At 55.2% G+C, this 224,325-nt stretch overlaps 3 protein-coding genes and 1 long non-coding RNA gene across 15 annotated transcripts; 1 reads left to right on the forward strand and 3 right to left on the reverse strand.

The window, feature by feature from the left end:
* Positions 1-115,427: 115,427 nt before the first annotated feature.
* Positions 115,428-129,137, reverse strand: LOC121271363 (transmembrane protein 205-like). 2 transcript variants are annotated; one of them, XM_041177326.1, is made up of 4 exons: positions 129,006-129,137; positions 119,562-119,680; positions 118,325-118,488; positions 115,428-115,905 (listed from the first exon to the last, which is right to left on the reverse strand). In XM_041177326.1, the coding sequence occupies exons 2-4, from the start codon at positions 119,659-119,661 to the stop codon at positions 115,603-115,605; spliced, it is 567 nt and encodes a 188-aa protein (XP_041033260.1). In that variant the 5' UTR covers positions 119,662-119,680; positions 129,006-129,137; the 3' UTR covers positions 115,428-115,602. The 2 variants fall into 2 exon arrangements, with proteins under 2 accessions (XP_041033260.1, XP_041033261.1); XM_041177327.1 differs by lacking the exon at positions 129,006-129,137 and adding an exon at positions 128,545-128,562.
* Positions 124,996-160,217, forward strand: LOC121271361 (myosin-13-like). Of its 8 annotated transcripts, none has more exons than XM_041177319.1 (12): positions 124,996-125,014; positions 136,892-136,968; positions 140,801-140,834; positions 140,950-141,068; positions 145,725-145,806; positions 149,022-149,226; positions 150,288-150,355; positions 151,521-151,597; positions 152,822-152,895; positions 153,435-153,520; positions 154,736-154,803; positions 160,080-160,217. In XM_041177319.1, exons 2-12 carry the CDS (start codon positions 136,909-136,911, stop codon positions 160,092-160,094), a joined length of 888 nt encoding a protein of 295 aa, XP_041033253.1. In that variant the 5' UTR covers positions 124,996-125,014; positions 136,892-136,908; the 3' UTR covers positions 160,095-160,217. The 8 variants fall into 8 exon arrangements, with proteins under 8 accessions (XP_041033253.1, XP_041033251.1, XP_041033255.1 ...); XM_041177317.1 differs by lacking the exon at positions 124,996-125,014 and adding an exon at positions 128,846-129,181; XM_041177321.1 differs by lacking the exon at positions 124,996-125,014 and adding an exon at positions 128,846-129,181 and having other exon boundaries at positions 140,804-140,834.
* On the reverse strand, positions 138,512-158,046 carry LOC121271364. Its single transcript, XR_005941706.1, has 3 exons — positions 157,906-158,046; positions 138,824-138,943; positions 138,512-138,632 (listed from the first exon to the last, which is right to left on the reverse strand). It is a non-coding gene; the product is annotated as an uncharacterized LOC121271364 (long non-coding RNA).
* Positions 160,218-168,483: 8,266 nt separating the features above from the next.
* On the reverse strand, positions 168,484-220,088 carry atg4da (autophagy related 4D, cysteine peptidase a). Of its 4 annotated transcripts, none has more exons than XM_041177053.1 (11): positions 219,827-220,088; positions 183,859-184,168; positions 183,209-183,292; positions 182,877-183,113; positions 180,946-181,312; positions 180,146-180,216; positions 177,454-177,599; positions 177,014-177,092; positions 173,097-173,173; positions 171,310-171,429; positions 168,484-168,753 (listed from the first exon to the last, which is right to left on the reverse strand). In XM_041177053.1, the coding sequence occupies exons 2-11, from the start codon at positions 184,073-184,075 to the stop codon at positions 168,571-168,573; spliced, it is 1,581 nt and encodes a 526-aa protein (XP_041032987.1). In that variant the 5' UTR covers positions 184,076-184,168; positions 219,827-220,088; the 3' UTR covers positions 168,484-168,570. The 4 variants fall into 4 exon arrangements, with proteins under 4 accessions (XP_041032987.1, XP_041032984.1, XP_041032986.1 ...); XM_041177050.1 differs by having other exon boundaries at positions 182,877-183,116; XM_041177052.1 differs by lacking the exon at positions 219,827-220,088 and adding an exon at positions 219,430-219,790 and having other exon boundaries at positions 182,877-183,116.
* Between the last annotated feature and the right edge of the window lie 4,237 nt (positions 220,089-224,325).

The raw sequence follows: 224,325 nt of genomic DNA on the forward strand, positions 1-224,325 counted from the left end.
CTTCACCCAATCCCCTTACACCCACTCCCTGCACCATCTTCACCCAGTACCCCACCCACTCGCTGCACCATCTTCACCCAGTCCCCCACCCACCCAGCCCTGCACCATCTTCACCCAGTCCCCCACCGACTCCCTGCACCATCTTCACCCTGTCCCCCACCCACCCACTCCCTGCACCATCTTCACCCAGTCCCCACCCACCCACTCCCTGCACCATCTTCACCCAGACCCCCACCCAACCATTCCCTGCACCATCTTCACACACTCCCCCACCCACTCCCTGCACCATCTTCACCCAGTCCCTCAACCACCCACTCCCTGAACCAACTTCACCCAGTCCCCCACCCACTCCCTGCACCATCTTCACACAGTCCCCCACCCACTCCCTGCACCATCTTCACCCAGTCCCCCACACACCCACTCCCTGTACCATCTTCACCCAGTCCCCCACCCACCCACTCCCTGCACCATCTTCACCCAGTCCCCCACCCACTCCCTGCACCATCTTCAACCAGTCCCCCACCCACTCCCTGCACCATCTTCACCCAGTCCCCCACCCACTCCCTGCACCATCTTGACCCAGTCCCCCACCCATTCCCTGCACCATCTTCACGCAGTCCCCCACCCACCCACCCATTCCCTGCACCATCTTCACCCAGTCTCCCACCCACTCCCTGCACCATATTCACCCAGTCCCCCACCCACCCAACCCTGCACCATCTTCACCCAGTCCCCCACCCACTCCCTGCACCATCTTCACCCACTCCCCCACCCACTCCCTGCACCAACTTCACCCAATCCCCCACCCACTCCCTGTACCATCTTCACCCAGTCCGCCACCCACTCCCTGCACCATCTTCACGCAGTCGCCCACCCACTCCCTGCACCATCTTCACCCAGACCCCCACCCACTCCCTGCACCATCTTCACCCAGTCCCCCACCCAGCGCTGCACCATCTTCACCCATTCCCCCACACACTCCCTGCACCATCTTCACCCACTCCCCCACCCACCCACTCGCTGCACCATCTTCACCCAGTCCCCCACCCACACCCTGCACCATCTTCACCCACTCCCCCACCCACCCACTCCCTGCACCATCTTCACCCAGTACCCCCACCCACTCGCTGCACCATCTTCACCCAGTCCCCCACCCACCAGCCCTGCACCATCTTCACCCAGTCCCCCACCCACTCCCTGCACCATCTTCACCCAGTCCCCCACCCACCCACTCCCGGCACCATCTTCACCCAGTCCCCACCCACCCACTCCCTGCACCATCTTCACCCAGACCCCCACCCACCCATTCCCTGCACCATCTTCACACAGTCCCCCACCCACTCCCTGCACCATCTTCACCCAGTCCCTCACCCACCCACTCCCTGCACCATCTTCACCCAGTCCCCCACCCACTCCCTGCACCAACTTCACCCAGTCCCCCACCCACTCCCTGCACCATCTTCACCCAGTCCCCCACACACCCACTCCCTGTACCATCTTCACCCAGTCCCCCACCCACCCACTCCCTGCACCATCCTCACCCAGTCCCCCACCCACTCCCTGCACCATCTTCAACCAGTCCCCCACCCACTCCCTGCAGCATCTTCACCCAGTCCGCCACCCACTCCCTGCACCATCTTCACCCAGTCCCCCACCCATTCCCTGCACCATCTTCACGCAGTCCCCCACCCACCCACCCATTCCCTGCACCATCTTCACCCATTCTCCCACCCACTCCCTGCACCATATTCACCCAGTCCCCCACCCACCCAACCCTGCACCATCTTCACCCAGTCCCCCACCCACTCCCTGCACCATCTTCACCCACACCCCCACCCACTCCCTGCACCAACTTCACCCAATCCCCCACCCACTCCCTGTACCATCTTCACCCAGTCCGCCACCCACTCCCTGCACCATCTTCACGCAGTCTCCAACCCACTCCCTGCACCATCTTCACCCAGACCCCCACCCACTCCCTGCACCATCTTCACCCAGTCCCCCACACACCCAGCGCTGCACCATCTTCACCCATTCCCCCACCCACTCCCTGCACCATCTTCACCCACTCCCCCACCCACCCACTCGCTGCACCATCTTCACCCAGTCCCCCACCCACTCCCTGCACCATCTTCACCCAGTACCCCACCCACCCACACCCTGCACCATCTTCACCCACTCCCCCACCCAACCACTCCCTGCACCATCTTCACCCAGTACCCCACCCACTCGCTGCACCATCTTCACCCAGTCCCCCACCCACCCAGCCCTGCACCATCTTCACCCAGTCCCCCACCCACTCGCTGCACCATCTTCACCCAGTCCCCCACCCACTCCCTGCACCATCTTCACCCAGTACCCCACCCACCCACACCCTGCACCATCTTCACCCACTCCCCCACCCAACCACTCCCTGCACCATCTTCACCCAGTCCCCCACCGACTCCCTGCACCATCTTCACCCTGTCCCCCACCCACCCACTCCCTGCACCATCTTCACCCAGTCTCCCACCCACTCCCTGCACCATCTTCACCCAGTCCCCCACCCACCCACTCCCTGCACCATCTTCACCCAGACCCCCACCCACCCATTCCCTGCACCATCTTCACACAGTCCCCCACCCACTCCCTGCACCATCTTCACCCAGTCCCTCAACCACCCACTCCCTGAACCAACTTCACCCAGTCCCCCACCCACTCCCTGCACCATCTTCACACAGTCCCCCACCGACTCCCTGCACCATCTTCACCCAGTCCCCCACACACCCACTCCCTGTACCATCTTCACCCAGTCCCCCACCCACCCACTCCCTGCACCATCTTCACCCAGTCCCCCACCCACCCACTCCCTGCACCATCTTCAACCAGTCTCCCACACACTCCCTGCACCATCTTCACCCAGTCCCCCACCCACTCCCTGCACCATCTTCACCCAGTCCCCCACCCACCCACTCCCTGCACCAACTTCACCCATTCGCCCACCCACTCCCTGCACCATCTTCACCCAGTCCCCGACCAAATCCCTGCACCATCTTGACCCAGTACCCCACCAACTCCCTGCACCATCTTCACCCAGTCCCCCACCCACTCTCTGCACCATCTTCACCCAGTCACCCACCCACTCGCTGTAACATCTTCAACCAATCCCCAACCCACGCACACCCTGCATCATCTTCACGCAGTCCCCCACCCACACCCTGCATCATCTTGACCCAGTCACCAACCCACACCCTGCACCATCTTCACCCAATCCCCTTACACCCACACCCTGCACCATCTTCACCCAGTCCCCCACCCATTCCCTGCACCATCTTCACGCAGTCCCCCACCCACCCACCCATTCTCTGCACCATCTTCACCCAGTCTCCCACCCACTCCCTGCACCATATTCACCCAGTCCCCCACCCACCCAACCCTGCACCATCTTCACCCAGTCCCCCACCCACTCCCTGCACCATCTTCACCCACTCCCCCACCAACTCCCTGCACCAACTTCACCCAATCCCCCACCAACTCCCCGTACCATCTTCAGCCAGTCCGCCACCCACTCCCTGCACCATCTTCACGCAGTCTCCCATCCAATCCCTGCACCATCTTCACCCAGACCCCCACCCACTCCCTGCACCATCTTCACCCAGTACCCCACCCACCCAGCGCTGCACCATCTTCACCCATTCCCCCACCCACTCCCTGCACCATCTTCACCCACTCCCCCACCCACCCACTCGCTGCACCATCTTCACCCAGTCCCCCACCCACTCCCTGCACCATCTTCAACCACTACCCCACCCACCCACACCCTGCACCATCATCACCCACTCCCCCACCCAACCATTCCCTGCACCATCTTCACACAGTCCCCCACCCACTCCCTGCACCATCTTCACCCAGTCCCTCAACCACCCACTCCCTGAACCAACTTCACACAGTCCCCCACCCACTCCCTGCACCATCTTCACCCAGTCCCCCACACACCCACTCCCTGTACCATCTTCACCCAGTCCCCCACCCACCCACTCCCTGCACCATCTTCACCCAGTCCCCCACCCACTCCCTGCACCATCTTCACCCAGTCCCCCACCCATTCCCTGCACCATCTTCACGCAGTCCCCCACCCACCCACACATTCCCTGCACCATCTTCACCCAGTCTCCCACCCACTCCCTGCACCATCTTCACCCACTCCCCCACCCACTCCCTGCACCAACTTCACCCAATCCCCCACCCACTCCCTGCACCATCTTCACCCAGTCCCCCACCCACTCCCTGCACCATCTTCACCCACTCCCCCACCCACTCCTGCACCATCTTCACCCAGTCCCCCACCCACTCTCTGCACCATCTTCACCCAGTCCCCCACCCACCCACTCGCTGCACCATCTTCACCCAGTCCCCCACCCACTCCCTGCACCATCTTCACCCAGTACCCCACCCACCCACACCCTGCACCATCTTCACCCACTCCCCCACCCAACCACTCCCTGCACCATCATCACCCAGTACCCCACCCACTCGCTGCACCATCTTCACCCAGTCCCCCACCCACTCCCTGCACCATCTTCAACCAGTCTCCCACCCACTCCCTGCACCATCTTCACCCAGTCGCCCACCCACTCCCTGCACCATCTTCACCCAGTCCCCGACCAAATCCCTGCACCATCTTCACCCAGTACCCCACCAACTCCCTGCACCATCTTCACCCAGTCCCCCACCCACTCCCTGCACCATTTTCAAGCAGTCACCCACCCACTCGCTGCACCATCTTCACCCAGTCCCCCACCCACACCCTGCATCATCTTCATGCAGTCCCCCACCCACACCCTGCATCATCTTCAACCAGTCCCCCAGCCACACCCTGCACCATCTTCACCCAATCCCCTTACACCCACTCCCTGCACCACCTTCACCCAGTCCCCCACCCACTCCCTGCACCATCTTCACCCAATCCCCTTACACCCACTCCCTGCACCATCTTCACCCAGTCCCCCACCCATTCCCTGCACCATCTTCACGCAGTCCCCCACCCACCCACCCATTCCCTGCACCATCTTCACCCAGTCTCCCACCCACTCCCTGCACCATATTCACCCAGTCCCCCACCCACCCAACCCTGCACCATCTTCACCCAGTCCCCCACCCACTCCCTGCACCATCTTCACCCACTCCCCCACCCACTCCCTGCACGAACTTCACCCAATCCCCCACCCACTCCCTGTACCATCTTCACCCAGTCCGCCACCCACTCCCTGCACCATCTTCACGCAGTCTCCCACCCACTCCCTGCACCATCTTCACCCAGACCCCCACCCACTCCCTGCACCATCTTCACCCAGTCCCCCACACACCCAGCGCTGCACCATCTTCACGCATTCCCCCACACACTCCCTGCACCATCTTCACCCACTCCCCCACCCACCCACTCGCTGCACCATCTTCACCCAGTCCGCCACCCACACCCTGCACCATCTTCACCCACTCCCTCACCCAACCACTCCCTGCACCATCTTCACCCAGTACCCCACCCACTCGCTGCACCATCTTCACCCAGTCCCCCACCCACCCAGCCCTGCACCATCTTCACCCAGTCCCCCACCGACTCCCTGCACCATCTTCACCCTGTCCCCCACCCACCCACTCCCGGCACCATCTTCACCCAGTCCCCCACCCACCCACTCCCTGCACCATCTTCACCCAGACCCCCACCCAACCATTCCCTGCACCATCTTCACACACTCCCCCACCCACTCCCTGCACCATCTTCACCCAGTCCCTCAACCACCCACTCCCTGAACCAACTTCACCCAGTCCCCCACCCACTCCCTGCACCATCTTCACACAGTCCCCCACCCACTCCCTGCACCATCTTCACCCAGTCCGCCACCCACTCCCTGCACCATCTTCACCCAGTCCCCCACCCATTCCCTGCACCATCTTCACGCAGTCCCCCACCCACCCACCCATTCCCGGCACCATCTTCACCCATTCTCCCACCCACTCCCTGCACCATATTCACCCAGTCCCCCACCCACCCAACCCTGCACCATCTTCACCCAGTCCCCCACCCACTCCCTGCACCATCTTCACCCACACCCCCACCCACTCCCTGCACCAACTTCACCCAATCCCCCACCCACTCCCTGTACCATCTTCGCCCAGTCCGCCACCCACTCCCTGCACCATCTTCACGCAGTCTCCAACCCACTCCCTGCACCATCTTCACCCAGACCCCCACCCACTCCCTGCACCATCTTCACCCAGTCCCCCACACACCCAGCGCTGCACCATCTTCACCCATTCCCCCACCCACTCCCTGCACCATCTTCACCCACTCCCCCACCCACCCACTCGCTGCACCATCTTCACCCAGTCCCCCACCCACTCCCTGCACCATCTTCACCCAGTACCCCACCCACCCACACCCTGCACCATCTTCACCCACTCCCCCACCCAACCACTCCCTGCACCATCTTCACCCAGTACCCCACCCACTCGCTGCACCATCTTCACCCAGTCCCCCACCCACCCAGCCCTGCACCATCTTCACCCAGTCCCCCACCCACTCCCTGCACCATCTTCACCCAATCCCCCACCCACTCCCTGCACCATCTTCACCCAGTCCCCCACCGACTCCCTGCACCATCTTCACCCTGTCCCCCACCCACCCACTCCCTGCACCATCTTCACCCAGTCTCCCACCCACTCCCTGCACCATCTTCACCCAGTCCCCCACCCACCCACTCCCTGCACCATCTTCACCCAGACCCCCACCCACCCATTCCCTGCACCATCTTCACACAGTCCCCCACCCACTCCCTGCACCATCTTCACCCAGTCCCTCAACCACCCACTCCCTGAACCAACTTCACCCAGTCCCCCATCCACTCCCTGCACCATCTTCACACAGTCCCCCACCGACTCCCTGCACCATCTTCACCCAGTCCCCCACACACCCACTCCCTGTACCATCTTCACCCAGTCCCCCACCCACCCACTCCCTGCACCATCTTCACCCAGTCCCCCACCCAGCCACTCCCTGCACCATCTTCAACCAGTCTCCCACACACTCCCTGCACCATCTTCACCCAGTCCCCCACCCACTCCCTGCACCATCTTCACCCAGTCCCCCAACCACCCACTCCCTGCACCATCTTCACCCAGTCGCCCACCCACTCCCTGCACCATCTTCACCCAGTCCCCGACCAAATCCCTGCACCATCTTGACCCAGTACCCCACCAACTCCCTGCACCATCTTCACCCAGTCCCCCACCCACTCTCTGCACCATCTTCACCCAGTCACCCACCCACTCGCTGCAACATCTTCAACCAATCCCCAACCCACGCACACCCTGCATCATCTTCACGCAGTCCCCCACCCACACCCTGCATCATCTTGACCCAGTCACCAACCCACACCCTGCACCATCTTCACCCAATCCCCTTACACCCACACCCTGCACCATCTTCACCCAGTCCCCCACCCAATCCCTGCGCCATCTTCACCCAATCCCCTTACACCCACTCCCTGCACCATCTTCACCCAGTCCCCCACCCATTCCCTGCACCATCTTCACGCAGTCCCCCACCCACCCACCCATTCTCTGCACCATCTTCACCCAGTCTCCCACCCACTCCCTGCACCATATTCACCCAGTCCCCCACCCACCCAACCCTGCACCATCTTCACCCAGTCCCCCACCCACTCCCTGCACCATCTTCACCCACTCCCCCACCCACTCCCTGCACCATCTTCACGCAGTCCCCCACCCACTCCCTGCACCATCTTCACCCAGTCCCCCACCCACTCCCTGCACCATCTTCACCCAGTACCCCACCCACCCAGCGCTGCACCATCTTCACCCATTCCCCCACCCACTCCCTGCACCATCTTCACCCAGACCCCCACCCACTCCCTGCACCATCTTCACCCAGTCCCCACCCACTCCCTGCACCATCTTCACCCAGTCCCCACCCACCCACACCCTGCACCATCTTCACCCAGTCCCCCACCCCACTCCCTGCACCATCTTCACACAGTCCCCACCCACTCCCTGCACCATCTTCACCCAGTCCCCAACCACCCACTCCCTGCACCATCTTCACCCAGTCCCCCACCCACTCCCTGCACCATCTTCACACAGTCCCCCACCCACTCCCTGCACCATCTTCACCCAGTCCCCCACCCACCCACTCCCTGTACCATCTTCACCCAGTCCCCCACCCACTCCCTGCACCATCTTCACCCAGTCCCCCCACCCACTCCCTGCACCATCTTCACCCAGTCCCCCACCCATTCCCTGCACCATCTTCACGCAGTCCCCCACCCACCCACACATTCCCTGCACCATCTTCACCCAGTCTCCCACCCACTCCCTGCACCATCTTCACCCACTCCCCCACCCACTCCCTGCACCAACTTCACCCAATCCCCCACCCACTCCCTGTACCATCTTCACCCAGTCCGCCACCCACTTCCTGCACCATCTTCACGCAGTCTCCCACCCACTCCCTGCACCATCTTCACCCAGACCCCCACCCACTCTCTGCACCATCTTCACCCACTCCCCCACCCACCCACTCGCTGCACCATCTTCACCCAGTCCCCCACCCACTCCCTGCACCATCTTCACCCAGTACCCCACCCACCCACACCCTGCACCATCTTCACCCACTCCCCCACCCAACCACTCCCTGCACCATCATCACCCAGTACCCCACCCACTCGCTGCACCATCTTCACCCAGTCCCCCACCCACCCAGCCCTGCACCATCTTCACCCAGTCCCCCACCCACTCCCTGCACCATCTTCACCCAGTCCCCCACCCACTCCCTGCACCATCTTCACCCAGTGCCCCACCGACTCCCTGCACCATCTTCACCCTGTCCCCCACCCACTCATTCCCTGCACCATCTTCACCCAGTCTCCCACCCACTCCCTGCACCATCTTCACCCAGTCCCCCACCCACCCACTCCCTGCACCATCTTCACCCACTCCCCCACCCACCCATTCCCTGCACCATCTTCACACAGTCCCCCACCCACTCCCTGCACCATCTTCACCCAGTCCCTCAACCACCCACTCCCTGAACAACTTCACTCAGACCCCCAACCCACTCCCTGCACCATCTTCACACAGTCCCCCACCCACTCCCTGCACCATCTTCACCCAGTCCCCCACACAACCACTCCCTGTACCATCTTCACCCAGTCCCCCACCCACCCACTCCCAGCACCATCTTCACCCAGTCCCCCACCCACTCCCTGCACCATCTTCAACCAGTCTCCCACACACTCCCTGCAACATCTTCACCCAGTCCCCCACCCACTCCCTGCACCATCTTCACCCAGTCCCCCACCCACCCACTCCCTGCACCATCTTCACCCAGTCGCCCTCCCACTCCCTGCACCATCTTCACCCAGTCCCCGACCAAATCCCTGCACCATCTTGACCCAGTACCCCACCAACTCCCTGCACCATCTTCACCCAGTCCCCCACCCACTCTCTGCACCATCTTCACCCAGTCACCCACCCACTCGCTGCAACATCTTCACCCAATCCCCAACCCACGCACACCCTGCATCATCTTCACGCAGTCCCCCACCCACACCCTGCATCATCTTGACCCAGTCACCAACCCACACCCTGCACCATCTTCACCCAATCCCCTTAAACCCACTCCCTGCACCATCTTCACCCAGTCCCCCACCCATTCCCTGCACCATCTTCACGCAGTCCCCCACCCACCCACCCATTCTCTGCACCATCTTCACCCAGTCTCCCACCCACTCCCTGCACCATATTCACCCAGTCCCCCACCCACCCAACCCTGCACCATCTTCACCCAGTCCCCCACCCACTCCCTGCACCATCTTCACCCAGTCCCCCACACACTCCCCGCACCAACTTCACCCAATCCCCCACCAACTCCCCGTACCATCTTCAGCCAGTCCGCCACCCACTCCCTGCACCATCTTCACGCAGTCTCCCACCCACTCCCTGCACCATCTTCACCCAGACCCCCACCCACTCCCTGCACCATCTTCACCCAGTCCCCACCCACCCAGCGCTGCACCATCTTCACCCATTCCCCCACCCACTCCCTGCACCATCTTCACCCACTCCCCCACCCACCCACTCGCTGCACCATCTTCACCCAGTCCCCCACCCACTCCCTGCACCATCTTCACCCAGTACCCCACCCACCCACACCCTGCACCATCTTCACCCACACCCCCACCCAACCACTCCCTGCACCATCTTCACCCAGTACCCCACCCACCCACACCCTGCACCATCTTCACCCACACCCCCACCCAACCATTCCCTGCACCATCTTCACCCAGTACCCCACCCACTCGCTGCACCATCTTCACCCAGTCCCCCACCCACCCAGCCCTGCACCATCTTCACCCAGTCCCCCACCCAGTCCCTGCACCATCTTCACCCAGTCCCCCACCCACTCCCTGCACCATCTTCACCCAGTCCCCCACCGACTCCCTGCACCATCTTCACCCTGTCCCCCACCCACCCACTCCCTGCACCATCTTCACCCAGTCTCCCACCCACTCCCTGCACCATCTTCACCCAGTCCCCCACCCACCCACTCCCTGCACCATCTTCACCCAGACCCCCACCCACCCATTCCCTGCACCATCTTCACACAGTCCCCCACCCACTCCCTGCACCATCTTCACCCAGTCCCTCAACCACCCACTCCCTGAACCAACTTCACCCAGTCCCCCACCCACTCCCTGCACCATCTTCACACAGTCCCCCACCCACTCCCTGTAACATCTTCACCCAGTCCACCAACTGCCCAATCCCTGCGCCATCTTCACCCAGTCCCACACCCACTCCCTGCACCATCTTCACACAGTCCCCCACCCACTCCCTGCACCATCTTCAGCCAGTCCCCCACACACCCACTCCCTGTACAATCTTCACCCAGTCCCCCACCCACCCACTCCCTGCACCATCTTCACCCAGTCACCCACCCACTCCGTGCACCATCTTCAAACAGTCTCCCACACACTCCCTGCCCATCTTCACCCAGTCCCCCACCCACTCCCTGCACCATCTTCACCAAGTCCACCACCCACCTACTCCCTGCACCATCTTCACCCAGTCTCCCACCCACTCCCTGCACCATCTTCACCCAGTCCCCGACCAAATCCCTGCACCATCTTCACCCAGTAGCCCACCAACTCCCTGCACCATCTTCACCCAGTCCCCCACCCACACGCTGCAACATCTTCACCCAATCCACAACCCACGCACTCCCTGCACCATCTTCACCCAGTGCCCCTCCCATCCACTCCCTGCACCATCTTCACCCAGTGCCCCTCCCATCCACTCCCTGTACCATCTTCACCCAGTCCCCCACCCACACCCTGCACCATCTTCACCCAATCCCCTTACACCCACTCCCTGCACCACCATCACCCAGTCCCCCACCCACTCCCTGCACCATCTTCACCCAGTCCCCTTACACCCACTCCCTGCACCATCTTCACCCAGTCCCCCACCCATTCCCTAAACCATCTTCACCCAGTCCCCACCCACCCACCCATTCCCTGCACCATCTTCACCCAGTCTCCCACCCACTCCCTGCACCATCTTCACCCAGTCCCCACCCACCCTCCCTGCACCATCTTCACACAGTCCCCCACCCACTCCCTGCACCATCTTCACCCACTCCCCCACCCACTCCCTGCACCAACTTCACCCAATCCCCCACCAACTCCCTGTACCATCTTCACCCAGTCCGCCACCCACTCCCTGCACCATCTTCACGCAGTCTCCCACCCACTCCCTGCACCATCTTCACCCAGACCCCCACCCACACCCTGCATCATCTTCAAGCAGTCCCCGACCCACACCCTGCATCATCTTGACCCAGTCACCAACCCACACCCTGCACCATCTTCACCCAATCCCCTTACACCCACTCCCTGCACCATCTTCACCCAGTCCCCCACCCATTCCCTGCACCATCTTCACGCAGTCCCCCACCCACCCACCCATTCCCTGCACCATCTTCACCCAGTCTCCCACCCACTCCCTGCACCATATTCACCCAGTCCCCCACCCACCCAACCCTGCACCATCTTCACCCAGTCCCCCACCCACTCCCTGCACCATCTTCACCCACTCCCCCACGCACTCCCTGCACCAACTTCACCCAATCCCCCACCAACTCCCCGTACCATCTTCAGCCAGTCCGCCACCCACTCCCTGCACCATCTTCACGCAGTCTCCCACCCACTCCCTGCACCATCTTCACCCAGACCCCCACCCACTCCCTGCACCATCTTCACCCAGTCCCCCACCCACCCAGCGCTGCACCATCTTCACCCATTCCCCCACCCACTCCCTGCACCATCTTCACCCACTCCCCCACCCACCCACTCGCTGCACCATCTTCACCCAGTCCCCCACCCACTCCCTGCACCATCTTCACCCAGTCCCCCACCCACCCACTCCCTGCACCATCATCACCCAGTCCCCCACCCACTCCCTGCACCATCTTCACCCAGTCCCCCACCCACTCCCTGCACCATCTTCACCCAGTCCACCACCCACTCCCTGCACCATCTTCACCCAGTCCCCCACCCACTCCCTGCACCATCTTCACCCAGTCCCCCACACACCCACTCCCTGTACCATCTTCACCCAGTCCCCCACCCACCCACTCCCTGCACCATCTTCACCCAGTCCCCCACCCCACTCGCCTGCACCATCTTCACCCAGTCCCCCACCCCAATCCCTGCACCATCTTCACCAGTCCCCACCCACCCACTCCCTGCACCATCTTCACCCACTCCCCCACCCACTCCCTGCACCATCTTCACCCAGTCCCCCACCCACTCCCTGCACCAACTTCACCCAGTCCCCCACACACCCACTCCTGTACCATCTTCACCCAGTCCCCCACCCACCACTCCCTGCACCATCTTCACCCAGTCCCCCCACCCACTCCCTGCACCTTCTTCACCCAGTCCCCCCCACCCACTCCCTGCACCATCTTCACCCAGTCCCCCACCCACCCACTCCCTGCACCATCTTCACCCAGTCCCCCACCCACACTCCCTGCACCATCTTCACCCAGTCCCCCACCCACCCACTCCCTGCACCATCTTCACCCAGTCCCCCACCCACTCCCTGCACCATCTTCACCCACTCCTACACCCACCCACTCCCTGTACCATCTTCACCCATTCCCCAGCCACTCCCTATACCATCTTCACCCAGTCCTCCAGCCACTCCCTGCACCATCTTCACCCAGTCCCCCACCCACCCACTCCCTGTACCATCTTCACCCAGTCCCCACCCACCCACTCCCTGCACATCTTCACCAGTCCCCCCCACCCACTCCCTGCACCATCTTCACCCAGTCCCCCAACCACTCCCTGCACCATCTTCACCCAGTCCCCCCACCCCACTCCCTGTACCATCTTCACCCAGTCCGCCACCCACTCCCTGCACCATCTTCACCCACTCCCCCACCCACTCCCTGCACCATCTTCAACCACTCCCCCACCCACTCCCTGCACCATCTTCACCCAGTCCGCCACCCACTCCCTGCACCATCTTCACCCAGTACCCCACCCACACTCCCTGCACCATCTTCACCCAGTCCCCCCACCCACCACTCCCTGCACCAACTTCACCCAGTCCCCCACCACTCCCTGCACCATCTTCACCCAGTCCCCCACCCACTCCCTGCACCATCTTCACCCAGTCCCCCACCACCTCCCTGCACCATCTTCACCCAGTCCCCCACCCACTCCCTGCACCATCTTCACCCAGTCCCCCACCCACTCCCTGCACCATCTTCACCCAGTCTCCCACCCACTCCCTGCACCATCTTCACCCAGTCCCCCACCCACTCCCTGTACCATCTTCACCCAGTCCGCCACCCACTCCCTGCACCATCTTCACCCAGTCCCCCACCCACTCCCTGCACCATCTTCACCCAGTCCCCCACCCACTCCCTGCACCATCTTCACCCAGTCCCCCACCCACTCCCTGCACCATCTTCACCCAGTCCCCCACCCACTCCCTGCACCATCTTCACCCAGTCCCCCACCCACTTCCTGCACCATCTTCACCCAGTCCCCCACCCACTCCCTGCACCATCTTCACCCAAGTCCCCACCAACACACTCCCTGTACCATCTTCACCCAGTCCCCCACCCACTCCCTGCACCATCTTCACCCAGTCCCCCACCCACTCCCTGCACCATCTTCACCCAGTCCCCCACACCCACTCCCTGCACCATCTTCACCCAGTCCCCCACCCACTCCCTGCACCATCTTCACCCAGTCCCCCACCCACTCCCTGCACCATCTTCACCCAGTCCCCCACCCACCCACTCCCTGCACCATCTTCACCCAGTCCCCCACCCACCCACTCCCTGTACCATCTTCACCCAGTCCCCCACCCACTCCCTGCACCATCTTCACCCAGTCCCTCACCGACTCCCTGCACCATCTTCACCAGTCACCCACCCACTCCCTGCACCATCTTCACCCAGTCCCCCACCCACCCACTCCCTGCACCATCTTCACCCAGTCCCCCCACCCACTCCCTGCACCATCTTCACCCATCCCCACCCCCACTCCCTGCACCATCTTCACCCAGTCCGCCACCCACTCCCTGCACCATCTTCACCCACTCCCCCACCCACTCCCTGCACCATCTTCACCCAGTCCCCCACCCACTCCCTGCACCATCTTCACCCACACCCCCACCCACTCCCTGCACCAACTTCACCCAATCCCCCACCCACTCCCTGTACCATCTTCACCCAGTCCGCCACCCACTCCCTGCACCATCTTCACGCAGTCTCCAACCCACTCCCTGCACCATCTTCACCCAGACCCCCACCCACTCCCTGCACCATCTTCACCCAGTCCCCCACCCACCCAGCGCTGCACCATCTTCACCCATTCCCCCACCCTCTCCCTGCACCATCTTCACCCACTCCCCCACCACCCCATTCCCTGCACCATGTTCACCCAGTCCCCCACCCACTCCCTGCACCATCTTCACCCAGTACCCCACCCACCCACACCCTGCACCATCTTCACCCACTCCCCCACCCAACCACTCCCTGCACCATCTTCACCCAGTACCCCACCCACTCGCTGCACCATCTTCACCCAGTCCCCCACCCACCCAGCCCTGCACCATCTTCACCCAGTCCCCCACCCACTCCCTGCACCATCTTCACCCAATCCCCCCACCCACTCCCTGCACCATCTTCACCCCAGTCCCCCACCGACTCCCTGTACCATCTTCACCCTGTCCCCCACCCACCCACTCCCTGCACCATCTTCACCCAGTCCCCCACCCACTCCCTGCACCATCTTCACCCAGTCCCCCACCCACCCACTCCCTGCACCATCTTCACCCAGACCCCCACCCACCCATTCCCTGCACCATCTTCACACAGTCCCCCACCCACTCCCTGCACCATCTTCACCCAGTCCCTCAACCACCCACTCCCTGAACCAACTTCACCCAGTCCCCCACCACTCCCTGCACCATCTTCACCCAGTCCCCCACCGACTCCCTGCACCATCTTCACCCAGTCCCCCACACACCCACTCCCTGTACCATCTTCACCCAGTCCCCCACCCACCCACTCCCTGCACCATCTTCACCCAGTCCCCCACCCACCCACTCCCTGCACCATCTTCACCCAGTCCCCCACCCACTCACTGCACCATCTTCACCCAGTCCCCCACCCACTCCCCTGCACCATCTTCAACCCAGTCCCCCACCCACTCCCTGCACAATCTTCACCCAGTCCCCCACCCACACCCTGCCACCATCATCACCCACTTCCCCCACCCCAACCATCCTGCATCCATCTTGCCCCAGTCCCCATCCCACTCCCTGCACCATCTTCACCAGTCCCCTCAACCCACCCACTCCTGACCATCTTCACCCAGTGCCCCACCCACTCCCTGCACCATCTTCACAACAGTCCCACCCAACCACCCACTCCCTGCACCATCTTCACCCAGTCCCCCTACACACCCACTCCCTGCTACCCATCCTTCACCAGTCCCCCACCACCACTCCTGCACCATCTCTCACCAGTCCCCCACCCACTCCCTGCACCATCTTCACCAGTCCCCACCCACCCACTCCCTGCACCATCTTCACGCAGTCCCCCACCACCAACATCACCTGCTACCATCTTCACCAGGTCTCCAACCACTCCCTGCACCATCTTCACCCAGTCCCCCACCCACCCACTCCCTGCACCATCTTCAACCAGTCCCCCACCCACTCCCTGCACCATCTTCACCCAGTCCCCCACCCACTCCCTGCACCATCTTCACCCAGTCCCCCACCCACCCACTCCCTGCACCATCTTCACCCAGTCCCCCACCCCACTCCCTGCACCATCTTCACCCAGTCCCCCACCCCCACTCCCTGCACCATCTTCACCCAGTCCCCCACCCACTCCCTGCACCACCTTCACCCAGTTTCCCAACCACCCACTCCCTGCACCATCTTCACCAAGTTCCCAAACCACCCACTCCCTGCACCATCTTCACCCAATTCCCCACCCACTCCCTGAACCATCTACACCCAGTCCCCCACCCACTCCCTGCACCATCTTCACCCAATTCCCCAACCACTCCCTGCACCATCTTCACCCAGTCCCCCACCCACTCCCTGCACCATCTTCACCCAGTCCCCCACCCACTCCCTGCACCATCTTCACCCAGTCCCCCTCCAACCCACTCCCTGCACCATCTTCACCCAGTCCCCACCGACTCCCTGCACCATCTTCACCCAGTCCCCCACACGCCCACTCCCTGTACGATCTTCACCCAGTCCCCCACCACCTCCCTGCACCATCTTCAAACAGTTCCCCACCTACTCCCTGCACCATCTTCACCCAGTCCCCCACCCATTCCCTGCACCATCTTCACGCAGTCCCCCACCCACCCACCCATTCCCTGCACCATCTTCACCCAGTCTCCCACCCACTCCCTGCACCATCTTCACCCACTCCCCCACCCACACCCTGCACCAACTTCACCAGTCCCCACCCACTCCTGTCACCATCTTCACCCAGTCCGCCACCCCACTTCCTGCACCATCTTCACGCAGTCTCCCACCCACTCCCTGCACCATCTTCACCCAGACCCCCACCCACTCTCTGCACCATCTTCACCCAGTCCCCCACCCACCCACTCCCTGCAACCATCTTCACCAGTCCCCCACCCACTCCCTGCACCATCTTCACCCAGTCCCCACCCAACCCTGCACCATCTTCACCCACGTCCCCCACCCACACCCTGCACCATCTTCACCCAGTCCCCCACCCACTCCCTGCACCATCTTCACCCAGTCCCCACCCACTCCCTGCACCATCTTCACCAGTCCCCCCACCCACTCCCTGACCATCTTCACCCAGACCCCACCAACTCCCTGCTCCATCTTCACCCAGACCCCCACTCACTTCCTGCACCATCTTCACCCAGTCCCCCACCCACCCCCTGACCATCTTCACCCAGTCCCCACCCACCCACTCCCTGCACCTTCTTCACCCAGTCCCCCACCCACCCACTCCCTGCACCATCTTCACCCAGTCCCCACCCACCCTTCCCTGCACCATCTTCACCCAGTCCCCCACCCACCCACTCCCTGCACCATCTTCACACCCAGTCCCACCACACACCCACTTCCCTGACCTCTTCACTCCAGTCCCCCCACCCACTCCCTGCACCATCTTCACCCAGTCCCCCACCCATCCCTGCACCATCTTCACCCAGTCCCACCACCCACTCCCTGCACCATCTTCACCCAGTCCCCCACCCACTCCCTGCAACATCTTCACCCAGTCCCCCACCCACTCCCTGCACCATCTTCACCAAGTCCCCCACCCACTCCCTGCACCATCTTCACGCAGTCCCACCCACTCCCTGCACCATCTTCACCCAGTCCCCCACCACCACTCCTGCACCATCTTCACCCAGTCCCCACCCACTCCCTGCACCATCTTCACCAGTCCCCACCCACTCCCTGCACCATCTTCACCAGTCCCCCAGCCACTCCCTGCACCATCTTCACCCAGTCCCACACCCACTCCCTGCACCATCTTCACCCAGTCACCCACCCACTCCCTGCACCATCATCACCCAGTCCCCCACCACACCCCTGCACCATCTTCACCCAATCCCCACCCTCCCTGCACCATCTTCACCCAGTCACCCACCCACTCCCTGCACCATCTTCACCCAGTCCCCCACCAATCCACTCCCTGCACCATCTTCACCCAGTCCCTCACACACTACCGTTACCATCTTCACCCAGTCCCCCACCCCCTCCCTGCACCATCTTCACCCAGTCCCCCACCCACTCCCTGCACCATCTTCACCCAGTCCCCCACCCACCCACTCCCTGCACCATCTTCACCCAGTCCCCCACCCACTCCCTGCACCATCTTCACCCAGTCCCCCACCCACTCCCTGCACCATCTTCACCCAGTCCCCCACCCACTCCCTGCACCATCTTCACCCAGTCCCCACCCACTCCCTGCACCATCTTCACCCAGTCCCCCACCCACTCCCTGCACCATCTTCACCCAGTCCCCACCCACTCCCTGCACCATCTTCACCCAGTCACCCACCCACTCCCTGCACCATCTTCACCCAGTCCCCCACCCACTCCCTGCACCATCTTCACCCAGTCCCCCACCCCCACTCCCTGCACCATCTTCACCCAGTCCCCCACCCACTCCCTGCACCATCTTCACCCAGTCCCCCACCCACCCACTCCCTGCACCATCTTCACCCAGTCCCCCACACCACTCCCTGCACCATCTTCACCCAGTACCCACCCCACTCCTGCACCATCTTCACCCGTCCCCCACCCACTCCCTGCACCAATCTTCACCCAGTCCCCCCACCCACTCCTGCAACCATCTTCACCCAAGTCCCCCACCACCCACCCCTGCACCATCTTCACCCAGATCCCCACCACCCACTCCCTGCACCATCTTCACCCAGTCCCCCACCCACCTCCCTGTACCATCTTCACCCAGTCACCCACCCACTCCCTGCACCATCTTCACCCAGTCCCCCACCCACCCACTCCCTGCACCATCTTCACCCAGTCCCCCACCCACTCCCTGCACCATCTTCACCCAATCCCCCACCCACCCACTCCCTGCACCATCTTCATCCAGTCCCCCACCCACCCACTCCCTGCACCATCTTCACACAGTCCCCCACCCACTCCCTGCACCATCTTCACCCAGTCCCCCACCCACCCACTTCCTGCACCATCTTCACCCAGTCCCCCACCCACTCCCTGCCCCAATCTCACCCAGTCACCCCACCCACTCCCCTGTCCCATCTTCACCCAGTCCCCCACCCACTCCCCCCTGCACCTATCTTCACCCAGGTCCCCACCCACTCCCTGCACCATCTTCACCCAGTCCCCACCCACTCCTGTACCAGGCTTCACCCAGTCCCCCACCACCCCACTCCCTGTCGATCTACACCCGTCCCACCCAACCCAACGAAGCCCTGCGCCATCTTCAACCCAGTCCACCACCACTCCCTGTACCCATCTTCACCCCGTCCCACACCCACCCACTCCCTGCACCATGTTCACCCATTCCCCCACCCCAACTCCCTGCCCCATCTTCACCCAATGTCCCGACCCACCCACTCCCTGACCATCTTCACCCAGTCCCCCACCTCCCACTCCTGGCACCATGTTCACCCAGTACCCACCCACCCACTCCCTGCAACCATTCTTCAGCAGTCCCCACCCCTCCCTGCACCATCTTCACCCAGTCCCCCCACCCACTCCCTGCACCATCTTCACCCAGTCCCCCACCCACTCCCTGCACCATCTTCACCCAGTCCCCACCCACTCCCAGCACCATCTTCACCCAGTCCCCACACACTCCCTGCACCATCTTCACCCAGTCCCCCATCCCACTCCCTGCACCATCTTCACCCAGGTCCCCCACCCACTCCCTGCACCATTTCACCACTCACCCTCCCACTCCCTGCACCATCTTCACCCAGTCCCCCCACCCACTCCTGTACCATCTTCACCCAGTCCCCCACCCACTCCTGCGAACCATCTTCATCCAGTCCCCCACCCACTCCCTGCACCATCTTCACCAGATCCCCTCACCCACTCCCTGCACCATCTTCACCCAGTCCCCCACCCACTCCCTGCACCATCTTCACCCAGTCCCCACTACCACCCACTCCCTGCACCATCTTCACCCAGTCCCCCACCCACTCCACTTCCTGCACCATCTTCACCCAGTCCCCCACCCACTCCCTGCACCCATCTTCACCCAGTCCCCCACCCACTCCTGTACCATCTTCACCCAGTCCCCACCCACTCCCTGCACCATCTTCACCCAGTCCCCCACCCACTCCCTGCACCATCTTCACCAGTCCCCACCACACCCTGCACCATCTTCACCCAGTCCCCCACCCACCTCCCCTGCACCATCTTCACCCAGTCCCCCACCCTCACTCCCTGCACATCTTCACCCAGTCACCCCACGCCACTCCCTGCACCATCTTCACCCCAGTCCCCCCACCCACCTCCCATGTACCATCTTCAGCCCAGTCCCCCACCAGCACCTCCCTGCACCATCTTCACCAAGTCCCCACCCACTTGCTGCACCATCTTCACCCAGTCCCCCCCACCCACTCCCTGCACACATCCTTACCCAGTCCCCAACCCACCCACTACTTGCACCATCTTCACCCAGTCCACCCCACCCACTCCCTGCACCATCTTCACCCAGTCCCCCACCCACCCACTCCCTGCACCATCTTCACCCAGTCCCCCACCCACTCCCTGCACCATCTTCACCCAGTCCCCCACCCACTCCCTGCACCATCTTCACCCAGTCCCCCACCCACTCCCTGCACCATCTTCACCCAGTCCCCCACCCACTCCCTGCACCATCTTCACCCAGTCCACCCACCCACTCCCTGCACCATCTTCACCCAGTCCCCCACCCACTCCCTGCACCATCTTCACCCAGTCCCCCACCCACTCCCTGCACCATCTTCACCCAGTCCCCCACCACCCACTCCCTGCACCATCTTCACCCAGTCACCCACCCACCCACTCCCTGCACCATCTTCACCCAGTCCCCCCACCCACTTCCTGCACCATCTTCACCCAGTCCCCCACACACTCCCTGCACCATCTTCACCCAGTCCCCCACCCACCACTCCCTGCACCATCTTCACCCAGTCCCCCACCCACTCCCTGTACCATCTTCACCCAGTCCCCCACCCACCTCCCTGCACCATCTTCACCCAGTTCCCCACCTACCCCACTCCCTGCACCATCTTCACCCAGTCCCCACCACACTCCCTGCACCCATCTTCAACACAGTCCCCACCAATCCCTGCACCCCATCCTTCACTCCAGTCACCCCACCCACTCCTGCACCTATTTCACCCAGTCCCCCACCCACCACTCCCTGTCACCATCTTCACCAGTCCCCCACCCACTCGCCTGCACCATCTTCACCCAGTCCCCCACCCCACCCACTCCCTGCACCATCTTCACCAGTCCCCCACCCAACACACTGACCATCTTCACCCCAGTCTCCCCACCAACTCCCTGAACCATCTTCACCCAGTCCCCACCACCTCCCTGCACCATCTTCACCAGTCCCCCATCCCACTCCCTGCACCATCTTCACCCAGTCCCCCCACCCACCCACTCCCTGTACCATCTTCACCCAGTCCCCCACCCCACCCACTCCCTGCACATCTTCACCCAGTCCCCCACCACCACTCCCTGCACCATCTTCACCCAGTCCCCCACCCACATCCCTGCACCATCTTCACCCAGTCCCCCCACCCACTCCCCTGCACCATCTTCACCCAGTCCCCCCCACCCACTACCTGCTACCATCTTCCACCCAGTCCCCCACACCCACCCACTCCCTGCTACCATCTTCACGCCGTCCCCCTCACACACCTCCTGCTACCAACTCCAAACCAGTCCCCCACACACTCCCTGCTACCACTCTTCACCCAGTCCCCCAGCCACTCCCGTGTACCGATCTTCCAACCAGTCCCCAACCCACCTACTCCCTGTACGATCTTCACCCCAATCCCCCACCCAGTCCCTGCCACCATCTCTACCCAGTCCCCCACCCCACCAACTCCCTGCTACCATCTTCACCATTCCCCCACCCACCACTCCCTGCTACCATCTGTCACCCAGTCCCCCCCCCCTCCCTGCACCATCTTCCCCATGTCCCCCGACCCTCCACTGCCTGCACCCGTCTCACCCAGACCACCCACCACCCACTCCCTGTACCATCTTCACCCAGTCTCCCCAACCACTCCCTCGCACCATCTTCACCCAGTCCCCACCCACTCCCTGCACCATCTTCACCCAGTCGGCCCCACCACTCCCTGCACCATACTTCACCCAGTCCCCCTCACACTTCTTGCACATCTTCACCCAGTCACCCACACCCACTCCCTGCACCATCTTCACCCAGCCTCCCCCACCCAACCCTGCACCATCTTCACCCAGTCCCCCCACCCACTCCCTGTACCATCTTCACCCAGTCCCCCACCCACCACTCCCTGGCGCATCTTCACCAGTCCCCCCACCCATACTCCCTGCACCATCTTTCACCCAGTCCCCCCACACACTTCCTGCTACATCTTCACCCAGAACCCCACCACCCACCCTGCTACCATCTTCACCCAGCTTCCCCCACCACTCCCCTGCACCATCTTCACCCAGCCCCCTCACCCACACCCTGCCACACCATTTTCACCCAGTCCCTCACCCCACCCACTCCCTGCACCAAGCTTCACCCATCCCCAACCCACCTCCCTGCAACCATCTTCACCCAGTCTACCCACCCACTCCCTGCACCATCTTCACCCAGTCCCCCACCCACTCCCTGCACCATCTTCACCCAGTCCCCACCACCCACTCCCTGCACCATCTTCACCCAGTCTCCCCACCCACTCCCTGCACCATCTTCACCCAGTCCACCACCCACCCACTCCCTGCACCATCTTCACCCAAACCACAACCAATCCCTGCACCATCTTCACCCAGTCCCCCACCCACTCCCTGCACCATCTTCACCCAGTCCCCCAACCAATCCCTGCACCATCTTCACCCAGTCCCCCACCCACTCCCTGCACCATCTTCACCCAGGCCCCACCCACTCCTGCACCATCTTCACCCAGTGTCCCACCCACCACTCCCTGCACCATCTTCACCCAGTCCCCACCCACTCCTGCACCATCTTCACCCAGTCCCCACCCACCACCCTGCACCATCTTCACCCAGTCCCCCACCCACTCCCTGCACCATCTTCACCCAGTCCCCACCCACTCCCGCACCATCTTCACCAGTCCCCACCAACTCCCTGCACCATCTTCACCCAGTCCCCACCCACTCCCTGCACCATCTTCACCCAGTCCCCCACCCACTCCCTGCACCATCTTCACGCAGTCTCCCACCCACCCACTCGCAGCACCAACTTCACCCAGTCCCCACACACTCCCTATACCATCTTCACGCAATCCCCCACCCACTTCCTGCACCATCTTCACCAGTCCCCCACCCACCCCCTGTTCCATCTTCGCCCACTCCCCCACCCACTCCTGCACCATCTTCACCCAGTCCCCCACCACTCCCTGCACCATCTTCACCAGTCCCCCACCCACACCCTGCACCATCTTCACCCAGTCCCCACCCACTCCCTGCACCATCTTCACCCAGTCACCAACCCACTCCCTGCACCATCTTCACCCAGTCCCCCCACACACTCCCTGCACCATCTTCACCAGTCCCCACCACTCCCTGCACCATCTTCACCCAGTCCCCCCACCCACCCATCCCTGCACCATCTTCACCCAGTCCCCCACCCACACACTCCCTGTAGCATCTTCACCCAGTCCCCGACCCACTCCCTGCACCATCTTCACCACGTCCCCCAGCCCACCTCCCTGCACCATCTTCACCACATTCCCCCACCCACTCCCTGCAACCATCTTCCCCAGTCCCACCACCCACTCCCTGTACCATCTTCACCCCAGTCACCCCAGCCACTCCCTGCTACCATCTTCACCCACTCCCCTCCCACCCACTCCTGCTACCAACTGCACCCAAGTCCCCAGCCCACTCCCATGTACCAGCTTCACCCAGTCCCTCCACCCGACGTCCCTGCACCATCTTCACCCAGTCCCCTCACGCCACTCCCTTCCCATCTATTCCCCAAGTCCCCCACCCACCCACTCCCTGCACCATCTTCACCCAGTTCCCCCACCCCCACTCCCTGCACCATTCTTCACACAGTCACACACCACTCCCTTGCACCATCTTCCACCCAGTCCCCCAACCCAACCACTCCCTGCTACCATCTATTCACCCCATCCCACCCACCCACTCCCTGTACCATCTTCACCCAGTCGCCCCACCCACTCCCTGCACCATCTTCACCCAGTCCCCCACCCCACTCCCTGCACCATCTTCACCAGTCCCCCACCCACTCCCTGCACCATCTTCACCCAGGCAAACCAACCCACTCCCTGTACCATCTTCACCCAGTCCCCCACCCACTTCCTGCACCATCTTCACCCAGTCCCCCAACCCACTCCCTGCAGCATCTTAACCAGTCCCCCACCACTCCCTGCACCATCTTCACCCAGTCCCACCCACCCACTCCTGCTACCATCTTCACCCAGTCCCCCCACCCACCCACTCCCTGCACCATCTTCACCAGACCCCCAACCCACTCCCTGCCCCATCTTCACCCAGTCCCCCCACCCAGTCCCTGCACCATCTTCACCCAGTTCCCCCACCCACATCCCTGCTACCATCTTCACCCAAGTCCCCCACCCACTCCCTGTACCATCCTTCACCCAGCTCCCCACCCACTCCCTGCACCATCTTCACCCAGTCCCCCACCCACTCCCTGCACCATCTTCACCCAGTCCCCACCCACCCACTCCCTGCACCATCTTCACCCAGTCCCCCACACACTCCTGCACCATCTTCACCAGTCCCCACCAACTCCCTGCACCATCTTCACCCAGTCCCCACCACTCCCTGCACCATCTTCACCAGTCCCCACCACTCCCTGCACCATCTTCACCCAGTCCCCACCACTCCCTGCACCATCTTCACCCAGTCCCCACCCACACACCCTGCACCATCTTCACCAGTCCCCCACCACTCCCTGCACCATCTTCACCCAGTCCCCACCCACTCCCTGCACCATCTTCACCCAGTCCCCCACCCAACTCCCTGCACCATCTTCACCCAGTCCCCCCACTCCCTGCACCATCTTCACCCAGTCCCCACCCACCCACCCATCTCTGCACCATCTTCACCCAGTCCCCACCCACTCCCTGCACCATCTTCACCCAGTCCCCACCACCCACTCCCTGCACCATCTTCACCCAGTCCCCACCCACTCCCTGCACCATCTTCACCCAGTCCCCACCCACTCCCTGCACCATCTTCACCCAGTCCCCCACCACTCCCGTACCATCTTCACCCAGTCCCCCACCCACTCCCTGCACCATCTTCACCAGTCCCCACCACTCCCTGCACCATCTTCACCCAGTCCCCACCCACTCCCTGCACCATCTTCACCCAGTCCCCCACCCTCCTCCTGCACCATCTTCACCCATTCCCCACCCACTCCCTGCACCATCTTCACCCAGTCCCCACCCACTCCTGCACCATCTTCACCCAGTCCCCCACCCATCCTGCACCATCTTCACCAGTCCCCCACCCACTCCCTGCACCATCTTCACCAGTCCCCCACCACTCCTGCACCATCTTCACCCAGTCCCACCCACTCCCTGCACCATCTTCACCAGTCCCACCACCCACTCCCTGCACCATCTTCACCAGTCCCCCACCCACCCACTCCTGCACCATCTTCACCAGTCCCCCACCCACTCCCTGACCATCTTCACCCAGTCCCCCCACCCACATTCCTGTACAATCTTCACCCAGTCCACCACCCACTCCCTGCACCATCTTCACCCAGTCCCCCCCACCCAATCCCTGCACGATCTTCACCCAAGTCCCCACCCACATCCTGTACCATCTTCACCCAGTCCCCCACCCACTCCCTGGCACCATCTTCACCCAGTCCCCCACCCAACTCCCTGCCCAATCTTCACCCAGTCCCCCACCCACTCCCTGCACATCTTCACCCAGTCCCCCACCCACACTCCTGTCACCATCTTCACCCAGTACCCCCACCCACCCACTCCCTGCACCATCTTCACCCCCAGTCCCCCACCCACTCCCTGCACCATCTTCAACCCAGACCCTCCACCCCACCACTCCTGCACCATCTTCACCCAGTCCCCCAGCCCCCACTCCCTGCTACCATCTTCACCCAGTCCCCACCCCACTCACCTGTACGCATCTTCACCCAGTCCCCCACACCACTCCCTGCACCATCTTCACCCAGTCCCCCACCCACTCCCTGCACCATCTTCACCCAGTCCCCCACCCACTCCTGCACCATCTTCCCAGTCCCCCACCACTCCCTGCACCATCTTCACCAGTTCCCACACCCACTCCCTGCACCATCTTCACCCAGTCCCCCACCCACTCCTGCACCATCTTCACCCAGTCCCCCCACCCACTCCCTGCACCATCTTCACCCAGTCCCCCACCCACTCCCAGCACCAACATCACCCAGTCCCCACACACTCCTGTACCATCTTCACGCAATCCCCCACCCACTCCCTGCACCATCTTCACCCAGTCCCCACACACTCCCTATACCATCTTCACGCAATCCCCCACCCACTTCCTGCACCATCTTCACCAGTCCCCCACCCACCCACTCCCTGTTCCATCTTCACCCAGTTCCCTAACCACCCACTCCCTGCACCATCTTCACCCAGTTCCAACCCACCACTCCTGCACCATCTTCACCCAGTCCCCACCCACTTCCTGCACCATCTTCACCAGTCCACCACCCACTCCCTGCACCATCTTCACCAGTCCCACCAACACACTCCCTGCACCATCTTCACCAGTCCCCACCCACTCCTGCACCATCTTCACCCAGTCCCCACCCACTCCTGCACCATCTTCACCCAGTCACCACACTCCCTGCACCATCTTCACCCAGTCCCACACCCACCCCTGTACCATCTTCACCAGTCCCCACCCACTCCCTGCACCATCTTCACCAGTCCCACACCCACTCCCTGTACCATCTTCACCAGTCCCCCACCACTCCCTGCACCATCTTCACCCAGTCCCCACCCACTCCCTGCACCATTTCACCAGTCCCAACCCACCCACTCCCTGCACCATCTTCACCCAGTTCCAACACACCACTCCTGCACCATCTTCACCCAGTCCCACCCACCACTCCCTGCACCATCTTCACCCAGTCCCCACCACACTCCCTGCACCATCTTCACCCAGTCACCCACCCACTCCCTGCCAATCTTCACCCAGTCCCCACCACTCCCTGTACCATCTTCACCAGTCCCCCCCACTCCCTGCACCATCTTCACCAGTCCCCCACCCACTCCCTGCACCATCTTCACCCAGTCCCCACCCACTCCTGCACCATCTTCACCCAGTCCCCCACCACCCACTCCCTGCACCATCTTCACCCAGTCCCCACCCACCCACTCCCTGCACCATCTTCACCCAGTCCCCACCACTCCCTGTACCATCTTCACCAGTCCCCACCCACCACTCCCTGCACCATCTTCACCAGTCCCCACCCACTCCCTGCCATCTTCACCCAGTCCCACACCACTCCCTGCACCATCTTCACCAGTCCCCCACCCACCACTCCTTGCACCATCTTCACCCAGTCCCCACCACCACTCCCTGCACCATCTTCACCCAGTCCCCCACCCACTCCCTGCACCATCTTCACCCAGTCCCCCACCCACACCTGCACCATCTTCACCCAGTCCCCCACCCACTCCTGCACCATCTACACCCAGTCCCCACCACCACTCCTGCACCATCTTCACCCAGTCCCCCACCCACTCCCTGCACCATCTTCACCCAGACCCCCACCACTTCCTGCACCATCTTCGACCTGTCCCCCAACCACTCCCTGTACCATCTTCACCCAATCCCCCACCCACTTCCTGCACCATCTTCGACCTGTCCCCCACCCACCCACTCCCTGTACCATCTTCACCCAGTCCCCCACCCACTCCTGCACCATCTTCACCAGTCCCCCCCCACCCACTCCCTGCACCATCTTCACCCAGTCCCACCCACCCACTCCTGCACCATCTTCACCCAGTCCCCCACCCACTCCCTGTACCATCTTCACCCAGTCCCCCACCCACTCCCTGCACCATCTTCACCCAGTCCCCACCCCCCACTCCCTGCACCATCTTCACCAGTCCCCCACCCACTCCCTGCACCATCTTCACCCAGTCCCCACCCACTCCCTGCACCATCTTCACCAGTCCCCACCCACCCACTCCCTGCACCATCCTTCAACCCAGGCCCCACCCCCCTCCTTGCACATCTTCACCCACGTCCCTACCCACTCCCTCGCATGCTCTTTACCAATCCCCCCACCCATCACTCCGGCACCATCTTCATCAAGTCACCCCACCCACCCACTCCCTGCACCATCTCACACAGATCACCCACCCCTTCCTACAGCATATCTTCACCAGTCCCCCCACCCACCCATCCCTGCACAACTTCACCGTCCCCCCACCCACACCCCTGCATCATCTTCTCCCAAGTCCCCCCACCACCACTCTCCCTGTATATCTTCACCAAGTCCGGCCACCCTCTCCCTGTACCATCTTCACCCAGTCCTCCACCCACTCCCTTGTTACCATCCTTCACCAGTCCCACCCACCACTCCCGGTACCAATCTCAGCTGTAGCCAGCCACTCCCAGCACATCTCTTACCAGTCCCCCCACCCACTTCCTGTACAATTCACCCAGGCCCCCCACCACTCTGTACCATCTTCACCCAGTCCCCACACCCACTCCCTGCACCATCTTCACCCAGTCCCCCACCCACTCCCTGCACCATCTTCACCCAGTCCCCCACCCACTCCCTGCACCATCTTCACCCAGTCCCCCCCACCCACTCCCTGCACCATCTTCACCCAGTCCCCCACCCACCACTCCCTGCACCATCTTCACCAGTCCCCCACCCACTCCCTGCACCATCTTCACCCAGTCCCCCCACCCACACTCCTGCTACCATCTTCACCCAGTCCACCACCCCCACTCCCTGCTACCATCTTCACCCAGTCCCTCCCACCCACTCCCTGCTACCATCTTCACCCAGTCCCCCACCCACCCACTCCCTGTACCATCTTCACCCAGTCCCCCACCCACTCCCTGCACCATCTTCACCCAGTCCCCCACCCACTCCCTGCACCATCTTCACCCAGTCCCTCACCCACTCCCTGCAACCATCTTCACCCAGTCCCCCCACCCAATCCCTGCACCATCTTCACCCAGTCCCCCCACCCACTCCTGCACCATCTTCACCCAGTCCCCCACCCACTCCCTGCACCATCTTCACCCAGTCCCCACCCACCCAACTCCCTGCACCATCTTCACCCAGTCCCCCACCCACTCCCTGTACCATCTTCACCCAGTCCCCCCACCCACTCCCTGCACCATCTTCACCAGTCCCCCCACCCACTCCCTGCACCATCTTCACCCAGTCCCCCACCCACTCCCTGCACCAACTTCACCCAGTCCCCCCACCCACTCCCTGTAACCATCTTCACCCAGTCCGCCCCCACCCACTCCCTGCACCATCTTCACGCTGTCTCCCACCACTCCCCTGCACCATCTTCACCAGTCCCCACCCACCCCTGTACCATCTTCACCAGTCCCCCACCAACTCCCTGCACCATCTTCACCCAGTCCCCACCATCCCACCACCATCTTCACCCAGTCCCCACCCATCCTGCACCATCTTCACCCAGTCCCCACCACCACACTCCTGTACCATCTTCACCCAGTCCCCACCCACCACTCCTGCACATCTTCACCCACCCATCCCCCCACACACTCACTGCAACCATCTTCACCCATCCCCCACCCACGCACTCCTGCACCATCTTCAATCCAGTCCCCCACCCACCCACTTTCCCTGGCACCATCTTCACCCAGTCCCCCACCCACCCAGTCCCCTGTACCATCTTCACCCATTCCCCCACCCACCTCCCTGCACCCTCTTCACCCAGTCCCCCACCCACACCCTGCACCATCTTAACCCAGTCCCCCACCCACTCCCTGAACCATCTTCACCCAATCCCCCACCCCCCTCCCTGCACCATCTTCACCCAGTCCCCCAACCACTCCCTGCACCATCTTCACGCAGGTCCCCACCCACCCACTCCCTGTACCATCTTCACCCAGTCCCCCACCCACTCCCTGCACCATCTTCACCCAGTCCCCCACCCACTCCCTGCACCATCTTCACCCAGTCCCCAACCCACCCACTCCCTGTACCATCTTCACCCAGTCCCCAACCCACCCACTCCCTGCACCATCTTCACCCAGTCCCCCACCCACTCCCTGCACCATCTTCACCCAGTCCCCCACCCACTCCCTGCACCATCTTCACCCAGTCACCCACCCACTCCCTGCACCATCTTCACCCAGTCCCCACCACCCACTCCCTGCACCATCTTCACCCAGTCCCCCCACCCACTCCCTGCACCATCTTCACCCAGTCCCCCACCCACTTCCTGCACCATCTTCACCCAGTCCCCCACCACCCACTCCCTGCACCATCTTCACCCAGTCCCCACCCACCCACTCCCTGCTACCATCTTCACCCAGTCCTCCACCCACCCACTCCCTGCACCATCTTCACCCAGTCCCCCACCAACCCACTCCCTGTACCATCTTCACCCAGTCCCCCACCAACCCACTCCCTGTACCATCTTCACCCAGTCCCCCACCCACCCACTCCTGCACCATCTTCACCCAGTCCCCCACCCACTCCCTGTACCATCTTCACCCACTCCCCCACCCACCCACTCCCTGCACCATCTTCACCCAATCCCCCACCCACTCCCTGCACCATCTTCACCCAGTCCCCCACCCACTCCCTGTACCATCTTCACCCAGACCCCCACCCACTCCCTGCACCATCTTCACCCAGTCCCCCACCCACTCCCTGAACCATCTTCACCCAATCCCCCACCCACTCCCTGTACCATCTTCACCCAGTCCCCCACCCACCCACTCCCTGCACCATCTTCACCCATTCCCCCACCCACCCACTCCCTGCACCATCTTCACCCAGTCCCCCACCCAACCCTGTACCATCTTCACCCAGTCCCACACCCAACCCTGTACCATCTTCACCCAGTCCCCCACCCACTCCCTGTACCATCTTCACCCAGTCCCCCACCCACTCCCTGCACCATCTTCACCCAGTCCCCCACCCACCCACTCCCTGCACCATCTCACCCAGTCCCCCACCCACTCCCTGTACCATCTTCACCCAGTCACCCACCCACTCCCTGCACCATCTTCACCCAGTCCCCCACCCACTCCCTGCACCATCTTCACCCAGTCCCCCACCAACTCCCTGCACCATCTTCACCCAGTCCCCAACCCACCCACTCCCTGCACCATCTTCACCCAGTCCACCACCCACCCACTCCCTGCACCATCTTCACCCAAACCCCACCCACTCCCTGCACCATCTTCACCCAGTCCCCCACCCACTCCCTGCACCATCTTCACCCAGTCCCCCACCCACCAACTCCCTGCACCATCTTCACCCAGTCCCCCACCCACCCACTCCCTGTACCATCTTCACCCAGTCCCCCACCCCCACCCTGTACCATCTTCACCCAGTCCCCCACCCACCTCCCTGTACCATCTTCACCCAGTCCCCCCACCCACTCCCTGCACCATCTTCACCCAGTCCCCCCACCCACTCCCTGTACCATCTTCACCCAGTCCCCCACCCACTCCCTGCACCATCTTCACCCAGTCCCCCACCCACTCCCTGCACCATCTTCACCCAGTCCCCCACCACCCACTCCCTGCACCATCTTCACCCAGTCCCCACCACCCACTCCCTGCACCATCTTCACCCAGTCCCCCCACCCACTCCCTGCACCATCTTCACCCAGTCCCCCACCCACTCCCTGCACCATCTTCACCCAGTCCCCCACACGCCCACTCCCTGTACCATCTTCACCCAGTCCCCCACCCACTCCCTGCACCATCTTCACCCAGTCCCCCACCCACACCCAGCACCATCTTCACCCAGTCCCCCACCACCTCCCTGCACCATCTTCACCCAGTACCCCACACACCCACTCCCTGCACCATCTTCACCCAGTCCCCCACCCACTCCCTGCACCATCTTCACCCAGTCCCCCACCCACCCACTCCCTGTACCATCTTCACCCAGTCCCCCACCCACCCCTGTACCATCTTCACCCAGTCCCCCACCCACCCACTCCCTGCACCATCTTCACGCAGTCCCCCACACACCAACTCCCTGTACCATCTTCACCCAGTCCCCCACCCAATCCCTGCTCCATCTTCACCCAGTCCCCCAGCCACTCCCTGCACCATCTTCACCCAGTCACCCACCCACCCACTCACTGTACCATCTTCACCCATTCACCCACCCACTCCCTGTACCATCTTCACCCAGTCACCCACCCACTCCCTGCACCATCTTCACCCAGTTCCCCACCCACCCACTCCCGGCACCATCATCACCCAGTCCCCCACCCAAACACTCCCTGTACCATCTTCACCCAGTCTCCCACCCACTCCCTGTACCATCTTCACCCAGTCCCCCACCCACTCCCTGCACCATCTTCACCCAGTCCCTCACCCCCCCATTCCCTGCACCATGTTCACCCATTCCCCCACCCACTCCCTGCACCATCTTCACCCAGTCCCCCACCCACCCACTCGCTGCACCACCTTCACCCAGTTCCCCAACCACCCACTCCCTGCACCATCTTCACCAAGTTCCCAAACCACCCACTCCCTGCACCATCTTCACCCAGACCCCCACCCACTTCCTGCACCATCTTCACCCAGTCCCCCACCCACTCCCTGCACCATCTTCACGCAGGCCCCCACCAACACACTCCCTGTACCATCTTCACCCAGTCCCCCAGCCACTCCCTGTACCATTTTCACCCACTCCCCCACCCACCCAATCCCCGTACCATCTGCACCAAGTCCCCCAGCCACTCCCTGTACCATCTCCACACAGTCCCTCACCCACTCCCTGTACCATCTTCACCCAGTCCCCCACCCACTCCCTGCACCATCTTCACCCAGTCCCCCACCCACTCCCTGCACCATCTTCACACAGTCCCCCACCCACTCCCTGCACCATCTTCACCCAGTCCCCCACCCACCCACCCCCTGCACCATCTTCACCCAGTCCCCCACCCACCCACTCCCTGTACCATCTTCACCCAGTCCCCCACCCACTCCCTGTACCATCTTCACCAGTCCCCCACCCCCCTCCCTGTACCATCTTCACCAGTCCCCCAGCCACTCCCTGTACCATCTTCACCCAGTCCCCACCCACTCCCTGCACCATCTTCACCAGTCCCCCACCCACTCCCTGCACCATCTTCACCCAGTCCCACCCCACCCACTCCCTGCACCATCTTCACCCAGTCACCCACCCACTCCCTGCACCATCTTTCACCCAGTCCCCACCACCCACTCCTGTACCATCTTCACCCAGTCCCCCACCCACTCCCTGCACCATCTTCACCCAGTCCCCACCCACCCACTCCCTGCACCATCTTCACCCAGTCCCCACCCACTCCTGACCCATCTCACCCAGTCCCCCACCCAACTCCCTGTACCATCTTCACCAGTCCCCACCCACCCACTCCCTGTACCATCTTCACCAGTCCCCCACCCACTCCCTGCACCATCATTCACCCAGTCCCCCACCCACTCCCTGTACCATCTTCACGCAGTCCCCACCCACCCACTCCCTGTACCATCTTCACCCAGTCCCCACCCACCCACTCCCTGTACCATCTTCACGCCAGTCCCCCACCCACCCACTCCCTGCACCATCTTCACCCAGTCCCCCACCACCCACTCCCTGCTCCATCTTCACCCAGTCCCCCAGCCACTCCCTGCACCATCTTCACCCAGTCCCCCACCCACCCACTCCCTGTACGATCTTCACCCAATCCCCCACCCAGTCCCTGCACCATCTTCACCCAGTCCCCCACCCACCCACTCCCTGTACCATCTTCACCCATTCACCCACCCACTCCCTGTACCATCTTCACCCATTCACCCACCCACTCCCTGCACCATCTTCACCCAGTTCCCCACCCACCCACTCCCTGCACCATCTTCACCCAGTTCCCCAACCACCCACTCCCTGCACCATCTTCACCCAGTCCCCACCCACTCCTGCACCATCTTCACCAGTCCCCCACCCACTCCCTGCACCATCTTCACCAGTCCCCCACCCACACTCCCTGCACCATCTTCACCAAGTTCCCAAACCACCCACTCCCTGCACCATCTTCACCAAGTTCCCAAACCACCCACTCCCTGCACCATCTTCACCCAGACCCCACCCACTCCCTGCACCATCTTCACCCAGTCCACCCACTCCCTGCACCATCTTCACCCAGTCCCCCACACTTCCTGCACATCTTCACCCAGTCCCCCACCCACCACTCCCTGTACCATCTTCACCCAGTCCCCACCCACTCCCTGTCCATCTTCACCCAGTCCCCCCCACCCATCCCTGCACCATCTTCACCCAGTCCCCCACCCACTCCCTGTACCATCTTCACCCAGTCCGCCACCCACTCACTGCACCATCTTCACCCACTCCCCCACCCACTCCCTGTACCATCTTCACCCAGTCCCCCACCCACTCCCTGTACCATCTTCACCCAGTCCCCCACCCACTCCCTGCACCATCTTCACCCAGTCCCCCACCCACTCCCTGCACCATCTTCACCCAGTCACCCACCCACTCCCTGCACCATCTTCACCCAGTCCCCCACCCACTCCCTGTACCATCTTCACCCAGTCCCCACCCACTCCCTGCACCATCTTCACCCAGTCCCCCACCCCACTCCCTGCACCATCTTCACCAGTCCCCCACCCCCACTCCCTGCACCATCTTCACCCAGTCCCCACCACCCACTCCCTGCACCATCTTCACCCAGTCCACCCACCCACTTCCAGCACCATCTTCACCCAGTCCCCCACCCACCCACTTCCTGCACCATCTTCACACAGTCACCCACCCACTCCCTGCACCATCTTCACCCAGTCCCCCACCCACTCCCTGCACCATCTTCACCCAGTCACCCACCCACCCAGTCCCTGTACCATCTTCACCCAGTCCCCCACCCACTCCCTGCACCATCTTCACCCAGTCCCCCAGCCACTCCCTGCACCATCATTACCCAGTCCCCCACCCACCCACTCCCTGTACCATCTTCACCCAGTCCCCCACCCACCCACTCCCTGTACCATCTTCACCCAGTCCCACACCCACCCACTCCCTGCACCATCTTCACCCAGTCCCCCACCCACCCACTCCCTTTACCATCTTCACCCAGTCCCCCACCCACCCACTCACTGCACCATCTTCACCCAGTCCCCCACCCAACCCTGTGCCATCTTCACCCAGTCCCCCACCCAACCCTGTACGATCTTCACCCAGTCCCCCACCCACCCACTCCCTGCACCATCTTCACCCAGTCCCCCACCCACCTACTCCCTGCACCATCTTCACCCAGTCCCCCACCCACCCACTCCCTGTACCATCTTCACCCAGTCCCCCACCCAACCCTGTACCATCTTCACCCAGTCCCCCACCCACTCCCTGCACCATCTTCACCCATTCCCCCACCCACTCCCTGCACCATCTTCACCCAGTCCCCCACCCACTCCCTGTACCATCTTCTCGCAGTCCCCCACCCACCCACTCCCTGTACCATCTTCACCCAGTCCCCCACCCACCCACTCCCTGTACCATCTTCACGCAGTCCCCCACACACCCACTCCCTGTACCATCTTCACCCAGTCCCCCACCCACTCCCTGCACCATCTTCACCCAGTCCCCCAGCCACTCCCTGCACCATCTTCACCCAGTCAGACACCCACCCACTCCCTGTACCATCTTCACCCATTCACCCACCCACTCCCTGTACCATCTTCACCCAGGCCCCCACCCACTCCCTGCACCATCTTCACCCAGTCCCCAACCACCCACTCCCTGCACCATCTTCACCCAGTCCCCCACCCAAACACTCCCTGTACCATCTTCACCCAGTCTCCCACCCACTCCCTGTACCATCTTCACCCAGTCTCCCACCCACTCCCTGTACCATCTTCACAATGTCCCCCACCCACTCCCTGCACCATCTTCACCCAGTCCCCCACCCACCCACTCGCTGCACCACCTTCACCCAGTCGCAACCCACTCCAGATCATCTAACCAGTCCCCCACCATCCTGCCCATCTTCACCAGTCCCACACACCACTCCCTGAACACATCTTTACCCAGTCACCCACCCACTCCCTGCCATCTTCACCCAGTCCCCACCCACCCCTGTGTACCATCTTCACCCCATCCCCCACCACTCCCTGCACCATCTTCACCCGTCCCCCACCATCCCTGTACCATCTTCACCCAGTCCCCACCCCACTCCTGTACCATCTTCACCCAGTCCCACCACCACTCCTGCCCATCTTCACCCAGTCCCCCACCCACTCCCTGCACCATCTTCACCAGTCCCCACCCACCCCTGCACCATCTTCACCAGTCCCCCACCCACCACTCCCTGTACCATCTTCACCAGTCCCCACCCACTCCCTGTCTTCTTCACCACGTCCCACCCCACTCCCTGCCCATCTTCACCCAGTCCCCCCCCACTCCTGCACCATCTTCACCAGTCCCCCACCCACTCCCTGCACCATCTTCACCCAGTCCCCCACCCACTCCCTGCACCATCTTCACCAGTCCCCACCCACCCACTCCCTGCACCATCTTCACCAGTCCCCACCCACTCCCTGCACCATCTTTCGCCAGTCCCCACCCACTCCTGCACCATCTTCACCCAGTCCCCACCCACTCCTGCACCATCTTCACGCAGTCCCCCACCCACCCACTCGCAGCACCAACTTCACCCAGTCCCCACACACTCCCTGTACCATCTTCACCAGTCCCCCACCCACCACTCCTGCACCATCTTCACCCAGTCCCCACCCACTGTGCATCTTCACCCAGTCCCCCCACCCAACCCTGACCATCTTCACCAGTCCCCACCCACCCACTCCTGTACCATCTTCACCCAGTCCCCCACCCACTCCCTGCACCATCTTCACCCAGTCCCCCACCCACCCACTCCCTGTACCATCTTCACCCAGTCCCCCACCCACTCCCTGTACCATCTTCACCCAGTCCCCCACCCACTCCCTGCACCATCTTCACCCAGTCCCCCACCCACTCCCTGCACCATCTTCACCCAGTCCCCCACCCACTCCCTGCACCATCTTCACCCAGTCCCCCACCCACTCCCTGCACCATCTTCACCCAGTCCCCAACCCAACCACTCCCTGCACCATCTTCACCCAGTCCCCCACCCACTCCCTGCACCATCTTCACCCAGTCCCACACCCACTCCCTGTACCATCTTCACCCAGTCCCCCACCCACTCCCTGCACCATCTTCACCCAGTCCCCAACCCACCCACTACTTGCACCATCTTCACCCAGTCCCCCACCCACCCACTCCCTGCACCATCTTCACCCAGTCCCCAACCCACCCACTCCCTGCACCATCTTCACCCAGTCACCCACCCACTCCCTGCACCATCTTCACCCAGTCCCCCACCCACTCCCTGTACCATCTTCACCCAGTCCCCCACCCAACCACTCCCTGCACCATCTTCACCCAGTCCCCCACCCACTCCCTGCACCATCTTCACCCAGTCCCCCAACCAACCACTCCCTGCACCATCTTCAACCAGTCGCCCACCCACCCACTCCCTGTACCATCTTCACCCAGTCCCCCACCCACTCTCTGCACCATCTTCACCCAGTCCCCCACCCACCCAGTCCCTGTACCATCTTCACCCAGTCCCCCACCCACTCCCTGCACCATCTTCACCCAGTCCCCCACCCACTCCCTGCACCATCTTTACCCTGTCCCCCACCCACATCCTGTACCATCTTCACCCAGTCCCCCACCCATCCACTCCCTGTACCATCTTCACCCAGTCCCCCACCCACCCACTCCCTGTATCATCTTCACCCAGTCCCCCACCCACTCCCTGCTACATCTTCACCCAGTCCTCCACCCACCCACTCACTGTACCATCTTCACCCAGTCCCCCACCCACTCCCTGTACCATCTTCACCCAGTCACCCACCCACTCCCTGTACCATCTTCACCCAGTCCCCCACCCACTCCCTGCACCATCTTCACCCAGGCCCCCACCCACCCACTCCCTGCACCATCTTCACCCAGTCCCCCACCCACTTCCTGCACCATCTTCACCCAGTCCCCCACCCACTCCCTGCACCATCTTCACCCAGTCCCCCCCCACCACTCCCTGCACCTCTTCACCAGTCCCCCACCCACTCCTGCACCATCTTCCCAGTCCCCCACCCACTCCCTGCACCATCTTCACCCAGTCCCCACCCACTCCCTGCACCATCTTCACCCAGTCCCCCACCACCACTCCTGTACCATCTTCACCCAGTCCCCACCCACTCCCTGCACCATCTTCCAGTCCCCCACCCACTCCTGCACCATCTTCACCCAGTCCCACCCCACTCCTGCACCATCTTCACCAGTCCCCCACCCACTCCCTGTACCATCTTCACCCAGTCACCCACCCACTCCCTGCACCATCTTCACCCAGGCCCCCACCCACTCCCTGCACCATCTTCACCCAGTCCCCCACCCACTCCCTGCACCATCTTCACCCAATCCCCCAGCCACCCACTCCCGGCACCATCTTCATCCAGTCCCCCACCCACCCACTCCCTGCACCATCTTCACCCAGTCCCCCACCCACTTCCTGCACCATCTTCACCCAGTCCCCCACCAACCCACGCCCTGTACCATCTTCACCCAGTCCCCCACCAAACCACGCCCTGTACCATCTTCACCCAGTCCCCGACCCACCCACTCCTGCACCATCTTCACCCAGTCCCCCAGCCAATCCCTGTACCATTTTCACCCACTCCCCCACCCACCCACTCCCTGCACCATTTTCACCCAATCCCTCACCGACTCCCTGCACCATCTTCACCCAGTCCCCCACCCAATCCCTGTACCATCTTCACCCACACCCCAACCCACCCCCTGCACCATCTTCACCCAGTCCCCCACCCACTCCCTGAACCATCTTCACCCAATCCCCCACCCACTCCCTGTACCATCTTCACCCAGTCCCCCACACACCACTCCTGCACCATCTTCACCAGTCCCCCACCACCACTCCTGCACCATCTTCACCCAGTCCCCCACCCAACCTGTACCATCTTCACCAGTCCCCCAGCCACTCCCTGTACCATCTCCACACAGTCCCCCACCCACTCCCTGTACCATCTTCACCCAGTCCCCCACCCACTCCCTGCACCATCTTCACCCAGTCCCCCACCCACTCCCTGTACCATTTCACCCAGTCCACCCACCCACTCCTGCACCATCTTCACCCAGTCCCCACACCCACTCCCTGCACCATCTTCACCCAGTCCCCACCCACCATCCCTGTACCATCTTCACCCAGTCCCCCACCACTCCCTGCACCATCTTCACCCAGTCCCCACCCACCCACTCCCTGCACATCTTCACCAGTCCCCCCACCCACTCCCTGCACATCTTCACCCAGTCCCCCACCACCCTCCCTGTACCATCTTCACCAGTCCCCCACCACTTCCTGCACCTCTTCACCAGTGCCCCACCCACTCCCTGCACCATCTTCACCCAGACCCCCACCACTTCCTGCACCATCTTCGACCTGTCCCCCACCCACTCCCTGTACCATCTTCACCCAATCCCCCACCCACTCCCTGCACCATCTTCACCCAGTCCCTCACCGACTCCCTGCACCATCTTCACCCAGTCCCCCACCCACTCCCTGCACCATCTTCACCCAGTCCCCCACCAACCCACTCCCTGCACCATCTTCACCCAGTCCCCCACCCACCCACTCCCTGCACCATCTTCACCAGTCCCCCACCCACTCCCTGCACCATCTTCACCCAGTCCCCACCACCCACTCCCTGCACCATCTTCACCCAGTCCCCCAAACACTCCCTGCACCATCTTCACCCAGTCCCCACCACCACTCCTGCACCATCTTCACCCAGTCCCCCACCACTCCCTGCACCATCTTCACCAGTCCCCCACCCACCACTCCCTGCACCATCTTCACCAGTCCCCCACCACCCCTGCTCCATCTTCACCCAGACCCCCACTCACTCCCTGCACCACCTTCACCCAGACCCCACCCACTCCCTGCACCATCTTCACCCAGTCCCACACTCCCTGCACCATCTTCACCCAGTCCCCCACCCACTCCCTGCACCATTCTTCACCACCCCACTCCTGCACCATCTTCACCCAGTCCCCCACCACCCACTCCCTGCACCATCTTCACCCAGTCCCACCCACCCTGCACCATCTTCACCCAGTCCCACACCCAACCCTGTACCATCTTCACCCAGTCCCCCACCCACTCCCTGTACCATCTTCACCCAGTCCCCCACCCACTCCCTGCACCATCTTCACCCAGTCCCCCACCCACCAACTCCCTGTACCATCTTCACCCAGTCCCCCACCACTCCTGCACCATCTTCACCCAGTCACCCAACCCACTCCTGCACCATCTTCACCCAGTCCCCCACCTACTTCCTGCACCATCTTCACCCAGTCCCCCACCCACCAATCACTGTACCATCTTCACCAGTCCCCCACCCACTTCCCTGCACCATCTTCACCCCAGTTCCCCCACCCCCACTCCCGCACCATCTTCACCCAGTCCCCCCACCCCACTCCCTGCACCATCTTCACCCAGTCCACCACCCACCCACTCCCTGCACCATCTTCACCCAAACCCCAACCAATCCCTGCACCATCTTCACCCTGTCCCACCCACCCACTCCCTGCACCATCTTCACCCAGTCCCCCACCCCACCCACTCCCTGCACCATCTTCACCAGTCCCCCCACCCACTCCTGTACCATCTTCACCCAGTCCCCCACCCCACTCCCTGTCCATCTTCACCCAGTCCCCCCCACCCACTCCCTGTACCATCTTCACCCAGTCCCCCCCCACCACTCCCCTGTCCATCTTCACCCAGTCCCCCCCCACCCACTCCCTGCACCATCTTCACCCAGTCCCCCACCCAAACCACTCCCCTGTACCAATCTTCACTCAGTCCCCCACCCACCCCTCCCCTGCACCATCTTCACCCAGTCCCCCCCACCCACTCCCTGCACCATCTTCACACAGTCCCCCACCCACTCCCTGCACCATCTTCACCAGTCCCCACCCACCCACTCCCTGCTACCATCTTCACCCAGTCCCCCACCCACCACTCCCTGCACCATCTTCACCCAGTCCCCACACCACTCCCTGCTACCATCTTCACCCAGTCCCCCACCCACCCACTCCCTGCACCATCTTCACCCAGTCCCCCACCCCCCCCTCCCTGACCATCTTCACCCAGTCCCCCACCCACCCACTCCCCTGTACCATCTTCACCCAGTCCCCCACCCCACTCCCTGCACCATCTTCACCCAGTCCCCCACCCACTCCCTGCCACCATCCTTCACCCAGTCCCCCACCCACTTCCTGCACCATCTTCACCCAGTCCCCCACCCACTCCCTGCACATCTTCACCCAGTCCCCCACCCACTCCCTGCACCATCTTCACCCAGTCCCCCACCCACCCACCACCTGTACCATCTTCACCCAGTCCCCCAGCCACTCCCTGTACCATCTTCACCCAGTCCCCCACCCACCCACTCCCCGTACCATCTTCACCCAGTCCCCCCACCCCCCCTCTCCTGTACCATCTTCACCAGTCCCCCACCCACCTGCACCATCTTCACCCAGTCCCCACCCACTCCCTGCACCATCTTCACCCAGTCCCCCACCACTCCCTGCACCATCTTCACCCAGTCCCCACCCACTCCCTGTACCATCTTCACCCAGTCACTCACCCACTCCCTGCACCAATCTCACCCAGTCACCCACCCACTCCCTGCGCCATCTTCACCCAGTCACCCACCCACTCCTGTACCATCTTCACCAGTCCCCCACCCACCACTCCCTGCACCATCTTCACCCAGTCCCCACACACCCACTCCTGCACCATCTTCACCAGTCCCCACCACTCCCTGCACCATCTTCACCCAGTCCCACCCACCACTCCCTGTACCATCTTCACCAGTCCCCCACCCACTCCCTGCACATCTTCACCCAGTCCCCACCCACTCCCTGTACCATCTTCACCCAGTCCCCCACCACCCACTCCTGTACCATCTTCACCCAGTCCACCACCCACTCCCTGCACCATCTTCACCCAGTCACCCACCCACTCCCTGCACCATCTTCACCCAGTCCCCCACCCCAGCTCCCTGTACCATCTTCAACCATGTCACCCACCCACCCCTCCCTGCACCATCTTCACCCAGTCCCCCACCCACTCCCTGCACATCTTCACGCAGTCCCCCAACCCACCACTCCCTTGTCCCATCTACACCAGTCCCCCACCACTCATAGCACCATCTTCACCCAGTCCCCCACCCAACTCCTGCACCATCTTCATCCCAGACCCCCACCCAATTCCTCGCACATCTTCGACCTGTCCCACAACCATCCCGTACCATCTTCACGAGGTTCCCCCACCCACGTCCTGCACCATTTCGACTGCTTCCCCCACCCACCCACTCCCTTGTACATCTTCAACCAGTCCACCACCCACCCACTCGCTGACCATCTTCACCCAGTCCCCCCACCCACTCCCTGCACCATCTTCACCCCAGTCCCCCACCCACCCCCTCCTGCTACCATCTTCACCCAAGTCCCCCACCCACTCCCTGCACCATCTTCACCCAGTCCCCCACCACAACTCCCTGTCACCATCTTCACCCAGTCCCCCACCCACTCCCTGCACCATCTTCACACAGTCCCCACCACCCACTCCCTGCACCATCTTCACCCAGTCCCCACACCCACTCCCTGCACCATCTTCAACCAGTCCCCCACCACCCACTCCCTGCTACCATCTTCACCCAGTCCCCCCACCCACTCCCTGCACATCTTCACCCAGTCCCCCCACCCACTCCCTGCACCATCTTCACCCAGTCCCCCACCCACCACTCCCTGTACCATCTTCACCCAGTCCCCCACCCACTCCCTGTCACCACTCTTCACCCAGTCCCCACCCACCCACTCCCTGCACCATCTTCACCAGTCCCCCACCCACCCACATCCCTGTACCATCTTCACCCCAGTCCCCCCCACCCACTTCCCTGCACCATCTTCACCCAGTCCCCCACCCACCCACTCCCTGCACCATCTTCACCCAATCCACCCACCACTCCTGCACCATCTTCACCCAGTCCACCACCCACTCCCTGCACCATCTTCACCCAGTCCCCCACCCACCCACTCGCTGCACCACCTTCACCCAGTTTCCCAACCACCCACTCCCTGCACCATCTTCACCAAGTTCCCAAACCACCCACTCCCTGCACCATCTTCACCCAGACCCCCCACCCAACTCCTGCAGCCATCTTCACCCAGTCCCCCACCCACACCCTGTACCATCTTCACGCAGGCCCCCACCCACACACTCCCTGTACCATCTTCACCCAGTCCCCCAGACCTACTCCCATGTCTACCATCTTCACCCAGGTCCCCACCCACCCAACTCCCCTGTACCATCTGCTCCAACCCAGTCCCCCAGCCCAACCCTGTACCATATCCACCCAGTCCCCCACCCACTCCCTGCACCATCTTCACCCAGTCCCCACCACCCACTCCCTGCACCATCTTCACCCAGTCCCCCACCCACTCCCCTGCACCATCTTCACCCAGTCCCCCCCACCCACTCCCTGCACCATCTTCACCCAATCCCCCACCCACCCACTCCCTGCACCATCTTCACACTGTGCCCCACCCACCCACTCCCTGCACCATCTTCACCCAGTCCCCCACCCACTCCCTGCACCATCTTCACCCTGTCCCCCACCCACATCCTGTACCATCTTCACCCAGTCCCCCACCCATCCACTCCCTGTACCATCTTCACCCAGTCCCCCACCCACTCCCTGCACCATCTTCACCCAGTCCCCACCCACCCACTCCCTGTACCATCTTCACCCAGTCCCCCACCCACTCCCTGTACCATCTTCACCAGTCCCCCACCCACTCCCTGTACCATCTTCACCCAGTCCCCCACCCCACTCCCTGTACCATCTTCACCCAGTCCCCCCACCCACTCCCTGCACCATCTTCACCCAGTCCCCCACCCACCCACTCCTGTACCATCTTCACCCAGTCCCCCACCCCCACTCCCTGTACCATCTTCACCCAGTCCCCCACCCACCCACTCCCTGTACCATCTTCACCCAGTCCCCCACCCACTCCCTGCACCATCTTCACCCAGTCCTCCACCCAGCACTCCCTGCACCATCTTCACCCAGTCCCCCACCCACACACCCCCTGTACCATCTTCACCCAGTCCCCCACCCACTCCCTGCACCATCTTCACCCTGTCTCCCACCCACTCCCTGCACCATCTTCACCCAGTCCCCCACCCACTCCCTGCATGATCTTCACCCAGTCCCCCACCACCCCATTCCCTGCACCATGTTCACCCATTCCCCCACCCACCCACTCCCTGTACCATCTTCACCCAGTCCCCCACCCACTCCCAGCACCATCTTCACCCAGTCCCCCCCCCACCACTCCCTGCACCATCTTCACCCAGTCCCCCCACCCACTCCTGCACCATCTTCACCCAGTCCCCCACCCACTCCCTGCTCCATCTTCACCCAGTCCCCCACCCACTCCCTGCACCATCTTCACCAGTCCCCCCACCCACCCACTCCCTGTACCATCTTCACCCAGTCCCCCAACCCACCCACTCCCTGCACCATCTTCACCCAGTCCCCCACCCACTCCCTGCACCATCTTCACCCAGTCACCCACCCACTCCCTGCACCATCTTCACCCAGTCCCCCACCCACTCCCTGTACCATCTTCACCCAGTCCCCCACCCACCCACTCCCTGTACCATCTTCACCCAGTCCCCAACACACCCACTACTTGCACCATCTTCACCCAGTCCCCCACCCACCCACTCCCTGCACCATCTTCACCCAGTCCCCAACCCACCCACTCCCTGCACCATCTTCACCCAGTCCCACCACCCACTACCCTGCACCACTCACCCAGTCCCCCCACCCACTCCCTGTACCATCTTCACCCAGGTCCCTCACCCACTCCCTGCACCATCTTCACCCAGTCCCCCCACCCACTCACTGCACCATCTTCACCCAATCCCCAACCAACCCACTCCCTGCACCATCTTCACCCAGTCCCCAACCCACCCACTCCCTGCACCATCTTCACCCAGTCCCCCACCCACTCCCTGCACCATCTTCACCCAGTCCCCCACCCAACACACTCGCTGCACCATCTTCACCCAGTCCCCACCACCCACTCCTGCACCATCTTCACCCAGTCCCCCACCACCCACTCCCTGCACCATCTTCACCCAGTCCCCCACCCACCCTCTCCCTGCACCATCGTCACCCAGTCCACCCACCCACTCCCTGTACCATCTTCACCCAGTCCTCCACCCACTCCCTGTACCATCTTCACCCAGTCCTCCACCCACTCCCTGCACCATCTTCACCCAGTCCCCCACCCACCCACTCCTGCACCAGCTTCACCCAGTCCCCCCACCCACTCCTGCACCATCTTCACCCAGTCCCCACCCAGCCACTCCCTGTAGCATCTTCACCAGTCCCACCCACCCACTCCCTGCACCATCTTCACCCAGTCCCCAACCCACCCACTCCCTGTACCATCTTCACCCAGTCCCCAACCCACCCACTACTTGCACCATCTTCACCCAGTCCCCCACCCACCCACTCCCTGCACCATCTTCACCCAGTCCCCAACCCACCCACTCCCTGCACCATCTTCACCCAGTCACCCACCCACTCCCTGCACCAATCGCACCCAGTCCCCCACCCACTCCCTGTACCATCTTCACCCAGTCCCCCACCCACTCCCTGCACCATCTTCACCCAGTCCCCCACCCCCCCATTCCCTGCACCATCTTCACCCAGTCCCCCACCCACTCCCTGCACCATCTTCACCCAGTCCCCCACCCACCCACTCCCTGCACCATCTTCACCCAGTTCCCCAACCACCCACTCCCTGCACCATCTTCACCAAGTTCCCAAACCACCCACTTCCTGCACCATCTTCACCCAGTCCCCCACCCACTTCCTGCACCATCTTCACGCAGGCCCCCAACCCAATCCTGCCACCATCTTCACCAGTCCCCCCCACCCACTCCTGTACCATCTTCACCCAGTCCCCCAGCCAGTCCCTGCACCATCTTCACCCAGTCCCGTTCCCACCCACTCCCTGTACCATCTTCACCCAGTCCCCACCACCCACTCCCTGTACCATCTTCACCCAGTCCCCCACCCACTCCCTGTACCATCTTCACCCAGTCCCCCACCCACTCCCTGCTCCATCTTCACCCAGTCCTCCACCCAGCACTCCCTGTACCATTTTCACCCAGACACCACCCACCCACTCCCTGTACCATCTTCACCCAGTCCCCCACCCACCCACTCCCTGTACCATCTTCACCAAGCCCCCCACCCACTCCCTGCACCATCTTCACCCAGTCCCCCACCCACTCCCTGCACCATCTTCACCCAGTCCCCCACCCACTCCCTGCACCATCTTCACCCAGGCCCCCACCCACACACTCCCTGCACCATCTTCACCCAGTCCCCCACCCACTCCCTGCACCATCTTCACCCAGTCCCCCACCCACTCCCTGCACCATCTTCACCCAGTCCCCCACCCCACCCACTCCCTGTACCATCCTTCACCCAGTCTCCCCACCACTCCCTGTACCATCTTCACCCATCCACACCAACTCCCTGCACCATCTTCACCCCAGTCCCCCACCCACCCACTCCCTGTACCATCTTCACCCAGTCCCCACCCACACTCCCTGCACCCATCTTCACCCAGTCCCCCACCCACCACTCGCCCTGCACCATCTTCACCCAGTCCCCCACCCATCCCCCCTGGCCCCATCTTCACCCAGACCCCAACCCACCCACTCCCCTGTCACCCATCTTCACCCAGTCCCCAACCCCCCCACTCCCTGCACCATCTTCACCCAGGTCCCCCACCCACTCCCTCGCACCATCTTCACCCAGCCCCCACACCGCACCCCTCCCTGCACCATCTTCACCCAGTCCCCACCCACTTCCCTGCACCATCTTCCCCCAGTCCCCCACCCACTCCCTGCCACCCATCTCACACAGTCCCCACCCAACCTCCCTGCACCCATCTTCACCCAGTCCCCCACCCACCCCACTCCCTGTACCATCTTCACCAGTCCCCCACCGCACTCCCTGCACCCATCTTCACCCAGACCACCACCCACTCCCTGTACCATCTTCACCAGTCCCCACCACCCACTCCCTGCTACCATCTCACCCAGTCCCCCACCCACTCCCTGCTACCATCTTCACCCAGTCCCCACCCCCACTCCCTGCACCATCTTCACCCATTCCCCCACCCAACCCACTCCCTGTACCATCTTCACCAGTCCCCCCACACCCACTCCCTGCACCATCTTCACCAGTCCCCCACCCACCACTCCTGCACCATCTTCACCCAGTCCCCCACCCACCCACTTCCCCTGCACCATCTCTCCACCCAGTTTCCCCCACCCACCCACTCCCTGCACCAACTTCACCCAGTCCACCCACCCACTCCCTGCACCATCTTCACCCCAGTCCCCCACCCACCACTCCCTGTACATCTTCACCCCAGTCCCCCACCCACTCCCTGCACCATCTTCACCCAGTCCCCCACCCCAATCCCTGACCATCTTCACCCAGTCCCCCCACCCACCCACTCCCTGCACCATCTTCACCCAGTCCCCCACCCACTCCCTGCACCATCTTCACCCAGTCCCCCACCCACTCCCTGCACCATCTTCACCCAATACCCACCCACTCCCTGCACCATCTTCACCCAGTCCCCCACCCACTCCCTGCACCATCTTCACCCAGTCCCCCACCCACTCCCTGCACCATCTTCACCCAGTCCCCACCCACTCCCTGCACCATCTTCACCCAGTCCCCACCCACTCCCTGCACCATCTTCACCCAGTCCCCACCCACTCCCTGCACCATCTTCACCCAGTCCCCCACCCACTCCCTGCACCATCTTCACCCAGTCCCCACCCACTCCCTGCACCATCTTCACCCAGTCCCCCACCCACTCCCTGCACCATCTTCACCCAGTCCCCCACCCTCCCTGCACCATCTTCACCCAGTCCCCCACCCACTCCCTGCACCATCTTCACCCAGTCCCCCACCCACTCCCTGCACCATCTTCACCCAGTCCCCCACCCACTCCCTGTACCATCTTCACCCAGTCCCCCACCCACTCCCTGTACCATCTTCACCCAGTCCCCCACCCACTCCCTGCACCATCTTCACCCAGTCCCCCCACCACTCCCTGCACCATCTTCACCCAGTCCCCCACCCACCCACTCGCTGCACCATCTTCACCCAGTTCCCCAACCACCCACTCCCTGCACCATCTTCACCCAGTTCCCCAACCACCCACTCCCTGCACCATCTTCACCCAGACCCCCACCCACTTCCTGCACCATCTTCACCCAGTCCCCCAACCACTCCCTGCACCATCTTCACGCAGGTCCCCACCAACCCACTCCCTGTACCATCTTCACCCAGTCCCACCCACCACTCCCTGCACCATCTTCACCCAGTCCCCCACCCACACTCCCTGCACCATCTTCACCCAGTCCCCCACCCACTCCCTGCACCATCTTCACCCAGTCCCCACCCACCCACTCCCTGCTACCATCTTCACCCAGTCCCCCCCACCCACTCCCTGTACCATCTTCACCCAGTCCCCCACCCACACTCCCTGTACCATCTTCACCCACTCCCCCACCCACTCCCTGCTACCATCTTCACCCATCCCCCACCCACATCCCTGCACCATCTTCACCCAGTCCCCCACCCACCCACTCCCTGCACCATCTTCACCACAGTCCACCACCCACTCCCTGCACATCTTCACCCCAGTCCCCCACACAGTCCCTGCACCATCTTCACCCAGTCCCCCACCCACCTCCCTTGCACCATCTTCACCCCAGTCCCCCACCCACTCCCTGCACCATCTTCACCCAGTCCCCCCACCACATCCCTGTCACCATCTTCACCCAGTCCCCCACCCAACCACTCCTGCACCATCTTCACCCAGTCCCCCCACACACTCCCTGTACTCATCTTCACCCCAGTCCCCCACCCACTCCATGTACCATCTTCACCCAGTCCCCACCACCACTCCTGTACCATCTTCACCCAGTCCCCCACCCACTCCCTGTACCATCTTCACCCAGTCCCCCCCACCCACCTCCCTGTACCCTCTTCACCCAGTCCCCTCACCCGACTCCCCTGCACCATCTTCACCCAGTCCCCCACCCACTCCCTGTACCATCTTCACCCAGTCCCCCACCCACTCCCTGCACCATCATCACCCAGTCCCCCACCCACTCCTGCACCATCTTCACCCCAGTCCCCCCACCCACTCCCTGACCATCTTCACCAGTCCCCACCCACCCACTCCCTGTACATCTTCACCCAGTCCCCCACCCACTCCCTGCACCATCTTCACCCAGTCCCACCCACCCACTCCCTGTACCATCTTCACCCAGTCCAACCCACCCAATCCCTATACATCTTCACCCAGTCCCACCCCACCCACTCCTGCACCATCTTCACCCAGTCCCCCACCCACTCCCTGCTCCATCTTCACCCAGTCCACCCACCCACTCCCTGCACCATCTTCACCCAGTCCTCCTCTCACCCACTCCCTGTACCATCTTCACCCAGTCCCCCACCCACTCCCTGCACCATCTTCACCCATTCCCCACCCACCACTCCTGCACCATCTTCACCCAGTCCCACCCACCCACTCCCTGCACCATCTTCACCCATTCCCCCACCCACCCACTCCCTGCACCATCTTCACCCAGTCCCCCACCCACTCCCTGCACCATCTTCACCCAGTCCACCCACCTACTCCCTGCACCATCTTCACCCAGACCCCACCCACTCCCTGCACCATCTTCACCCAGTCCCCCACCCTCTCCCTGTACCATCTTCACCCAGTCCCCCCACCCACTCCCTGCACCATCTTCACCCAGTCCCCCACCCACACTCCCTGCACCATCTTCACCCAGTCCCCCACCCACTTCCTGCACCATCTTCACCCAGTCCCCACCCACCCACTCCCTGCACCATCTTCCACCAGTCCCCCACCCACCCACTCCCTGCACCATCTTCACCCAGTCCCCCACCCACTCCCTGTACCATCTTCACCCAGTCCCCCACCCACTCCCTGCACCATCTTCACCCAGTCCCCCCACCACCTCCCTGTACCATCTTCACCCAGTCCCCCACCCATCCCTGCACCATCTTCACCCAGTCCCCACCACCCACTCCCTGTACCATCTTCACCCCAGTCCCCCACCCACTCCTGTACCATCTTCACCCAGTCCTCCCTCCTCACCCACCACTGTACCATCTTCACCCAGTCCCCCACCCACCCACTCCCTGTACCATCTTCACCCAGTCCCCCACCCACCCACTCCCTGTACCATCTTCACCCAGTCCCCCACCCACCCACTCCCTGTACCATCTTCACCCAGTCCCCCGCCAGTCCCTGCACCATCTTCACCCAGTCCCCCACCCACCCACTCCCTGCACCATCTTCACCCAGTCCCCCACCCACTCCCTGCACCATCTTCACCCAGTCCCCCACCCACTCCCTGTACCATCTTCACCCAGTCCCCCACCACCATCCCTGCACCATCTTCACCAGTCCCCCACCCACCCTGCACCATCTTCACCCAGTCCCCCACCCACTCCCTGCACCATCTTCACCCAGTCCCCACCACCCACTCCCGGCATCATCTTCACCGCAGTCCCCCACCCACTCTCCCTGCACCATCTTCACCCAGTCTCCCACCCACTCCAGTTACCATCTTCACCCAGTCACCCACCCACTCCCTGCACCAATCTCACCCAGACCCCCAACCACCCACTCCCTGCACCCATCTTCACACCATTCCCAAACCACCCACTATCCCTGCACATCTTCCACCCAGACCCCCACCCACGTCCAGCAACCATCCTTCACCCAGTCCCCACCCACTCCGCTGCACCATCTTCACTCCAGTCCCCCACCCACTCCCAGCACCATCTTCCACCCAGTCCCCCCACCCCACTCCCTGCACCATCTTCACACAGTCCCCCACCCACTCCCTGCACCATCTTCACCCAATTCCCCACCCACTCCCTGCACCATCTTCACCCAGTCCCCCACCCACTCCATGTACCATCTTCACCCAGTCCCCCACTCACTCCCTGTACCATCTTCACCAGTCCAACTCAACCCTGTGCCATCTTCACCCAGTCCGCCCACCCTACTCCTGCACCATCTTCACCCATTGCCCACCCATCCCCTGCCACCATCTTCGCCCAGTCCCCCACCCCATCCAAGTACCATCTTCACGCCCCCGTCCCCCACCACCCACTCCTGTACCATCGTGCACCCAGTCACCCACCCACCCACTCCCTGTCACCATCTTCACCCAAGGTCCCCCACCCCACCCACTCCATGACCATCTTCACCCAGTCCGCACCCCTCCCAGCTACCATCTTCACCCCGTCCCTCCCACCCACTCCCTGACACCATCTTCACCCAGTCCCCCACCCCCACTCCCTGCACCATCTTCACCCAGTCCCCCACCCACTCCCTGCACCATCTTCACCCAGTCCCCCACCCACTCCCTGCACCATCTTCACCCAGTCCCCACCCACTCCCTGCACCATCTTCACCCAGTCCCCCACCCACTCCCTGCACCATCTTCACCCAGTCCCCCACCCACTCCCTGCACCATCTTCACCCAGTCCCCCACCCACTCCCTGCACCATCTTCACCCAGTCCCCCACCCACTCCCTGCACCATCTTCACCCAGTCCCCACCCACTCCCTGCACCATCTTCACCCAGTCCCCCACCCACTCCCTGCACCATCTTCACCCAGTCCCCCACCCACTCCCTGCACCATCTTCACCCAATTCCCCACCCACTCCCTGCACCATCTTCACCCAGTCCCCCACCCACTCCCTGCACCATCTTCACCCAATTCCCCACCCACACCCTGCACCATCTTCACCCAGTCCCCCACCCACTCCCTGCACCATCTTCACCCAGTCCCCCACCCACTCCCTGCACCATCTTCACCCAGTCCCCCACCCACTCCCTGTACCATCTTCACCCAGTCCCCACCCACTCCCTGCACCATCTTCACCCAGTCCCCCACCCACTCCCTGCACCATCTTCACCCAGTCACCCACCCACTCCCTGCACCATCTTCACCCAGTCCCCCACCACTCCCTGTACCATCTTCACCCAGTCCCTCCACCCACCACTCCTGTACCATCTTCACCCAGTCCCCCACCCACTCCCTGCACCATCTTCACCCAGTCCCCAACCCACCCACTCCCTGCACCATCTTCACCCAGTCCCCACCCACCCACTCCCTGCACCATCTTCACCCAGTCCCCCACCCACCCACTCCCTTGTAACATCTTCACCCAGTCCCCCACCCACTCCCTGCACCATCTTCACCCAGTCCCCCACCCACTCCCTGCACCATCTTCACCCAGTCCCCCACCCACCCACTCGCAGCACCAACTTCACCCACTCCCTCACCCACCCACTCCCTGTACCATCTGCACCAAGTCCCCCAGCCACTCCCTGTACAATCTTCACCCAGTCCCCCACCAACTCCCTGCTCCATCTTCACCCAGACCCCGACTCAATTCCTGCACCATCTTCACCCAGACCCCACCAACTCCCTGCTCCATCTTCACCCAGTCCCCCACCAACTCCCTGCTCCATCTTCACCCAGACCCCCACTCACTTCCTGCACCATCTTCACCCAGTCCCCCACCCACTCCCAGTACCATCTTCACCCAGTCCCCCACCCCCACTCCCTGTACCATCTTCACCCAGTCCCCCACCCACCCACTCCCCTGTACCATCTCTCACCAGTCCCCCCACCCACTCCCTGCACATCTTCACCCAGTCCCCCACCACCACTCCCTGTCCCACTCTCACCCAGTCCCCCACCACTCCCTGCCCCATCTTCACCCAGTCCCCCACCCACCCACTCCCTGCACATCTTCACCCAGTCCCCCACCCCACTCCCCTGCACATCTGCACCATCCACCCACCCAACTCCCTGTACCATCTTCACCAGTCTCACCACGCACTCCCTGCACCATCTTCACCCAGTCCCCAACCCACCCACTCCCAGTACCATCTTCACCCAGTCCCCAACCCACCCACACTCCCTGTACCATCTTCACCCAGTCCCCAGCCACTCCCTGTACCATCTCCACACAGTCCCTCACCCACTCCCTGTACCTTCTTCACCCAGTCCCCCACCCACTCCCTGCACCATCTTCACCCAGTCCCCCACCAACCCACTCCCTGCACCATCTTCACCCAGTCCCTCACACACTACCGTTACCATCTTCACCCAGTCCCCCACCCCCTCCCTGCACCATCTTCAAACAGTCCCCCACCCACTCTGCTACCATCTTCACCCCAGTCCCCCACCCACCACTCCCTGCACCATCTTCACCCAGTCCCCCACACCCCCATTCCCTGCACCAATCTTCACCCCAGTCCCCCACACCCACTCCCTGCACCCATCTTCACCCAGTCCCAACCACCCACTCCCTGACACCATCTTCACCCAGTCCTCCACCCCACTCCTGCACCCATCTTCACCCAGTCCCCCCCACCCACTCCCTGTACCATCTTCACCAGTCCCAACCACCCACTCCCTGCAACCATCTTCACCCAGTCCCCCACCCACTCCCTGCACCATCTTCACCCAGTCCACCCACCCACTCCCTGCACCCTCTTCCACCCAGTCCCCACCGAACCCACTCCCTGCACCATCTTCACCCAGTCCCCCACCCACTCCCTGCACCATCTTCACCCAGTCCCCCACCCACTCCCTGCACCATCTTCACCCAGTCCCCCACCCACTCCCTGCACCATCTTCACCCAGTCCCCCACCCACTCCCTGCACCATCTTCACCCAGTCCCCCACCCACTCCCTGCACCATCTTCACCCAGTCCCCCACCCACTCCCTGCACCATCTTCACCCAGTCCCCCACCCACTCCCTGCACCATCTTCACCCAGTCCCCCACCCACTCCCTGCACCATCTTCACCCAGTCCCCCACCCACTCCCTGCACCATCTTCACCCAGTCCCCCACCCACTCCCTGCACCATCTTCACCCAGTCCCCCACCCACTCCCTGCACCATCTTCACCCAGTCCCCCACCCACTCCCTGCACCATCTTCACCCAGTCCCCCACCCACTCCCTGCACCATCTTCACCCAGTCCCCCCCACCCACTCCCTGCACCATCTTCACCCAGTCCCCCACCCACTCCCTGCACCATCTTCACCCAGTCCCCCACCCACTCCCTGCACCATCTTCACCCAGTCCCCCACCCACTCCCTGCACCATCTTCACCCAGTCCCCCACCCACTCCCTGCACCATCTTCACCCAGTCCCCCACCCACTCCCTGCACCATCTTCACCCAGTCCCCACCCACTCCCTGCACCATCTTCACACAGTCCCCCACCCACTCCCTGCACCACCTTCAACCAGTCCCCCACCCACTCCCTGCACCATCTTCACCCAGTCCCCCACCCACTCCCTGCACCATCTTCACCAAGTTCCCAAACCACCCACTCCCTGCACCATCTTCACCAAGTCCCCCACCCACTTCCTGCACCATCTTCACCCAGTCCCCCAGCCACTCCCTGTACCATCTTCACCCAGTCCCCCACCCCCCACTCCCAGCACCAGCTTCACCCAGTCCCCCACCCCACTCACTGCACCATCTTCACCAGTCCCCCACCCCCACACTCCCTGCACCATCTTCACCAGTCTCCCCAACCACCCACTCCCTGCAACAACTTCACCCAGTCCCCCACCAACTACCTGCACCATCTTCACCCAGTCCCCCACCCCCACTCCCTGCACCATCTACGCCCAGTCCCCCACCCACCCACTCACTGTACCATCTTCACCAGTCCCCCCACCCACTTCCCTGTACCATCTTCACCCAGTCCCCCACCCCACTCCCTGCACAATCTTCACCCAGACCCCCACCACTCCCTGCACCATCTTCACCCAGTCCCCCCCCACCGACTCCCCTGCACCCATCTTCACCCAGTCCCCCACCCACTCCCTGCACCATCTTCACCCAGTCCCCCACCCACTCCCTGCACCATCTTCACCCAGTCCCCCCCACCCACTCCCTGCACCATCTTCACCCAGTCCCCACCCACCCACTCCCTGCACCATCTTCACCCAGTCCCCCACCCACTCCCTGCACCATCTTCACCCAGTCCCCCACCCACTCCCTGCACCATCTTCACCCAGTCCCCCACCCACTCCCTGCACCATCTTCACCCAGTCCCCCACCCACTCCCTGCACCATCTTCACCCAGTCCCCCACCCACTCCCTGCACCATCTTCACCCAGTCCCCCACCCACTCCCTGCACCATCTTCACCCAGTCCCCCACCCACTCCCTGCACCATCTTCACCCAGTCCCCCACCCACTCCCTGCACCATCTTCACCCAGTCCCCCACCCACCCACTCCCTGCACCATCTTCACCCAGTCCCCCACCCACTCCCTGCACCATCTTCACCCAGTCCCCCACCCACTCCCTGCACCATCTTCACCCAGTCCCCCACCCACTCCCTGCACCATCTTCACCCAGTCCCCCACCCCCTCCCTGCACCATCTTCACCCAGTCCCCCACCCACTCCCTGCACCATCTTCACCCAGTCCCCCACCCACTCCCTGCACCATCTTCACCCAGTCCCCCACCCACTCCCTGCACCATCTTCACCCAGTCCCCCACCCACTCCCTGCACCATCTTCACCCAGTCCCCCACCCACTCCCTGCACCATCTTCACCCAGTCCCCCACCCACTCCCTGCACCATCTTCACCCAGTCCCCCACCCACTCCCTGCACCATCTTCACCCAGTCCCCCACCCACTCCCTGCACCATCTTCACCCAGTCCCCCACCCACTCCCTGCACCATCTTCACCCAGTCCCCCACCCACTCCCTGCACCATCTTCACCCAGTCCCCCACCCACTCCCTGCACCATCTTCACCCAGTCCCCCACCCACCCACTCCCTGCACCATCTTCACCCAGTCCCCCACCCACTCCCTGCACCATCTTCACCCAGTCCCCCACCCACTCCCTGCACCATCTTCACCCAGTCCCCCACCCACTCCCTGCACCATCTTCACCCAGTCCCCCACCCACTCCCTGCACCATCTTCACCCAGTCCCCCACCCACTCCCTGCACCATCTTCACCCAGTCCCCCCCCACTCCCTGCACCATCTTCACCCAGTCCCCCACCCACTCCCTGCACCATCTTCACCCAGTCCCCACCCACTCCCTGCACCATCTTCACCCAGTCCCCCACCCACTCCCTGCACCATCTTCACCCAGTCCCCCACCCACTCCCTGCACCATCTTCACCCAGTCCCCCACCCACTCCCTGCACCATCTTCACCCAGTCCCCCCCCCACCCACTCCCTGCACCATCTTCACCCAGTCCCCCACCCACTCCCTGCACCATCTTCACCCAGTCCCCCACCCACTCCCTGCACCATCTTCACCCAGTCCCCCACCCACTCCCTGCACCATCTTCACCCAGTCCCCCACCCACTCCCTGCACCATCTTCACCCAGTCCCCCACCCACTCCCTGCACCATCTTCACCCAGTCCCCCACCCACTCCCTGCACCATCTTCACCCAGTCCCCCACCCACTCCCTGCACCATCTTCACCCAGTCCCCCACCCACTCCCTGCACCATCTTCACCCAGTCCCCCACCACCCACTCCTGCACCATCTTCACCCAGTCCCCCACCCACTCCCTGTACCATCTTCACACCCAGTCCCCCACCACCCACTCCCTGCACCATCTTCACCCAGTCCCCCACCCCACTCCCTGCACCATCTTCACCCAGTCCCCCACACCACTCCCTGCACCATCTTCACCCACTCCTCCACCCACCCACTCCCCTGACCCATCTTCACCAAGTCCCCACCCACACCCTGCACATCTTCACCCAGTCCCCCACCCACTCACTGCACCATCTTCACCCAGTCACCCACCCACTCCCTGCCACCATCTTCACCCAGTCCCCACCCACTCCTGCACCATCTTCACCCAGTCCCCCACACCACTCCCTGCACCATCTTCAACCCATTCCACCCACCCCACTCCTGCACCATCTTCACAGTCACCCACCCACCCCTCCCTGTACCAATCTTCACCAGTCCCCCCACCCAATCCCTGCACCATCTTCACCCAGTCCCCCTCCCACCCACTCCCTGCACCCATCTTCACCCAGTCCCCCCACCCACTCCCTGCACCATCTTCACCCAGTCCCCCACCCACTCCCTGCACCATCTTCACCCAGTCCCCCCACCCACTCCCTGCACCATCTTCACCCAGTCCCCCACCCACTCCCTGCACCATCTTCACCCAGTCCCCCACCCACTCCCTGCACCATCTTCACCCAGTCCCCCACCCACTCCCTGCACCATCTTCACCCAGTCCCCCACCCACTCCCTGCACCATCTTCACCCAGTCCCCCACCCACTCCCTGCACCATCTTCACCCAGTCCCCCACCCACTCCCTGCACCATCTTCACCCAGTCCCCCACCCACTCCCTGCACCATCTTCACCCAGTCCCCCACCCACTCCCTGCACCATCTTCACCCAGTCCCCCACCCACTCCCTGCACCATCTTCACCCAGTCCCCCACCCACTCCCTGCACCATCTTCACCCAGTCCCCCACCCACTCCCTGCACCATCTTCACCCAGTCCCCCACCCACTCCCTGCACCATCTTCACCCAGTCCCCCACCCACTCCCTGCACCATCTTCACCCAGTCCCCCACCCACTCCCTGCACCATCTTCACCCAGTCCCCCACCCACTCCCTGCACCATCTTCACCCAGTCCCCCACCCACTCCCTGCACCATCTTCACCCAGTCCCCCACCCACTCCCTGCACCATCTTCACCCAGTCCCCCACCCACTCCCTGCACCATCTTCACCCAGTCCCCCACCCACTCCCTGCACCATCTTCACCCAGTCCCCCACCCACTCCCTGCACCATCTTCACCCAGTCCCCCACCCACTCCCTGCACCATCTTCACCCAGTCCCCCACCCACTCCCTGCACCATCTTCACCCAGTCCCCCACCCACTCCCTGCACCATCTTCACCCAGTCCCCCACCCACTCCCTGCACCATCTTCACCCAGTCCCCCACCCACTCCCTGCACCATCTTCACCCAGTCCCTCAGCCTCTCCCTGAACCATCTTTACCCTGTCCCCCAACCACTTCCTGTACCATCTTCACCCAGTCCCCCACCCACTCCCCTGCACCAATCTTCACCCCAGTCCCCACCCTCCCACTCCCTGCACCATCTTCACCCGTCCCCCACCCACTCCCGGCACCATCTTCATCCAGTCTCCCACCCACTCCCTGTACCATCTTCACCCAGTCCCACACTCAATCCCTGCACCATCTTCACCCACTCCCCCACCACCCCATTCCCTGCACCATGTTCACCCATTCCCCCACCCACCCACTCCCTGCACCATCTTCACCCAGTTCCCCCACCCACTCCCTGCACCATCTTCACCCAGTCCCCCACCCACCACTCCCTGCACCATCTTCACCAGTCCCCCACCCACACTCCCTTGCACCATCTTCACCCAGTCCCCACCCACCCCCCCCACTTCTGCACCATCTCTCACAGGCAACCCCACCACTCCCTGCACCATCTTCACCCTAGTCCCCCACCCACTCCCCAGCACCAACTTTCACCCAGTCCCCACCCACCCACTCCCTGTACCATCTTCACCCAGTCCCCCACCCACTCCCTGCACCATCTTCACCCAGTCCCCCACCCACTCCCTGCACCATCTTCACCCAGTCCCCCACCCACTCCCTGCACCATCTTCACCCAGTCCCCCACCCACTCCCTGCACCATCTTCACCCAGTCCCCCACCCACTCCCTGCACCATCTTCACCCAGTCCCCCACCCACTCCCTGCACCATCTTCACCCAGTCCCCCACCCACTCCCTGCACCATCTTCACCCAGTCCCCCACCCACTCCCTGCACCATCTTCACCCAGTCCCCCACCCCACTCCCTGCACCATCTTCACCCAGTCCCCCACCCACTCCCTGCACCATCTTCACCCAGTCCACCCACCCACTCCCTGCACCATCTTCACCCAGTCCCCCACCCACTCCCTGCACCATCTTCACCCAGTCCCCCACCCACTCCCTGCACCATCTTCACCCAGTCCCCCACCCACTCCCTGCACCATCTTCACCCAGTCCCCCACCCACTCCCTGCACCATCTTCACCCAGTCCCCCACCCACTCCCTGCACCATCTTCACCCAGTCCCCCACCCACTCCCTGCACCATCTTCACCCAGTCCCCCACCCACTCCCTGCACCATCTTCACCCAGTCCCCCACCCACTCCCTGCACCATCTTCACCCAGTCCCCCACCCACTCCCTGCACCATCTTCACCCAGTCCCCCACCCACTCCCTGCACCATCTTCACCCAGTCCCCACACCCACTCCCTGCACCATCTTCACCCAGTCCCCCACCCACTCCCTGCACCATCTTCACCCAGTCCCCCACCCACTCCCTGCACCATCTTCACCCAGTCCCCCACCCACCCACTCCCTGCACCATCTTCACCCAGTCCCCCACCCACTCCCTGCACCATCTTCACCCAGTCCCCCACCCACTCCCTGCACCATCTTCACCCAGTCCCCCACCCACTCCCTGCACCATCTTCACCCAGTCCCCAACCCACTCCCTGCACCATCTTCACCCAGTCCCCCACCCAGTCCCTGCACCATCTTCACCCAGTCCCCCAACCAATCCCTGCAGCATCTTCACCCAGTCCCCCACCCACTCCCTGCACCATCTTCAACCAGTCTCCCACCCACTCCCTGCACCATCTTCACCCAGTCCCCCACCCACTCCCTGCACCATCTTCACCCAGTCCCCCACCCACTCCCTGCACCATCTTCACCCAGTCCCCCACCCACTCCCTGCACCATCTTCACCCAGTCCCCCACCCACTCCCTGCACCATCTTCACCCAGTCCCCCACCCACTCCCTGCACCATCTTCACCCAGTCCCCCACCCACTCCCTATACCATCTTCACCCAGTCCCCCACCCACTCCCTGCACCATCTTCACCCAGTCCCCCCCACCCACTCCCTGCACCATCTTCACCCAGTCCCCCACCCACTCCCTGCACCATCTTCACCCAGTCCCCCACCCTCCCTGCACCATCTTCACCCAGTCCCCCACCCACTCCCTGCACCATCTTCACCCAGTCCCCCACCCACTCCCTGCACCATCTTCACCCAGTCCCCCACCCACTCCCTGCACCATCTTCACCCAGTCCCCCACCCACTCCCTGCACCATCTTCACCCAGTCCCCCACCCACTCCCTGCACCATCTTCACCCAGTCCCCCACCCACTCCCTGCACCATCTTCACCCAGTCCCCCACCCACTCCCTGCACCATCTTCACCCAGTCCCCCACCCACTCCCTGCACCATCTTCACCCAGTCCCCCACCCACTCCCTGCACCATCTTCACCCAGTCCCCCACCCACTCCCTGCACCATCTTCACCCAGTCCCCCACCCACTCCCTGCACCATCTTCACCCAGTCCCCCACCCACTCCCTGCACCATCTTCACCCAGTCCCCCACCCACTCCCTGCACCATCTTCACCCAGTCCCCCACCCACTCCCTGCACCATCTTCACCCAGTCCCCCACCCACTCCCTGCACCATCTTCACCCAGTCCCCCACCCACTCCCTGCACCATCTTCACCCAGTCCCCCACCCACTCCCTGCACCATCTTCACCCAGTCCCCCACCCACACCCTGCACCATCTTCACCCAGTCCCCCACCCACTCCCTGCACCATCTTCACCCAGTCCCCCACCCACCCACTCCCTGCACCATCTTCACCCAGTCCCCCACCCACTCCCTGCACCATCTTCACCCAGTCCCCCACCCACCCACTCCCTGCACCATCTTCACCCAGTCCCCCACCCACTCCCTGCACCATCTTCACCCAGTCCCCCACCCACTCCCTGCACCATCTTCACCCAGTCCCCCACCCACTCCCTGCACCATCTTCACCCAGTCCCCCACCCACTCCCTGCACCATCTTCACCCAGTCCCCCACCCACTCCCTGCACCATCTTCACCCAGTCCCCCACCCACTCCCTGCACCATCTTCACCCAGTCCCCCACCCACTCCCTGCACCATCTTCACCCAGTCCCCCACCCACTCCCTGCACCATCTTCACCCAGTCCCCCACCCACCCACTCCCTGCACCATCTTCACCCAGTCCCCCACCCACTCCCTGCACCATCTTCACCCAGTCCCCACCCACCCACTCCCTGCACCATCTTCACCCAGTCCCCCACCCCACTCCCTGTACCATCTTCACCCAGTCCCCCACCCACACCCTGCACCATCTTCACCCAGTCCCCCACCCACTCCCTGCACCATCTTCACCCAGTCCCCCACCCACTCCCTGCACCATCTTCACCCAGTCCCCCACCCACTCCCTGCACCATCTTCACCCAGTCCCCCACCCACTCCCTGCACCATCTTCACCCAGTCCCCCACCCACTCCCTGCACCATCTTCACCCAGTCCCCCACCCACTCCCTGCACCATCTTCACCCAGTCCCCCACCCACTCCCTGCACCATCTTCACCCAGTCCCCCACCCACTCCCTGCACCATCTTCACCCAGTCCCCCCCACCCACTCCCTGCACCATCTTCACCCAGTCCCCCACCCACTCCCTGCACCATCTTCACCCAGTCCCCCCCACCCACTCCCTGCACCATCTTCACCCAGTCCCCCACCCACTCCCTGCACCATCTTCACCCAGTCCCCCACCCACTCCCTGCACCATCTTCACCCAGTCCCCCACCCACTCCCTGCACCATCTTCACCCAGTCCCCCACCCACTCCCTGCACCATCTTCACCCAGTCCCCCACCCACTCCCTGCACCATCTTCACCCAGTCCCCCACCCACTCCCTGCACCATCTTCACCCAGTCCCCCACCCACTCCCTGCACCATCTTCACCCAGTCCCCCACCCACTCCCTGCACCATCTTCACCCAGTCCCCCACCCACTCCCTGCACCATCTTCACCCAGTCCCCCACCCACCCACTCCCTGCACCATCTTCACCCAGTCCCCCACCACCTCCCTGCTCCATCTTCACCCAGACCCCCACCCACTCCCTGCACCATCTTCACCCAGTCCCCACCCACCCACTCCCTGCACCATCTTCACCCAGTCCCCCACCCACCCTCCCTGCACCATCTTCACCCAGTCCCCCACCCACCCACTCCCTGCACCATCTTCACCCAGTCCCCCACCCACTCCCTGCACCATCTTCACCCAGTCCCCCACCCACTCCCTGCACCATCTTCACCCAGTCCCCCACCCACTCCCTGCACCATCTTCACCCAGTCCCCCACCCACTCCCTGCACCATCTTCACCCAGTCCCCCACCCACTCCCTGCACCATCTTCACCCAGTCCCCCACCCACTCCCTGCACCATCTTCACCCAGTCCCCCACCCACTCCCTGCACCATCTTCACCCAGTCCCCCACCCACTCCCTGCACCATCTTCACCCAGTCCCCCACCCACTCCCTGCACCATCTTCACCCAGTCCCCCAGCCACTCCCTGCACCATCTTTACCCAGTCCGCCACCCACCCACTCCCTGCACCATCTTCACCCAGTCCCCCACCCACTCCCTGCACCATCTTCACCCAGTCCCCACCCCCACTCCCTGCACCATCTTCACCCAGTCCCCCACCCACTCCCTGCACCATCTTCACCCAGTCCCCCACCCACTCCCTGCACCATCTTCACCCAGTCCCCCACCCACTCCCTGCACCATCTTCACCCAGTCCCCCACCCACTCCCTGCACCATCTTCACCCAGTCCCCCACCCACTCCCTGCACCATCTTCACCCAGTCCCCCACCCACTCCCTGCACCATCTTCACCCAGTCCCCCACCCACTCCCTGCACCATCTTCACCCAGTCCCCCACCCACTCCCTGCACCATCTTCACCCAGTCCCCACCCACCCTCCCTGCACCATCTTCACCCAGTCCCCCACCCACTCCCTGCACCATCTTCACCCAGTCCCCCACCCACTCCCTGCACCATCTTCACCCAGTCCCCACCCACCCACTCCCTGCACCATCTTCACCCAGTCCCCCACCCCCACTCCCTGCACCATCTTCACCCAGTCCCCCACCCACTCCCTGCACCATCTTCACCCAGTCCCCCACCCACTCCCTGCACCATCTTCACCCAGTCCCCCACCCACTCCCTGCACCATCTTCACCCAGTCCCCCACCCACTCCCTGCACCATCTTCACCCAGTCCCCCACCCACTCCCTGCACCATCTTCACCCAGTCCCCCACCCACTCCCTGCACCATCTTCACCCAGTCCCCCACCCACTCCCTGCACCATCTTCACCCAGTCCCCCACCCACTCCCTGCACCATCTTCACCCAGTCCCCCACCCACTCCCTGCACCATCTTCACCCAGTCCCCCACCCACTCCCTGCACCATCTTCACCCAGTCCCCCACCCACTCCCTGCACCATCTTCACCCAGTCCCCCACCCACTCCCTGCACCATCTTCACCCAGTCCCCCACCCACACCCTGCACCATCTTCACCCAGTCACCAACACACACCCTGCACCAGCTTCACCCAATCCCCTCACACCCACTCCCTGCACCATCTTCACCCAGTCCCCCACCCACTCCCTGCACCATCTTCACCCAGTCCCCCACCCACTCCCTGCACCATCTTCACCCAGTCCCCCACCCACTCCCTGCACCATCTTCACCCAGTCCCCCACCCACTCCCTGCACCATCTTCACCCAGTCCCCCACCCACTCCCTGCACCATCTTCACACAGTCCCCCACCCACTCCCTGCACCATCTTCACCCAGTCCCCCACCCACCCACCCCCTGTACCATCTTCACCCAGTCCCCCACCCACTCCCTGCACCATCTTCACCCAGTCCCCCACCCACTCCCTGCACCATCTTCACCCAGTCCCCCACCCACTCCCTGCACCATCTTCACCCAGTCCCCCACCCACTCCCTGCACCATCTTCACCCAGTCCCCCACCCACTCCCTGCACCATCTTCACCCAGTCCCCCACCCACTCCCTGCACCATCTTCACCCAGTCCCCCACCCACTCCCTGCACCATCTTCACCCAGTCCCCCACCCACTCCCTGCACCATCTTCACCCAGTCCCCCACCCACTCCCTGCACCATCTTCACCCAGTCCCCCACCCACTCCCTGCACCATCTTCACCCAGTCCCCCACCCACTCCCTGCACCATCTTCACCCAGTCCCCCACCCACTCCCTGCACCATCTTCACCCACTCCCCCACCACCTCCCTGCACCATCTTCACCCAGTCCCCCACCCACTCCCTGCACCATCTTCACCCAGTCCCCCACCCACTCCCTGCACCATCTTCACCCAGTCCCCCACCCACACCCTGCACCATCTTCACCCAGTCCCCCACCCACTCCCTGCACCATCTTCACCCAGTCCCCCACCCACTCCCTGCACCATCTTCACCCAGTCCCCCACCCACTCCCTGCACCATCTTCACCCAGTCCCCCACCCACTCCCTGCACCATCTTCACCCAGTCCCCCACCCACTCCCTGCACCATCTTCACCCAGTCCCCCACCCACTCCCTGCACCATCTTCACCCAGTCCCCCACCCACTCCCTGCACCATCTTCACCCAGTCCCCCACCCACTCCCTGCACCATCTTCACCCAGTCCCCCACCCCCACTCCCTGCACCATCTTCACCCAGTCCCCCACCCACTCCCTGCACCATCTTCACCCAGTCCCCCACCCACTCCCTGCACCATCTTCACCCAGTCCCCCACCCACTCCCTGCACCATCTTCACCCAGTCCCCCCCACCCACTCCCTGCACCATCTTCACCCAGTCCCCACCCCCACTCCCTGCACCATCTTCACCCAGTCCCCCACCCACTCCCTGCACCATCTTCACCCAGTCCCCCACCCACTCCCTGCACCATCTTCACCCAGTCCCCCACCCACTCCCTGCACCATCTTCACCCAGTCCCCCACCCACTCCCTGCACCATCTTCACCCAGTCCCCCACCCACTCCCTGCACCATCTTCACCCAGTCCCCCACCCACTCCCTGCACCATCTTCACCCAGTCCCCCACCCACTCCCTGCACCATCTTCACCCAGTCCCCCACCCACTCCCTGCACCATCTTCACCCAGTCCCCCACCCACTCCCTGCACCATCTTCACCCAGTCCCCCAGCCACTCCCTGTACCATCTCCACACAGTCCCCCACCCACTCACTGCACCATCTTCACCCAGTCCCCAGCCCCTCACTACTTGCACCATCTTCACCCAGTCCCCCACCCACTCCCTGCACCATCTTCACCCAGTCCCCCACCCACTCCCTGCACCATCTTCACCCAGTCCCCCACCCACTCCCTGCACCATCTTCACCCAGTCCCCCACCCACTCCCTGCACCATCTTCACCCAGTCCCCCACCCACTCCCTGCACCATCTTCACCCAGTCCCCCACCCACTCCCTGCACCATCTTCACCCAGTCCCCCACCCACTCCCTGCACCATCTTCACCCAGTCCCCTACCCACTCCCTGCACCATCTTCACCCAGTCCCCCACCCACTCCCTGCACCATCTTCACCCAGTCCCCCACCCACTCCCTGCACCATCTTCACCCAGTCCCCCACCAACTCCCTGCACCATCTTCACCCAGTCCCCCACCCACTCCCTGCACCATCTTCACCCAGTCCCCCACCCACTCCCTGCACCATCTTCACCCAGTCCCCCACCCACCCACTCCCTGTAGCATCTTCACCAAGTCCCCCACCCACTCCCTGCACCATCTTCACCCAGACCCCCACTCACTCCCTGCACGATCTTCACCCAGTCCCCCACCCACCCACTCCCTGCACCATCTTCACCCAGTCCCCCACCCACTCCCTGCTCCATCTTCACCCAGACCCCCACTCACTCCCTGCACCATCTTCACCCAGACCCCACCCACTCCCTGCACCATCTTCACCCAGTCCCCCACCCACCCACTCCCTGCACCATCTTCACCCTGTCACCCACCCACTCCCTGCACCATCTTCACCCAGTCCCCCACCCACCCACTCCCTGCACCATCTTCACCCAGTCCCCCACCCACTCCCTGCACCATCTTCACCCAGTCCCCCACCCACTCCCTGCACCATCTTCACCCAGTCCCCCACCCACCCACTCCCTGCACCATCTTCACCCAGTCCCCCACCCACTCCCTGCACCATCTTCACCCAGTCCCCCACCCACTCCCTGCACCATCTTCACCCAGTCCCCCACCCACTCCCTGCACCATCTTCACCCAGTCCCCCACCCACTCCCTGCACCATCTTCACCCAGTCCCCCACCCACTCCCTGCACCATCTTCACCCAGTCCCCCACCCACTCCCTGCACCATCTTCACCCAGTCCCCCACCCACTCCCTGCACCATCTTCACCCAGTCCCCCACCCACTCCCTGCACCATCTTCACCCAGTCCCCCACCCACTCCCTGCACCATCTTCACCCAGTCACCCACCCACTCCCTGCACCATCTTCACCCAGTCCCCCACCCACTCCCTGCACCATCTTCACCCAGTCCCCCACCCACTCCCTGCACCATCTTCACCCAGTCCCCCACCCACCCACTCCCTGCACCATCTTCACCCAGTCCCCAACCCACCCACTCCCTGCACCATCTTCACCCAGTCCCCCACCCACTCCCTGCACCATCTTCACCCAGTCCCCCACCCACTCCCTGCACCATCTTCACCCAGTCCCCCACCCACTCCCTGCACCATCTTCACCCAGTCCCCCACCCACTCCCTGCACCATCTTCACCCAGTCCCCCACCCACTCCCTGCACCATCTTCACCCAGTCCCCCACCCACTCCCTGCACCATCTTCACCCAGTCCCCCACCCACTCCCTGCACCATCTTCACCCAGTCCCCCACCCACTCCCTGCACCATCTTCACCCAGTCCCCCACCCACTCCCTGCACCATCTTCACCCAGTCCCCCACCCACTCCCTGCACCATCTTCACCCAGTCCCCCACCCACTCCCTGCACCATCTTCACCCAGTCCCCCACCCACTCCCTGCACCATCTTCACCCAGTCCCCCACCCACTCCCTGCACCATCTTCACCCAGTCCCCCACCCACTCCCTGCACCATCTTCACCCAGTCCCCCACCCACTCCCTGCACCATCTTCACCCAGTCCCCCACCCACTCCCTGCACCATCTTCACCCAGTCCCCCACCCACTCCCTGCACCATCTTCACCCAGTCCCCCACCCACTCCCTGCACCATCTTCACCCAGTCCCCCACCCACTCCCTGCACCATCTTCACCCAGTCCCCCACCCACTCCCTGCACCATCTTCACCCAGTCACCCACCCACTCCCTGCACCATCTTCACCCAGTCACCCACCCACTCCCTGCGCCATCTTCACCCATTCCCCCACCAACTCCCTGCTCCATCTTCACCCAGACCCCCACTCACTCCCTGCACCATCTTCACCCAGACCCCACCAATCCCTGCACCATCTTCACCCAGTCCCCCACCCACCCACTCCCTGCACCATCTTCACCCTGTCACCCACCCACTTCCTGCACCATCCTCACCCAGTCCCCCACCCACTTGCTGCACCATCTTCACCCAGTCCCCCACACAGCCAGCCCTGCACCATCTTCACCCAGTCCCCCACCCACTCCCTGCACCATCTTCACCCAGTCCCCCACCCACTCCCTGCACCATCTTCACCCAGTCCCCCTCCCACTCCCTGCACCATCTTCACCCAGTCCCCCACCCACTCCCTGCACCATCTTCACCCAGTCCCCCACCCACTCCCTGCACCATCTTCACCCAGTCCCCCACCCACTCCCTGCACCATCTTCACCCAGTCCCCCACCCACTCCCTGCACCATCTTCACCCAGTCCCCCACCCACTCCCTGCACCATCTTCACCCAGTCCCCCACCCACTCCCTGCACCATCTTCACCCAGTCCCCCACCCACTCCCTGCACCATCTTCACCCAGTCCCCCACCCACTCCCTGCACCATCTTCACCCAGTCCCCCACCCACTCCCTGCACCATCTTCACCCAGTCCCCCACCCACTCCCTGCACCATCTTCACCCAGTCCCCCACCCACTCCCTGCACCATCTTCACCCAGTCCCCCACCCACTCCCTGCACCATCTTCACCCAGTCCCCCACCCACTCCCTGCACCATCTTCACCCAGTCCCCCACCCACTCCCTGCACCATCTTCACCCAGTCCCCCACCCACTCCCTGCACCATCTTCACCCAGTCCCCCACCCACTCCCTGCACCATCTTCACCCAGTCCCCCACCCACTCCCTGCACCATCTTCACCCAGTCCCCCACCCACTCCCTGCACCATCTTCACCCAGTCCCCCACCCACTCCCTGCACCATCTTCACCCAGTCCCCCACCCACTCCCTGCACCATCTTCACCCAGTCCCCCACCCACTCCCTGCACCATCTTCACCCCAGTCCCCCACACCCACTCCACTGCACATCTCTCACCCAGTCCCCCACCCACTCCCTGCAACCATCTTCACCCACTCCCCACCCCACCCACTCCCACTGCCACCCTCTTCACCCCAGTCCCCCACCCACCCTCCCATGTACCATCTTCCACCCAGTCCCCCACCCGCCACTCCCTGCTACCATCTTCACCCAGTCCCCCCCACCACTCCCCTGCACCATCTTCACCCAGTCCCCAACCAGCCACTCCTGCACCATCTTCACCCAGTCCCCACCACCCACTCCTGCCACCATCTTCACCCAGTCCCCCACCCACCCACTCCCTGCACCATCTTCACCCCAGTCCCACACCCACCCACTCCCTGCACCATCTTCACCTAGTCCCCGACCCACTCCCCTGCACCATCTTCACCCAGTCCCCCACACACTCCCTGCACCATCTTCACCCAGTCCCCCCAACCCTCCCACTCCCCTGTACCCATCTTTCACCCAGTCCCCAGCCCCTCACTCTTGCACCATCTTCACCCAGTCCCCCACCCACTCCCTGCACCATCTTCACCCAGTCCCCCACCCACTCCCTGCACCATCTTCACCCAGTCCCCCACCCACACCCTGCAGCATCTTCACGCAGGCCCCCACCCACTCCCTGCACCATCTTCACCCAGTCCCCCACCCACTCCCTGCACCATCTTCACCCAGTCCCCCACCCACTCCCTGCACCATCTTCACCCAGTCCCCCCACCCACTCCCTGCACCATCTTCACCCAGTCCCCCACCCACTCCCTGCACCATCTTCACCCAGTCCCCCACCCACTCCCTGCACCATCTTCACCCAGTCCCCCACCCACTCCCTGCACCATCTTCACCCAGTCCCCCACCCACTCCCTGCACCATCTTCACCCAGTCCCCCACCCACTCCCTGCACCATCTTCACCCAGTCCCCCACCCACTCCCTGCACCATCTTCACCCAGTCCCCCACCCACTCCCTGCACCATCTTCACCCAGTCCCCCACCCACTCCCTGCACCATCTTCACCCAGTCCCCCACCCACTCCCTGCACCATCTTCACCCAGTCCCCCACCCACTCCCTGCACCATCTTCACCCAGTCCCCCACCCACTCCCTGCACCATCTTCACCCAGTCCCCCACCCACTCCCTGCACCATCTTCACCCAGTCCCCCACCCACTCCCTGCACCATCTTCACCCAGTCCCCCACCCACTCCCTGCACCATCTTCACCCAGTCCCCACCCACCCACTCCCTGCACCATCTTCACCCAGTCGCCCACCCACTCCCTGCACCATCTTCACCCAGTCCGCCACACACTCCCTGCACCATCTTCACCCAGTCCCCCACCCACTCCCTGCACCATCTTCACCCAGTCCCCCACCCACTCCCTGCACCATCTTCACCCAGTCCCCCACCCACTCCCTGCACCATCTTCACCCAGTCCCCCACCCACTCCCTGCACCATCTTCACCCAGTCCCCCACCCACTCCCTGCACCATCTTCACCCAGTCCCCCACCCACTCCCTGCACCATCTTCACCCAGTCCCCCACCCACTCCCTGCACCATCTTCACCCAGTCCCCCACCCACTCCCTGCACCATCTTCACCCAGTCCCCCACCCACTCCCTGCACCATCTTCACCCAGTCCCCCACCCACTCCCTGCACCATCTTCACCCAGTCCCCCACCCACTCCCTGCACCATCTTCACCCAGTCCCCCACCCACACCCTGCACCATCTTCACCCAGTCCCCCACCCACTCCCTGCACCATCTTCACCCAGTCCCCCACCCACTCCCTGCACCATCTTCACCCAGTCCCCCACCCACTCCCTGCACCATCTTCACCCAGTCCCCCACCCACTCCCTGCACCATCTTCACCCAGTCCCCCACCCACTCCCTGCACCATCTTCACCCAGTCCCCCACCCACTCCCTGCACCATCTTCACCCAGTCCCCCACCCACTCCCTGCACCATCTTCACCCAGTCCCCCACCCACTCCCTGCACCATCTTCACCCAGTCCCCCACCCACTCCCTGCGCCATCTTCACCCATTCCCCCACCCACTCCCTGCACCATCTTCACCCAGTCCCCCACCCACTCCCTGCACCATCTTCACCCAGTCCCCCCCACCCACTCCCTGCACCATCTTCACCCAGTCCCCCACCCACTCCCTGCACCATCTTCACCCAGTCCCCCACCCACCCACTCCCTGCACCATCTTCACCCAGTCCCCCACCCACTCCCTGCACCATCTTCACCCAGTCCCCCACCCACTCCCTGCACCATCTTCACCCAGTCCCCCACCCACTCCCTGCACCATCTTCACCCAGTCCCCCACCCACTCCCTGCACCATCTTCACCCAGTCCCCCACCCACTCCCTGCACCATCTTCACCCAGTCCCCCACCCACTCCCTGCACCATCTTCACCCAGTCCCCCACCCACTCCCTGCACCATCTTCACCCAGTCCCCCACCCACTCCCTGCACCATCTTCACCCAGTCCCCCACCCACTCCCTGCACCATCTTCACCCAGTCCCCCACCCACTCCCTGCACCATCTTCACCCAGTCCCCCACCCACTCCCTGCACCATCTTCACCCAGTCCCCCACCCACTCCCTGCACCATCTTCACCCAGTCCCCACCCACCCACTCCCTGCACCATCTTCACCCAGTCCCCCACCCACTCCCTGCACCATCTTCACCCAGTCCCCCACCCACTCCCTGCACCATCTTCACCCAGTCCCCCACCCACTCCCTGCACCATCTTCACCCAGTCCCCCACCCACTCCCTGCACCATCTTCACCCAGTCCCCCACCCACTCCCTGCACCATCTTCACCCAGTCCCCCACCCACTCCCTGCACCATCTTCACCCAGTCCCCCACCCACTCCCTGCACCATCTTCACCCAGTCCCCCACCCACTCCCTGCACCATCTTCACCCAGTCCCCCACCCACTCCCTGCACCATCTTCACCCAGTCCCCCACCCACTCCCTGCACCATCTTCACCCAGTCCCCCACCCACTCCCTGCACCATCTTCACCCAGTCCCCCACCCACTCCCTGCACCATCTTCACCCAGTCCCCCACCCACCCACTCCCTGCACCATCTTCACCCAGTCCCCCACCCACTCCCTGCACCATCTTCACCCAGTCCCCCACCCACTCCCTGCACCATCTTCACCCAGTCCCCCACCCACTCCCTGCACCATCTTCACCCAGTCCCCCACCCACTCCCTGCACCATCTTCACCCAGTCCCCCACCCACTCCCTGCACCATCTTCACCCAGTCCCCCACCCACTCCCTGCACCATCTTCACCCAGTCCCCCACCCACTCCCTGCACCATCTTCACCCAGTCCCCCACCCACTCCCTGCACCATCTTCACCCAGTCCCCCACCACCTCCCTGCACCATCTTCACCCAGTTCCCCACCCACTCCCTGCACCATCTTCACCCAGTCCCCCACCCACTCCCTGCACCATCTTCACCCAGTCCCCAACCCACCCACTCCCTGCACCATCTTCACCCAGTCCCCCACCCACCCACTCCCTGCACCATCTTCACCCAGTCCCCCACCCACTCCCTGCACCATCTTCACCCAGTCCCCCACCCACTCCCTGCACCATCTTCACCCAGTCCCCCACCCACTCCCTGCACCATCTTCACCCAGTCCCCCACCCACTCCCTGCACCATCTTCACCCAGTCCCCCACCCACTCCCTGCACCATCTTCACCCAGTCCCCCACCCACTCCCTGCACCATCTTCACCCAGTCCCCCACCCACTCCCTGCACCATCTTCACCCAGTCCCCCACCCACTCCCTGCACCATCTTTCCCCCCCACCCACTCCCTGCACCATCTTCACCCCCCCCACCCACTCCCTGCACCATCTTCACCCAGTCCCCCACTCACTCCCTGCACCATCTTCACCCAATCCCCCACCCACCCAGCGCTGCACCATCTTCACCCAGTCACCCACCCACCCACTCCCTGCACCTTCACCCATTCCCCCACCCACTCCCTGCACCATCTTCACCCAGTCCCCCACCCACCCACTCCCTGCACCATCTTCACCCAGACCCCGACTCAATTCCTGCACCATCTTCACCCAGTCCCCCACCAACTCCCTGCTCCATCTTCACCCAGTCCCCCACCCACTCCCTGCACCATCTTCACCCAGTCCCCCACCCACTCCCTGCACCATCTTCACCCAGTCCCCCACCCACTCCCTGCACCATCTTCACCCAGTCCCCCACCCACTCCCTGCACCATCTTCACCCAGTCCCCCACCCACTCCCTGCACCATCTTCACCCAGTCCCCCACCCCCACTCCCTGCACCATCTTCACCCAGTCCCCCACCCACTCCCTGCACCATCTTCACCCAGTCCCCCACCCACTCCCTGCACCATCTTCACCCAGTCCCCCACCCACTCCCTGCACCATCTTCACCCAGTCCCCCACCCACTCCCTGCACCATCTTCACCCAGTCCCCCACCCACTCCCTGCACCATCTTCACCCAGTCCCCCACCCACTCCCTGCACCATCTTCACCCAGTCCCCCACCCACTCCCTGCACCATCTTCACCCAGTCCCCCACCCACTCCCTGCACCATCTTCACCCAGTCCCCCACCCACTCCCTGCACCATCTTCACCCAGTCCCCCACCCACTCCCTGCACCATCTTCACCCAGTCCCCCACCCACTCCCTGCACCATCTTCACCCAGTCCCCCACCCACTCCCTGCACCATCTTCACCCAGTCCCCCCCACCCACTCCCTGCACCATCTTCACCCAGTCCCCCACCCACTCCCTGCACCATCTTCACCCAGTCCCCCACCCACTCCCTGCACCATCTTCACCCAGTCCCCACCCACTCCCTGCACCATCTTCACCCAGTCCCCCACCCACTCCCTGCACCATCTTCACCCAGTCCCCCACCCACTCCCTGCACCATCTTCACCCAGTCCCCCACCCACTCCCTGCACCATCTTCACCCAGTCCCCCACCCACTCCCTGCACCATCTTCACCCAGTCCCCCACCCACTCCCTGCACCATCTTCACCCAGTCCCCCACCCACTCCCTGCACCATCTTCACCCAGTCCCCCACCCACTCCCTGCACCATCTTCACCCAGTCCCCCACCCACTCCCTGCACCATCTTCACCCAGTCCCCCACCCACTCCCTGCACCATCTTCACCCAGTCCCCCACCCACTCCCTGCACCATCTTCACCCAGTCCCCCACCCACTCCCTGCACCATCTTCACCCAGTCCCCCACCCACTCCCTGCACCATCTTCACCCAGTCCCCCACCCACTCCCTGCACCATCTTCACCCAGTCCCCCCCACCCACTCCCTGCACCATCTTCACCCAGTCCCCCACCCACTCCCTGCACCATCTTCACCCAGTCCCCCACCCACTCCCTGCACCATCTTCACCCAGTCCCCCACCCACTCCCTGCACCATCTTCACCCAGTCCCCCACCCACTCCCTGCACCATCTTCACCCAGTCCCCCACCCACTCCCTGCACCATCTTCACCCAGTCCCCCACCCACTCCCTGCACCATCTTCACCCAGTCCCCCACCCACTCCCTGCACCATCTTCACCCAGTCCCCCACCCACTCCCTGCACCATCTTCACCCAGTCCCCCCCACCCACTCCCTGCACCATCTTCACCCAGTCCCCCACCCACTCCCTGCACCATCTTCACCCAGTCCCCCACCCACTCCCTGCACCATCTTCACCCAGTCCCCCACCCACTCCCTGCACCATCTTCACCCAGTCCCCCACCCACTCCCTGCACCATCTTCACCCAGTCCCCCACCCACTCCCTGCACCATCTTCACCCAGTCCCCCACCCACTCCCTGCACCATCTTCACCCAGTCCCCCACCCACTCCCTGCACCATCTTCACCCAGTCCCCCACCCACTCCCTGCACCATCTTCACCCAGTCCCCCACCCACTCCCTGCACCATCTTCACCCAGTCCCCCACCCACTCCCTGCACCATCTTCACCCAGTCCCCCACCCACTCCCTGCACCATCTTCACCCAGTCCCCCACCCACTCCCTGCACCATCTTCACCCAGTCCCCACCCACCCACTCCCTGCACCATCTTCACCCAGTCCCCCACCCACTCCCTGCACCATCTTCACCCAGTCCCCCACCCACTCCCTGCACCATCTTCACCCAGTCCCCACCCACCCACTCCCTGCACCATCTTCACCCAGTCCCCCACCCACTCCCTGCACCATCTTCACCCAGTCCCCCACCCACTCCCTGCACCATCTTCACCCAGTCCCCCACCCACTCCCTGCACCATCTTCACCCAGTCCCCCACCCACTCCCTGCACCATCTTCACCCAGTCCCCCACCCACTCCCTGCACCATCTTCACCCAGTCCCCCACCCACTCCCTGCACCATCTTCACCCAGTCCCCCACCCACTCCCTGCACCATCTTCACCCAGTCCCCCACCCACTCCCTGCACCATCTTCACCCAGTCCCTCACCGACTCCCTGCACCATCTTCACCCAGTCCCCCACACCCACTTGCTGTACCATCTTCACCCAGTCCCCCACCCACTCCCTGCACCATCTTCACCCAGTCCCCCACCCACTCCCTGCACCATCTTCACCCAGTCCCCCACCCACTCCCTGCACCATCTTCACCCAGTCCCCCACCCACTCCCTGTACCATCTTCACCCAGTCCCCCACCCACCCTCCCTGCACCATCTTCACCCAGTCCCCCACCCACTCCCTGCACCATCTTCACCCAGTCCCCCACCCACTCCCTGCACCATCTTCACCCAGTCCCCCACCCACTCCCTGCACCATCTTCACCCAGTCCCCCACCCACTCCCTGCACCATCTTCACCCAGTCCCCCACCCACTCCCTGCACCATCTTCACCCAGTCCCCCACCCACTCCCTGCACCATCTTCACCCAGTCCCCCACCCACTCCCTGCACCATCTTCACGCAGGCCCCCACCAACACACTCCCTGCACCATCTTCACACAGTCCCCCACCCACTCCCTGCACCATCTTCACCCAGTCCCCCACCCACCCACCCCCTGTACCATCTTCACCCAGTCCCCCACCCACTCCCTGCACCATCTTCACCCACTCCCCCACCCACCCACTCCCTGCACCATCTTCACCCAGTCCCCCACCCACTCCCTGCACCATCTTCACCCAGTCCCCCACCCACTCCCTGCACCATCTTCACCCAGTCCCCCACCCACTCCCTGCACCATCTTCACCCACTCCCCCACCCACTCCCTGCACCATCTTCAACCACTCCCCCACCCACTCCCTGCACCATCTTCACCCAGTCCGCCACCCACTCCCTGCACCATCTTCACCCCCCCCACCCACTCCCTGCACCATCTTCACCCAGTCCCCCACCCACTCCCTGCACCATCTTCACCCAGTCCCCCACCCACTCCCTGCACCATCTTCACCCAGTCCCCCCACCCACTCCCTGCACCATCTTCACCCAGTCCCCCACCCACTCCCTGCACCATCTTCACCCAGTCCCCCACCCACTCCCTGCACCATCTTCACCCAGTCCCCCACCCACTCCCTGCACCATCTTCACCCAGTCCCCCACCCACTCCCTGCACCATCTTCACCCAGTCCCCCACCCACTCCCTGCACCATCTTCACCCAGTCCCCCACCCACTCCCTGCACCATCTTCACCCAGTCCCCCACCCACTCCCTGCACCATCTTCACCCAGTCCCCCACCCACTCCCTGCACCATCTTCACCCAGTCCCCCACCCACTCCCTGCACCATCTTCACCCAGTCCCCCACCCACTCCCTGCACCATCTTCACCCAGTCCCCCACCCACTCCCTGCACCATCTTCACCCAGTCCCCCACCCACTCCCTGCACCATCTTCACCCAGTCCCCCACCCACTCCCTGCACCATCTTCACCCAGTCCCCCACCCACTCCCTGCACCATCTTCACCCCGTCCCCCACCCACTCCCTGCACCATCTTCACCCAGTCCCCAACCCACCCACTCCCTGCACCATCTTCACCCAGTCCCCCACCCACTCCCTGCACCATCTTCACCCAGTCCCCCACCCACTCCCTGCACCATCTTCACCCAGTCACCCACCCACTCCCTGCACCATCTTCACCCAGTCCCCCACCCACTCCCTGCACCATCTTCACCCAGTCCCCCACCCACTCCCTGCACCATCTTCACCCAGTCCCCCACCCACTCCCTGCACCATCTTCACCCAGTCCCCCACCCACTCCCTGCACCATCTTCACCCAGTCCCCCACCCACTCCCTGCACCATCTTCACCCAGTCCCCCACCCACTCCCTGCACCATCTTCACCCAGTCCCCCACCCACTCCCTGCACCATCTTCACCCAGTCCCCCACCCACTCCCTGCACCATCTTCACCCAGTCCCCCACCCACTCCCTGCACCATCTTCACCCAGTCACCCACCCACTCCCTGCACCATCTTCACCCAGTCCCCACCCACCCACTCCCTGCACCATCTTCACCCAGTCCCCCACCCACTCCCTGCACCATCTTCACCCAGTCCCCCACCCACTCCCTGCACCATCTTCACCCAGTCCCCCACCCACTCCCTGCACCATCTTCACCCAGTCCCCCACCCACTCCCTGCACCATCTTCACCCAGTCCCCCACCCACTCCCTGCACCATCTTCACCCAGTCCCCCACCCACTCCCTGCACCATCTTCACCCAGTCCCCCACCCACTCCCTGCACCATCTTCACCCAGTCCCCCACCCACTCCCTGCACCATCTTCACCCAGTCCCCCACCCACCCACTCCCTGCACCATCTTCACCCAGTCCCCCACCCACTCCCTGCACCATCTTCACCCAGTCCCCCACCCACTCCCTGCACCATCTTCACCCAGTCCCCCACCCACTCCCTGCACCATCTTCACCCAGTCCCCCACCCACTCCCTGCACCATCTTCACCCAGTCCCCCACCCACTCCCTGCACCATCTTCACCCAGTCCCCCACCCACTCCCTGCACCATCTTCACCCAGTCCCCCACCCACTCCCTGCACCATCTTCACCCAGTCCCCCACCCACTCCCTGCACCATCTTCACCCAGTCCCCCACCCACTCCCTGCACCATCTTCACCCAGTCCCCCACCCACTCCCTGCACCATCTTCACCCAGTCCCCCACCCACTCCCTGCACCATCTTCACCCAGTCCCCCACCCACTCCCTGCACCATCTTCACCCAGTCCCCCCCACCCACTCCCTGCACCATCTTCACCCAGTCCCCCACCCACTCCCTGCACCATCTTCACCCAGTCCCCCACCCACTCCCTGCACCATCTTCACCCAGTCCCCCACCCACTCCCTGCACCATCTTCACCCAGTCCCCCACCCACTCCCTGCACCATCTTCACCCAGTCCCCCACCCACTCCCTGCACCATCTTCACCCAGTCCCCCACCCACTCCCTGCACCATCTTCACCCAGTCCCCCACCCACTCCCTGCACCATCTTCACCCAGTCCCCCACCCACTCCCTGCACCATCTTCACCCAGTCCCCCACCCACTCCCTGCACCATCTTCACCCAGTCCCCCACCCACTCCCTGCACCATCTTCACCCAGTCCCCCACCCACTTCCTGCACCATCTTCACCCAGTCCCCCACCCACTCCCTGCACCATCTTCACCCAGTCCCCCAGCCACTCCCTGTACCATCTTCACCCAGTCCCTCACCCACTCCCTGCACCATCTTCACCCAGTCCCCCACACGCCCACTCCCTGTACCATCTTCACCCAGTCCCCCACCCACTCCCTGCACCATCTTCACCCAGTCCCCCACCCACTCCCTGCACCATCTTCACCCAGTCCCCCACCCACTCCCTGCACCATCTTCACCCAGACCCCAACCCACTCCCTGCACCATCTTCACCCAGTCCCCCACCCACTCCCTGCACCATCTTCACCCAGTCCCCCACCCACTCCCTGCACCATCTTCACCCAGTCCCCCACCCACTCCCTGCACCATCTTCACCCAGTCCCCCACCCACTCCCTGCACCATCTTCACCCAGTCCCCCACCCACTCCCTGCACCATCTTCACCCAGTCCCCCACCCACTCCCTGCACCATCTTCACCCAGTCCCCCACCCACTCCCTGCACCATCTTCACCCAGTCCCCCACCCACTCCCTGCACCATCTTCACCCAGTCCCCCACCCACTCCCTGCACCATCTTCACCCAGTCCCCCACCCACTCCCTGCACCATCTTCACCCAGTCCCCCACCCACTCCCTGCACCATCTTCACCCAGTCCCCCACCCACTCCCTGCACCATCTTCACCCAGTCCCCCACCCACTCCCTGCACCATCTTCACCCAGTCCCCCCACCCACTCCCTGTACCATCTTCACCCAGTCCCCCACCCACTCCCTGCACCATCTTCACCCAGTCCCCCACCCACTCCCTGCACCATCTTCACCCAGTCCCCCACCCTCACTCCCCTGCACCATCTTCACCCAGTCCCCCACCCACTCCCTGCACCATCTTCACCCAGTCCCCCACCCCCACTCCCTGCACCATCTTCACCCAGTCCCCCCACCCACTCCCTGCACCATCTTCACCCAGTCCCCCACCCCCACTCCCTGCACCATCTTCACCCAGTCCCCCCCCACCCACTCCCTGCACCATCTTCACCCAGTCCCCCACCCACTCCCTGCACCATCTTCACCCAGTCCCCCACCCACCCAGCCTGCACCATCTTCACCCAGTCCCCCACCCACTCCCTGCACCATCTTCACCCAGTCCCCCACCCACTCCCTGCACCATCTTCACCCAGTCCCCCACCCACTCCCTGCACCATCTTCACCCAGTCCCCCACCCACTCCCTGCACCATCTTCACCCAGTCCCCCACCCACTCCCTGCACCATCTTCACCCAGTTCCCCACCCACTCCCTGCACCATCTTCACCCATTCCACCACCCACTCCCTGTACCATCTTCACCCACACCCCCACCCACTCCCTGCACCATCTTCACCCTGTTCCCCACCCACTCCCTGCACCATCTTCACCCAGTCCCCCACCCACTCCCTGCACCATCTTCACCCAGTCCCCCACCCACCCACTCCCTGCACCATCTTCACCCAGTCCCCCTCCCATCCACTCCCTGTACCATCTTCACCCAGACCCACACCCACTCCCTGCACCATCTTCACCCAGTCCCCCACCCACTCCCTGCACCATCTTCACCCAATCCCCCACCCACTCCCTGCACCATCTTCACCCAGTCCCCCACCCACTCCCTGCACCATCTTCACCCAGTCCCCCACCCACTCCCTGCACCATCTTCACCCAGTCCCCCACCCACTCCCTGCACCATCTTCACCCAGTCCCCCACCCACTCCCTGCACCATCTTCACCCAGTCCCCCACCCACTCCCTGCACCATCTTCACCCAGTCCCCCACCCACTCCCTGCACCATCTTCACCCAGTCCCCCACCCACTCCCTGCACCATCTTCACCCAGTCCCCCACCCACTCCCTGCACCATCTTCACCCAGTCACCACCCACCCACTCCCTGCACCATCTTCAACCAGTCCACCACCCACCCACTCCCTGTACCATCTTCACCCAGTCACCCACCCACCCACTCCCTGCACCATCTTCACCCAGTCCCCCACCCACTCACTGTACCATCTTCACCCAGTCCACCACCCACCCACTTCCTGAACCATCTACACCCAGTCCCCCACCCACTGCCTGCACCATCTTCACCCACGTCCACACCCACTCCCCTTGCACCATCTTCAACCAGTCCCCCACCCACACTCCTGTACCATCTTCACCCAGACACCCACCCACCCACTCCCTGTACCTCTTCACCAGTCCCCCCACCCACTCCCTGTACCATCTTCACCAGTCCACCCACCCACCCACTCCCTGTACCATCTTCACCCAAGTCCCCACCCACCCAACTCCCCTGCACCATCTTCACACAGTCCCCCACCCACACTTCCTGCACCATCTTCAACCCAGTCCCCACCCACTCCCTGCACCATCTTCACCCAGTCCCCCACCCCACTCCCTGCACCATCTTCACCCAGTCCCCACCCACCCACTCCCTGCACCATCTTCACCCAGTCCCCCACCCACTCCCTGCACCATCTTCACCCAGTCCCCCACCACTCCCTGCACCCATCTTCACCAGTCCCCCCCACCCACTCCCTGCACCATCTTCACCCAGTCCCCGCCACCACTCCCTGCACCATCTTCACCCCAGTCTCCCCCACCCACTCCGTGCAGCCATCTTCACCCCAGTCCCCCACCCACTCGCTGCACCATCTTCACCCAGTCCCCCACCCACTTCCTGTACCATCTTCACCCAGACCCCACCCACCCACTCCCTGTACCATCTTCACCCAGTCCCCCAACCACCCACTCCCTGCACCATCTTCACCCAGTCCCCCACCCACCCACTCCCTGCACCATCTTCACCCAGTCCCCCCACCACCCACACCCTGCACCATCTTCACCCAGTCCCCCACCCAGCACTCCCTGCACCATCTTCACCCAGTCCCCCACACCCACTCCCTGCACCATCTTCACCCCAGTCCCCCCCACCCACCTCCCTGCAAACCATCTTCACCAGTCCCCAACCCACTCCCTGCACCATCTTCACCCAGTCCCCCACCCCTCCCTGCACCATCTTCACCCAGTCCCCCACCCACCCACTCCCTGTACCATCTTCACCCAGTCCCCCACCCACTCCCTGTACCATCTTCACCCAGTCACCCACCCACCCACTCCCTGCTCCATCTTCACCCAGTCCCCCAAACACTCACTGTACCATCTTCACCCAGTCCCCCAAACACTCGCTGCACCATCTTCACCCAGTCACCCACCCACCGACTCCCTGCACCATCTTCACCCAGTCGCCCACACACTTCCTGCACCATCTTCAACCAGTCCCCCACCCACCCACTCCCTGTACCATCTTCACCCAGTCACCAACCCAATACCTGCACCATCTTCTCCCAGTCCCCCACCCACTCCTGTACCATCTTCACCCAGTCCCCCACCACCTCCCTGCACCATCTTCACCCAGTTCCCCACCTACTCCCTGCACCATCTTCACCCAGTCCCCCACCCACTCCCTGCACCATCTTCACCCAGTCCCCAACCCACCCACTCCCTGCACCATCTTCACCCAGTCCCCCCACCCACTCCCTGCACCATCTTCACCCAGTCCCCCACCCACTCCCTGCACCATCTTCACCCAGTCCCCCACCCACTCCCTGCACCATCTTCACCCAGTCCCCCACCCACTCCCTGCACCATCTTCACCCAGTCCCCCACCCACTCCCTGCACCATCTTCACCCAGTCCCCCACCCACTCCCTGCACCATCTTCACCCAGTCCCCACCCACCCACTCCCTGCACCATCTTCACCCAGTCCCCCACCCACTCCCTGCACCATCTTCACCCAGTCCCCCACCCACACCCTGCACCATCTTCACCCAGTCCCCCACCCACTCCCTGCACCATCTTCACCCACTCCCCCACCCACTCCCTGCACCATCTTCACCCAGTCCCCCACCCACTCCCTGCACCATCTTCACCCAGTCCCCCACCCACTCCCTGCACCATCTTCACCCAGTCCCCCACCCACTCCCTGCACCATCTTCACCCAGTCCCCCACCCACTCCCTGCACCATCTTCACCCAGTCCCCCACCCACTCCCTGCACCATCTTCACCCAGTCCCCCACCACCCACTCCCTGCACCATCTTCACCCAGTCCCCCACCCACTCCCTGTACCATCTTCACCCAGTCACCCACCCACTCCCTGCACCATCTTCACCCAGTCCCCCACCCACTCCCTGCACCATCTTCACCCAATCCCCCACCCACCCACTCCCTGCACCATCTTCACCCAGTCCCCCACCCACCCACTCCCTGCACCATCTTCACCCAGTCCCCCACCCACTCCTGCACCATCTTCACCCAGTCCCCCCCCCACTCCCTGCACCATCTTCACCCAGTCCCCCACCCACTCCCTGCACCATCTTCACCCAGTCCCCCACCCACTCCCTGTACCATCTTCACCCAGTCCCCCACCCACCCACTCCCTGTACCATCTTCACCCAGTCCCCCACCCACTCCCTGTACCATCTTCACCCAGTCCCCCACCCACTCCCTGTACCATCTTCACCCAGTCACCCACCCACTCCTGCACCATCTTCACCCAGTCCCCCCACCCACTCCCTGCTACCATCTTCACCCAGTCCCCAGCCCACCCAATCCTGCACCCTCTTCACCCAGTCCCCACCAGCCACTCCTGCACCATCTTCACCCAGTTCCCCCACCCACTCCCTGAACCATCTTCACCCAGTCCCCCACCCACTCCTGCACCATCTTCACCCAGTCCCACCCACCCACGGCCCTGTCACCATCTTCACCCGATCCCCCACCCAGCGCACTGCACCATCTTCACCCAATCCCCCACCCACTCCCTGCACCATCTTCACCCAGTCCCCCACCCACCCACTCCCTGCACCATCTTCACCCAGTCGCCCCACCCACTTCCCTGCACATCTTCACCCAGTCCCCCACCACCCCACCCCCTGCTACCATCTTCACCCAGTGCCCCCACCCACTCCCTGCACCATCTTCACCCAGTCACCCACCCACTCCCTGTACCATCTTCACCCAGTCACCCACCCACTCCCTGCCCCAATCTCACCCAGTCCCCCACCAACTCCCTGCTCCATCTTCACCCAGACCCCCACCCACTCCCTGCACCATCTTCACCCAGTCCCCCACCCACTCCCTGCTCCATCTTCACCCAGACCCCCACTCACTTCCTGCACCATCTTCACCCAGTCCCCCACCCACTCCCTGCACCATCTTCACCCAGTCCCCCACCCACTCCCTGCACCATCTTCACCCAGTCCCCCACCCACTCCCTGCACCATCTTCACCCAGTCCCCCACCCACTCCCTGCACCATCTTCACCCAGTCCCCCACCCACTCCCTGCACCATCTTCACCCAGTCCCCCACCCACTCCCTGCACCATCTTCACCCAGTCCCCCACCCACTCCCTGCACCATCTTCACCCAGTCCCCACCCACTCCCTGCACCATCTTCACCCAGTCCCCACCACCCTCCCTGCACCATCTTCACCCAGTCCCCCACCCACTCCCTGCACCATCTTCACCCAGTCCCCCACCCACCCACCCTGCACCATCTTCACCCAGTCCCCACCCACCCCTGAACCATCTTCACCCAGTCCCCCACCCACTCCCTGCACCATCTTCACCCAGTCACGCCCACCCACTCGCCTGCACCATCTTCACCCAGTCACCCACCACTCCCTGCACCATCTTCACACCAGTCCCCCCCACCCACTCCCTGCACCATCTTCACCCAGTCCCCTACCCAATCCCTGCACCATCTTCACCCAGTCCCCCACCCACTCCCTGCACCATCTTCACCCAGTCCCCCAACCAATCCCTGCAGCATCTCACCCTGTCCCTCCACCACTCCCTGCTCACATCTTCACCCAGTCCCCCCACCCACTTCCCTGCACCATCTTCACCCATTCCCCCCACCCACTCCCTGCACCATCTTCACCCAGTCCCCCACCCACTCCCTGCACCATCTTCACCCAGTCCCCCCCCACCCACTCCCTGCACCATCTTCACCCAGTCCCCCACCCACTCCCTGTACCATCTTCACCCAGTCCTTCACACACACAATCCCTGCACCATCTTCACCCAGTCTCCCACACCACTCCCTGTACCATCTTCACCCAGTCCCCACCACCCACTCCCCCTGCACCATCTTCACCCAGTCCACCCACCCACTCCCTGCACCATCTTCACCCAGTCCCACCCACCCACTCCCCGCCTGCACCCATCCTTCACCCAGTCCCCCACCCCCCACTCCCCTGCACCATCTTCACCCAGTCCCCACCCACTCCCCTGCACCCCATCTTCACCCAGTCCCCCACCCACTCCTGCACCGTCTTCACCCAGTCCCCCCACCCACTTCCCTGCACCATCTTCACCCAGTCCCCCACCCACTCCCTGCACCATCTTCACCCAGACCCCCACCACTTCCTGCACCATCTTCGACCCCAGTCCCCCCACCCACTTCCTGCACCATCTTCACCCAGTCCCCCCCCCCCCCATTCCCTGCACCATCTTCACCCAGTCCCCCACCCACTCCCTGCACCATCTTCACCCAGTCCCCCACCCACTCCCTGCACCATCTTCACCCCAGTCCCCCACCCACTCCCTGCACCATTCTTCACCCAGTCCCCCACCCACCCACTCCCTGTCACATCTTCACCCAGCTCCCCACCCACCCACTCCTGCACCATCTTCACCCAGTCCCCCCACCCACTCCCTGCACCATCTTCACCCAGTCCCCCACCCACCCACTGCCCTGCACCATCTTCCACCCAGTCCCCCACCCACTCCCTGCACCATCTTCACCCAGTCCCCCCACCCACTTCCCTGCACCATCTTCACCCAGTCCCCACCCACTCCTGTACCATCTTCACCCAGTCCCCCCACCCACCTCCCTGCTACCATCTTCAACCCAGTCCCCACCCACCCACTCCCTGCACCATCTTCACCCAGTCCCCACCCACCCACTCCCTGCTACCATCTTCACCCAGTCCCCCCCACCCACTCCCTGCACCATCTTCACCCAGTCCCACCACCCACTCCCTGCACCATCTTCACCAGTCCCCCACCCACTCCCTGTACCATCTTCACCCAGTCCCCCACCCACCCACTCCCTGCACCATCTTCACCCAGTCCCCCACCCACTCCCTGCACCATCTTCACCCAGTCCCCCACCCACTCCCTGCACCATCTTCACCCAGTCCCCCACCCACTCCCTGCACCATCTTCACCCAGTCCCCCACCCACTCCCTGCACCATCTTCACCCAGTCCCCCACCCACTCCCTGCACCATCTTCACCCAGTCCCCAAACCACCCACTCCCTGCACCATCTTCACCCAGTCCCCCACCCACTCCCTGCACCATCTTCACCCAGTCCCCACCCACTCCCTGCACCATCTTCACCCAGTCCCCACCCACACTCCCTGCACCATCTTCACCCAGTCCCCCCCACCCACTCCCTGCACCATCTTCACCCAGTCCCCCACCCACTCCCTGCACCATCTTCACCCAGTCCCCCACCCACTCCCTGCACCATCTTCACCCAGTCCCCCACCCACTCCCTGCACCATCTTCACCCAGTCCCCCACCCACTCCCTGCACCATCTTCACCCAGTCCCCCCCGACTCCCCTGCACCATCTTCACCCAGTCCCCACCCACCCACTCCCTGCACATCTTCACCCAGTCCCCCACCCACTCCCTGTATCATCTTCACACAGTCCCCACCCACTCCCTGTACCATCTTTACCCAGTCCCCCACCCACTTCCCTGCACCATCTTCACCCAATCCCCCACCCACCCACTCGCTGCACCATCTTCACACAGTCCCCCACCCACCCACTCCCTGCACCATCTTCTCCAGTCCCCCACCAACACCCTGCTCCATCTTCACCCAGTCCCCCACTCAATTCCTGCACCATCTTCACCCAGTCCCCCACCCACCCACCCCTGCACCATCTTCACCCAGTCCCCCACCCACTCCCTGCACCATCTTCACCAAGTCCCACACCCACCCACTCCCTGCACCATCTTCACCCAGTCCCCCACCCACTCCCCTGCACCATCTTCACCCAGTCCCCCACCCACTCCCTGCACCATCTTCACCCAGTCCCCCACCACCCACTCCCTGCACCATCGTCACCAGTCCCCCACCCACCCACTCCTGCACCATCTTCACCCAGTCCCCACACCCACCCACTCCTGCACCATCTTCACCCAGTCCCACCCACCCACTCCCCTGCACCATCTTCACCCAGTCCCCACCCACCACTCCCCTGCACCATCTTCACCAGTCCCCCACCCACTCCCTGCACCATCTTCACCCAGTCCCCCACCCACGCACTCCTGCACCATCTTCACCCAGACCCCCACCCACTCCCTGCACCATCTTCACCCAGTCCCCCAGCCACTCCCTGTACCATCTCCACACAGTCCCTCACCCACTCCCTGTACCATCTTCACCCAGTCCCCCACCCACTCACTGCACCATCTTCACCCAGTCCCCCCACCACTCCTGACCATCTTCACCCAGTCCCCACACACTCCCTGTACCATCTTCACCCAGTCCCCCACCCACTCCCTGCACCATCTTCACCCAGTCCCCCCACCCACACTCCTGTACCATCTTCACCAGTCCCCCCCCACCCACTCCCTGCACCATCTTCACCCAGTCCCCCACCGCCACTCCCTGCACCATCTTCACCAGTCCCCCACCCACCCACTCCTGCACCATCTTCACCCAGTCCCCCCACCCACTCCCCTGCACATCTTCACCCAGTCCCCCACCCACTCCCTGCACCATCTTCACCCAGTCCCCCACCCCACTCCCTGCACCATCTTCACCCAGTCCCCCACCCCACTCCCTGCACCATCTTCACCCAGTCCCCCCCACCCACTCCTGACCATCTTCACCAGTCCCCCCACCACTCCCTGCTCCATCTTCACCCAGTCCCCCCACCCCCCTCCCTGCACCATCTTCACCCAGTCCCCCACCCACCCACTCCCTGTACCATCTTCACCCAGTCACCCACCCACTCCCTGCACCATCTTCACCCAGTCCCCCACCAACCCACTCCCTGCACCATCTTCACCCAGTCCCCCACCCACTCCCTGCACCATCTTCACCCAGTCCCCCACCCACTCCCTGCACCATCTTCACCCAGTCCCCCACCCACTCCCTGCACCATCTTCACCCAGTCCCCCACCCACTCCCTGCACCATCTTCACCCAGTCCCCCACCCACTCCCTGCACCATCTTCACCCAGTCCCCCACCCACTCCCTGCACCATCTTCACCCAGTCCCCCACCCACTCCCTGCACCATCTTCACCCAGTCCCCCACCCACTCCCTGCACCATCTTCACCCAGTCCCCCACCCACTCCCTGCACCATCTTCACCCAGTCCCCCACCCACTCCCTGCACCATCTTCACCCAGTCCCCCACCCACTCCCTGCACCATCTTCACCCAGTCCCCCACCCACTCCCTGCACCATCTTCACCCAGTCCCCCACCCACTCCCTGCACCATCTTCACCCAGTCCCCCACCCACTCCCTGCACCATCTTCACCCAGTCCCCCACCCACTCCCTGCACCATCTTCACCCAGTCCCCCACCCACTCCCTGTACCATCTTCACCCAGTCCCCCACCCACTCACTGCACCATCTTCACCCAGTCCCCCACCCACTCCCTGCACCATCTTCACCCAGTCCCCCCACCCACCCACTCCCTGCACCATCTTCACCCAGGCCCCCACCCACTCCCTGCACCATCTTCACCCAGTCCCCCACCCACTCCCTGCACCATCTTCACCCAGATCCCCACACACTCCCCTGTACCATCTTCACCCAGTCCCCCACCCACTCCCTGCACCCATCTTCACCCAGTCCCCCCACCCACTCCCTGCACCATCTTCACCCAGTCCCCCACCCACCCACTCCCTGCACCATCGTCACCCAGTCCCCCACCACCCACTCCCTGCACCATCTTCACCCAGTCCCCCCACCCACCCACCTCCCTGCACCATCTTCACCCAGTCCCCCACCACCCACTCCCTGTACCATCTTCACCCAGTCCCCCCCACCCACTCCCTGACCATCTTCACCCAGTCCCCCCACCCACTCCCTGCACCATCTTCACCCAGTCCCCCACCCACTTCCCTGCACCATCCTTCACCCAGTCCCCCACCCACTCCCTGAACCATCTTCACCCAGTCCCCACCCACCCACTCCCTGCACCATCTTCACCCAGTCCCCCACCCACATCCCTGCACCATCTTCACCCAGTTCCCACCACCCACTCCTGCACCATCTTCACCAGTCCCCCCCAACCCACTCGCAGCACCAACTTCACCCAGTCCCCACACACTCCTGCACCATCTTCACCCAGTCCCCCACCCACTCCGCTGCACCATCTTCACCCAGTCCCCCACCCACTCCGTGCACCATCTTCACCCAGTCCCCCACCCCCCCACTCCCTGCACCATGTTCACCCATTCCCCCACCCACTCCCTGCAACCATCTTCACCCATTCCCCCCCCACCCACTCCCTATACCATCTTCACCCAGGTCCCCCACCCCACTCGCCTGTACCATCTTCACCCAGTCCCCCACCCACTCCCTGCACCATCTTCACCCAGTCCCCCACCCACTCCCTGCTACCATCTTCACCAGTCCACCCACCCACTCCCTGCACCATCTTCACCCAGTCCCCCCCCACCCACTCCCTGACCATCTTCACCCAGTCCCCACCCACTCCCTGAACCATCTTCACCCAGTCCCCCACCACCCACTCCCTGCACCATCTTCACCCAGTTCCCCCCACCACCCACTCCCTGTACCATCTTCACCCAGTCCCCCACCCACTTCCCTGCACCATCTTCACCCAGTCCCCCCCACCCCACTCCCTGCACATCTTCACCCAGTCACCAACCCAATACCTGCACCATCTTCACCCAGTCCCCCACCCACCCACTCCTGATACCATCTTCACCCAGTCCCCCACCCACTCCCTGCACCATCTTCACCCAGTCCCCCACCCACTCCCTGTATCATCTTCACCCAGTCCCCCACCCACTCCCTGTACCATCTTCACCCAGTCCCCCACCCACTCCCTGCTCCATCTTCACCCAGTCCCCCACCCACTCCCTGCACCATCTTCACCCAGTCCCCCACCCACTCCCTGCACCATCTTCACCCAGTCCCCAACCGACCCACTCCCTGCACCATCTTCACCCAGTCACGCACCCACTCCCTGCACCATCTTCACCCAGGCCCCCACCCACTCCCTGCACCATCTTCACCCAGTCCCCCACCCACTCCCTGCACCATCTTCACCCAATCCCCCACCCACTCCTGAACCATCTTCACCCAGTCCCCCACCCACTCCCTGCACCATCTTCACCAGTCCACCCACCCACTCCTGCACCATCTTCACCCAGTCCCCCACCCACCCACTCCTGCACCATCTTCACCCAGTCCCCCACCCACTCCCTGCACCATCTTCACCCAGTCCCCCCACCCACTCCTGCACCATCTTCACCCAGTCCCCCACCCACTCCCTGTACCATCTTCACCCAGTCCCCACCACTCCCTGCACCATCTTCACCCAGTCCCCCACCCACTCCCTGCACCATCTTCACCCAGTCCCCCCACCCACTCCTGCTACCATCTTCACCCAGTCCCCCCACCCACCCCACTCCCTGCTACCATCTTCACCCAGTCCCCCACCACTCCCTGTACCATCTTCACCCAGTCCCCCACCCACTCACACCCTGTACCATCTTCACCCAGTCCCCACCACTCCCTGCACCATCTTCACCCAGTCCCCACCCACTCCCTGTACCATCTTCACCCAGTCCCACCCACCCACTCCCTGCACCATCTTCACCCAGTCCCCACCCACCCACTCCCTGCCACCATCTTCACCCAGTCCCCCACCACCCACTCCCTGCTACCATCTTCACCCAGTCCCCACCCACCCACTCCTGCACCATCTTCACTCCAGTCCCCCACCCACCCACTCCCCTGCACCATCTTCACCCAGTCCCCCACCCACCACTCCCTGCACCATCTTCACCCAGTCCCCCACCACCCACTCCCTGCACCATCTTCACCCAGTCCCCACCCACCCACTCCCTGCACCATCTTCACCAGTCCCCACCACCCACTCCTGCACCATCTTCACCCAGTCCCCACCCACCCACTCCCTGCACCATCTTCACCAGTCCCCCACCCACTCCCTGCACCATCTTCACCAGTCACCCACCCACTCCCTGCACCATCTTCACCCAGTCCCCCACCCACTCCCTGCACCATCTTCACCCAGTCCCCCCCCCACTCCCTGCACCATCTTCACCCAGTCCCCCACCCACCCACTCCCTGCACCATCTTCACCCAGTCCCCCACCCCACTCCCTGCACCATCTTCACCCAGTCCCCCACCCACTCCCTGCACCATCTTCACCCAGTCCCCCACCCACTCCCTGCACCATCTTCACCCAGTCCCCCACCCACTCCCTGCACCATCTTCACCCAGTCCCCCACCCACCAACTCCCTGTACCATCTTCACCCAGTCCCCCACCCACCCACTCCCTGCACCATCTTCACCCAGTCCCCAACCCACCCACTCCCTGCACCATCTTCACCCAGTCCCCCACCCACTCCCTGCACCATCTTCACCCAGTCCCCCACCCACCCACTCCCTGCACCATCTTCACCCAGTTCCCCAACCACCCACTCCCTGCACCATCTTCACCCAGTCCCCCACCCACCCACTCCCTGCACCATCTTCACCCAGTCCCCTACCCACCCACTCCCTGTACCATCTTCACCCAGTCCCCCACCACCCACTCCCTGCACCATCTTCACCCAGTCCCCCACCCCCACTCCCTGCACCATCTTCACCCAGTCCCCCACCCACCACTCCCTGCACCATCTTCACCCAGTCCCCCACCCACCCACTCCCTGCACCATCTTCACCCAGTCCCCCCACCCACTCCCTGCTACCATCTTCACCCAGTCCCCCACCCCACTCCCTGCACCATCTTCACCCAGTCCCCCACCCACCCACTCCTGCACCATCTTCACCCAGTCCCCCACCCACTCCCTGCACCATCTTCACCCAGTCTCCCCACCCACTCCCCTGCACCATCTTCACCCAGTCCCCACCCACTCCCTGCACCATCTTCACCAGTCCCCCACCCACACCCTGCACCATCTTCACCCAGTTCCCACCACCCACTCCCTGCACCATCTTCACCCAGTCCCCCCACCCACTCCCTGCACCATCTTCACCCAGTCCCCCCCACCCACTCCCTGCACCATCTTCACACCAGTCCCCACCCACATCCCTGTACCATCTTCACCCAGTCCCCCACCCACTCCCTGCTCCATCTTCACCCAGTCCCCCACCCACTCCTGTGCACCATCTTCACCCAGTCCCCACCCACCCACTCCCTGCACCATCTTCACCCAGTCCCCCACCCACTCCCTGCAACCATCTTCACCCAGTCCCCCACCACTCCCTGCACCATCTTCACCCAGTCCCCACCACCACTCCTGCACCATCTTCACCCAGTCCCCCACCCACTTCCCTGCACCATCTTCAACCCAGTCCCCCACCCACTCCCTGCACCATCTTCACCCAGTCCCCCACCCACTCCCTGCACCATCTTCACCCAGTCCCCCCACCCACTCCCTGCACCATCTTCACCCAGTCCCCCACCCACTCCCTGCACCATCTTCACCCAGTCCCCCACCCACTCCCTGCACCATCTTCACCCAGTCCCCCCCACCCACTCCCTGCACCATCTTCACCCAGTCCCCCCACCCACTCCCTGCACCATCTTCACCCAGTCCCCCACCACCCACTCCCTGCACCATCTTCACCCAGTCCCCCAACCCACTCCCTGTACCATCTTCACCCAGTCCCCACCCACCCACTCCCTGCTACCATCTTCACCCAGTCCCCCCACCCACTCCCTGCTACCATCTTCACCCAGTCCCCCCACCCACTCCCTGCACCATCTTCACCCAGTCCCCCACCCACCCACTCCCTGCACCATCTTCACCCAGTCCCCCACCCACCCACTCCCTGCACCATCTTCACCCAGTCCCCCACCCACTCCATGCACCATCTTCACCCAATCCCCCACCCACCCACTCCCTGCACACATCTTCACCCCGTCCCCCACCCACCCACTCCCCTGCACCATCTTCACCCAGTCCCCCACCCACTCCCAGGCACCATCTTCACCCAGTCCCCACCCACTCCCTGCAACCATCTTCACCCAGTCCCCCACCCACTCCCAATGCCAGCATCTTCACCAGTCCCCCACCCACTCCCTGTACCATCTTCACCCAGTGCCCCAGCACATCCCTGCACCATCTTCAACCCAGTCCCCCACCCACCCACTCGCTGCACCAACTATCACCCAGTCCCCCACCCCACTCCCTGCACCATCTTCAACCCATTCCCCCACCCACTCCCTTCACCATCTTCCCCTGTCCCCCCACCCACCCACTCCCTGCACCATCTTCACACCAGTTCCCCCCCACCCACTCCCCTGCACCATCTTCACCCCAGTCCCCCACCCACTTCCAGCACCATCTTCACCCAGTCCCCACCCACTCGCTGCACCATCTTCACCCAGTCCCCCACCCACTCCCTGCACCATCTTCACCCAGTCCCCCACCCACTCCCTGCACCATCTTCACCCAGTCACCCACCCACTCCCTGCACCATCTTCACCCAGTCCCCCACCCACTCCCTGCACCATCTTCACCCAGTCACCCACCCACTCCCTGCACCATCTTCACCCAGTCCCCCACCCACCCACTCCCTGCACCATCTTCACCCAGTCCCCCACACACTCCCTGCACCATCTTCACCCAGTCCCCCACCCATCCACTCCCTGCACCATCTTCACCAGTCCCCACCACCCACTCCCTGCACCATCTTCACCCAGTCCCCCCCCACCCACTCCCTGCACCATCTTCACCCAGTCCCCCACCCACTCCCTGCACCATCTTCACCAAGTCCCCCACCCACCCACTCCCTGCACCATCTTCACCCAGTCCCCAACCCACCCACTCCCTGCACCATCTTCACCCAGTCACCCACCCACCACTCCCTGCACATCTTCACCCAGTCACCCCACCCACTCACTGAACCATCTTCACCCAGTCCCCCCCACCCACTCCCTGCACCATCTTCACCCAGTCCCCCCACCCACTCCCTGTACCATCTTCACCCAGTCCCCACCACCACTCCCTGCACCATCTTCACCCAGTCCCCCACCCCACTCCCTGCACCATCTTCACCCAGTCCCCACCAACCCACTCCCCTGCGCCATCTTCACCCAGTCCCCCACCCCACTCCCTGCACCATCTTCACCCAGTCCCCCCACCCACTCCCTGCACCATCTTCACCCCAGTTCCCCCACCCCATTCCCTGCACCATCTTCACCCTGTCCCCCCACCCACTCCCTGTACCATCTTCACCCATTCCCCCACCCACACTCCTGCACCATCTTCACCCCAGTCCCCCCACCCACTCCCCTGTACCATCTTCACCCAGTCCCCCACCCATCCCCTGCACCATCTTCACCCAGTCCCCCCACCCCACTCCCTGTACCATCTTCACCCAGTCCCCCACCCACTCCCTGTACCATCTTCACCCAGTCCCCCACCCACCCACTCCCTGCACCATCTTCACCCAGTCCCCCACCCACTCCCTGTACCATCTTCACCCAGTCCCCCACCCACCCACTCCCTGCACCATCTTCACCCAGTCCCCACCCACCCACTCCCTGCTCCATCTTCACCAGTCCCCCACCCACTCCTGAACCATCTTCACCCAGTCCCCCACCCACTTCCCTGTACCATCTTCACCCAGTCCCCCACCCACTCCCTGCACCATCTTCACCCAGTCCCCCACCCACTCCCTGCACCATCTTCACCCAGTCCCCCACCCACCCACTCCCTGTACCATCTTCACCCAGTCCCCCACCCACTCCCTGTACCATCTTCAACCAGTCCCCCACCCACTCCCTGCACCATCTTCACCCAGGCCCACACCCACCCACTCCCTGTACCATCTTCACCCAGTCCCCCACCCACTCCCTGCACCATCTTCACCCAGTCCCGTACCCACCCACTCCCTGCACCATCTTCACCCAGTCCCCAACCCACCCACTCCCTGCACCATCTTCACCCAGTCCCCCACCCACCCACTCCCTGCACCATCTTCACCCAGTCCCCCACCCACCCACTCCCTGCACCATCTTCACCCAGTCCCCACCCACTCCCTGCACCATCTTCACCCAGTCCCCCAGCCTCTCCCTGCACCATCTTCACCCAGTCCCCCACCCACCCACTCCCTGCACCATCTTCACCCAATCCCCCACCCACCCAGCGCTGCACCATCTTCACCCAGTCACCCACCCACCCACTCCCTGCACCATCTTCACCCAGTCCCCCACCCACTCCCTGCACCATCTTCACCCAGTCCCCACCAGCCCACTCCCTGCACCATCTTCACCCAGTCCCCCACCCACCACTCCCTGCACCATCTTCACCCAGTCCCCCACCCACTCCCTGCACCATCTTCACCCAGTCCCCCACCCACTCCCTTCACCATCTTCACCCATTCCCCCCACTCACTCCCTGCACCATTTTCACCCAGTCCCCCACCCACTCCCTGTACCATCTTCACCCAGTCCCCCACCCAGCCACTCCCTATACCATCTTCACCCAGTCCCCCACCCACTCCCTGTACCATCTTCACCCAGTCCCCCACCCACCCACTCCCTGTACCATCTTCACCCACTCCTCCACCCACCCAATCCCTGCACCATCTTCATCCAGACCCCAGCCACTCCCTGCACCATCTTCACCCAGTCCCCCACCCACCCACTGCCTGCACCATCTTCACCCATTCCCCCACCCACTCCCTTCACCATCTTCACCCAGTCCCCCCACCCACTCCCTGCACCATCATCACCCAGTCCCGACCCACTCACTGTACCATCTTCACCCAGACCCCATCCACTCCCTGTACCATCTTCAACCAGTCCCCCACCCACTCCCTGTACCATCTTCACCCAGTCCCCAACCACCACTCACTGCACCATCTTCACCCAGTCCCCCACCCACCTCCCTGCACCATCTTCACCCAGTCCCCACACCACTCCCTGCACCATCTTCACCCAGTCCCCCACACCACTCTGCTGCACCATCTTCACCCAGTCCCCCACCAACAGCCCTGCACCATCTTCACCCAGTCCCCCACCCACTCCCTGCACCATCTTCACCCAGTCCCCACCCAACCACTCCCTGATACCATCTTCACCCAGTCCCCCACCCACTCCCTGTACCATCTTCAACCAGTCCCCCACCCACCACTCCTGATACCATCTTCACCCAGTCCCCCACCCACTCCCTGTACCATCTTCACCCAGTCCCCCACCCCACTCCCTGCACCATCTTCACCCAGTCCCCCACCCACTCCCTGCTCCATCTTCACCCAGTCCCCCACCCACTCCCTGCACCATCTTCACCCAGTCCCCCACCCACCCACTCCCTGCACCATCTTCACCCAGTCACTCACCCACTCCCTGCACCATCTTCACCCAGTCACCCACCCACTCCCTGTACCATCTTCACCCAGTCCCCCACCCACCCACTCCCTGTACCATCTTCACCCAGTCCCCCACCCACTCCCTGCACCATCTTCACCCAGTCCCCCACCCACCCACTCCTGATACCATCTTCACCCAGTCCCCCACCCACTCCCTGCACCATCTTCACCCAGTCCCCCACCCACTCCCTGTACCATCTTCACCCAGTCCCCCACCCACACCCTGTACCATCTTCACCCAGTTGCCCACCCACTCCCTGTACCATCTTCACCCAGTCCCCCACCCACTCCCTGTACCATCTTCACCCAGTCCCCCAGCACTCCCTGCACCATCTTCACCCAGTCCCCCACCCACCCACTCGCTGCACCAACTTCACCCAGTCCCCCACCCACTCCCTGCACCATCTTCACCCATTCCCCCACCCACTCCCTTCACCATCTTCCCCCTGTCCCCCACCCACCCACTCCCTGCACCATCTTCACCCAGTTCCCCACCCACCCACTCCCTGCACCATCTTCACACAGACCCCCACCCACTTCCTGCACCATCTTCACCCAGTCCCCCACCCACTCGCTGCACCATCTTCACCCAGTCCCCCACCCACTCCCTGCACCAGCTTCACCCAGTCCTCCACCCTCCCACTCCCTGTACCATCTTCACCCAGTCCCCCACCCACTTCCTGCACCATCTTCACCCAGTCCCCCACCCACTCGCTGCACCATCTTCACCCAGTCCCCCACCCACCCACTCCCTGCACCATCTTCACCCAGTCCCCCACGCACTCACTCCCTGCACCATCTTCACCCAGTCCCCCACCCACTCACTCCCTGCACCATCTTCACCCAGTCCCCCACCCACTCCCTGCACCATCTTCACCCAGTCCCCCACCCACCCACTTCCTGCACCATCTTCACCCAGTCCCCCACCCACTCCCTGCACCATCTTCACCCAATCCCCCACCCACCCACTCGCTGCACCAACTTCACCCAGTCCCCCACCCACTCCCTGCACCATCTTCACCCAGTCCCCCACCCACTCCCTGCACCATCTTCACCCATTCCCCCGCCCACCCACTCCCTGTACCATCTTCACCCAGTCCCCCACCCACTCGCTGTGCCATCTTCACCCAGTCCCCCACCCACTCGCTGTACCATCTTCACCCAGTCCCCCACCCACTCCCTGTACCATCTTCACCCAGTCCCCCACCCACCCACTCCCTGCACCATCTTCACCCAGTCCCCCACCCACCCACTCCCTGCACCATCTTCACCCAGTCCCCCACCCACCCACTCCCTGCACCATCGTCACCCAGTCCCCCACCCACCCACTCCCTGCGCCATCTTCACCCAGTCCCCCACCCACTCCCTGTACCATCTTCACCCAGTCCCCCACCCACTCCCTGCACCATCTTCACCCAGTCCCCCACCCATTCCCTGCACCATCTTCACCCTGTCCCCCACCCACTCCCTGTACCATCTTCACCCATTCCCCCACCCATTCCCTGCACCATCTTCACCCTGTCCCCCACCCACTCCCTGTACCATCTTCACCCAGTCCCCCACCCATTCCCTGCACCATCTTCACCAGTCCCCCACCCACTCCCTGTACCATCTTCACCCAGTCCCCCCTCCCATTCCCTGCACCATCTTCACCCAGTCCCCCACCCACCCACTCCCTGCACCATCTTCACCCAATCCCCCACCCATTCCCTGTACCATTTTCACCCAGTCCCCCACCAACCCACTCCCTGCACCATCTTCACCCAGTCCCCACCCACCCACTCCCTGTGCCATCTTCACCCAGTCCCCCACCCACTCCCTGTACCATCTTCACCCAGTCCCCCACCCATTCCCTGTACCATCTTCACCCAGTCCCCCACCCACTCCCTGCACCATCTTCACCCAGTCCCCAACCCACTCCCTGCACCATCTTCACCCAGTCCCCCAACCACCCACTCCCTGCACCATCGTCACCCAGTCCCCCACCCACTCCCTGTACCATCTTCAACGAGACCCCCACCCACTCCCTGCACCATCTTCACCCAGTCCCACACCCACCCAGCCCTGCACCATCTTCACCCAGTTCCCCACCCACTCCCTGCACCATCTTCACCCAGTCCCCCACCCACTCCCTGCACCATCTTCACACAGTCCCCCACCCACTTCCTGCACCATCTTCACCCAGTCCCCCACCCACCCACTCCCTGCACCATCTTCACCCAGTCCCCCACCCACCCACTCCCTGCACCATCTTCACCCAGTCCCCCACCCACCCAGCCCTGCACCATCTTCACCCAGTCCCCCACCCACCCACTCCCTGCACCATCTTCACCCAGTCCCCCACCCACCCACTCCCTGCACCATCTTCACCCAGTCCCCCACCCACTCGCTGCACCATCTTCACCCAGTCCCCCACCCACCCACTCCCTGCACCGTCTTCACCCAGTCCCCCACCCACTCCCTGCACCATCTTCACCCAATCCCCCACCCACCCACTCCCTGCACCATCTTCACCCCGTCCCCCACCCACTCCCTGCACCATCTTCACCCAGTCCCCCATCCACTCCCTGCACCATCTTCACCCATTCCCCCACCGACTCCCTTCACCATCTTCACCCATTCCCCCACTCACTCCCTGCACCATTTTCACCCAGTCCCCCACCCACTCACTCCCTGCACCATCTTCACCCAGTCCCCCACCCACTCACTGCATCATCTTCACCCAGTCCCCCACCCACCCACTTCCTGCACCATCTTCACCCAGTCCCCCACCCACTCCCTGCACCATCTTCACCCAGTCCCCCACCCACTCCCTGCAACATCTTCACCCAGTCCCCCACCCACCCACTCCCTGTACCATCTTCACCCAGTCCCCCACCCACCCACTCCCTGTACCATCTTCACCCAGTCGCCCACCCACCCACTCCCTGTACCATCTTCACCCACTCCTCCACCCACCCAATCCCTGCACCATCTTCACCCAGTCCCCCAGCCACTCCCTGCACCATCTTCACCCAGTCCCCGACCCACTCACTGTACCATCTTCACGCAGTCCCCCACCCACTCCCTTCTCCATCTTCACCCAGTCCCCCACCCACTCCCTGCACCATCTTCACCCAGTCCCCGACCCACTCACTGTACCATCTTCACCCAGTCCCCCACCCACTCCCTGCACCATCTTCACCCAGTCCCCCACCCACTCCCTGTACCATCTTCACCCAGTCCCACACCCACCCACTCCCTGCACCATCTTCACCCAGTCCCCCACCCACTCCCTGCACCATCTTCACCCTGTCCCACACCCACTTCCTGCACCATCTTCACCCAGTCCCCACCCACTTCCTGCACCATCTTCACCCAGTCCCCCACCCACTCCCTGCACCATCTTCACCCAGTCCCCCACCCACTCCCTGCACCATCTTCACCCAGTCCCCCCACCCACTCCCTGCACCATCTTCACCCAGTCCCCCACCCACTCCCTGTACCATCTTCACCCAGTCCCCCACCCACTCCCTGTACCATCTTCACCCAGTCCCCCACCCACTCCCTGTACCATCTTCACCCAGTCCCCCACCCACTCCCTGTACCATCTTCACCCAGTCCCCCACCCACCCACTCCCTGCACCATCTTCACCCAGTCCCCCACCCACTCCCTGCACCATCTTCACCCAGTCCCCCACCCACCCACTCCCTGTACCATCTACACCCAGTCCCCAAGCCACTCCCTGTACCATCTTCACCCAGTCCCCCACCCACCCACTCCCTGCACCATCTTCACCCAGTCCCCCACCCACCCACTCCCTGCACCATCTTCACCCAGTCCCCCACCCACTCCCTGCACCATCTTCACCCATTCCCCCACCCACCCATTCCCTGCACCATCTTCACCCAGTCCCCCCACCCACTCCCTGCACCATCTTCACCCAGTCCCCCACGCACCCACTCGCTGCACCATCTTCACCCAGTCCCCCACCCACTCCCTGCACCATCTTCACCCAGTCCCCCACCCACTCCCTGCACCATCTTCACCCATTCCCCGCCCACCCACTCCCTGTACCATCTTCACCCAGTCCCCCAGCCACTCGCTGTGCCATCTTCACCCAGTCCCCCACCCACTCCCTGTACCATCTTCACCCAGTCCCCCACCCACTCCCTGTACCATCTTCACCCAGTCCCCACCCACCCACTCCCTGCACCATCTTCACCCAGTCCTCCACCCACCCACTCCCTGCACCATCTTCACCCAGTCCCCAACCCACCCACTCCCTGCACCATCGTCACCCAGTCCCCCACCCACCCACTCACTGCACCATCTTCACCCAGTCCCCCACCCACTCCCTGCACCATCTTCACCCAGTCCCCCACCCACTCCCTGCACCATCTTCACCCAGTCCCCCACCCACTCCCTGTACCATCTTCACCCAGTCCCCCACCCACTCCCTGTACCATCTTCACCCATTCCCCCAGCCACTCCCTGCACCATCTTTACCCTGTCCCCCACCCACTCCCTGTACCATCTTCACCCAGTCCCCCACCCACTCCCTGCACCATCTTCACCCAGTCCTCCACCCAGCACTCACTGTACCATCTTCACCCAGTCCCCCACCCACTCCCTGCTCCATCTTCACCCAGTCCCCCACCCACCCACTCCCTGCACCATCTTCACCCAGTCCCCCACCCACTCCCTGTACCATCTTCACCCAGTCCCCCACCCATTCCCTGTACCATCTTCACCCAGTCCCCCACCCACTCCCTGCACCATCTTCACCCAGTCCCCAACCCACTCCCTGCACCATCTTCACCCAATCCACCAACCACCCACTCCCTGCACCATCTTCACCCAGTCCCCCACCCACTCCCTGTACCATCTTCAACGAGACCCCCACCCACTCCCTGCACCATCTTCACCCAGTCCCACACCCACCCAGCCCTGCACCATCTTCACCCAGTTCCCCACCCACTCCCTGCACCATCTTCACCCAGTCCCCCACCCACTCCCTGCACCATCTTCACTCAGTCCCCCACCCACTTCCTGCACCATCTTCACCCAGTCCCCCACCCACCCACTCCCTGCACCATCTTCACCCAGTCCCCCACCCACCCACTCCCTGCACCATCTTCACCCAGTCCCCCACCCACCCACTTCCTGCACCATCTTCACCCAGTCCCCCACCCACCCACTCCCTGCACCATCTTCACCCAGTCCCCCACCCACCCACTTCCTGCACCATCTTCACCCAGTCCCCCACCCACTCGCTGCACCATCTTCACCCAGTCCCCCACCCACCCACTCCCTGCACCGTCTTCACCCAGTCCCCCCACCCACTCTCTGCACCATCTTCACCCAATCCCCCACCCACCCACTCCCTGCACCATCTTCACCCCGTCCCCCACCCACTCCCTGCACCATCTTCACCCAGTCCCCCATCCACTCCCTGCACCATCTTCACCCATTCCCCCACCGACTCCCTTCACCATCTTCACCCATTCCCCCACTCACTCCCTGCACCATTTTCACCCAGTCCCCCACCCACTCACTCCCTGCACCATCTTCACCCAGTCCCCCACCCACTCCCTGCATCATCTTCACCCAGTCCCCCACCCACCCACTTCCTGCACCATCTTCACCCAGTCCCCCACCCACTCCCTGCACCATCTTCACCCAGTCCCCCACCCACTCCCTGCACCATCTTCACCCAGTCCCCCACCCACCCACTCCCTGTACCATCTTCACCCAGTCCCCCACCCACCCACTCCCTGCACCATCTTCACCCAGTCGCCCACCCACCCACTCCCTGTACCATCTTCACCCACTCCTCCACCCACCCAATCCCTGCACCATCTTCATCCAGTCCCCCAGCCACTCCCTGCACCATCTTCACCCAGTCCCCCACCCACCCACTGCCTGCACCATCTTCACCCAGTCCCCCACCCACTCCCTTCACCATCTTCACCCAGTCCCCCACCCACTCCCTGCACCATCATCACCCAGTCCCGAACCCACTCACTGTACCATCTTCACCCAGTCCCCCACCCACTCCCTGCTCCATCTTCAACCAGTCCCCCACCCACTCCCTGTACCATCTTCACCCAGTCCCCAACCCACCCACTCCCTGCACCATCTTCACCCAGTCCCCAACCCACCCACTCCCTGCACCATCTTCACCCTGTCACACACCCACTTCCTGCACCATCTTCACCCAGTCCCCACCCGCTTGCTGCACCATCTTCACCCAGTCCCCCACACAACCAGCCCTGCACCATCTTCACCCAGTCCCCCACCCACTCCCTGTACCATCTTCACCCAGTCCCCCACCCAACCACTCCCTATACCATCTTCGCCCAGTCCCCCACCCACTCCCTGTACCATCTTCACCCAGTCCCCCACCCAACCACTCCCTATACCATCTTCACCCAGTCCCCCACCCACTCCCTGTACCATCTTCACCCAGTCCCCCACCCACTCCCTGTACCATCTTCACCCAGTCCCCCACCCAACCACTCCCTATACCATCTTCACCCAGTCGCCCACCCACTCCCTGCACCATCTTCACCCAGTCCCCCACCCACCCACTCCCTCTACCATCTTCACCCAGTCACCCACCCACCCACTCCCTGTACCATCTTCACCCATTCACCCACCCACTCCCTGTACCATCTTCACCCAGTCACCCACCCACACACTCCCTGTACCATCTTCACCCATTCACCCACCCACTCCCTGCACCATCTTCACCCAGTCCCCCACCCACCCACTTCCTGCACCATCTTCACCCAGTCTCCCACCCACTCCCTGTACCATCTTCACCCAGTTCCCCACCCACTCCCTGTACTATCTTCACCCAGTCTCCCACCCACACCCTGTACCATCTTCACCCAGTTGCCCACCCACTCCCTGTACCATCTTCACCCAGTCCCCCACCCACTCCCCGCACCATCTTCACCAAGTCCACCACACACCCAGCCCTGCACCATCTTCACCCAGTCCCCCACCCACCCACTCCCCGCACCATCTTCACCCAGTTCCCCACCCACTCCCTGCACCATCTTCACCCAGTCCCCCACCCACTCCCGGCACCATCTTCACCCAGTCCCCCACCCACTCCCTGCACCATCTTCACCCAGTCCCCCACCCACTCCCTGCACCATCTTCACCCAGTCCCCCACCCACTCCCTGCACCATCTTCACCCAGTCCCCCACCCACTCCCTGCACCATCGTCACCCAGTCCCCCACCCACTTCCTGCACCATCTTCACCCATTCCCCCGCCCACCCACTCCCTGTACCATCTTCACCCTGTCCCCCACCCACTCGCTGTGCCATCTTCACCCAGTCCCCCACCCACTCGCTGTGCCATCTTCACCCAGTCCCCCACCCACTCCCTGTACCATCTTCACCCAGTCCCCCAACCACTCCCTGCACCATCTTCACCCAGTCCCCCACCCACCCACTCCCTGCACCATCGTCACCCAGTCCCCCACCCACCCACTCCCTGCACCATCTTCACCCAGTCCCCCACCCACCCACACCCTGCACCATCTTCACCCAGTCCCCCACCGACTCCCTGCACCATCTTCACCCAGTCCCCCACCCACCCACACCCTGCACCATCTTTACCCAGTCCCCCACCCACTCCCTGTACCATCTTCACCCAGTCCCCCACCCACTCCCTGCACCATCTTCACCCAGTCCCCCACCCATTCCCTGCACCATCTTCACCCAGTCCCCCACCCACCCACTCCCTGCACCATCTTCACCCAGTCCCCCACCCACTCCCTGCACCATCTTCACCCAGTCCCCCACCCATTCCCTGCACCATCTTCACCCAGTCCCCCACACACCCACACCCTGTACCATCTTCACCCAGTCCCCCACCCATTCCCTGCACCATCTTCACCCAGTCCCCCACACACCCACTCCCTGCACCATCTTCACCTAGTCCCCCACCCACCCACTCCCTGCACCATCGTCACCCAGTCCCCCACCCACCCACTCCCTGCACCATCTTCACCCAGTCCCCCACCCACTCGCTGCACCATCTTCACCCAGTCCCCCACCCACTCCCTGCACCATCTTCACCCAGTCCCCCACCCATTCCCTGCACCATCTTCACCCTGTCCCCCACCCACTCCCTGTACCATCTTCACCCATTCCCCCACCCATTCCCTGCACCATCTTCACCCTGTCCCCCACCCACTCCCTGTACCATCTTCACCCAGTCCCCCACCCATTCCCTGCACCATCTTCACCCAGTCCCCCACCCACTCCCTGTACCATCTTCACCCAGTCCCCCACCCATTCCCTGCACCATCTTCACCCAGTCCCCCACCCACCCACTCCCTGCACCATCTTCACCCAATCCCCCACCCACTCCCTGTACCATTTTCACCCAGTCCCCCACCCACCCACTCCCTGCACCATCTTCACCCAGTCCCCACCCACCCACTCCCTGTGCCATCTTCACCCAGTCCCCCACCCACTCCCTGTACCATCTTCACCCAGTCCCCCACCCATTCCCTGTACCATCTTCACCCAGTCCCCCACCCACTCCCTGCACCATCTTCACCCAGTCCCCAACCCACTCCCTGCACCATCTTCACCCAGTCCCCCAACCACCCACTCCCTGCACCATCGTCACCCAGTCCCCCACCCACTCCCTGTACCATCTTCAACGAGACCCCACCCACTCCCTGCACCATCTTCACCCAGTCCCACACCCACCCAGCCCTGCACCATCTTCACCCAGACCACACCCACTCCCTGCACCATCTTCACCCAGTCCCCCACCCACTCCCTGCACCATCTTCACCCAGACCCCCACCCACTTCCTGCACCATCTTCACCCAGTCCCCCACCCACCCACTCCCTGCACCATCTTCACCCAGTCCCCCACCCACCCACTCCCTGCACCATCTTCACCCAGTCCCCCACCCACCCACTTCCTGCACCATCTTCACCCAGTCCCCCACCCACCCACTCCCTGCACCATCTTCACCCAGTCCCCCACCCACCCACTTCCTGCACCATCTTCACCCAGTCCCCCACCCACTCGCTGCACCATCTTCACCCAGTCCCCCACCCACCCACTCCCTGCACCGTCTTCACCCAGTCCCCCACCCACTCTCTGCACCATCTTCACCCAATCCCCCACCCACCCACTCCCTGCACCATCTTCACCCCGTCCCCCACCCACTCCCTGCACCATCTTCACCCAGTCCCCCACCCTCCCACTCCCTGCACCATCTTCACCCATTCCCCCACCGACTCCCTTCACCATCTTCACCCATTCCCCCACCCACTCCCTGCACCATTTTCACCCAGTCCCCCACCCCCCCATTCCCTGCACCATCTTCACCCAGTCCCCCACCCACTTCCTGCACCATCTTCACCCAGTCACCCACCCACTTCCTGCACCATCTTCACCCAGTCCCCCACCCACTCCCTGCACCATCTTCACCCAGTCCCCCACCCACTCCCTGCACCATCTTCACCCAGTCCCCCACCCACCCACTCCCTGTACCATCTTCACCCAGTCCCCCACCCACCCACTCCCTGTACCATCTTCACCCAGTCGCCCACCCACCCACTCCCTGTACCATCTTCACCCACTCCTCCACCCACCCAATCCCTGCACCATCTTCATCCAGTCCCCCAGCCACTCCCTGCACCATCTTCACCCAGTCCCCCACCCACCCACTGCCTGCACCATCTTCACCCAGTCCCCCACCCACTCCCTTCACCATCTTCACCCAGTCCCCCACCCACTCCCTGCACCATCATCACCCAGTCCCGAACCCACTCACTGTACCATCTTCACCCAGTCCCCCACCCACTCCCTGCTCCATCTTCAACCAGTCCCCCACCCACTCCCTGTACCATCTTCACCCAGTCCCCAACCCACCCACTCCCTGCACCATCTTCACCCAGTCCCCCACCCACTCCCTGCACCATCTTCACCCTGTCACACACCCACTTCCTGCACCATCTTCACCCAGTCCCCACCCGCTTGCTGCACCATCTTCACCCAGTCCCCCACACAACCAGCCCTGCACCATCTTCACCCAGTCCCCCACCCACTCCCTGTACCATCTTCACCCAGTCCCCCACCCAACCACTCCCTATACCATCTTCACCCAGTCCCCCACCCACTCCCTGTACCATCTTCACCCAGTCCCCCACCCAACCACTCCCTATACCATCTTCACCCAGTCCCCCACCCACTCCCTGTACCATCTTCACCCAGTCCCCCACCCACTCCCTGTACCATCTTCACCCAGTCCCCCACCCAACCACTCCCTATACCATCTTCACCCAGTCGCCCACCCACTCCCTGCACCATCTTCACCCAGTCCCCCACCCACCCACTCCCTCTACCATCTTCACCCAGTCACCCACCCACCCACTCCCTGTACCATCTTCACCCATTCACCCACCCACTCCCTGTACCATCTTCACCCAGTCACCCACCCACCCACTCCCTGTACCATCTTCACCCATTCACCCACCCACTCCCTGCACCATCTTCACCCAGTCCCCCACCCACCCACTTCCTGCACCATCTTCACCCAGTCTCCCACCCACTCCCTGTACCATCTTCACCCAGTTCCCCACCCACTCCCTGTACTATCTTCACCCAGTCTCCCACCCACACCCTGTACCATCTTCACCCAGTTGCCCACCCACTCCCTGTACCATCTTCACCCAGTCCCCCACCCACTCCCCGCACCATCTTCACCAAGTCCACCACACACCCAGCCCTGCACCATCTTCACCCAATCCCCCACCCACCCACTCCCCGCACCATCTTCACCCAGTTCCCCACCCACTCCCTGCACCATCTTCACCCAGTCCCCCACCCACTCCCGGCACCATCTTCACCCAGTCCCCCACCCACTCCCTGCACCATCTTCACCCAGTCCCCCACCCACTCCCTGCACCATCTTCACCCAGTCCCCCACCCACTCCCTGCACCATCTTCACCCAGTCCCCCACCCACACCCTGCACCATCGTCACTCAGTCCCCCACCCACTTCCTGCACCATCTTCACCCATTCCCCCGCCCACCCACTCCCTGTACCATCTTCACCCTGTCCCCCACCCACTCGCTGTGCCATCTTCACCCAGTCCCCCACCCACTCGCTGTGCCATCTTCACCCAGTCCCCCACCCACTCCCTGTACCATCTTCACCCAGTCCCCCAACCACTCCCTGCACCATCTTCACCCAGTCCCCCACCCACCCACTCCCTGCACCATCGTCACCCAGTCCCCCACCCACCCACTCCCTGCACCATCTTCACCCAGTCCCCCACCCACCCACACCCTGCACCATCTTCACCCAGTCCCCCACCGACTCCCTGCACCATCTTCACCCAGTCCCCCACCCACCCACTCCCTGCACCATCTTCACCCAGTCCCCCACCCACTCCCTGCACCATCTTCACCCAGTCCCCACCCACCCACTCCCTGCACCATCTTCACCCAGTCCCCCACCCACTTCCCTGCACCATCTTCACCCAGTCCCCCCACCCACTCGCTGCACCATCTTCACCCAGTCCCCCACCCACTCCCTGCACCATCTTCACCCAGTCCTCCACCCACCCACTCCCTGCACCATCTTCACCCAGTCCCCCACCCACTTCCTGCACCATCTTCACCCAGTCCCCCACCCACTCGCTGCACCATCTTCACCCAGTCCCCCACCCACCCACTCCCTGCACCATCTTCACCCAGTCCCCCACGCACTCACTCCCTGCACCATCTTCACCCAGTCCCCCACCCACTCACTCCCTGCACCATCTTCACCCAGTCCCCCACCCACCCACTCCCTGCACCATCTTCACCCAGTCCCCCACCCACCCACTCCCTGCACCATCTTCACCCAGTCCCCCACCCACTCCCTGCACCATCTTCACCCAGTCCCCCACCCACCCACTCGCTGCACCAACTTCACCCAGTCCCCCACCCACTCCCTGCACCATCTTCACCCAGTCCCCCACCCACTCCCTGCACCATCTTCACCCAGTCCCCCACCCACCCACTCCCTGCACCATCTTCACCCAGTCGCCCACCCACTCCCTGCACCATCTTCACCCAGTCCCCCACCCACTCCCTGCACCATCTTCACCCAGTCCCCCACCCACCCACTCGCAGCACCAACTTCACCCAGTCCCCCACCCACTCCCTGTACCATCTTCACCCAGTCCCCCACCCACTCCCTGCACCATCTTCACCCAGTCCCCCACCCACCCACTCCCTGTTCCATCTTCACCCAGTCCCCCCACCCACTCCCTGCACCATCTTCACCCAGTCCCCCACCCACTCCCTTCACCATCTTCACCCAGTCCCCACCCACCCACTCCCTGCACCATCTTCACCCAGTCCCCCCCACCCACTTCCCTGTACCATCTTCACCCAGTCCCCCACCCACTCCCTGTACCATCTTCACGCAGTCACCCAGCCACTCCCTGCACCATCTTCACCCTGTCCCCCACCCACTCCCTGTACCATCTTCACCCAGTCCCCCACCCACTTCCTGCACCATCTTCACCCAGTCCCCCACCCACTCCCTGTACCATCTTCACCCAGTCCCCCACCCATTCCCTGCACCATCTTCACCCAGTCCCCCACCCACCCACTCCCTGCACCATCTTCACCCAATCCCCCACCCATTCCCTGTACCATTTTCACCCAGTCCCCCACCCACCCACTCCCTGCACCATCTTCACCCTGTCACCCACCCAACCCTGTGCCATCTTCACCCAGTCCCCCACCCATCCCTGTGCCATCTTCACCCAGTCCCCCAACCAACCCTGTGCCATCTTCACCCAGTCCCCCACCCAACCCTGAACCATCTTCACCCAGTCCCCCACCCACCGAGCCCTGCACCATCTTCACCCAGTCCCCCACCCACCCACTCCCTGCACCATCTTCACCCAGTCCCCCACCCACTCCCTGTACCATCTTCACCCAGACCCCAACCCACACCCTGCACCATCTTCACCCAGTCCCACACCCACCCAGCCCTGCACCATCTTCACCCAGTCCCCCACCCACTCCCTGCACCATCTTCACCCAGTCCCCCACCCACTCCCTGCACCATCTTCACTCAGTCCCCCACCCACTTCCTGCACCATCTTCACCCAGTCCCCCACCCACCCACTCCCTGCGCCATCTTCACCCAGTCCCCCACCCACTCCCTATACCATTTTCACCCAGTCCCCCACCCACTCCCTGCACCATCTTCACCCAGTCCCCCACCCATTCCCTGCACCATCTTCACCCTGTCCCCCACCCACTCCCTGTACCATCTTCACCCATTCCCCCACCCATTCCCTGCACCATCTTCACCCTGTCCCCCACCCACTCCCTGTACCATCTTCACCCAGTCCCCCACCCATTCCCTGCACCATCTTCACCCAGTCCCCCACCCACTCCCTGTACCATCTTCACCCAGTCCCCCACCCATTCCCTGCACCATCTTCACCCAGTCCCCCACCCACCCACTCCCTGCACCATCTTCACCCAATCCCCCACCCATTCCCTGTACCATTTTCACCCAGTCCCCCACCCACCCACTCCCTGCACCATCTTCACCCAGTCCCCACCCACCCACTCCCTGTGCCATCTTCACCCAGTCCCCCACCCACTCCCTGTACCATCTTCACCCAGTCCCCCACCCACTCCCTGTACCATCTTCACCCAGTCCCCCACCCACTCCCTGCACCATCTTCACCCAGTCCCCAACCCACTCCCTGCACCATCTTCACCCAGTCCCCCAACCACCCACTCCCTGCACCATCGTCACCCAGTCCCCCACCCACTCCCTGTACCATCTTCAACGAGACCCCCACCCACTCCCTGCACCATCTTCACCCAGTCCCACACCCACCCAGCCCTGCACCATCTTCACCCAGTTCCCCACCCACTCCCTGCACCATCTTCACCCAGTCCCCCACCCACTCCCTGCACCATCTTCACGCAGTCCCCCACCCACTTCCTGCACCATCTTCACCCAGTCCCCCACCCACCCACTCCCTGCACCATCTTCACCCAGTCCCCCACCCACCCACTCCCTGCACCATCTTCACCCAGTCACCCACCCACTTCCTGCACCATCTTCACCCAGTCCCCCACCCACCCACTCCCTGCACCATCTTCACCCAGTCCCCCACCCACCCACTCCCTGCACCATCTTCACCCAGTCCCCCACCCACTAGCTGCACCATCTTCACTCAGTCCCCCACCCACCCACTCCCTGTACCATCTTCACCCAGTCCCCCACCCACTCTCTGCACCATCTTCACCCAATCCCCCACCCACCCACTCCCTGCACCATCTTCACCCCGTCCCCCACCCACTCCCTGCACCATCTTCACCCAGTCCCCCATCCACTCCCTGCACCATCTTCACCCATTCCCCCACCGACTCCCTTCACCATCTTCACCCATTCCCCCACTCACTCCCTGCACCATTTTCACCCAGTCCCCCACCCACTCCCTGCATCATCTTCACCCAGTCCCCCACCCACCCACTTCCTGCACCATCTTCACCCAGTCCCCCACCCACTCCCTGCACCATCTTCACCCAGTCCCCCACCCACTCCCTGCAACATCTTCACCCAGTCCCCCACCCACCCACTCCCTGTACCATCTTCACCCAGTCCCCCACCCACCCACTCCCTGTACCATCTTCACCCAGTCCCCCACCCACCCACTCCCTGCTCCATCTTCACCCAGTCCCCCACCCACCCACTCCCTGTACCATCTTCACCCAGTCCCCCACCCACCCACTCCCTGTACCATCTTCACCCAGTCCCCCACCCACTCCCTGCACCATCTTCACCCAGTCCCCCACCCACCCACTTCCTGCACCAGCCTCCTCACCATCTTGAAGCCACTTGCACAGGTCAACTTGTGTCCACCGCCCCCTCACTGACCCCCCACCCCCTGGGATACCCTCCTTCTCCAGTACAGCCCTCATCCTGCAGCCTCTTCCCTTGCCTGAGGCCATTTGTTCAAGCAAGCCCTTGCCCTGCAGCCATTGAAAAGCCTTATGGTTGGTGTGGTAGGCGGAGACCTGCCTGTGAGCCCCCCTAAAAGTGATGTGGTGCTGTCCGAAGCCTGGTAGGCAAACAAACTTCGAGATCCTGAGTGAAAGTGCAGCTCGCCAGGTGAATGTTGCTTATGTGCTGCTGTGAACCTGTTGGTGTATGATCCAGTGGGGGGGACAATTCTGGTGGGCAGAATGATATGCTGATGTGTTGCAATGAGGTTCCCGACATCTGATGTCAGAGAATGTGGCCGAGCAGACGGTCGCGAACTGGTTTCACCCTGTCATATTGTCCACTCACGCCAGCGAACACGCCCAATGCCGGCGGCCACGGAAAATCCCAGCCAATGTGTGAAAGGCTGTGACTGCAGGGCCTGACAGCGCCATCTGTGGGCAAATGGCATCGCTGCAGCTGCACAGGAACTTAAGAAAAAGTCCTATTGTGAAACCTGATGGCTTCAGGTTTTTTTAATTCTTACCTTTAATGCACAATTGTTAAGGTCACAGCAGTGGGAAAGGTAAGATGCGAGAATGGAATGTTTAGAGTTTTCTCATGACAGAAAAAGGTAAAAACATTTTAACAAGAGATGAATGACTGTTGCTGACACTTGGCAGATCTGAAGGTTGCTTGTTAAACAGAGACTGCAATACCCGAATACATCAGCCAGATAGATACTCTCTTTCTATACTGCTTCGCTGGCTTCAGACAGGCAGGTCAAGCTTAGAACTACAAAAATCAACAGTGTAGATCACCACTCACAGGGTCTCAATTTGGATGTAAAACACTCAATCCTGTCCCATTCCCACCCAGCCCTACCCACTCACCCCTGCTCTTAATCCTCCTAGTATCTAACCAGCTGCACTGGTTCAGTGAGGAACCATCTTGGCTTGGTGTGGAAATGCTGCTTATTTACTACGGAAGGTCATAGTACTGAGCAGTGTGGACACACACACAGAACATCAGGAGGTTTTCTCCTGTGTCTTGTGGAAATTGCAGAGTCCTATGATAAATTGACTCTGGGGACATTCTTCTGGTGTGGCTCTGTCAGTGAGATCAATAGATTATCTGACATGGACAGTTGATCCCATTCAGTCATCACCTAATGTTCACTCACCCACACAGGTACTTTCCAGTGGGGTTCCATGGATTCAAGAAGAACACACTGGCTAATTTTCCTCTCTCTACCTATTTAAGATGAACTGTACGGTTCCAGCTATCATCTCAGTCATCAGCAGTAACATCCGTACAGCCCGTGGCTGGAATATGTGATCTTCCTGCTATACGATCGCTCAGAGACAAGACTATCTTTAAGCCAACGATTAGCTTTTATTTAAAAAAAATAATGATTCCTTTCTAACTTTCATCCTAGTTCCATGTGTGGGGATCCCTATCAGTGGCAAAGGCACAGGTTGAGGATATGTTATAGTTCGAAACAACAGAAAATCACAAACTATACATCGCTTACTCACCTGGAACACAGAGGCCCAGGGAGACTGGGAGCGTGCGTATGTTTGCAGGGGATAAAGGAGTCACTCTGCCTGTCCTGTCTGTGTAATCTTGCCCTTACCCAGTAGTGCTGGAAAGGTGCATGCAGTGCCCAGTGCTACTCTCAAGGGCACTGCAGGGCATGGACTGAGTAATTAATGTGGATAATATAATGATTCAGCTTCTCTTGGTTTGATTAGACCTCATGCTGAGATTATTCTATTGATGGTGCTTCTTCAGATGAACACATCAAGAGCTTGTTTTTCTGGTCAGTGACATTATGGTAATTCAGTGCCATCCTTATTAATCTAATCACATTGGGCACACTCACCTGGAATGTCACCTCTTGCAAAACTCATTCAGAAAAGAACATTTGGAAAAACTCAGCAGGTCTGGCAGCCTCGGCGGAGAAGAAAAGAGTCGACGTTTCGAGTCCTCGTGACCCTTCGACAGAACTTGGTCATGAGGACTCGAAACGTCAACTCTTTTCTTCTCCGCCGAGGCTGCCAGACCTGCTGAGTTTTTCCAGGTCATTGTTTTTGTTTTTGTTTTGGATTTCCAGCATCCGCAGTTTTTTTGTTTTTATTACAGCTGTAAAGTGCCTGACTGAAAGATGAGGTGCTGTTCCTCCAGCTTGCACTGAGTTTCATTGGAAAGGGGACTGAGCTCAGAGGTTTCAGTGTGAGAGCAAGGAGGAGGATTAAAATGACTGGAAGCTCAGGGTTATGCTTGTGGACTGGTGTTCCACAAAGTGGTCACCCAATCTGTGTTCGGTCTACCCAATATAGAGGAAACTGCATTGTAAGCACTTTACAGCTTTCAGGACTCAACACTGAGTTCAATCGTTGCAGATTGCAACCTCTGCTCCCCACTTTGTTTCCTTTGCATGTGTCAGCCTTAATTTTGTTTTTCTCATTTTTGCTTTTGGATGGTGGCTGTTCATTATTCTGCCAAAACCAAGCATGCACAGTTGTAGTGTTTTACTCCATGACGTCACAGTGAGTGTCAGAGTAGGCATGGGCTACAAGCAGAGATGCTTCTCAAACTGTTATTAAAGGCAGTGATTTAAAAAGCCTCCCCTTTCCTGAGTCAGTGTGTGGACGGGAGGAATGGAGCTGCGGATTGAGAGGGGAGGCTTCTGGTCCACCCGGTGACAGCCAGAAACTGCGGAGAGGCCATGCCTGACTGCCTGCCCACCCACCAGGGAGCTCAGAAACTGGGTGAACAGCTTCAGGATCCTAATAAGATTCAACCGGCACCATACCTCCTGCAAACTGTGTCTCCTGAAAAGGACATCACTGGTCATCTGCAGACAAGTGTGCATGCACAGACAGGTATCAGCTGCCATCTTGCATTGACAGGAGAGACAGTGTATTCTGCCATTCACACCTCCTCTCAACACATCTTTTGTTTCTTTACTTGTCCCATCATCAGTCTCTTTGGCCTGTCATCAACAACTCTTTTGTTTCCTGTGTCTGGTTCTCCATCACAGGCCTTGTGTTTTTTTTTCCACCCTCCCCCATTTCACCTGCGTGAAAGCTATTACATTTCTAACATTCCCCATTCTGATAAAAGGTTAGGATCCGAAACATTCACTGTTTCTCTCATGCTGCTGAGTATTTCCAGCATTTTCTGTTTATATTTCAGGTTTTCAGCATCCGTAGTATTTTGCTTTTGGATATACACATTCCTGTATCCAACCCAATACTATATGATGGCAAAGTAGCTTATTTATGCTTATAAACTGAGGGAGCATCAGTGCCTTAATTAGAAATCTGTTTAACTTTTCTAATTTTTATCAAGCAGCTCCATGAACGATGCAGTCCAGGTTAGAAAACCTGCCTTTGCACATCTTCGATCATGTACATTAACTGCAACCTCATTTCCATTTCCAGCACTGACCATCCTTGTACACTGGATGATGATGCTTCTAGATCCCAGGGCTGCCTGTTTTACATTACCACCCAGTGCTGATCTCTGTCAGATTCTGAGCAAGAGTGAAGCTGGTGAATCTAGTTACACTTCACATAAAAGAAAGCTGGAGTTGCAAAACAAGACAGAGTTAATGTTCCCAAAAGAAGGCTGTAGTGTCAGGGACCTAACCATTTCACCAAGTGTGATTTAACACAATATCAACCTGGGTTTTGTGCTTGGACTCACACTGACAAGGAGCTGAAATGTCACAAACTCATCTCATGTAGCACCCTTCCAAAAGAGGCATAGGCTTGCAACCTTTGACCTGGCCTGGACCCCAGGGCTAGAGGACAATGAGGTAACCCAGTGGTCTTCAGAGTATAAAGCCTGCAGAAACTGGGCTGTTTCCTGTTGAAGAACAGTGATTGACATAATTAAAACACAATAATCAAATTGGAGATAACACACAGAGATTATGATGTCCAGAGTATTGCAAAATCCCTAAAGGAATATTTCAGCAGAGGCAGAGGAAGGTAACAGAGATTTTCTAGAAAGTCTTCAAATTGGCTGCAGTGTAGAACAGATTCAGTCCATTACAGATAACACAGATCAGGTTACACACCATGGAGAGGACATGGTACTTGACAAAGCGTTGGCTCAGTTTCTGATATTTAGGGTCCTTCTTCTTCAGCTTCTTGTAGAGTTCTTGGTTGGTTCCAAACCCCACCTCCTCCCCCAAGTGGTGTTCCTTCTCAATCTCGTGCATCTGAAACATGATCTCCGTTGTGGTTTCACCAAACCACTGGGCGTTGAGTGCAGAGAGGATCACGCAGACAAAAAATGATGTTATCTGAGAGAAAATAGGAATGGGTGGGAGTAAGATCAATTAAATTACTCTTGAATATCTCCAACCACAGTCAGTTTCCCTGGACTCACTTGTCTCCTGCGGAAGACAGCATGGACTCTTAGCCCAGGAAATCACCCCTGCTGCTTTTTGGCAGCTATAAGGGTTAATGACAGCGCCTCTACCACCATCATCAGAGATGCAAACACAGCTGGGACATCTCTGTGGCATTCTGCTGAGATTGGGAACTCTGTCATGTGAGTAGTCTGAACTATTTCTATCCAGGTGGTATCTTGCACCAGAGTTTCAACTCACTGACCCTTTTCCACAGACTCCATCTCCACCTTAGTTTATGTATCTCTCAGCAAATCCACTTTGTATTGTGTTCACTTCATTGCTAAAGTTAGTGAATTGCAGAAAATTCCCTCACCCCCCCCTCCCACCCCTCACCCTCCCCTCTCCATGCTAATTAGCTGATCGCACCCAGGGTAATGGGTGAGATCAGCTAGTGCATGAATCACAAAAGGCTAGTATACAGGTACAGCAGGTAGTTAGGAAAGCTAATAGAATGTTATCATTTATTGTGAGAGGAATTGTTTACAAAAGTAAGGAGGTTAGGCTTCAGTTGTACAGGGCACTGGTCAGACCACATCTGGAGTACTGTGTACAGTACTGGTCTCCTTATTTAAAGAAAGATGTAAATGCGTTAGAAGCAGTTCAGAGAAAATTTACTAGACCAATACCAGGAATGGGCGGGTTGTCTTATGAGGAAAGGCTGGATAGGGTAGGCTTGTATCCACTGGAATTTAGAAGAGTAAGAGGCGAATTAATTGAAACCTTTATGATCCTGAGGGGTCTTGACAAGGTGGATGTGAAGAGGATATTTCCCCTTGTGGGAGAATCTAGAACTAGGGGTCACTCAGTTAAAACAGAGATGAGAAATTTTTTCTCTTAGGTTTGTGAGTCTTTGGAACTTTCTTTCTGAAAAGACAATGGAAGCGGAGTCTTTGAATATTTTTAAGGCAGAGCCAGATAGAGTCTTGATTAACAAGGGGGTGAAAGGTTATCAGGACTAGGCAGGAATGTGGGGTTGAGGTTACGTTCAGATCAGCCATGATCTTATTGAATGACGGAGCAGGCTTGAGGGGCCAAGTGGCCTACTCCTGCTCCTAATTCGTATTTTTTTTTGTTATTCATTCATGGGATGAGGGCTTCACTGGCTGGGCCAGCATTTATAGCCCGCTCCTAATTCCCTTGAGAAGGTGGTGGTGAGCTACCTTCTTGAACCGCTGCAGTCCATGTGGTGTAGGTACACCCACAGTGCTGTTAGGGAGGGAGTTCCAGGATTTTGACCCAGCGACAGTGAAGGAACGGCGATATATTTCCAAGTCAGGCTGGTGAGTGGCTTGGAGGAGAACTTCCAGGTGGTGGTGTTCCCATCTCTCTGCTGCCCTTGTCCTTCTAGATGGTAGCGGTCATGGGTTTGGAAAGTGCTGTTGAAGAAGCCTTGGTGAATTCCTGCAGTGAATCTTGTAGATGGTACACACTGCTGCTACTGTGCGTCGGTGGTGGAGGGAGTGAATGTTTGTGGATGGGGTGCCAGTCAAGTGGGCTGCTTTGTCCTGGATGCTGTCAAGCTTCTTGAGTGCTGTGGGAGCTGCACTCACCCAGCTAAGTGGGGCATATTCCATCACATTCCTGACTTGTGCCTTGTAGATGGTGGACAGGCAGGAGGTGAGTTACTCGCTGCAGGATTCCTGTACTTTGACCTGGTCTTATAGCCACAGTATATATATGGCTAGTCCATTCGACATAGCTGTATGTTCATATGTATGTTCGTAGAACACTACAACTGACCTCAACATTCCTAGACTTGGGGGTAGGGAGGAATCATTTGGGAATCTCACTCCTGTTCACTACCTAGTGATTCCTGCTGGGAAGTGAACAAGTTTAACAAAGGAGGGTTACGTAAGTTGTGGTACAATCACTGTTGACTCGCACATGAGGAAAGGTCAGCAGACATAAAAACAAAAAACTACGGATGCTGGAAATTCAAAACAAAAACAGAAACAGAAATACCTGGAAAAACTCAGCAGGTCTGGCAGCATCTGCAGATCATATTTCACCCCTTTCCTAATTTTACTTAGTTCTGTTGAAGGGTCATGAGGACTCAAAACGTCAACTGTGCTCTTCTCCGCCGATGCTGCCAGACCTGCTGAGTTTTTCCAGGTGTTTCTGTTTCTGTTTTTGTTAAGGTCAGCAGACAGGTGGCTGTGGAATCCCACTGCAGCAATAGTCAAAAGCCTTTAGGAGAGCAGGAGAAGTAACTGGAAGTACAAACATAGTTATCTTTTAAGTTATTGGATACTGACTCTAGGTTACTGTACATGATCTCTATATTAGCTGTATGTTGTTGCTGAGTTACCTGAATGGCTTCATTGTTGTCGAGCAACTCGTGTGGATGATACAATGCATAAAGAGTCAGATTGAGGAATGAGCCTCCCAGGACAGAGTAAAAATAGTAAGGAAACAGGCTGCTTTGAACTAAGCCGAATGTATGTCTGTTAATACTGTTAATCAGAACAAAACCTGTGGAGAAAGAACAGTTTTGAAGCCTTTAAAATTCTGATTTTACCTCACGGACAAAGATACAAAGATTTAAAAAAAAATCTTCTTTACACAAAAAGTGATCAACACTTGGAGCACACTTCCAGCAGAAATATAGCAGTGAAAATCCTGAATCATTTAAATAACAACTGACTGCTGCAGGGGGGAGTATAGTATTTTTTCAGATGGGCTGAATAACCTTGATAATCTGAAATCATCTCGTAAGTCTCCCTCTGATCCCCCTTCCTGTGCTGTTAGGGTGTAATTGGTCTCCACTTGCTATGTGCTGAGACTAATTCAGCTGAGAACAGGGACTCTGGGGATGGGCAGTATATACTGGCCCAGCCAGCAACACCCACATGCCAAGAATGAATAAAAAGAGGTAAGAGTTTGGCACTGGAACCTGGGGAAACCATCAGCAACCACAAACCAAAGCCTGTGGGTTATTAAAATTCTTGCAAATGTTGCACATTCAGGTAGTGCTTTTATGTCAACATTCGATATTGAAACTATGTGTAAAGATTTACAACAGTAATTTTGTATGTAAGCAGTTGCTTGTAATAATGTTGTTGCAGATTCTGGCCAGCAGCAGACTCTACTTTGTAAAATCTTGTATAAACTAAAACCTAATATATTGCAACTACCCATGTAGCGTACGATTAAAAACCAACTTTGAGAAACATAGCCCACTCCCGGGCTATGTTGCTCTTTCTGTAGGATTCTGGTTTCTATATTCCCCCAGCTCCAGTTCACCATGCTGTTAGTGAGTTGCTAATTATCATGCTCATTATCTCGTATACCATTCTCAGCTGCTTCGAGGGCTTCAGGAGGGAGCAGAACTGGAGATCAACTCCAAAATTATTTAAAATGTTTTTTTTTAAAACAATCAAGAAAATATGCCATTAAAGAATAGCATTAAAATACTTCAATAAATAAAAAAATTGTCAATTTGTGAGAGATCTGTGATTAAATTGTTGATGGGAAGGATTGGAACACAATCTTTGAGAACTGTGACCTTATTAACTCTGTACTGCTGGCTCTCTCCTGCATCTTACCCGATATGAATGACACCCATATCTGCATGCCCCAGGAGGTAGACAATATAATCAGATGGGCCGATTTAACCAGGGTGGTAGGTTCTCCTTCTGTTGGCATTCTGTATTCTTGTCAGGCTCTGTTTTATTCAATAAAGAAAAATTAATGTATTTTCTTTATCCTAGTTTTCATCTCTCCGAAGATGTCAAATCTTGGTGAGGCACATTTCCTGGAACTGGCACCCCTCCACTACTGAGTCCAAGCGAAATGCTTTTTAAAACAAAAATAATTCTGTTTTTAATTGCAAAAGCAAAATCCTGCATATACTGGAAATCCGAAATAAAAACAGAAAATGCTGGAAAAGCTCAGCAGGTCTGGCAGCATCTGGGGAGAGAGAAACAGAGTTAAAGTTTCAGGTCTGTGACCCTTCATTAGAAAGGTCTCATCATCTCTCTCTACACATCTGGGTGCTATTTTTCATGTGTCTCGACTCAGTGGTGATACTCATGCCTGAGTCAGAAGGTTGTGGGTTCATACTCCACCCCAGAGACTTGACCCCACAATCTAGGCTGACACTCCCACAATAGAGGCACTGTCAGTCACTGCTTCACGTGAGGAAGCTTTTTGCTGTTCTGACACCTTGAGCCCGTGATCCAGTGAAGTATGTTGTTTTTGGCCATGCACTAAACTGTCATAGACATGATGGGCCGAAAGGCCTCCAGCTGCAGTAAATTTTCTTCGTTTCTATGTAAACTGAAATCACGTGAATCACATCTACCCTCCCCAGATGGATGTAAAAGATCCTGCGTCAGGATGTGAACAATTTTTTCCTCAGCCAGCATCATTAAAACTGATGAGCTTTTTAATCTGAAGCTCTTGGTGGGACATCGCTCTGTGAAAATTCACTGGCACAAATTTCAACATTTCAGTAATTCTGGTGCAGTAACAAAATCAAGAACAAACTGCTTTGTTGAGCAAATTAAGAAAAGGCTAATAAACAGCAAACGTTGTAATTCTGAAACAAATATTGAAACTGTTTAAAACACAGTGGTCAGCTAGTTTCTGTGGAGAAATGAAAAGATATTATAACATTTTGTGTGTGTCACATCATGACATAGTGAGTAGCACTCTTGCCTCAGTCAGCAGGTTGTGGGTTCAAATTCCACTCCAGAAATTTCAGCACAAAACGTCAGTTGATACTTCCAGTGTGGTACTTGTTGTGCGACGCACTGTCAGATTGTCAGTACTGAGGGAGCTCCGCACTGTCAGAGGGTCAGTACTGAGGGAGCTCTGCACTGACAGAGGGTCAGTACTGAGGGAGTGCTGCACTGTCAGAGGGTCAGTACTGAGGGAGCTCCACACTTGTCAGAGGGTCAGTGCCGAGGGAGGGCTGCACTGTTGGAGGGTCAGTACTGAGGGAGCGCCGCACTGTCAGAGGGTCAGTACTGAGGGAGCTCCGCACTGTCAAGAGGGTCAGTACTGAGGGAGGGCCGCACTGTCAGAGGGTCAGTACTGAAGGAGGGCCGCACTGTCAGAGGGTCAGTACTGAGGGAGCTCCGCACTGTCAGAGGGTCAGTACTGAGGGTATGCCGCAATGTCGGAGAGTCAGTACTGAGGGTATGCTGCACTGTTGGAGGGTCAGTACTGAGGGTATGCTGCACTGTTGGAAGGTCAGTACTGAGGGTATGCTGCACTGTCGGAGAGTCAGTACTGAGGGAGTGCTGCACTGTCAGAGGGTCAGTACTGAGGGAGTGCTGCACTGTCAGAGGGTCAGTACTGAGGGAGTGCTGCACTGTCGGAGAGTCAGTACTGAGGGAGTGCTGCACTGTCAGAGGGTCAGTACTGAGGGAGTGCTGCACTGTCAGAGGGTCAGTACTGAGGGAGTGCTGCACTGTCAGAGGGTCAGTACTGAGGGAGTGCCACACTGTCAGAGGGTCAGTACTGAAGGAGTGCTGCACTGTCAGAGGGTCAGTACTGAGGGAGTGCTGCACTGTCAGAGGGTCAGTATTGAGGGAGTGCTGCACTGTCAAGAGGGTCAGTACTGAGGGAGTGCCGCACTGTCAGAGGGTCAGTACTGAGGGAGTGCCGCACTGTCAGAGGGTCAGTACTGAGGGAGTGCTACACTGTCAGAGGGTCAGTACTGAGGGAGCGCTGCACTGTCAGAGAGTCAGTACTGAGGGAGCGCTGCACTGTCAGAGGGTCAGTACTGAGGGAGCTCCGCACTGTCAAGAGGGTCAGTACTGAGGGAGTGCCGCACTGTCAGAGGGTCAGTACTGAGGGAGTGCCGCACTGTCAGAGGGTCAGTACTGAGGGAGTGCTACACTGTCAGAGGGTCAGTACTGAGGGAGTGCCGCACTGTCAGAGGGTCAGTACTGAGGGAGTGCCGCACTGTCAGAGGGTCTGTACTGAGGGAGCGCCGCACTGTCAGAGGGTCAGTACTGAGGGAGCGCCGCACTGTCAGAGGGTCAGTACTGAAGGAGTGCCACACTGTCAGAGGGTCTGTACTGAAGGAGTGCTGCACTGTTGGAGGGTCAGTACTGAGGGGATGCCGCACTGTCGGAGAGTCAGTACTGAGGGTATGCTGCACTGTTGGAAGGTCAGTACTGAGGGTATGCTGCACTGTCGGAGAGTCAGTACTGAGGGTATGCTGCACTGTTGGAAGGTCAGTACTGAGGGTATGCTGCACTGTTGGAGGGTCAGTACTGAGGAAGTGCTGCACTGTTGGAGGGTCAGTACTGAGGGTATGCTGCACTGTCGGAGAGTCAGTACTGAGGGGATGCCGCACTGTCGGAGAGTCAGTACTGAGGGTATGCTGCACTGTTGGAAGGTCAGTACTGAGGGTATGCTGCACTGTTGGAGGGTCAGTACTGAGGGTATGCTGCACTGTTGGAGGGTCAGTACTGAGGGAGCTCCGCACTGTCGGAGAGTCAGTACTAAGGGGATGCCGCAATGTTGGAGAGTCAGTACTGAGGGTATGCCGCACTGTTGGAGGGTCAGTACTGAGGGTATGCTGCACTGTTGGAGGGTCAGTACTGAGGGTATGCTGCACTGTCAGAGGGTCATTACTGAGGGTATGCTGCACTGTCAGAGGGTCATTACTGAGGGTATGCTGCACTGTCAGAGGGTCAGTACTGAGGGTATGCTGCACTGTCGGAGAGTCAGTACTGAGGGAGTGCCACACTGTTGGAAGGTCAGTACTGAGGGGACGCCGCAATGTCGGAGAGTCAGTACTGAGGGTATGCTGCACTGTTGGAGGGTCAGTACTGAGGGTATGCTGCACTGTCAGAGGGTCAGTACTGAGGGTATGCTGCACTGTCGGAGAGTCAGTACTGAGGGAGTGCCACACTGTTGGAAGGTCAGTACTGAGGGGACGCCGCAATGTCGGAGAGTCAGTACTGAGGGAGTGCCGCACTGTCGGAGGGTCAGTACTGAGGGTATGCTGCACTGTCAGAGGGTCATTACTGAGGGTATGCTGCACTGTCGGAGGGTCAGTACTGAGGGTATGCTGCACTGTTGGAGGGTCAGTACTGAGGGTATGCTGCACTGTCGGATGTACTGACTTTCAGATGAGATAATAAACTGAAGCCCCTTCTGCCCTCTCATACGGATGTAAAAGATACCATGGTAATATTTTGTGAAACAGCAGGTGACTTTCCCCAGTGTCCAGGATAATAGTTATCCCCGAATGTATATCACAGCAACAGATTATCTGGTAATTATCACACTTCTGTTTTTGGGAGCTTGCTGTGTGTAAATTGGCTGTCACATGTCCTACATTACAAAGTGAATACACTTAACAAAAGTATTTAATGGACTGTAAAGCACTTTGGGTCATTCTGAGCTCCTGACAGGCTTTATATAAATGCAAGCCTTTCTTTCTTTATTATAAACTTTTTGTTTAAGATGAACCATATCCCAGGAACTGACTGTAAAATATTAAGAAAAAGAGACTGACTTTTTAAGAACAGAAATAAGGCACCGATGAAGGATTCCATGTGAAACATAAGAACATGGGAAATAGGAGGAGTAGGCTATACAGCCACTCAAGCCTGTTCTGCATTCAATGAATTCATGGCTGATCTGTGAACTCAACTATACTTCTGTGTCCTATTTTTCTTTATTCTTTCATGGGATGCAAGTGTCGCTAGCAAGGCCAGCATTTGTTGCCCATCCCTAATTGCCCTTGAACTGAGTGGCTTGCTGGGCCATTTCAGAGGCGGTTAAGAGTCAACCACATTGCTGTGGGTCTGGAGTCTCATGCAGACCAAACCGGGTAAGGATGGCAGATTTCCTTCCCTAAAGGGCATTAGTGAACCAGATGGGTTTTCACAACAATCGACAATGGTTTCATGGTCACCATTACTGAGACTAACTTTTCAATTAAATTTAAATTCCACTGGCTGGTGGATTTGAACTGGTGTTCCCCAGAGCATTACCCTGGGCCTCTGGATTACGAGTCCAGTAACATTACCACTACACCACCTTCTCCTCCCATCCTGTATCATTGGTTCCCTTTGTGCCCACAAATTTATCAATCTCTGCCTTGAATAAACTCAGTAATTATCCACATCCCTCTGGGGTAATGAAATCAAAAGATTGACAACTTCTTCATTCCCAGTCCAAAAGGGCCGATCCCTTACTCTGAAACTATGACCCCTACTTTTTGACTCCACAGTCAAGAGGAAACAATAACTCATGCTTTTCCTTTCAACCTGCTGTCCAGTTCTTATTTAAGGGGCTATTGGCTTGCCTTGTGAAAAGTGGCCTTGCCCACACTGCAGAAATGCTTCTCTTGACTGCACTGTGTACTTATCCCCTCCTATTGTGACATTTACATTCAAAACTGTGAGCAAACATGAAAGGGAGATACATATAACAAGTGCCAAGAGTTATTAGGTAACACTGACTATACACCCACCCCCTTCTCTGGGGGTACTGACTCATCAAATGGCTGCTCTATTCAGAGACTGAACAGTAATTCCTACGAGAAGGCATCTGGCATGTGTATGGCACAGTCAGCCTGCTACATACACATGGAGCCCTCTGTCCCTCCCACAAGAAACAATGGCAGTGATTATTAAAGATGGTCAATCTACATCATCAATCTCACCATTATTGACATCACAGCCAGCTCTGCATCAGCAGCTACTGAATCTACACAATTGTCGAGGTGGGGGTGAGAGTTGGGGATTACAGAAACTGCTACTGACTTTGTGTAGTGACTCTGCGCTGTGTTCAGTGTGGCAATGCCTTCTACAATCTAAGGGAGCAGGACTGTTCACAGTGCTGCCTGACCACAGCCCTGTACTATCTTATCTCTACTTCCTCTGATTTCTGCTGAGCTGCTTTGACTGTAAACTCAATATTCTGTTATAAAAACAAAAAACTGCGGATGCTGGAAGGGTCATGAGGACTCGAAACATCAACTGTGCTCTTCTCCGCCGATGCTGCCAGACCTGCTGAGTTTTTCCAGGTATCGATATTCTGTTAGCAGTTCTGATAACAGGTCATCAATATGAAATGTTAACTCTATTTCTCTGTATGGTTGCTGCCTGACCTGCAGTCTGTTTTGATTTCAGATGTCCAGCTTCCACAGTATTTAACTTTATCGACTGATAGACCAGATTGGCAAGTTTTTTGCTGTGTCCATCACTAACAATGCAAGCTCTCTATAGGTTAGATATTATTAGCATTAAGATATTACAGATAGAGGTTTGTGTCACAGATTAGTCTGGACGTTTTATTGTTTAGAGTCAGTGATGAGTGGTGAATGTTGGACGGGTCAGTGTAGGGGAGGGGCCAGTGTGGGAGAGGGGTTGGGTTGGGAGAGGGGTCAGTGAGAGGGAGGGGTCGAAGTGGGGGGTCTGTGTGTGTAGAAGGGGTCGGTGTGGCGGAGAGATTGTTGTGGCGGAGGGATCGGTGTGAGGGGAGGGGCCAGTGTGAGGAGGGGTCAGAGTGGGAGAGGGGTCAGTGAGAGGGAGGGGTCGAAGTGGAGGGGTCTGAGTGTGTGTGGGAGGGGTTGGTGTGACAAGGGGGTCAGTGTGAGGGGTCAGTTGGAGTTGTTGGTCTGAAGGGAGGGGTCAGTGCGCAGGAAAGGGTCAGTGTGAGAGTTGTCAGTGTGGGGGAGGGGTCGGTGTGAGGGGGAGGGGTCAGTATGGGGAAGGGGTCAGTGAGGGGAGGGGTATGAGTGGGGGGGGTCAGTGCGTGGAAGCGGTACGAATGGGAGAGGGGACAGTGTGTGGTAGGGGTCAGGTTCAATGGGGCATGGTCAGGTCAGAAGGAGGCGTGGTCAGGTCAGAAGGAGGCGTGGTCAGGTCAGAAGGAGGCGTGGTCAGGTCAGAAGGAGGCGTGGTCAGGTCAGAAGGGGCAGGGTCAGTTCAGATGTCTCAGAGCGGCTACTGGACATTCTGAAGGGGGAGGGTGAACAGCCAGTGGTCGTGGTACACATTGGTACAAACAACATAGGTAAAAAAAGGGATGAGGTCCGAAAAGCAGAGTATAGGGAGTTAGGAAGTAAGTTGAAAAGTAGGACCTCAAAGGTAGTGATCTCAGGATTACTACCAGTGCCACGTGCTAGTCAGAGGAGAAATAGCAGGAAATATCAGATGAATATGTGGAAGGAGTCAAAGGAAGGGGAATCAAGGGCAAGAACAAAAGACAGAAAGGGGAATAAGAAAAGTGATAGGCAGAGAAATCAAGGGCAAGAATCAAACAGAGCCTCAGTGAAAAATAGTGGGAATGGCACAAGTAATGTTAAAAAGACAAGCCTTAGGACTTTGTACCTTAACGCGAGGAGCATTCGCAATAAAGTGGATGAAGGACAGACAAAAAGGAAAAGGCGGTGGAGTTGCATTGCTGGTTAAAGAGGAAATTAACGCAACAGTGAGGAAAGATATTAGCTCCGACGATGTGGAATCTGTATGGGTAGAGCTGAGAAACACCAAGGGGCAACAAACGTTAGTGGGGGTTGTATATAGACCCCCCAAACTGTAGTGGTGATGTTGGGAATGGCATTAAACAGGAAATTAGAGATGCATGCAGTAAAGGAACATCTGGAATTATGGGTGACTTTAATCTGCATATAGATTGGGCAAATCAAATTAGTAACAATACTGTAGAGGAGGAATTCCTGGAGTGTATACGGGATGGTTTTCTGGACTAATACATTGTGGAACCAACCAGAGAATAGGCCATCCTAGACTGGTATTCTGTAATGAGAAAGGAATAATTGGCAATCTAGTTGTGTGAGGCCCGTTGGGGATGAGCGACCATAATATGATAGAATTCTTCATCAAGATGGAGAGTGACGTAGTTGATTCTGAGACTAGGGTCCTGAATCTTAATAAAGGAAACTACATTGGTATGAGACACGAGTTGGTTATGATAGATTGGGAAACGTTACTTAAAGGGATGACGGTGGATAGGCAATGGCAAACGTTCGAAGAGTACATGGGTGAACTGCAACAATTGTTTATTCCTGTCTGGCACAAAAGTAAAACAGGAAAGGTGGCCAAACCATGGCTTACAAGGGAACTTAGAGATAATATTAGATCCAAGGAAGAGGCATACAAATTGGCCAGAAAAAACAACAGACCTGAGGATTGGGAGCAGTTTAGAATTCAACAAAGGAGGACCAAGGGATTCATTAAGAGGAAAATAGAGTACGAGAGTTAGCTTGTGGGGAACATAAAAACTGACTGTAAAAGTTTCTATAGGTATGTGAAGAGAAAAAGATTGGTGAAGACAAATGTAGGTCCCTTACAGTCAGAAACAGAGGAATTTATAATGGGGAACAAAGAAATGGCTGACCAACTAAATACATACTTTGGTTCTGTCTTCACAAAGGAGGACACAAATAACATACCCGAAATGTTGGGGAACACAGGGTTTAATGAGAGGGAGGAACTGAAAGAAATCAGTATTAGTAGAGAAATGGTGTTGGAGAAATTGATGGGATTGAAGACCCAGGGCCTGATAATCTACATCCCAGAGTACTTAAGGAAGTGGCCCTAGAAATAGTGGATGCATTGGTGGTCATCTTCCGAGATTCTATAGAGTCTGGAACAGTTCCTACAGATTGGAGGGTAGCTAATGTAACCCCACTATTTCAAAAGGGAGGTAGAGAGAAAACAGGGAATTATAGAGCAGTCAGCCTGATGTCAGGAGTGGGGAAAATTCTAGAGTCCATTATAAAAGATTTAATAGCTGAGCACTTGGAAAACAGTGGTAGAATCGGACAGAGTCAGCATGGATTTACGAAAGGGAAATCATGACAAATCTATTGGAATTTTTCCAGAATGTAACTAGTAGAGTTGATGAGGGGGAGCCAGTGGATGTGGTTTATTTGGACTTTCGGAAGGCTTTCGACAAAGTCCCACATAAGAGATTAGCGTGTAAAATTAAAGCGCATGGGATTGGAGGTTGTGTATTGAGATGGATAGAAAACTGGTTGGCAGACAGGAACCAAAGAGTTGGAATAAATGTTTTTTTTTCCCCGAACGGCAGGCAGTGACTAGTGGGGTACCGCAGGGATCGGTGCTGGGACCCCAGCTATTCACAATGTATATTAATGATTTAGATGAGGGAACTAAATGTAATATCTCCAGATTAGCAGTTGACAACAAAGCTGGGTGGGAGGGTGAGCTGTGAGGAGGATGCAGAGATGCTTCAGTGTGATTTGGACAAGCTGCGTGAGTGGGCCAATGCATGGCGGATGCAGTATAACGTGGATAAATGTGAGGTTATCCACTTTGGTAGCAAAAAACAGGAAGGCAGATTATGATCTGAATGGCTATAAATTGAGAGAGGGGAATGTGCAATGAGACCTGGGTGTCCTCGTACACCAATCGCTGAAGGTAAGCATGCAGGTGCAGCAGGCGGTCAAGAAGGCAAATGCTATGTTGGCCTTCATAGCCAGAGGATTCGAGTACAGGAGCAGGGATGTCTTGCTGCAATTATACCGGGCCTTGGTGAGACCACACCTGGAATATTGTGTCTCCTTACCTGTGGAAGGATGTTCTTGCTAGAGAGGGAGTGCAGCGAAGGTTTACCAGACTGATTCCTGGGATGGCGGGACTGACATGTGAGGAGAGATTGAGTCGATTGGGATTATATTCGCTGGAGTTCAGAGGAAATGGTGGGGTGGGGTGGGGGGGGGGGGGGAAGAAGCAGGCTCGAAGGGCCGAATGGCCTCCTCCTGCTCCTGGTTTCTATGGAAGGGGCGGGGTCAGGTGGCAGTTTTTTTTTAAAAAAAAAGCGGCCGTTTGTCACGTGCCGCGGTCTCGCGCTGTAAGGGTGACGAAAGGTTTACTGGGAGCTCGACGGGACACTGGCGTTTTTTAAATGGGTTTCGAGTGAGTTCGCGTTATTTTCAGGCAACAAATCACACTCGCCCGGAGCCCGGAGCCCGGAGCTCGGAGCTCGGAGCTCTCCCCCTCGGCGGTCTGACAGCTCCTGTCACTCACCTGCTGCGCGCCTCAGCCGCCTCCTAACCTGCTGCCCCAGATTTGACAGGAAAGGCCTTCAGAAAAGCAGCGGCATCGCTGTGATTGACGTGGACCACGCCCGGTGCTTCCCAGCAATGGAACCAATCACAGCCAGACAGGCGGGGCCACAAGGGTACTCCCGCCTTCAAGCTTGGGTGAGTGACAGCCCCGGCACCCCCCCCCCCCCCCCCCTAACCGCCAGCCGCAGTTACGGAAGCTCATGTGTAACAAACCAATCCGCGGCGACGTAATGCGCTTGTGTTTAATCATATGGTCTGAAGTCTGGTGGTGGTGGTTCAAAGCTACTACAGGTAAGTGAGACAGGACATTCAACTTATAGCTTTAAATTTGTGCTTAAAGAGAGATGGTAATTTTACTTAAAATTGATTTAGAATCTAAAGCAATTGAAAATTTACAAGACAATTATTCACTATAGTTGGATTATATTCATACAAAATATTAAATCAACATCTTTTTAATTTGACACTGGTTTGATTTTTGCCCATCTTTCTGAGAGAATGCATCCTCCAAGGGTCCCATGCTCACTTTAGCCACTTTTTTTTTATGAACCTGTAGAAGGTCTTGTATGTTTTTATATTCCTTGCCAATTTACTTCCATAATCAATTTTCTCCCTCTTTATTAGCTTTTGTGTCATCTGCTGCTGGTTCCTAAAATATTCCCAATCCTCTGGCCTACCATTAGTTTTCACTGCTTTGTATGCTTTACTTTTTGATTGCATACTCTCCTTGACCACCTATGTTAACCACGGGTGATTCATCCTTCTCACTGAGTCCTTCTTTTTGACCAGGATAGATTTTTGCTGAGAATTATGAAATATCTGCTTAAATGTCAGCCAATGCTCATCCACTGACCTTCCCCTTAGTCTGATTTCCCAGCCCGCTTTAGACAACTCTTTCTTCATACCCCTATAGTGCCCATATTTAAATTGAGGACACTGGTTTGAGATCCGAGTTACTCGCCCTCAAGCTGAATTTAAAATTCTACCACGTTGTGATCGCTACCATCTAGAGATGATCCTTAACAATGATATCTCTTATTAATCCCATCTCATTACACATTACTAGATCTAAAATAGCCTGTTCCCAGGAAGGTTCTGCAACATATTGCTCTACAAAACAATCCCTGATGCTCTCTACAAATTTGTCTTCCATGTTACCCCTGCCAATCTGATTTGTCCAGTCAATATGCAGATTAAAATCACCCATGAAAATTGTAGCGCCTTTCTTACACGCCTTCATTATTTCTTGATTTATACTTGGTCCTACAGTGAGGCAACTCTACCGGTGCTTATAGACGACTCCCACCCATAACTTCTTCCCTTTGCTATTCCTTATTTCCACCCAAACTGATTACACATCACGATCTATTGCACCTATATCACTCCTCACCACCGCACTGATAACTTCCTTTAGAAACAAAGCTATCCCACCTCCTTTTCCTTTTTGCCTATTTTTCCAGAACATCAAATACCCTTGAATATTGAGTTCCCAGTCTTGGTCACCCTGCAATCACGTCTTTGTAATAGTTATCAAGTCATGTTAATTTATTTCTATTTGTGCTGAGATATCATCTATCTTGTTACAAACACTGCGTGCATTCAGATAAAGAGCCTTAAGCTTTGTCTTTTTACCATTATTACTCATTCTGGTTCTGATTACTGCTGCAATCTTCTGCTTATATTTTCTACCCCTTCTTGTCACACTTTGATTATCGTTCACCTCTTCACTACCCTGTACCTCTGCTCTCTCCTTTCTTTTTGATTTTTTTAAGCTTCCCTTCAATTGAAACCCCCCCCCCCCCCCCCACCCCACTAGTTATATGCCAGGACACTGATCCCAGCACGGTTCAAATGAAGCCTATCCCAACAGAACAGCTCTCTCCTTCCCCAGTACTGGTGCCAGTGCCCTAAGAACCAGAACTCATTTCTCCCACACCAATCTTTGAGCCAAGCATTTACCTCTCTAATCTTATTTACCCCATGCCAATTTGCACATGGCTCAGGTAGTAAGCCAGAGATTACATTTGTGGTCCTGCTTTTTAATTTAGCCCTGAGCTGCTCGTAGTCCCTCAGCAGAACCTCTTTCCTATGTCGGTGGCACCTACACGGACCACGACAACTGGATCCTTCCCCTCCCACTCCAAGTTCCTCTCCAGCCCAGAAGAGATGTCCTTAAACTTGGCACCACGTAGGCAACAGTCTTCGGGATGCTCTGTCTTTGCTGCAGAGAACAGTATCTATTCCACTAACTATGCTATCCCCTATTACTACTACATTTCTCTTTTCTTCTTCCACTTGAAAGGCGCTCTGTACCATGGTGCTGTGGTCAGCTTGCTCGCCCTCCCTGCAGTCTGTGCCCTCATCCACACCGGGAACAAGAACCTCGAACCTATTGGTCAGGGGCACTGGTTGAGGCTCCTCCAAAGCTAAATTCTGGATCTCGCAGTCACACCCTCCTGTCCCTGACCACAGGCCAAAGTTGATGTAATTAATCTAAGAGGTGTGACTGCCTCCTGAAACAGTGTCCAGGTAACTCTCTCCTTCCCTGATGTGTCACAATGTCCGCAGCTCAGACTCCAGTTCGTTAACTTTGAGCCGAAGTTCCTCGAGCAGCCAACACTTGCTACAGATGTGGTCACCATTGATCGCACCAGTGTCCACCAGCACCCACATACTACAGCTGCAACACATCGCCTGCCCAGCCACCTCTATTCTATTTAATTAATTAATTTGGATGTTAAATATTTTTAAAGTGAATTTCTTAACTGTATTCTTCAGCTGTAATAATGTCTCCTCATTTAAACCGCTTGGCCAATCAAAAGAGACACGGAAGAGATGCCCACCAATCACCTACCTGTTTTCCTTTGACGTCACACTTAGGCTCTGACAGGTAGAAACAGGTCCTCCTCTTGCACCCTCCTGTAGATGCTGCTGACTGTCTGTCCCAGGATCCTCCTCTCAGACTCTCCTCTAGGTGCTGCTGACTGTCTGTCCCAGGGTCCTCCTCTCAGACTCTCCTCTAGGTGCTGCTGACTGTCCCAGGGTCCTCCTCTCACACTCTCCTCTAGGTGCTGCTGACTGTCCCAGGGTCCTCCTCTCACACTCTCCTCTAGGTGCTGCTGAGTGTCTGTCCCAGGGTCCTCCTCTCACACTCTCCTCTAGGTGCTGCTGACTGTCCCAGGGTCCTCCTCTCACACTCTCCTCTAGGTGCTGCTGACTGTCCCAGGGTCCTCCTCTCACACTCTCCTCTAGGTGCTGCTGACTGTCCCAGGGTCCTCCTCTCACACTCTCCTCTAGGTGCTGCTGACTGTCCCAGGGTCCTCCTCTCACACTCTCCTCTAGGTGCTGCTGACTGTCTGTCCCAGGGTCCTCCTCTCACACTCTCCTCTAGGTGCTGCTGACTGTCCCAGGGTCCTCCTCTCACACTCTCCTCTAGGTGCTGCTGACTGTCCCAGGGTCCTCCTCTCACTCTCTCCTCTAGGTGCTGCTGACTGTCCCAGGGCCCTCCTCTCACACTCTCCTCTAGGTGCTGCTGACTGTCTGTCCCAGGGTCCTCCTCTCACACTCTCCTCTAGGTGCTGCTGACTGTCCCAGGGTCTTCCTCTCACACTCTCCTCTAGGTGCTGCTGACTGTCTGTCCCAGGGTCCTCCTCTCACACTCTCCTCTAGGTGCTGCTGACTGTCCCAGGGTCCTCCTCTCACACTCTCCTCTAGGTGCTGCTGACTGCCTGTTCCAGGGTCCTCCTCTCAGACTCTCCTCTAGGTGCTGCTGACTGCCTGTTCCAGGGTCCTCCTCTCAGACTCTCCTCTAGGTGCTGCTGACTGCCTGTTCCAGGGTCCTCCTCTCACACTCTCCTCTAGGTGCTGCTGACTGTCCCAGGGTCCTCCTCTCAGACTCTCCTCTAGGTGCTGCTGACTGCCTGTTCCAGGGTCCTCCTCTCAGACTCTCCTCTAGGTGCTGCTGACTGCCTGTTCCAGGGTCCTCCTCTCAGACTCTCCTCTAGGTGCTGCTGACTGCCTGTTCCAGGGTCCTCCTCTCAGACTCTCCTCTAGGTGCTGCTGACTCCCTGTCCCAGGATCCTCCTCTCAGACTCTCCTCTAGGTGCTGCTGACTGCCTGTTCCAGGGTCCTCCTCTCACACTCTCCTCTAGGTGCTGCTGACTGCCTGTTCCAGGGTCCTCCTCTCAGATTCTCCTCTAGGTGCTGCTGACTGCCTGTTCCAGGGTCCTCCTCTCAGACTCTCCTCTAGGTGCTGCTGACTGCCTGTTCCAGGGTCCTCCTCTCAGACTCTCCTCTAGGTGCTGCTGACTGCCTGTTCCAGGGTCCTCCTCTCAGACTCTCCTCTAGGTGCTGCTGACTGCCTGTTCCAGGGTCCTCCTCTCAGACTCTCCTCTAGGTGCTGCTGACTGCCTGTCCTGGGGTCCTCCTCTCACACTCTCCTCTAGGTGCTGCTGACTGCCTGCCCCAGGATCCTCCTCTCACACTCTCCTCTAGGTGCTGCTGACTGCCTGTACCAGTGTCCTCCTTTCGCACTCTTGCCGCCATTTTCTGAATCTGTATTCATTAAACTTAGCAACTCACGCAGTCGAGTTCAGTTTTAATGACACTATGTATGCCCAAAAACATAGTATAGCCATGGGATCCCCTCTAGGTCCAGTGCTCACTAATATTTTCATCAGTTTCCACGAAAAACAAGTTTTTGATGGAATGAGTCCTAACCTCCTACCCTGTGCATATTTCTGATAAGTAGATGATACATTCAGAACACTTGAATGTGCAGCCACATGTAAGGATTTCCTTACAGACCTTAACACGCTCCAGCCCACACTTAAGTTCACTTTTGAGATGGAGCAGTCTAACACAATCCATTTCCTCAACATGCTAGATGAAAAATCCACTAATGGGTTCTCTACTGCTGTCTACTGCAAACATACCCTCACTGGTCAATATACGGGTTGGGATTTGTATTGTTCCGAGCAACATCAGCAATCTTTTAAATAAGGCCCTGGCCATTTGCTCACCTTGCAAGCTTGACGCAGAAGTAGAGCATATCAAAGCTATCCTTTGCCGGCCAATGGTTATCCTGATCAGATCAAACTCACAAATAGGCCACAGGTCACAACGTTTGGACCTGAAAAGTGCCTGGTCTACCTCAAATTACCCTGAAAAGGCAAAGTATCTTAAAAATCAGCAGGCGCTTGCAAAACCCAAAACAAAATGTCTACAAAAGGTTTAGGGGGATAAGTATAGTTGGGTCTGTCTGTGTGGTTTAAGTATATTTGGAGTCAAGCAGCCTGCAAGTTTTAAATCATCAAAGAAAGCTAGGTATAGAAATGTGCTTGACATGCTAATGAGTAAACATGGATGCTGGCTTAACATGTACGATGTGCAGGAAATTTGCATTTTTTGAGAAATGAAAGGATTTTCAAAGTGATCTTAGTCTGTTTACAACTAGCCAGATAAGCAAGGCTAAGGAATGTTTTTTCCAAAGGTTACTGACAATATATAGTGGCAATGTGAAAGTTTTTATATTATGAGGAAGACAACAGTTTCAAAGACATATGGAATAATAGAATTTACGTATTAAAAGGAGAAAAACATATATAAAGTAGAATGAAAGATTATGTGTCAGAAGGCCACATACGATCTAACAGGAGTGTGTGAAATAGCCTTAATGAAACCTCCAGCATTTGTGCATAAGTCTGCTATCTAACAAAACTGAAGCTGTAGAAAAGCCATTTGGAATTCCACTGTCCGGGGTATTGTGTTAACTTGCTGAGTTTGTTTTAAATCTAAAATCGATTTTTGGACTGTTGTCTTAAAGGGAATGTAACTGGGCCTCAGGTTAATTATGAATTTTAGGAGTTATTATAATAGTAATTGTAGTCTTATGTACGTGCTTGAAATCTTTTATTTTGTTAATAAATATTTAATTTAACTTTTAAAAATCTGTAAAGGTCTTTGGAATTACAACTTCTGAATTTAGTGCATGCATCCTATAATAAATACAAATTGCAAAACTGTTGTGATAGCATGACCAAGTTTCCCTCACGGGATTGGTCCACCTGGCACACCATCATCTGCCACGTCATAACACATTTTTGAATTACCCAGGAGCTTGGGGAGCCTTATGGTTCCCCATTGCTTTCTCCATGGCAATGCCTCAGCCAATCAAAGTCGACTTGCAACCAATCAGCTCCCTTTTCTCCTGCAGTATAAATTGTAATCATTTGAAATTTGGCATTCTTGTGTTTATCCTGACGTGTGCAAGATGGAAAGCTTCAACAACATGTCTCTCTTTTCAGCAATATTCGTATGAGTCTAGTAGATTCAACCCTGAACATGTCTGACCAATGCAAATGAGATGCTGAACTAAAATGTAAAGTCAGAGGAAACCTTTCTTGAATTGTATAGAGTTTGATACAATCTTGAATAGTGTGTCCAGTTCCTTTTACTAAGTTTTGGGGAAACATTGAAGCCCTGGAGATGATTCAGAGAAGAGACATGAGGCTGATGCATTGTGCAAGTGGGTATGAGGAAAGACTGTAGGAGCCTTGAATACTGACTGAGTGATGCTCTTTTTAGAGTATGTAAGTGAAATGGGAAAAGAGAGATCTGGAATATAACTTACAACTAAATTGTGAGGGAAGATGGGTTCAGATTAGCAGAAAACAAACTTGGAAAGCTTTTCTTTACACAGAGAGGACATGGACTTCCAGGTAGAACAGAGAAGATGATTAAGGAAGATAAAAACCAAATATCGGAATTGGGGTAGCCAGTGTGAGGTTCTTCCAGATTGCCTAAGATGAGCTGAATGGCATCCTCTTCTGTAATTATCTTGTAAACTTTTTGAGAGGTCATTTATCATTCAGTAGAGTTATCCCCCCGAGATTGGCAACATTGTGAATAATTGTAGTGCTCCACCATTGCCATGACTTGAGATCAGCTAGCTGGGCCCAAATCAGGGATTAAAGACGGGGTTTCCTGGTCAGTATGGACCATTGCAAACCGTGTACAGGATCTAGCCTCACACCATCTTGGAAGCCAACTTTTTCAATCTGCAACGCACGATGAACCAGTTCCTTGCATTGCTGGGACACATGAAGGCTGTGGCTGCAAAGATTTACAGCCCAGGGGTTAGATATTACTGCACCAGTACAAATCCTCAAGATTCTCAACAACCTAACAAGGCTACTCCTCTCAACTGCTGTAACCTGTAAATCATTCCTCTAGAAAATACATTTCAGTGATTTCAATGGGGAGTCACACATGATGGGAGCACCTGTCAGAGACAGTTTTACAATCGTCTAGATGCTGAATTCATAGCCATATTCAATTTTTTAAAAACTTCATCTTATGACATCCGAAAAGATACCATACAGCACTGAAGTTTTATTTTAACTTTTTCACACTAAATCATGTACTTTCTCAATATATTTATTAGATGTTACAAGGAATCATCAGTAAGTGACAATTCATTATAATTAATGGGATGAAAAGTAACACAAATACATAATGTCCCGGTGAGTTTGTTTAAAGGAATTAGGAAGCTTTGAGAGGTTCCATGACCATTATTAGCCCTATTGTCGCCGGATCAGAATCCTGGAACTTCCTTCCTAACATTGGGAGCACCATTGCCACACAGGTTGCAAGGCTCAAGGAGGCGGCTCACGACCACCTTCTCAAGAGCAACTAGAGATAAGCAACAAAATGCTGGCCTTGCCAGCGATGTCACCAAGAAGGAATCCTTTACAAAGCCAATGAGATTGTAGTAAAGAGAGGAACAATTTATAGTGAAACTATAGATGAAATGCTGTGACAGATTTTTGTGTTTTGCTTTTGCAGTTTGATCACTTTGAGAGATGAATACTGATATTTCGCTCATGTCTCGGATAGTCACAGATAGTGATGTGGATACTATGGTAAGTCAGCGCTGCTCAAATTGGACATGTGCCTCGTGGCTTTGAGGCAACAATGTGCAAGGTTAAAAGTGGCAAGCGATGATCATTGCAAGGGCTGCTAGGGACAGCGAGTACAAATTCTGCTCGCATCCTTGTTGTCACATTTGACCCTGAGATGAGCTTCCAACCTCATATCTGTGCCATCTCTAAGAATGCCTATTTCCACTGCCATAACATCACCGGACTTCACCCCATCTCCATTCATCTGCTGCTGAAACCCTCCATGCCTTCATTACCTCAAGACTCGACCACTCCAATGCACTCCTGGCTGGCCTCCCGTATTCTACCTTGAGGTTATCCATACCTCAGCTGCCCATGCCTCAACTTGCACCAAGTCCCGGTCCCCTACACTGGCTCCCAGTCAACCAACGCCTTGATTTCAAAATTCTCATCCTTGTTTTCAAATCTCTCCTTGGTCTTGTTCCCTTCCTATCTCTGTAATCTCCTCCAGCCCCATGATTCTCCAAGATAAATGTGCTCCTCTAATTCTGGCCTCTTGTATTCCCAATCATAATTGCTCCACCACTATTGGCCATGTCTTCAGTTGCTTAGACCCCACGCTCTGGAATACCCTCTCTTCACTTCTCCACCTCGTTTTCCTCCTTAAGGACGCTCCCTAAAATCTTTGACCAAGATTTTGGTCATCTGACCTACTATCTCCTTATGTGGCGCAGTGTCATACTTTGTTTTATAATGCTCCTGTGAAGCGTCTTGAGGTGATTACAATAAAGACCCTATATAAATATAAGTTGTTGTGTTGTTGCTGTTGAATCATGGAAATTAAGTCTCAGAAGGAGGCTATTCAGCCCATGGCGTCAGTTCCGGTCGAGAAAGAGCTATCCAGCCAAATACCTGATCCGTAGCCATGTAAATTACAATAGGCACTTCAAGTACTTTTTCAGCATGATGAGGATTTCTGCCTCTACCAACCTTTCAGACTGTTAGTTCCAAACCCCTACCACCCTCTGGGTAGAAACATTTTCTCCTGAACTCCCTCTAATCACAGGTCCTTCTGCCAATCTCTTTAAACCTATTCATCCTGCCTATTGACCCCTTGCTAAGAAGAATAGATCCTTTATAACCACTCTGTCTAGGCCCCTCATAATTTTACACACGGCAATTAAATCTCCCGCAGCCTGTGCTGTTCCAATCAAAACAACCCCAGCCTATCTAGGATGAAAGCCAAATACTGCGGATGCTGTAAATCTGAAACAAAAACAGAATAAAATCTATCACAGTATAAAATCCATCACATTTCTACCCCTCTTTGACCCCGAAGGAGAGTCATAAGGACTCAAAACGTTAACTCTGTTTCTCTCTCCACGGATGCTGCCAGAACTGCTGAGTTTTTCCAGGTAATTCTGTTTTTGAATGGGATCAGTCTGCCCAGCTGTAGTAAAAGACGAGGGCAAATACTGAGTTACGTGAGTAGAGAGAAAACACCTCAAGCAATTCTTATTACTGAGTGTCCCAAAGTCCAAATAGTAGTACCTACCAGTGCTGCCGCAGAACAAGTTGGGTAGTGATGAATCAGGTGTCACCAATGACCATTCCTGTGGTGCGATTCCAAAGCTCTCCCCATGTCCCTCAGCTACACCCCTTTAACTTAGAGTATCCTTGTGAATCTGATGAAAAATAGGCCAGTCCTCAGCTATATTTATGCATATGACACAATCTTGACATTCCCATCATGGTAAGAGCTCCAGTTTCCGGCACATCAAGCATTCAGAACTCACTGAAAACAGAGCTATTATATTCCTTAATATCACATCTTCCAAAACACCTTCTGCTACCCCCAAAACAAGCTATTTCATACCTTGTTAACTAGGGGCATCCGGCCATTGATGTACCCAGATGATACAAAGATAGCAAGCCAGGTGCTCTCATTTGGGTCCTATTGGGAATTGAGTTGTGAGCCGTCATGTACTGTTTCCACCTGCAATAGATTCAAAGGGCAAGTTAAGATCAATATTCAGGTCTGTGCAAATGGAACCCTAGAGTAATGATGGGTAGAGGCTGTGCTGGGGAGGGGACAATCTCTTACATTTTACCTCAAAATTGCAAAGCAGTGTTGGCAATGTTCAAATTCCTCCAACCATGTGATTGAGCTGTAATCTCCTCCAGCTCTACAACCCTCTGAGGTCTCTGCACTCCCTCCAGTTTGACCTCTTGTGCATCCTCAATTTCCTTCACCCCACTATGTACAGCTGTACATTCAGCTGCCAAGTCCCTAAACTCTGGAATATCCTCCCTAAACCTCTCTCTCTCTCTTTCTCTCTCTCTCTCTCTCTCTCTCTCTCTCTGCTTCTCTCTCCCTCCCTCCCTCCTTAAAACCTATCTCTTTAATCAAGTCTAATCTAATATCTCCCAATGTGGCTTGTTATCAAGTGTTGTCTGATAATGCTCCTGTGAAGAGCCTTGTGATGGTTACCTACATTAAAGATGCTACAGAAATGCAAAAGCAAAACACTGGATGCTGGGAATCTGAAATTAAACAGAAAATGCTGGAAATACTCAGCAGGTCAAGCTTTGTAAGGTAATGTTTCAACTCAAGATGACCTTTCATCAGTTTTGATGGAAGGTCATCTTGCCACATTAACTCTGTTTCTCTCCACAGATGCTGCCTGACCTGCCACATCAATGCAAGTTGTTGCTAATCCAGCGCAGCTCACGGTCTGCTGAGCGTTCTGATAATGGTTCCAGAAATGGGTTGACTCCTAACTGCAGTTAAACGAAGAAGGTGGCAGACAGATGAATTGCCTCTCGCTCAGTGTGGGCTGAAGTGATATGGAGAGTAGTCAGCCAGGGACAAAAGGCTGCGCCATTTAAGGGAAATGCTCAAAGGTCTGTTTGCCATTTGTGTTCTACTGCAGACACTGGACTAAGATGCTGACAGCAACAGGCGTATAATCCAAGCATTGAACAGCAAGAGCGGCCTGTTAGTGGGATTTCACTTAAAAAGAGCAGTGGTGGGAATAACTGCAGCAAACAGCTATGCTAGTGAATCCCAGGAACTCGCACCAGGAGCAGCTCCTGGGCTGTCTGTAAGCTGCAAGGTAAAGCTTGCTCCCACCCTCCCTGCAAACCATACCACATACATTATATATATATTGCCAACACTGCAAGATTATGATTCCTAACTGGGGGGTGGTGGGGTAGGGGGGTATGGTTCCAGGGATCAGAGATCTGAAGGTAATTTGTTTCCTTTGGAAATTAGACTTCAAGACGATCAATTTGACATTTCCGAATTATTTGAGGGGAATTCCCAAAAGTAAATGTTTCAAGTATTGGAGAGGTGAGGCCATTTAGTGGTGGAGGGCCTTATGCACTTTACATTCATATATACTATCCAGCAGGAGCCACTGGATAGCAAACAAGAGCAGGGATCCTTGATGTTTCTCTCTTGGTTATTTGGGACTGTTGCAGTCAGCTGTAGCACCATCTGTTGCAGTGCCTGTGCACTGGAGCGTATTCTGGGATCCTCCTGCGCTGGCTTAGTCAGTCCAACACTGAGAGGAGGCAAGAGAATTCAGGAAAAAAACTAAAAAGATCTGAACCATAGTTCCAGAGCCCATTAAGTCATTTAAACTGGAAAAGTTACTTTGGAAGCAAGAATTTCAAAGGATATGGATGTAAAGTGATAGAGTAACTGTTGCTGACAAAGTGGTGTAGCAAACTGGTGGGGCAAATAGTTTATTCCTGTATAGAGTACAGAATGAGTAAATTTGGAGCCAGTCTCAAACTCTCCCAGAAGTTAGTATTGAATCACTGATATTATTTTCTTCCATTGCAGCAGACGTTGAAGTTTGGCGGCTGTCACCAGAAAGGTGGGGATATGTGTTCATATTTCAAGTCAAATCTGCATCCATCAGCACAAGTGTTTATTGTGATTAAAAAGACAACCTGACCAGCAGGCCTGATGAAACTCCTCTTGTTTTTCAGACCCTACATTTAATAAAGTGCGAAGTTTCACTGAAGCCCACTCGGGATCTCCATCTGACAGCAAGCACCTGATGGATGAGCTCGAGGTCATCAAGTTCCACATTGAAGTCCAAACCAGAGTAAGACTCAGGCAAAAAACATTTTTTTTTCTGACTTCACAAGTTACTCCTTTCTCATGTATTCTTACCCTCCATTAACTCAGCCTCATCACCCTCCATTAACTCAGCCTCATCACCCTCCATGTAACTCAGCCTCGTCACCCTCCATTAACTCAGCCTCGTCACCCTCCACGTAACTCAGCCTCATCACCCTCCATTAACTCAGCCTCATCACCCTCCATTAACTCAGCCTCATCACCCTCCATTAACTCAGCCTCATTACCCTCCATTAACTCAGCCTCATCACCCTCCATTAACTCAGCCTCATCACCCTCCATTAACTCAGCCTCGTCACCCTCCATTAACTCAGCCTCGTCACCCTCCATTAACTCAGCCTCGTCACCCTCCACGTAACTCAGCCTCGTCACCCTCCATTAACTCAGCCTCGTCACCCTCCATTAACTCAGCCTCGTCACCCTCCACGTAACTCAGCCTCGTCACCCTCCATTAACTCAGCCTCATCACCCTCCATTAACTCAGCCTCATCACCCTCCATTAACTCAGCCTCGTCACCCTCCATTAACTCAGCCTCGTCACCCTCCATTAACTCAGCCTCGTCACCCTCCATTAACTCAACCTCGTCACCCTCCATTAACTCAGCCTCGTCACCCTCCATTAACTCAGCCTCGTCACCCTCCACGTAACTCAGCCTCGTCACCCTCCATTAACTCAGCCTCATCACCCTCCATTAACTCAGCCTCATCACCCTCCATTAACTCAGCCTCGTCACCCTCCATTAACTCAGCCTCGTCACCCTCCATTAACTCAGCCTCGTCACCCTCCATTAACTCAACCTCATCACCCTCCATTAACTCAGCCTCGTCACCCTCCACGTAACTCAGCCTCGTCACCCTCCACGTAACTCAGCCTCGTCACCCTCCATTAACTCAGCCTCGTCACCCTCCATTAACTCAGCCTCGTCACCCTCCATTAACTCAGCCTCGTCACCCTCCACGTAACTCAGCCTCGTCACCCTCCATTAACTCAGCCTCGTCACCCTCCACGTAACTCAGCCTCGTCACCCTCCATTAACTCAGCCTCGTCACCCTCCACGTAACTCAGCCTCGTCACCCTCCATTAACTCAGCCTCGTCACCCTCCATTAACTCAGCCTCGTCACCCTCCACGTAACTCAGCCTCGTCACCCTCCACGTAACTCAGCCTCGTCACCCTCCACGTAACTCAGCCTCGTCACCCTCCATTAACTCAGCCTCGTCACCCTCCATTAACTCAGCCTCGTCACCCTCCATTAACTCAGCCTCGTCACCCTCCATTAACTCAGCCTCGTCACCCTCCATTAACTCAGCCTCGTCACCCTCCATTAACTCAGCCTCGTCACCCTCCACGTAACTCAGCCTCGTCACCCTCCACGTAACTCAGCCTCGTCACCCTCCACGTAACTCAGCCTCGTCACCCTCCACGTAACTCAGCCTCGTCACCCTCCACGTAACTCAGCCTCGTCACCCTCCACGTAACTCAGCCTCGTCACCCTCCACGTAACTCAGCCTCGTCACCCTCCACGTAACTCAGCCTCGTCACCCTCCACGTAACTCAGCCTCGTCACCCTCCACGTAACTCAGCCTCGTCACCCTCCACGTAACTCAGCCTCGTCACCCTCCACGTAACTCAGCCTCGTCACCCTCCACGTAACTCAGCCTCGTCACCCTCCACGTAACTCAGCCTCGTCACCCTCCACGTAACTCAGCCTCGTCACCCTCCACGTAACTCAGCCTCGTCACCCTCCACGTAACTCAGCCTCGTCACCCTCCACGTAACTCAGCCTCGTCACCCTCCACGTAACTCAGCCTCGTCACCCTCCACGTAACTCAGCCTCGTCACCCTCCACGTAACTCAGCCTCGTCACCCTCCACGTAACTCAGCCTCGTCACCCTCCACGTAACTCAGCCTCGTCACCCTCCACGTAACTCAGCCTCGTCACCCTCCACGTAACTCAGCCTCGTCACCCTCCACGTAACTCAGCCTCGTCACCCTCCACGTAACTCAGCCTCGTCACCCTCCACGTAACTCAGCCTCGTCACCCTCCACGTAACTCAGCCTCGTCACCCTCCACGTAACTCAGCCTCGTCACCCTCCACGTAACTCAGCCTCGTCACCCTCCACGTAACTCAGCCTCGTCACCCTCCACGTAACTCAGCCTCGTCACCCTCCACGTAACTCAGCCTCGTCACCCTCCACGTAACTCAGCCTCGTCACCCTCCACGTAACTCAGCCTCGTCACCCTCCACGTAACTCAGCCTCGTCACCCTCCACGTAACTCAGCCTCGTCACCCTCCACGTAACTCAGCCTCGTCACCCTCCACGTAACTCAGCCTCGTCACCCTCCACGTAACTCAGCCTCGTCACCCTCCACGTAACTCAGCCTCGTCACCCTCCACGTAACTCAGCCTCGTCACCCTCCACGTAACTCAGCCTCGTCACCCTCCACGTAACTCAGCCTCGTCACCCTCCACGTAACTCAGCCTCGTCACCCTCCACGTAACTCAGCCTCGTCACCCTCCACGTAACTCAGCCTCGTCACCCTCCACGTAACTCAGCCTCGTCACCCTCCACGTAACTCAGCCTCGTCACCCTCCACGTAACTCAGCCTCGTCACCCTCCACGTAACTCAGCCTCGTCACCCTCCACGTAACTCAGCCTCGTCACCCTCCACGTAACTCAGCCTCGTCACCCTCCACGTAACTCAGCCTCGTCACCCTCCACGTAACTCAGCCTCGTCACCCTCCACGTAACTCAGCCTCGTCACCCTCCACGTAACTCAGCCTCGTCACCCTCCACGTAACTCAGCCTCGTCACCCTCCACGTAACTCAGCCTCGTCACCCTCCACGTAACTCAGCCTCGTCACCCTCCACGTAACTCAGCCTCGTCACCCTCCACGTAACTCAGCCTCGTCACCCTCCACGTAACTCAGCCTCGTCACCCTCCACGTAACTCAGCCTCGTCACCCTCCACGTAACTCAGCCTCGTCACCCTCCACGTAACTCAGCCTCGTCACCCTCCACGTAACTCAGCCTCGTCACCCTCCACGTAACTCAGCCTCGTCACCCTCCACGTAACTCAGCCTCGTCACCCTCCACGTAACTCAGCCTCGTCACCCTCCACGTAACTCAGCCTCGTCACCCTCCACGTAACTCAGCCTCGTCACCCTCCACGTAACTCAGCCTCGTCACCCTCCACGTAACTCAGCCTCGTCACCCTCCACGTAACTCAGCCTCGTCACCCTCCACGTAACTCAGCCTCGTCACCCTCCACGTAACTCAGCCTCGTCACCCTCCACGTAACTCAGCCTCGTCACCCTCCACGTAACTCAGCCTCGTCACCCTCCACGTAACTCAGCCTCGTCACCCTCCACGTAACTCAGCCTCGTCACCCTCCACGTAACTCAGCCTCGTCACCCTCCACGTAACTCAGCCTCGTCACCCTCCACGTAACTCAGCCTCGTCACCCTCCACGTAACTCAGCCTCGTCACCCTCCACGTAACTCAGCCTCGTCACCCTCCACGTAACTCAGCCTCGTCACCCTCCACGTAACTCAGCCTCGTCACCCTCCACGTAACTCAGCCTCGTCACCCTCCATTAACTCAGCCTCGTCACCCTCCATTAACTCAGCCTCGTCACCCTCCATTAACTCAGCCTCGTCACCCTCCATTAACTCAGCCTCGTCACCCTCCATTAACTCAGCCTCATCACCCTCCACGTAACTCAGCCTCATCACCCTCCACGTAACTCCTCGTTACCCTCCATGTCATGTACTGTCACTTATCAGACATCCTATGCCTGATGTGCTGTTATTTTCCATGTAGAACCTTCCTGTTATCAGTTATATTCCCTATAACACACACCCTAGCATTATCTTATCTTCTGTTTAACAGACTATCTATTGTGCAAATTACCTGCTTAGGAATGAGCCTAGACTCAGGGCTAACATTCCTATCTCTGAGCTGGAAGGTTGTAGGTTCGAGTTTCATTCCACTGGAAAGATAAGGTGAGAGTGTCCAGTCCACGTATAATGCTTTAACAGCCAACAGAGAACTGACGACTGGTGGGAATGCAGTGAAATCCCCCATAGCAGCCTGGCCTCTGAATGCTGGGTTAGTCCTGGGTGGAGTGACTCTCTCCTTATTGCATCGAGCAGAGGCAGGCTAGCCACATATCCAATCAAATGAGGGACTTTATTACAAAACGACCCAGAGCACAATCTACTGGATGTAAACACGTGGAAGAAATGGTTTGTCTTGTATGCATTGCTAAGCACAGCAAAGAAAGTAAAAGAACGCGCTTGCTGCAACCCATCATCTACTATGCAACACTGTTATTCTGCATCATGCACCCACCTCCAGCTATCTGTTACTGTCACTCCCCCGTCACTTTCTGTTCTGTGTTCACATCTCTCCCCTGCACTATCTGTTGTCTTGTCCAGTATGTCCCCCACAGCCGCTATTCCTTATAAAAGAGATTCTGACATATTCGTAATTAATCTTATGCCGTATGTCTGTGTGCCCTACGTATTTGTAACAGAAGTTGCCATTTGGTTTAACAGTGCACAGTGCTAGTGAGATGCGTTGTTGCTTTTGTTCTCACAGTTTACTTTATTCCTAGACCATTGAATCCTTGAATCAAACAGTGAGCCTCCTAGCAAAGGAGCGAAGCCATCATCAACAGCAGATCCGACTACTGGAGGGTACGTGGAACAGGGAAATGTATGTAGGCCAGACATGGGGCACAGTGAGGATTGGGGTTGGTAGAGAGTGACCAGGATGGGCAGGGGGCTGGGTTCAGGAAGTGGTCAGGAGCTAGCACCATATTTCCCAGTAAGCTCTTGGCCAAATCTGGCACTGCCCAAACATCTTTGAACATCTGTTATCTGAGGTTATATGGGGGTGTTAATGGTGTAGTCACTAGATGAGTAATCCAGAGGCCCAGTGTAACGCTTTGGGGACCTGAGCTTGAATCCCACCACGGCAGATGGTGGAGTTTGAATTTAATCAATAAATATCTGAAATTAAAAGTCTAATATTGACCATGAAACCATTGTCAATTGTCGTAGAAACCCATCTGGTTCACTAATGCCTCCCTTCCTTACCTGGTCTGGCCTACACGTGACTCCAGATCCACAGTAATGTGGTTGACTCTTAAATGCCTTAGCAAGCCACTAGAAAGTCAATAAGGAATCTAACTGGACGGACCACCCGGCATCGACCTAGGCACCGGAAACGACAACAGCAATCTCAGCCCTGTCAACCCGGCAAATTCCTCATTACTAACATCTGAGGGCTAGTGCCAAAATTGGGAGAGCTGTCTCACAGACTAGTCAAGCAACAGCCTGACATAGTCATCCTCACGGAATCATACCTTACAGATAATGTCCCAGACTCCACCATCACCATCCCTGGGTGTGACCTGTCCCACCAGCAGGACAGACCCAGCAGAGGTGGTGACACAGTGGTATACAGTCGGGAGGGAGTTGCCCTGGGAGTCCTCAACATAGACTGCAGACCCATGAAGTCTCATGGCATCAGGTCAAACATGGGCAAAGAAACCTCCTGCTGATTATCACAAAGCACCCCATCCTCAACTGCACCACCCCCCCGGCCTCAGCTGATGAATCAGTACTCTTCCATGTTGAACATCACTTAGAGGAAGCACTGAGGGTGGCAAGGGCACATATGTACTTTGGATGGGGGACTTCAATGTGTATCACCAAGAGTGGCTCGGTAGCACCACTACTGACTGAGATAGCCAATTCCTAAATGACATAGCTGCTAGACTAGGTCTGCGGCAGGTGGTGAGGGAACCAACAAGAGAGAATCTAACCATCGCCCCATAACATTCAGTGGCATTACCATCGCTGAATCCCTCACTATCAACATCCTGGGGATTATCATTGACCAGAAACTAAACTGGACTAGCCATATAAATACTGTAGCTACAGGAGCAGGTCAGAGGCTAGGAATCCTGTGGCGAGTAACTCACTTCCTAACTCCCCAGAGCTTGTCCACCATCTACAAGGCACAAGTCAGGAGTGTGATGGAATACTCCCCACTTGCCTGGATGAGTGCAGCTCCCACAACACTCAAGAAGCTTGACACCATCCAGGACAAAGCAGCTCACTTGATCAGCACCACATCCACAAACATTCACTCTTTCCACCCATGATACATTGTGTCTGCAGTGGGTACCATCTACAAAATGCACTGCAGGAACTCACCAAGGCTTCTTAGACAGCACCTTCAAAACCCATGACCACCACGATCTAGAAGGACAAGGGCAGCAGATAGATGGGAACACCACTACCTGGAATTTCCCCTCCAAGCCACTCACTATTCTGTCTTGGGAATATATCGCTGTTCCTTCACTGTCACTGGGTCAAAATCCTGGAACTCCCTATCAGCACTGTGGGTGTACCTACACCACATGGACTGTAGTGGTTCAAGAAGGCAGCTCACCAGCTTCTCAAGGGCAATTAGGGATGGGCAATAAGTGCTGGCTGAGCCAGTGACGCCCACATCCCATGAATGAATAAAAGAATGGTTCCAGTGGCTCAGCAGTTATAGGTATCAATAATTGTGGTATAAGCCGTACAGACCAAGATCTAGCCCATGAGAGGAGCCTCCAGGTGGCCTCAATATTTATGATCTAACAAATATTTACTAAAATCTGGAAGGATAAGTTTAGGTTATTAGGATGCACAGTGGGAGAATAAGGGTGTGGCAGGGGGATAGGAGATAGTGGCAGCAGTGGTGTGGACCCTTCATAGCCAAAAGCCTGCCCACACTTACTATCCCAGCACACACTTCAAGGAAGGCAACTTGAATGTGGATAGCGGCAAAATATGAACCCAGTACCAATGGAGAGGTAAAGATGAAAGAAAGAAGTTGCATTTATTAATAGCACCTTTCACATCATCAAAGCGCTTTACAGCCAGTGAAGTATTTCTGAAGTGTAGTCCCTGTGGCTCTGTGGGAAACACAGCAGCAAATTTGGTCACAGCAAGTCCCAGAAACATAAATAAGATCATTGGCCAGATAATCTGTTTTAGTGATGTTGGTTGAGGGGTAAATATTTGTCAAGACACCAGAGAGAACTCCCCAGCTTATCTGAAATAGTGCCATGGGATCTTTTATGTTCACCAAGAAGATAGATGGGACCTTGGTTTAATGTCTCACCTGAAAGACAGAGCCTCAGAATGTGCAGCACTCCCTCAGCACAATGAGTCGTATTTATTCATTCTATTTTGTTAACCTTGCTACTCCCTGTCAAAAAGATGTTAACTCATGCTGGGTTGGTAACCACCCTCCAGTACTTCAAGCAAGGGGGCGCCATTTGTCATGTATGTGCCCCGATAGTGTCGGTTGGTAAGATATTCAATCATAAGGGGAAATCAGCTGCAGCAATCCTATTCACACGTGTGCACTTTCCAATTGTCTCCCATCTCACATTGGCTAAGAACAACTAACTCAGCCAAGAATGAGTGTGGACTGGTACAAATTGTTTGTTTCTTTTCTGGTCTGAATCCTCGATTTTCTTCTTATACCATCTTCAGATCTGAGGCCAGTCCACTAATCTGCTCCCACATCCAAGACCCAATACTGTTGACAGAGACTCAAAGTCATCCAACAGACCCAGAGGAGAAACCTCATTTCTGACCCTCACCTTGGTTTCTCTTTAATGCCTCCCCACGGCTGAGATTGGGAGCTCAACGTGAACTAGAGGGAGTGACTGTAACCATGTCCCCGTTGGAATGATGCTGCTGAATTTGTGCACTGACTCACTACGCCATCTATATGAGATGGCAGGCCCACACTTCCCCACCCGAAACCTGACAGATAGTAAAGACAGTGGACAGATGGTATGGCCACTTTCATCACATTGGTAAACTATTTATGTCTTACACAGCGGAAGTGAGGAGACTGAGCATGAGCAGTAATATTGAAGAGGACAGAATTAATTTAATGATAGACAGAAAGATTGAAGACTGGAAGAAAGAACTGTCCTCAAACCTAACCAAAGCACAAGAGGCAGTCCAGCAAACAGAAAACCAAGTGCAGACAACAGAGACCAGCAGCCATGCCGAAGAACTTGCTGCAGAAATACATGAGAGGTAGGCAATGCAAAGAGAGAGAAAATGAAGACTTTTATTACAAAAAAAATATGTAAAACTTAACAGAGCTCAGTGAGATCAAACCCCAGGTCCTGATCCAATCTCCGTTAGGGCACAGGTGTCTAGAAATTAGTCAGGGAAGGGATAATGGCCAAGATTTCCATTCTTTATTGATGTCAGAGAAACCCCCACCCCCACCCCCACCCCACCCCACCGCCCCCAATTTTTATGAATGCTGGGGAGATACAATTTGTCTGTCGATGGTCCCACAGTCAAGAAACCTCCTGTTACTCATCGTCGCATAGCTTTCGGTGCTTGTGGAGCCATATCCCAGTTCAACAACTCATTGGCCGTTGATTCCCGCAGCAATCGTTGGATGAAGTCACAATCCCAGCTAAGTAACTCCCAGGTTTGATGATATAAAAGTCTAGATTAATGTTGATCTGGTAGCTACAAACTAATGTGTTGGACTCCCACTGAGGAGCAGCAGGTTTGATTCCAACTCTGCAGGAATTTGCTTTGCTGGTTGGTGAGTTTCAGATTAGAAAAAAGATTCCTGGAGGAGCGAGAGAAATGGGGGTCAGCTGGCTTAGTATCTGATGAGAAGTGAAGAGTGAGGTTAGAAAGATACAAATGGAGCTGTCTAATATTTTTTCCAGGGATGGTGAGGGAAAGAACTCAGTGTTCCTTACAGTAGGGGATTAACACGTGATATAGATGGGAAAATGCATGACAGAATAATGAGCTATGGATTCTGGAAGGTGTGGACTTGATGGGCTGAATGACCTTCTCTTGCTCAGGATTTTATGTTCTTCAACTTCAATGAACTTCAAGGCCTGCTGATTGATAACACAGATTCAGGCAAAGGATGGGGAAAGTTTTACAACAATTAACAACGGATTTGGTCTCAATTGAAATAAATTCGTCAGAGACCGGAGTGACATATGGATAATGGGATGCCATATGGGGACAGCTTCTCTTCCATTTGCTGTAGATCAAATGAAATGAACCCTGATATGTCAGAATCCAGCGATTAACTGAATTATTTTTGTTTCTTACAGTAAAAAGTTTTTATGGGAAGAATGTGAATCATTGCGGAAAGAAATAGAGCAAATTAATCGAAAGCTAAGTCAGTATCCTTTACCCAACTTGCATTGTGATGTGTATTGGCTGATAAACTTGACAAATGATAGGCCGGGCTGAGGTACCGGATAGGTGGATTAATGCCACATTGGAGTTTGGTACCAACAGGATGATGCCACATTGGTGTTTATCAGCAGCTTAATACCGCTTTGGAAACACCTTACAAGGCAATTACCCGCCGCAGGATTGAAAAAGCTTTGAAAACAAGGCTGAAGCAGTTATTATTTCACCCCCAAAAGATATCGGGGGGTGATCTTGGACTGGGCACATTTTGAGCAATTAGCTACTGGCCACTTGACACTGCTGCCTGACCAATTTCACCCCATTATCTGTTCACATCACTCAGCAGAGTGTGATATTTTGTGTAGTTATATATAAATTTAAAGCAGCAGGAGAAGCTGAAGAATCCTGTCTGTTTAAAGGACCCTCCCAGCTTCAGCTGAGAAACAGCAATACAGCTCCCTCAAAGTCTTTCTGACTGGGAAAGTGGCCAGTGTGGAATTAAGCCTTAAAGATGTGGAGGGTCCCAGGTCAATCAGATCATAGCCAGGGTGAAGCTAAAACATTTCTGTTGGTTGCAGCATCTCTAGGCTAGAGAGGAAAAAAGGGGGACACAAATTCTGCTCCCATTCACTGATGACCACCCCCTCCCAAATCAGACAGCACATGTGGAGGTTGGATGAGGACAGGGTTTGTTTGGTTGTAATGCACCCCTTAGTCCTTCCCACTGCTTGGAAAGCTGCCCTCTGGGAACTTTATCTCATTAATCAGTGTATTCAGCAGAGAGGAGTGGGGAGAGGGGAAACTTACATAAGCAGGACATTGAGAGTCTGTCTCTTCACCCCAGGGCCTGAGTTCAAATGCAGCCTGAAGGGGTTTCATGAAGTCTACCGTGTCTGAATACCTGCATGAAATGAGGTTGGCAAATCCTGTGATTGCTAGTCTCTGCGCCAATCCGTGGCAACTCAGGGTATCCTGTCAGGGACAAAGGAGGCACCAGAAGCCAGGACTAAAAGAAAGCAAATCACCTCAGACCACTCCCAATTATCCTCCCACTAACCCAGGGAGAATTATGGGCGACTCATGTAAACCTAGAGAGACTGGGAATAAAATGAAAACACATTCAACGTGTGTCCCCTTTTTGATTGCAGCTATTCAAGAGGATGATTTGTTAAGCAGTTTGACAGATTGCAAGATACTCAGACAAAACCAAAAGAAATATAATCAGGTACAGCAGCAAGATAATTATTCACTGTGCTCTTCATTCTGTTGTTTTTTTTAAGTTACTTGCAATCTGGTTGCCCTTGTAATTATGCACCAACTTTCTGGCTGGCTGGAAATCAAGTACTTACAACTCACATCTGCTTATAAAAGATCAACAAAATAGTTTCTTTTGCCTTGTTGTTGATTTTAATGTTGACTTTTCTCCAAGTCCTTCTTGCTAGTCCCGGGTCAAACACCGGTACTACACTGTGGACATATCCTAGGGCTCTCCCACCGGGCTTCAAGGGAGCTTCCATATGGACATCTGTAAACCTGATTTCCAGCCCCACCAGTACTTGCTATAGTGAATTAAACTACCTATTTACCACCATGAATTTCTCTTTATCCGTGCTTCTTAGCTCAATTGGAGACCTTGGTCCATCCATTAACTCTCCATTACCACTGGGAATGCCAAGCCAGGGAAAGCCCCTATGTGTTTCTGTGCAATGGGAATTTGCCATTAATGTTGCAGACACAGGGCAGCTGGTGCTAGGAAGCTCCTGTGCACAGTGCAGTTTATGATGAACCAACTGAGGCAAGAATTTAAACTGCAGGGGCTACCTGACAGGAATCAAACACTCTACAGCTGAGCTGCCAATCTCTTTGAATGGAAGTCTAAGACATGTCTCCTAGAGGAACGAGGATCTCTGAATGGGAGTCCTGCTCAAAACACCAGGGTCCCTAAAGGGTGTTTAGACCATTGCAATGTACACACTATTTCTCTGTTAGTAGAATAAGATTTCCTTTGGACTAATGACTCTTATTGATCAGTGTCAGCCATCCTGCAAATAATCCTAAATTGCCTTTCAATGAGGCAGAATGGAAATAATACTTAAGAGAGATCGGTCTAAAATATTCTCCGCTCCTCCCTTCTCACCTCAGGCTATAATTTCAGACACAGCAGAAGAACCTCCATTACTGCCTTGACCTTATCCTCACCCCTGATGAACACACAGGGGTCACGGAACAGTGACCAGGAGTGTGATTTTTGCCTGATACTGTTCTTGGGTCATGGAGACAAACTTGACTGTGGTACCACCACTGTTACCAGCTAACTCAGCACAGAGCAGGGGTGGAATGGACTACTTGATAGTGCCAATGCATTGTAATGGCAGCTTATGCTGTTGGTCTTGTGGCTGCCATCAGTGCATCAAAGTAACATCTTGTGTTCTTTGCCCCCCCCACGCAGATTCTAGAGAGACTAATACAAAGATGCAGACAAGTGCAGTCTCTGGATCCTGAACAGGAGCTGAAAGACATTAAGTAGGTGGCACAGAAACTGGCTGGAAGCAGAAATTGTGAGAATGAATGTGAATGCAATGATGTGAGAATGGACTGCTCAATGATAAATGCCTGGGGTAATACTGATCCATACGAAGTAGCAAGGGGCCAGTCAGGACCTCCAACAGTCCTAGTGCAGTAATTGGTCGCAGTGTCCAGATCAGCTAGGCTTTGGAGTCCTGCTCATGATTGCTATCCAGTGATCTTTACTGGAACAGGAGGAGAGGATTAGGCTTGGCTCTGACGTTATGCCAAGGCTAAATATTCTGCTGCCACTCACTGGCTAGGGTCACACAGAATGACCTCTTAGTGAGGAACCAGCAAGAGTTAGCACCCTCGGGGTTAGGGATGGTGCTGAGTGAGAAACAAGAACAACCAACAAGAAAATGAACATGAAGGGTGGAGTGAGTATGAACCCGAGGGTGGAGTGAGTATGAACCCAAGGGTGGAGTGAGTGAGTCTGAGTGTGACCCCAATCAGGTCTGTAATTGTTTATGTTCCCCACTTGTGTTTCCACACAGATTAGCAATGATTGATATGCAGGAGCAGATTCAGAACCTTTGTTATTCCAACAAACAAAACAATACCATTGCCAGGATTAAGAGAGGTCAGTCTAAACATCACAGATTCCATGACTTGTTCTTTAACAGCGTCCAATTTGAATTTTTTGTTGTATGATGTGCCTGCATGCCATTGTAATGTAAAGATGCTTGGCAGAGCAAGGGTTAATGTGGGACTGGAGAATAGCACCACCCACGGTATGATGTATAGAGTCACGTGGTAATGGGCTGAGAGAACAGTCTAGAGAGAACACTCTGGAAGCAGCCTGCATGGAGATAATAGCACCATGCATGACAGTAACCTGGAATTTGTAAATAGTTAAAGATTAACATAAAGGGTTCATGTTTAAATATACAAGCCTCAAGATCTCATCATTGAGACATCTAAAGAACCCATATTACAACCAGCTTCATCTCATTAGAAGGGGAAACAGAAGCTAACACAAAATCTAAACCTATCCACAATATATTTTGTGTTCCCAAGTCATTTAAATTTTAAGCTGTGGCTGTGAGCTCCATAATCCTCACTCTAATTCCCATTCTTGGATCCCCGCCAAGGCATGAGCTATCCTTGGCCAGTGTTACAATACAGTTCTAAAAACTGCTACCAAGAGCAAACAACCATCTTTCTCTCCTCTCAGTGGCCCAATATTTGATTTTTTTTTTATTTGGGTGGGAGGATAAAGATTCACTCCAAACCAACAATATTTCCAGGTTTGACAATGGCTAGGAACTGGCATCTCATGACACCTTGTGTTATCTTTGATCACTGTTCTGCTTATGGCCAGAACACTTGACACTAACCTGTTGCTGGTTATCAGTGAGCGAACCAGCTAAAATTGGAAATCACTGTCTTGTCCTCTCACTCAGTACTCCATGGGAGTTATAACCATCTGCCCATTTACATTCCAGTCTACAGAACAATTGTCAAATTTTCTCTGATGGTTCAGTTGGTGAGGGCACTACCCGATGTGTTGGTACTAAGCTGGTACCAGGATGGTTGCAGCCTTGGTGTGGGGTGCTCACCCAGCTAATTCGGACTGAGCCGTCAGGGGAGCCTAACATTTGTGTTTATGTAACAATTGAAATAACCTTCCTGCCAGGGATGCAAGAACAGTAACATTTTGCATCACAGAGTCCTATAAAGTTAATGGTGCTTAATGGCAGTCATCAGTAACACGAGTCAATCTGACCAGAGTATCTAACCAACACAGTGAGTACATCAGGGCCATTACTAATGGAACTTTTCTTCTCTTTAATAGGTAGAAGTATTGAATGCACAAGGAAAGAGCTGATGGTGAAACACTTGTCCAATGCCTCAGATTCTGATGTAAGTTAGACGTTCATCAGGTTACCTTCACACGCCCACCCATTGCCTTGCTCACCCTGCTCCTCTGTCTCCCCATCTGTCCTAAAGGTGTGAACTCATGATATGGGCCTTGGAGTGTATGTCCACAGATCACTGAAGGCAGCAGGCCAGATAGCTAAGGTGGCCAAGAGGGCAAACTGAATCCTTTGTTTTATTAGTTGAGGCTAGAACTGTATAAAACATTCATTAGGCCATAGCTAGAGTACTAAGTCCAGTTCTGTTCACATCATTACAGGAGGGATGTGATCACACTAGAGAGGGCACAGAAGAGAGTTCACAGAATCAGAGAATTATTACAGTACAGGAGGAGGCCATTTGGCCCATTGTGTCTATGCTGGCTCTCTGAATGAGAAATTCAGCTAGTGTTTCCATTTCTTCCCCTAAACCTGCACATTCTAATTATGAGGATATTGACAGGCTTGGAGAATCTTAGCTAAGAGGAAAGATTGGATAGGCTGGGGACAGAGGAGAAATTTAACTGAGGTGATTAAAATTATGATGGGCCTGGATAAAGTAGATAGGAAAGAACTATCTCCATTAGCAGAGGGTCATAGATTTAAATCGGTAGAAGGATTAGAGGAGACTTGAGGAGTAATTATTTTCTTTTAGAGGGTGTTGGGAGTCTGGAACTCACTGTGTGAAAGGGTGATAAAGGCAGAAACCCTCATTGTATTTAAAAAAAAAACAATTGGATACTTACGTGAAATGCTGTAACCTACATAATCCTATGGACCAAGAGCTGGAAGATAGGATTAGTCGAGCTAATGCTTTTTTTTTGGCTGGTACAGTATAAATGAGCCAAATGGCTTTTTTCTGTGCTGTAAATGTTTCTATGGTCCACAGGTGTTGACAACTTTCTCTCCACAAGTAGCTGATGTTCACCCACTGTAGGAGAGGGAACTCATGGTTGCTCTTTGACAGGTCCTCACTAGACCAGTTTGTTACCTCGTGTTCTCTTTTGCAATTTAATGAGTTAGGGACCCTTGAAACTAACCCCCTGCCCCCCCTCCCCACTATAACCTAAGATACTGAGGTTAATTTTAGCCGCCCAGCTAATTCCTTACAGACAAGGGATGGCTTTTATAACCCCATAACTACACCAGCCTCTGCATTCACCATTGAGTCATTAGGGAAGATAACCCAAATTTAGGTGAAGATTCCTTTATTCAAATCATTTTCCAACAGATTGGCCTCAGACAGTCAATATTCTAAAATGCCATTTGTGGCCATGTAAGAGCCAACAGCTCTGTAAACTGTCCTTCAAATTTCAACAGTAAATCACAGGATGAGAATATTTTGTTTCCTTATGCCCACGAGCTGATGTACAAAGAACTACGCAACAGAAATCTGCTGTTTATGTTTTGCTAGTTTTAAGTGGATCCAGTCCAATAATATGAGGGTGGAAATGATTTGGCCTCCTCTTCTTTTCGGAGATTGGAGTGGGGCTGGAGAAGGTTGTGTTTGTTGTTTGAACGGAAAAGAGGGAGCTTCACACGGCACCTAACTGGGCTAGTGTAATTGGGGGATTTATGATGCATAGCACCTATGTTATATTCAACCTAGGTTGGCTATCAAAACTAAGAACATAAGAAATAGGAACTGGAGTAGACCATTCAGCCCCTCGAGCCTGCTCCGCCATTCAATAAGATCATGGCTGATCTGCTTGTGTTTTGATTTCCATATTCCCATCTAACCCCGATAACCTTTGGTTCCCTTGCCTAACAAGAATCTATCGACCTCTGCCTTAAAAATATTTAGTGACCCCGCCTCCACCGCCTTCTGAGGCAGAGAGTTCCAAAGTCGCACAACCCTCAGAGAAAAAATTTCTCCTCATCTCTGTCCTAAAAGGGCAACCCCTAATTTTAAAATAGTCCCCCCTAGTTCTGGACTCACCCACAACAGGAAACATGCTTTCAATGTCCACCTTGTCAAGGCCATTCAGGATCTTGCACACTTCAATCAAATCACCCCTCACTCTTCTAAACTCCAGTGGAAACAAGCCCAGTCTGTCCAACCTTTCCTCATAAGCTCACCCACCCATTCCAGGTATCAATCTAGTAAACCTCCTCTGAACCGCCTCTAATGCATTTACATCCCTCCTTCAATAAGGAGACCAAAACTGCACACAGTATTCGAGGTACGGTCTCATCAATGCCCTGTATAACTGAAGCATAACATCCTTACTTTTATGTTCAATCCTCTCGTAATAAAGGATAGCATTCCATTAGCCTTCTTAATTACTCACTGTACCTGCATACTAATTTTTTGTGACTCATATACTAGAACACCTAGATCCCTCTGCACCTTAGAATTATGCAGCCATTCTCCATTTAAGTAATACTCTGCTTTTTTGCTCTTCCTACCAAAGTGAACAACATCACATTTTCCCACAGTAAACTCCATTTGCCAGATCTTTACATATTCACTCAACCTATCTCTATCCACCTGCAATCTCATGTCCTATTCACAACATACTTTCCTATCTTTGTGTCATCTGTAAATTTAGCTACCATGTCTTCACTCCCCTCATCTAAATCATTGATATAAATCATAAAAAGTTGAGGCCCCAGTAAACCCCTGTGGGAGTCCACTCATCACATCCTGCCTTTATACATACTCTCTGCTTTCTGGCAGCCAATCTTCTATCCATGTTAATATGTTACCCACTGCACCATGCATTTTTATTTTCTGTAATAATCTTTGATGTGGCACCTTATCAACTGCATTCTGGAAATCCAAGTACAGTTCGTATACAGGCTCCCCTTTACCCACTGCGCATGTTACTCCTTCAAAAAACTCCAGTAAATTGGTTAAACATGATTTTCCTTTCACAAAACCATGCTGACTCTTCCTATTGCCTTGAGCTCTTCTAAGTGCCCAGCTAAAGCCTCCTCGATGATCAATTCTAATAACTTCTCCATGACAGACGTCAAGCTAACTGGCCTATAGTTTCCTGCCTCCCTCTCTTTTTGAATACAGGGGTTATATTTGCTACTTTCCAATCTGATGGAACCTTTCCAGAACTAGCGAATTTTGGAAAAGTAATATCAGCACATCAATTACCTCATTAGCCACCTCTTAAGACCCTAGGATGTAGTCCATCAGGACCCGGAGACTTGCCAGCCCACAGCTCCATCAGTTTGCTCAGTACCGTTTCCCTCGTGATTAAATTTCACCAAGGTCCTTTCTCCCGTTCACCTCCTGATTTGCAGCTATTGCTGGAATGTTTTTTGTATCCTCTATAGTGAACACAGAAGCAAAATATTTGTTCATTTCTTCCACCATTTCCTTATTATCTACTATCAACTCCCCACTGTCACTAATTTCTTTCTCCCGATTAACCTTTTAGTCATTCTCTGTCATATTCTGTCCAATCATCTGTCCTGCCACTTTGCGGAGTTATATGCTTTTTCCTTAAGTTTGATCCTTTCCTTAACATCTTTAGTTAACCACGGATAGTGGGTCCTCCCCTTAGAATTTTTCTTTATATTGGAATGTACTTATTCTGAAAACTCTGAAATATCCCCTTAAATGTCTGCCACTGCTTCTCTATTGATCTATCCTCTAGGCTAGTTTCCTAGTTCACTTCAGCTAGCTCAGCTTTCATCCCCACATAGTTGCCCTTATTTAAGTTTAAGATACTAGTCTTCTCCCTTTCAAACTGAACGTAAAATTCCATCATATAGTAGTCGCTGCTACCTAGGGGCGCCTTTACTCTAAGGCCATTAATTAATCCTGTCACGTTACACAATACCAAGTCTAATATAACCCGCTTTCTGGTTGGTTTCAGAACATGCTGCTCCAAGAAACTATCTGGAAAGCATTCTAAGAACTCCTCATCCAGGCTACTACTGCCAATCTAATTTTTCCAATTTATGTGTAGATTAAAATCACCCATGATTATTGCCATCTCTTTATCACAAGCACACAATATTTTTTCTTGAATACTTTTGTCCTACACCGTAGCTACTGTTAGGTGGACTGTAAACCACTCCTACTAATTACTTTTACCCCCTACCATTCCTCATCTCCAGCCAAACCAATTCTACATCCTGATCTCCTGAACCAAGGTCATCTCTAACTATTGCATCAATGCCCTCTTTGATTAACAGTGCTACCCTTTCACCTAGCTTCCTATTCTTCTTGAATGTCATGTCTTGGTGCAACACTGGTGCAAAAGAGTCTCCATTCCTCAGTATGCTGCTTCAGAAGCCCTACTAATCTCTCTATCCTAGTCTTCTGACAGGCTGCCACCTGAACACTCCTTCCATGGCTGTAAGCATATTTTTTTTAACCAGTGGATAGGCAGATTAATCCTATATGAGGTAGAGGGGGCGGTGTTATCATGGGCTCCAATATGATGAAGAAGAGATCACCCAAAATCATGGAACACGAGTATCTGCTACATGCCAATCCAGCACTCAGCATTGAAGCTGCAGTCTCCACTTGCTTGGACTGTTTGGAATGAGATTCACCTTCTGGCGCAGGGGTGGGGATGGTACCACTGAGTGAAAGGCTCATTGCTATGTTAGAAACCAACAATAACTCATATTTATATAATCATCTTTCAAGACCTCAGGACAATGATTCGGTGTTCGACAAGTGCTGTGAGACAGTTCCTCATTAGAAATGTAAAGCGCCAGTCTTACCTGGTCCCTGCACCCAGTGTCGGATAGTGCAGATCCGCAATCTTCTGGAGTTTAACAGCTAGATTTCCATTTGTCTGAAGGGCAAAGGCAACTGAGTAAAAAGCAAACGGGTACTGGGGGCTGGCCTAATACCATTCTCCCCTCATTAGCACTGCAATCCAAAATAAATAATTCTAGGCTAAAAATGCACATTCCACATTCAGCGAGATAATTGGAACTGATCTCACTCATTGTCACAGAGAGCAATGATGCAAATAGTGTTTATGGTCAATTCCCCACTCCAACATCTCTCTCTTCCTCTCCTGAAATAAGACAAGGGCAACACAAGGCAACCTGGTTCCTTTGGGAGTTAATTGATGTTTGAGTGTCCCAGGGAAAAAGGACAGCAAAACACTTAAATACCCTTGGCATAGTCAAAGTCAGCTATTTGTTTTTATCCTGTAACATACCATCCCTGCCCCATTCACAAGCTCATACCAATCTAGAGATAATGGAGGAGAATATGGCCCTTCCCCCTCTCTCCCACCCTGGAAAATTCTGATTTCTAACCTACTCTTGACCAACTGCATCCCTTTCCTTTCCCTTTAGACCGACACATGGTAGAACAGTCTAAGCTTTTGACAGCTACTGCCCTGAATACCATCATCCAATGACCCAGCTGCCGGAACAGCATCACAGACAGGTGCAAAAGGCCAGGAGCATCAAGCTTAATAAAATAAATTACACAAATTCTAGAGCAGTCTCTTATTTATTGAGATGTCAAAAGTTTTCTAGCTTCTCAGGAGGGTCCTCACACACCTGGTTATTTGTATCAAAAGGTTTTCTTGGGAGCACTAAGAGAGAGGAAGCAGCTTTGAAGTCAAGTTTTTTTTCTCACTGCTTGGCAGACATCAGGCAACTTGTCCAAGTGATGATCCTTTAAGATGTGAGTTTAACAACCATTGGCAGCTATTGAACCATGGAGAGGATCATAGCCAAGCACAAACATGCACATTTGACAGCAGGAGACATGAGGTAGCAGTTCAGAATAGCAACCTTTGCTTTATTTCCTTACTTCCACCAGCACAATCAGCAGCAAGACTAAAAGTTATACTCTTTCTGCTGCTCCAGCAAGCTCAAATGAGGCAGGGAATGAAGCTGCCTGATCCAGAAGGCAATGCATTTACCCCTTTCCACCACCCCCCAACCCCAAGGCCGAGTCAAGGCTGCAGTTACCATTTTAGTTTCGATGGGAAATGACTTTACTTTTGACGCCACAATTTACAATGGCAGGTGAACCTGAGCCAAAATGCTCAAACAAAAGCAAAATACTGTGGGTGCTGGAAATCTGAAATAAAAACAGAAAACGTTGCAAATATCTTCTGGGCAAGCTGCATGCGTGGACAGAAAAAAGCAGAGTTAATGTTTCTGGTCCGGGACCTTTCATCACCTGATACTGTAAATTGGAATCCAAATTAACTCATGCACACAAGCCAAGAATGCATTCAAAGCCAAATCCCAAAAGTGAAGAGTGCACCTAACTAATGTCATCTAGGTCCCTACCATCGCTACCTTATAATTGAAAGCAAGATATTGAGTGCTTCAAAGAACCAGATAGCTAATGCAGTGTTAAATACTAAGAAACCTGCCTTTCACAAACTCAGGACATCCCAATGTGCTTTACAGCCAATAAAGTACTTTTGAAGTGTCGTCATTTAAGTACTGTAGGAAATAAGCTGTAAGTCATTTAGAACAAATGGTCCTAGCTAATACCTATTCAACAAAAGAGCAAATGAATAAAGGAAACAGCCAGGGTCCTTACTCTCGATCGCCATCCAGTGATCCCTGGTGGGGAAACAATCGGTCTGGCCTGTGGATCCCTCCATCGCAGTCCACAAATTGTCAGGATAATGAAAAACAATGGCTTGAAAATAAATCTTTGAATTTGAATCAAACATTGCATGACTATCACAGGCAGAAAGCAGAGTCTCATCTCATCTGAACTCTCTCGCCTCTGCAAATCCAGCAGCTTGGTAAATGAGCACAAGGTCCTCAACCATCCTGCCTGGTAACCCATTCTTGCCACTGATCACTGCGTACAGAAATGTTCTCTGTCATTTGCTCTAAGTTTGCCTTCAATAACATTGAACTTGTGCCCATTGCTCTGCTTCCTTGTGTATTCAATGCTATTTTAGGTTTACTCTCTTTAGCTCATTAAGTACCTTTTGCACCTCCCCTCAGACTCTTTACCTTAGCACATTTTGTGTCTGTGGACGGCTGGGTTAGATCTTTTTAGATATCAAGTCTGTTAAATAAAACAATAGAAGCTGGAGTATAGGGATTGTCAATTGTGGATATTTCCATTTATTTAAAGCTGCCTTACAGCTTCAAGATAACAAGAGTTTATTTCTGAACAAAAATAAATTAGAAGTGAGGCTTTAACCCTTTGAGGAGTGCGGCTGACACTTTGTACAACAGATCTGGAAAAAAAACTGCAATTTCAGACATTTTCACGGTCTTTCAAGCTTGAGGTCTTTGCACAAGTCCCCTCATGTTCCATATTACGGAATGTTTTATCCTGGCTGCGCATACATTTAGAGAAGAAAATCTTTAAAGTGACTTGCCCCACCCCTTTAATGTTACACGTAGGGTGAACAGGGACCGAAACTGACTGCACAGCTCTAACCTTGAAGTGGAGGACACATTCGGACTAGTCAGTGAGCAGCTCCACCCTCCCTCTCAGCGGCAAGATGTGCAAGGATGCAGGGAGGGGGAGGAGGAGGAATGCACTTTTCTCTCTCCTTCCCCATCAAAAAAATACATCCTCAAAGGGTTAAAAGCTCCCAGTGTTACCTGGGAACCCCTCATATTCCACAGTAAAAGTATCTGGTTTAGCAGTACTGCGATTAGTTGCAGAGTACAGTGTTTTAGGAAGGCCTGTGTCGACTCTGTTTTAGTGAAAAGATGGGATTGTCTACACAGTCTTCTGCATCAGGCTGAATCCAGAAAGGAACCTCAGCCTGAAGGGAGCACAGCTGTCTGACCCTACAGCAGCAACTAGCAGGAGAGTAAATTCAAAGCAAAATTTACCCCTTCACCTTCCCTCCTCTTCTGAAGGTGCTGACCCACACTGGGATGTGGTTCTCGTGCCAGCCACGCTCAGGGACCACAACCATAGTTGAGTGTGATCAAGGATGCTGGTCTTCACCTGATCTTTACACGCAGATCCAGCAGAGTTACCATGCAACAATCAGGAACCCAAATCCTGGCTGATTTTTCTCTTCCTCTCTAACCCAGAGGCACCAAATCCCCAGCTGAGATCAGGAAAGCTAAGCACAAACCAGGGATAGAGCTTGGGAATTTCCTGATCATTCATGACTGAGTAGCACAGTATGGCACAATTCCACACTATGCTCTTAAAGGGAGCTATAAAGTAATTTGGACACACTCAGTAGACACACAGGCCCTACTAAAACAGCAGTGTTGGAACAGCTGTCTTCAGTAGTACATGCACAACAACATCAACAATGAATGGATTTCAGTGACACAGTGTGAATACAAACATCATTTAAACACAAACAGTTCAACATTCTCTTAGACAAAACAATGACCACTGCACTGGCCATTGAGGCCAATTTCCCCCCATTCCAAGTTAATATAGTTCTTCATTTCAAAGTTGGGAATTGGAATTAAAATGTATACAAACACAGCAAAGGCTCCAAAGAGAAATTATACACCTGATTTTCTCGTCAATTTTGCAAGATTTGATTTATATATGATTTGGAAGTCTGTAACCAGGGTGGCACACACTACTGCCATCAGCCAGCCCTGGGGGGTGGGAGTTGGGATTCAACTTTCAATTCAGAGTCATGCAAGGAGTTTGCTTCAAATAAAAAGAGGGGAAAACTCCCTGAATGGTTTAGAGGTAAAGACGCTAGCTGAGTCAGGAAGATCACAGTTTCAATATCTGGTCCAGTCTGGTTTGCCTATCTTAGGATAATGGTTGGGAGAGAGGGGAATTGCTTTTGTTCATGTTCCCCGATTACTATTCAATGGCCCTTGTTGGAAATGCAAAGGCAAGGATCAGGCTGTGAAGTTCTCCACAGCTAAATAGCCTGCATGCACCCACCAATATGAGTTACATGTTTGATTGAGGGGTGGGAAGAGATGCGGGAAGCCATATTTATCCTAGCAATGAGTCCATGTTCGGGGCAGTGAGCAAAGAGGAACAAAACCACAAAAACAGAAGTGATGGAACTTCCATCAGTAGTTGAGACAAAGGAAACAAAATTCTACAGAGAACACCACCCTACAGCCAACAACCTCGATCCTCCCTGCCACTCAAGTGCAAGCTTTGACAATACACAGAAATCATGAAGACAGCCAACTTTCTCAGCCCACAATAGTAGTCCTAACCACCCTGGAATTTCTCCGTGATGTCCTGAATACTAAACCAGTTGTGTCAGTGATTGAAGCCAAAATTGGTACAAGATACACCCAGGCAGGGTTAGAGTGGTGAGCCCGAGTCAGACTGAGCTCAGTGGGAAAAACTCCATCACAGCCCCACATGCACTGTGAATGTGCTGGTTGATGGTGCATTTTAGATAGTGGTGGAGGAACAAGGAATCTGGGAGTGCAATCCTGCTGAGAGAGTTTTGAAACAAGCAATTCAACTAGTATATTGAAAAAGAAGAACTTGGATTTGTATAGCTGCTTAACATCTCTCTCAAATATCTCAAAGTGCTTCTCGTACGATAATTACAGCAAATGACCGTGGTTCTATGGGTAAATATGGCAGGATTTTGCATACAAGGTCCCACAAAGAGCAATGAGATGTTACATCTGTTTTGGTGATGTTAAGGGAGGAAAGTTGGCCAAGACACCACACTGGGAAAATTCCCTACACTTCTGTGAATGGTGCCCTGGGATCTTGAACATTCACCTGAACCACATGAGCAGGAGGCCACAAGAGTAGTGGTGGTGGAGGGGAACACACAAAATGGAGAATAAAACAACAATAATTTCTTGGTTATAAACAGCCTGTTCAAAACAGAAGAAGCAATCCAATTTTGTCTCTACTTTGGATGGATTGAGATTCAAGAGCGAACTATTCTACGTTAGGACAGGTGACAGAAACCCCAATGAACTGGTGAAAGAGGGGACTTACCATCCATGCCTATTTAGACAGCATTACTATCTCTCAGACAGCAAGGCTTCAGTAAGTGAGGAGTGTTTGCATAGTCTAACCCAACACCTACAATGAAAAAAACCCCAGGACTGGACGTTGGCATGGAAATAGTTGAGAGGTAATCAGAAAAGCATGTCGGTAATGCACAGTTATGGTCATTAGCAAAATAGTCAATGATTATACATTTGAGTTTGCTTAGGAAGATCGGGTGTGACCATTTTTATATTACATTCAAAACTGACAGTGCACTCCCAACCCTTGCTGCCAATTTTGCAATTTGATTAATTCTGAATTTACAGTGTACTACACACCTCACAGTAAAGCACAGCCATTAGTAAATCGTACTGGGAGTGACTATGGCTGTGACAGTTCCACCACTAACCTTCCAGTTAAAGTAAAGAAAGATGGACCACGAAAACTTAAATAGGTTTTTCTTATCTGTTCTGTCTAAGTTTAAAAAAATTAATAAAGATGCAACATAAAATTACTTCTCTAAACGTAGCATACATGTCCAAATTATCGTACAAGCGATTAGAAACATAATCTCTTCCTTCTAAAAAAAAGATTTGAGGATATATGTTAACATTTACACAAAGATTAGACTGGCCACCATGTTCTATTTATGGTTTTTAGTCCAGTGCTTTTCTTTCAGTGGGAGTCTGAAATGCGACAATTAACAGGTTTAATGAACTGAGCTCATAAAGGCAAATATTGATATAAAGGTTTTTCAACAGCATTGCTGAAGACAATACATCGGATGGCTGTGAGGAGGGTAAGAGCACCCACCCTCAGAGGTGACAGCGAGAGTACACTGCTGTCTTTACAATCAGCTTTCTGAAACTTCAACATCTCCAATAGCTTCATCACCAGGGAGTCTGAGCTTTCCCTGCTCTTGTCAACACCCAACCCATCCCCTCTGTCCTTGCAAATCACTTCTGAATGTGCTACTGCGGCTCCTCTCTCCAAGGAGCTCACATCTTTCAGCCAAGCAATATCCCTAAAGGCAATATTTGGCTTTCATGGGTTTCTCATTACATATATAGGCACTATGGTGTACAAACACTCCCAAATAAAGCCATCAAATAATTTTAACAAAGCTATCAGGTCTTGCACCCTAAAATCTACACCAGCCAGATTGAACTGAAGGGCACAGATTCAACCATCATCAGGTTTAGAGGAAATTAAGCCAATCTGTCATACACACAAAACACATTTAAAGGTTGCTAGTTACAAATGACATGTATGTGACATTCTTCATCTGCTGTAAACACAAAATAGGCACTGTCTGAAGGAAAAATCTATCTAGCAATGGTTGTTGGCAAGAGCAGGGAAAGCTCAGACTCCCTGGTGATGAAGATATTGGAGATGTTGAAGTTTCAGAATGGTCTCTTGGTAAAGACAGCAGTGTACTCTCGCTGTCACCTCTGAGGGTGGGTACTCTTGCCCGCCTCACAGCCATCCGATGCATCGTCTTCAGCAATGCTGTTGAAAAGCCTTTATTCTAGCCATTTGTCTAGCAATGTTCACAAGTTTCCAAACAGTATTCTAAAATTTCCAGTGAAGTTCTGTACCTTGCTAGTGACATCAGCTTCTGTTTGCAAGGATATATTAGGCAGCATGCAAAACCAATAACTAGGGCAACAAACCTAAAATTCCTGCATTGAGATTCCCCACCAAAATAGAAAAAGGATTTAAAAATAAGGTTTCCTGGTTTAACTTTGGGGTCAGTTTGGTACTTTTTGCACTTATTTTATACAGTGACCCAAGGGGAAGCCATCAGTGTCTGACGATCTCTGACCAATTACCTCCCTGTTGATGTACACTGGTGCAGGAAATCCTACTAGCATCCTGGCAGATTGTTTCATGTGCAAAAATTTTGAAAGTGCTACACTAACATGCAACAGATCCCCTCCTGGGAGCTGGGAAGGGCACAGTCAGACACAAGGAAATAAACACAGCTCTGCTTCAGGTCAAGAGCTTTACCAAAAACACAAACATCCGCATCTCACAATACAGGAATTGGATTGCATGAAATAAATAACACAACCTAAATAATGATGCAATTAGCCAGCTCTTTGTTTGATCAATTAGTTAAGAAAGATGACACTGTTTGGGTGTCATTTGGATTAGTAGTCACTCTTCAAGCTTTTGCAGCCAGCACTGATTAGCTGCCAATAAGTGTTGCAGGTTTGGGTTAGGTAGGAGTGCTGGAGTCACAGGTCACATAGGGATCAGAACAACCCTGGGGGGGGTCATCCTATGTTCACAGACTGTAGGTCATCAGGTGCAGTATGGGTAGGTGCAGAACAAAGCTCTTTCCTATTCCAATGTCACGCCTCAACATAAATCTCAGAAAAGAGCCCCTCCAACATTGGTCTTTTCCATTTCCCATGTACTGTGGTCAGAGATTTTAGTGCCAATTAGTATTACATTCTGTGCTGTTCTCCAATGTCTAGTTTTAAACTATCTATGCTCCTTACCAATAAGGTAGCAGCCATTTCATCTTGTCACTGAGATAGATTTGAACCCAGGTCCCAGAGGTAAAAGGTGCCTCACCCAATTCTCCCTGCACCATAAAAATTGTCAAAAAACGAACAAGATTATATCAGAAGCATTGAGTTAAAAAGATCACAGTGCAAGAGAGCTATATGATTTGACACTGAGGTAACACTAGTTTTTAATAATAATATTTGTACTGATCTTTCCCTTGTTCAATGTAATTCTTTTGATGTCAGCACTACTTCGTGTTTGAATTTAAAAAGAATCAGTAAAAAAATATTTTATGTTAATTCCAATTTTCAGAACTAAACATTTTGCTCTTCTATTTCCCACCTGAAAGTGCAGTTTCAGAGGCACCAAAAGTATTCAGGTTACAACACTGTCAATTTATCTTTAACTAGAATGTGTGGGGCAAACCAGAAGTCTGGAAAGAGAAATTCCAAAGGAATATTGCAGGCCGACCATTCTGTATTGTGGAGAGGCAGGGTATAAGTCTACGTCCACACTAGTGACTAGTCTGTACTCAGTTAATGTAGGTTGAGGGTGACTTCTGTGTTATTTTCTCCCACATGACCTACAGTACTGTATGACCTACATTAACTCAATACAGACTAGTCACTTGTGTGAATGTGGACTTTGGGGCTGATTTATCTTTCTTCCCAGGGGTGAAATGTAAGAAAAAGAAACATGCAAGTTAAAAGGTGGATTTCCTTGATTCTCTGTTGAATTTGTCTACTTGTCAAGGGAGCAGTGGAACCAGACAATCAGCCTCAGTGGCCCCGGGGAAAAGGGGAAGTGAGTCAGGATTCCCAGCCTTGACTGCAACCTGATCTCCTGGAATTGTGCATGAACATTGGTGAAGGCAGCACCAAACTCTGCTCCAATTCCTGTGCCACCCCCCACCCCTCAAGGAACTAACTCCCTGCCTGCCACTCACTGTTCAGGCTCACACACTATAAAGACTGGGTGAGTTATGAGGGCCTGCTGTCACCTATCCCAGTGTAAGTCACCACCTTACTCTAAATGACCCAGCAACAGGTGGGCCTTTTGTGATACCCATAACATATTTGAATTCAAACCAGTGTTGGTCAGCTTGCAATCGACAAACTGCACCCCCACGTCCTGTAATCCCTCCCAAACACCTGCACCAAACAGATCTACAACAGACATGTGCAGCACCAGCACTGCTACGAGGGAAAGAAAATCCCACCAAATGATGCTTGGTCAGGAAGGAAGAGAGCTAACACCAGTGTCAAAATAAAAGCCATCCACAGAGGAGGTTGTGTATCTTCATGATACCATCCCCTTTGTGGAAAGGCAACAGAATTTAAATATAGGAACACTCAGAGGCTCCCAGTTTATTCCCTGCTGAAATATAGCAGGCACAGATATCTAACTGAGTCCATTTGCTCATTACAGGAAGACAAATTCATCAGTGCTGTTCTGCTTTGACTTCCCTGGTCTTCCAGACTTAGAGATTAGCACAGTTTTATCCGGTTTGCGAGTGCAGAGTTCATCCAGACTATAATCCTGAGCACAGCCCCCTGCAAAGGTGAAAATAGGGTACTTCTCTTTCACAGATGAGGAGCTCAATACCTAAAGGAAAAAAATAAAATACATCAGATCACAAACTCGCCCTTGTAACATGAAACAAACACTCAGAAAACGTAAAAGCAAAAAACTGTGGATGCTGGAAATCCAAAACAAAAACAAAAATAGCTGGAAAAACTCAGCAGGTCTGGCAGCATCTGCGGAGAGGAACACAGTTAACGTTTCGAGTCCGTATGACTCTTCAACAGAACTAAGAAAAAATAGAAGAGAGGTGAAATATAAGCTGGTTTAAGGTGGGGGGGGGATGGACAGGTTGAGCTGGATAGAGGACCAGTGATAGATGGAGATAACCAAAAGATGTCATAGACAAAGGACAAAGGTGTTGAAGGTGGTGATGTTATCTAAGGAATGTGATAATAAAGGTACAGATAGCCCTACTTGGGGTGGGGTGGGGGGAAGGGATTGAAATAGGCTACAAGGCAAAGATAAAACAATGGATGGAAATACATTTAAAAATAATGGAAATAGGTGGGAAAAGAAAAATCTATATAAGTTATTGGCAAAAAGGGGGATCGGAAAGGGGGTGGGGATGGAGGAGAGAGTTCATGATCCAAAATTGTTGAACTCAATATTCAGTCCGGAAGGCTGTAAAGTGCCTAGTCAGAGGATGAGATGCTGTTCCTCCAGTTTGCGTTGAGTTTCACTGGAACAATGCAGCAGGCCAAGGACAGACATGTGGGCATGAGAGCAGGGTGGAGTGTTGAAATGGCAAGCGACAGCGAGGGCTGGGTCATGCTTGCAGACAGACCAAAGGCGTTCCGCAAAACGGTCACCCAGTCTGCGTTTGGTCTCTCCAGTGTAGAGGAAACCGCATCGGGAGCAACAAATGCAGTAGACTAAGTTGAGGGAAATGCAAGTGAAATGCTGCTTCACTTGAAAGGAGCGTTTGGGCCCTTGGACAGTGAGGAGAGGGGAAGTAAAGGGGCAGGTGTTGCACCTTCTGTGGTTGCATGGGAAGGTGCCGTGGGAGAGGGTTGAGGTGTAGGGGGTGATGGAGGAGTGAACCAGGGTGTCCAAGAGGGAACGATCCCTGTAGAATGCCGCCATTTGGGGGGGGGGGGGGGTGTGAAAGGGAAGATGTGTTTGGTGGTGGCATGAAGAACTACCTCTTAATTTTCCACCTAAAGTCACATTTCACTAGCTTGAACTGGTGTCCTTGTTGAAAACTCAAGATTAATTTGTGGTATTTTAGATTAAACTTTTTCCATACTATTTATTATTTTGTATCCCTTTATGAAAGATTCGTCTACAAAGGTCTTTCAGTTACTTCATTTCCAGGCTGAAGATTCACCTTTCTCTGGGTCTTACCTCACATCCCAAATCCCTGACACTAGGATCAGCTCTGTGTCTTTTCTTAGCAACTCTTCCAGAGCTTGAATATCTTTCTTGTTTCTCACTGACTAGAACATGATTCAGTGTTCACCGTGTCATCTAACCAGAGCTCTGGCTCAGTGGGTAGCACTCTCAACTTTGGGTTCAAGTCCCACTCCAGAGACTCGAGTGCAAAATCCAAGCTGACACTTCCAGTACTGAGGGGGTGCTGCACTATCAGGGGTGCTGTCTTTTGGATGAGATGTTAAACCCGGACCCCCTCTGTCCTCTCAGGTGGATGCAAAAGATCTCATGGCCATAAGAAACAGCAGCAGGAGAAAACTAAACGGCCCATCAACCCTGTTCCACTATTCAACAGGATCGTGGTCAATCTTGGGCTTCAACTCCACCTTCCTGCTTGCTCCCAATATCCCTTGATTCCCTGAGACACCAAAAATCTGTCTATCCCAGCATTAAATATATTGAATTCTCTACCCGAGAGGGCTGTGGAGGCTCAGTCATTGAGTATGTTCAAGACAAAGATCGATAGATTTCTAGATATGAAAAACATCAAGAGATATGGGATAGTGCAGGAAAAGTGTTGAGGTAGAGGATCAGTCATGATCTAGTTGAATAGCAGAGTACACTTGAGGGGCCAAATGGTCTATTGCTGCTCCTATTTCCTATGTTCCCTATACAGTTTGATCACCAGTTTCTTCGACATGTGCTGAACTGTTTTGGCAGTGTAGTTTAATAGCCCAATAACTTTATTCTGTCTTGGTTGGATATATTGAAGGCTGCACCTACTCAGGTTCCTAGGTCACTTGACTTCACCCTTTATTATTTCCATTCATGCAGTTATGCGTTTGTAATGCTCATTTGTCCTTCCCACGTACAGCAATCACATTTTGATTCTGCAGGCCCATCACACTCTCCTATAACACCAGGAGTGGAGTTATCTAATAAAGTTAGTCATTCTCTTATGTGCCAGACTGATGTTGTACAGCAATGGACTGGAACACCATGGTTCCAGTACCATGAGACATCTCCAGCATATGACAGGCAGCAACACAGAAACAAACATGCTAAAATTTATTTTCAGTTCAATATATTAGAATGCCATTTAGTTACTTTTGCAGCATTTGGAACATTTCATTTCCTCACACAGAATTTTAACCAGCAATGAAGAATATAGGACAGACTTACTGCTCAGAATGACATGACACTCACCATTGTGACATTTTTACACAAGTTTTCAAAATCCCCCTTCGTCTTTGCATAAAACCCTATGGTACAGCTGGGATCCATCTTACTGAAGGACAGCTTTCTTGGAGAGATGCAATGAAATGACTGTGGAATAAACAATCATCTATTCATAAAGAGCTCCCTTTTTAAGTGAAACACTTAATCCTCCTCTAAGCCCCAATACACATCTGGATGATGAGGTTCACAAGAACATCAGTTCAATCTCCCTCCAGATTGCCTCTATCTTGACCGAAGGGGGTGAATGAGAAGGTAACATGAATAAATAATTAGCTTAGCTTTCCACTCCTGATCATTCTGGAGTGTGTGAACATAAGGTGAGAACAACATTGGCTCAGCTGTGATGCCCATATAGGTGAACAGCTTGTTGACATTTGATCACATGAATGATGGACACTTTGGTACTGTAGGGCATCCATCTCTAGAAATCCAAGTATATTATGACAGACTAATCGACATATGTAATATATTCAGAAATTATTCTTTATGTTATTCGGTACTTCCTTCTCCAAACCATCAGAACTGCCTCCTGAATCTGTCCTACCAGCCCTGAAGGGATTTAGGAGAGAACTCTGACCGTTTATGAAGTATCAAGAGGGGAAGTAAAACATTTATGAAACCAGTACAGGGTTGCATTCGGAATTAGCAGTCAGTGAGCAGAAGAAAGGGAAGGAGAGAATATCCTCCTAGCTCACCTCCCAAACCATTCAACCACCCAGAAGGACAAGGGAAATACAGGAACACCATCACTTGCAATTTGCTCTCCAAGTCACCCACCATCGTAACTGAGAAATATATCGCTGTTCCTTAGTTGTCGCTGGGCCAAAATCTTAGAACTCCCTAACGACACTGTGGGTGTACCTTCACTGCACAGACTGCAGCGGTTCAAGAAGGCGGCTCACCACCACCTTCTCAAGGGCAATTAGGGATCTACAATAAAGTGTAGTCTTTGCCAGTAACACTCTCATCCCATTAATGATATAAAATTTTTTAAAAAGCTCTTTTCAGTAGATTTGCATCCCTCCCAATGGGGTCTGGTAATAGAGCACAGTGATTGTCGCCCCCCACCCCCTGCCAGGACTAGTTACATTGGCCATTCTCCATGTGCAAGTAGATGGGGGGGTTGGGTGGGGGTGGATGGTCACCTCAGCTGAACCTGACCCTCTGACCCTGACTCCATCAAATTCTCTAGCCCAAGTTTCCCCTCCACATCCTGAGCAATGATAAGCCCATCGGAGCCAAAATAAAACAACACAGTACAAAGCACTATTTGGGTGGGTTTTGAGAAATGCAACTGCTCTGAAATAGGAAACTTTTCCAAGTTGGCTGAAGCGTGGGTAAAAGTGCAAAGCTTCCACTCCAACAACCTGCCTGAACCCTAACATCAGACTACATCAAGTTGATACTAGAATTTCCCATAGCAAGTAGCCCTTTGATCTCTTATAAGAAAGATTAACAGTTTCCAGTTCCTCTGGGTGTTATTTTAGTGCACTGCATATCAAGTTCCTCTTTCTATGATGATAATGCCTTACTATCTTATTTGAAATAGAAGTGGCAGTTAGTTTAAAATAGCATAGACACATACCAACAAGAAATTAATACCAAATTAGACAGCTCTAAACTGTGCGTTCAATTTAGTCTCTATAATCCTCAAAATACAAGTCTGTCTCTCTTCCCCTACAATCATTAGGCACTGAGTCCAGGACAGCAACTGATGCAGACCCGCCCCATACCAACAGTGTGGCATTGCTTACCTCCAACTGAAAGTCACGTTTAGTTACATCCACAACAGGCTGGCAGTAGTGAGGGTCCAAATACAGCAAGAAATCATCTGCAAAATGATGGCATCAATTACTTCGTATTCTGTTTCATCACAACTCATACTTCTACCAAGGATAAAAGTAATCTCAGCTAACATGGCTTTAGGAACAATGAAACAGTGTTCAGTGCTCCTGGGCTTGGACAGCAGAAGGAGATTTAAAATTAACATAACGTCCCTGATGAATATCCTGTGACTCCTCAAGGATGTGTGTCTGCATATTCAGCATAAGATTGGTCCCATTGCTGAATAGTCAAAAATGATTTATTTCTTGTTTAACTTTGACTGGTGCCAAAACAACTGATCACTCTTCTTATACGAGCCCAGATACTGAGTACTGATAAGATATTTGGCAGTCGGATGGTCACAGCCAAGCACAAGCCTATACACTGGTCAGGAGTCATGGGTAAGGAAGCCCTAGCTGGTTTTTGTCTCCTTAAACCTGGCCCTGAGGCCTAGGCAAAGGATCTAACCTGGGAGCTTCCTCATCTGGTTGAGATACAAATCCATCTGATCCAACCAGCTCACCCCAATCCAGTCCACCCCAGCCCATCGCCTCTTTGTGCTGACTCCTGAGAAAAACGAGTAAAAAAAGACAGAAAAAAAGCTGTGGTCAATGCAGGGAAAATTCTGGGAGAATCCTCTGTGATACGTCACGACTTAAACCATGTAACCCTGTAACTGAGATAAAAACAAAAAACTGCGGATGCTGGAAATCCAAAACAAAAACAGAATTACCTGGAAAAACTCAGCAGGTCTGGCAGCATCGGCGGAGAAGAAAAGAGTTGACGTTTCGAGTCCTCATGACACTTCCACAGAACTGAGTGAATATAAGGAGAGGGGTGAAATATAAGCTGGTTTAAGGTTTGGGGGGGTGGTTGGTGTGGTTGTAAGGACAAGCAAGCAGTGATAGGAGCAGATAATCAAAAGATGTCACAGACAAAAGAACAAAAGAACACAGAGGTGTTGAAGGTGGTGATATTATCTAAAATAATGTGCTAATTAAGAATGGATGGCAGGGCACTCAAGATACAGCTCTAGTGGGAGTGGGGTGGAAAGACTAGCGGGCATAAAAGATTAAAAATAATGGAAATAGGTGGGAAAAGAAAAATCTATATAAATTATTGGAAAAAAACAAAAGGAAGGTGGAAGAAACAGAAAGGGGGTGGGATGGAAGAGGGAGTTCAAGATCTAAAGTTGTTGAATTCAATATTCAGTCCGGAAGTCTGATCGTGTCAGCTTGCTCCTGCCCCACGGAACTCATTTCTCGTTATCTTGACTCCCTCCTCTCTCCCCTTGTCCAGTCCCTTCCCACCTACATCTGTGATTCCTTTGACACCTTACGTCACATCAACAATTTCCAGTTCCCTGGCCCCAACCGCTTCCTCTTCACCATGGACGTCCAATCCCTCTACACCTCCATCCCCCACCAGGATGGTCTGAGGGCCCTTAGCTTCTTCCTCGAACAGAGGCCCGAACAATCCCCATCCACCACTACTCTCTTCCGTCTGGCTGAACTTGTTCTCACACTGAACAATTTCTGCTTCAACTCCTCTCACTTCCTCCAAATAAAAGGTGTGGCTATGGGTACCCGCATTGGCCCCAGCTATGCCTGTCTCTTTATGGGGTATGTGGAACATTCCTTGTTCCAGTCTTACTCCGGCCCCCTTCCACAACCCTTTTTCCGGGACATCGATGATTACTTCAGTGCTGCTTCATGCTCTCGTCGGGACTTGGAAAAATTTATTAATTTTGCTTCAAATCTCCACCCCTCCATCATTTTCATATGGTCCATCTCTGACACTTCCCTTCCTTGACCTCTCTGTCTCAATCTCTGGTGATAGACTGTCCACCACTATCCATTACAAACCTGACTCTCACAGCTACCTCGACTACATTCCTCACACCCCGCTTACTGTAAGGACTCCATCCCATTCTCTCAGTTCCTTCGCATCTGTTCCTCCGACATGTCCTCCTTCTTCCTTAACCAAGGTTTTCCACCCATGGTCATTGATAGGGCTCTCAACTGTGTCCGGCCCATCTCCCGCGCATCCGCCCTCACGCCTTCTCCTCCCTCCTAGAAACATGATAGGGTCCCCCTTGTCCTCACTTATCATCCCACCACCTCCGCATTCAAAGGATCATCCTCCGCCATTTCCGCCAACTCCAACATGATGCCACCACCAAACACATCTTCCCTTCACCCCACCCCCGGCGGCATTCCGTAGGGATCGTTCCCTCTGGGACGCCCTGGTCCACTCCTCCATCACCCGCTACTCCTCAACCCCCACCTATGGCACCTCCCCATGCCCACGCAAAAGATGCAACACCTGCCCCTTCACTTCCTCTCTCCTCACCGTCCAAGGGCCCAAACACTCCTTTCAAGTGAAGCAGCATTTCACTTGCATTTCCCCCAACTTAGTCTACTGCATTCGTTGCTCCCAATGCGGTCTCCTCTATATTGGAGAGACCAAACGTAAACTGGGCGACCGCTTTGCAGAACACCTGCGGTCCGTCCGCGAGAATGACCCAAACCTCCCTGTCGCTTGCCATTTTAACACTCCACCCCGCTCTCTTGCCCACATGTCTGTCCTTGGCTTGCTGCATTGTTCCAGTGAAGCCCAACGCAAACTGGAGGAACAGCACCTCATCTTCCGACTAGGCACTTTACAGCCTTCCGGACTGAATATTGAATTCAACAACTTTAGATCTTGAACTCCCTCCTCCATCCCCACCCCCTTTCTGTTTCTTCCCCCTTCCTTTTGTTTTTTCCAATAATTTATATAGAATTTTCTTTTCCCACCTATTTCCATTATTTTTAAATCTTTTATGCCCCGCTAGTCTTTCCACCCCACCCCCACTAGAGCTGTACCTTGAGTGCCCTACCATCCATTCTTAATTAGCACATTCGTTTGGATAATTTCACTACCTTCAACACCTCTGTGTTCTTTTGTTCTTTTGTCTGTGACATCTTTTGATGATCTGCTCCTATCACTGCTTGCTTGTCCCTACAACCACACCACCCCCCTCCACTTCTCTCCCCCCTCCCCCCACCACCTTAAACCAGCTTATATTTCACCCCTCTCCTTATATTCACTCAGTTCTGTTGAAGGGTCATGAGGACTCGAAACGTCAACTCTTTTCTTCTCCGCCGATGCTGCCAGACCTGCTGAGTTTTTCCAGGTCATTCTGTTTTTGTGATCCTGTAACTGACCATGTTCTCTTCTTTCAAGAACTTGTTAAGTTCCTTTTCAAAGGACTGTAGCAACCCCATACCTACCACATCACAGAAATTTGTTCTGTACAATGATGACTCTGAAATGAAATACTTCCCAGAATCTAAAGTAACTCTTTGTCTTCACATTTAAGTGGCAACCCTATAGAATCCAAATAACCTAATGGGACGACATCAATTCCCTTCATTTAAAAATATATCCAATTCACTGAGCCAGTGCTTCTTAGAAACAAAAAAAAAAAATCCTAAATCCTCATAACTAAAAACTTTTGGATTTAATATCATCGCAGGTCACTTTTCCTCTGCACCCTTTTCAAAGTCGCCAGTTCCAGTTCCAACACTGAACTTAATACTCCAAACTCACCACAGCCTTCTATTTCCTACCTACAGTGACTTTCATTTTGCACTCAATGACTTTCATTTTGCACTCAATGACTTTCATTTTGCACTCAATGGCCTGAGCAATAAAATCTTATTAGTTTTCCATACAGCTGCCTGCCTCCGACGGATCATTATCACTAAAAATGCACATGCAGCGAGATTCCCAACTCTTTCTTCTTCATTTTCCTTTGTCCACAGCCCAGAACAAAAAAAAACTACTCTGCTCCAACACCTACCTTGAAAGCCAATGAAGTAAAGTGAGTGCTTGGGTTTCCCACCGATGATTCCAATGCAACATTCAAGCTTCAGAATCTCCTACAAACAAACAAGGATTAGTTTTGGTACAGTACCGTGCCATTTGTTTAGCATAGTCACATGAAAGGTGAGACAGGAAGGCACACCTGAGCACACCAGTAGGGAAGCTGTAAGAACTGGTCACCAACGGGATAAAGACAGAGTGCCTGTAAAGCAGGGAGAGTGCTAGGGACGATGCTGCTATTTGGGAAGTGTCATAAGTGCAAGCTCAGTTAAATGTATGGTGCAATGTTTAAGACAGTCATCAAAATACTTTACATTTTAATAGCAAAATGAGTGATTTCCACTGTTAGTGTGCAAGGGAGATGTAAGCACAGGACACGCTGAAAGATTTGTAACTCAATCATCACAGCTCCATTACCTTCACACACTGCATGTACACTGGATTGAGATTTTCTCCTCCAAGTCGAACAGGCACCAGGATAATAACGGACTTCCAATCAAAACCAGGAACTATTCCACCCTTTAACTGTGTCTCACAGAGATTCAGCACGTCTCCTTTGTACACTGTCTCAGACAGGGGAAAAAAAAAGTTGCCAACTTCCAAGTTGCCACAACAAGAAGCATTCTGCTTCAAATCATGTAAAATACTATACACATACAACAGAACTTTGGTTATTCACCACCCCAATACTGGTATTTGATCATCTGGCAGAATTTTTGCAGCATTCAGGTTTACAGCTTTCAAAATTTGGTGAAAAAAAAATCCTAGAAATAAAATATTTAAAATACCTCCTGAGGACTAAAGATCCATTGATCATCAGCCAATTTCCCCTTCAGTATGACACAGAATGGTAACATTCAACATCACAGCATTGCAAAGAGGCTGCTTTGTTTACTTTGTCCCACTAGTAGTCTGAACTCCAGTTGAGGGGGGGTCAGGTGTAGGTGTCAGCCTGGATTCAGGGGTAACATTCGTGCCGCTGAGTTAAGAGGTCACAGGTTCAAGCCCCACTCCAAAGGCTTCAGGTCAAAATCTAGACTGACACTTCAGTACAGTACTGAGGGAGTGCTGCACTGTCGGGGGTTTATATTTTATGAGATAAACTGAGGGCCCTTCTGCCCTCTCAGCTGAAAGCAAAAGATTCCATGTCATTAGCACAACCGGAGCTGGAACGGGGGTAGGGGAAAAGGGTTGTCCTGGTGTCCTAGCTAATCCTTAACCCTCAACCGACATTACTAATGTAGATTATGTGGTTATTTATCTCACTGTTGTTTATGGGACTTTGCTGTGTGAGAGTTAGCTGATGTATTTCTACAGTCCAAAAGCACCCCAGTGGCTCTCAGGTACTTTGGATCATTCCAAGGTCACGAAAGATGCTATGTAAATGCAATTAATTTCCTTTTTTTCTTAGAGAAGGGGCAGTGTGTTATTTTCCTATCAACTGCGGGGGGAGGTATGCAAGGGGTGGGCAGAAGCAGTGCATCTCCACCTATCCTTTAAGGGTAAGCATTTACTTTCAAACCTGAGCAATTCTCCACATTGCCAGATAGATGCCAGAATTGCAGCTGTGGCTGTGCAGCTCCAACAACACTCAAGGAGCTCAACACCATTCAAGACAAAGCAGCTCACTTGACTGGCACACCATTCACCATAATAAACATTCACTCCCTCCACCACTGACGCACAGTAGCAGCAGTGTGTACCAACAAGATGCACTGCAGGAACTCAGAAAGCCTCCTTAGACAGCACTTTCCAACCCACGACTGCTACTATCTAGAAAGACAAGGGCAGCAGATACATGGGAACACCACTAACTGGAAGTTCCCCTCCCAATCACTCACCACCCTGACTTGGAAATATATCGCCATTTCTTCACTATCGCCAGGTCAAAATCCTGGAACTCCCTCCCTAACAGCACTGTGGGTGTACCTACACCACGTGGACTGCAGCAGTTCAAGAAGGCAGATCACCACCACCTTCTCAAGGGCAATTAGGGATAGGCAATAAATGCTGGCCTAGCCAGCAACACCCACATCCCGGGAACGTATATAAAATAACAGAATAAATCATTGGAATGCAGCAAATTCTTCACATTAGTGGGGTTAGGCTGTTACTTCAGAGAAGCTCTTCCAATGCATGAGGAACTGTAAGTCAGGTGACTGGTTCTCCAGAAAATAAATCCAATTACAGCCTTTTCAGCTGGAATGTGACAGCAGATACTTCTGCTTATTTTTTCAGCGTCCTCTTCACCCTACCCAAAACAATATAGCTCATCATCACTGCGACAGGGGCAAAAACTGAAGGAGGAATTCGTCTTGAGCCATCTCACACACTACCCTTCCTACTGCTGGCAAAGCTGTAACATTGAACAATGTCAATACCCACAACAAACTCAAGAGTGTTTGGATCAGAGTTTACTGTGCACTGTGTAAATACATACTTAAAGAATGGGCCTTAACTTCAGCACAGATCCTAATGCAGAATTCTGTGGAAAGGGGATGTTTGACAACACACCAAGTTTGACAACACACCATTCAGAATTAAGCATCTGGATGAACACCTAACACCCTTGAGCAGCTAAATGGAAAATTCAGCTGGTGGTGGCTTGGGAATAGGTTGATTATTCATGTAGCTGACATGGCAGATGGAGAACTGGTAGAATCATAGAATGGTATAGGAGACTAGGAGGCCATTCAGCCCATTGCACCTATACTATCCACTGGAGCCCCTCCCCTGCTAATTCCCCATAGCCCAACAATTCTTTTTCCTTTCAAATATTTATCCAAGTTTGAATATTACTATCAAATCAGGTAGTGCATTCCGGATCACGAGAACGCGCTGTGTAAAAACAAAGTTTCCTCATATCACCTCTAGCTCTTCTGCTATTCACCTTACGTCTATGTCCTCTGGTTACTGACCCTTCTATCACTGCAAATTGTTTCATAACTCTGAACACTTCTAATAAATCTTCCACAAATAAAATTATAGAGGAACTTAACTCCACTAACAGTAACTCATGAAAAAAAACAAGAAAGGGACCTTTACCCTCACTAAATAATTAGTGCAGTACTGAATGTGTACTTCTGTAAGGACCATAGCACACACTCACCTGTGCAGTCCTGTGCTACATAGACAGCAATGTTAAGAGATTCAGTGTCTTCAGCTTTTTCTACTGCCCTCCTGAAAGAAATGGAGAACTAGGATTATGAAGAGTCAAGTAAAACAACTACAGTGATAAAAACATAACTACAAATAAATTTAGCTCTCTTTCTTCAGACCCATTCTGGGGTGAAACTGACGGACCACCAGCAGCCTTTCAGATCCTCAGCCAAGTGACATTCCTTATGTCTGTGCCGAGGCAATATCTCAGCTCGTTATTCAACAATGGAAGGCACTGTAGTCCCAGCCTGATCCTGTCCTATCCCAGTATATGTACAGAGGTAATTTCTGGGAGTAATCACAGGAGAGTGATGAAGAGAAAGGAGTTTGGATTTATATTTTTGCGTATTGCATTATGAACTTACCCAGAAACTATCAGAGGAGCTACTCCCATGGCAGGAAGTAAGTAAAAGGGTGGTATCATTTGGTACTTATGACTCACTTGCCAACAATCTTGGGTCAAAATTTATATTTAATTTCTGACATTAAGTGTTGAAGCTTATGATCCACCCTTCACATCTTGAGCTAGTCAGCACGGTTCAGTGGTTACACTCTTGTCCAAGTCAGGACAGACAGCTTATTCATCTCATTTGCTGTTTGTAGGATCTTATAATTCAAATCGGCTGCTACACTTACCAGTATAATGGCGACTATTTTACAACTAATGGATTACTGTTGGACCCTCTGATGATTTGAAAGGTGCTATAATAATGCAAGTACTTGCTGCTGTTGCAGACAGCTTTTACTCACTTGATTATGTGAGCTACAATGGATGGGCCATACCAGTCCCCAGCCTTCTTGCCAGATCTCTTCCCATATTCCACCAACTGATGTACTCCAAATGGAGCTTTGGGGTGATCTCCAAACCAGGAGATGATTTTCCGGTGCTCCAATTCCTCTTCATCCATAGTGTACTGGTCAATGTTGGCCTGCCTCCATGCTTGTGCATATGTTTGTGTCATAGTGGTTCTCTGCGTATCCCTGAGGCTTCTACTTCTGTCCAATTGCGAGCCAAGAACCTCAGAGAAGATTGGCCAATTTAAAGCGTTTGATTTGGATGGTGCTCTGGACTCAGCTTCTGATTCAACAGACAGTAACACATCAGGCCAGGTCCAGTCTGAAAAAATAAAGGTCATTCAATAGTGACACATACATCACATCCAAGGCTGACCCTGTCCTCACCCAACACATCACACTTTCCAGCAGCAGTGGCTAGATAGCAATCAGGAGCAGGAACCTGAATTTTCTCCTCTTTTGCTTAAGGACAGTAAAGTCAATTGTACAACTGTTACTGCAAACATCAACATTGCCCAGAGATTGAGCCTCAGACCTAGGATTTGAGGAAAATTTTTTTCACCCACAGGGTGGGGGATATTCAGGCAGAATTCACTGCCTGAAAGGATGGTAGAGGCGGGAACCCTCACAACATTTAAGAAGTATTTGGATGAACACTTGAAACGCCATAGCATACAGGGCTATGGGCCAAGTGCTGGAAAATGGGATTGGAGTAGATAGGATAATGATGGGTGTGTACACGATGGGCCGAAAGGCCTCTTTCCATGCTGTAAAACTCTATGACTCTACAACCTTCTAGTCTGTATGGTGGCACTCTTGTTGCATTGGAGAAACAAATATTCAATTCTAAAATTGAATTCTAAAATTTTACATAGCTTTAAAATACGTGAGCATATAAAAACAAACTTCAAGTTTAAAAATGATTACTGGCAATGGTCTACATGCCCATCACAATGACTGTTTCCATCTGACAAAAAGCACTTTAATTTTTTAAACTGGAAAAGTAGTTCTTCAAACATATTATTTTATATGTAGGAACGAAAATTGGACTTAGTGAGGTTTATTGAATACCAGCTTATCACACCTGCAGTTTATGTTAAAATCCGTCTTTAGATTCCAGCTTTAGAGTTACTCTAAGATCTGCATCATGCCTTTGCTATGTATTGCAATATGCTGACAAACACATTAACTATCATATTACATAAGCTTTTATCTTAGTGGGTAACATTCTGCTCAGTACATTTGTTTGCCTTAAAGACCAAATCTGATTGGACTTAGGTGATCTCAACTGGGCTGCAATTAAGGTTAGAGTTTTCTGTGGCAACCTGGGCTAGGATTTGTGGGGAACGCGGGGAAAAGAGAGAGAGAATCAGGCAAGATTACCGATCACAGATTGCTACCCACTGATGTCTGTAGGGAAATGCCAGACTTTAGATGGCATTAAAGAGCAGCATGGTGTTCAGCTGTAATGCCTCACTTGGGTAAATAGCACGGCACCCAATCCCCACGCTTCCAGTATAAAAATGGCCACTTAGACAAGTATTTCTCCCATCAGCACTGTGGGTGTACCTACACCACATGGACTGCAGTAGTTCAAGGTGGCAGCTCACCACCACCACCTTCTCAAGGGCAATTAGGGATGGGCAATAAATGCTGGCCCAGCCAGCGAAGCCCACATCCCATGAATGAATCAAAAAAAAAATCTGTGGATTGCACCTCAGCAACAGGCGGTTTCTCTAATGCAACAAGAGTGCCACCATACAGACTAGAAGGTTATAGAGTCATAGTTTTACAGCATGGAAAAAGGCCTTTCGGCCCATCGTGTCTACACCGGTCATTACCCAGAGAAGAAAGGAGAGCATAAAACAAAAAGGGGCAAGACTTACTTCGAGACAGAAGATGAACAAGAAGTCCTTGAGCCAATAACATCTGCCCACTGCGTAACATGCAACCCCAGCCACAGTCCGTCGTCCACACAGAACCCTCCAGTTGAGGAAATTCACGCCTGTACGTCAGCCAGATGCGTGAAGCAAAGTCCTTCCGGAATAATTCCACCGAGGTAGGAGGGGAATTTTGGTTGTTGCTTGTCTCATAACTTGCGTCTAAGTTTGGTGGTGAATCAGCTGCTGGGAAAAGGAAGCAGGTGATATTATGAGCTCTGGCAGTTAGTGACATTCAATATCACAGTTTGCCCCGGTCTGGGGGATGAACATATTACCTTCTGACTCAAAGCAGTAGCACCGTCCCAGAAGGAAAATCGGGGACGTTTTGCTGAAGTTTGTTCTCCCTTTCACCACCCAACCTATGAAGACACAGAAAAGAAACAGATTAGCACAACTGACTAGTGAGGATAATCCTCTCCACAAGGGCTGACAACACCACTGGCTGAGGGGGAAGGGAAGATATTAAAGTTAGAAGTGAGAGATTGTCTGGATGAACATCAGTAGAGGAACATGTATTAAAACTCATTATTTTACAACATGCGGTCAATTCTCTCGTGCTGTCAGGGTCAGGAACCCATCCAAGCAAGTTCCCTGATCATAATTATCAGCTGTTTTTTTAATGGAAAGGAGAGGCAGGCTTGAAGGCAAGGGAACCAGGGCTTTTAATCCCAGCACAGCTGGTTGATCAGGGCAGCAGTGGTAACTAGAGTTAGCAAGCTCTCAGCTTCAGATCCAGTAACTGCTGCTAGAAAGTACATGAGAACATGAGATAATCAACTGATTTTCAACAATCTCAACAATCATTTAGACAAGATAATGGAGGAACGACAGCAGGTCATGACACAGCATGACACAGTGCTTTCAGTACAGGGCAGCAAGCAAAGAGGAAAGAAACATTCCCATCTTTGCATACAAAAGTCCTCACCATATTTGACATTATTCCATGCTGTCATCAGTTTAGCTTTAATCTTGTCCACCTCATCTGGTTCGTTCTGTTGAGGCTTCTCTGCTGAACTACAATGGCTGTTCCAGCGATTCTCATGATCACTGGGTCCTGGAAGCAATTGCCTTATTGAGTCTGACGGACGCAAGTCTTCCCGGCTTTGGATGTACTGAGCGGAGGAAGGCGAGACGGAATTCATTGGTCATGTAGTTAACTGTGGTAAGACACAGCATTGGTGGACAGTGCATTTATTCATTTGCCTCTTGGCCATCTAAGTTAGAGCAAGAATTGCCTGGAAGAGGGAAAACACATACAAAGGAAGCAATTAAAATTCAGCAAAGTGTGGCAGTCATAAAATTCACAAGGACACAGAACTACAAGCTAAGCAGGCTGAAGGCACAACTGAGTACAGAAAGAATGAGGGATATCCCAATTTGACTTGGGTGTTCTTTCAAGCACATTTATTTTGCTTGGTACAAAATCTGTTTGTAATGAGTTAATGCTGCCACTAGATCCACAATGTGTCTGAAGCAGCAGGTCTAATGATATGCTGTGAACTAGAAAACCCAGGGATGGTACGTACCAGAAGTCAAGTAGCACTGTGATAAGATGAGGACACAAAAGGTGGAAGAAAGAAACACTTGCTAGATTTTTCCAGCATTTACTAGTTTTATTTCAGATTTCCAGTCTATTTTGCACTTGAGCCAGCTTTGTTGGCTGCATTATGGAGGATGACAACACTGCAGTTGTTAAAGTAATAAATTTAATAGGTTGTTCTGATGAAGGCAAATCACACCAACACACAACAGTAAAAGATTTTTTCAGAAGATGAGGTTTCAGTGTATTTCTAATATTTTTTGTCTTGCAAATGCCAAGTTACACAGAATAATAGCACCTACAGGTACAATCCAGATTAATAAAATCACAATTTCAAATTAGGACGGGGCGTGTTGCTACTGGTTTAATAATGCTGGGACAATGTGCGCTGCTACATGTAGAGTCAATGCTGGGGCAGTGTATGCTGCTACACGTAGAGTCAATGCAGGGACAGTGTGTGCTGCTACACGTAGAGTCAATGCTGGGGCAGTGTGTGCTGCTACAGGTACAGTCAATGCTGGGACAGTGTGCGCTGCTACTTGTAGAGTCAATGCAGGGACAGTGTGTGCTGCTACAGGTACAGTCAATGCTGGGACAGTGTGCGCTGCTACACGTAGAGTCAATGCTGGGACAATGTGCGCTGCTACAGGTACAGTCAATGCTGGGACAGTGTGCGCTGCTACACGTAGAGTCAATGCTGGGACAGTGCAAGCTGCTACACGTAGAGTCAATGCTAGACAGTATGTGCTGCTAAAGGTACAGTCAAAGCTGGGACAGTGTGCGCTGCTACAGGTACAGTGAATGCTGGGACAGTTTGCGCTGCTACAGGTACAGTCAATGCTGGGACAGTGCGTGCTGCTACACGTAGAGTCAATGCTAGGACAGTGTGTGCTGCTACACGTAGAGTCAATGCTAGACAGTGTGTGCTGCTACACGTACAGTCAATGCTAGACAGTGTGTGCTGCGACAGGTACAGTCAATGCTGGGACAGTGCGTGCTGCTACGTGTAGAGTCAATGCTGGGACACTGTGTGCTGCTACACGTCGAGTCAATGCTGAGACAGTGTGCGTTGCTACAGGTACAGCCAATGCTGGGACAGTGTGTGCTGCTACATGTAGAGTCAATGCTGGGACAGTGTGCGCTGCTACAGGTACAGTCAACTCTGAGACAGTGCGTGCTGCTACATGTAGAGTCAATGCTGGGAGAGTGCATGCTGCTACATGTAGAGTCAATGCTGGGACAGTGTGTGCTGCTACATGTAGAGTCAATACTGGGGCAGTGTGTGCTGCTAGATGTACAGTCAATGCTGGGACAGTGTGTGCTGCCATACGTAGAGTCAATGCTGGGACAGAGTGCGCTGCTACATGTAGAATTAATGCTGGGGCAGTGTGTGCTGCTACATGTTGACTCAATGCTGGGACAGTGCATGCTGCTACATGTACTGTCAAAGCTGGGGCAGTGTGTGCTGATACAGGTACGGTCAATGCTGGGGCAGTGTGAGCTGCTACAAGTACGGTCAATGCTGCGGCAGTGTGCGCTGCTACAGGTACAGTCAATGCTAGGACAGTGTGTGCTGTTATATGTAGAGTCAATGCTGGGACACTGTGCTGCTACACGTCGAGTCAATGCTGAGACAGTGTGCGTTGCTACAGGTACAGTCAATGCTGGGACAGTGTGTGCTGCTACATGTAGAGTCAATGCTGGGACAGTGTGCGCTGCTACAGGTACAGTCAACTCTGAGACAGTGCGTGCTGCTACATGTAGAGTCAATGCTGGGAGAGTGCGTGATGCTACATGTAGAGTCAATGCTGGGGCAGTGTGTGCTGCTACATGTAGAGTCAATGCTGGGGCAGTGTGTGCTGCTAGATGTACAGTCAATGCTGGGACAGTGTGTGCTGCCATACGCAGAGTCAATGCTGGGACAGTGTGCGCTGTTACATGTAGAGTCAAGGCAGGAACAGTGCGTGCTGCTACGTGTAGAGTCAATGCTGGGACAGTGCGTGCTTCTACATGCAGAGTCAATGCTAGGACAGTGTGTGCTGCTACACGTAGAGTCAATGCTAGACAGTGTGTGCTGCTACACGTAGAGTCAATGCTAGACAGTGTGTGCTGCGACAGGTACAGTCAATGCTGGGACAGTGCGTGCTGCTACGTGTAGAGTCAATGCTGGGACAGTGTGTGCTGCTACACGTCGAGTCAATGCTGAGACAGTGTGCGTTGCTACAGGTACAGCCAATGCTGGGACAGTGTGTGCTGCTACATGTAGAGTCAATGCTGGGACAGTGTGCGCTGCTACAGGTACAGTCAACTCTGAGACAGTGCGTGCTGCTACATGTAGAGTCAATGCTGGGAGAGTGCGTGCTGCTACATGTAGAGTCAATGCTGGGGCAGTGTGTGCTGCTACAGGTAGAGTCAATGCTGGGACAGTGCGTGCTGCTACATGTAGTGTCAATGCTGGGGCAGTGTGTGCTGCTACAGGTACAGTCAATGCTGGGACAGTGTGCGCTGCTACAGGTAGAGTCAATGCTGGGGCTGTGTGTGCTGATACAGGTACGGTCAATGCTGGGGCAGTGTGCGCTGCTACAGGGACAGTCAATGCTAGGACAGTGTGTGCTGCTACACGTGGAGTCAATGCTGGGGCAGTGTGCGCTGCTACAGGTACAGTCAATCCTGGGGCAGTGTGCGCTGCTACAGGTACAGTCAATGATAGGACAGAGTGTGCTGCTACACGTAGAGTGAATGCTAGACAGTGTGCGTTGCTACAGGTACAGTCAATGCTGGGACAGTGTGTGCTGCTACATGTAGAGTCAATGCTGGGACAGTGTGCGCTGCTACAGGTACAGTCAACTCTGAGACAGTGCGTGCTGCTACATGTAGAGTCAATGCTGGGGCAGTGTGTGCTGCTACATGTAGAGTCAATGCTGGGGCAGTGTGTGCTGCTAGATGTACAGTCAATGCTGGGACAGTGTGTGCTGCCATACGTAGAGTCAATGCTGGGACAGTGTGCGCTGTTACATGTAGAGTCAAGGCAGAAACAGTGCGTGCTGCTACATGTAGAGTCAATGCTGGGACAGTGCGTGCTTCTACATGCAGAGTCAATGCTGGGGCAGTGTGTGCTGCTACACGTATAGTCAATGCTGGGACAGTGTGCGTTGTTATATGTAGAGTCAATGCTGGGACAGTGTGTGCTGCGACACGTAGAGTCAATGCTAGACAGTGTGTGCTGCTACAGGTACAGTCAATGCTGGGACATTGTGTGCTGCGACATGTAGAGTCAATGCTGGGGCAGTGTGTGCTGCTACACGTACAGTCAATGCAGGTACAGTGTGCACTGTTATATTTAGAGTCAATGCTGGGACAGTGTGTGCTTCTACACGTACAGTCAATGCTTGGACAGTGTGCGTTGTTCTATGTAGAGTCTATGCTAGACAATGTGTGCTGCTACATGTAGAGTCAATGCTGGGACAATGTGCGCTGCTACAGGTACAGTAAATGCTGGGACAGTGTGCGCTGCTACACGTAGAGTCAATGCTGGGACAATGTGTGCTGCTACACATAGAGTCAATGCTGGGACAATGTGCGCTGCTACACGTACAGTCAATGCTGGGACAATGTGCGCTGCTACAGATACAGTCAATGCTGGGGCAGTGTTCGCTGTTATATGTAGAGTCAACGCTGGCGCAGGGTGTGCTGCTACATGTAGAGTCAATACTGGGGCAGTGTGTGATGCTACAGGTACAGTCAATGCTGGGACACTGTTTGCTGCTACACGTCGAGTCAATGCTGAGACAGTGTGCGTTGCTACAGGTACAGCCAATGCTGGGACAGTGTGTGCTGCTACATGTAGAGTCAATGCTGGGACAGTGTGCGCTGCTACAGGTACAGTCAACTCTGAGACAGTGCGTGCTGCTACATGTAGAGTCAATGCTGGGAGAGTGCATGCTGCTACATGTAGAGTCAATGCTGGGGCAGTGTGTGCTGCTACATGTAGAGTCAATGCTGGGGCAGTGTGTGCTGCTAGATGTACAGTCAATGCTGGGACAGTGTGTGCTGCCATACGTAGAGTCAATGCTGGGACAGAGTGCGCTGCTACATGTAGACTCAATGCTGGGACAGTGCATGCTGCTACATGTACTGTCAATGCTGGGGCAGTGTGAGCTGCTACAAGTACGGTCAACGCTGGGGCAGTGTGCGCTGCTACAGGTACAGTCAATGCTAGGACAGTGTGTGCTGTTATATGTAGAGTCAATGCTGGGACACTGTGTGCTGCTACACGTCGAGTCAATGCTGAGACAGTGTGTGTTGCTACAGGTACAGTCAATGCTGGGACAGTGTGTGCTGCTACATGTAGAGTCAATGCTGGGACAGTGTGCGCTGCTACAGGTACAGTCAACTCTGAGACAGTGCGTGCTGCTACATGTAGACTCAATGCTGGGACAGTGTGTGCTGCTACAGGTACGGTTAATGCTGGGGCAGTGTGTGCTGCTACAGGTACGGTCAATGCTGGGGCTGTGTGTGCTGCTACAGGTACAGTCAATGCTGGGGCAGTGTGTGCTGCTTCAGGTCCAGTCAATGCTGGGGCAGTGTGCGCTGCTACACGTAGAGTCAATGCTGGGGCAGTGTGCGCTGATACAGGTACAGTCAATGCTGGGGCAGTGTGCGCTGCTACAGGTACAGTCAATGCTGGGACAGTGTGTGCTGCTACACGTAGAGTCAATGCTGGACAGTGTGAACTGCTACAGGTACAGTCAATGCTGGGACAGTGTGCGCTGTTATATGTAGAGTCAATGCTGGGACAGTGTGCGCTGTTATATGTAGAGTCAATGCTGGGACAGTGTGCGCTGTTATATGTAGAGTCAATGCTGGGACAGTGTGTGCTGCTACATGTAGAGTCAATGCTGGGGCAGCGTGCGCTGCTACAGGTACAGACTATGCTGGGACAGTGCGTGCTGCTACACGTAGAGTCAATGCTAGGACAGTGTGTGCTGCTACAGGTACAGTCAATGCTGGGAAAGTGCGTGCTGCTACAGGTACAGTCAATGCTAGAGAGTGTGTGCTGGAAAAGGTACAGTTAATGCTGGGACAGTGTGCGCTGTTATTGCTGGGACAGTGTGCGCTGTTAAATGTAGAGTCAATGCTGGGAGAGTGCATGCTGCTACATGGAGAGTCAATGCTGGGGCAGTGTGTACTACTACAGGTACAGTCAATGCAGGGACAGTGTGCGCTGATACACGTAGAGTCAATGCTGGGACAGTGCGTGCTGCAACAGGTAGAGTCAATGCTGGGTCAGTGTGTGCGGCTACAGGTACGGTCAATGCTGGGACAGTGTGTGCTGCTACACGTAGAGTCAAGGCTGGAGCAGTGTGCGCTGCTACAGGTACAGACAATGCTGGGGCAGTGTGCGCCTCTACTGGCACTGTCAATGCTGTGACAGTGCGTGCTGCTACACGTAGAGTCAAAGCTAGGACAGTGTGTGCTGCTCCATGTAGAGTCAAAGCTGGGACAGTGCATGCTGCTACATGCAGAGTCAGTGCTGGGGCAGTGTGTGCTGCTACACGTACAGTCAATGCTGCGACAGTGTGCATTGTTATATGTAGGGTCAATGCTGGAACAGTGTGTGCTGCGATACGTAGAGTCAATGCTAGACAATGTGTGCTGCTACAGGTACAGTCAATGCTGGAACAGTGTGTGCTGCGACATGTAGAGTCAATGCAGGGGCAGTGTGTGCTGCTACACGTACAGTCAATGCTGCTACAGTGCGCGCTGTTATATGTAGAGTCAATGCTGGGACAGTGTGTGCTGCTACATGTAGAGTCAATGCTGGGACAGTGCGTGCTGCTACACGTCGAGTCAATGCTAGGACAGTGTGTGCTGCTACACGTAGAGTCAATGCTAGGACAGTGTGTGCTGCTACACGTAGAGTCAATGCTAGGACAGTGTGCGCTGCTACACGGAGAGTCAATGCTAGACAGTGTGTGCTGCTACAGGTACAGTCAATGCTGGGACAGTGTGCGCTGTTACACGTAGAGTCAATGGTGGGGCAGTGTGCGCTGCTACAGGTACAGTCAATGATGGTGCAGTGTGTGTTGTTACACGTAGAGTCAATGCTGGGACAGTGTGCGCTACTACAGGTACAGTCAATGCTAGTGCAGTGTGTGCTGCGACATGTAGAGTCAATGCTGGGGCAGTGTGTGCTGCTACAGGTACAGTCAATGCTAGTACAGTGTGTGCTGCTACACGTAGAGTCAATGCTGGGACAATGTGCGCTGCTACAGGTACAGTCAATGCTGGGACAGTGTGCGCTGCTACACGTAGAGTCAATGCTGGGACAATGTGCGCTGCTACACGTACAGTCAATGCTGGGACAATGTGCGCTGCTACAGGGACAGTCAATGCTAGGACAGTGTGTGCTGCTACACGTGGAGTCAATGCTGGGGCAGTGTTCGCTGTTATATGTAGAGTCAATGCTGGCGCAGGGTGTGCTGCTACATGTAGAGTCAATACTGGGGCAGTGTGTGCTGCAAATGTACAGTCAATGCTGGGACAGTGTGCGCTGCTACATGTAGAGTTACTGCTGGGGCAGTGAGTGCTGCTACATGTAGACTCAATGCTGGGACAGTGCGTGCTGCTACATGTAGTGTCAATGCTGGGGCAGTGTGTGCTGCTACAGGTAGAGTCAATGCTGGGACAGTGTGCGCTGCTACAGGTAGAGTCAATGCTGGGGCTGTGTGTGCTGATACAGGTACGGTCAATGCTGGGGCAGTGTGCGCTGCTACAGGGACAGTCAATGCTAGGACAGTGGGTGCTGCTACACGTGGAGTCAATGCTGGGGCAGTGTGCGCTGCTACAGGGATAGTCAATCCTGGGGCAGTGTGCGCTGCTACAGGTACAGTCAATGATAGGACAGTGTGTGCTGCTACACGTGGAGTGAATGCTAGACAGTGTGTGCTGCTACAGGAACAGTCAATGCTGGGACAGTGTGCGCTGTTATATGTAGAGTCAATGCAGGAACAGTGCGTGCTGCTACATGTAGAGTCAATGCTGGGACAGTGCGTGCTTCTACATGCAGAGTCAATGCTGGGGCACTGTGTGCTGCTACACTTACAGTCAATGCTTGAACAGTGTGCGTTGTTATATGTAGAGTCAATGCTGGGACAGTGTGTGCTGCTACACATAGAATCAATGGTAGACAGTGTGTGCTGCTACAGGTACAGTCAATGCTGGGACAGTGTGCGCTGCTACACGTAGAGTCAATGCTAGGACAGTGTGTGCTGCAACACGTAGAGTCAATGCTAGACAGTGTGTGCTGCTACAGGTACAGTCATTGCTGGGACAGTGTGCGCTGTTATATGTAGAATCAATGCTGGGACAGTGCGTGCTGCTACATGTAGAGTCAATGCTAGGACAATATGTGCTGCTACACGTAGATTCAATGCTAGACAGTGTGTGCTGCTACAGGTACAGGCAATGCTGGGACAGTGTGCGCTGTTACACGTAGAGTCAATGGTGGGGCAGTGTGCGCTGCTACAGGTACAGTCAATGATGGTGCAGTGTGTGCTGCTACATGTAGAGTCAATGCTGGGGCAGTGTGTGCTGCTACAGGTACAGTCAATGCTGGGACAGTGTGTGTTGTTACACGTAGAGTCAATGCTGGGACAGTGTGCGCTACTACAGGTACAGTCAATGCTAGTGCAGTGTGTGCTGCTACATGTAGAGTCAATGCTGGGGCAGTGTGTGCGGCTACAGGTACAGTCAATGCTTGTACAGTGTGTGCTGCTACACGTAGAGTCAATGCTGGGACAATGTGCGCTGCTACAGGTACAGTCAATGCTGGGACAGTGTGCGCTGCTACACGTAGAGTCAATGCTGGGACAATGTGCGCTGCTACACGTAGAGTCAATGCTGGGACAATGTGCGCTGCTACAGGTACAGTCAATGCTGGGGCAGTGTTCGCTGTTATATGTAGAGTCAATGCTGGGACAGTGTGTGCTGCTACATGTAGAGTCAATGCTGGGACAGTGCGTGCTGCTACACGTCGAGTCAATGCTAGGACAGTGTGTGCTGCTACACGTAGAGTCAATGCTAGGACAATATGTGCCGCTACACGTAGAGTCAATGCTAGACAGTGTGTGCTGCTACAGGTACAGTCAATGCTGGGACAGTGTGCGCTGTTACACGTAGAGTCAATGGTGGGGCAGTGTGCGCTGCTACAGGTACAGTCAATGATGGTGCAGTTTGTGCTGCTACATGTAGAGTCAATGCTGGGGCAGTGTGTGCTGCTACAGGTACAGTCAATGCTGGGACAGTGTGTGTTGTTACACGTAGAGTCAATGCTGGGACAGTGTGCGCTACTACAGGTACAGTTAATGCTAGTGCAGTGTGTGCTGCTACATGTAGAGTCAATGCTGGGGCAGTGTGTGCTGCTACAGGTACAGTCAATGCTTGTACAGTGTGTGCTGCTACACGTAGAGTCAATGCTGGGACAATGTGCGCTTCTACAGGTGCAGTCAATGCTGGGACAGTGTGCGCTGCTACACGTAGAGTCAATGCTGGGACAATGTGCGCTGCTACAGGTACAGTCAATGCTGGGGCAGTGTTCGCTGTTATATGTAGAGTCAATGCTGGCGCAGTGTGTGCTGCTACATGTAGAGTCAATACTGGGGCAGTGTGTGCTGCTACAGGTACAGTCAATGCTGGGACAGTGTGTGCTGCTACACGTAGAGTCAATGCTGGGACAGTGTGTGCTGCTACACGTAGAGTCAATGCTGGGACAGTGTGCACGGCTACACGTAGAGTCAATGCAGGGACAATGTGTGCTGCTATATGTCGAGTCAATGCTGGGACAGTGTGCGCTGCTACAGGTACAGTCAATGCTGGGACAGTGCGTGCTGCTACATGTAGAGTCAATGCTGGGACAGTGCAAGCTGCTACACGTAGAGTCAATGCTAGACAGTATGTGCTGCCAAAGGTACAGTCAAAGCTGGGACAGTGTGCGCTGATACAGGTACAGTGAATGCTGGGACAGTGTGCGCTGCTACAGGTACAGTCAATGCTGGGACAGTGTGCGCTGTTTTATGTAGAGTTAATGCTGGGACAGTGTGCGCTGTTATATGTAGAGTCAGTGCTGGGACAGTGTGTGCTGCTACATGTATAGTCAATGCTGGGGCAGCGTGCGCTGCTACAGGTACAGTCAATGCTGGGACAGTGCGTGTTGCTACATGTAGAGTCAATGCTGGGACAGTGTGTGCTGCTACACGTAGAGTCAATGCTAGACAGTATGTGCTGCTAAAGGTACAGTCAATGCTGGGAGAGTGCGTGCTGCTACATGTAGAGTCAATGCTGGGACACTGTGTGCTGCTACACGTCGAGTCAATGCTGAGACAGTGTGCGTTGCTACAGGTACAGTCAACTCTGAGACAGTGCGTGCTGCTACATGTAGAGTCAATGCTGGGGCAGTGTGTGCTGCTACATGTAGAGTCAATGCTGGGGCAGTGTGTGCTGCTAGATGTACAGTCAATGCTGGGACAGTGCATGCTGCTACATGTAGACTCAATGCTGGGACAGTGCGTGCTGCTACATGTAGACTCAATGCTGGGACAGTGTGTGCTGCTACAGGTACGGTTAATGCTGGGGCAGTGTGCGCTGCTACAGGTACGGTCAATGCTGGGGCTGTGTGTGCTGCTACAGGTACAGTCAATGCTGGGGCAGTGTGTGCTGCTTCAGGTCCAGTCAATGCTGGGGAAGTGTGCGCTGCTACACGTAGAGTCAATGCTGGGGCAGTGTGCGCTGATACAGGTACAGTCAATGCTGGGGCAGTGTGCGCTGATACAGGTACAGTCAATGCTGGGACAGTGTGTGCTGCTACACGTAGAGTCAATGCTGGGACAATGTGCGCTGCTACACGTACAGTCAATGCTGGGACAATGTGCGCTGCTACACGTACAGTCAATGCTGGCGCAGTGTTCGCTGTTATATGTAGAGTCAATGCTGGCGCAGGGTGCGCTGCTACATGTAGAGTCAATACTGGGGCAGTGTGTGCTGCTACAGGTACAGTCAATGCTGGGACAGTGCGTGCTGCTACACGTAGAGTCAATGCTGGGACAGTGTGCACGGCTACACGTAGAGTCAATGCAGGGACAATGTGTGCTGCTATATGTCGAGTCAATGCTGGGACAGTGTGCGCTGCTACAGTTACAGTCAATGCTGGGACAGTGCGTGCTGCTACATGTAGAGTCAATGCTGGGACAGTGCAAGCTGCTACACGTAGAGTCAATGCTAGACAGTATGTGCTGCTAAAGGTACAGTCAAAGCTGGGACAGGGTGCGCTGCTACAGGTACAGTGAATGCTGGGACAGTGTGCGCTGCTACACGTAGAGTCAATGCTAGGACAGTGTGTGCTGCTACACGTAGAGTCAATGCTAGACAGTGTGTGCTGCTACACGTAGAGTCAATGCTAGACAGTGTGTGCTGCGACAGGTACAGTCAATGATGGGACAGTGCGTGCTGCTACATGTAGAGTCAATGCTGGGACAGTGTGCGTTGCTACAGGTACAGCCAATGCTGGGACAGTGTGTGCTGCTACATGTACAGTCAATGCTGGGACAGTGTGCGCTGCTACAGGTACAGTCAACTCTGAGACAGTGCGTGCTGCTACATGTAGAGTCAATGCTGGGAGAGTGCATGCTGCTACATGTAGAGTCAATACTGGGGCAGTGTGTGCTGCTACATGTAGAGTCAATGCTGGGGCAGTGTGTGCTGCTAGATGTACAGTCAATGCTGGGACAGTGTGTGCTGCCATACGTAGAGTCAATGCTGGGACAGAGTGCGCTGCTACATGTAGAATTAATGCTGGGGCAGTGTGTGCTGCTACATGTAGACTCAATGCTGGGACAGTGCATGCTGCTACATGTACTGTCAATGCTGGGGCAGTGTGAGCTGCTACAAGTACGGTCAATGCTGGGGCAGTGTGAGCTGCTACAAGTACGGTCAATGCTAGGACAGTGTGTGCTGTTATATGTAGAGTCAATGCTGGGACACTGTGCTGCTACACGTCGAGTCAATGCTGAGACAGTGTGCGTTGCTACAGGTACAGTCAATGCTGGGACAGTGTGTGCTGCTACATGTAGAGTCAATGCTGGGACAGTGTGCGCTGCTACAGGTACAGTCAACTCTGAGACAGTGCGTGCTGCTACATGTAGACTCAATGCTGGGACAGTGTGTGCTGCTACAGGTACGGTTAATGCTGGGGCAGTGTGTGCTGCTACAGGTACGGTCAATGCTGGGGCTGTGTGTGCTGCTACAGGTACAGTCAATGCTGGGGCAGTGTGCGCTGATACAGGTACAGTCAATGCTGGGGCAGTGTGCGCTGCTACAGGTACAGTCAATGCTGGGACAGTGTGTGCTGCTACACGTAGAGTCAATGCTGGGACAGTGCGTGCTGCAACAGGTAGAGTCAATGCTGGGTCAGTGTGTGCGGCTACAGGTACGGTCAATGCTGGGACAGTGTGTGCTGCTACACGTGGAGTCAAGGCTGGAGCAGTGTGCGCTGCTACAGGTACAGACAATGCTGGGGCAGTGTGCGCCTCTACTGGCACTGTCAATGCTGGGACAGTGCGTGCTGCTACACGTAGAGTCAAAGCTAGGACAGTGTGTGCTGCTCCATGTAGAGTCAAAGCTGGGACAGTGCATGCTGCTACATGCAGAGTCAGTGCTGGGGCAGTGTGTGCTGCTACACGTACAGTCAATGCTGGGACAGTGTGCGTTGTTATAGGTAGGGTCAATGCTGGAACAGTGTGTGCTGCGATACGTAGAGTCAATGCTAGACAATGTGTGCTGCTACAGGTACAGTCAATGCTAGAGATTGTGTGCTGGAAAAGGTACAGTTAATGCTGGGACAGTGTGCGCTGTTATTGCTGGGACAGTGTGCGCTGTTATATGTAGAGTCAATGCTGGGAGAGTGCATGCTGCTACATGGAGAGTCAATGATGGGGCAGTGTGTACTGCTACAGGTACAGTCAATGCAGGGATAGTGTGCGCTGATACACGTAGAGTCAATGCTGGGACAGTGCGTGCTGCAACAGGTAGAGTCAATGCTGGGACAGTGTGTGCTGCTACACGTAGAGTCAATGCTAGGACAGTGTGTGCTGCTACACGTAGAGTCAATGCTAGGACAGTGTGCGCTGCTACACGGAGAGTCAATGCTAGACAGTGTGTGCTGCTACAGGTACGGTTAATGCTGGGGCAGTGTGCGCTGCTACAGGTACGGTCAATGCTGGGGCTGTGTGTGCTGCTACAGGTACAGTCAATGCTGGGGCAGTGTGTGCTGCTACAGGTACAGTCAATGCTGGGGCAGTGTGTGCTGCTTCAGGTCCAGTCAATGCTGGGGAAGTGTGCGCTGCTACACGTAGAGTCAATGCTGGGGCAGTGTGCGCTGATACAGGTACAGTCAATACTGGGGCAGTGTGTGCTGCTACAGGTACAGTCAATGCTGGGACAGTGCGTGCTGCTACACGTAGAGTCAATGCTGGGACAGTGTGCACGGCTACACGTAGAGTCAATGCAGGGACAATGTGTGCTGCTATATGTCGAGTCAATGCTGGGACAGTGTGCGCTGCTACAGTTACAGTCAATGCTGGGACAGTGCGTGCTGCTACATGTAGAGTCAATGCTGGGACAGTGCAAGCTGCTACACGTAGAGTCAATGCTAGACAGTATGTGCTGCTAAAGGTACAGTCAAAGCTGGGACAGGGTGCGCTGCTACAGGTACAGTGAATGCTGGGACAGTGTGCGCTGCTACAGGTACAGTCAATGCTGGGACAGTGCGTGCTGCTACACGTAGAGTCAATGCTAGGACAGTGTGTGCTGCTACACGTAGAGTCAATGCTAGACAGTGTGTGCTGCTACACGTAGAGTCAATGCTAGACAGTGTGTGCTGCGACAGGTACAGTCAATGATGGGACAGTGCGTGCTGCTACATGTAGAGTCAATGCTGGGACACTTTGCTGCTACACGTCGAGTCAATGCTGAGACAGTGTGCGTTGCTACAGGTACAGCCAATGCTGGGACAGTGTGTGCTGCTACATGTAGAGTCAATGCTGGGACAGTGTGCGCTGCTACAGGTACAGTCAACTCTGAGACAGTGCGTGCTGCTACATGTAGAGTCAATGCTGGGAGAGTGCATGCTGCTACATGTAGAGTCAATACTGGGGCAGTGTGTGCTGCTACATGTAGAGTCAATGCTGGGGCAGTGTGTGCTGCTAGATGTACAGTCAATGCTGGGACAGTGTGTGCTGCCATACGTAGAGTCAATGCTGGGACAGAGTGCGCTGCTACATGTAGAATTAATGCTGGGGCAGTGTGTGCTGCTACATGTAGACTCAATGCTGGGACAGTGCATGCTGCTACATGTACTGTCAATGCTGGGGCCGTGTGAGCTGCTACAAGTACGGTCAATGCTGGGGCAGTGTGCGCTGCTACAGGTACAGTCAATGCTAGGACAGTGTGTGCTGTTATATGTAGAGTCAATGCTGGGACACTGTGCTGCTACACGTCGAGTCAATGCTGAGACAGTGTGCGTTGCTACAGGTACAGTCAATGCTGGGACAGTGTGTGCTGCTACATGTAGAGTCAATGCTGGGACAGTGTGCGCTGCTACAGGTACAGTCAACTCTGAGACAGTGCGTGCTGCTACATGTAGACTCAATGCTGGGACAGTGTGTGCTGCTACAGGTACGGTTAATGCTGGGGCAGTGTGTGCTGCTACAGGTACGGTCAATGCTGGGGCTGTGTGTGCTGCTACACGTAGAGTCAATGCTAGGACAGTGTGTGCTGCTACACGTAGAGTCAATGCTAGGACAGTGTGCGCTGCTACACGGAGAGTCAATGCTAGACAGTGTGTGCTGCTACAGGTACAGTCAATGCTGGGACAGTGTGCGCTGTTACACGTAGAGTCAATGGTGGGGCAGTGTGCGCTGCTACAGGTACAGTCAATGATGGTGCAGTGTGTGCTGCTACATGTAGAGTCAATGCTGGGGCAGTGTGTGCTGCTACACGTAGAGTCAATGCTGGGACAATGTGCGCTGCTACAGGTACAGTCAATGCTGGGACAGTGTGCGCTGCTACATGTAGAGTCAATGCTGGGACAATGTGCGCTGCTACACGTAGAGTCAATGCTGGGACAATGTGCGCTGCTACAGGTACAGTCAATGCTGGGGCAATGTTCGCTGTTATATGTAGAGTCAATGCTGGGACAGTGTGTGCTGCTACATGTAGAGTCAATGCTGGGACAGTGTGTGCTGCTACACGTCGAGTCAATGCTAGGACAGTGTGTGCTGCTACACGTAGAGTCAATGCTAGGACAATATGTGCTGCTACACGTAGAGTCAATGCTAGACAATGTGTGCTGCTACAGGTACAGTCAATGCTGGGACAGTGTGCGCTGTTACACGTAGAGTCAATGGTGGGGCAGTGTGCGCTGCTACAGGTACAGTCAATGATGGTGCAGTGTGTGCTGCTACATGTAGAGTCAATGCTGGGGCAGTGTGTGCTGCTACAGGTACAGTCAATGCTGGGACAGTGTGTGTTGTTACACGTAGAGTCAATGCTGGGACAGTGTGCGCTACTACAGGTACAGTCAATGCTAGTGCAGTGTGTGCTGCTACATGTAGAGTCAATGCTGGGGCAGTGTGTGCTGCTACAGGTACAGTCAATGCTTGTACAGTGTGTGCTGCTACACGTAGAGTCAATGCTGGGACAATGTGCGCTGCTACAGGTACAGTCAATGCTGGGACAGTGTGCGCTGCTACACGTAGAGTCAATGCTGGGACAATGTGCGCTGCTACACGTAGAGTCAATGCTGGGACAATGTGCGCTGCTACAGGTGCAGTCAATGCTGGGGCAGTGTTCGCTGTTATATGTGGAGTCAATGCTGGCGCAGTGTGTGCTGCTACATGTAGAGTCAATACTGGGGCAGTGTGTGCTGCTACAGGTTACGTCAATGCTGGGACAGTGCGTGCTGCTACACGTAGAGTCAATGCTGGGACAGTGTGCACGGCTACACGTAGAGTCAATGCAGGGACAATGTGTGCTGCTATATGTCGAGTCAATGCTGAGACAGTGTGCGCTGCTACAGGTACAGTCAATGCTGGGACAGTGCGTGCTGCTACATGTAGAGTCAATGCTGGGACAGTGCAAGCTGCTACACGTAGAGTCAATGCTAGACAGTATGTGCTGCCAAATACAGTCAAAGCTGGGACAGTGTGCGCTGATACAGGTACAGTGAATGCTGGGACAGTGTGCGCTGCTACAGGTACAGTCAATGCTGGGGCAGTGTGCGCTGTTTTATGTAGAGTCAATGCTGGGACAGTGTGCGCTGTTATATGTAGAGTCAGTGCTGGGGCAGCGTGCGCTGCTACAGGTACAGTCAATGCTGGGACAGTGCGTGTTGCTACATGTAGAGTCAATGCTGGGACAGTGTGTGCTGCTACACGTAGAGTCAATGCTAGAAAGTATGTGCTGCTAAAGGTACAGTCAATGCTGGGACAGTGCGTGCTGCTACATGTAGAGTCAATGCTGGGACACTGTGTGCTGCTACACGTCGAGTCAATGCTGAGACAGTGTGCGTTGCTACAGGTACAGTCAATGCTGGGACAGTGTGTGCTGCTACATGTAGAGTCAATGCTGGGACAGTGTGCGCTGCTACAGGTACAGTCAACTCTGAGACAGTGCGTGCTGCTACATGTAGACTCAATACTGGGAGAGTGCATGCTGCTACATGTAGAGTCAATGCTGGGGCAGTGTGTGCTGCTACATGTAGAGTCAATGCTAGGGCAGTGTGTGCTGCTAGATGTACAGTCAATGCTGGGACAGTGCGTGCTGCTACATGTAGACTCAATGCTGGGACAGTGCGTGCTGCTACATGTAGACTCAATGCTGGGACAGTGTGTGCTGCTACAGGTACGGTTAATGCTGGGGCAGTGTGTGCTGCTACAGGTACGGTCAATGCTGGGGCTGTGTGTGCTGCTACAGGTACAGTCAATGCTGGGGCAGTGTCTGCTGCTTCAGGTCCAGTCAATGCTGGGGAAGTGTGCGCTGCTACACGTAGAGTCAATGCTGGGGCAGTGTGCGCTGATACAGGTACAGTCAATGCTGGGGCAGTGTGCGCTGCTACAGGTACAGTCAATGCTGGGACAGTGTGTGCTGCTACACGTAGAGTCAATGCTAGACAGTGTGAACTGCTACAGGTACAGTCAATGCTGGGACAGTGTGCGCTGTTATATGTAGAGTCAATGCTGGGACAGTGTGCGCTGCTACAGGTACAGTCAATGCTGGGGCAGTGTTCGCTGTTATATGTAGAGTCAATGCTGGCGCAGGGTGTGCTGCTACATGTAGAGTCAATACTGGGGCAGTGTGTGCTGCTACAGGTACAGTCAATGCTGGGACAGTGCGTGCTGCTACATGTAGAGTCAATGCTGGGACAGTGCGTGCTGCTACATGTAGAGTCAATGCTGGGACAGTGTGCACGGCTACACGTAGAGTCAATGCAGGGACAATGTGTGCTGCTATATGTCGAGTCAATGCTGGGACAGTGTGCGCTGCTACAGGTACAGTCAATGGTGGGACAGTGCGTGCTGCTACATGTAGAGTTAATGCTGGGACAGTGCAAGCTGCTACACGTAGAGTCAATGCTAGACAGTATGTGCTGCTAAAGGTACAGTCAAAGCTGGGACAGGGTGCGCTGCTACAGGTACAGTGAATGCTGGGACAGTGTGCGCTGCTACAGGTACAGTCAATGCTGGGACAGTGCGTGCTGCTACACGTAGAGTCAATGCTAGGACAGTGTGTGCTGCTACACGTAGAGTCAATGCTAGACAGTGTGCGCTGCTATACGTAGAGTCAATGCTAGACAGTGTGTGCTGCGACAGGTACAGTCAATGCTGGGACAGTGCGTGCTGCTACATGTAGAGTCAATGCTGGGACACTGTGTGCTGCTACACGTCGAGTCAATGCTGAGACAGTGTGCGTTGCTACAGGTACAGCCAATGCTGGGACAGTGTGTGCTGCTACATGTAGAGTCAATGCTGGGAGAGTGCATGCTGCTACATGTAGAGTCAATGCTGGGGCAGTGTGTGCTGCTACATGTAGAGTCAATGCTGGGGCAGTGTGTGCTACTAGATGTACAGTCAATACTGTGACAGTGTGTGCTGCCATACGTAGAGTCAATGCTGGGACAGAGTGCGCTGCTACATGTAGAATTAATGCTGGGGCAGTGTGTGCTGCTACATGTAGACTCAATGCTGGGACAGTGCATGCTGCTACATGTACTGTCAATGCTGGGGCAGTGTGTGCTGATACAGGTACGGTCAATGCTGGGGCAGTGTGAGCTGCTACAGGTACAGTCAATGCTGGGGCAGTGTGCGCTGCTACAGGTACAGTCAATGCTAGGACAGTGTGTGCTGATACACGTAGAGTCAATGCAAGACAGTGTGTGCTGCTACAGGTACAGTCAATGCTGGGACAGTGTGCGCTGTTACATGTAGAGCCAAGGCAGGAACAGTGCGTGCTGCTACATGTAGAGTCAATGCTGGGACAGTGCGTGCTTCTACATGCAGAGTCAATGCTGGGGCAGTGTGTGCTGCTACACGTACAGTCAATGCTGGGTCAGTATGCGTTGTTATATGTAGAGTCAATGCTGGGACAGTGTGTGCTGCGACATGTAGAGTCAATGCTAGACAGTGTGTGCTGCTACAGGTACAGTCAATGCTGGGACAGTGTGTGCTTCGACATGTAGAGTCAATGCTGGGGCAGTGTGTGCTGCTACACGTACAGTCAATGCAGGTACAGTGTGCACTGTTATATTTAGAGTCAATGCTGGGACAGTGTGTGCTTCTACACGTAGAGTCAATGCTTGGACAGTGTGCGTTGTTCTATGTAGAGTCAAAGCTAGACAATGTGTGCTGCTACAGGTACAGTCAATGCTAGTGCAGTGTGTGCTGCTACATGTAGAGTCAATGCTGGGGCAATGTGTGCTGCTACAGGTACAGTCAATGCTAGTGCAGTGTGTGCTGCTACATGTAGAGTCAATGCTGGGACAATTTGCGCTGCTACAGGTAAAGTCAATGCTGGGACAGTGTTCGCTGTTATATGTAGAGTCAATGCTGGGGCAGTGTGTGCTGCTACATGTAGAGTCAATACTGGGGCAGTGTGTGCTGCTACATGTAGAGTCAATGCTGGGACATTGCGTGCTGCTACACGTAGAGTCAATGCTGGGACAGTGTGCACTGCTACACATAGAGTCAATGCTGGGACAATGTGTGCTGCTATATGTCGAGTCAATGCTGGGACAGTGTGCGCTGCTACAGGTACAGTCAATGCTGGGACAGTGCAAGCTGCTACACGTCGAGTCAATGCTAGGACAGTGCGTGCGGCTACACGTAGAGTCAATGCTGGGATAGTGTGTGCTGCTACAGGTACAGTCAATGCGGGGACAGTGTGCGCTGCTACACGGAGAGTCAATGCTAGACAGTATGTGCTGCTAAAGGTACAGTCAATGCTGGGACAGTGTGCGCTGCTACAGGTACAGTCAATGCGGGGACAGTGTGTGCGGCTACACGTAGAGTCAATGCTGGGACAGTGTGTGCTGCTACAGGTACAGTCAATGCGGGGACAGTGTGCGCTGCTACACGGAGAGTCAATGCTAGACAGTATGTGCTGCTAAAGGTACAGTCAATGCTAGACAGTGTGTGCTGCTACAGGTACAGTCAATGCTGGGACAGTGCGTGTTGCTACATGTAGAGTCAATGCTGGGACAGTGTGTGCTGCTACACGTAGAGTCAATGCTAGACAGTGTGTGCTGCTACAGGTACAGTCAATGCTGGGACAGTGCGTGTTGCTACATGTAGAGTCAATGCTGGGACACTGTGCTGCTACACGTCGAGTCAATGCTGAGACAGTGTGCGTTGCTACAGGTACAGTCAATGCTGGGACAGTGTGCGCTGCTACACCTAGATTCAATGCTGGGACAGTGTGCGCTGCTACAGGTACAACTCTGCGACAGTGCGTGCTGCTACATGTAGAGTCAAAGCTGGGAGAGTGCGTGCTGCTACATGTAGAGTCAATGCTGGGGCAGTATGTGCTGCTACATGTAGAGTCAATGCTGGGGCAGTGTGTGCTGCTAGATGTACAGTCAATGCTGGGACAGAGTGCGCTGCTACATGTAGAATTAATGCTGGGGCAGTGTGTGCTGCTACATGTAGACTCAATGCTGGGACAGTGCATGCTGCTACATGTACTGTCAATGCTGGGGCAGTGTGTGCTGATACAGGTACGGTCAATGATGGGGCAGTGTGAGCTGCTACAGGTACAGTCAATGCTGGGGCAGTGTGTGCTGATACACGTAGAGTCAATGCAAGACAGTGTGTGCTGCTACAGGTACAGTCAATGCTGGGACAGTGTGCGCTGTTACATGTAGAGCCAAGGCAGGAACAGTGCGTGCTGCTACATGTAGAGTCAATGCTGGGACAGTGCGTGCTTCTACATGCAGAATCAATGCTGGGGCAGTGTGCGCTGCTACAGGGACAGTCAATGCTAGGACAGTGTGTGCTGCTACACGTGGAGTCAATGCTGGGGCAGTGTGTGCTGCTACAGGTACAGTCAATGCTGGGGCAGTATGCGCTGCTACAGGTACAGTCAATGCTAGGACAGTGTGTGCTGCTACACGTAGAGTGAATGCTAGACAGTGTGTGCTGCTACAGGTACAGTCAATGCTGAGGCAGCATGCGCTGCTACAGGTACAGACAATGCTGGGGCAGTGTGCGCTTCTGCTGGTACAGTCAATGCTGGGACAGTGCGTGCTGCTACACGTAGAGTCAATGCTAGGACAGTGTGTGCTGCTACATGTAGGGTCAATGCTAGTCAGCATGTGCTACTACAGGTACAGTCAATGCTGGGACAGTGCGTGCTGCTACAGGTACAGTCAATGCTGGGACAGTGTGCGCTGTTATATGTAGAGTCAATGCTGCGACAGTGTGTGCTGCTACACGTGGGGTCAATGCTAGACAGTGTGTGCTGCTACAGGTACAGTCAATGCTGGGACAGTGTGCGGTGCTACATGTAGAGTCAATGCAAGGACAGTTTGTGCTGCTACACGCAGAGTCAATGCTAGCGAGTGTGTGCTGGAAAAGGTACAGTTAATGCTGGGACAGTGCGCGCTGTTATATGTAGAGTCAATGCTGGGACAGTGCGTGCTGCTACATGTAGAGTCAATGCTGGGGCAGTGTGTGCTGCGACACGTAGAGTCAATGCTAGACAGTGTGTGCTGCTACACGTACAGTCAATGCTGGGACAGTGAGCGTTGTTATATGTAGAGTCAATGCTGGGACAGTGTGTGCTGCGACATGTAGAGTCAATGCTAGAAGTGTGTGCTGCTACAGGTACAGTCAATGCTGGGACAGTGTGCGCTGCTTTATGTAGAGTCAATGCTGGGACAGTGTGTGCTGCTACATGTAGTGTCAAAGCTAGGACAGTGTGTGCTGTTATATGTAGAGTCAATGCTAGGACAGTGTGTGCTGCTACACGTACAGTCAATGCTAGACAATGTGTGCTGCTACACGTACAGTCAATGCTGGGACAGTGAGCGTTGTTATATGTAGAGTCAATGCTGGGACAGTGTGTGCTGCTACAGGTACAGTCAATGCTGGGACAGTGAGCGTTGTTATATGTAGAGTCAATGCTGGGACAGTGTGTGCTGCTACATGTAGAGTCAATGCTGGAGCAGTGTGTGCTGCTACATGTAGAGTCAATGCTGGGGCAGTGTGTGCTGCAAATGTACAGTCAATGCTGGGACAGTGTGCGCTGTTATATGTAGAGTCAATGCAGGAACAGTGCATGCTGCTACATGTAGAGTCAATGCTGGGACAGTGCGTGCTTCTACATGCAGAGTCAATGCTGGGGCAGTGTGTGCTGCTACACGTACAGTCATTGCTGGGACAGTGTGCGCTGTTATATGTAGAGTCAATGCTGGGACAGTGCGTGCTGCTACATGTAGAGTCAATGCGGGGACAGTGTGCGCTGCTACACAGAGAGTCAATGCTAGACAGTATGTGCTGCTAAAGGTACAGTCAAAGCTGGGATAGTGTGCGCTGCTACAGGTACAGTGAACGCTGGGACAGTGTGCGCTGCTACAGGTACAGTGAATGCTGGGACAGTGCGTGCTGCTACACGTAGAGTCAATGCTAGGACAGTGCGTGCTGCTACATGTAGAGTCAATGCTGGGACACTGTGTGCTGCTACATGTCGAGTCAATGCTGACACAGTGTGCGTTGCTACAGGTACAGTCAATGCCGGGACAGTGTGCGCTGCTACACGTAGAGTCAATGCTGGGACAGTGTGCGCTGCGACACGTAGAGTCAATGCTAGACAGTGTGTGCTGCTACAGGTACAGTCAATGCTGGGACAGTGTGTGCTGCGACATGTAGAGTCAATGCTGGGGCAGTGTGTGCTGCTACACGTACAGTCAATGCTGGTACAGTGTGCGCTGTTATATGTAGAGTCAATGCTGGGACAGTGCGTGCTGCTACACGTAGAGTCAATGCTAGGACAGTGTGTGCTGCTACAGGTACAGTCAATGCGGGGACAGTGTGCGCTGCCATACAGAGAGTCAATGCTAGACAGTATGTGTTGCTACAGGTACAGTCAAAGCTGGGACAGTGTGTGCTGCTGCTACAGGTATAGTGAATGCTGGGACAGTGTGCGCTGCTACAGGTACCGTCAATGCTGGGATAGTGCTTGCTGCTACATGTAGAGTCAATGCTAGGACAGTGTGTGCTGCTACACGTAGAGTCAATGCTAGACAGTGTGTGCTGCTACACGTACAGTCAATGCTGGGACAGTGTTCGCTGTTATATGTAGAGTTAATGCTGGGGCAGTGTGTGCTGCTACATGTAGAGTCAATACTGGGGCAGTGTGTGCTGCTACAGGTACAATCAATGCTAGGACAGTGTGTGCTGCTACACGTAGACTCAATGCTGGGACAGTGTGCACTGCTACAGGTACAGTCAATGCTGGGACAGTGTTCACAGTTATATGTAGAGTTAATGCTGGGGCAGTGTGTGCTGCTACATGTAGAGTCAATACTGGGGCAGTGTGTGCTGCTACAGGTACAGTCAATGCTGGGACAGTGCGTGCTGCTACACGTAGAGGCAATGCTGGGACAGTGTTCGCTGTTATATGTAGAGTTAATGCTGGGGCAGTGTGTGCTGCTTCATGTAGAGTCTATACTGGGGCAGTGTGTGCTGCTACAGGTACAGTCAATGCTGGGACAGTGCGTGCTGCTACACGTAGAGTCAATGCTGGGACAATGTGTGCTGCTATATGTGGTCAATGCTGGGACAGTGTGCGCTGCTACAGGTACAGTGAATGCTGGGACAGTGCGTGCTGCTAGATGTAGAGCCAATGCTGGGACAGTGTGTGCTGCTACAGTTACAGTCAATGCGGGGACAGTGTGCGCTGCTACACGGAGAGTCAATGCTAGACAGTATGTGCTGCTACAGGTACAGTCAAAGCTGGGACAGTGTGCGCTGCTACAGGTACAGTGAATGCTGGGACAGTGTGCGCTGCTACAGGTACAGTGAATGCTGGGACAGTGTGCGCTGCTACAGGTACAGTGAATGCTGGGACAGTGTGCGCTGCTACAGGTACAGTCAATGCTGGGACAGTGCGTGCTGCTACACGTAGAGTCAATGCTAGGACAGTGTGTGCTGCTACAGGTACGGTCAATGCTTGGACAATGAGTGCTGCAACATGTAGAGTCAATGCTGGGACAGTGTGCGCTGCTAAAGGTACAGTCAATGCTAGGACAGTGTGTGCTGCTAAAGGTACAGTCAATGCTGGGGCAGTGTGTACTGCTACAGGTACAGTCAATGCAGGGACTGTGTGCGCTGCTACAGGTACAGTCAATGCTGGGGCTGTGTGTGCTGTTACAGGTACAGTCACTGCTGGGGCACTCTGCGCTGCTACAGGTACGGTCAATGCTGGGACAGTGTGTGCTGCTACACGTAGAGTCAGTACTGAAGCAGCGTGCGCTGCTACAGGTATAGACAATGCTGGGGCAGTGTGCACCTCTACTGGTACAGTCAATGCTGGCACTGTGCGTGCTGCTACACATAGTCAATGCTAGGACAGTGTGTGCTGCTACACGTAGAGTGAATGCTAGTCGACGTGTGCTGCTACAGGTACAGTCAATGCTGGGACAGTGTGCGCTGTTATATGCAGAGTCAATGCTGGGACAGTGTGTGCTGCTACACGTAGAAGCAATGCTGGACAGTGTGTGCTGCTACAGGTACAGTCAATACTGGGACAGTGTGCGGTGCTTTATGTACAGTCAATGCTGGGACAGTGTGTGCTGCTACAGGTACAGTCAATGCGGGGACAGTGTGCGATGCTACACGGAGAGTCAATGCTAGACAGTATGTGCTGCTACAGGTACAGTCAAAGCTGGGACAGTGTGCGCTGCTACAGGTAAAGTGAATGCTGGGACAGTGTGCGCTGCTACAGGTACCGTCAATGCTGGGATAGTGCGTGCTGCTACATGTGGAGTCAATGCTGGGGCAGTGCGTGCTGCTACAGGTACAGTCAATGCTGGGACAGTGTGCGCTGTTACACGTAGAGTCAATGCTGGCGCAGTGTGTGCTGCTACATGTAGAGTCAATGCTGGGGCAGTGTGTGCTGCTACAGGTACAGTCAATGCTAGGACAGTGTGTGCTGCTACACGTAGAGACAATGCTGGGACAGTGTGCGCTGCTACAGGTACAGTCAATGCTGGGACAGTGTTCGCTATTATATGTAGAGTCAATGCTGGGGCAGTGCGTGCTGCTACACGTAGAGTCAATGCAGGGACTGACTGCGCTGCGACATATAGAGTCAATGCTGGGACAATGTGTGCTGCTACATGTAGAGTCAATGCTGGGAAAGTGTGCTCTGCTAGACGTAGAGTCAATGCTAGGACAGTGTCCTCTGCTACACGTAGAGTCAATGCTAGACAATGTGTGCTGCTACAGGTACGGTCAATGCTGGGATGGTGTGCGCTGTTATATGTAGAGTCAATGCGGGGACAGTGCGTGCTGCTACATGTAGAGTCAATGCTGGGGCAGTGTGTACTGCTACAGGTACAGTCAATGCTGGGACAGTGTGCGCTGCTACAGGTACAGTCAATGCTGGGGCTGTGTGTGCTGCTACAGGAACAGTCAATGCTAGGGCACTGTGCGCTGCTATAGGTACGGTCAATGCTAGGACAGTGTGTGCTGCTACACGTAGAGTCAATGCTGTGGCAGCGTGCGCTGCTACAGGTACAGACAATGCTGGGGAAGTGTGCACCTCTACTGGTACAGTCAATGCTGGGACAGTGCGTGCTGCTACACGTAGAGTCAATGCTAGGACAGTGTGTGCTGCTACACGTAGAGTCAATGCTAGTCAGCATGTGCTGCTACAGGTACAGTCAATGCTGGGACAGTGCGTGCTGCTACAGGTACAGTCAATGCTGGGACAGTGTGCGCTGTTATATGTAGAGTAAATGCTGGGACAGTGTGTGCTGCTACACGTAGAGTCAATACTAGTCAGCATGTGGTGCTACAGGTACAGTCAATGCTGGGACAGTGTGCGCTGCTACACGTAGAGGCAATGCTGGGACAGTGTGCGCTGTTATATGTAGAGTAAATGCTGGGACAGTGTGTGCTGCTACACGTAGAGTCAATGCTAGTCAGCATGTGCTGCTACAGGTACAGTCAACGCTGGGACAGTGCGTGCTGCTACATGCAGAGTCAATGCTGGGAGAGTACGTGCTGCTCCATGTCGAGTCAATGCTCGGGCAGTGTGTGCTGCTACATGTAGAGTCAATGCTGGGGCAGTGTGTGCTGCTACATGTACAGTCAATGCTGGGACAGTGTGTGCTGCCACACATGGAGTCAATGCTGGGACAGAGTGCGCTGCTACATGTAGAGTTAATTCTGGGGCAATGTGTGCTGCTACAGGTACAGCCAATGCTGGGACAGTGTGCGCTGCTACAGGTACAGTCAATGCTGGGACAGTGCGTGCTGCTGCACGTAGTGTCAAAGTTAGGACATGTATGTGCTGCTACACTTAGAGTCAATGCTAGGACAGTGTGTGCTGCTACAGGTACAGTCAATGCAGGGACGGTGTGCGCTGCTACATGGCGAGTCAATGCTAGACAGTGTGTGCTGCTCCAGGTACAGTCAATGCTAGGACAGTGTGTGCTGCTACACGTAGAGTCAATGCTGGGACAGTGTGCGCTGTTACACGTAGAGTCAATGCTGGGGCAGTGTGTGCTGCAACAGGTAGAGTCAATGCTGGGAAAGTGTGCGCTGCTAAAGGTACAGTCAATGCTGGGACAGTGCGTGCTGCTGCACGTACAGTCAATGCTGGGACAGTGTGCTCTGCTACACGTAGAGTCAATGATACACAGTGTGTGCTGCTACAGGTACAGTCAATGCTGGGACAGTGTGCGCTGTTATGTGTAGAGTCAATGCGGGGACAGTGCATGCTGCTACATGTAGAGTCAATACTGGGGCAGTGTGTACTGCTACAGGTACAGTCAACGCAGGGACAGTGTGCGCTGATACACGTAGAGTCAATGCTGGGGCAGTGTGTGCTGCAACAGGTAGAGTCAATGCTGGGTCAGTGTGTGCGGCTCCAGGTACAGTCAATGCTGGGACAGTGTGTGCTGTTACACGTAGAGTCAAAGCTAGGACAGTGTGTGCTGCTCCATGTAGAGTCAAAGCTGGGGCAGTGTGTGCTGCTACAGGTACAGTCAATGCTAGGACAATGTGTGCTGCTACACGTAGAGTCAATGCTAGGACAGTGTGTGCTGCTACAGGTACAGTCAATGCTAGGACAGGGTGTGCTGCTACACGTACAGTGAATGGTAGACAGTGTGTGCTGCTACACGTACAGTCAATGCTGGGACAGTGAGCGTTGTTATATGTAGAGTCAATGCTGGGACAGTGTGTGCTGCGACACGTAGAGTCAATGCTAGACAGTGTGTGCTGCTACAGGTAACGTCAATGCTGGGACAGTGTGCGCTGCTTTATGTAGAGTCAATGCTGATGCAGTGTGTGCTGCTACATGTAGAGTCAATGCTGGGGCAGTGTGCGCTGCTACAGGTACAGTCAATGCTGGGACAGTGTGTGCTACTACACGTAGAGTCAATGCTGAGGCAGCATGCGCTGCTACAGGTACAGACAATGCTGGGGCAGTGTGCGCTTCTGCTGGTACAGTCAATGCTGGGACAGTGCGTGCTGCTACACGTAGAGTCAATGCTAGGACAGTGTGTGCTGCTACATGTAGGGTCAATGCTAGTCAGCATGTGCTACTACAGGTACAGTCAATGCTGGGACAGTGCGTGCTGCTACAGGTACAGTCAATGCTGGGACAGTGTGCGCTGTTATATGTAGAGTCAATGCTGCGACAGTGTGTGCTGCTACACGTGGGGTCAATGCTAGACAGTGTGTGCTGCTACAGGTACAGTCAATGCTGGGACAGTGTGCGGTGCTACATGTAGAGTCAATGCAAGGACAGTTTGTGCTGCTACACGCAGAGTCAATGCTAGCGAGTGTGTGCTGGAAAAGGTACAGTTAATGCTGGGACAGTGCGCGCTGTTATATGTAGAGTCAATGCTGGGACAGTGCGTGCTGCTACATGTAGAGTCAATGCTGGGGCAGTGTGTGCTGCGACACGTAGAGTCAATGCTAGACAGTGTGTGCTGCTACACGTACAGTCAATGCTGGGACAGTGAGCGTTGTTATATGTAGAGTCAATGCTGGGACAGTGTGTGCTGCGACATGTAGAGTCAATGCTAGAAGTGTGTGCTGCTACAGGTACAGTCAATGCTGGGACAGTGTGCGCTGCTTTATGTAGAGTCAATGCTGGGACAGTGTGTGCTGCTACATGTAGTGTCAAAGCTAGGACAGTGTGTGCTGTTATATGTAGAGTCAATGCGGGGACAGTGCGTGCTGCTACACGTAGAGTCAATGCTAGGACAGTGTGTGCTGCTACACGTACAGTCAATGCTAGACAATGTGTGCTGCTACACGTACAGTCAATGCTGGGACAGTGAGCGTTGTTATATGTAGAGTCAATGCTGGGACAGTGTGTGCTGCTACAGGTACAGTCAATGCTGGGACAGTGAGCGTTGTTATATGTAGAGTCAATGCTGGGACAGTGTGTGCTGCTACACGTAGAGTCAAAGCTAGGACAGTGTGTGCTGCTACACGTACAGTCAATGCTAGACAGTGTGTGCTGCTACACGTACAGTCAATGCTGGGACAGTGAGCGTTGTTATATGTAGAGTCAATGCTGGGACAGTGTGTGCTGCTACAGGTACAGTCAATGCTGGGGCAGTGTGTGCTGCTCCAGGTCCAGTCAATACTAGGACAGTGTGTGCTGCTACACGTAGAGTCAAAGCTAGGACAGTGTGTGCTGCTACACGTACAGTCAATGCTAGACAGTGTGTGCTGCTACAGGTACAGTCAATGCTGGGATAGTGTGCGCTGTTATATGTACAGTCAATGCTGGGACAGTGTGCGCTGCTACAGGTACAGTCAATGCTGGGACAGTGTGCGCTGCTACAGGTACAGTCAATGCTGCAGCAGTGTGCACTGCTACAGGTACAGTCAATGCTGGGACAGTGTGCACTGCTACAGGTACAGTCAATGCTGGGGCAGTGTGTGCTGCTACACCAAGAACAAAGAACAAAGAAAAGTACAGCACAGGGACAGGCCCTTCGGCCCTCCAAGCCTACGCCGATCATACTGCCTGTCAAACTAAAACATTTTGCACTTACAGGGTCCGTATCCCTCTATTCCCATCTTATTCATGCATTTGTCAAGCTGCCTCTTAAACACCACTATCCACCACCTCCTCTGGCAGCCAATTCCAGACACTCTCTACCCTCTGGGTAAAAAACTTGCCCCACACATCTCCTCTAAAGTTTTCTCCTCTCACCTTAAATCTATGTATCCTAGTAATTTACTCTTCCACCCTGGGAAAAAGCCTCTGACTATCTACTCTGTCCATGCCACTCATAATTTTGTAAACTTCTATCAAATCGCCCCTCAATCTCTGTCGCTCTAGTGAGAACAATCCGAGTTTCTCCAACCTCTCCTCATAGATAATAACCTCCAGACCAGGTAGCATCCTGGTAAACCTCCTCTGCACCCTCTCCAATGCCTCCATATTCTTCTGGTAATGTGGTGACCAGAATTGCACGCAATATTCCAAGTGTGGCCTAACCAAGGTTCTATACAGCTGCAGCATGACTTCCCAGCTTTTATACTCAATATCCCTGCCGATGAAGGCAAACATGCCATATGCCTTCCTGACTTATCCTTAGCCACCTGCATTGCCACTTTCAGTGACCTGTGGACCTGTACACCTAGATCCCTCTGCCTGTCGATGCACTTAAGGGTTCTGCCATTTATTGTATATTTCCTACGTGTATCAGACCTTCCAAAATGCATCACCTCGCATTTGTCCGGATTAAACGCCGTCTGCCATTTCTCCGCCCAACTCCTCAACCGATCTATATCCCGTTGTATCCTTTGACAATCCTCTTCACTGTCTGCAATTCCTCCAACCTTAGTGTTGTCTGCAAACTTACTAATTAGTCCAGTTACATTTTCCTCCAAATCATTTACGTGTTCTACAAACAGCAAAGGTCCCAGCACACATCCCTGCAGAATATCACTAATCTCAGCTCTCCGTTCAGAAAAGCACCCTTCCACTGCTACCCTCTGTCTTGTAGGATCAAGCCAATTCTGTATCCATCTTGCCAGCTCACCTCTTATCCCGTGGTTCTACGACACATAGAGTCAATGCTGGGGCAGTGTGCGCTGCTACAGGCATAGTCAATGCTGGGGCAGTGTGCGCTGCTACAGGTACAGTTACGCTAGGACAGTGTGTGCTGCTACAGGTACAGCCAATGCCACGACAGTGTGCGCTGCCACAGGTGCAGTCAATGCTGGGGCAGTGTGCTCTGCTACAGGTACAGTCAATGCTGAGACAGTGTGCGCTGCTACAGGTACAGTCAATGCTGGGACACTGCACTGCTACAGGTACAGTCAATGCTGGGACAGTGTGCGCTGCTACAGGTACAGTCAATGCTCGGACAGTGTGCGGTGCTACAGGTACAGTCAATGCTGGGGCAGTGTGTGCTGCTACAGGTACAGTCAATGCTGGGACAGTGTGCGCTGCTACAGGTACAGTCAATGCTGGGACAGTGTGCGCTGCTACAGGTACAGTCAATGCTGGGACAGTGTGCGCTGCAACAGGTACAGTCAATGCTGGGACAGTGTGCGCTGCAACAGGTACAGTCAACGCTGGGACAGTGTGCGCTGCAACAGGTACAGTCAATGCTGGGACAGTGTGCGCTGCTGCAGGTACAGCCAATACTGGGGCAATGTGTGCTGCTACAGGTACAGCCAATGCTGGGCAGTGTGCACTGCTGCAGGTACAGTCAATGCTGGGACAGTGTGCACTGCAACAGGTACAGACAATGCTGGGCAGTGTGCGCTGTTACAGGTACAGCCAATGCCGGGACAGTGTGCGCTGCTACAGGTACAGTCAATGCTGGGACAGTGTGCGCTGTTATAGGTACAGTCAATGCTGGGACAGTGTGCGCTGCTACATGGTACAGTTAACGCTAAGACAGTGTGTGCTGTTACAGGTACAGTCAATGCCGGGACAGTGTGTGCTGCTACAGGTATAGCCAATGCCGGTGCAGTGTGCGCTGCTACAGGTACAGTCAATGCTGGGGCAGTGTGCGCTGCTACAGGTACAGTCAATGCTGGGGCAATGTGCGCTGCTACAGGTACAGTCAATGCTGGGACAGTGTGCGCTACTACAGGTACAGTCAATGCTGGGGCAGTGTGCGCTGCTACAGGTACAGTCAATGCTGGGGCAGTGTGCGCTGCTACAGGTACAGTCAATGCTGGGACAGTGTGCGCTACTACAGGTACAGTCAATGCTGGGACAGTGTGCGCTGCTACAGGTACAGTCAATGCTGGGACAGTGTGCGCTGCTACAGGTACAGTCAATGCTGGGACAGTGTGCGCTGCTACAGGTACAGTCAATGCTAGGGCAGTGTGCACTTCTACGCGCAGAGTCAATGCTAGACATTGTGCACTGCTACAGGTACAGTCAATGCTTGGGCAGTATGCGCTGCTACAGGTACAGTCAATGCTGGAACAGTGTGCGCTGCTACAGGTAGTCAATGCTGGAACAGTGTGCGCTGCCACAGGTACAGCCAATGCTGGAACAGTGTGCCCTGCTACAGGTACAGCCAATGCTGGGGCAGTGTGCGCTGCTATAGGTACAGCCAATGCTGGGGCAGTGTGCGCTGCTACAGGTACAGTCAATGCTAGGACAGTGTGCGCTGCTACAGGTACAGCCAATGCTGGGACAGTGTGCGCTGCTACAGGTACCGTCAATGCTGGGGCAGTGTGCACTGCTACAGCTACAGTCAATGCTGGGGCAGTGTGTGCTGTTACAGGTACAGTCAATGCTGGGCCAGTGTGTGCTGCTACAGGCACAGTCAATGCTGGGACAGTGTGTGCTGCTACAGGCACAGTCAATGCTGGGGCAGTGTGCGCTGCTACAGGTATAGTCAATGCTGGGGCAGTTTGTGCTGCTACAGGTATAGTCAATGCTGGGGCAGTGTGTGCTGCTACAGGTACAGTCAATGCTGGGACAGTGTGCGCTGCTACAGGTACAGTCAATGCTGGGGCAGTGTGTGCTGCTACAGGTACAGTCAATGCTGGGACAGTGTGCGCTGCTACAGGTACAGTCAATGCTGGGACAGTGTGCGCCGCTACAGGTACAGTCAATGCTGGGACAGTGTGCGCTGCAACAGGTACAGTCAATGCTGGGACAGTGTGCGCTGCAACAGGTACAGTCAACGCTGGGACAGTGTGCGCTGCAACAGGTACAGTCAATGCTGGGACAGTGTGCGCTGCTGCAGGTACAGCCAATACTGGGGCAATGTGTGCTGCTACAGGTACAGCCAATGCTGGGCAGTGTGCACTGCTGCAGGTACAGTCAATGCTGGGCAGTGTGCACTGCTGCAGGTACAGTCAATGCTGGGACAGTGTGCACTGCAACAGGTACAGACAATGCTGGGCAGTGTGCGCTGTTACAGGTACAGCCAATGCCGGGACAGTGTGCGCTGCTACAGGTACAGTCAATGCTGGGACAGTGTGCGCTGTTATAGGTACAGTCAATGCTGGGACAGTGTGCGCTGCTACATGGTACAGTTAACGCTAAGACAGTGTGTGCTGTTACAGGTACAGTCAATGCCGGGACAGTGTGTGCTGCTACAGGTATAGCCAATGCGGGGGCAGTGTGCGCTGCTACAGGTACAGTCAATGCTGGGGCAGTGTGCGCTGCTACAGGTACAGTCAATGCTGGGGCAGTGTGCGCTGCTACAGGTACAGTCAATGCTGGGACAGTGTGCGCTACTACAGGTACAGTCAATGCTGGGGCAGTGTGCGCTGCTACAGGTACAGTCAATGCTGGGGCAGTGTGCGCTGCTTCAGGTACAGTCAATGCTGGGACAGTGTGCGCTACTACAGGTACAGTCAATGCTGGGACAGTGTGCGCTGCTACAGGTACAGTCAATGCTGGGACAGTGTGCGCTGCTACAGGTACAGTCAATGCTGGGACAGTGTGCGCTGCTACAGGTACAGTCAATGCTAGGGCAGTGTGCACTTCTACGCGCAGAGTCAATGCTAGACATTGTGCACTGCTACAGGTACAGTCAATGCTTGGGCAGTATGCGCTGCTACAGGTACAGTCAATGCTGGAACAGTGTGCGCTGCTACAGGTACAGTCAATGCTGGAACAGTGTGCGCTGCCACAGGTACAGCCAATGCTGGAACAGTGTGCCCTGCTACAGGTACAGCCAATGCTGGGGCAGTGTGCGCTGCTACAGGTACAGCCAATGCTGGGACAGTGTGCGCTGCTACAGGTACAGCCAATGCTGGGACAGTGTGCGCTGCTACAGGTACAGCCAATGCTGGGACAGTGTGCGCTGCTACAGGTACCGTCAATGCTGGGGCAGTGTGCACTGCTACAGCTACAGTCAATGCTGGGGCAGTGTGTGCTGTTACAGGTACAGTCAATGCTGGGCCAGTGTGTGCTGCTACAGGCACAGTCAATGCTGGGACAGTGTGTGCTGCTACAGGCACAGTCAATGCTGGGGCAGTGTGCGCTGCTACAGGTATAGTCAATGCTGGGGCAGTTTGTGCTGCTACAGGTATAGTCAATGCTGGGGCAGTGTGTGCTGCTACAGGTACAGTCAATGCTGGGACAGTGTGCGCTGCTACAGGTACAGTCAATGCTGGGGCAGTGTGCGCTGCTACAGGTACAGTCAATGCTGGGTCAGTGTGCGCTGCTACACGTAGAGTCAATGCTCGACAGTGTGTGCTGCTACACGTAGAGTCAATGCCAGACAGTGTGTGCTGCTATAGGTACAGTCAATGCTGGGGCAGCGTGTGCTGCTACAGGTATAGTCAATGCTGGGGCAGTTTGTGCTGCTACAGGTACAGTCAATGCTGGGACAGTGTGCGCTGCTACAGGTACAGTCAATGCTGGGGCAGTGTGCGCTGCTACAGGTACAGTCAATGCTGGGTCAGTGTGCGCTGCTACACGTAGAGTCAATGCTCGACAGTGTGTGCTGCTACACGTAGAGTCAATGCCAGACAGTGTGTGCTGCTATAGGTACAGTCAATGCTGGGGCAGCGTGTGCTGCTACAGGTACAGTCAATGCTGAGTCAATAATCTCTCTTAAATAATCTTCAACACTTGAGTAACAGTGTGAGTACTTCCAATACAGGTTTGAACAGGGTACCAATGAAGGCCTCAACTTTGCTTCCACATGATTTAATTTTGCATTAGAGAACCTCGGCTGTGTGTATGTGGTCACAGAATCAATGTCCCAATTTCAATACATTCAAAATGCCAGAGTTACACCAGTGCATCCTCCACCAGGCCCAGTATGTAGGACAATACCAAGACTGAAAAGGGTTGGAGAAATCATTGCGTTTTCTGTGATTTGCGAAGCTAAACTTAGGCTTTAGGAGCTGTAAGATGTAGGAGGAAAGGAAGACAAGAGTACAAGAGTATTTCACCGCTCTGAGGTCCTGGTAAAGAGAGTCCAGTAGGTGAGGGTACGACACTACACTGGCTCCCAGTCCACCAACATCTCAATTTTAAAATTCTCTTTCTTACTTTAGAATCCTTCCACATCATTGTCCCTCTAGATCATTGTAATCTCCTCCAGCCCCACAACTCTCTGTGCCCCTCCTGTTCTGTAATCTCCGCTCGCCCTACAACTCTCTAAGATCTTTGTGCTCCTCCTATTCTGGCCTCATGCACATCCCTGATTTTAATCATTCCATCCTTGGCAGCTGTGCCTCAAGTTGTCTGGGGTTTTAAACCTCTCTATCTCTCTCTCTGCTTTAGAACGCTTGTTAAAACTGACCTCTTTGACCAAGCTTTTGGTGACATGTCCTAATATCTCGTGTGGCTCAGTGTCTAATTTTGTTTGATATCACTCCTGTGAAACACCTTAGGATGTTTTACTGTGTTAAAAGTATAAACACAAGTTGTTGATGTCAATGAAATGAGAAGTTAGTGACTCCTGTTAGTTAATGACGACTCTTTAATAACCCCCAAGATGACAAGTTAGTACTTTAACAACAACTGCAATACCATCAGTTTCACTGATGCTCAAACTGAAAGGAACCTTACCAAGCAATTTTTATTTTCACCTGCAGTTTGCACTCCCATTAACCAGAGTAAACAAGTAAAAGAACTGAAATAAATACTTTGGTCTGCAGTCCATGCAAATCATGTGGTTACAGAGCTGACTGTGCTAATCAATTTATAGACTAAAAGCAAGTGAAAAGCAATGGAGTGTCTGAAATCTTTCACACTTTGGAAACTATTCTGCTACATTTAAACCAGTGTTCTTCAAAAATAATTTGGCAAATAATAAGCTTGTCAAATCCAGCTCAGTGAAACATACCACAAAAACTTCCCCATTATCATTGTGTAAAATAGGGCACAGCCATTCCGCCTCCGTTCCCATCCTTGACAGAATACCAGTAAAACAGTACTAAGAATTCTTACTAATACTTTCCTCTTGGAATCGCCGACGAGTCAAATGTTAGAATAAAAATATGCTTCATGATATTTCTGAGGGAGTAACCACCTCTTATCCAACTTTAATTATTTACAGAAAAACAATATCACCTCTGGAACACCATTGTCCTGATGCTTATATGTCTTGCCCCGGAGCTGTTTTATCTCATGCTCCCAAATATCCAAGTGTGCCCTTCCACACCTCACCTCCTTCCTAAATCGTAACTGTGCGGAGCGCCTCCTATTCCAAATTTTGAATTGTGGGACTCCTCATTTCCTTCATCCACGAATTAGCCAGCGTGTAAAACTTTCACTCACCACTTAATCGTCCCTGAACCGCCTCTGTTTCTCACCCGTACTCTTGGTGTCTTTGGACCACTCGACTTTCACGTACTTACCTCTTGAAACAGAAAAAAGCTCCCCCCATCCAGAAGCAAAAAATTCCCCCCAGCTTCTCCCGACGAACAAACTAAAGGTCAGAATACTACCCCCTGGTAAAAGTATCATTAACTAAGCTTACGGTGGTTGCTTCATAATCAGGGATCCCCGCAGTGTTCACATCCCCCACATGTTGATCAGCTGAAGATACGCCAGCAAACATAAATTAAATGGTCGACACGAGGAAGTGATTCCTAAGTAACAACACATCTGGAGGCAGACTCTGGTGGCTGGGACGCGTTAAGTCATGGTTTGGGATGGCAGTAGATGGGCCGAATGTTAGGAGGTGATCAGGAACAGTCGGGAACTCACCCCCTACCCCCCGCACTGGGTTCAGGATATGGAGGGAGAGCTTGTGAACATTCCGGAACGACAGGACCCTCAATTCACAGAAGTGGAAAGCTGTCGGGTCTGCTGAACCGCTCCAGGGCGTCCCAACTTCTCTGTCGAAGGAGCGGAGAGTCTGCAGGGCAGAAGCTGGGTCTGAAGGTTTCGGGGCCCCACGCCAGCCAGACACCAAACTTGTCCCCACTCCGGAGGGAGGGCTTTGATTGACATCCGTGCGGACCAATCAAAGAGCAGGTTCAGCCCGACCGGCAGGCGCCTAGCCAATCGCCGCCAGGTTTAACCCTGGCCCCGCCCCCCTGCCCTGTGCCGTCAGACCGACACTCGGGCTTTCAATTGTGGAGATTTTATTTCAGACGCTCACCTTAACCCATTCCTCCAGGGTCTCTCTTTTAAAAAAAAGGCAAGATTTGGAACAGCTTCGTTTCGGTTGATTGGAGCTTAAACGGTCATTTTAGCCCATCGTTTATTCGCTTTCCTGTCAAGTGTCAGATTAACTGACCAGACAGCCGTCCCCTCACGACCATTATCACCAGTGGAGAGAAAGCGACGACCGAGCACAAACTCACGGTTGGCGCCGCGACAGCGCCACCTGCAGTCCTGGAGGAGATGGAAAGCCGTGGGGTGGTGGGCGCCACTTGCAGTCCAGTAGGAGCTGGCGGGTCGGGGGCGAGGGCTGGGGGGGGGGGATGGTGAGCCCCGCTACGGCGCCGCCTTCAGTCTGGGAGGAGTGGGAGGGGGGACCTGGAGTGGTGAGCGCCAATACAGGGCCACCTGCAGTCCGGGAAGAGCTTGGGGGGACCGGAAGGAGGGGGGGGGGGGGTGGTTGGTGAGCGCCGCTACAGCGCCACTGCAGTCCGGGAGGAGATGGAAGGCCCTGGAGTGGTGGGCGTCACTTGCAGTCCAGCAGAAGCTGGCGGGTCGGGGGCGGGGCGGGGGCGAGGGGGGGAATCGGGGGCGGGGGCGAGGGGGGGAATCGGGGGCGAGGGGGTGGAATTGTGAGCCCTGCTACAGCGCCACCTGCAGTCCGGGAAGAGCTTGGGGGACCAGAAGTGGGGGGGAGGGTGGTGGTTGGTGAGCGCCGCTACAGCGCCACCTGCAGTCCGGGAGGAGCTGGGGGGTTAGTGTGCGCCGTTCGCAGTCCTTGAGGAGTTGGGGGCGGAGCCAGGGTGGATGGTGGGGGGGTGGGGGGGGGGGGGTGGAGGTGGTAGTTGGTGAGCGCCGCTACAGCGCCACCTGCAGTCCGGGAGGAGCTGGGGAGCCGCGAGGGGCAGCGTGTTTGGTGAGCTCCGCTACAGCGCCACCTTCGTGTGAGGTTGTCCATTTTGGCAGCAAGAATAGAAAAGTAGAATATTGTTTAATTGGAGAGAGACTGCCCAACGCTGCGATACAGAGGGATCTGGGTGTCATGGTACATGAATCACAAAAGGTTAGAATGCAGGTACAGCAGATGAACTGGAAAACTAGGTTAAGCAATAAGGTCGGTAGAGATGCAGTGGCAGACATTTAAGGAAATGTTTCAGATTCCTTAGAAAAGATACATTCCAATGAGAAAAAGACTAAAAGGGAAGAACACACCCTATGTGGCTAACTAAAAAAGTTAAAGGTAGTATCTGATTGAAGGAAAAAGTGTATCATTCCCTGAAAAGGAGTGGCAGGTCAGAAGGTTGAACAGAATATAAAGAACAGCAAATAATGACTAAAAGATTAGTAAGGGGGAGAAATTAGAATATGAGAGAAAGCTATCTAGAAATATAAAAACAGATAGTAAAAGTTTCTAGAGGTATTTTAAAAGGTAAGTAAAGTGAATGTTGGTCCTCCAGAGAGTGAGAATGGGAATTAAAAATGGAAAATAAGGGAACGGCAGGTGAATTGAACAGATATTTTGTATCTGTCTTCCTTCTGAGGATACAAATAACATCCCAGAAATAATTGTGAATCAGGAGGTGAAAGGAAGGGAGGAACTTAAAACAATTACAATCATCGGGGAAAGGATACTGTGATTCCAGATAACTTTTCTTAGTGGACTCATTTAACTTAATTTGCAAGACAGCAGCAGCAACTACACTTGTGCATCAAACTCCATAACTAAAGAAGAACTCTGTCTACTAGATGTTCCCTGCTCTGCTAACACATTGGTTTTCACAGATCTTGTGATCTTACAACACAGGATTATTCTTAAAGCTACAGTCCTACGTTTACCAAAACTATGATGACTACATTCCTCCCCCTTTAACTTTTCTGTACATTTTGTATTTACAAGGATATTTATCTCATGACATTACAATATTTACACAGTTCATGAAATTACAAGTTGTCTTTCAGATGGTTTCCTGATCTGTGTCGAACTTCGTAGCTTCATGAGTTCCAATTCTTTGACAGGAACCACATTCTCTGGAACCGCATTAACATCAGGAACCTCATTAGGCACATGCAGTTCAGTGTCTGCCGCTCCGACAGAGACATCAGACATGTCTGTCCTTGGTTGAGCAACTTCAACAGGAACCACAGGTTCAGTAATGCTTACAGGTGGGACATCATTTTGTGGGGGTATCTCCCTTTTACATAAATAATCCACATGCTTATAGGTGATCCAGCCCACCACTTCTATGTGGTATGCCAATGATCTGGTCACACAGCTTACTTTACCAGGTAACCACTTCAGTCCTCCACTGAAATTCCTTACGTATACTGCTTCTCCAACAGTAAATTGTCACTCACAACTATGCAAATCATCAGTCACTTTTTGGTTCCCTTGACTTTTCTCCACCTTCCCCTCCAAATTGGGAAGTATTAGGCTTAGACTTATCCAAAGATGGCGCCTCATTGGTAATTCTGCATCCTCTTGCTACGTGCCTTCTCCCTTTTACCAAAGAATTTAGTCTCTGCCTTTTTTTTACTTCACTGTCGGCCAGACTTCTCTCAGGTGAAATCTCAACTTGTCTTAGTTCAGTCGTTGAGCTACCCATGACTGCATTATCTACTCGCATCTTGGAAAGTTCTACAACTTTTGCTTTCAAAGCCTCTTTAGCTTCATTCAGCTGATTCTTCAGCTCTTCTGTCTCCTTCTTGTAACTGTTGGCTTCCACCTGGAAACTTGAACATTGCTGCATCTTCTCTGCCAACTGGTTCTTCAGTTTGTTCAGAGAGATGTTAAATTCTTCCTGTTTCTCTTTGTAATTTTTCAGAGGTACGAACTTTGACCTGAGGGATCTTTGTGGTGTGTGAAGGTCTTTCAACAGGTTTCACTTCTCTTTGCAAAGCTCACTCACTTCATTTTGAATTCTGTAATTCAGCAGAGTCCCCTTGGGTTTCTTCTGCTGTTCTTCCAAGTCGTTGTTTAAGACAGTCTTCATTTCTTCAGGCTGCTGAATGTTTACACACCCCTTTTTCATCCAGCTGTGGTCCTTGGATTCCCCAGGCTCTTTCTGAAGTACCTCGCCTTGTTCCTTTTCCAACTCAGGAACTCTTCCTGCTTCCTTTTGAAATCTCACTGCCAATCAAGGTTAATTTCCCTCAACCAATTCTGACCCAGAAGGCTTGGTCCTCTATCTTAACCAGTGTCAAACTAATATTATATCCTGGATTGTGACTATTTCAGGTTTAATCATCACAGAAGAGGTCAACGTTATCCTCTGCATCTGAGCTGCATTAAAACACTGCATTAACAATTGAAATTCTCTTGTTTTACAACAGCTGACATCAGCTAACACAACAGAGGGCAGGGGTCAAACACGGGCAGCCTAACACAGAACAGGAGTCAGACCCGGTCACTTGTACAGCTTGCCTGCAGTAGTGGGTATTTAAGAAAAATAGTCAAATGTATTCATAAGTTGCATGGGAGGGGTTTGTATTTTTCACAGCCACTTTAGAAGAATGAATTTACACATGGTTATTGTCACAACATATTTAATGTTTGTATGGAAAAAGTCAGACCCAACGTGCATCATCAAAGAAAGGTTTTACTACCCGTCTAGTCTGTTGAACTGATGAGTTATATAACAGCATGAGGGAGATGGGGCATTTCCATACAGAGGTATTTTGAGATGGGTATTGTCATGTGTAATTTCACTGTACTCTCACAAGCTTTGGTTAAAGAAGCAAGTAGGGACTGGAATTCCAAGTCATAATCCCAACTACTGCACCTTTTCACAAATAAAATATTTCTGCTATTCTGTAGTTTTCAGTATCTTTTATTACAGCAGTGGACTGACTCTCCCATTCGAAGAAGGAGCAGGAGTAGGCCACTTGGTCCCTCAAGTCCGCTCTGCCATTTAATAAGATCATGGCTGATCTGATAGTAGCCTCAAATCTGCATCCCACCTACCCCCGATAACCTATCACCCCCTTGCTTACCAAAATCTATCCACACTGCCTTGAAAATATTCAAAGACTCTGCTTCCACCATATTTTCAGGAAGAGCGTTCCAAAGACTCACAACCTATTGAGAGAAAAAAATTTTGCCTTATCTCTGTTTTAAATGGGTGACCCCTTATTTTTAAACAGTGGCCCTAGTTCTAGATTCTCCCAAAGAGGAAACATCTTCTCCATATCCACCCTGTCAAGATCCCTCAAAATCTTGATTTAGCATCCCACAGCGCCCTCATCCAGTCCACAGACACTGTGTTTGTTCCACTACGACAACAATTTGCATTTCTATAGCGTCTTCAATGTAATAAAATGGTTCAAGGTGCTTCATAGGAGCATAATCAGCCAAAAAAAAAACGGAGCTGGACATGTCACATTATTCAGGAAGGGTACAAGGCCAAAAGTCGCATTACAGCCAGACCCAAAACTATCCTCCCTCCACATCCAGTATTGCACTGAGAGAGTCAGCCTGGATTGTATGTGCAAGTCACAAGG

Source organism: Carcharodon carcharias, chromosome 30, assembly GCF_017639515.1.
Source record: "Carcharodon carcharias isolate sCarCar2 chromosome 30, sCarCar2.pri, whole genome shotgun sequence".
In the NCBI taxonomy this organism is placed as follows: Eukaryota; Metazoa; Chordata; class Chondrichthyes; order Lamniformes; family Lamnidae; genus Carcharodon; species Carcharodon carcharias.

Coding starts and splice junctions, on each gene's coding strand:
- LOC121271363 (XM_041177326.1), bottom strand. CDS start 119,661: ATGCCAACAGAAGGAGAACCTACCACCCTGGTTAAATCGGCCCATCTG. Junction 118,489..119,561: donor ATGGGTGTCATTCATATCGG/GTAAGATGCAGG, acceptor CTTTCTCCACAG/GTTTTGTTCTGATTAACAGT. Junction 115,906..118,324: donor ACAACAATGAAGCCATTCAG/GTAACTCAGCAA, acceptor ATTTTCTCTCAG/ATAACATCATTTTTTGTCTG.
- LOC121271361 (XM_041177319.1), top strand. CDS start 136,909: ATGAATACTGATATTTCGCTCATGTCTCGGATAGTCACAGATAGTGAT. Junction 136,969..140,800: donor ATAGTGATGTGGATACTATG/GTAAGTCAGCGC, acceptor CTTCCATTGCAG/CAGACGTTGAAGTTTGGCGG. Junction 152,896..153,434: donor CAGGAGCTGAAAGACATTAA/GTAGGTGGCACA, acceptor GTTTCCACACAG/ATTAGCAATGATTGATATGC.
- atg4da (XM_041177050.1), bottom strand. CDS start 184,075: ATGAATTCCGTCTCGCCTTCCTCCGCTCAGTACATCCAAAGCCGGGAA. Junction 183,117..183,208: donor CTACTGCTTTGAGTCAGAAG/GTAATATGTTCA, acceptor TCCTTTTCCCAG/CAGCTGATTCACCACCAAAC. Junction 177,093..177,453: donor TGTACATGCAGTGTGTGAAG/GTAATGGAGCTG, acceptor GTTTGTTTGTAG/GAGATTCTGAAGCTTGAATG.